Source organism: Chamaea fasciata, unplaced genomic scaffold (genome assembly GCF_029207755.1).
Source record: "Chamaea fasciata isolate MVZ Bird 193981 ecotype frontalis unplaced genomic scaffold, bChaFas1.0.hap1 SCAF_4, whole genome shotgun sequence".
Lineage (NCBI taxonomy): Eukaryota > Metazoa > Chordata > Aves > Passeriformes > Sylviidae > Chamaea > Chamaea fasciata.
Window position 1 is genome coordinate 30,949,993 of NW_027094089.1, and position 288,358 is coordinate 31,238,350.

A 288,358-nucleotide genomic window follows, 5' to 3' on the forward strand; every position below is an offset into this window, starting at 1 on the left:
GCCGAGACGTGAGGAGTAAAATTACTGCCGTGCGGGCCCCGGCGTACGACGGGGCTGCCACCGTATGAACCCCCCCGCCAGCCCCAAGGCTCCCCGCCGGCCGTGCCGAGGGGGCAGCTGTCACTGCATCTACCGAAAATGCAACACCCACCCCCTCAAAATAAAAAGTCAACAGGCTAGGAAAATACATGGCTACACACAGAGTTAAACACATACACACATGCACAATACCTGTACACGTCTGCACACACAGAGAGTTAAAAATACTGGTACTAAAGAAAATTGGAAGTCACCAGACACACATCCCTCAAAAAAAAATTCAGAAGGAAAAAAAAAAAAAAATCCGTCCTCCCTAGAGAGGCTGAAGGGAAGAGTCTGGTTGCTGTGGTGGAGCTGATCCTAAAGTTAACTTTCAGCAGCCCGTTTCCAGACAGCAGCGCTGAATCTATTTGGATAAAACGCGTGTGACCCAGACACTTGGCGTTTGGCCCAAACGCGTTGCACCGGCAGCCCAAATAAAAACAAGTCTGACTCTTTCCCTCTCTTTCCCTTCTCTCTTGTACAACAATGAAAGAAAGTAGCGAAGACAAAATCCGCACACACATCGCCGGGGAGCGAGAGCCCACTTACCTCCTCCCACCAAACAAAGTCCTTTTCAACCCCGGGCGACTGCGGAGACAGACATACACCGACAAACACGAGTCCGCGGGGTTAAGAGTCTGGCAAATCCCAAGCGGCTCGAAGTAAATCAAAACCACACGCTTCCATCTTCCTGATGAGCCCAGCGAGAGCCCGACATCCCCGCCAGCATCACTGCGGGACGGCGGCCGCGCCGACCCTCCAAGCCCCGGTACAAAGTGTGCACTTGTCTGACCGCGGCAGCGTACACTGCCGGACACGGCACGGCCGAGAGCGGGGCTTCCTCAACTCAGCAGCAATCCGGAATAGCCTTGGGTTGTCGCTGGGGTTTGGGGGCTGCTTTGGTTTTCATCTGTTGTTTGGTTGGGTTTTGTTTCTCCTTTTCTGCTTCTACCAACGACTTAGTATTCAAAGTATATAAAAAATCTTTTTTTAAAGTGCACTGTTCGAGATGGTACTTCACCGATCACCTCTCTTATCGTTTGAAAAATCCTCGCACCCCCTTCCCCCATCTCAAGGTTTCTCTCTGAAATTACTCCAAATGCACCTCGCCTAATGCAATATAAATCTCCCCCGCTCCCCAAAGCCCTGCACGCACCATTATTTGGGACACAAGAAAAGCAAAAAGTTTCATTGAATAGCGTGAAATCTTCCTTACCGTTTTCATCTTCAATTTCTGATATAAAGTAAGTTTCAAACAATAGAGACTGCACAGGACGATTCCCGTATTCCTCTCTGCTTTTCCCCTCTGTGCAAGCAACCATCAGGGTTATATTCTCCAACAGAATAAAATTCTCTAGCCTTCCTAAAGGGGTTTTTAGAAAACGGGTTGGCTTGGCAGGAGGAAGGATGCCATCAATTCACCCAAGCTATCACCCTGCACATTTTGTCTTTCCAACAAAAAAAAAGGGGGGGGAGAGGAGGAAGGAGGGGGAAACAGGCTTATATTGGGGTGGGGGTGGGTGCCCTCCTCTTGAGCAGCCTCCTCTGTGCAAAATACCATGTGAATATCATCTGAGTTGGGGGGGAGGGGGGACCGGGAGACAGAAAGGGGGGAAAGAGAGGGGGAGCAGAGGGGAGGCAGGCAGAGCAGGAAGGACTCAGGAAAGTTTGGTTGAAGTAGCCCCAGACCTCCTCCTCCGGCTGCCGGCGCCGGGCCAAGCCGAGCGCGGCGGCAGCGGGGGAGCCTTGGCAGCCTCGCCCGGGGGACGGCGCGGGGCCCGCTGACGTCAGCCTGCAGATGTGCCCCGGGCCGCCGCGCATGCGCGCCCGTCACGTGGCGGCGGGGGGGGGGCGTAGGGGCGCAGCCGGGGGAGCGCGAGCTGCGGGGGGGCGGCGGGACCCTCGCCCGGAGCCGCCTGAGGGGAGCCCGGCCTGGCCCGCCCGGGGAGCCGCAGCCGCGGGGTGCCGGCGGCAGGCGCCGGGCACGGGCCTTGCCGGTGGGCAGGAGGCGATCTGGGGCGGCCCCCCGCTGCCCGTCTCCCCGCTGCCATCGCCCCGCTCGTCCCGTGCCCCGTTACGGGGGTTAATAAAAGGAAGCCTCTTCAACACCATTTCCAGCGGAGGGGAGGCGGTGTCTGAAGCCCGAGCGGGCACCGGCAGCTGGGCCGGCATCGCGCCGGGGCCGGGGGTCCCAGCCCTGTCCTCTCAGCGCTTTCAGTTTCATTTGCGGCGGGGGGTCGGGCCCGGGGCGGGGGCCGCGGCGTGGACCCCGTGTGGCGGGGCACGAAGGTGCGGGCGGCTGCCGCCATGCGAATCGCCCCTGCTCCGGGAAGCCAGCGGTACCGGCGGGAGGGTCACACGGAGGGAGCGGGCTGGACCTCCCCCTCTCCGTCTGACCACCAAGTTAATTTCGGATTGCCGAAAAAAGAGAAAAAGGGGGGAAAAATAAAAATAAAAATAAAAAAAAAAAGCTTTCCTAAACCTAGGTTCTAAGGTTTCAAGCTTCTGCTGACTCTATTTCCCAAATAGTGCGGGTGTGGGTTTTCCTCCCCAGCCGGAGGTAGTAGGTTTAATTGCACCTTCTGGTGAATCTCTAATATCTGGCTGGACTGTGGAGTGGTTGCAGAGAAAGGTCCAAGAGTACAGTTACTCCGGGACTTCTCCGAGCATCGAAAGAGCAGGATCGGCCTGCAAAGTCAAAACGGCCCGCAGGACTCTGATGGTCAGCAGGGGCTGGCTGGCTTGGCGCCCTGTGGGATGGTGAAATCAGAGCCGTGGCTGGCATTCATCGTTTCAAATAAACTCTACACAATTACATTTGAATATGACGACCTGCAATGGTTAGATTACATTTTATGTACAAGTATGTGAAATTTCTTTGAACTGTACCTCTCCCAAAATAAGCACAACGTCCTAAATAGTCGCCTTTGTCCCCATTCATTCTGAAACAGCACAGTGAACGCTTACTCGAGAGATCCTTTTACCGTCGCCGGGCAAATTAATGTAACAATGGTTAGGGGAGTAGTAGAATGTATCACTGCATTGAAAACCGGAGCTATAGAATCAATGCTCTTTGGGAATAGGGGCATTCAGAAAGAAACGCTTTATTCTGGAAATGCATCTTCAACCTGCTCCCCCCGGGTTAATTGCTCATACGGAGGGCGCCATCCTGCGTCGGCGAGCGGGGGGAGCGCCCGGGATGTGCAGGGTTGCTGGCTGCGCCGGGACGCCCGGGGAGACAGTTCCGTCCTTCTTCATCTTGTACGGGCGTGAACAGCTGCCGCTTTGGTGTGTTCGTCTGGGTTCGTCTACTTCATTAAACCAGCTATTTCTAACACTACTAAAAGGAGCAATTTTTGTTAATATTCCATAGTTCCTGGTCCTGCAGCTAATCATTATATGCGATGTTCGCATGGGAAAGCCACGGAGCATGACCTGCTCAGATGCAGGCAGATGTACCTGAGTCACATCACCTATCTCCATGGATGGGCACTGTGACAGGTTCTGCTCAATCCTTTCTGCGGTACATACAGAGAGTAGGACAGGCTATCCTATTGAATGGACAGACTGTGAAGAGATTTTTTTTTTTTTTTTTACACATTCTGTGTAAGAACCAAGTAACCTTTTGAACAGACAAACACACATCACAGCCAATTGTCTCATTGCTGTGGTATCCTCGGGGGATTTGGGAGACCTGCCTTCAAACCAGACCCCGCCTGAATCAGACTCAGGAATGTTCACGTTGCTGTCTGACGGCTGAGCTGGGGACTATTCTGGTGTTAAAGAGTGGCCTCTTCGTGGTTGGATCTGCTCCATTGTGTATAGCTGAATAAATACTCATCAAGCTAAAAAGAAAGACAGCTTATCACTGTCTGGTTAGGGTCCTCACATGGTTTCAACTCCCTGCTCTAAATCCAGCAAAGCAAAGCAAAGATATATGGACTTCACAAATCCCAGCTGCTTGCCCAGACCAACAAGTTATTTATTCCCTGTTCCAGACATTTTCTTGCCTAAGCCCACTGGTGTATATATACCAGTCAAAACTGGTCTATTACCAGGAAAAGCTTTAGCTCATCTTTAGAAATTCCTGTCAGTGATTAGGATTTCTGACAGAACTGCCATTACGGTTTGACTTACCTGTTTTACTTTATTGTGTAAAACAGTATTTCAGGGTGAACCTTATTCAGATAAAAATAGAGAGCTCATTTGGTGACTTTTTTTCTCGTGTCCTCACCCCGGTTATTATCCATGTACATACATTTTTATGAACTGCAGCTTTTTAGAAAAGAAGCTTGCACAGGAGTTTTACACAGATTCTTAGTATAAATGTTTCTTTGCTGCAATTAGAAGTCTTTCTAGAAGGGATGGTAATTTTGCTCTGAATTCTAGTACTATGTATAAACTGTTTGAGCAGCTGTGTCTCAGAAGCTCTGGGCAGAATTACAAACTTACTGAGCACAAAGCATGTTACTCTATGCCTTAGTGTTTGCTGACCATGGAAGTAAGTAACTAAAGCAGTCTTGACTTCAGGCCTTTGAATTCTTTAGGATGTTAGCCAACAACTTTTAAAACAATCTTTTTTGTTTAAATAGACATTCATATTGAACTTGAATTTAGAATTGTGAGATGTACTTGGAGGTATTTGTGGTTAATTACAGAAAATTTACATTTTAATGAAATAAATATAGAGGACAAAGCAAGAAGGTAACAATTTCTGTTTCTGTAACTTGAGGGGTTTTTGTTACCTAAACATTTGGATGTATATGCTTGACAGTATGTTGGCTTTGGTTTGGAGTTTTTTTTCAGGTAGTTTTATCTGACTAGTGAAGATCTGAAGACTGTAAGCTATCTTATTTAGAAAAATCCCAGCAGTGTTTGTGGAGAGAATAAACCTTTTTAAGAAATATATATAAAACAATGTTATAAATTACATAAATACTGGAAAATTTAAATACTGTGTATAATTAAATGACTTCTACTGACCATAGAGTTGAAAAAGTAGTAATGATAAACTTGCATTTATATGTGCTATACTTTCTGTGCTGGTAAGGAGAAAAGTTTTTGATGTGCATGAGGACTTCATTTTTAGTCCCCTGAAATAACAGATTCTAGGGGCACTTAAAGGTAATGGTGCTATTGAAATCCAGGATCTTTCACTGACTTTTCCTTGTAAACAGTCTGAATTCAGACTGCTTACAAATCTCACCTTCCATTGCAGTAAGAGATCTAACAGCATCTCTAGAAATGACCCCAGGCTATGTATGTTCAATTGTGCCTGCTACATTGCATTTCAGAGGGAAAATGCATATCAAAGTGTACTTTCAGTTGGAGAATGCATCCCTTTTGAGTTGAGCTGTTTTTGATGGCCCTCTAAAGCAAAATTCATTGTGATGCATTTGACTTCATGTAGGGCTTTGAGGCTACTTCTGCCCAGCAATGCAATGTTGCCAGTAAAGTCTTCATTTAAATAAAAAGAGCCTTGCCAAAGGCAGGACCCCCACATGAAGTGTGTTATGCTGATGTGGGGCTTATCCTCACCCAAGGCCCCTTAGGTCTGCAAGACCCTGTGAACCTGGATTACCCGACTGTTTTAGTTTTAGATTTAGAAATAAAGCTGGAAAAGTTAATGTCAGCTTGATATCCTCCATAATGTCCAGGCCAGTTTCCTCCCTGGTGAACACAGATGGGACAGGGCAGAGAAACCAGTGAATATGAATGCAGTGAGAGTAACACTGAAAACTTGCTCAAAGATGGACAATGAGAAGGGTAAGACTACATATCTATTAAACCTGAGATTAGGAATCTTAGACTCATCAAATTGATTAGGGAAATCCTATAGCAGAATGGATCACCTCAAATTTTACAGGCAAATCAGAAGAAACAGATGCTATCCTCATTAAAATTAGCACAGAAAATAAAGAAAACAAATCCAGTAAAGGTCCACACAAGAACAGGAACAATAGTAAACAGGAAAAAAAATACATAAATCAGATGAGGGAGTTGGGTTTTTTCAGAGTTTTCCCTGCTTTGTCTATTTCCAGCTTTCCAAGTCAAGAGAAGATACCAGAAAGATTAGGTCAGTAGGCATGTTTAAAGGGAGCATTTCCCAGGTTTATGTATTATAGATTTTCTGTCTATTCTCATTTTGCTATTTTCCTATTTCCAGAGAAAGTTGTTCATAAGATCTGAACAATCTGTAAGACTTAGCGAGAACAAAGCTGAGACAAATTATACAGTATGTGGAAAATGTGTATGTGGAAAATCTCTATGAAAAAAATTGGCAAATGGTATTCCTCAAAGATTAGTGTACACAGAAACATATAAAAGCTGTGCAGAAAATCTTAGGAAATACATAAGAATTCAGTTATTTTGGTTTTAGAATGAAAAATCTGGAATTAACTCACAGGAAGACCTGGCTATTACCATGCAGAGCACTGCAGCATTTTGCAGTCTGGCACTCAGCTCCAGGAATGACACTCCTAGTGCAGAATTAGGCATCTTGGTCTTGTGCCTGACTGGCTTGTTTAGTTAGGCTTGTTTTAGAGCTGAAGGAGAGCGCTGATGAGCATCACACACTGCTCATTTAGTATCTACTGAACCATGAAGTTCCCCTTTTCTTGATCCACTTTATATATAAATGTGGACACATAGACCAATGTCAGAGATTGTAAAACTGGATTATGAAATGAGCACAGATTTATTTTGAATGGAAAAAATTGGACTTTCCATATTCCTGGATTGTATTGGTGGAAAAGATTTATTAAAGATTTTGGAGCATGCTGTGCATACTGCTTTGGACAGAGATTACATCTTTGTCTAATTTAGGTGGTTTTTTGGCATTCTTTATATCTTACTGTCTTGCAATAGTTTATAAATGGAAATATCTTTCATACATGCTGTTAAGACAATGGTTTGAGGAATAACTGAAAAAATCCCAGTACTCACTTCTCCCCTTGTAACTTTTCTGTATCACTCTAAAATGCAAAAACTTATTTTGAATGCTGTAAGGTGTTGTGTTAATGTGGTTAGTAAATGTGTTTCTTTCCTCTTCCCTCAACAAGTAACTTCATTGTTCATTTTTTAGAGGATTATCACAGCACTAATGTCTTATGTTTACGGAAAATTGTGTTCTGCTTTGAAGGAGTTTATTAAAATCTCTTCAAAAAGTCCAGCATTTCTCTTTTGTGACTTATTTAGGATTGGCTGGTTTTCCATAAGGCTGGTCTGTGCAGTAGTAAGTGTTTTGACCCTCATCTACATGTCTAACCTGGGAGTGATTAAACACCGCAGATTGGTGAGTGGAAAGAACTGCCATGTATGCTTAGCCCATTTTTTGCCCAGTTAACTCAAGTTACCTCCTTGTAGGTCCTCTTGGAATCAAAATCCAGGGCCAGATTAATCTTTTGGTATGACCCAGAAGTTGGTTTTTTGTTAGAATCAACCCTCAGCTCCTTCAGTACAAATGTAAGAGGAATAGCTTAAAACCACCTACCACTTCCTACTAGTTCCCACTGCAATCCACTGGCATCCACAGACATAGGAAAGAATCCACTGCACTGTTGACTTTCACCCTAGGGCAGCTCAGGAGCATACCTATATTGTATTTAGCTGCTCTGCTGTGAGACCAGCGATCTCCCATGAGAGAAGAGTTATAAAAAGAAGTTGTAGAAAAGAACAGTTACTGGCCCTCTAGTAATGACCACAGCTGTTTGTCAGATGAACCTCTCAAAGGCCTCTGACATTTATATGAAGCTTGGGAGAAAGAACAAATACCGTGATGCTTGAGATTTATTTAACACCTTCATAGTAATTAGTGCTATGAATATTTTGTTATTCCTTGGAATACACTCAGTCTTGAATATATTTCTTTTTGCTATTTGGTAAAAAAATACAGGTACAGTCTAAAGATAAAACTAAAATGAAGGACTTGAAATAAAAGGTTGCAATGTAAGTTTTCCAGCATCTACGTATCTTTTTCACATTTACTGAAAACTCAGCTGTGCATTAAAATCACAAACAAAATTTTGATTCTAAGGAGTCAAAAGATTACCTTTCTTAGCCATGGGCTTATTTTCTGGGCACAATGTATGAATTGAAATATTAACTGGGTTTGACATACTTCTGTTCCTGCTATAGCCATTAGGGGTTTATTAACATCAATGTGCAAGTTATAATGCAAAAGAGTAAGATTCAGTTTTTCTCAAAAGATTTCAAGATGCCTAATATTATGATTAAAGAGACTTGTGCAGTCTGTACTATCAGTGTGGCATTCTAACATGAAGTAACCATAAAACCATTCAGAGATATGAAGATGATGTTCACAGGTGCTTGGGGGCAAAGGAAGAGCAACTTGAGCCTGTGTTTGTACTTACACATACTTATATGATGAGCCCAGATCAAAAGAGGCCTCATCCTCTACATGGTCATCACTGCAAACTCTGGAATGGATTCACATTGATTCTTGCCTTCTGAGTTCTTGGAAGATTAACTTCTCCTGCCTTCAGTTTTCTTTTATTCAAAACAAAACAAACAAAACAACAAAACAAAACAAAACAAAACAAAACACCACCACCCCCCTCTGTATTCCCACCATGCTTGAAACTCAATCAATGGTAATAAATTCTGTGTATTGGTTTTGTAAACTTTTAAATTAATAGTATATCGAGAGATTTCTCAGCTAGAATAAAAGTACTCAAAGCAAATGGAGTAACAGCTAAAGTAATCTACAAGCTTGGAGAAAATTCTGGACATTTATTTTTAGCTCATTGCATCCACAGTTGCATCTACACAATTTCACCCACAGATAAGTCTATCTGGCAAAAAATAGAATAAGTTTCTGTATAAATTATTGCATGAACAGTTTTCTGCATAGATTTAATTGTACACTTTACACAACTCTTTCCATACTGATCTTCTGTATAAAGTTTGGCTATTTAGCCAACTTAACATTGTATTTACAAGAAAATTCAGGTAAACACTTAAAGAACACAAACACATATCCCACCTGCAACTGTATTTACGATGCATTTTTTCCTGCTGTCTTTAAAAGCAGGTCTTCAAAGTTTGCCTATTTCCCACGCCTACTAGTGCTTGAGTAGTGCAAAAATGAAAGTTGAGTTTAGTACTTTACCAGGTATCATTGGTGTTTCATAGCAGATCAAGTGGGACTGCAAGGGAGGTGTAATTAAGCACTGTTCTTTTCATAATTCAAGGATTTGCATTACTCAGTTTAAATTTGTGCAAGAACCCATCTTCACTGCAGCTGGTACAAATTTTAAGGCCAAAATATCTTTTGATGAATTTACTAAAATGAAGTGTATTCTTTAAAAATATATTTTACAGCTATTGTCTCCATGGCAGGGCTGATTATTCCCTTAGTATTGGCTCGTACTTCTTCTGAAGTATTATTTTTAAGCATCACCTGTGGGTATCGCCTGTCCTTTCTATTTAAAGTCTAGACACAGGGTTATTTCCATTTCTCATCCTCCAAAAGCTGTCCCTGGGCCATTCTCTTTCTCTGTCCCCAGACAGTATATCTGACTTTCAGAGGTGAGAATCGGGATTCTCTCTGAATAGGCTTGGGGGAGGGTACAGGGGTAACCTTTGCTCTTGCTCTGCCTTAGAATCTCAGCTTTGCACGTGAATGAATACTTTTCTATTGGGGTCTTTCTTTTGGGGGATGAAACGAAAGAATACCAGGGATTTCACTTTGTGCCCTGTCTCTGCAAAGGTTTTCTCTGAGGCTTCATGAAAAAAAGAAATTCAGAAGCTTGAAACGTCCAGTGCAAAACTTTTCGAACAAGCAGGTCAGCCCAACATTCATCACACTGTACTCTACAGTAAATCACAAAAAGCATTTTCAAAGAAAATTACTTTCTAGCTACATGGTTTCATACCAAAGATGGGAAGTAAAGTGCATTAGTGTAATTCTTCTGAAGTACAACTGTAGTTTTGAAGATTAAAATTATTTGTTGATTGCTGCTCTCTAAGGAGGATGGAACCAGGTGGTTTTTTTGTGGATTGGTTTTTTAGGTTTTCCTTTTTTGTGTGGTTTTTTGTGTGTGTGTTTTTTTGGGTTTTTTTTTTGGTTGGTTGGGGTTGTTTTGTTTTATTTTAACTCAAGAGCTTAGGGAATTGAAGGAACTATGATGTGCAGAAAGTAATATTTTTATCTTGAAAAAAGGACCCTGGATGACAAAATGCACACTTTATTAAGTATAATTAGATACTATGAATGTTTTTATCAAAAAAATCCTCATTGTGCTGGTGCATAAACATTACATATGTCCTAGTAGATGTGCCTGGATGTATGCACTGCTACCAAAGTGTTTTCTGCCCCTTGCTAACGTTTAGGCCTCTAAGCTTCTCAGAAGCTCCTCAAACTTTTTCATTATGTATTTTACATGAAAGAAAGGAATTAACCTTGTATGACTCAATATGAAAAAGCTGTAGAAAAGGATACCATTTTGTTTGTGTTTTCTTGGCTATAAAATATTTAATATCACACTTAATGAAATCTTACAATATTTTCAGGTGAGCCAGCGACACTGGTCAGCAATACTGACAATAAACAGCCATCAGCAGTGGGATCAACAATATATCATGGCTGTTCTCATTCTGGCCCCCTCTATGATCCTAGTTGAGGAGTAAGTGAATTCTTCCCCTGACCTCTGAGACATACTAAGAATATTAATGGTAAATACATGCATTACTAGTGGTACGTGTATCCAGTCCAGCAGTTCTTACCTCCTACCTTGTTAAAGAACCTGGCACATACAAAAACCAGTTTGCTGTAGATTAACTGGCAAGATCTTGCGGCTTAGTGACTTCAATATAAATTCATATTAAAAGAATTATACTATTTTAATCAGGTCTACTTACACAGATTTAAATAAAGATTTGTTTCATGACATGATATGTAAGTAAAAATGTAAACTGCACTTATGCTGGTATTGGAAAGAAAGGTAGGCAAAGTTACTCTTTATTTTCTATAAAATAGTGCTTTGCTATATAAAAAAACCCACTAAACCTTATCATGTCTTATGGCTAAAGTACTGTCTTTAAAGATTCATAACTCAGATTCCTAGCTTTTCTCATCATTGTTTTTGGACAAGCTTTTTCTGAAACATTCAGATGGTTTGATAGTAGTGAACTTCTAAGCAGCATATATTTGCAATTGAGAAGTCCTTATAGCTGAGAATGGGGAAAGGGCTCTCCCATCGCTGATTATGCATTAAGATTCAGCTATTCTGACAGCTGCACGGGCCTTTGCGATCTAGATTACCCCAATTAGGTTTTTAAACAGTCAAATTTAACTTGGAGTAATTAACTGTATAGTCGGAAAGTAATTTGCATGATTAATGAACATTGCGTTTTACTCCTTTTGGAAAATCTAAAAGTAATTAAAAGGAATTACCCTTTTAAAATACAGGAAAGATGTGTGTGTGATATACTTCTTATCCATCTTCATTCCTGTTATTTACTACATTAAACATACCTGACTGTTTTTTCATAATACTGGTAACAAGATCAAAATCTCAGTACAAATATTAGAACTTTGTCAGAATAGGTAATTTTTATTTCCCAACTTCACACTTGGTCATCAGGCAATCATCCCACATCAGGCAGCATAATACTTTAAACCTCTGAGCTATAAAGTCATAGACTGGCCAGCTGGAAGAAAAATAGGTTTCCCCTTACCCATTGCCAATGCTTCTGGACTCAACCAATTCCCTGAAGAAAAATGACTATATGCTTGGCACAGAGCAGTTGCTAAATTTAAATTCCTCCTGCCCCTATATACTAAGCTTTCTATCTGATTCAACACTAAACTCCTATGATTTGGCCAGCTTCTCTTCAGAAAGGGATCTTAGCCATAAATAAATTTACTGAAAATGATTCTTTGCTTTCCTTTCCTTCATAGTACTAAAAGGAAGTTCCAGTGAAATAGGAAAAGTGGCAGATGCAGCCAACCTAACATGCCATCAACAAAAATTTTGGCTATTGCCTGCACCGCTCCACATCTGATAGCATTGCTTCATTTCTCTTATGAATTACAGGTGTCTGTAGCAGTGTGCATATTTAACCAGCAAATATGAACTGAATGCAAATTTTCTAGAAAGGTTTGGAAGAGGAAAGTAGTCTGAATAATCACTTTTACAAAATGAAAACAATTTTATTTAGGTTCTTAGCTATTTCTGAGACTACATAAGATCTACCCAACATCTTACAGAAGATCACTGTACCCTTCTCTTGTGATTCTTTAAAGTACCACTAAAATGAGGAAACATTATCTGTGTGATTCAGCAGACATTTATTTAATCCACACGTTTAAGAGTTCTCTGATATCCATACTCTAGAGAAAATTTAGTTGCAGGATTAGTATCTTCATCTCATGTTATAAACTAGCCATGTGTGTTGCAAGCCTGATGGAAACTAGATAGCAGGTGAATAAATATCAATAACTTTGGCTGAAGAAATCAATACTGAAACACAACTGCTATAGAAGCAGAAGCATAATTCTCTGATATTGTGAACAATGAGTTCTAACACTATATAATTGCTGTATGTGCAATACATGGACTGAGATATTAACAGCATGGCAAGCAACTTTTTTTTTTTTTTAATCAGATACTAAAAGAAATGGAAGTGCTTCTGTGTAGTGAGTAATATATAAAAACAGTAGCACACTCTTTTAAGTCATTACGTATCACCATGCCAAAAAGGAGAAAACAACTTTGTAAAGATTATGACATTGTCTTATCCTTTGTCAATTTTTATTAAAAGAATAGCAATTATAAACAAAAACAATCTACTTTAATATTTAGTCATATAAAATATTAATAAAGCATTGTGATGAAAACTTACTGCTTAAGTTTAGTTGAAATTATTTTCATAAAAGATGAAATTTTGAACTCTATTAGTATTGTCAGGAAATCAAAGGATTTCCTTAGCCATGCAAAAAGTAGGCATAGATCTTTGAAACAAAATAATTTTGTGGGAAAATATATCATTCTTATTAATATATTAAAAATATTCTCTTTGGTCTGACTAAACTAAGTTTTGCCTTACAGACAACTGTGTAGTTTGCTAATAATTTGCCAAACATCCGTATCTGAAAATGCTTTTTCCTGTAAGCTGGATCCCTGCCATACATATGCATGTTTACTGGAAAGCCTTACATGAATCTTTTTCATTTTTGCTTCTTAATCTGAGTTCTGAAGTGCAACCACGAGTAAGTTGTTTGAAAGAGTAACACATGAGCTTGAGTTCAATTATTTTGGTGTCTATTTTCTCTTCTAGTCTCTTGCTTTTTTAGAATTGGCACTGGGTTTGTGTCCCCTTGAGGAATTTTGTGCATGTTGACTACTACCCAGATTTTATTTTTTAATAGATGCAGCTTGAAAACAACGTTGCTAAAATGTTGCAAAGATAACTTTGTTCAGCAGTTATGTGATATGATAATGCTGCTTTGATGCTGCAGTACTCCTGTGGGATGGTTTCATCCCAGGTAAAGCCCCATGGACAGTCTTATCTCCAGTGGAAAAGAACTTTAGCAGGAATTAATTTGTCTGGGCAAAATAACTCTTTCTTGATTTAAGGTGAAGGCTTACATCTAACTCCTGGTAGTACTACACGGAGTTAGCTGATTTGGTTTAGGATGTTCCTGGCACAAGGAACATAGATTTCTTCTTGAAAGCACTATTCCTATTGTACATCATTCTGGGGCTCTGTCTGTCCTCCCCCAATTTACTTTGGTTTATGTGACTTGGCTTTCTGAGAAGTGCTGCTTCTCTCGCAGTAACTCACAGTTGATGTAGTGATGTAATATTTCATGAAATTAATATCTGTGTTACATTATAAAATTTGAATGCTGCTGCAGCTACACTCTTCTTGATGTAGAGCAGACACTGTTTGACTAACAGTCAAGACACAGTTGTTATTCTCAGCTTCAGTGTTCTTGAACTGTAACCCATACATGAGAGCTTGCTTTCTGAGTTAATCATCTCTTAAATTAGCAGTCCGGAGACTTGAAAATGTTTTTTAATTTCATCTTTGTTGTTACTGCCCACATAAGTTCTAGCCGTAAAGGGAAATTTACATTCAAATTTGTGTTGTTCTTAGCAGAATTCTGCTGGGACTCTCATATATGCAATTATGGTATTATTTTTATACTTTTGCCAGTTCTTCAATATTTTGTCATCCCAAATAATAGATTACATGCAATGTTGCCAGAATCCTGTCACATACAAGGAACTTTGATCCAGCTACAGAATTTTTGTTAAGCCTGCACTCAAATAATGTATTGGCTGCTCAGCCTTAGTCTTCATAAGCAAAGAGCATTAAAACTAAGCTCCTGTTTGTGACGGGGACTTGTCCTGCATTTAGAGCCATCTGGCAGCTACCTGATAAAGTCTAGATGAATTTTTAATTTGCAAAACAGGTAGGAGAACCATTCTGAACAGACTAACTAACCTTAGATTCAGCTCAGCTGAACAGTTTCACCTCTCTGTTATGAAACACACATTTGTTCCCTTTCTATTATGCAGCTTCATTCACATTAACCTCAGTCTTTGGATTCTTCCTTTAAATACAACAAAATAATCACCTTGTTTTCTAGCGTTGCAGTTCACGTTTGTAGGACTATAACTAACATGCTCCCAAATCTAACAAAAATACAATTTTCATTGCAATGAGTTTGACAGAACAAAACTTTTCACTTTTTAAGAGTGAAATAGACACAGATACAGAAAGAAGTTATACTGAAATAAAAGCATGTTGCCCATTCAAATGAAAACTTACACACCACTGCAATAGGTCATGCATACACAGTAGCATTGTAAGCTTGTTCTTTTGCAACATTTAATATAAATTAATAACTGTAAGAGTTTTTCACTCAGTGCAAATAGTCATAAAATTAATCAGTCTGTTAAATAAAAGCAATAGAAGTAACTAAGATTAACTTCTATGACAGATATCAGCTTTGAGCACTGTAATTTTTTCCTGTGGTTAAGTTAGCATTTTAGTAAAGATGTATCTACATCATGTCACCAAAAATAATTGCTTGCCTCATCAACAATCAAAATTGCCCAGTATTCTATTAAAGGAAATAAAACACAACCACTTTAGAACCTTAAGGAAACTTGAGCAAACAATTGTTAAGGAAATGAATGGACTAGTTATTTACCAAGTAAACAGCAACACGAATCTAGTTTAGTTTGTATTTTAAAGTTTTTCTGATGGAAACTATCTCCAGCAACTCATTTAATGCAACCTAAATTAAAACTAGAATAGGAGTACCACCAAAATTACATTTGTCTTGGCTAGCTATAATCAAAAGCTCATTTGCAAGCACCTGCAAGCAGCATCTGTTGCCAGATAGAGAAGGCAATATTATGTTTCATTTGACACAATAAATTTTCTGAAGTACAGAATTTGAAACGTTTGCAGAACAAAGAACTTCTTGCAACCATGACTGATTATAATTACGAGTAGTTCGGAACTGCTGAGGTACCTTGGAATGCTCATTGTTTAATCTGGAAACAATCTACTACAACATGGTTTATTACCTGAGAATATGCACAAAATAAAGAGTCTCATTGTCTTAATCACCAGGATGTCACGCTTGGAAATCAGTAGAAGTACTGTGATCAAACTATTTTGTGCTAAAACAGTTTGAAGCAAAATAAATAAATAAGAAAATAAAGTAAAAATTCAACAAGAACAGAACAACCCTCCCAAAAAAACCAGAAAACAAACCAAAAAAAGCCACCAAAAAAAAAAAAATCCCAAAAAACCAAACCAACCCCAAAACAGCAAATAAAAACAAAACCAGAACCAAAACACAAACAAAAAATCCTCTACAACTCTTCCCCCTAAAAACCACACACCAACAAAACAAAACCCAAAAACATCAACAGAAACAACAAAAAAGCAAAAACAAAACAAAAAACCCACAAAAAACCATGCTAGAGTAAATCCAGTAAACCAAAACTAAACACTGAAACAGGTAACTTTTTCTCAGAAAATACACAGACTGGCTATCTTTTGTGAATGATGACTTAAAGATTTAAACAGCTACAAGACTGCTATCACATGCTTTTATTGGACTTTTCTTTTTTAGAAAAAGCTTCAAATGCAGTCTAAGATACAGAAAATATAGAGTAATTTTACCGAAATAATAACGAATATTCAAGAATTCAAGATAAGCTTATTTTTCCAAGGTTATGTTATATGCCTATAACTAGCTACAGCAGTCTTCATTAGCATCACCTGCACTCTCTCCAGAAACTTTTACGCCAAACTCTCAAAATCAGACTTTTTTTCAATGCAGAAAAATGCAGACAAATATAGCAGCTGCATTTAATGCCACTATCAAAAGTTGAAAATCTGTAAAACAATTTAGTTATTCCACTGGGAAATCACATCAGTAACTTTGTCCCAACAATCCTTTGCAGAGTTGAGTTTTTGAAGGCAGGCATGGTCTGCTCTTCTTTGTAACCTCGTAATACTACATGCAAGAAGGTCTTCCTGTTGCTAGATAATTTCCTCACAATAAGAAGTTTGCTGTACTGATGTATTCGAAAAAGCAAGAAGGGTCAGGGGCTCTGCATATCATGGACGTTCCAGAAGAATCATTACTGTATGAGTCACTTTTTTCCTCTTCATGTAAATGCCAGTCTGATGTGTAGACGACACTAAATCTGAATGGCAAGTAATGCTCTCTTGGGGTGAGATTCTCTACTGAAACAGTCACAGCGGAAAGCACCAGTCTCCAAGGTTTGGCATCTGATTCAGGAGGTGACTGCTCATGCATGAATTATGCCCTGGCTGGTGACACAGACTGACATCTTATTCTTAACCATACTAAAACCACCAGCTTCATACTGGGAGACTATGGTATGTGTTAGACAGAGAAAGTGCCTGCTTATCTGGTGCAGAGGCAGAGCTGTGAGAGGTTTTAAGCAATATTCCAGAGATACAGGCCTAACCAAATAGACCCAGCTAAGTACAGTACTTCCTTACGAAGTAATGACTGAAATTAAAGACATCTGTCCTTTTGCAGGTTGTTATCATGACATCTCTCTTGACCTGAATGGGTTATAATACACAGATTTAGGTTTACCAAGAAGCCTGATTCTCTCTAGACAGGCATGGCTGAGTAGGGAACTGCTGGTCAACTAAAGGGAAAGAAACAAAGGCACAGGAAGACTGGCAGGATGAGCAACTTCAACTGGCACTGCTCTTCCTCTTGCACCCAGGACACCACTGGCCCTCTTGGCCACAAGGACACACTGCCTGCCAGCTCATAGATCAGTTTGTCATCTTACTAAGCCTTGGTAGCTCTCAATGTTCATTTAACATCCTGGGGTCTTTTTCTTCATTACCTTTGTAGGGTTAAAAAATGACAATAAGCTAAACAAATCCTTATTTAATAGAATGCACATAGAGTCCCAATATTAGCATTTAATAGAGGTGTTAATTCCAAACGAACAACTGTTACTTAGATGTGAACAGACAGAAAAATGGAGAAATTACCCGATTCTTTCAACATACTCCCCAACGTTCCTGATTGTTGAAAGTACTGATTAAAGAGCTTACTCCTAGTTTTTTTCAAAAGGAAGATCTGTTCTTCATCACTGCCTTGGTTTGCTTCAATTTACTTGTCAGGATTTTTCTAGAGGCTAGCTTTGTTTCAGCCTAAACTAGGTTCTCTTAAAAACTGGCAGTGCATTTTATGCCATGAGAGAAAATGGATTATCTCTTTCTACAGCTTTTCTTCTGCAGTACTGATTCAAACAACCCTGAGGAAAAAGCTCTACACTGAACCTTTGGGTTCTGAGCATATCCAGGCCCTAAGTAGAAAGGATTCAGAGAACGCAGAAGATACTGTGGAGCAGCACGAGGATCTCTGGGAATATCTGTGTGTATCTCCTCAGGGTCCAGCTAGTACTATGATAGAGATTTCTGAACCTGCTTACTGACAATTTTCTTCAATAACCACTCACAAATCTGAATTCTATAAGCTTTTTTTTCCAAGTTCATATGTAATCTTACAACACACTCTATGGCAGTGAGTTTCATAATTTAATGTAAAGATTTATGTGAGGTACCTTCATTTAAATCTATTCTGGTATTTCACTTGGATTAGGTTGGATTTTGGTGTGAAAAATAATGAATATTGCATCTTCTTTAGAGCACTTGTTTATAGACTATCCTATCTCCTCAGTACTTTGGTTTGGGTTTGGTTTTGGGAGGCAGGTGGTATGGATTGGTATTTTTCTTCTTTTTAAACACAGGAGGCTACTACTGAGTGTTTAACATTTTTTCTTCTACTTACCAATGTCATGACAGAAGCAGTCATCCAGCGTCAATGAAGTATTAGAGCAGTATTAATAGTAAGGTGAAAGGTTGGCAGAATACACAGCATTTAAACACAAATGTAGAAAAAAAAAAAAACCCTAAAGAGACCATCCTATAAATCTAAGCCAAAAATGTAGTTATTTGAATTCTTAATTAAAAATATTGTAAGGTAAATGTGTATAGATTAGTCAGACTACAGAGCTTGTAGGTTAATAATAAGAGAGGTTAAACCCCAACAGGAGTTACACAGGCAATATGAACCAAAAAGAAATCAATGTTCATGCACAACAGCACAACCCCACAGCCTACACACATGCTTAATCACCAGTTGTGAGGGTAAAATGAACAGCACTCACTCAAAACTACACAAGATGAATGATTTTTCTGCTTACCATTTAGTTGGTCTACAAAAGGGCAACTATGCTGGGACTTACATTAAATTGGTTTCCCCTTACCTCTTCCCATGTGTCCTTACATCATCTTTACAATCATTGCATCAAGTCACATAAACTCCATTATAAAAACCATCACACAAAAACATTCTGTGATAGTATACAAGTCTTTATTTTTCCATCAATTAAAAAACCATAAAAACTCCTCCCTCGATTAACTACAATCTGGTTAAAAAAGGAAAAACTTTATTTTCCTAAGTTTTAGTCACTACAGATATGCAAGAGCAGAATTTTTGTACTCAATACAATACAATACAATAATAATGGCTACAGAAAAGACTGAGATTACAAAGAATGAGTTTAATTAAGTCAGAAGGTAATTCTCAATTGACACAACTTAGAAGTTGTAGAGATCAACAGAACAGAGATTCATTAAAAGCCTTGATAAACTAGGTCTGAAAAAGTGAAGACAGATACTGCAAGGCAATATGGCATAACACAAAATGGGCCATTTGGGAAGCATGCAGTGAAAGGCACAGACTTGACATCTGCTGCACTTTGCACAGAAAGATGTGTCAGCTTTCCTAAGTGTTTATCTTGGAGCCAATAAAATTGTTTGCAAAGGCTCCGAGAAACAAACAAGGCATAACACATTCTTGAGAGGATACTCTCTCTGTTAGTTCTAAATGTTTGCAAGGCCATGTACAGGAGGAGTGGTGAATTTTGCCTCTACAGAGTACAAGAAAATACTCAAGGTAATTGAGATGACTTCAGGCAATCTAAGAAATCTAAACCATAAAAGTAATGTATAAAATGTATAATGTAATAATAAAAGTATACATAGATTATTTTACATAATAAAATGTAAAAAAATGATTTTTAAAGTAAAAAGGACTGTTAAACATCTTTGTCTATTACAGGAATTAGCATCTTTAAAAATAGTTAAAAAAACCTTCCACAATGCAAATCTTGATGTAAAAAAATCATCCAACAAGAAGTGACAGTTGATACTAAGAAAGCCTATTATGAAACCTAAGTATGTCCTATGCCTGAATTAAGAATGCTGGTGTTGTTTTGTTCTCAAGTGCATGTGTAGGTCACACTAGATGTGAAAAGCTTGGAGGCGCATCCTGTTTGAATCTTCTGGATGTCTCAGGGCTATTCCGTATCGCAAAAGCAGCTCAATATAAGGTGGCCAAAACGACTCATTGATTGTTACGTAAGGTTCATGTGGTGTGCTCATTAATTTGTTTATCAGGATCTGGAATACCAAAAGGATAAGATTTAGGAAATAAACAAAACAGCTAGATTTTTTTTTCTCCTTTAACCAAATTTATACAAATTACTGTGATGTAGGCAATATTAGAAAAAAGGACTAAAGAAGAAATATGAGACCCAGTCAAAGTAGAAGTAAAGCAAAGGACTTCCAATTAACTTCATAATACCTTTTTTGATTTAAAAATTAGAACCAGAATCCTCTTTTATCCCCTGAATAAATGTAGATTAAATGCTGTATCTAAATACAGAATTAGTTAATGGGAGTTAAAAACAAAATCAGTTTTGTTATTCTTTCTCAGTTCATGGAGATCATGTTCATGCCCTCACAATACTGCTCATGGGAAGTACACTGCAGATTAAATAATCTTACCCATCACATGGTGCTCTTTCTATTAATCCTAGATATTTCATCTTTCTATTCAAAGACAAATTCATCTTTCTATTCTAAACACAAATTCAAAACCCTTACTACCAGATCTTATATTTTTGCACCCACTGCTACTAGTAAAAGACCCAAATAAACAACTGTTCTTCTTTTTTAGAACATTCTAAAGCATTGTTCCAGTTAACATATTTTGTACTTCCAACTATGAGAATTTACTCCAAATGCATTATTCTAGACAAATTTTTACTTAGTTTTTTCTGACATCTGATACTCCAAAATAGCCTTTATTGCTGTAACTTTATCTGTTTCTCAGAAAACATTTTTCAAATGTAACAGGAACTTGAAGCTAGAACGACACGACTCAACAAAGAAAAACCTTCCAGAATACAAAGATAAGGGACACTGACACTTTCCGTCAGGATGCTGAAATTCAGAATGAGTCTGAATTTTTCAAATAGTCTGTTCCTCCAAACAGAAGTCAGACATTACTTGAATATGTTCACATTTTCAGATTAACAGTATCAGAAAAATAGGAAAGGCAATTTCAAAGCATTAGAAGAACTTCAAAATACTTGTTTCATAAGGGCTGTGGCTACTCTAAATTCTGATCTGTTTTCAAGCTCTGCCTAATTTTGCATTAACAGGTATGTTGAGATATCTGAAGCCTCAAGAAAAAATTTTTTTCCCAGGGATATCTTACATATAGAAGTCTAGAAATGTCTAAGGAGGAGGAACAGAAAATTTCACTTCAAATGCTACATTTCAGACAAGAAGCTTTACAATTCACATTCATAAATTGCATTGTAATTAAAAATTCCCACTAAGCAATACATACTTGTATACTTATAAAATCAATTAGAAATGCATGAATCAGATTAATTTATTTACTTGTATGAGTTAATAATCCAGTTAATGCACAAGACTATTGTCCTTCTGAGGCTACATAGTAATTAGTCCTTCTGTTAATATTAGTATTTCAGAAATATTTCTCTTGAAACAGGATAAAATAGAGCATGAAATGGACCAGTAGTTTTGTCAAACATAGTACTGTCTCTCCCAACATAAGCCACTAAGGCACATTAAACTCCTTTGAACTAAACATTGTAAAATCAAGAAATAAGAGACAGCCATTCTTCAGCCTAAACTGAAGATTATTGACATACCTCTGGTAAAAATTTGGTGTTTACTTTGACAGGAATTAAAATAGAAAACTGACCTAGATTCACGCAATGGTTTGGGTTGGAATGTACCTTAAAGATCGTCTCATTCCAAGCCCCCTGCCACGGGCAGGGACATCCTTCCACTAGACCAGATTGCTCAAAGCTTAGCCCCTCCAACCTGGCTTTGAACACTGCCAGGGATGGGGCACCCAGAGTTTCTCTGGGCAACCTGTGCCAGTGCTTCACAGCCCTCACAGTAAAGAACTTATTCTTGACAGCTAATCTAAATAGTTATTCTTTTAATTTAAAACTATTACCCCATGAAAAAAATGTTCTTTGTCCTTTTATAAGCCCCATTTTAGTACCAGAAGGCTGCAACGAGGTCTCCCTGCAGTCTTCTTGTATACACAACATTCTTAATCATTCTAGATTAACTGTCTTAACTAAATGCCACATACTGTTATTTATATTAGTAATAAACACTTTATGATTATCATCATCATTACATCTGAATATTTAAAAATTCCTCAAATGTCTACATAGTAAAAGCATCTTACCTCTAAAATATCTTTCAATGTTATCAGTTCTACAGCTGGCTCTGCAGAAAAGTTCTGGAAAGACAACCACCCCCAGCCAAATTAACAAAACCCAAAACTACTCCGGAAAAATGTTAACTGACAAAGTAAAATAATTACACAATAATTTGACTGCACAGTACACATTAGATGAAAACTTTTACTTAGATTTAATCCCGACAGAAATACAAGGTAGCATGTAAACCTACCAGTTCAAAATCCTACACTTCAAATCCAATATTTTTTGAATTATCAAGAGTTTAATCTAAAGTGATCATGTTTTTACCTGTGTTTACATTTAAATAGAACCAGGTACATCACATTTACAATGTAGTGCAGAATCTTCTATGAACAAGATTTGTTAGAGGAAAAAATATTTTTATGAGCTTTAAATAAATGTTTATAGTACAAATTTGACACAACTCAAGACTTCATTTCACAGTGCCTTAATATTTTTTCATTATTTGACAGTGAATACTTACTTGCTTTGAATTCAACTAAAAAATTTATCTTACCAAGATTAAGAAATAGAATAATTAAAAAATTTTGGTGGAAAAAAAAGGTAATGATAAAATATCACTAGAAGACTGTTTGTTTTCCTTTGTAGCAAGCAAATCAAGCCATTTGTCTATAGAGATTCCTTTGGCAGCAATGTCAATGGATCTGCTTGTACTGTTGCATGGTAAACCAAATGCTTTAATTTTCCAGGTTTATTCTTTTTCCCCATGCATTTCAGTTTCAACAAAATAAAGGAGATAATATTCCACTGGCTTTCTCAGGATTGCTGTTGAATATATCAATCTAAGTCCTAAGATATTACCAGGTGTGCAGCACCTTATACAAATTCCACTTCTGGAAAAGAGGAGGAATACAAGCAAATAAGAGTATGTCAAAGGCAAATTCTGGATCCTTTTTTTCCAGTCAGTTCGTAATAGTCTCACCAGCAGAGAGTCAGAAGTTTCAGTTTCAGGGAGGACCTGCTCCATGGAAACTCTGCAAATCCTGAAGCTATGGCCCTTTAGCATCTATCTATGTGCCTTTATCTTGATAATCAGCTGAGGAAACAGAACCTACATCACCTATTTGCAAAAGGCTCCTTAGAGCAAACATGAAGGTACTTCACAACCTCTGCTGATACATTTCCCTGGTCAAAATTACTACTAATACAAAAAGTACCACTAATCAATTAATGCTTATAAAGTCATTAAAGCAGGACGCTCAGATTTCATTACTTAGCCTGAAAGGCACCTTCTTCAACCTTCCAATCAGACAGATTTGCATACAAAATATTCCTCAGCCTCTGGTTTTTCATATTACTACCTTGAAAAATAAAAGTCGATTTTTATTGTAGAAGTGTATAATGTGTTCTCCTGAATCAACATAGCAGCAAATTTCAATGCCAGTGATTTCAATTTGTATTTCTGACACTCAATAAATGTAGGCAAAAATGGCTGGCTGTCCTGCCTTCACAGTTAATTACTTAGATGCAGATTAAGGGGTACCTGTATTTAGGCCAAGTGAGTCAAAAGGTTTAGAAAAGCTATGAATTCACAGAGAGTGAAAGGAAAGAAAAAGACTTGTCATAAAACAGATTGGGTTTAAGAGTTCAGGAAATGCATAAATAAAATTGAAGCTAAGGAAAGATAAAAGCTTGGGTTGAAATTAATCAAAGTACTTTCTTTCTTTAAGTAAAGTGATTGGTGACAGCCAACATGTCTTCATTACAGACCATTTGCATCCAACAAATTTAGTGGCCTTCCACATCAGTTACACTACTTGTGGAAAAGGAAGAACAACTAATGTCATCTGCCTGGACTTGTGCAAAGCATTTGACACTGTACCACATGAGATTGTTTCTAAAATGGAGAGACTGAGAGCAAAATCTGTCACATTCACTAACAGGAAAGGAAGGCATTGGTATGCAGAAAAACTAAGATTCAACAAAATAAGATATTTGAATAATACTTTGAATATCATGTCCTGACATCTCCACTTGATATTTTTATGTGCAAAAGTATGTGCTTATGTGCAAAACACGATTTTTTTAAAAATGTAAAACATCAGGATTCATTAGCTGCAAATTACAGACGGAAAAAGGGTGTAATTTGTTGCTTTAGTGATGAGTGTGAGCTAGTAGTTTTATTTGCAATATTGTTTCTTAGCAGATTACAAAAAAAATGAATCCAAGTGAAAACAAACATAGATAATGGGTATTACTAGGATAAACTAGGGAATTAGAAAATACTATCTTACAGGAGAACATAATGGCATAATTTAAACTTGAATTAATAAAAATCAACAAAAATTGAACATAAATCAACGCAAATTGAACATAAGTTCAATTAGCAAAACAAAGAAAGAGAGGATATGAGATTGCTGCCATAAATATATAAGGAGGAATAAACACAAGAAAGAAACAGAGCTATTCTAAGGAAAATTCTGGTGTAAGAATACCAGTGGATCTGTGTTAGACATGGCTTAAATTTAGACTGGAAACTATGAGACAGTTTCTAACCAGAGTACTGAGGTACTAGAAGAAAAAACACAGGAGAAACAGTTATAAAAAAATTATTTGTTCTAAAATGGAGCTCCATGATAATATTGAAGAAATTATATTATGTGGTTACCTGAAATAATAGAGAACTGGATTAAAGAAATAATTTCTACTTCTGTAATGTTAAGTGTGCCTGAAATCAAAATCAAAACCTGTCTTTTTCATAGCTTTTTTTGTATTTATCAAATAGTAATGGTAATAATTTTATTTTTACTGCACACTTTGAATTTATTATGCAAAATACTCCCTGGCTGCCTATTTTCCCTGAAGTCTTTAGATAATTTTTGACCCAGTTTGCCTGAACAAAATCTGATGGTTAACATTCCAAACTACTCTGTAATTATAAACACTTTTCCTTATTGTTCCAAAAACATTGCTAGACAATTAAAATTCGCTTTGCCAAGAAAAACAGGAATCTACTTGCCCAGTCAAGTAAAAAATAAAAAAAAAGAGTCAATTTGGACTGCAGTTCAGTCAGAGGTACAATATATTGCTATGCATTTAACTCGGTAAAGGATATATGCATTAAGAAAAGAAAATAGCCAGCTGGAAACAGCTTTAAATAATATAAACCAACCTGAAAAATACAAATTAAACATAGAGGATCAGCTGTAAAAACTGTAAGTTTTTCAAAATACAACTACAAGTTCAATGCTAGTGACTTTAAACAGATATTGCATCTAATTAAATATTAATTGAACAGTTCAAATTTAATAGGTAAGAAAAGTCGTACCTTTTTTTCAGTATTTTCACCTTCCTCTGGTTGGGGAAAATGTTCATCCAGGAAGTCACCCAAAGCATCCAAGAGTTCTCTCTTATAGGTCCTTACTTTCAATATTTTTTTTTCCAGTTCATCAGATTCTCTAGTTTTCAAACAAACAGTACAAACATAGCAATAGAACAAGGGATCAAATCAAATAACTAAAAAGTCCTTTTTAAGTTAAAAAAAAAAACCCCTATTATCTATTGTTAGAAATTCAACATCTTTAATCACAGGATATAGTAGCATTACTTTCATATTACAAATATGGATTACTGAGCAATTATTTGATCTATTAAATAAAACAAGGAACACATATAATGAGTTTGCTTGTTCATTTGCTTCTTTTCATATTTTAATTCTTCAATTTATAACTCAAAAACGTAGAAATACCTCTTTGTGGAAAGTTGTTCAACTTGGGTATTTGCCTCTTCTTCCATTTTATTAAGAGTATCTAGCATCTGTTTCTGTTGCTCATACCACTGCTCTTCTCTTTGAAACATGGAAAGTAGGAAATGGCACAACAGATAAGTAGTTTCCTTGCACAGTCAAAAAAAGAAAAAAGCTTACAGTATTCCAAAGTCCAAATTATTGTGTTACCTTTTCAGATCTTCTTCCAGTTGTTTATTCTTTGACTGAACTGCTAACAGCACCATTTCAAGATCATTTTTTACCTTCTGCAACTGTAAAAGAATAGAAATCAAACTACTGTTTGCAGGTAGCCCAGGCTGCAGTATTTGTTCTGTGTAAGGCTGCATCTGTAAATCTGATAAAGAGGGGAAAAGTCATCTGTTACTTAATAAACATTAAAATCCAATTTAAAATGCAAGAGCTATTCAAAATGTCACTGTGACCAGTTGCTCATTTGTGTCTTCTTGAAGCTCCCAGAGCTTAACAAAATACTTAATTTTACCTGGAGCAGATTGTGGAGCACACACAAACTGCTCAGCTGACAAATAGCTGAGGAGAAAATGTCTACAGCACCAGGGCTCTATTGTCTAACTTACTGCAGCTGCTGGCAAGAATCAATCCTTGCTACTTGCACCACATAAAATGTACAGAAAATGAAGATGCATCAAAGAAAGAGTAACTGCATCCATGAATTAAATGATCCTCAGTGCTATGGACATATCTGGGACAGGAAATACGGAGAAATAAAACTACTGTAGTCAGAAGCTATAGGCATTGCTGAATCTAGGAAACAGTGGACTCTCAGTTGGCTGGGTCTTTCATAATAGAATCACAGAATGGGTAAGGTTGTGTTGAGGAATACATTCAGTGCAGGCAGCTCGGGGTGCAGTTGCAGTGGGAGCTGCAGGTTGAGCTCTGGCAAGAGCCCCAAGCAAGAGGCATGAACTGCCAGCTCTGCAGAACCAGGGGCCTGAGGACCTGTGGCCCTGCCAGGTGAGGGGACACTGAGACCTGTCAGGAGCTGATGACACCTGGACTTTGCTGTGTTTACACCGTGAGGGTATAAAAGCCCAGGATTCCTTTTGTTCTGGGTCGCTCCTCAGAGGCAACCACCTCAAGCTGTTATTCTGTTATTATGCCATGGTTAAATTATTTTAAGGATTGGGATGTGTGAGCCTAAGAGAAGAAGGAAACCTGGGGTTGAGCTGGTAAGGAAACCTGATCTATCTGAGTGTGGGATGTGTAGCTGCAAATGGGCTTTGTGACTGACAACCGTGTCAGTTGGATTGCTGTGACTGACAACAGCTCCTGGATTGTGGGACAGGGAAGTTTCCTTAACAACTGTGGGGGACCACAGTGGGTCATGAAGTCCAACCTCCCCACTCAAGCAGGGGTCATCCAAGAGCACGTGGCACAGGTTGCATCCAGACAGTTCTTGAGAAACTCCAGCGAGGAAGACTCCAAAACCTCTCTGGGTAATCTGTTCCAGTGCACTGCAAAGAAGCTCTTCCTTCTGTTCTTGTACTTCCCATTGCCTCTTGTCCTATTGCTTGGCATCACCAAGAACAGCTTAGCTCCGTTCTCTTCAGGTATTTGTATAAATTGATGAGGTCCCCTGTTGGAGCACTATGGTCTTCTACAAAATGTTTCTTATATAAGCTTATCATTTGAATGCATTTTTTCTGCTTCCATACAAAATAGGAGCACTTGAGAATTTCGCTCAAAGAAATACAAATTTTGAAACTATGCTACAGAAGCAAACATGCTCCATATAAACATCTGAAAAAACCTAGAATATCAGAACAACATGCCACAGCTATACAGGCAAGTCAAAGTGTACTACCTAAGAACTTTTTGATAGTGACTCTTAACAGCAGTCAGGTCTGCTGTTGTGAGTGATACTAGAAGGCATTAGACACAGGAATATTCTCAAGTCACGTAGCATTCCTATGGCCCATCAATATAGTGTAATGTTACCTGCAAAACATTGATTTGCTCTTTCTTCCAGTGGAGGAACTCAACAAACTATTTGCAAATTATTGCCACAGAACTCAATGTCTAAGATACCTGACTCTTCCGTGTAACACACAGTATTACTGAATTTTCTATTAAGTATGAAATGCAATATATTATAACTTTTTGTTTAAAATAACACACAAATATCTTAAAGGCAGGTGTCAGAGGATATGGTCAGACTTTTCACTGGTGCAAAGTGATAGGACAAGGGGCAACAGGCACAAACTCAAATACAGGAAGTTCCAGTTGAAAATTAGGAAAAACTCATTTGCTGAAGGGTGACTGAGCACTGGAACAGGCTGCCCAGAGAGGCTGTAGAGTGTCCTTCTTCAAAGATATTCAAAAGCCACCTCGACACAATCCTGTGAGGCACTTAGGGGCAGGATTTGGTGGTGGATTTGGATGGTTGGACTCGATCATCTTAGAGGTCTTTTCCTAAATTTAACCTAAATTATCCAATGATTCTATCTCCAAAGGTCCCTTCTAAGGAACCATTCTGTGACAAATTTCACTTAGCAATTAAAATTCAGCCACAGATCATCTTGAAAACACAAGCGAGTGGATCTGAGTGGATATTCTTGCACAAGTACTTGTGCAATATTAAATGAAAATAATCTTGAAAAGTACAGTGTGTAAGCTTCAGTCACAGAAATGGGCCCTGTTGCATGATGTCAATGATGGCTAAATCTTTGCAAGGCATGGTCATCAGTCTCCTTAGCAAGAAATTTCTGTCTCCTGGTGGCATCCAGCATAATGGGACTCCAATACTAAGTAAGGCCTTGGAGCATTAATGTAGCAGAAATGTTGATTATCACATAATTTTCACTGCATGCAAGTTTGTTGAGTTACTGTGATTAGATGGTGTGTCCAGAGGCAAAATACTGTTTATTGTGCATTACTCACTGATTTGTGCAAAAAGTCAGTTTAAAACCCCACTCATTACAACTAGGGAATTTTACTAGTTATACTACAGGGGGAAAAAGCATTAGAACAACATAAATGGCTGAAGGAAAATACACAGCATTTTAGCAGTAGTCCATCCTAGGAAGAGTCATAGGAAAGTCCAGCAGTTGCCTATGTTTTCTTTTTTTTTGCAACAAAATTTTATTATTTCTTACAAACAAAAAGACATACCTCTTCTTTTCCTAACTCTAACAGGACATCTGGACTGGTAGAGGGTACTGAAAAATAAAATGAATTAGTTATTTTTTGCATTGGATGATAAAAATTCATTGATATTGAAAAGCAGCCTGGCTAGAAAGAAATTTGTCTATCTTCTAAAAAACAGTTTGGCTCTCAGTAGCAGTTTAACCACATGCTGTGGTGTCCTGCTGAGCTAACCTACTATCACTATTCAGCAAATTAAATTAGACTGAAAAAAGTGCAGTATTAATGCTTGCGTGTCATTTTTTATACCTGAACTAGCTCCAGCTACATTGGTGTAGGTGCATAATGAATGAACACCACATTTCTATACACTTCAAGACAACTGAGCCTGATGTTTTCAGCAGAAGGCATTCAATCAACATTACCAATGTGCGCAATCAAATTCTTCCAGTCTTCCAATTCCCTGTTAAACAGCCTCCAAAATGTTTGATCAGGGCTATAGAACCTATCTCTAATAATTTCAGAGGCAAGTCACTATCCCTACTGTTCATAAGAACAGCTGTATGTAAGGAAATGAATGGCCCAGCAAGGCCAATATCCTAATTCAAACACTGAGCAATAGCAATACCTAAGTGAAAGCAATGTACAGTTCAAGAAGATGAAAATGTTTCCCCAGAATGCTTCTACAAAATGCAGTGATTGATGACTCATGCGTTTTCAGAATAAAAAATTTAATTCTTGTTTTTTTACAGCATTCAACAGACTCCAGTCAATTCTCAGATCCATGTCAACCTGCAGCTTCTGCACAAACACATGACTTTTTGGAACTATTTCAATACATTAACAGGAGAAATGAAAGCTATTGTAACAGACTAAAATTTTTATTAGACATATTTTTTTGTGCAAGTTTGGACTTGAAATCTCTAATCTTACAAATAATTATTTAAATAAAAAATTCCTTTTACAACAAGGAAACCTTAACCATCTCATGACAGCATTAATCTTCTAAATACACAGAGTCAATTTAATAAATTCAGAAAAGTACTTTCTTTGGTAATGTTATAGTACTTCCAACAAAAAATTTTAAGAAGCTTTATATCAGTAGTTTTAAAAGCACTATTCTGAGATGAAAATCAGAAAAACTAGTGAGTTAAAATGCATTAAATTAAGCGCTGCAATAAAATTCCTTTTATTTGGAGAATTACTGTTTCTAAATCTTGACACAAAATTTGAGTACTGTGCTCCCAGTTTAGCTTAAGAGCTGTGGGAGGTGGTGGTCTGTGCTTTATTAGAGTAAGATTTCTTTATATACATGAATATCCTACCTACACATGATAAAATTAATTGGTGCACTTTCACTCACATTCACTGTATATTTGAAAAAAACCCACACAATTCTCCCCCCTGCCACTTCCTGTTAACATGATCTTTACCTCCCTCCTTTACCAATTATTATCAGTTTTTACAACTGCCTCATAACGCCTTATTTCTAGATACTTAATCCTGAATTCATGCTTGCCATTCAGTGTTCATATTGTGCGAGTACCAGAACAGAAGGCCCTGTCTTCCTGGGAAAGAAATCACAAGCATAATTTAGTGAAGGAACAATGCAGATCTAAAACACTGGGACAAGATCTAGAACACTGGGACAACACACTTATGCCAGCTGCCGCTGCAAATTCACTGGTTGTTCAATCCATTATCAATTAAATATTTTTCAGTTGTAGAATCAATACACTTGCAAAAATCAAATGTCAGACAGAATTGCCTAGTGATACAAAGTACAATTACAAAGAAAAATACTACCAGATGCTGGGAATGTAAAAGCAACTACTATGCACATGTTTATACAGAAACTCATATTAAAATAAAACAAAAAGGTATTTGGCAGAATACTGATATTTTGCAAAGAAAAATGGAAATATGCAGAGACCACAACTGTTTGAAATGGTTTAAAATATGGTTGCTTTCACTCCCTGATTTTGCAAAGTTAAAAGTGAAATTTTATTTTTATAAGCCAAATGCTTTTTAAAAAGTTTTAATTCAGCTGATTTAGCAGCTCTAGAGCTACAAAAATAATACCAGAACTCAAGAAAGAGAAAGAGACTAAAGTAAAAGCTTTGCAAAAATAAAATTTGCATCGTGAATTCAAGTCTGTTTGCCAATATTGCGCTCAAAAAAATGTAGAACTGCCAAGTTATAGACTCTGAAAATAAGGTTTAAGATTGAAATGCTGACAGGTCCTCATTTACAGGAGATGAACTGGCCACTACCAAAAGCAAAAACCAAAGCAAAAGGCGGCTTGACATTCATGCTCTATTAGTAAACTGTATTAAATCAGTTTTTCTGCTATTTCTACTTAGATAAGATCAGACAGTGTTTTCAATTAAGTAATTACTCCTTCAAAACAAATAGTAGGTAGAAAGAAGCCAAGACGGAGAAGTAAGCAAAGTGGACTCCTCATTTTCATATAAGCACCATAACTCTAATCAAATTCTTAGCAGCAACTTTTTTTCATCCACTGGAATGAAGTGAAAAAAAGGCAGAGATTTGGCTGTAAAGTATTAATTATAAATAGATAATTTCTCTATTACAAAATTAAGATTTCTAATAAGAAATATTATCATCTGGGAAGAAGTAAGAATGGTTGAACAAAGCAAGTCAGCAAGCCAAAAAAAATAGGCCAAGGATATTTTTAAGCCAATAGCTTGAAGTTTAATATACATATTTTAGTACGGAAGTCTAACAGCCTCAGGTATTTTACCCAGATAAAAACTAAGTTCTTTCAATTAATTTGCTTTAAGCCAGCAGCTTATTCATGAACAGCAGCCAGGAACCAGTATGTTCCAAATTCATTCAATGACATGCCTTTGGTCTACATACCTCAGAAGCACTGGAGGCTGACAGTTCTTGGAGTGAGGCTTATAACACTGAACTATGAATTTATTCTAATAGAGCAACAGTATGTATTTATAAGAAATAAACAAAAATATTTTTCCCAGCTTCTCTTATTTAGTGATGAGATGCAGCAAGTACATTGACTTCGGAAAAAGTTGGAGAAATGCCTCTCATGTTGATCTGAAAAGGCATTTCCATTTGGCTAAATGACAAAACATTGTGAATCACCACATGCTGTGTATAACACATTGCTATAATTTTGCAAATACTACAAAACCAAGCCTCTACTGCCATAAAAATACTCAAAGAGTCAATATAGTAATTTAAGATTAACTAGAAGTTATCATTTGCCAAAGTATTTCTGTTCTAAAAAGGAAATACAAATAAAAGATGCAGAAAAAACAATCACACAGAAAAGAATATGAAGGAGGGTATCAGGATAATGAACTTTTTTAATTTGGTTAGGACATCTGCTAATAGTTGTTTTTTTTTTCCATTTAACTGACTGGTGTTATGAATCATGCACTTATTTGTCCAGAATCATAGGATTAAGTTATAGTGGAATTCACTTGCAGTGCAAAAATAATGAAGAAATGAAACATACATGCTACTTTTTAAAGCAGCATTAAATTATTTTCATTTTTAAGTAGTTATGGAATGAAAATACAATCAGCAGACATTCACTATACTCACGGGCTAGGTGAAAGAAACTTTGCAGAAGTTTATATAAGCATTTTTTACAAGTAAACAGTTACTTACGGTCAGGATTTCTTATTTTCCAATCATGACCACCTACTGCTAAAGATCTCCACAGCAGCATTAACAGGGAAGTCTGTGTAACAAGAAAAGAAGCATCTCTTGAAGTGTGTTGAGTTGCATTGGCATAAAATGAGGTAGAACAGGACAGAAATTGAGTTAAGTTGATACAGCAGAAAATAAAAGAGCATCTATTACAATAGAAGACCAGTTCCTTCAAAATGTTTTACAGTCACAGGGATCAAGAAATGTTTCTACTGTTTTTTCAAAAGGAGCAAATGAGAGCTGGCAGAGTTGTGAAGGTCCTTCAGAGGAAGGTTCTTATAGGTAAAGAAATGCTTTCTAATGTCATCTCTAAACCTCCCTTCGCACGTCTTTGAACCATTCTCACATATAGTATCACTGAGTATGAGGGAGAAGATATCAGCATCTTCCTCTCCACTTCCCCGAGGAAGCTGCAGAGAGGAATCAGGGCATCCCCCAGTTCTTTCTCTACGAAGTAGAGAAGCCAAAAATCCTCAGCAGTTCCTCACAGGACATGCCTTCCAGCCCTCTCACCAGCTTTGTTGCCCTCCTCTGGATGCACTCAAGGACCTTCACAACCTTCCTAAATTGTGGGGCACAGAACTGCACGGAGCACTCCAGGTGAGGCTGCACAGCCCTGGATGCAGGGGATAATCCCCTCTCTTGTGGCTGACAGTGCCATGCTCCAGGCTCCTGGGATGCTGTTTGCCCCCTGGGCTGCCAGGGCTCACCCTGAGCTGCTGTCAGCCAGCACCCCAGAGCCCTTCTTGCAGGGCTGCCCAACAGCCACTCCTTTCCTGCTGTTTTTGCTGTTATTAAATGTCATGCCATTGAGGATTGCCCAATGTTCTTAGCCAGCCAGATCCCCCTGCAAGGCCTCTGGTCCCTCTGGAGTGTCAACAGCACTGTCCAGCTTGGAGTTGTCAGCCAGCTTTCTCATGGTGCATCCCAATCCTTCATCCAGATCACTGGTAAATACACGGAACAGAATTGGCCCTGGAGCTGCACCCTGAGGAGCACTGCTGGTGGCTGGTCACCAGGCAGACGAAGCCCAGTCACTGCACCCTGCTGAGCTCTGCCCTTCAGCCAGATCTTCACCCAGCACACTGTGACCCTGCTCATCCCACAGCTGCACACAAGTCCAAAAGGATGCTGTGAGGGACAGCATAACAATGACATTTAACAAGAAGAAGTTACATTTGACACTGATGAGGAAAAAATTCAAATAGGTATTCAAGTTACATCCCCTTCTCCTCCCATTTTGCTGCCTATGTTAGTCATTTATCAGTTGCATTTTTCGAAGTTCGTAAGAGAAAATCCATCCTTATCTCGATCCATGAGGCTTCAGTTGTATTTCCTCTCCCCTATCCAGATGAGCAGGGGAGTTATGAACAGCTATGCTGGCCAGATGGGATCAAACTCACCACAGATGCACCTGAGGGAACTGGCAGGTGAAGTGGTAAAAAAAAAAAAAAAAAATATCATGGCAGTCTGGTGAAGATCCCACTGACTGGAATGACTGGAAAAGGAGACACACAACCCATATTATTAAGAAGAGAAAAAGAAAAATCTGGAAACTACAGATAGGTCACTCTTACCTCTGTGCCCAGCAAGACCATGGAGCAGATCCTCCTTGAAATTACACTAAGGCATGTATAAAATTAAGAGGCAACTGGTGTTTAGCAACATGATCTTAAAGGCAAATCATGCCTGACAAATATGGTGGCATCCTACAACAGGATTACAGCATTGGTGCATAAGGGAAGAACTACTGATATCATCTATTTGGGAGCTGTGCAAAGCATTTGACACCGTTCAGAACAACATCCTTGTCACTAAACTGGAGAGACACAGATTTGACAGACAGACCACTCAGTGGGTTAGGAATCGGCTGGATGGTCACACTCAGAGGTGCAGTCAGCAGCTCAGCATCCAGGTGGAGATCAGTCATGAAGGGGCATTCCTTAGGCCTTGTTTATGAGATGGGCACTTTGTAACATCTCAGTCCCGACCGACACAGCCCCGGGGTCGCAGAGCCAAAGCTGCGACAGGGAAGGTGCGGCATCCAGAGGGGCCTGAACAGGATTGAGAGCTGCACTAGTATGGAACTTACAAAGCCCAACAAGACCAAACACAGGGTCTGTGGGATGGTGCTGTGGGCAGCCTTACTCTTACTGCAGCTGTGTCTAATCACAACAGAGAAGAAACAGCTTTGTAAAGTCGCAGCAGTGTCCAGTAAGGAGCTGTGTTACTAAAGTGTGGGTTGGCCAGTCATGAGAGAGAAATAGAGGAGTCAGGGTTGGCTGGTCATGCTGCCTGTGGCATCCAACAGAGAGAAGGTACAAGAGCTTTGATGTAAGACAACAGACTGCGGATACAGACACCTGCCTTTGGTGAAGGTCTCTTGAGCCTACCATCAGTCAGGGGAGTTTTTATAGAGAGTCTTTGAAGTGATGAGTGACTGAGGAAGGGGCTGCCTCAGCTGGGCCACTGTTGAGTGGTGCCCCGTGTGAGGAGCGAAGTGGCTCCTCACAAAGGTCCTGTACCTGAGTCAGGGCAAGCCCCAGTATCAACACAGGCTGACTGAGAGCAGGCCTGCCAAGAAAGACCTGGGGATCCTGGTGGATGATCCTGGTGTTCACTTGCACTTGCAGTCCAGAAAGCCAATCAAACCTCTGCATCAAATGGCCATCAGGTGATTCTGCCCCTCCACTCTGCTCTAGTGCGACCCCACCTTGAGCGCTGCTTCCAGCTCTGAGGTCCCCAACATAAGAAGGATGTGAACTTGCTCAAGTAAGTCTGGAGGAGAACCACAAAGATTATTGGAGGGCAGGAACACCTCTACTATAAAGACAGGTGAGGGGAGTTGTGGTTGTTCAGCCTGCAGAAGGCTCCTGGGAAACCTTATAGGACCTTCCAGTACCTGAATGGGGCCTAAAAAAAAGAAGGACTGTTTACAAGTGCATGCTGTGATAGGACAAAGGGAAATGGCCTTAAGATGAAAGAGGGCAAGTTTAGATTAGATATTAGGAAGAAATTCTTTATTGTGTAAGCACAGAGACATTGAAACAGGTTGCCCAGAGAAGGTGCAGATGCCGCATCCCTAGAAGGGTTCCAGGCCAGGCTGGATGGGGCTTTGAGCAACCTGATCTAGTAGAAGGCATACCTGCCTACACCTGGGTTAGAGCTAGATGATTTTTAAGGTCCTTCTAACCTAGGCCGTTCTGTGATTCTACAGTCTTAACAGGAAATGAAATATTTTTTTAAACCCATTGTCTTACCTTGGCATCTGATGGGAGCAGTGCCTCAGTTCCTACTAGCTTTAGCTTGCTCTGACACTTGGTAGAAAAGAAATAAAACACAAAGAAAGTTTGTTTACTCTTCTCTTTTGTAAGAACAAAACACAATTCTTAGAAATTTAAACATAACTTTTTTAATATAGAAATGAAAGATTTTTAACTTGGATCCTTCCACATCCCTCATACCCTAACCCAGAAGAGCAAATTAAGAAATGTTTTGAAATCATAGCACAGTAAAGTAGAACTTAAAGAACTCTGAAGGAGAAAAGAAGCAGCTAAAGAAAGATGTATCCTTTGAGTAAAAAGGCAAGTTATGAGGGAAGAAGGCATAAGGGAAGCCATTGAACAGATGAAGAACATGAGAAACTGGGAAGAGAATCACGGACAAGGCTGAGCAGGGAAGCTGCTGAGAAGTTAACACACATTCTGCTACTTTTCTGGCTCTCCACTCAGAGCAATCATATTATAACACATATTTTAAAGTCATTTAGGGCAGTATACTGTACAGTTCAGAAGTGGTCTGATTTTTGGGAGTATCCTACATCAGTTCTCATGACTACAGTGGGGTGTACATGCAGTCTGAAATTCAGGCCACCACACCTATCCAAGGCATAAACAGGAAACACCTGCTAAACTGTTTTTTTTTTTTTTCCAACTGTCAGCAATTTAACCTACCCCATAACAAGGCAGGATGCATTCTACTAAGCAGGACCTTGGAAACCTTGCTGTTGACGTTTGGATACCAGAACATTGCATAGGATTTCTCCCACAAAAACTGTTCATGAAGACACACAATCATTGGAACATTACATGTAACCATATAACCTAACAGCTAATTAAATGACTATTAAACGTTTTGCCGAAATATGAGCGCATTCAGGATTAAAAATCCAACTGTTTTCATCAGCTTCCAAAAATAACACATCACTTCTTGTATTATTCTGGGCATGCTGGGAATAAAATACAAGATATCAAATATTTTCAATTAAATTCAAAATAGTAAACATTCAGATCTCCCTTCTAATTTGAAAATTTCAAGAGAAGTTCAGGTCCTCCAATGTGGTGCTAAACAAAGGTTCCAAAACTGAGACACAGAATTCCCTGCCACTTATTACATGCAAACATATCAGAATACTCAACAAGAAATAAATCCCATTAGTCTTTTTTAATCAATTTGTGTAAAATTATTGTACTGTGAGTAGTATTTTGTTCTACTTTAAGTTTGGAAATACTTTTACTTTAGTTTATGGTATTTTAGTGTTTTGAACCTAGAACTCAAGCAAAATAGCATGTAAGTACAATAAAAAATTGAGTGAACTGATGAAGACTCTGAAAATATAATTTAGAACATGACTTCAACAGATTCCACAGAATCTTAAAGAAAAAACAGTATTCTCTAAGAACTGATAGAAGTTTATCTTTTCTGGAAATCCTGTAAATAAAAATAACCAGCCCTGAACTGTTATTTGTTAGCATATTGTACCAAGAGAGAAATTTTAACCATGACAATGTAACTGTCAGTTTGCATAAGCGTAGGGAAACATCATTGTCCTCCTCTGCCTCTCCTCTAAGATCCAAAGGACCTGTGAAATGGAATCCCATCTTTTGTGAGGCTAAAGAGAGAAGGGTCCCTGTATGCTGATACTACAGCAAAACAAGTAAATTGTTTACTTTTCCATAATTTTAACATATACTCCCACACTAACTAAATCCAAACATCAGCATATTGACACCACGAGGCATTCTTCACCCCTGCCAGCACTTCTACATTCGACCTTTCTGAGTATCTTCTTTCCTTTTTCGTTTGTGATTTTTTGTTTGTTTTTTTGGGGTTTGTTGGTTGATTTGGTTTTATTGAAGTGGCTTCTTTGAAGGGGGTGGGGCAAGCATGTGGTGAATAAAATAATTCTGAAAAAGCTTTATAATAAACCTAGTCTATGGTTTATATTTGCATACCTCTTCCATTTGCTTCCAAATACTCTCACATTCATTCAGGATTTCTTCCTTGGCATCTAGAGGACCAGCTGCATTCGGGATTTCTGTTAAACATTCAGCCTATTAACAATCAAATAGAATAGTTATCATGTAGATCTATAATATGATTACTAAATCATACCTGCCACTTCACATCGACTATGTAACATAATAAAGTCCCTTAATCCAAAACTTTTAGCTAACTCCTCTACAGCTCTAGAAAGCACACAGCCATTAAGTGAAATTAGAAGACAGTAATAATTTACTTTTAAAACTGAATGACAAAGTCCTAAATTTTCATAACTGCTTTGATTATCTGCACTGGCTTCTTTATTTTCCAAGAACTTTAATACAGAAACAATAAGAGAATCTCACATCTACAAAACCACACTTTACCTGCACATATCTGTAAAGTTTTTAAGCAGTTACTTCTGCTCTGCCAATAAATGTGCTGATCTATTTCTCCTTCATTTGAATTCAGAATATTTTTGATTAACAAATTAAGCATCCTCAAAGTTATTAGAAAAACAAACAAAAAAACCAGAAAGATATACAGACAACCAAGGAAATAGGGCACCTTGACAGCCAAAAGAAAAATCAACCTAAGTTAAATTAAAAACTTTGAGAAACTGTTGGGTCAGAAAGAAACACATACAATTTCATAAATTTCATTCTAGCTTTCTCCCTTAAGTAATACCTGAATGACATCAGCAATTAACAGAGGAAAAATAAGAGGAGCAATAATTTTTTTTCCAGGGAAAACAATGAACAGGCTAGATGTACCAGATGCAGGGAACCTTTAAAAATACCTTAGTGGATCACTAAGCCCACCAAACACATAGAGATTAAACAGAAACACTAAAAACTGATAATGATCTAAAGAAGAATTACACTTCTCGACCTTCTCAATGAAGCACAAATGACTAATTCAATCTTTTGTTCTTTTGCAGAATAAAAAACCAGCATCAGAGAAAATTACGTTGAAAACCCAATTTAAAAGGAGTGAAATATTCAACCAGTACTTCCAAAGTTCAAGAACCTCACAGCAAAGTGGATGAGGAAAAAAATTAGAACATCTCACTGAATAGTGGAATTACACTGGAGAACTCGTATGTAGCCAATACTTCTACTAAGTCTTCCAGGAAAATTTGCTGCATTTAAAGTGGAACACTACAAAATCTAGGTTACCATGATCTTATAAGAACTAATGAGCATAGATTTTGATAAGGAAATTCATTATCTTCTTAAGAGTCTTGGAATGTCTCCATAATATAAACAGAATCAGTTCCCAAAATTTATTACGACTTCTGAAATGCCTCCAGCAAAGACTGCCCAGAAAGAAGAAACTAAGAAAGAAACTAAGCAGTCTTAGTTTTTTTTCTCAGAACAAAAACTGTTAAGGACACAAAGAGGGTCTGGGGGGGTAGTGGGGAGGGAGAAGAATAAAAGAAAGGGGAGAAGAAGAACTCCATGCTTTGGAAATTTGAAACGGGTCTTGGGGTGGGATAAAAACCTTTTCCACCCATGTCCCCTGCAATACTACAATTAATCACCATGAAAGCATCACATGAAATAAAACTCTGAAGAGAAAGCCAGAAAATCTCTATCACACAAAAATGATTAAATGATTCAGTTGTTTTTGACTTTTAAGTTTCTGGATCAATTTCATACACGATTTTGGAATGTACACACTGTGAGACATGACAAGGCTCTCACAAGCCCAACTGACTTGCAGTCCTCAGTGCTGTGCTCTTAACAACCTTACACAGTACACACACCTAAGTGTCACTTTCATACGTTATTTTCTTGTAGCCTGCAGTTTGGCTATTAACCCTATTTCAGTATGGTTAAACTAAATTTCTATTTCCACACCATACCTGAAAACTGAAGGGTTTTGTTGGCATTAATACTAATGTCTTCCAGTTTCAGCATGTTATTCCTCCTCACCTTGTTTTAGGACTATATAATTAGGTAAAAAACACACACATGTCCAAGTGTAGGCTCTATGCTAGCCAAGGCTTTATGAAAAAATCACAGAATGGGCAAGGTTGGAAGGGACCACAGAAGGTCATCTTGTCCAACCGCCCTGCTTAACCAGGGTGACCCCAGAGCACACAGCACAGGATTTGTGCAGATGGTGCTTGAGTATCCCCAGTGAGGGAGACTCCAGACCCTCTCTCGTCAGTCTGTTCCATGTGTGGTCGCCTGCACAGTAAAGAAGTTCTTCCTCATGTTCAAGTGGAACTTCTTGTGCATCACTTTCTGTTCATTGCCTCTCGTCCTATCGCTCAGAACTAACGAGAAGGGCCTGAATCCACTCTCCCGGCACTGTCACTTCATATACACACACCAAGAGCGCGGCGAAACGCGCCATGTGATCACGTTCAAAACAACCAACAGCTGGAAGGCGCTGAGAGAGGGGAGAGCAAAGTGACAGTAGGTCTGTGAAAGAGACACGAAGGCACTTCAGGAAGCAGAAATGTCGGCAGGGCACAAACAACACGGCAGAAGCGGTGAGACAGGGAACCCCCGCGGCACAGCGGCGTGGAGGGCGCCAGGCGGGACAGCCCCGCTCGCAAGAGAGGGATGAACGTCGCCCCATTCCCAACCGGGAAGCCAGCGCCCTCCCTGCAAAGCAGCCCCGCCGCCCCAGTGACCGAGAGCACCTCCCGGCCCCGAGGTGTCAGAGCGCCGAGAGCGCCGGGATCCCCCGGGACCCACCCGGGACTCCCGCCCGCCGCTGCCGCCCGTTACTACCATGGCCGCTTCGCGCCCTCCTCTTGGCGGGGATGGCGTCACTCCCGAGCGCCCGGCTCAGCGCGGCGCGGGGCAGTGACGGAGGGACCATGGCGGCCGCCGAGCCCGAGCGCAAGCGAAAGTCGGCGGAGGCCGTGGCGGGCGGCGGGGATCTGGCGGACGAGGAGGATGAGGAGGAGCGCTGGGTCGGGCCGCTCCCGGGGGAGGCCGCGCAGGCGAAGAAGAGGAGAGGTAAGGAAAAGAGCGGAGCTCTGCTGCGCGTGGGGTCGGGGCGGTGGGATCAACTGCAGGCCCCGCCGGGCGGGAGCGGCCGCGGCGTGAGGGCAGCTGTGGGGAGCCCGTGTCCTGAGGCTGTGTCTCCTATATAAAATAGGCACCGTGGGCGGAAACTTTGGGGTGCGGAATTACAGGGCTTGGGTGCCGGGTGCTGAGGAAGTTGTGGCCGTTCAGCCTGGAGAAGGGAAAGTTACGTGTAGATCTCATAGCAGCCTTCCAGTGTCTACAGGGACTTGACTTAGAAGGAAGCCGGGGTCGGACCCCTTCGACTGGAACTGTAGTGATAGCGCCAGGAGTAATTGATGCAAACTGAAAGAGGGGAAATGCAGGTTGGCTATAGGGAAAAAACTGTTTACCGTGAGGTAATGGCACAGTTTGCCCAGTGATTTTTTGTGTGCTCCCAGCCCTGGCAGTGTTCAAAGGCAAGCTGAATAAGGCTTTGAGCAGCTTGGTCTAGTAGGAGGGGGCTTGGGACTAGATGGTATTTAAGGCTTATTCTAACCCCTTAGCAGTCCATGGTTCTAAGACTTCTGCTTTATCTGGAGGACACTTTCTGGCTAAGAGCCCTGCCGTGCAGGCTGAAGCTGTGCTGTTTACGGATGTGGAGTTAATCCATCTTTCAGACCACTGCCCTAGGCTGGAGCAGAAAGAGAAGCCTCTAGGCTGTATTTTGGCATGTGGTATTGATGTGTGCAGCAACTCCCACTCTCTGGGTATCTCTTCAAGTAAAGTAAACAATGTTCAGTAGATGTAAACATGCCAGTTCGGTAAAAAATACCATTGCGCAGTTGTTAGCAAAAACACAGAACAAAAAAAAAAAAATCAGAAACAAAACTCAAAATCAGATTATTTAAGGTCAGCCAGTTAAACAGTGAAATAGGTGGATACCAGCACTTAGAATTTAGACTACAGGACCTGTGTGGCACCACAAATCTCGTAAAAATAACAGGGGTACACATGGTTTTAGAATGAAATGAGGCTCTGATGACCTTCTGTGTTCTGGCAGTAACTTTAAAACTGTTAATTGACTTTGTTTTTTTGGAAACAATAAGATAGTTACTGTAATAGTTGCTTTAAGAGGGAAGAGCAATATGAGTTAAAGCAGCATTTGAGTGGCTTGAGTCCACAGAAAATGTGTAAGTCTGAGTGCAAAGCCAGAGCTAAAAGCCCTTTAATTGTGCTTGCACAAAATCCTGCGTATTTTTTACTAAAGTATGAGTAAGCAATACAAGGATAAGTAAAAGAGAACAAAGTGTAGATGTAACTTGGAAAAAAAAGAAACCAAACAAACCCAAATTTTTCTTTTTACTCCGTGTAGTTCTTGAATTTGAACACGTTTATCTGGAAAATCTGCCATCGGCTTCGATGTATGAACGCAGTTACATGCACAGGGATGTTATTACACACGTAGCATGTACAAAGTAAGTGCTTTTGTTCCCCGTTGTATTTCTTCACCTGGGGTGCATCTTTGTGTCTGCTAACAAGTTTCTGTTGTGAAAGTTTCATCACGGAAAGTTGCAGTGTCCTGAGGTGGTTTTTAAAGGATGGCGGGGTTTTTTTAAAAAACTAAGTGGCTTAGCTAGAAGCAAGATAAAAGTTCTTTTTATAGGCTAGAGGAGTGTCTTCAAGTCCTTGTTAAAATATGCAGGAATAAGATTGACTTACTCTCTCTGAAAAAATAGCATTCACCAGAGCTGCAGAGGTCACACACACATGCACACATAGTTACTACAGTGAAACCAGACTTAAAATAGGAGTTACATTTGCATATTCAAAAAGGATAGTGTTTCTTCAGTTTAGGCTATGAATTTTTATAGATTAATCCAGAATGCACCAAAATACGTCTTTTGTTTTTCCAGGAGCTATAGTACCCATTCAAAAAGACTGTCACAGTAGTTTCTTGAGGTTTCATTATCTGCACAGTGTTAATTTTAGTGCAAATAACTGACGACCAGTGGGAAAGTGCATAATTTGTGCATCTGTTTTATTGTTTTTATTTTTGTTTTGTAATTGTAGGACAGATTTTATCATAACAGCCAGTCATGATGGACATGTAAAATTCTGGAAGAAAATAGAAGAAGGGATTGAGTTTGTTAAACACTTCCGAAGTCACTTGGGTGAGAAGTTGTTCTTTTTTATCTAGAGGAGCTCACTTTTTCCTCTCCCTTGGTCTTTGTTTGAAGAGAGAGTACAAATAGAGAGAGAGATTCTGGGGTTCCTTTAGTGCAGTCAGAGATTAAATGATATCTACCATCTTTCTTTTATTCCTCTGGCCTGTTACATTTTGCCCCCAGGCTCTAGCAGGGATGGGATGAAAATTAAACATGTGGGACTCTGCTTGCACAGATCCCCTACAGCCTTTGCATTGGCTTGTGCCCTGCTTGTGGGGACAACATCTGGGTCATAAGGGAACAAGATACACAACAGTGTTCATAAAATCCAGAGAAGCTTAAAAATATGTTGCTTTAAATAAGGGTACCTTGGTCTTGTTTTTTCCCTTGCAGTTATTTTCATCTGGAATTACTGTAATTGTAAATTCTGTATTATTGTTGTAATTATCAGATGTATTGCAATTAAGAGAAACTGTAACCCAATTTTCTGAGCTAATGAGTACACAAAGCTTTTCAACACTATGCTAAGCATAAAATAGGCTGGACAGAAAATGCTGTTCTCAATGGTATTAGAAATTATGATATGACTAAAGGAAAAAATCCAGTTTGATATGCAGAATGTTACAGTAAGAAAAATATTTAATAAAAGGGCAGTCAGAGTACGTTTTCCTTTTAGAGTTACAAGAAATATTAAAGTCTGTTTTTGATCCTAACTATCAGCTTTTTATATATAGAAGCAAAATATGAGAACAAAACCTACCATGCAAAAATCAGCATTGTGAGAACTTTACTCTGCTCAATTGCAGAGTATTTTTGAGTATTATGGGTGTAATAGTCTTTAGAGTTGTGCTGCTTTTACCCTATTGAGGGATGCAAGCTGGGGAGCACATGATGTTTACCCCATCATAATGTTCTCAATTTTCTAGGATCAAGATTTTAAGCTAAACTTGTTGCCATTATAACAATTTACTGTGTTTTTTGGTAAGTTGTTCATTATCATATAACTGAGTCTAAACACTGATAGGCTATAAAGTATTCTTTTGTGAATTTTATTTTTTTAAATAATATTTTATTGAAGTCAGGTAGGGTTTTAAATGGAAAAGGTGACAAAACAATTGGGAAACAGGTTTAAACCTCTGTAGGTTTTCCCGATCTAATACTGAAATGAAGGATGTCCTTCCCATTTCTTAATAGTATCTCAACTTAATTCACAGGTGTTATTGAGAGTATTGCTGTTAGTTCAGAGGGGGCATTATTCTGTTCAGTTGGAGATGACAAAGCAATGAAGGTGTTTGATGTAGTCAACTTTGACATGATCAACATGCTGAAACTTGGGTAAGTTACTTAGTTCTCTGAAGTGTTCCTTTGAGATTATCAGTGGGGGTTGTTTTGCTAAAAGGTAACTCAGTAATTTGGGGTTCTTGAGTTCTTCTCCTTCCCCCATGACCTAGACAGATCGAGTAAATTGCATTGTCTGAAATGAATCCAGTGGCTGGATTCTGCCTTACTGAAGAGAAAAACTTACTACTGCATCAGTAAAAGAGAGGAGTAGGAAAGGAGCTTCCTCAGTGTTAAATATTTTGCACAAAGATGTGGGGTTTCTTCAAATATTTAGCTAGGCATAATTTCTTTCTGTTGTTTGGCACTGAATTTAAAAATTCCAGTTTATTAGGAGTTCCATTAGAGAAGGGATTTGGCGTGTATGTATTGTCTCTTTTGTTGTCATAGGGATACAATTTCCTTTTTCCGCTAGAAGCAATATGTTATTTTCCTTAGTCTTGTAGCATTTCTGTAGTTACACAGTATGTAGCTAAAGGATCTGGGAGAAACAGGAATGGATGTTACTGGAATTGTAACAATACCAAAGGAAAACAAGCCCCACACTGTTGAAAGGGTGGATTTGAAGGGCTGGAGGATCAACGAATGCCGCATCGAGAATGGTAGAAATACTTACTTCTCCAGAAGCCTTTTAGAATTGGAAAACATATTCTTCATAGTGTATGATGTGTTGGTTAATTTTGAAACTGAATAGAAGTATAAAGTCAGGGGGAAAAGCTTTTACATAGGAACATCTAATAAAAGCATATGCTATCTGCTTTGTTTGTTATGGTTTTTTTGGTATCATTCTCCAGATACTCTACTTCTCCTATAGGAATTTATTCCCTCTTGGCTGTCTGTTGTGGAAAAATTCCAGTTAGGCTCAATCTTTTTTGTTTTGCTGTTATTTTTGACACAGCAGCCCTGTACTGTTACTACATAATTCGTAAAATTATAGAAAAAAGAAAATAATATTCAAAAAAGCACCCCTGATCTTTAGAGCTTTCCAGTTCTAAGTAATCTGTACACTGTGACTCTGTACTCTTCTTCTTTCTAATGAACCTGAGATGAAATGTTTGTTTCTCTTTACTGACAGACATTGAAAGTCCAAATTATTGGTGTCTGTCATAATGTCAGAATATCATCAGTCTATCAGCACCTGTTAGTTTGATTTGAGAAAGGATACTAAACATGAGTTTCCTATGGAGACTAATTTTTTGATGTTTTCCATTTTGAGTTCTAGATTTCAGAATCTTTGCTTACAGACTTTAAAACAGACATAACTTATATTATTGACTATATCTCTGACTTGTTTTATTTATAGATTACACTTTTGCAAGTGCCAAATTAGTTCCTTCTTAAATGCACTCAGCCCTTATTGAATATAGGGGGATTGTCTTAATTTTGTTCCTATCACTTCTTGGAGAGTTTGTAGTTTTGTGGGTTTTTTCTGGCAAGATCTAGTTGAACTTTTCCATAAGTGGGTGGCAGAGATGCAGTTGTCTTCATTTCTACTGAGTCATTATGCACTTAACAGGTGGATTAGAAACAGTATTGACTCTCATAACTAGAGTGCTTTTTATTAACGCCACTTGGGCTTTTTGTCTGGATTTCTGTCCTAATTTCTCCTTTTTACCCACTTTCTACTTTGTCTGTCACAATCTCTTTGCAAAAAATAGGGAAGGAACCGAAACTGGTAGTCGTCCAGTGTATGGTATTTCATTGTAAGGCTTCTCTGTAATATCCTGAACATTAGCAAGATATGTATTAGCAAAACTAGTAAGTAAAGTTTAAAATTTGCTTCTGATGTTTGATTTCAAGTTTACAGAATCACTTGGCTCTTACCTAAATAAAACTAGTCCTTATTTATTTTTAAATGTTTTTTTCCTTTCTTCTCTTTGTTGCAGCTACCACCCTGGCCAGTGTGAATGGGTCTATTGCCCTGGAGATGCCATATCTTCTGTTGCAACATCTGAGAAAAGCACAGGAAAAATATTCATATATGATGGACGAGGAAATAACCAGCCACTTCATGTTTTTGACAAACTCCATATGTCCCCACTTACTCAGATACGCCTGAACCCTGTCTACAAAGTAGTTGTGTCTTCTGACAAGTCCGGAATGATTGAGTACTGGACTGGTACTCCTCATGAATATAAATTTCCCAAGAATGTCAGCTGGGAGTACAAAACGGATACTGATCTATATGAATTTGCTAAATGCAAGGCGTACCCATCCAGTATAAGTTTTTCACCTGATGGCAAGAAAATGGCCACTCTTGGGTCTGACAGAAAAGTTAGAATTTTTCGTTTTCTGACGGGAAAGCTCATGAGAGTCTTTGATGAATCTCTGAGTGTGAGTTTTGTCTTGTTTCTCCTTCTTTGAAATGTTTTCTCTACTTACTTGGATTTGTTTGCCAGCACATTCATCTGAGCTATCATTTATTTCTAAAGGCAAGCTTCCTTCCTATATTTTTCTTGCAAAAAAGGCCTGCATTCTCTTGCTTGTCTCTTAGCTTCCTTTGCCGCAAAAAGAATTTTTACTGTTTGTGTTACCTGCACAGTGAAACGAAGTTGTTGGTTTTCATTTGTGTTTTCATGCTGTTGATTACATTTTACTAGAAAGCAATTGTGGACGATGGTGGAGAATTCCCATTGCAAATAACATCATAATAATGCATTAAATTTGTCATCTTCTAAGGAATTTGATGGACAACTGCACACTTTCATGTGCTTAAGCCTAGTCCTACAACATGCCTGTTGTATCACTAAAGTAAAGACAGTATTACTTGTATTTACTTAAATCCTTCAGTTAAGTTTGAGTGGAGTAATCTCACTTGGATTCAGTATTTTTTAATCATGTGCATCAGTTTTTTACTGGATAAAAAGTTTGAAATATGTTAATATAGCAGTGCTGGGGTTTTTTTGTAGATGTTTACTGAACTTCAGCAGATGAGACAACAACTGCCAGACATGGAGTTTGGCCGACGGATGGCAGTTGAGCGTGAGCTGGAGAAAGTGGATGCAGTGAGATTAATTAATATAATTTTTGATGAAACTGGACACTTCGTTCTCTATGGAACAATGTTGGGCATTAAGGTCATAAATGTAGAGACTAACAGGTAAGTTCCAGTGATACACATGGAGATAAATTTCTGTTTTAAAGTCTTTATCCAGTCAAACTTAAGAGCATATTTAAAACTTGATGTGACTGTGGAGGTGTCTAATGTTTTTGTGTTGTTACTTGAGACCCTTACTGTAGAGAAGGCACTCCCATTCTTTGTAAAGAATCACTGCAGATTTAGGCTTAGACAAATGAGGAGAAAATATGGCAAGCACATGTGTGTTAAAAATGTGTAATTAATCAGTTCATCTCTGGCTAACTGGATGGGATAATGTAAAGTAAAGGTAGATCATTTTGTTGGAATTTTATTGCATAAGGTAGCACATTTAAATAGAGAAACATCATAAAAATGATCAGTAAAAAATTATTTTGAGAGGCTTTTGGAATTTTGCTCTGAATCCTAACAGTCAAAAAGGAGACATTTTCTGACTGTGAGCACTGAATGTTACACCTCTTTACATCTTGCACTTCAGGTGTATTCGTATCTTGGGAAAACAAGAGAACATCAGAATGATGCAGCTGGCTTTGTTCCAAGGAGTAGCAAAGAAACACCGTGCTGCAATCACTATAGAGATGAAGGCATCTGAAAATCCTGTTCTCCAGAATATTCAGGCAGATCCAACAGTAATCTGCACAGCTTTTAAAAAAAACAGGTTTTACATGGTGTGTATGTAGTCTTTATTTAAATAGCTCTGTTCTTGTATTGATTTCTCTACATTATTTTTTGTTTTTCTCTTTGCATCTTTCTTGTGCTCTTTGTAGTTGCAAATACAGTTTTTACAAAGGAGTCCCTTAATATTGCAAGTATATTTAGAATTTTTACCTTGAACTATCTATACATTAACTAGAAACAGCTGTAATTTTTCATAGACTTTTGTTCCTCCAAGAAGATGGTATCCATTTGTTCTTGTTGAAAAAAAATCCTAAGAAAGAACATTTTAAAAAATAACCAGATTTTATAAAGAAGCAATAAGTAATGGTATGCATAAAAAATATAATAGAAAAAAAATTCAGACCAGAATCAGGACTTGGTAAAACTAAGGACATTATAGGCAATCAAGAAAGAAGAAGTCATCTTCCTGTTCACAGTTAGGTTTTTAGGTGAGATGGAACCAAACAGACAAGCAATTTCAGAGTAGTTAGTAGCTGATTTGAGAGGTCATAGCCATAGAAGTTAGAGATTGGTCTGTCTGTTATGCCTTAAATTTGATGGGTTGCTATAGTTTTATATTAATGCAGTATTGGAATAAGATTTTAACTTTGTAGCACAACTACAGAGCACAATTAATCCTTTTGGCATTAAAACCTGCCAGTTTTATCTGAGCATAGCAGAACAGCCTGATATTCTCCACCTCATTTTAAAGAAAAGATGCTGAACTAGTGCAGACTCCTGTTGTAAAGGGCAAAGTTTAAAGATAACAGATTATTAAAAGTTGCTTGGATTTGCTTGTAGTTTTACTGGAATTTGTGACTGTGGAGATGCTGGTAACACAACACAACAGTGCAAGGATAGACTGTCTATGAATTATCCTTGTACATTTCAAATCGAGTGTTCAGCAGGTTGAATAATTGTATTGATCTGTGGGTTGCAGAGCAGTGTGTATTTTAAGAGGAAAAAAGGAAAAAGCAGTTAACCTTCTGTTCTTTTGTGCTTCAGTTTACTAAACGTGAACCAGAAGACACGAAGAGTGCAGATTCTGACAGAGATGTATTTAATGAGAAACCTTCTAAAGAAGAGGTGATGGCAGCCACTCAGGCAGAAGGTCCCAAAAGAGTGTCAGACAGTGCCATCATTCACACAAGCATGGGAGATATTCATATCAAGCTTTTTCCTGTTGAGTATGTACTTGCTGTTTTTTCTGTTGTTTTGGTTTTGTTGCTTTCTTCTGTTCCTTGTGGTTGCAGTATCCAAGACTTATGCTAGAAATAATTCTTTCCCCTTTTCTACTGTCTTTGTTTCCTGACAGTTTCCTAATATGCCAAGGTAGAAATGCGACTCTTAACAGACAAAAATAAAGTAGGGTAAAAATAGGTCTAAATAACAGTATGGGCCACAGGAGTTTTTGAAATTTTATTTGGTTTTATTTAGTTATTGGTTCAGGGAGGGTATTCCTCTCTTGACTTTTATTCTTGGACAGGTCATGATACTCTTCTGTGTAAGCTCTGTATTGTAAGGCAATGCTGTTTGCATAGATTTTGAAAAAGAATGATGATGGTGGCAACAGCAGTAGATTTGGCAGCAGGTCTGTGCAAGCCAGAAGAATAGTAGTTGCAACTTCCAAATGTGGCCAGTGTACTACACTTTGTTATTGCAGCTCCTTTAAAAGCAATACAATATTTATGCTAGCATATAATGCTAGTGTTGTGTATATCCAAAACCAGGCATAGAATTGAAAAGTTTTATTTTGATGCAGATTTCTGGCTGCTAATCATTTTTATAGTAGCTAAAGAGCTTAAAAAATTTCTTAAAACGTCTTTAAAAATTTTCACTTTGGTAGTAACTCTCAGAAGTGAAAAATCAAATCACAGAGGTGAAATGGTTGGCCCTTTTTATTCTATCAACAATAGATTCCATCTCTTCACCTAACAGTGTTGGTGAGTAGTTTCAAAGAATAACTGACTCTACTGACTGCAAGTTCTGTAGTAATAAAATGTTTTAATTTTACATTTTTACTTCTTGCCTGCAACACTCTACACTTTTGCTTGTGTATCTTAAAAGAAGCATAGAGGCAAAAGCATGAAAAACTTTCTGCTTATGGAACAAACAGTTTATCTACAGAATGAGTAGTGCAGATAGAAAGCTGGGGAATCTATAGTCAGTGGTGCCTTGAACTAGGCCTGGAGGAGACAGGTTTGATTTCTGGCTCTCATGGTTTAACCCCAGCCAGCAACTAATGCCCCCGGAACCACCTGCTCACATCTCCGTTGGTGGAATGGGAGAGCACTGGAAGAGTAAGAGTGAGAACCCTTGTGAGTTGTGAGGTACAGACATTTTAACAGGGAAACCAAAAGGCATGCACCCAAGCAAAGCAAAAGAAGGAACATGGACAGGCAGATGTTCCACTATATCCAAGGAAACAGAGCTCCATCACATGGAGTGTATATATGGGAAGGTAAATCACCATTACTCTGCATGTCCCCTGCTTTTTCCCCTCAGCTTTTATGTGCTGGACATGATGCCATATGTGCGATGGAGCATCCCTGTGGTCAGCTGGGTTCAGCTGTCTCAGCATGGTCCCCTCTCCACTCCTTCTACACCCCCAGCCTCCTCACTGGGTTGGGATGAGGAGCAGAAAAGGCCCCTGTGCATAAGACAGTGCATAAGCCCTGCTCAGCAACAGCTAAAACATCCCTGTGCTATCAACATGGCTGCTGCCTTTCTGTGTAATCATGCAGGTTTGTACTTCTCAAGCTTTTTGCTTTAGCTCTGGGTTTGAGAGGTAGGATTTTGTTTTTTCCTTATTTGGTGAAATTCCTTCCTACAGAGTCCTGAAACACTGCACAGCACAATAGGGTCTTAGTCCCAGCTGAAATCTTTATGGCCTTGTCACCATACAAATATTATGTGTTTTCTGTGACATGACTTTAGGTGCCCCAAAACAGTGGAAAACTTCTGTGTGCACAGCAGGAATGGTTACTACAACGGACACATAATTCACCGTATCATCAAGGTAACTTGCAGCATGCTAATTTTTGTTAATTCACATAGTGTACTCTGGTGGTCAGTCCTCTGTTAACATTTCCCTTTCCCTTTTGCACACAGGATTGTTGGTCTGGCTTTAGAATTCCTGGTAAATCCTGAACAGCTCTGATGTTCTAAACAGCTTTAGAACTTACTAAAGTTGTAGTAGCTTTTCTGCAACTGATAAGGTTGCAGAAAACTGAAAATTGAAGGATGAGTTCAGCTATCTTGCTTGAATGAAAACATTGCTTCATGTCAGAAAGCCTTTCTTGTAAGGCTTTTTACTTCTGTCGCACCAAAATCGAGTGATAGAGCCTAAGAATTTGCAGAAGGTAGAGATAGTCAGGTTTCTGTCCTTCACTAGCAGGAATAGCAGGTAACCCTGCTGTTTCACAAGTACTTGATAGACACTTTAAAAAGCCTTAAATGCTTTCTTCCTTACATGCAAAATTTTAACACATTTTGTTGACAAGTTTGAAGTTTGAAAAAATGTCACCTAGCATATAACACTACTGGTTATGTACTCTATGCAATAATGTGGTAACATAAAATTTCTGTGCAGGGTTTCATGATTCAGACTGGTGACCCAACTGGTACAGGAATGGGAGGTGAAAGTATTTGGGGAGGAGAATTTGAAGACGAGTTTCATTCAACTTTACGACATGACAGACCATACACACTCAGCATGGCTAATGCAGGACCAAATACCAATGGATCCCAGTTTTTTATAACAGTAGTGCCAACTGTAAGTAATACTAAAAGCTCAGTTTAAGGCCTGAGATGCTATGTTGACAGTAAAAAAAATCAACTTTTTCTCATGGAAAAAGGAACAGCCTAGTACTTCACAAAGAAATGATGCACATAATGTTTAGTATGTAGGCTTCACTGAAACTGTCCCTTATGAGATAGAAATACTTTTCCATCACTTGTGATCAAGAGGTCTTTTCCCTTTAAATGGAGTGAGGGTGGTATAAAGTTCCTAGGCATGTTTGCAATTATGTATTACTAGAGTATCTTATGTTAATAACATTGGTTTAAACTTGATGGAAATGTAGGTATTGCTTAGATTGTTTGGATATGGTGCCAGGGTGTCTCTTTAATATTGCCTAATTGTAGCTGCATAAAGAAGCCAGTGTTCAGATTTGAAAGTTTCATTTGATCTGTGTATAAGTTCAGAGCCAACAGTAGAAATTTTGGTATGTGAATCTAAGACATAAAAACCAAGTCCTTTAAAGTAACACAAAAACTGCATTCTTGTAGCACTTCAAAGTAATTTAAAAAAACACCCATCTATCATAGTTCTGAGGTTTATTAAGTTGTGTGAGAGTCTATATTCAAATTGGGCATACTACATGAATATTGAATTGGGTAGCATTCTGTACTGGCACTTAAAATTCCTCTGTGAAAATACCATGAAATAGAGAGACTGAAACAAGATTTCTGTGAACTGAGAACGCACTTTAAAATAAACTATACAATGCTATTGCACCTGTAAAATGTGACTTCTGTAGTACTTTAACAAAGAATTGAAAAGGTAAGTTCAAATGCATATGGATATGTGTTAGCTGCATTCTAGATTTACCTGCATGCTAGTATTTACAGGGTGCTAGGTTCCATAGGACACAAAATATATCCATGTACACTTACTCTCTTTTTGATTTGGTACCTGTCTACATGCTGCATTCTATTTTAATATGCTTTTCTTTTTCTCCTTCTGTGCTCTCCAACAGCCGTGGCTTGACAACAAGCACAGTGTGTTTGGACGGGTGACTAAAGGAATGGAAGTTGTTCAGAGAATCTCAAATGTCAAAGTCAATCCCAAAACTGACAAACCCTATGAGGATATCAGCATCATTAATATAACAGTGAAGTAAGGCAGGCATTGAAGGTTCCAGCTTAAGCAGAAAAAAACAGCCTGTGGGACCCAGAAAGGGACCTAGGAAGAGCAAACATTTTTGATAGTTACTAGACATAGCAAATACCTGGACACAGCCATCACTAGTTCTACTATTTTTTATGTACCTAAAGTGCCCTAATTCTGTATTTCTGGTAACTTTGTATTTTGAAGTAAAAACATCTGCATGTTTCTTACAAAGTCTACTGTCTTTCTTGCATTTCTTCTATGCAAAATTAAAAACCCCCACCATGTCCCAAGATAGTATTTGTAACTTCACATTTATTTGCATCTTTCATATTTAATTAATCTGTTTCACTGTACTGAAATCTTTGACAAAGGAAGAGGTAGAAATACTGAGTTGAGTGAACTTGTCAATCCTTTGTACGCGTATCAAAAATTAGATTAAGTTATGGTACCATTTGCTATGAAAAGCAAACAATGTAATCTACCTCTATTCTTTAGAAATAATGTGTCCAGGTTTTCTCTGTCCAAGACCGATGATCAAGTCTTAAAATGCCGGTGTATAAAGTCCTTTACAATTAGTTTGATTTTCCAGTGATTTTTTCTTTCCGTGTTTGCCTTTTCTTTATTTTAGCCTAGTGAGTTGTGGTTCTTTTTCTGGCTTCATTTTTAGCCCAAGTCCCACAAATGTTACTGCTTCTACTGAAATATTTAATTTATTATAAACTATGATAGTCATCTAAACTAAGCTTTTCATCAGCTGTTTCTGATGGAGTTATAGAACAGACTCAAAGCATCATTAAGGCTGAAAAAAGGTAAGTTGAGTAGGTCCTGGTAAGGTCAGTAAGTCAAACATTAACCCAGCAACACCTCCATCTTTACCATTACACCATGTCCCCAAGTACCACAGCCACATGTTTTTTGACCACTTCCAGGCATGGTGACTCCACCGCTTCTCTGGGCACTCTATTCCAATACCTAACCCCATTTCAGTGGTGATTTTTTCCCTAATGTCCAATGGTAATCTAAGGCCATTTCCTCTTGTCCTGTCATTCATTACCTGGGAGAAGAGACCAACATGTGGGGCCCCTTGTCCCCTTAAAGGAATTTCCAACTGCCTTGTCCTGGAAAAGCGAAGATATATAACCTTCCCAGGTGTAACAAAGGCTTCTCCCCCATGGCTCCTTGCCAACATTGTGCAATCTGTTCCCTGGGATTCGCAAGTCCATCACTTCCCCGTGGTATCCCCTTTCCCTGTTTCCCCATTGGCCATGGGGCCTGGTGTCCAGTTGCTCTCTTCCCTATGGTCACCTGCCCCTTGCCCTGCCCCCCTGTACCACCCACGAACCTGAGACACTATATAACTGAGAAAATTCACATGATTCTTCTCTTTGGCCTTCTGCATTCACCTTCAGCACATGGAATAAAGGCCTGCTGGGATTGATCAAAGGCTGGGAGCCTAGCCCTTGCTGAGCTAGCCAGCAATGTGTGTGAGCTTAATTGCTGCCTGAATTCTTCTCAAGCAGTTTCTCCACTGGAGAGGCTGACTGGGATCTATTAGGCTGTAGCTGCACAGCTACATCCTCCTTTCAGGCAGGTGTAGAGATTGGTCAGATCTCCCCTGAGCCTCTTCTTCTCAGCTGCTCCTCACAGGACTTACGCTTCAGACCCTTCACCAGCACCTCAATGTCTTTCCTGAACTGAGGGGCCCAGAACTTGGCAAAGGATTCGAGGTGTGGCTTCACCAGTGCCCAGCACAGGGGGACAATCCCTGCCCTGCTCCTGCTGGCCACACCATTGCTGATCCAGGCCAGGATGCCATTGGCCTTCTTGGCCACCTGGGCACAGCCTGGCTCATGTTCAGTCACTGTCACCAGCACCCCCAGGTCCTTTCCAGCCCCTCTGTCCCAGCCTGTGGCCCTGCCTGGGGCTGTTGTGACCCAAGGGCAGGACCCAGCCCTGGGCCTTGTTGAACCTCACACCACTGGCCTCAGCCCATGATCCAGCCTGTCCAGATCCCTCTGCAGAGCCTTCCTGCCCTCCAGCAGATCAACAGTCCCACCCAGCTTTGGTGTCATGCATGAAACTTAGCTGAGGGTGCACCAGATCATCAATAAAGGTATGACACTGCGCTGGCTCCACTACTGAGCTCTGGGTAACACCACCTGTGACCGGCCACCAGCTGGAGGTTATTCCCCTCACCATCACTCTTGGGGCCCAGCCATCCAGACAGTTTTTAACCCATGAACTGTGCACCTGTCCAAGCCATGAGCAGCAGTTTCTCCAGGGGAATGCTGTGGGAGACAGTGTCAGAGGCTTTAGTAAAGTTCAAGCAGACAACATCCACAGGCTTTTCTCATCCACTGTGTGTGTCACACTGCCATAGAAAGAGACCAGGTTTGTCAAGCAGAACCTGCATTTCACAAAACCATGCTGGCTAGTCCCCCAAACCCTGTTTTGTACATGATGGCACTCAGAATGAGCTGCTCCAGGATCTTCTCTGGCACGAAGGTTAGGCTGACCTGTAGTTCCCTTGATCCACCTTCTAACCCTTCCAGTAGATAGGTGTTACAGCTGCCAAATTGCGGTAACCTCCCCCATCAGCCAGGACTGCTGGTAAATGATTTGAAGTGTCTTCTTGCTGTCTTAAAATGATTTAAAGCTCTTCCAACCAGTTCCATCAGTAACCTTGGTGGATCCCATCTGGTCCCACAGACTTGTAGCTAAGGGGTCTAGCAAGTACTAACCACTTCTTCCTGAACTATGAGGGCTTCATTTTGCTCCTCATCCCTGTCTTCCACTTCAGGAGACTGGATACTCTGACAGTAACTGGTCTTACTGTTAAAAACTGAGACAAAGAAGGCATTAGCTTCATTTTTTTCTTTATCCTTTGTCACTGTTTTCCTCTGCACACAATAAAGGATGGAGATTCTCACTGGCCCTCATTTTGTTGCTGATTTATTTGCAAAAACATTTTTTGTTGTCTTTTTCAGTATTCAAATCATGTTCTAGCTGGGCTTTGGCCCTTCTGATTTCCTCCCTGCATAACCTCATATCATCCTTGTGGTCCTGCTGAGTTGCCTGCCCTTTCGTCCAGAGGTTATAAAATCTCTCTCCCCACGTTCCAACCTGGCTCTTTGTTGAGCCAGGCTGTCCTTTCCCACCAACTCATCTTTCAGCATCTGGGGGAGACCCTGCTCCTGCACCTCTAGCCAGGATTTCCTTCTGCCTTCCTGGACTCCATTGCCCTTAAGGACTACCTCCTACAGGACTCTCTCAACTAGTTTCCTAAACAGGCCCTAGGTGTGCCCTCTGAAAATCCAATGTGGAAGAGCTGCTGACCCCTATTCTTACTTCTCCAACTTCTCCAAGAAGCAAGACCTCCTTTTGTGATCACTTTGCCGAAGAAAGCCTCCGAACATCACATCACTCACCCATCTTTCTCTGTTCACAAACAGCAGGTTCACAATGAAAGCTCAGATAAAGCTTCTCAACTTGTTGTGAATCTGGTTTGATAGGGTCCTGTTACTATGCTGTTCAGTTAAATCTACCCTATAAACAGTAACATTGATCATGGCTATTTATGTTCACACCACTGCACTCATAAAAGACTTGGCAATTTACACTTCTGCTAACTTCCTTTATGAATTGAAATATGATGCATGATAACCAAACTCATTGCCTCAAAAGTTGCTGCAACCACCAGGAAGTTTATCTTTAGTGAGATACAGGATCAGTAAGAAAAATTCTGCAAGAAGCTAAATGTAGCACACCTCTATTCTGAGATGACCTTAAAAAAAAAAAAAACCCAAACCAAAACAAAAAGGCAAGTTTATTAAAATTAGTTCTCAAGGTTTTACATAATTTTATTGAAAAGAAATTATTTTCTGGACAATGCAAATTGCAGCAGCTCATGAATTTTTTCTACTAAGAGCCCTTTCTTTAAAGGTATCTTTACATAACATCCCCATCTACTCAACACCCTCAGAACCAGACCCTCATAGCCCACAGTAATTTTGAAGACAGAACACAGAAACAGTGATAAAACATGACTGTTCAATTAGCCTAGACATACTGCTCTCCAGATGAGGTTCTTTAAAGAAAGCCACAACACAGTCACTGGATGTTGCATTTACTCAATTTCAAAATTACATCAAAATCCTTTGAAAAGTTAGTTCAGGCTTTCCAAACAGTTAGCAATGCTTTAGTGAGTTCTAGTTGAAGAAATACTCCAATTATATATTTCATAAGTCAGTACACTAAAAACTAAAGTTCAGTAAAACTGATGAAACAAGCTTAAATTTATAACTGGAGCAGTTTATATGTTGTACTAATGTATAATATGAGTAAACCTCTTAGTGTACTCTACCCTGACGAGTTCACAGACAAATGCAACACTTTCACATTTACGTCAAATCATCTGAAATAAATTCAATTTAAAAACACTTACATGGTAGCATTCCATGTCACAAGCAATCACTTGTACTCAAAAATATGCATGAGTGAGAATTCTTCCTTTGCCCTCAAATTTAATGTTACATAAAATACAAACTAGTCACTTGGAACATTTTGAAGTAGAACTATACTGAGCAGCATGTGTAACTGAAGCCTAAGCCAGCTGAAATAAAACTAAATCAGGATTCTAAAGAAATCTAAAGAATGCATGTCTTCTGTTAAAAATATTACAGGAAGAGGTATCTACCATACTTTGCAGAACTTGTTCGTATTTCAAAAAGAGCTGTTAACAGTCAGCCCTAACTAGGTCAGGGGCTGCTCTGCACTACAGGCTAAGCAGATGCTCAAGTCACAGTCACCAACTGTGTATTGTGCAAGAAGTTACAGGCTGGGAAGGATGAACAATTTTAAGTTTGGTATGTACAAAACCCCCACCTTTCACTCCATAACAAACAATCTCCAAATATATCAGGTTGTCTAAAGAAAGAGTAAATACTCTGTCTCAGTACCTGTACATGTGTAGGCACTGAAGACCACTTCACAAACATTAAACCATTTTAAAGCTTAGTGTTCCTTCAGGTATTATTCAAGTCATTAGACTTGCTGAATCTGAAGCTGCATTTAACACAATTTACCTGAAATTTAAGTAACAAGAATACTACAAGTGTCATTATAAGGAAGTAGTTACATTAACTGCTTCCTCTAGAAGTGCAAATGTATTCTTGGCTTTACCTAAGGTATATCGTAGCAATACAACATAAAATTCCTAATAATACAATGAAAGCAAAGCCACAGATAATGGGATACACTTTCTGTGCTAGGTGAGGTTTAGAGCTCTCATAGGTAAACACTTTTCAGCATGGCAAAAATATCTCCATGTCTGTGTAACAACACTGTTCACTTGCACTATCTGGTTCTCCTGATTCACCTCTACTCCAGTAAGAAAAGTGACGATACAGAGTTTTGATCTGCTGCTCACAGTCATTGTAGATCCTCTACCAACATGAAGATGGCCCATGGCATGGCTCCTTCAGTTGGCAGTGGCCATGGACTTAGAGAGAAGGGAAGAAGATTCTGGTGTGCATACCAGACAGATAAAATTGTTCGCAGAGCTGCATGTCCAGCAGAAAAAGAGATACCACTAAGTCATTGCAACCTTCTCCAAATTTAAACAGAACTACACCCGTATTTCATGTGTTTGTGAATGAGTAATCTTCAAAATTAGAAGCATTGGTGACAGTTCCATGTAGAAGATACAGTAAAAACTGAAAATCTAATTATGGAAGGTTTATATCACATTTTACCATCTACCCTTCTAAAGACTTATAATTAGTGTTCAATGGTTTTACATTGTGTTATTTAATATTTTAAGGCTACTACCTTAATCTGGAATCATGACTTCTACATGAAAGCACATAGCTGGACTGACATTACATTGTATTACTTCTTTAAGAAGTTTTTTTTTTTAATTTAATTTGACTTCTTGAGGAGTAAAGTTTATCTCTAAAGGCAGATTATGTCGTAAGTATGCATAAAACACTTTCACCTCAGTGTCACTACAGTATGTCCATAAATAATTCAGCATGAAAAACCCAACTAACCCCTGCCCCCAAGATATAAAACAAGTTGCTGAACAATGCCACAGCCCCTTTGCTCTGCAACATTTTTCTCTATTCTGAGTTTTCTTTGTGCAGTTATGCTGCCTTCCTGTAACAAACAAGGAGGTTAATAAATAATAAGGGAAGCATTTTCTTTACATGGTGTAGCTGCATGTAAGTTTCAATGCCACCTTTACATTTATGGAATCTTTCGATATTAAAGAGTAGCACCATTTATTTCTAACTAATAGAGCTGGCTATTCTAATAAACTTGAGATGGATTTTGGAATAGTTTCCTGGGGAAGTATTACTAAACTACTCAGAATCTTTATAACGCCAATTAACTACTGTAACCTCATTATAATTATTACATGAAATCTGAGGCATATTTTATCAGGAAAAGAATTTAAATTGTAACAATAGCATGAAAAGGAATTTCAAGGCATCCTTGTAACACTCTTCCATTCCCACTAAATGTAAATGTATCAACTTTCAAAACCACTATAATGACACAAGTTTACTGAACTAATTATCCAATCTAGGATGAAGGTTTATATTCTTTTGTAACTGCCAACTTAAATCAAGTCCCCTCTTCAGAGAGCAGACCTGGTGACAACACCCTAAATTGTGCAAACAAAACCAAACCATAAACTACAACATTAAATTGCAGCTGATGTAAAGCTAAGCCACATCCAGGACACCAGCAGCCACTAGCTGCCTTGAAAGCCAGTCCAACCCTTCATAAAGTCCTGTACCACTTCGGGCATCACAACCCTGAATATACCAGCTACGGCCACAGCAGAGTTTGTGGAGACTCAAAAGTTCTGTGATTTCTTCCACTGGAAGAGCACCTGCCACATCCTGCAAGAGAATCAGATACAAAGACTCAATTATTTTTCTATACTGTGTTTGAAGCCATTTTATTGGCTAACTCTGAAGCTATAGATCACAAACACAAAAGACAAATCAAACAGTTAAGCATTTACTACTCATTACCATAAAACCCCCCCTGGTTGTCCGATCTACTAGGCACGCTTAGCACCAGCATGTACTTGACCAGCATTACACAGATGGAAAATATCTACATTTTATGCTTTCCACATTAGCACTCCCTACCCACAGCAGAGGGTTCAGAGGGTTGGAATTTCAGAGACAAGCAGAGGAAAAGAGAGTAAAATCAAATCACAAGTACCTGTTTATTAGCAAAGATCAAAAGCAAGGCATCCCGCAATTCCTTCTCTGTTAATAATTTTGCAAGTTCACTGTATGCTTCACTGACCCTGTCTCTGTGACTGCTATCAACAACAAACACCACCGCTATGAAAGAAGGAGAGAAACATTTTACATGCATTCAAATATAAACTGCAAAACTAGCTTTCAGCTTACACAATTCCTTTTTTCTAGAAGCTTTCTTTGTGAAGTTTCTCAGCAGTATATAACTTCAATTTTAAATCCAGGACAACTGAGAAATTCCTTACATACTTCTATATTTTAAACAGAAGTCTAGAATTCATACTAAAAGAGGGAAAAAATCTCTAGTTTTTTTTTCCTAGTCTAATATAAAGGCCATGATATTTTAACTACTTATGTCTAAAACCAGATTTACTATGCATGGATTAAGTATCTCAGTTTAAACCACTTCTTGATCCATTTATACTCCATTAACTCCCATATGGCTGTTTCAGTTTCCCTTAATGGGCTGTAATATTCACAGCTTCAGCCAAATCAGCACAGCTTGCTTCAACTACAGACTACACAATCCAGAAAAGATGGCCAAGGACCCAACATAGCAGCATTAGATTTTATTGTCCACTAGAGAGTAACTAAGATGTCAGAAAGACTGGAGAGTCAAGGGGGCAGAGCTAGAGGACAGAATTTAAAACCAAGGGGTTTGCAATGAAAAAAAACCCAGAAGTAACCTACTGCAGTTATGTAGCAGGGTAACTGCTTAGCTTTCTCTCCAACATGCAGTTCCAAGGCAGGCATGATTCCACACTACTTCACACAGTATGTTTTAAGAGGACAACAGAAATCCCAAAATACAATTTTTAAAGGCTTGAAAGATGAGTAATTTAAACTGTTAAAGTTTGCATTTAAGGCTGAAATAAGGCACAAAGCGGAGCACATGAGCTGGTGTTTGTAATTCCTAAGTTTTAAAGATAATTGTGAATGAATCAATTAAGAGGAACTGCTTTCTGAACTGGAAAAAACCTATGGAGGATTTACTAAAAGACAACACAAATTTTTAAGTTGGCACTATATATACATCAATGTTCTCAAACTCAGTAATCTGTTCTATAATCAGTTACTACACTGCAAAAGCAAGTCAACAATTATAGAACTTGGTAGAATATTTTAAGTTGCTCTCTAAAGGCTCCTAAAAGCTGAGCATTTTCAAGTGCTATTTATATTTCATACCTGGCAAGTACTGCTTCTCACTATGCAGACTTTGGGACTCTGTACCTTGTCTGATGTCAGCTAGAACCAATTTAACAGAGGTTCTAATTTTGTTTGGCTCCATGAACTGTCTGATGGCTTTATGGGGAATGCACCTTTATCATGGAGTAGACACTTTCACCAACTGGATTAAAATTTATTAGCTCATGAATCTTAACAGCTGTATTTTGCATTAGATGAACAACATTCTACTGGCATAAATTATTTCTATTAATAATCTTTCTGGCTTTGAAACACAAGCTAGGAGACAAAATGCATTTTAAGAGCTGTATCAGTATTACCTTGTGTATTGAGATAATAATGTTTCCACAAAGGCCTCAATTTGTGCTTTCCTCCTACATCCCAAATAGTAAACTTTAAATTCTTGTATTCTACTGTTTCAACATTAAAACCTGGAATAAAAAAAAATTTAGTTTTACAGACCTGCTCTGTATAAACATAAAATAACCAGAATCAGTGGATAAATCAAACGTTCAGAAAAGTCATTACATTTAAATTGTAGCTACTAACCTATTGTTGGAATTGGCTGCATGAATTCATCTTGCTTTAACTTAAACAAAATAGTTGTTTTGCCAGCTCCATCTAATCCTAAAGTAACAACCCGAATTTCCATTTTTGGTCCAATATGTACCCTGTTGTCCTGGAAGAAACAGCATATATAAAACAACAGCAAAATTTGGAAATTCAATTTAGAAAAAACCCTTATGTTTAAGACGTGTTTTGTCACAATTTCTAAAATTATTAAATGGATGGCCTCCAAAAGTACAAAGCATAATCATCAATCACTTCTAGCAATAACAGAAACAAAAATATCCAGTAATCTCTGTACTGAACCTGTAACTTCTACCTAACCTACATGTCTTTTAGAAAGTCAGCCAGTTTCATGATAATATGTCTGTATTTGGTAAAATTTCAAATTCTTTCATCATTCTTGGCTGAGACCATGTGAGGAATTGTTTGTAGTAATTAATTAGAGTTCTCTGACCAGGAAATTCTTTTTTTCCCCGCTTTATTAATGCCTCCACCTAGAGAACTACTTCCTTGCTGGAGGTTCCACCACTTTACCTTGTCACCCTAAGCCTCTTCTGATCCTTTGCAACAGCAACATTATTAGCACTAGGCATTAATCTGAAATAGTAGAGAAAAGTAAACAAAACACCCCAAGTCTTACTTGGAGACAAGATATGAGAATCAACCTCCCTGTTTGTAGTTTACACCAAGCTGTTTTTAAGTATTGATGCAGATGACACTGACAATGTGATCAAATGGCAAAGCACAAATTCTAAAATAAACACATAGCCTGAGATTAGTATATATTCCTAAAACACATTTTAAGTACTTAGAACTGCTATCTCAATGAAACACCGTGGTTTTAATCACCAGAACTACATGGCAGTATATTTGTTTTCTTGCAAAACACCAGTTAGCACTGTGTCTGCTCCACAAAGCCTCTTATGTCTCCCTGCAGAAGAAATACTACTGAGTGCAAAAAAACACTACAACATCTCCTGGTAAAAGACCAACATGTCACCAGTGTGAGGATATATCTACACCACATGATGTGAGATATCAAACTATTTATCTTTCCATAAACACACAGATACACACAGAGGATTCATTATATATCTGGATATATTGTCATCATGACAAGCAACTGGATTCTCCCTTCTGTCATGGGAGAAGCAGCGTACTTCCAGAATAATCAATACAATTCAATGAGCTGATGCTATCACAGTCCTGGAAGAGAGTAAAAATACCTTGAGAAACTGCTTCTTAAAAAAATAAAAATTAAAAATATAATTATGCAACTACCACAATGTAAAAATCAGCAACACCATGAGTGTAAGTGCAAAAGCCAGATCAAAGGTTCATGTCATCAAATATGCTATCTGAAAACAGGCAAAGTTGGACATGAAAGTAAGAAATAGGGAAAGCACGTAATGATAACTCTCCTAAGTAACTCCCCTGTGCTTAATAGCTTGCAGCCCATGGATTCCCTGAGCCAACAGTGAAGCTTCTTCAATTAGCATATCGCGATGCATCATTCACCTAGGAAATTGTCTGCTTGCTGCTTGAAACCTAAATGAGCCTAGATGGTCCTTATCATAGAACTCCACAGACTACCTATACAGAATGAAATAAATGACTTTATTTGAATCTGTGAAATGAACTTGTGTAAGCTCAGCAGGTTCAGTGCTATTATTACACAAAGCAGATGCTCCAACACCAAAAGACTATTTCAGAATTGGAAAATAAAACATTGAGACTTAACTGCTTTTTAATAAATTTTGTCTAAGTTCTAGATATTTGGACTCAGAGCTGAAATTCAGTGACAACACTGCAAGACAACATGATTATCAGAATGGGCTATCTCATTCTGGAAAAGAAGAATTTGTGGGCAGATTTTTGACAAGCGCACCAACAGCAAAGGCGCAGAGAGAGAAAAAACACAAATAAGTACACAGAAGGCTCTGAAGAGTCTGAAAAATGCCATGCCTCCAGCACTCTTTTCACACTCAAACTTCAGTTCTGATTTTATCCAAATGAATCTCCCCCATTCTACCTGAAAGGAAGAAGGAAAAGCAGCAGCTTGGATAGCTGCTCAGTTTACAGGTTTCTTGCAGGAGGCAGCACCCTGACTATGGGCAGAGCTTGCTGACAGTGAGCCAGTCAGACAATCCTCTCATAGCTCCACCAGAAGCACTGGTCACCTCAACAGCTCCCATGGCTGGAGGGCAGAGGCAGTACAACTTAAATCATCAGGGAAATTTAGGAGACGACTGATGCTGTCAAATTTAGCCATCCTGTTGCAGTTTGCCTACTCTAAGGTTTAGAATGAAAACACGCTGTTTGTATTCCCTCAGAAGGAATCAAAATGTGTGACGGATGCCAAATTTCCACTTTTTGCACAAGTAATTCTGTCAAAAAAAAAAAAACACCCAACATTGCAAGAGAAGTTGCTATTCAGAAAACAGTGCATAGCATCTGCAATATGAGTCAGTAATAATGGACTATTCATGATCACAGCTAGAAACGGACATGAAAAAAGTCTCCCCTTGTCAATTGTATCAGCACCTTTAACTAAAATGTTGCTTTAAAACATGATGAATAGAACCCCTTTGTGTCTGTGTTTCCGGCAGCTGCATAACTTGATAGCATACTTAAAACCAGTAATCTTAGACTTCTATTTAAGCAAAACTTGTTTTCTTAAATCTCAGTGCAGAAAGTGCGGAAAAATTCCACAACTATGATCTTCACTTTTTTATCCTTGACCTCTTTCAAGAAATTTGATGAGACAAAAGATCTCTGTACAAGTTTACTTAATTATATCTTAAAGTGCTTTGCCTCTGATAGAATAGCTTCTTCTCACATAGTCGTACTGTTGGTAAGAGTTAGCAGTTGCCCATAGTTAGTGTAACATCATAATAAGAATTTATCTGTCAATTTCAGGCACTGTTAATAACATTCTTGTATATAACATTCTACAGCCACTACACTCATTTGACAGAACACAATCTTCAAATAAGGGTCGTGCTCCTGGGTGAGGAGCCATTTCCTTGCCACCAAGCTAAGTACATGAAGACATCCAACCAGAATTCTCAAAATCCTCCCTTCAGAGCTTGTATGTGGCAGTTCCCTAGCTGGCTTAGGAAGAGGAAATGGCACTATGCCTGGTTTTTTGTGTCATCAGTGAAACAAAAAAAATACAGGTAAGATTTAGTAATTTTCAAGAATGAAAAGGACTTCTCCCTCCCCTTCTTTAACCTCCACAACTTTCATTGGATATTAAATGTTCCTCCGATCTGGTACTGTCTGAAATGCTCTTTTACATTTTATAATGGATGCAGCCTTCAGTGTACACCAGCTCCTGAGAGAGACTTTTCCAGTAATATAATAACAGTTTACAGTCTTTTATCTGAAAATTTTACTTCTGCCTAATATCTGTTGCCAGGTCCAGATCTTTCCTGTAAAACAAGCCTCACTGCAAGTCACAATAGTGGCCATCATCCTAACAGTAATCTAAAAACCCTAATCGAAAAACACATTGTCGAGAAAGAGAACATTAAACTTTATCAGACATGAGGAAACAAAGTAAGAGACTGATGGAATTACTTTCATCTTATTTTTTCATGGCTGCTGCTGTTTTAGTGAAAAATTACACTGGCTTTATCACCTTTGAAATTCAGAAATTAACCTTCAGAAGACTTCACACAAATACAAATTGTTACAAGAGAAAACCAAGTCTTCTGGGTCCCCCAAGCCTATTTTAGGCCTCCTGTAACATCTTAGCTGGCTCCCATCATTCTCTTTCCAAATGCTCAGAAATTCACAATCAAAATTCTCCAAGTCAGATAAACAGCTGTAGAAGCCAAAAGCAGACATCCAAAATGCCCCTCTGACAGCAATTCTACATCTGTGAAATGTGATTATTACTTCATTCATGGAATAATGAGCGTGTGCAGAAGAGCTTTCATTGGCCCTACCAGCTCTGGTCTCTGCTGAATAGGAATGAGATAGGCAGAAGTGAAAATGTTGCATTAGCACGGAAATTCGAATATACTGAGGTTACAAAATCAATTATTTTGAAAAAATTTAGTTTCTCAGGTCAGCAAGAACTGACACAGAATCCCTTTGAAAGCATTCACTTCCTTACAGTAAATGCTTCCACAGCTACAGTTAAATTCTCATTTTTGTCTCAGCAACAATACATCCTCTTCCTCTTTCACCCATTCAGAACCAAAAAACTCCTATACATCAAAGTACCTCTTGTTCCTTGAGTTTCAAACTTACTATCCTATGAGGAAAGTATCATAAATACTAAATACACCAAATAGAAGTACCATTATCAAACTTTGAATAATTTCATCCCTTTCAAAGAAAGTGGTACTGAAATTATACTGAGGCAATAAAACCCAGAACTGCTTAGAAGATGAACCACGTCTAAGCAAAACTATCAGTGAATACAAAGCAACTGTAAAACAAATGACTGTTTAATGAACCGTAAGAAATACATTTTTTTAAACATTATAAACTGAAAGTTATAATAGTAGTATTGCATATAAAACAGGTGAGCAATTTTCAGGAAATAATCAGATATGTTTCCAAAGAAAGGTGTTTCTAGAACTCAAAAATGCTATCCAATTTATTTAAAAGAAAACAGCTCACGTTCAAACAAAGTTACTGATACAGTCAGCTTCAAAAGAACATCACTCACCCTAATTATAGCATCACAGTGGTTTGTTGCTCAAATAACAAATTGCACTCATCAGGTGATAAGACACTGTGGCTCCAACTGATACTGAATTGCCTCAACTTATTGCAAGAAATATGGCATCATAATGTAAATATATTATTCCAGCTTTGTTTTACATTAGGTTTGGAACTTCATTAAGTGGATAGCTGTACTTCCATGAGATTAAGAATACCTTTGTAAAAGTGACAGGTATGCTAGCATCCAGCTGTACATGATCTGCAAGTTCTGTAAACTGCTGCTGCTGTTTCTGTAATGTCTCTAGTAATCTTGTAATTTCCTGTTTGGCCAACACTACTCTGCAGTCATCCTGAACAGACAAAGAAAACAAAAGCATGCCTTTCCTTTAGTAATTTACTTAAACATACCACAAATACAATATAAATATGATTGCTAGAAAGAAGGCATTTTGAACAGAAACACTCTACTTCAAGAAATTAAAATTTACAAAATAAATCTATTTAAAATTGCAATACAAATATAAATATCTTAACAGTTCTCCTTAAGACTAATAGATACTAAATAGTTCCACAGGTTAAAAAAAAAAGAACTTTCTTTATGAGCCACCTAGGAGTAATATAAATTATAAGAAACAACAGTAACATTATAACATATAAGGAACATTTGTATTTTTCATATATCATTCAAACAGATGGAATTGAGCAACTACTTTGCAGCATATAGCAACACACTTAGGAGGAAAATATTAGTATCCACCCATTCATGATCAGAACATTTGTATAGTTAAACCTGACTATGCAACCAAACAAAAGCTCTAAAAAAATCTGGAAAAAAAAAGTACAAATAACACATTCATGAAGTAGCTTCTCACACTCAGTTTACTATTTGCTGCACATACTATTTACTTTTTCCTATCATTAAACTGAATGAGTAGGGGATCAGTAAGAAACTCTCACATAGCCATTTTCTTCATACATTTAAGATGCTGAATTACCCATGTTACAAGTGCTACTGAAAGTGATTTAATCCTAGAACATATTTTCCTACCAGTCATCTATGACAACTAGCTTCAAACATCTAAACTTGTAACTGCAACTGTAAAATCCTTAAAATAAATTCTGTAGGGTTTTTTTTTTTGCTTCAGTCTTGTCTTGCCTTCCCACTAACCTCACAAATACCAGAAAGTACTCCAGAAAAGTCATGCCACAGGGTTTCCAGCAAATGGAGGACTCTACACTTTTGTACTGATTATCTTTGCCTAACACTCCCTTGTAATGAATACTTAAATCTCATGTTATATCATGATTGTTTTAAACTTATAAGAAAATAATGGAGAATACCAACTGAACTCTTTTTTTGTAGTCTAAACTTAATTTGCAGTTCTACGTATTTTGCCATATGCTACAGCTCACTTGCCAACCTACCTGTTGTAAAGTCTTTTCACAGTGAAGGCAAGCTGTTGAAACCTGTGACAGGAGAATAGTCATGTCTTCTTGCTGTTGCCTAAGCCAAATCAACTTCTCTCTCACATGAGCATCAACAACACTAAGAGCCATTTCCTCCTGACGACAAAGGGTTTCATGAAGATCAGAAAAATAGGCTCGGACACACGAGCGAGCATTCTCTGCAGTTCCTGGTACCTAGAGCGTTGCAGCAAGAAGATCCAAGAGATGAAGGACATCAGTTGATTCCAGAAGCAAACTTTTAATTTTATTCCAGATTCTAATTTATTTTCACATCTCCTTAGCTACATCACAGTTCAAGTCCCAGTTAGGGCTGATAAGATTTCTGTATAATACAAAAACACTACTAGAAGTTATTCCTATAATCAAGTAACTCAATTGCATGTATAAATACCTTACTAAAAATCACCAGGGAAAAAAGCCTTAACAGTATTATACCACCCGAGAACATACACAGTCTGTTTACTAGCAGTTACACAACTTTTCCATCTGCCTCCATATTTTCATGTAGTTTAAAAACATTGTAACACACAAATTCCCATATGTATGCTGACCTAAATCTCAATACTGACTTGCTAGATAAAAGACCTTGAAGTCTAGTCCTATAAAACCTATGCATATTCAAAGAAAGTCTTTATCCTGGTTATTGCAGAAAAGCCAACAATCTGTGCATGTGGGGGAAATAAAAATTTTTAAAAAGCATACATGTTCAGTATGGGCTATTCCAACTCCATCTTCAACTATTTGTTCTCCTCCTTCTATATGCTGAACAATTCCAACTAATTTCCTGGAATAATCTGAGATTTCTTCTGTGAAAGTTCTTATACAGTGAGCCATGTCTAAAATGGATGCACGAATCTGGTTCGCTTCTGGTTCCAAGACAGAATGCTATTAATTAAAAGCAACATATTAAACATCAATCATAATCATCTTCCTCAATAATATTTTCTATTCTACTACATAGTTAATATACATGTGCAAGTATAGGGGCACTTATTTACACATACACAGTAAAGCCAAATAAGAACTTAAAACCATCTTGCAATTTAATAATACAGTCAGGAATTACAGATTATGCTGAAACTAACTCAGACATCTAGCAATTACACAAGTAAACAGAAACTTGCCTGTTACTCATAATTTATTATAAAAAAGGATAGCTACATTGCACCAGTGACGTGATGTGTATGTACTGTCTGCACTATGAAAACAGCTTTTAAAACTGGTAGGTCAATGTTATAAGAAGTTCAGAAAAGCAGCAGATAAAGGGACTGTCCTTCTTCATATATATACATTAGTAAGTCATTGAGTTCTTAGAATTTTTTTTTCTTCATTTTACTATGGCAACTCTCTAACATGAAGGGAAAATTAAAGAATGGGATGAACACATCAAGAATCTATCCTCCTTTCTTCACAACTTTTTGCATTTTAATTGGATAAATAATTATGCAAGTCACCCCATGGCACGACTAGAAATTAATTACTAGCAGTACCTTGTGACCTTGATGCTTCCCATATTCTTTGCAGACACAACACATGAGAGGACTCGCCTGGCAGCCCTCTTCTAAACAAACAAACTCAATGGCATGAACTTGGTGCTGGCAGCACATGGTCTTCTCATGAGGCTTATCAGCAAGGGGTACACGCCTGTGCTTGGCCAGAGTCTTGGTAGAATGAGTGAGCTGGGAACAGTCTGCACACAGGTGAGTGGCACAAACAGTGCAATACACGGATGCAACATGGGCTTCGTCTTCATCGCAACGAATGATACTCTAACAATGAGAAACAGGCAGAACTAAAGGGGTTAACACTCAATCCCAATAACAGAGGAAAAATCAGAAGACTTGTCAACAGTACAAGCTTTCTTTAAAAGTTACACACCTATAAATATTTGGACTACTTTTAAACTTGATTACAAGTTTGCAACAAACTTTTTGAAAACAAAAGTTTAAAGCATTCAGTGACTTTATAAATCCAAGCTTCAGTGCAAGTTGTAAAGGTTTGGAGCAGAAAATAAATCAGGCTCTACAAACTTCCTCCAAAGCAGTTATTACAGAACAGAGAATTAGTCATAGAAAAACAAAACACCAACAGTCAAATAAGCACTTCGGAAAGTTATCTACATCTAGAATGGCAATGCAAGATATGTTGTACATCAGCTGTTAATACTGAAATGATAAAAGCAGCTAGTTTTGGAAATGAAGTACTACATGATGTAATAAAATAACTATAAAAGGCAACTATTGACAAGAATAGCTGAAGTCTTTAGAAAGAATTCCTAAGGAGTTTTAGAAAACTGAGCTTATATGACTAAAACTAAAACATCAAAATGAGTAACCTTTTCTAAAAATCCTAAAGGTATAAAAAAGGGGGGGAAATAGTACGCATGTTTATTAATACCAGTTTATTTTCTGCTTTAGTCAAGTATAAATTAGCATTTAATTATGATCAATTAATTGAAGCATTAATACTAGATACTGGAAGAAAATAACAGTATTATTGGTGAAGTTACATTTGGCAAAGAACTGATTTTCAATCTTTTTCCTATTTAGAAATAACTTCTAGCAAATGCAACTTTCTGGGTTTTGTTTCTTATTTAAAACTCAGTACCTCTCCAGACAGACCAATGCCTTCTTCAGCTGTCCCACACTGCCCAGCAGGTCCATTCTGCAACCGTTCCAAGAGTTCCAACAAGGCAAAGTTCTTTTTCAATCCCCAGACACCAGAATCTCCTATTTTTGGCAAAGAGTTAAACAAAGGGGAGGAGAGGAAGAAAAATCTCAAGCACATGTAATTTTGAGAAATTTCACAAAATACAGCTGACATTTGGGCAAATATTAAGAGCACATCAACTACATTAATATTAACAAAGTGAGATACAAGCATCATTTTTTCTGCAAGCTACCTCCATCTTCTTCCTTCCTTCGATTATTGAGCTATTTAATATTTATGCAGATTTTCCCTACTTAAAAGGTGCCAAGATAATTAAAAATTTAGTAAAAATACTTGTAAAATAATCTGCAATAGCTAACAACTAAAAAATACAAGGAATACGCAAACACTGTGTATGATAAAAATTATTCTTTTCAGAGGTATAGTGAGCATTTCTACTGTACTAACAGAAGCCATCAAGAATTCCCTACTGAGAAACCTTACACCCTGTACCACAAGATGCAACACCAATTGCAGATCTCATGCCAGCAAAATCTAAGTAAGAGTTAAAACACTATTCAGAAAGAAAACCCACGGTACTACACTATTCGATAAAAAGATATATCACTCATACTCCCTTGAGTAATGGAGAAATCCATGTTTACTCCTAGATGATCCTGATTTTGTAGAAGTTAACATGAAGCAATGAGATGAGAAGCAAAATCAGAACTGTATCCCAATAACTGCTGCTAAATGGTAACCATATAGTCCACAGAGCATATGAGAATCTTCAGAGTTGCGTCTTCAAGGAATTGTTATCCCTTGACTTTTTTCCAGTGTAACTGTCATAAATTCAATTACATTTTCTCTATTGCAAGGAAAAGGTGGCTCAAGAGATCAAGCATCATCTCTGAGCACTGGATCATTATTTTTTAACCACAACAAAATCACAAAACCATTGAGGTTGGGAGGGTCCTCTTCATCATTTTGCCAAGGTCACATGGAGCTGGTTGCCCAGGACCACACACAGGCATCTTTTGAAGATCACCAGGGAGGGAGATGCTATCACCTCTCTGGGCAACCCATGGCTGCCTGGTTAGCCTGGTTACTCCTACAGTCAAAATTGTATCCTTATATGCAGATAAAACTTCTGCATTTAAGTTTGTGCACAGGACACATCAGCTATCTATATGAACTCATGGAAACAGTATTCCCCAAAGTTTTCCCAGAGAGCCCAGACTACTTGAATTGTCCGGTTGTTCCAGGTTGTTTCATAACTCCTAAACTATGCTGCCCTATGGCAGTCTGGTAGAAGCATGTGCCCTTCATCCTTCTGGAATTCAGTGTCATCTCACTGATCTTTTACTGGCATTAAGTTTTACTTCTTCACTCCACAGACTTCGATTTATCATTAGAGTGAAAGTGAGGTTCTAAATAACCAGACAGACAACAACTACACAGTTATGAGAAATATCCAGTTGGTAACCACTGGATACTTAATTGCTTTACGTAGCTTCCAGTTTAACTTCATGAAACTTTCTTCCCTAGTCCACCTTCCTCACGGTTTAAAATATGGACCATCATACTCTGCTTTGAATTTGGCCACCGAGAATTTATGTGCCTCACTGGCTAAAAGCAATAAAGGGATGATAAAGTTTTCCTATAGCTATAAATAGGAGGATTTTTAACTATTTTATCCTCCAACACTCTCAATGAGTATAAATCAACACTGATAACCTGTTTAAAAACATATGCTTACCAGTGAAGACCACAGATTTGTTGCTTCCAGAAATGAACCTATGAAAGCACTGGTTAGTCATTTTGAAGTGAGATATAAAGCAAGGTGGTTCAAAAAGTCAGTGAACTCTGCAGTTATCAGTTCCATGGTGGAAGCCTTGTCCGCTACAGAGAAGCACTGCATTCCCAACACCCAACCTAAGATCAGTGCACTCCACAAAATAAGCGACAAACAAACAAACAAAATATTTTGACTTTTACTTATCACATCTTGAAGGAGTTTACAGAAGGTAGGTTTTGTCCCTCCAAAACTACACTAAGCCTGAGCAAAGTCATCTGCTTTGATACATTCTGACCTCAGAGCTTAGTCATTCTTTAGCTTGAGCACTCCTAGCAAGATCACTGTTTTTTTCATAACACAGAACAAGGAAGAGCCACCTCTTATTACAAGCTGAAGAAATAGAGAGCACAATATCCACTTTCAGAATTTAATTTACATCAAAACAGTTTGTAAACAGGGTCTGGATTTGCTAAATATGTATCTAGACAGACTAACACCGAGAAAACAAAGCACTGAAAATGGCTACTACTGGCAACGTAGTTCTCTTCTAGGGCTTAGCACTTTCCCACAGCAAACTAACTGCGCACAACCTTCAGCCTCTACAGCACACAAAACAGTCACATTAACAACACACCAACGTAATGACTGCTGATACTAACACGGACCTTCTGTTTTCAGATTAGCTACTAATCCAGATCGCCATGAATAGCCCAGTATAAATGGATGTACATGTACCAAAAGGATAAACCTACTTAAGTAAGAGATTATAGTTCCTAGTCTTTAACCAAACACTATCTTAGCCTTTAGGCAAACACTGGGTAAGGCTGAGAGAGGAATGAGCTACTCAATCGTTACAGAATTTCTTACAAAAGTCTTTTCTTTCACAAGTTTTACTGTTTATTAAAAAAACCCTAGACACTCAGAAGTACTCTTCTCAGTTTACAACACTGTATGTGATTTTAATCATGTTAGTTCTATTCCATGTCTAGCAGTGAAGAGAAAGTCAAAACAGAACTAATTTACTGAATTGTAACCAAGAAGATCAGAAAAGATAAGTCTGTAGCTATTCTGCATTTCTTTTTTGGTTCATAACTCTTAAGACATCTTGAAAAACAAAGATACACAGCTCTTACATTCTTTCTATTATGTATCATGAGACTTGATAATACCAGCACTAACAATTGTCTCACATGTCCAACTTGGTCACAGTTTAAAAACAAGCAAATCCTACATGCTAACTTTTAATCTACTAAAAGAGAATTTATAACCAGCAACTATCCATCCTATAAAACATAGAATTACAGAATAATCTTCAGCTGGAAGGGACCAATAAGGATCACTGAGTCCAACTCCTGGCCCTGCACAGGCCATTCCCAATGGGAATGTTTGCCTGAGAGTATTCTCCAAACACTTCTTGAACCCTGGCAGACTTGGTGCTGTGACCACTACCCTGGGAAGCCTGTTCCAGTGCCCAGCCACCCCCCGTGTGAAGAACCTTTTCCTAATATCCAAACTAAAGCCCCCAACACAACTTCAGGGCATTCCCTTGGGTCCTGTCACAGCTCACCAGAGATAAGAGACCAGTGCCTGCCCCTCCTCTTCCCCTCATGAGGAAGTTGTGACTGCAATGGGGTCTCCCTTCAGTCTCCTCCAGGCTGAACAGACCAAGTGACCTCGGCCTCCCCTCACACAGGTTCCCCTCAAGGCCCTTCACCATCTCCATGCCCTCCCCTGGACACTCTCTAGTTCTGTCCTTCTTACACTGTGGCACCCAGAGCTGTCCCCAGCACTGGAGGTGAGGCTGCCCCCGGGCAGAGCACAGCAGGACAATCCCCTCCCTTGCCAGGCTGGAGATGCTGTCCCTGATCCCCCCAGGACACACTTGGCCCTCCTGGCTGCCAGGGCACTGCTGACCCACGTTCATCTTGCCATCAGCCAGGAGCCCCAGGTCCTTTCCACGGCACTGCTCTCCAGCTGCCATTCCCCAGTCTGTCTGTACATCCAGGGTTGCTCCATCCCAGGTGCAGAGCCCGGCACTTTCCCTCACTCTGGAACTTTATATGGTTGGTGATTGCCCAGCCCCCTCTGCACGGCCTCCTGCACAGAGGGAGTCAGCAGCTCCTCCCAGTTTTGTATCTTCTGTGAACTTCCTATCCCTCCCAGTCCTGCACCCAGTCATTTAAGAAGATGCTGAAGAGCACAGAGCCTAAGGTGGAGCCCTGCGGAGCCCCCCTGGTGACAGGTCCCCACTCTGATGTCACCCCACGCACTCTAACCCTTTGAACCTGACCCATGAGCCAGCTGCTCTCCCATCACATGATGTGTTTGTCCATCTGAGTGCTGGACATTTTGTCCAGCAGGACACTGTGAGTGACAGTATTGAAAGCTTTACTGAAATCCACAAAGACCACACCAACTGGCTTCCCCTCATCAGCTAGGTGGGTTACCTTGTCATAAGCATACATTCTCATAAAAAAAGTCATGTATCATTTCACTGGTATCTATCACAAAGTTTACATATTTGCAAAAATGGGACTTTGCTCCTTTTTACTCTAAATCTACCTATAAAATTTTAAGGTACTTGACACACACGTTTTCAACACAACTGACCAAGTGCTCATTTTATATATAAGATCATTAAAAGGTGAGTTGTGTAAATACATCCATCTACTCTCTTGAATTTTACCTCAAATTCTGCTTTGATCACAAATGTAATAGAGTCTAGTGATCTCATCCTTGTGCCTACAAAGGATGTTTGTGCCCATTACAAAAATCATTATGCATTCTGACTGTCATCTGAAAAGAAGAACAAGATATGAATAGCAGGAAATGTGTCAGCCAGGAACGAGATAGTGACAGACAGAAGATATTAAGACTGACTCCAGCTTACAATACAAATGTCAATTTCAAAAGCATGAAGCTTGACTGCAAAAGTATTATAAATAATGAAAGGGATAAAGGAAAAACTTTTGTCTAAATGTCTAAACAGATTTGAGAGAATGCTTAACTGCATTTTCTTGCGCAGTATTTTTAAGTTTCAGCTTGGCACTCAAACACTAGCAAAGGCATGTGTAAAGCAACACAAATCAGATGGATACCATGAAGGATGCCATCACCTGCATATCTCTGTGAACAAGTTTTAATGATAGAAAATAAGTTCAGCTCTGTAGTAATGGTAGATAGAGAGAAACTCCAAAACTGTAACAGAAGCACATTTTCCCCAAAAACACCCTGGTCCACAGATTAATTAAAACCCCAGAGCCCAACAAACACCACCACCACCACCAGTAATTCAACACAGGAAGAGAGAAAACAGTTTGCAAGAAATTATTTGCCTTTTCTCCCAAATTAACATACTTTAAGGAAAATCTTGGAGAGGAGTCCCTTTTTCTACAGACACCATTTATTGGATTTTCCCCCACATAAACTGTCTGAATCAACAATCCCCAGAATACATTATTTCAAAATCCTGAAAATCAAACAAACTTTTCCATTGCATCTTTTTGGTTAAAAAAATGTTAATCCAATTGAAGACAACAGTTCACATAACTTCAGAATGTATATAATAATTTAAAATTTTCCATTAGAAGATTATTCACAGGCAACTTCACTAAACAATTCTTTAAAAACCCAACAAAAACAAATGTTTTTTCCTATTCTGCAATGCAGAATGGTTTGGGTGAGCTTTAGTCCTATTTGTACACTACAAAATGCTTTCTCTTGTAACAGGATTCAATGAAATATTAGAAAATTTTGCTAAGCATCTAAATGTTTCAATTTCCAGTTGCAGAACACGTATTTCCAAAAATCCTGATTCACAAAGTACTTCTAACCCTGCCTCACATGCAGCTATATATAGAAAGAAGAGACAGCCCTGTACATTTAAATCAAGAGTCCAGTTCTAAAAAATACAGCTACATCTACCCATATACAGATCCCCCAGTAATTATTTCAAAAAGTTCCCAAGATTATTTAGGAAAACTTGGACGAATATAGTATTAAATGCTTTAGAAATAAGAGCAAAGGAAAAAAATGAACTATAGTTTACTTTAGACCAACTGAAAGTCTCCACAAAATGCATAGTTACTGATTTAAGAAACTGTTCAGCACAGGTAGCTTTATGTCCTAATTTTACAGCTTTTCTTTCAACAAAATTTTCTCTTGGCAGTGGCTTTATAATCAAGATTTAGATACTAAACAGCTCTCTGAGACTAGAAAACATTACTTAATTAAATTCATTAAATGGTGGAATGGCAATAGGGTGAACATGGAATGCACCTTCTCATATCCTCCAACGGAGGGAAGTACAAAAAGTTTCCCTGGGCCCTGAGTTCTCCCTCCCCACTCGTAAGCTCTAGAACAAATCAGACAAGTGCAGCAAATTTAACCAATAGCAGCAACTACTAAGTGATTAGAGCAAGCCAGAAAACATACAGATGTCTGAAAGAAGGGCTATGATGAGTTGCACTCCACAAAACATCCTGGTTTTATATCCTGGAACCAGTAATATGTCTCAAAGCTCTTGGATATGGAAAGACTAAAAGTGCCTATGACCTCCCCCTGCCACAGATCACCAGGCAGAACTTTTATTCACAGAAGTATTTTTATTTTTAAGCTGTTTTGCTAAGATTTTCTACCCATTACTTTTGTGAGCAACTGTTGATCACAGTGCATCCTTCCTCTTTCTAGTGTTAGGCAGTAGGATTATTATCCCTGATTAATAAGGATCCTGAAGCTTTTCATCCTTGTTCCTAACTGTGGGGGTCTTGGAGTTTTAATAACATTTCACTGCCCTTCATCAAAAGCTCCTCAGAAAGATGAAAAAACCCATCTGCAAATGCTTTTGCTAAGCTTCCTTTTCATCAAACATGAAACACACTGAAAAAATATGACAGGATCCTTTCAGATCCCTGGGGAAAATTGTGTAATAAAAAGTAAGAAGCAACAAGCTCCCCATCATAATAAAAAAAAAAGCAGTGGTCTTGGACAAAAATGTTTCATAACAACAGGACTGAGTGTTGTGCTCTAACATTCTCCCTCTAAAAGCACAGTTTAAGAAATCCTGTGCAGCTGTACAGTCATAGATAAGAAGTCAAACAAACCATTACTCTTTCAACCACTCTACTAGATTGGCAATCATTCATGATTCTCATACTTAACCATCTTCCTCTGCCCAGAAAACAGACCCCTCTTTCATACGAGACTGATATTTCTTTTCCTGATTTCTATCTTCAGAAAAACATCCTGCAGAGAGCCTTAATATCCCTAGCAGATTCTCGTACAGCAAAGTCAAGTGAATTTGATACCTAAACATTTCTTTTATGGTTTACCAGATTAGAGATGTCCTTTTCTAAAGGTCCTCCTTTCAACAGGTTTATTTTTCCTCCAGTGCTATCCAAAACTGCTGGAGCCAGTTCTATTAAATTGTTCTTTTTTGTTACAGTTTCATCTGATAACTTGTCTTCTCTATAATCCCATGTTGACTAGGTAATTCTTATTCTGAAGAAATTCTATGCATATGTCATCTTTTGCTGAAAATAAACTTCCACTGTAAGAAAAAAAGCTTTATCTTATCTTTCAAATACCATGTGCAGACATTCCTAGAGTAGGGAAATTCCTGTTAATAGCTTGCCACTACCAAATATTGCACGCATAGAAGTCATTAGCATTGTAAAAACCAGGTTTGTTATCGCTGATCCTTCCCTCCAGATCGCTTAATCATTAATTCAGACAAATGTGTTGGTCAAAAAAGTTACCTACTCAATTGCATGTGTTTAGTGTTTAGGATAATAGGAAACTAATACTCATTCAGGAACCTTTACAGAGAAAAATTAAACAGAGTAGTCCCTTTATAAATAGAGGGGTACAAGAAGATGTCCAAGTAAAAAGCATGTAAGCCCAGGTTCAAGAACATAAAGGCAAAATCTTCATTTTCTTTTCTTTACTGCACATTCGTTATTTGGAAATACTATCACTAAGTGGAGCACTAAGAATCCGTGTCAAGCACGATCTTCTAGATATCCTTGACTGACAGGTTTCAAGAACGTCAAACTTCTGTTTTCTTACCTAGTTCAGTGACTTGTCGATCAAAAGGACAACGAACTGCCCTGCCGTGAAGGGGAAGGCGGGTAAGACAGTCGTGGCAGACAGTGTGGCCACACAACAGCAGCCGGGGAACTTTGTCCCCTTGCAGAGAAAATACATCTTCACAGACCCCACACTCAAGAACCTGTAAGTTAAAAAAGACCATGTTTGGTTTTGAGCTAATTAAAAAAGGAAAACTTCGCGCAGTAAGCGATATGACTGTTTATTTTACAGACGTTCATGCAATCACAGCACATAAGCTGAGTCAGTAATTTTGCTTTATGCGTGCAAATAACGGTCACACTATTGATTCTGCAAAAGTAAATAAACAACTAGACACAAACAGAACATTTTAACTCCTCAGCATCCTGTCTGACCACCACTAGTTCCTACCCCACTTCACTTAATACACAGCCACAAGAGAAGCCTACTGCTCAAGAGGCACAACCAGCAGAAACATCCTCGCAGGAAAAGGAAACGGCCAACAAGACCCTGCCTGAGCAGAGTGTTGGCCGGCGGAGTTTCCCTCGCAGATGATGCTCATAAAGAGGTCAGACACACCAAGCGAGCCACCTAACAAGCTGCAAACGCAGTACCGAGCTACTGCTGTACTGAGGTACAGCTACAGCTGCGGGCCGCAAAGAAATGCAAAGCTGATGGTCATATAGAAAGGAAAAAAAAACCCAAAAACCAGCCCATAAGCCCGGCACCCAGGGGACGCATCCTGTACCACGGGCGTCCCGCGCCCCGTCGTCGTCCGGCCCCGCCACAGGAGCTGGGCCGAGCCGCCGCCTCACCTTCACCGCAGCGCCCGCCGGGCCGCGACCCGCACCGCCAGACCCGCGGCCGCCCTCCGGCCCGGCCTTGTTTACAGCCAGGGCCGCCATCTCGGGGAGGGCGGAGCGGAGCGGCCCCGCAGGAAGGAGCGGGGAGCCGCCACCGCCGCACGCACCGCCCCGGCGGGCGCAGGCACCGCCCCGCAGGCCTGCAGAACTGCGGAACTGCGGAATTACAGAACCGCAGAACTACGGCTCCCACCGTCCCCCACAGAGGCCCCGGCGGGCGGAGGAGGCGGTGCCGCGCCCGGGCCGCCCGCGGAGCCCTGGGGGCTGTAGTCCCTCCCGCCGCGCTGCAGCCTGGGACGGCCGTGGCTGCCGCCGCCGCAGTCTGCGCGGCTCCTCCCGCTCCGCCGGCCATCCCGCGGGCCGAAGGCCATGGACGTCAACCAGCCAAAGCAGGAGCACTTGCTGGCTCTGAAAGGTACTGGCAGCGCGGCCCCGCCGGTTCCCGCCCGGCCGGCCCTGATTCGGTGGTGAAACAGCGCGTCTGATCCGCAGCCGAAGGTGTTTCTCCCCCCGGTCTAGCAGGAGGTGGGGCAGGGAGCGGCCCAGCGCTCGGGGCCCGCGGCGCTCGGTGCCGGGGAGCGGTGGGGGCTACTCTGCCATGGCCCCACACGCCACAGGGTGTGCACCTGGCCCGAGGGGCTCGGCGCGGCTGCCCGGCTGTGTCAGTGCTTTGCATAAGGCTTCAAGGAAGATGTTCAGCTAAGATTTACTTTCCAGTTCCTCTGCTGCCTCTTTTGTTTGTTTTTCAGGACGAGAGGACACGGTCTGAAACTGCGTCAGGGGAGGTTTAGGTAGTGGGTTAGGAGGTATTCCTGCACAGGAAGGGTGATCAGGCAGGGGCATGGACTGCTCAGTGAGGTGGCGGAGTCACCGTCACGGAAAGTGCTTAAGGAAGGACTGGATGGACGTGGCACTTGTTGCCATGGTCTGTTTAACACGGTGGTGTTCAATTTTACGTCTGATTCCATGATCTCAGACGTCTTTTCCCACACAGTTGATTCCGTGATTCCCCTGTGGATGGCTTTTGCCTTTTTCACCTCATGCTTAGTATGTAGCAATGACGCTTACCTCCTTGACTCAGGGACGACGAAGAGTGAAAATACAATTGTGTAGGTCACTTGCATGCCTCCAGATTTAATGTAGAAATCAAGAGAGCCGTGTGAAGAATTCGATCATTTCTAAATCGTAAATGCTGCTAGTTATGCACATGCAATAAAGAGCTGGTTAGAATCTCACCTGTGGAAGCGTTCTGGATTGGTGAGACTGCCCAGATGGATAAAGTAGTGCAGGTATGACTAATTTCAGAGACCATATTCTAGTTTTAAAACTTTTCTGGGCAAAGTTTCTAATGGTGTCTCCGTGTGATAGTAAAATCTATTAACCATAACTCAAAGCTCAGCAAGCTCTTTTCAAACATATATACACACACTCGACAGTGGCAAAAACATGAGAACATGAAGCGTCAGCAGCTGCCAAATGCATTTTGATAGTAATTCGAAGCAAAAAGCTTTTTGGTGGATCGTTTTGCTTTTATAAGAAACCAGTGCCATCCTTGGTTTTGTATTGAATTTAATCCAGGCTGTAGGTTTTGCAGGAGTGAGGAAGGTGTGGGGATTTATTTGCATTTTGGCTGTATTAAACAAAATCTTGACAGTGGCAATCCTACATGTTATTGTTTTACTATCATTTGTGCTACTGTTGTCCATCAGGGAATGTGAAATGGTTGCAAATTTCTTGTGGGGACAGGGGGAAAGGGGGAGAAGGGTAGGAAACAGGAGAGCAACACTGTGCATGTTTTACTTACATTTTCTAAGTGTTTTCTGTTCTCCCTTCACCATGCTCCTGCATTTAATATAATATTTGTATGGAATTATAAAGTCTTTGACGGCTTAGTAAGTTGTTTAGTTATTTCAAAAGTCTAATAAATTAAGAAATTATCAATTCCTTAAGGATTAAAGCATAGTTGCATGTAATGCTTGGAAGCTTTGAGGCTAAAACTAGATGTGTAGTTCTGATACAAAACGGAAGCAGGCAGCTTTAATTTGCCTAGGGCACTTCCCTTTTAACTTTTTACTTCAAAAACTACTGTATCAGTCAGTACTATTTTGGGAAGGGTTTCTGTAACATATGTGTTTTCTAGTTACTTTCTGTGCTTTGGCTTAAAATGCTGATATATAGGAGGGAAATGTCTCTAAATAGTTGTCTGCCAAAATTGAGAAAATAGGCAGTAGTAATTGTGTGCCTTTTAATGTGCATCACAAAAATATAACCAGAATAGTGATGGATGGCAAGTATGAGATAGTGACAGTAGAAGAGTTCTCTTGGACTGTTTTGAGTAAGCAGTGTGCATGTGGATAGTGTTCAGTGTACTGAAGTTACACTGGTAGTGATGGAATACAGCCACTGATGTTCAGTCTAGATAAAATAAAATGTTCTGCTATATACCTCACATATTTTTTCTACCTGTTTCTTTATTGAAAAATACCCTAGCAACGTGTGTCTTAGTATTGGTAGTATCTTATTTTTTTATAATACTTCTGCTTTAGGTCCTGTTTTCCACTGATCTTTGCATCGTGGGGCAAGGAGATTCTTGTAAATAAGATGTTTCAATCTAGATACAAGAATCCTTGTCAAGAGACTGTTTTCCTAAGAATCACTGGATTCCTACTGTTCAAGCATGGAAGTGGTCTTACACTATCGACCACATCAGAGAGATCTAATAAAACTGCAGAAATTTGCAGAAGCAGCAGTGAAGGAGTTTCCCATTCGGCAGTTACCAAGATTTGCGCCCTGGTTTCCAAATGATTTAAGCAGACTTCCTCTCAAACCAAAAAAGCAGGCACCTGTTATTTCTTATGAGGAAGTGGAAGAATTGAAACAGCATTCTACACCTTCAGAATATGTTACCGGATCTCCTGATTATGACTGCACAAAAAATCTCCTAGAGTTTCACTCTAGCATGAAACATGGTCCGACTTTAATTCAAGCACAGGCTGTCCACAGACCAATTAACTTGGACTATCAAGGAGAACCACCACCTAATGGAAAACAAAAATTGAAAAGGTCTTGGAGTGTCTCTCTCCCTAGTGCTAAACTCAAAGAAAAGATTCAACCTTTATCTCAAGAACTGCAGAATAATTTGGAAAGACTAAAGCTGCATGCATTTTGTAGAGCAAAGTGGACAATTGAACAGTCTGTTTGTAAAAACCAGAATTTGGAGGACATATGGATAAAATTGAATAGACTCATAAAACAGAATGAATTGCCATCTTGCAATGCTACTATCCAAAGATCTGTGGGACAGATATGGATTTTCTGTGATATATTATACTGTGAATATGTTAGAAATATTCTTAGGGAAAAACTAAGCCTTACAGATAAAATGAATTTGCTTGTACATAAATATGGAATTATATTTAGTTTATAACTTAAGATATAGTTTAATAGTAAAATTGCTGTCAGAGTTTTAAAGCAGTGTAGAATATATAGACCTTAGAACAACTGATAAATTAATGGTAAGAAAACTACTGATATTATTTTGCTACAGTTTTCTAACTAAATGATGTATTTCTTTGTTTTGCCTCAAGACTTACAGTCCTGTTAAGATTAGTAAGTTTCTGTTTGACTCAGTACTGCATTTTACAGCTTTTCTCTACCTTGGTGGTCTGAAGAAAATTAAAGTAAAAATTCCAGACTATTGTGGCAAGCTATGTCAGATAATAAAATTAATGCTTTCAGTTAAGCAAAGTACATCCTCTCTGGGTCATTGGAATTACAAGAAGGGAAGATGTTTTCTTTTAAAGTAAGTTGTAATAATTGCTAAAATAGCTGTAACTGACATGAAGATTTTCAAGATCTGTTTATTTCCTGAAAGTAGTCGTGAGTTTTTTTAAGTAAGGCATATCCCTCCCATGAAGTACAAGCTTACTTTCTGTGGGATATATGCACTGTCTTGATGATGTTAGCTGTGTTTTCACAGAAATATTGATAGCTTCAGTGGAAGCTGTGGGCTGAAAAATAATGAACAATTTAATAATTGCTGTTTTATGCCTTTGATAATTATTTTTTTTCCTGATGTTTCTGTTCTTTTGTCTCTAATTATGTTTGGGAACAAGAAAACACTAGCTTCCAGCTAAAAGTGAAGAAATTACGAAATGAGACTTCTATCTGAAACCTCTTGTTTGTTGTCTTTGAGATTTTGAATGCCTTTTATGGTCATAAAAGGCTGAGTTTAGCATGACACTTTGTCTCCAGAAAGAATGAAATGTTCCATGGTCATGCTGTCCCTGCCGGTTTGAAACTTGGGAGGGTCAGTAGAGAAGTTAAGCTGGGATCGATATGAGTGCAAGGTTATGCATTTTCACTCCTGCTAATCCTAGATAGTTTTTCCATAGCTGGAGGTCAAGGTCTGTAGCATTTGGAAAAGGGGGAAGACAAGTGTTTAGTATTTGTTGATTTTTAGATTGTCATTAATGCCGCTGACACCAAAGTGTACATAAGCATAGCAGAGGTCCCTCTGTAAAAACAAAGTGAATTCCCCTTTGACTTACATTTTTATGACATCCTTGTGTTGAATAATTATATTTTATTGTAGGTGTTACTTTTTTTTTAGATTAAAATTGCTCCATTTGAGTAATTGACATGTATTTTTAAACTTTGGCTGAATCTTTAGACATTTGTAGGTGTCCTATATTGATGTTTGGGGTGTTTGTGACATTTAGTATGACCACTTAGCAAAATTGATGCAAAATGCTGTCTAGCCTGCATTATAACTGTGCTGTAACTGAGGATTGTTATTAGTTTTAGAGCTTATGTAGCCAGATTTTTTGCTGACATTGTATTTCTGAGCTTAACATTAATAGTAACAAAATTTTTTCATGCACTTTTGAAGAGAAAATGAAGTAAAATGCAGTGTGATTTGAGTTCTATTTAATGTATTTTGTGTCTAGGATCTTAGAAGAGATGATATATTTTTTAACATTAATTTAGTAGTCCTAATAAATAAGATAATATACATATCATAGTTTGTTTTTTATTTCATTCTGTGCTGTATTAATTATTTTCTGAAACATGACTTAACTTTTTCTTTGGCAACAGCCAGTGAATACTAGTTATACAGTCTTAGCATGAATTTGAATAAAATTAGATAATGCCACTAATACAATCCCACTAGATTAATTTGGTATACTTACAAAAGAGCAAAACAAGCATTTTGCTAAACAGAAGGAGAGATTGTTGTCACTGTGGCTGCCAGCTTTGTGCTGCTTTGGGTTGGCTTGTATGTGGATAATGGTAGGTGCCGTGCTAGCTGTGGGCACCTCAGCTAGTAACTGATTTGTAACAGTGAACACCACCTTTGGTTGCTCTGCAGAACTACTACAGTCTTGGTTAGCACCAGTAAACAAGCTGAAATCTAGGCTTTCATTTTGTTCTCTTCAAGGAATGCTTATATCATAAGCATGTGTAATTTAGTATCTTTTCTCTTTTACTTTTCATGTTGAATGTGGTTCACTATTTACTCTATTTTGTGTATCTTGGGTTTTGCTTAATATGCTTCATGGTTTTAAGTCTTCAAAGGTCCTGATTTTTCAACTTTTCACCATCACAAAGATAATATATTCATGTGAAAAGTGAGCATTGTTTGTGTCAATGCTAATTTGCATAGGTCTGCTGTATGGTAGCATAAGTTCTTGTGAACCAATACAGTCCCCTCTACCCAAATGTATATCAAAGTAATTGAATACACCACTGGAAACAGTGAATGCTGTCTGGGCAGGGTAGCTGTACAAAAGTGGAATAAAAATAAACCCACTATATATGTGTCAGTGCAAAGGTGCTGATAAACTTGTTGCAATCAGGAGCAATCCTTTTGGTTTATTTTTTAGTTTTAATTGGTGTCACGTTTGTTAAGTTTCAAAGAAAAAAACCCTAAAGGTTTTTACATATTCTGATTAACACAATTACAAATGCTCAATTTTGTATCGTATGAATGCTTTAATAATAAGCTATATACAAGTTTAGGACCTTTGGTTGATTTAAAGAGGGAGAAATGCTTTTAAGAGGTAGCACCTTAAATCTGTCATATAAATGAAAATAATGTCATTTTGAGTCTGAGTTAAAATAGCCTTTGAAAATACCACTTAGGTGAAGTAGAAGGCTTTTAATAGCAAATTCTCAATGATTTTGATTTTGGCAGTATCAATAAAATAGCTTTGTTGTAAGTATTTTCATGAGGATTTTGTGCTAGTTTTACTGGTTTGAGTTTCAAGTTTATAACTTAGAGAAAAATAGTGGTAAAAATAATGTAGACTTTTAGTCTTGTAACTCTACCTTGTGTAAGTGTTACAGGTTAAGATGCAAATGCAATTTCTTATAGAGTGGTGTTTGACTAAAAGGGTCCCTGTGAGTCATCATGTCCCATTCTAGGGCAACAAGGATCACAGGACAGGCCCTTAACCTGAAAAAGTCCACAGACAGAGGAGACTGATGCATTTCTGAAGACCACAAAGTACTGAACACTGTCGCAAGTGTAAGACCTTTAGCACATCAAATTGAAAGCAGTAGATTAGTAGGTTAGTTCACCAGGGATAGAAATCAAGAGGGAGCAATGGCATTACCAGTGTTATTGGATCTTAGAATAACAGAGAGGGTTTTTTTGTTGTGAAAGGCCATGTGATCCATTTTCAGGCTGAGATTTATTTGGTGGTTGTGGTTTGTTGGGTGTTTGCGTTTTTTCTTTTTTGGTGGAAGAAGAGCAAGGCATAATTATCCTTGTAAAAGAGAATTAAAAATAGTTGTTCGATTGACTGATGGTTTTGGTTGGTTTTTTTGTTGTTGTTTTTGCAGTGATGAGGCTCACCAAACCTACCTTATTCACTAATATTCCTGTGACTTGTGAAGAAAGAGATTTGCCAGGTAAGTCTTTTCTTCTGTCTGATTATTATGTATGTTTCACCAAGTTTAAGGAGTGTAACCATCTAACATTTAGATGTTAGAGGAGTCATGACCTCCTGTTGACTGTAATCTGAAACAGCAATATATTTAAGATTTGGTCATAGCTAAAGGAAAGTACCAGGGTGCACTCTGCAGCTCTTGACCTTTGACTTGATCTTTGTAAGTTTGGTGGTGATACACATGACCTCAAAGTTTGTGCAGTTGACATACACAGTGAGAGGCAGTTCTGTGAGGGAAATGTGTAAGTGGAGAAATACTGGCGTTACTGTATTTTTTTTTTTTAATTTGGAGAAAAGGCCCCGGTAGTTAGCAACAACACACAAATGTTCTGTGGAAAAGCAGTCTTGCAAGAATCACTGGTTTTGAGTTGTGGTATGCTTGGTGTGCCATCATAAATTGTAAATCCCTGGGTTGTCTCCTAGAAATAGTTGAAGTCTAGAAGTCAAGTATAAGAGAGTCAAAGGAAAGATTCAAGAAGGAGGGTTGTGTGGAAATACAAAGCAAGCAGGAGAAGAAAGTAAGTGAGGTTGATTAGTTCTGTTATATAATGTGGTTTAGATGGATAGAATTTCTCTCAAAATTCAGTGTTAATTTAAACAATGCCTTTTGGATTGTGCCCTTCAGTATGTATATACTGAGTAAATTATTGGACGCGAGTGTCTTGAAGTTTAATTATAACTTATAGGCAGGCCTATGGATATGTATTGCATACCTAAACAAGTTTATTGTAAAAGAAATATATCTAAAATAAACTACATCTGAGTAAGTCATTAAGTGTCTACCTTAAATGTAGACAAACCTTTGGACTTAGCAAATATTTCATTAATAGCAACTTGATATTTTTACAGGTAATCTATTTAACCAGCTCATGAAAGATGATCCTTCTACTGTAAAGGGTGCTGAAACTTTGATGTTGGGAGAAATGCTGACTTTGCCTCAAAATTTTGGGTAAGAGTAAATGATTGTAACTGTAATATGCAAGGTTTAGGATTTATTTGGTTTAGGATTCATACTTCTCTTTCTATTTGAGTAGCATTGTTCTGCAACAATGTTCAGTCATTTTAAAAATAATATGTTGCTTGATTTATAAATATATATGTGTATGCTGTCCAATGTTTCTTGTCTGTAGCCTGACTGAACCTAATAAGGATTGAAAGTTGAAAGAGATTTGCAGCTGTGGGTGAATTTCTAAGGTAATGCACTACTATAAACCATATGTTATACTAACAGAATTTACTGCTGTGATTTTTGTGGGTACTGAAAGCCATCTTCTTAGTCCTGTCAGACTTTTAGTTAGAAAAAATTCTGATTTGTTTGTTGTCTTTTAAAACTGGTTGTCTTAGAAGGATGGGTTCAGAAGTATGGGTGTGGAAATGCCAATTTTCTTCTAGGGTTTGACCTGACGAATATGTGTGTGAACTTAAGTGTTTCAGTGAAGTGTTCTGGTTTTTAATAACTGTTACAAAACTTTTTGTGGGTTTGTTTTTGTTTTGTTTTTTTTTTTCCCTGAAATACAGAAATATATTTCTGGGAGAGACATTTTCCAGTTATATCAGTGTGCACAATGATAGCAGTCAAGTTGTCAAGGACATACTGGTGAAGGTATGTGAAGAGAAATCCACTTATAAATGATTTATAAAAAAACCGAGATTATATTTTCTAACAGTATATTGTATGTTTAATGTTAATACATAGACTTTAGGAAATATATGTCACTTTTTCCAATTCAGAAAATATACCTGGAAACTGGAAAGAGTAAGACATAAAAATAGAAATTATTATAGAAATCTTCAAAGATTAAAATGAAAAAGTAGGATTGTGTCAAAAAATTGATTCATTACAGAATCATAGCGTTTAGCTTGGAAAAGACCTCTGAGGTCACCAAGTGCATCTGTTAACCCAGCACTGCCAAGTCCCCTTCTAAACTGTGTCCCTAAGTCCCACATTAGTTCTACATGTCCCTAAGTCCCACATTAGTTCTACACAGTGCCTTGCAGGAATGGTGGCTCCACCACTTCCCTAGGCAGCCTGTCCAGTGCTTGACAACCCTTTTGGTGAAGAAATTGTTCCTGCTCTCCAATCTAAATGTCCCCTGGTGCAACTTGAGGCTGCTTCCTCTTGTTCCAATTGTTTGTTACATGTGAGAAGAGACCAACTCAGACTTGGCTAGAGCCTTCTTTCACATAGTTGCAGAGAGCAGTAAAATCCCTCTCCTGAGCCTTTTTCTGCTGGCTAAACACCTCCATTGACCTTTTTTGGATGTGCACCCTTCTATTTAAAACTTCTCGGAAAAATTGGTGTGGCAAAACTTCCACAGATAAAAAAATGGGGTTATAGTCACCTTCACTTTCAATGAGGTCTTCAGTCCCTGTGAGGCATACACTGATCTGTACATTGTATGAATTATTTTCTAGAGAGTTGGGGTTTTATGTTTACTGAACAAATAAAACACTCAGAGTAGAAATTTCAGAAATCATTGTGGAACTCAATGTAAAAAGTAAGTAGAGATTTTGTAAAGCTGAATGGTAAAGGACTGGACTATTTATATGTCTTGGTTTAGATAGACAGGTATCTGCTAGGGAGGGTTGGAGTCTCTTTTAAAATGTAAGCTCTTTTTTCTCTTTTCTAAATTATTATAAATTTGCAATTAAAAGGCTGTCAGGCAAAGATTTTGGGAATAGGTATAGCAGTTCTTTACTAGGGATATAAAAATACAGATGTTGTAGTACAGAAGAATAAGCAGACAAACAAACAAGAAATCTTAGAAAACCTTGACAGAGTTAGAAATACAACTTGACACCCTGTTGGTCAGGGTGTTGGAAGCAGTCTAAAGTAAGCCTTTCTGGAGTGGCAGATGTGGTTCTGTTGGAGTAGAGATGGTCCCGTTGAAGAAAAAAGGGTCCAGTAATGGTGAGATGGGTCCATTTTTTCTCTAGGGATCCGGTGGAAAAACTGGATACCTAGTGGGACTGTGGCTCTTTTTTATTTAGGTTAATATGGTTTGGTTCTTCTTCTTTGTGTGGAGCAGCTTACAATAGTGCACTGTAATGTGTAATGTTATTGATGAGCTCTTAATGGTTCGTTAGCAGATGACATTCCCATGGAAGTAGTGAAACAATGAAGAGAGATAAGTAGCATTTTACCATCTGATAAGTGACACTGACTCATTTGGGCAAAGATAAGTAATTCTGCTCCACCCAGATGGAATAGAATAATATGCTCTTTACAAAACTCATGACATTTTATGTTTTAGAACTTGTCTTTAGTTTTGTAAGTATCATCTTAACAAATGCCACAGAAGGTGTCTGAGTCAAGAATGTTACTGAATATTCTGAGTTGGGAGGGACCCACAAGGATGAGTGAGTCCAGCCCTTAGGGCAGTAGCCCACACAGGGTTCTAATCTGCAGCCTTGGTGTTGTGAGCCCCATGTTCTGACCATCTGAGCTCTTAGAGTATGTGTGAAAGCATGTAGGGTAAAAAATGCTCAGTGAAACCTAGTACTTTATAGCATAAGTTACTTTTCTTTAGGTTGTGTTAAACAGTTGTAGTTCTAACCAATGCTTTGTTTTCCTGTCCCCAGGCTGATCTTCAGACAAGTTCTCAGCGTTTGAACCTTTCAGCTTCTAGTGCTGCAGTGGCAGAACTTAAACCTGACTGTTGCATTGATGATGTGATCCATCATGAAGTAAAGGAGATAGGAACACACATGTAAAATTTTAATTTTTTCTATTACTAAATGAGCTTAAATGAAACTGCAGTACATGCATGCTATTCTGCTTTTAATGTAGGACAAGATTTAAAGTAACACAACTTATTTTTTTTTATTTTGTGTTTTCAGCTTAGTTTGTGCAGTGAGTTATACTACGCAGTCTGGAGAGAAGATGTACTTCAGAAAATTCTTCAAATTTCAGGTATTTCTTGAAGTATTTTACCGTACTTTTAGTAAGTGCGTGAGTCAGGAAAACACATTTTAAAACATTTGATACTTCATAAGCACTTTTATGTACAAAATATCTGTTCCCTTTTAAAAGTGAACCATTAAAAGCCCCTGCGTCAAACTTCACACAAACTGGTATTTTCTGATTACCACACATTTAAACATCTCAGAACTAATAGAAATTACATGTAATAATTTTTGCTAATTTATTTAGAAAAAAAATCTACTCTTAAAAAGTCACTTTTTATAGCAGACAGCTCTATGACTATTTTTAAACAGAACAAATATTGGTCATTCTGGCTTTGATACATCCAACCGTTGAGCTTATATTGTAAAATTCAGATTTTTCTTTTGGTGTGTGTAACATTATTAAATAGTGGAATTAACCTGGAAATAAATAGTTCAGTTTTTAAAGGAATTTAAGTAAAGAAGTCTAATGTACTATACGTAACACTGGCAGAAGTAATTGACAGAATTTAAACCTTTTCTTCCATCACACAAATTTCAAGACTTGAGATAGAGTGACTGAGGAAAGCAAGAAACTAATCTGTGGACTGGTTCTGCTGTTTACTGTGTATTTCATGGTTGCTTAATCTTTAGAGAAGTATATTGGTGGACTTGGATATTGGTGGCCTAATCTTCATGGAAAGGGGTGTTACATGACATGCTTTACTGAATACATTTTTAGATACTTTGACAGAGCCTCTGGTAATACAGTAGCATTATATTGTTTCGTCCCAAATTTGTTTCAAGGGAGGTTTGCGTTGGGTACTAGGAGAAGGTTCTTCACCCAGAAGGTTTTTGGACCCCAGAACCAGCGCCCCAGGGAAGTGGTCACAGCACAAAGCCTGACGCAGTTCATGAAGCATTTGGACAATGCTCTCAGGCACATTCTCCTGGAGGTTGGACTTGATCGTCCTAGTGGTTATTTTCCTACTCAGGATATTCTATGATACTATGGAGTGATTGCATTTTGCTGTTTTCTATCTGGATACTTCAGAAAAAAAAAATTTCAGTCTTTAGATGGTTAAATTGCCATGCATTAGAAAGAACACTTGAGTGCTGTTAGTACTCGTGGGCCTTGAAATGCCAGGTATTGATTAGTCAAAGCACTTTCCTGACAATCCTAGGGAAAATGGTTCCACATAAACTTTTGTGTTACCCTCCCTCTGAAACTAGCATCTCTGTAGAGTTTCTTCATCTTTAGTGAAGGTCATTTTCATCTTTGTGTGCTTTGTCTTGCTCTCCTTATGAAACTGCTTCCCTTTCCATTTCTTCATTCAGTGTTCTCTTTCTCTGTCCCCTCTAGGCTTTCTCTGATTGCTTGCCACATGCATGTGCAAGCTTCAGATCTCATCTTTTCTCTGTGATGCTGTTCTTGTCAGAGCTTTGTACAAGATGTTGATTTGGCTCCTTCAGATTTTGTATGCAAACTTATTTGTGCACTTTTCTGCATGCATGGTGTAATTGCCATGATTTTTAACTGAACCCAGCACAGGCAACTGAAATGTCAGAACAGTTGAAGCCAGCTATCTGTCAAATGTGAAGCCCTTCATTCAAAGAAGGAAGCATAAGTATAAATGCACTTCTGCACCTTCTATAAATACTCTGTGATTCATTATGAGAAAAACATGGCACTGAAAATTTTTGCTGTTAGTTTTTAAATTTGACATGGAGACACCAGTAGGAATCCTGAGAACAAACAAAAAAGAAGTGTTACAGAAAACTGAACTATGTCTTTAGAGTGAGAATTCATGACTGCTAGTGATTGAGATGTCACTAGCTATTTAATAATTTAAAAAACACTCTTTTACAGATTCTGAGATTTTTCAGTTACATTTTCTAGCATCTTGTAAGTCGAACTGATGTTAGTTGATTTGAATCAGCTTCTTTTTTAAACCATTACATGTAGTTTTATAGATATAGTATTGATAGATGGTGCCTTTCTGGTCCAAAGATTTCTTTGAGTAATTAACAGTGTTATGTTTTCATGGAGAAGGAATGAACCCTTTCTAGGGTTGGGTGGTTTGTGAACCTCACAATAATTGTTTGTATTTTACTGGAATGCCAATTGAAATTTAATGCAATGAATGAAAAGACTGTTTATCAGTATGCTGGAAAATTTATAAGAAGCTCACTGAAAAAAAAAATATTTGACAGAAAAAACCCTCTCTCAACCAACAAAGACCTAAATTAAAATTTTTAATTTTTTTTTTTTTTTTTTTTCTAGAGAGAGTCAGTTATGAATACGTGAAAGATTTTAACTTATGCCTTTTTAAATGCAGAAATCTCTGCGAAGAAAACTTTTTGATCTTGAGTTCTTCAGTGCTAAAAAATTGGTTAACAGCTTGGAACATTAGAAGTCTCTCAGGATGCAGTGCACTTATATGCAAACAAAAAACTTCCCCTGTGTAATGAGAAACAAGTGTCTTCAGAAATGGAATTTAAATTGGTTTCATTACAAGTATGATGGAAGATTGTTTCTTTCAGTTACATTGCTTTATATACTCTTCATATTTGAATGTGTTAACTGCAGTGGCTTTTTGCACAAAATACAAGTACTAAGAACCAACACTTCTTTATTATATATGCCGCCTTTTTCTGATTGAATCTCATGAGATTAATATCATTTATCATTTATTTATTTTATGTATTATGATTTTCTTTAATTTCCTGAAACAGCTGCATTTTCAAGAAGGAAGTGAAGACTAATAAAGCTAAACATATAGCTATTTCTCTGTTTCATTTATGTTTAGAGAAGCCCTCAGTAACTTTTGTTCCAAAACTCTGAAGGACTTGTGTTAGATGGTTATTGCTCAGAGTGGAAAGCAAATGCAGACCACTGCAGGACCCAGGATGGATGTAATGTTATTTTAAACACACAGATCTGCTTAGAGTGCTGGATTTAGGCAGTTTCATAAGAGGTCGGTGCTTAGGTGGAGAATTACTTGTTTTCAGTATGAGGAGACTGCTTAGTAGAAAAGCAGTCAAGTGTGCACAAGTAAGAAGCAGCAAGGATATACTCTTGAGTTGGTTCTGTCATGCACCTACTATGTGTAAGATCAAACAAAAAAGTAACTCTTTTTAGTGAAAGACCTTTGCACTTCAAAACAGTCTATGCTGATGATGTCTGAAAAACCAGTTATCAATCTGTCTTTTTTTCCATTTCAATCAGGTTCTTAAACCACTAGATGTGAAAACCAAATTCTACAATGCGGAGGTGAGAACTGTGTGTATTCAGGTTTGTTTTGGCCTGCTGGGTTTGTTACTTAGATTAAATTCAAAGTGCTTTGTTACTACACCTTTCTGAGAAAAGTGATCAGTTCTAATGGAAAAATGGTGGTAGATATATATTGTATAGTTTACAAATAGATAGGCTTTTCGTGGAGGGGTGAAAGAGATGTCAGGATCTTAATGTAATTGACTTAACTACTTTTGCATATATTCCAGTTTTTCATGATCTCAAATACTTTCAGTTATTGCTGGTATGTTTAGGCTGATAGAGTACTTACTGTAAAGGAGATTAATTGTTCATCAAGGAGATGACAGTTTATCAGAGTGGGGAAAATTTAAATTTAAATGACTTAAATTTAAATCTTCCCAATGTAACTATGACCCTTCAGTAATTTAAGTTTTAGTTTTGTCACAGTTACCCACAGTGCTTCTAAACTAAATCACCTTTTATATGCCTTGCATATTTATTTGGACATACTTACATGTCTGCCTTTGTCTGTTCATGAGAAGAATTTGGTACGTATCTGTAGGCCAAACCATACATTGACCAGGTGTGAGGTACCTGAGCAGGATTGGAGCATAAACACATAGCACTGGCTAAACCCTTTATAGAGCTGCTATTATCTATAGGTGTGAATGTCTGGAAATAACTCCTGCTGTGGTTTAAGAACAAAAATAACTCTAAGAAATGAGGTAATTTCTCCATGAGCAAAATAAATCTCTTATTTAGTGTGTGGATTTTATTATTGTTTCAGCTGTATGTGGTAGGGAAAAGAGGGACAGAAATCTTATATGTTGCTGTCTCTAATGCATAAAATTTGTGATGAAGCACCTCTCTATGGTAATTCTGGGCAAACTTTTTACATGGATAAAAAAATATTCTTTCTTTTTTTTTTTTTTTTTTTTTGTAGTTGTTACACTGACTGGTCTTGATAAGGGTCTTACTTAATTCTCAATTAGCCACAAATTCTTAATGGTAAAAATCCATGAGAAGCTTTGGTGTTTGAGCTAGTACATGTGGGTTTGGGTTGGGGGGGGGGGGTTTGTTCCTTTTTTTTTTTTCTGCTGTAGAGTTTTTAAAAGGCTCTTTGATGCCTTTTGTTCTTTCTGTTCATGAATTTATGCAACTCCCATTACCATCTTGCCCATTCAATTTATTGAAAAAAAATTTTAAAAAAGATTTTGGATGATGTTAAGTGAGCAATTTCCATTTGCCTAGCAAACTGGTATGGTAGCATTTCTATCTAATTTCTGAAAGTATATGAAGTGTTGCTATGTCTTGTGACCATAGAATTCAATTAACTTCTAAAAACCTAGAAATAAGTGTTTGGTTATCTGTTGTGTGTGATAATACATTGCTGTGAAAGCACCAAGAAATTCATCCTGACTATTATCCTTGAGAGCAGGGGAGAAAAAAATGGTATGTGTCAGTTATTAGTTAACTAAAGATTTCTGAAGTTTGACTAACCCGCTAAATTGTTATCATTAAGATTACGGATGTGATGCTGTCTATTCATAATGCCTATTAATAAAATTATTTTCTATTAATATTCTAATGATAATTTATAATTTAATTTCTTCTAAGACAAGGAATGATGCTGAAACTTAATCTTCTTGCTTATTGCTTATATTGCAGTAGCACCCAAATGGAGTTGATCACTGAAATTTATGCACAGAACACATGTCCTGTTGCCTTAACCTGCTGCAATCCTGGGATTGAATTACTCTCTCACTGACTCTAATGTGCCTTAAAAAAAGGCTCTGTAAAAGGTTCTGTTCCTGCAAGCATGCACAGGGAGGCAGACAACAAAGTTTGCAATTAAAGTTAGGTCTTTGGATTGATGAAAATTCAAAAAAGAATTTTTCTTGATTTTATGCCAAATTTTGTTATAACTTGCAACATGGTAGCTTTGCTAGGACACATTACCACATTATTTTTGAGACATTATATATAAGGGTACTTCAAATTGTCTATAAGGTGACAAGGACTGTTTTTCCATTTCATGTACAACCCATTGCATGGACTGAAATTCAGGACAAACTTTAAACTTACTCAAAAACTAACTCTCTTTTTTTTGAGTCAGTTTATTCTACCATATCTTGTCTGTGATATGTGTGCCTTAAGCTCTACTTTGGATTGGTTCTGAAGCAAAGCTAGTAAACCATGTAACCATACTAGCTGTAAGTTATTAGAAACGTAGTTGTCATCTTTGTTTGCATCCATTTTTATTTATGTTTCTGTCTTACTAATGCTATCTTGTTTAAATGGTGCAAAAAAATGCAGAAATGCATTTTGTTTGGAAGTTAGCCTCCTTTTTCTTTAACATTTGACCCTAATTTCTCTAATGTGTTCTTTTTTTTATTTTCCCATTAGAGTGACCTCAGTTCTGTGGTAATTTTTATTTATTTTTTTATAAATATGTATGCTTTTTTAATTGCTTAACTGTCTCTGTGCTTGTTATTGACATTCTTTACAAACATAATGGAAAAGCAATGTTTGTTCTGCATATCGTAAACTGATGTTTTCTCATCTTTTTATGTGCAGCTAATCATTTAAATGGTTAGCTCTTTCTTTAATACCCATTGTTGAAACTAGAACTTGGTAGTTACAGATTCTTGTGGGGGTCCTCCTATAAAATACCTCACCAAAATTTTACTAGCTCTATAATTTGAAAAGAGAAGTTATTTCTTTCTAAATTTTTTCTACTTTTGACCCATGAAAATGTAGGTTTCACTGCAGCACTGCTTGTGTAAGCTGTGACAGAACTTTTCACATCTGGTTGGTGGAGACAGTGGGTTTGAGGAGAGAGCAGCAGCAGTTGGATGTTCTTCCTTCATTTGGCTAGCTGGAACTGCACTTCACAATTTTAACTGCACGTAACAGTTGATTGAGTTACTATGTTACTTCTGCAGTCTGCTTTCACTTTAAGGCCTGCCTTGTATTAAAATAAACTGCATATTTTGACAAGTTCGTGTTTTTTTTTTTTCCTAAAAACATGTAACATTAAACCAAATTAGGAATAACACAAAACTAACTTGCTTTTTCATTATGCTGCTTGTGTTTTCTTTTCCCTTTCAAATTAGCTCTTTTAAACTTCTGCCTATGGTTGCTGTTTTCAAAACTACTAAAATTTGGGTAAATGGACACTTTGAGCAATGGATTTATGGGATATAAATTGTATCAATTTAAATAACAGGCAGTAGTAGTAATGCTTACTGAGAACCATGTTTCAGTTGGGGTTATTTCCAGTTCCTGCAAGCATGAAGTGTCTCTGTAACCTGTTGAGGTTGCATAGTTTTCATTACTATGTAGATGCTGCTTTGTAATTAATGTGTTTATAATGCAATACAAAAAGTTACACGACCATTCTGTATTTGTCCTTCTAACACAATTTTTTGAGACTAAACATATTTTGGCTATCTTGTCCCACTTTTATTTTGTAATTTATAAGCAGGACTCCATTTGTATAAAAAATCATTTATTTACACTGATCAAAAATAAACTATAAGTTTTGTTCCACCTTCCCCACAAAAGTACTTTCTTAAAATTTGTCATAACAAAATACTCAAACTGTTTCAGTCTGAATCTGTAGAATGGACTATTTCAGTTAGAAGGGACCTACAAGAATCACTTAATCCGATGACCTAGATCAGTGATTCTTTGTAAATGCAAATTTGGTATCCCTTTCTTAACTGGCACTTCTTAATTGTGGTTTTCACTTTTCTGAGAACTCATATCTCTAATAGACTGAGTCTTCCATAATTATTCTATCCTGAGATTTTTAGACATGCAAAGTGACTTCACTGGTCTGCAATTCCACAGAAGAAGAGAGGCAAAAACTTCTCTAGTTCCATGGTTTTTCATCTTCTGAAGTTTAACAAGTCTATAGCTTCCATTTCTGTACTAAAATTGGTCCTTCAGTACTGTCTGGAGGCATTAGCTTAAGATGTTCTGAAGGTAGAGCATCAGTTAAATTGTCTGATGCACACAATATTGGTAGCCTATGGCATGATGCAGCTGAGTGAGAGAAGGGGCTGGATTTGGCATTTTAACTAGAATGCTAGTATTTAATAATAAAAGCTCAGAGCATGTACCTGAACTATTTTACTTCAGTTAAAGAAAAACACACACATTTACTTTATTTACTAGCTTGATGCACTAGTTATCTGGCATGGCATGTTCTTGTGCACTGCAATTCCTCACTATTTATTCAATTTTTAAAATAATTTAGATAAAAGCTTGAATTGCTATTAAATTGACAAAAGTCTTGGGAAGTGGTGATTTAATGCATTACAAATAAGCAGTAGCTAGAACATAGCAAAATTATCCCACATCCATTGTTTGGCAAGATACCTGTTGACTAACACTTTTGCTCCTATTGTTACTGGGATTAAGGTTTTTTCTTGCATTAATTAATTTGATTTGCAGGCATGAACTAAACATGTGTGACTTTTTTTTAACAATAGGACTGCCTACTCTTTTTAGTAACACTAATCATATTTTCACAAACTTGAACTTTTGATTTTTTTCAGACAGATGAAGTGTTTCTGGAAGCTCAAATTCAGAATATCACTACCTCTCCAATGTTTATGGAGAAGGTTTCTTTAGAGCCGTCTATGATGTACAATGTTGCTGAACTGAACACAGTTGACACAGCAGGGGAAAGGTATGTTCACATTCAGGATGTTTGACTTTGAAATGCTTTGTATTAATATTTCATGAGATACAAGTATTAGTTACTTATTTGACTATAATGGAAGGGATTGTATGTCTTTGCCTGAGTAAAAAGATCAAATTCCTATTATGTATTCAACTGGAAAAATTGTTACAGTTTTCTTTTTAGAGAAACAACTCGTAATCTATAATTTTATTAATGGAGAAATATCAAGCCTAATCCTCAAATAATTTGTAACCATAATGACATGTTAACATGAAAATATGCGATTATTTCAGTATCTCCTATATAAAATTTAACTGAGATCTGGTTTTGGCCTGGTCTCTTTGTACATACTTAGCCTTACAGGAGGACTCATCTGACTAATCCTTGCTTCCTATCAGTGAATTGCTTACGGTTTTCAGTTGCTCTAATCATGATATAGCAAGGCACCAGTCAGAGTGCATCAATGGTACACCCTCATGGAGTCTTAGAATATAAAAATTCATCATGCTGAAATAAATTAAATTTAATTTAGTTAAACACCTAATACCAGAATAACTGACTACAGTGGATACAAGAGCTTGTGAAGTTAACTTTAGCTGTTTGTGCTTTGCAGTTGCTTGGGTTTTTGGTGGTGATGGTTGAGTGCTTCAGCAGTAGGGGCTGAAGTGAAAATTCTGTCTTATCTTTGCCTGTTGAAGGATTCACCTGCAGCATAATGCAGCTTTGTTCTTACCAAGTGTTTGCATCCACTGTAATGGTTTTTCTTCTGAATAGGAATCTTAGTTTCATGGCATTGAGATTTACTGTGAGGGAAAACAAATAGCTGAAGAAAAATTACCAGCATTTTTGTTTAAATTATAAGACGCCACATAATTAATTATAATGTAGCAGAGTGGATTTCTATCTTATTTCTCTCTGGCTGAGAAGAACAGGTTTCTTTTATTTCTCCATGGTCCTTGGTGCTACATAAATTCTAGAGCTGTTTTCTGATGTGAAAACAAAAAATATTCTGTGCACTTTACCATTATCAAATTATGCATACACATACAATAAGAATGGTGAGGGATGGGGGAAAAAAGGTTGAGTTCTTAATCTTCTTCAGAATAGCTGTGTAAATGAAGATGTTTTTCCTTTCAGTGAGTCTACTTTTGGCGCAAGGACTTATTTACAACCTATGGATACGCGTCAATACTTATACTGTCTAAAACCAAAGCAAGAATTTGCAGAGAAAGCTGGAGTAATAAAAGGTGTAACGGTGATTGGTAAACTAGACATTGTATGGAAAACTAATCTGGGGGAACGAGGAAGGCTGCAAACTAGCCAGCTCCAAAGAATGGTAAGTTTAACTTAAGTGTTAGTTTAACTTGGCGTTCATTTTTAAGGAAACTCTATAAACAATTTTAATAATGACTTGGAAAAGTGTGAGCTGCTTACTTTCTGAGCCGCATTTTTTATTCACACCTTTCTGTGAGGAAGGTGTATTGGGGAGTCATTTCATATATTTCCTCAGTAAAGTGTGGTAAGTTAATGGAGTGAGCACTTGTCACAATCCAGTAACCAGTGTTTCAAAATATCTTTGTTAGAGTAAAATTAACTGCTTGTATACCATTTGGCAACAAACTGACAAAATGACCTCATTAAATGTGCCAGCTCTTGACATGGAAGTTGCTCACAAGTTCATACAGAAATTTTAGCTTGGGGTAACATTTTTTAATGAATATTAGTATTTATCTTCATGTCCACAGTTTTGATTGAGTCTGTCCTGTTCTGGTTGATATATTAATTTTTCTTGAATGTTAAGTTGTAATTACAGTCTTGCTTAAGTCAGCTCCACAGCCATCTAATGCCTAAACCTGGCTTGCATCTTCTCACTTTGAGAGAGAATGGAAGGGTAGTTAAAAAAACCTTTGACAATTGAATCTCAGTCTAAGTTTACAGAGCTTATAACTGGGTCTCTGCCTGTCTTTCCCCTAGTCCCCGCACATTGAGCAGTTCTGTAGGGAAGTCACACTGACTTAGAACTAGGCAGGCAAACTTAGATCCTGGAAATTCACAGGAAAGTCACTAAAAAGTCACTAAATCACTGAAACATATTTTGATTTTTAATTGAGGTGTTGAGTATGTGCATAACCCCGTGAAATTACGAACTGCCCTTTTTCTAAACTTAGTGCTGTTACTTTGAAACTTGTTGCTTATTTTTAACAATAAACTGTTTCATTTTCAACTGATCTTTACTATCATTTCTCTTTAGACACATTTCTTTTCCCTGCCGAAATCAGTATTGTCTTACTCTGCATCGCTTCTTTTTGAGCCTTTGAGAATTGCATGTGAAGCACACACTTCAGTACTACAGGATTAGTTTTGGTCACGCATCGTTTTGTGCCTTGTGATTAGCAGAAAAACCCTAACTGTTTTGTGCACTTTGAACAACATCTGTCTTTAGAAAAGCATCAGATAGTTGGGTTTTCTTCCCTTCTGAGTTGCAGTTTGACTCCCTTTTCTTCCCATAATTTTTTAAGTGCTATCAGATTATTTAATTTCTAGACCTCACCCTTAATCAGTTTCCTCCTAACCTATTTGTCAGCAATATGACCATTGTTTCCCACCCAGGCCCAGAATTTTTCCCCTACTGTGTTCCTCAGTCAATTGTTATGGGTCAGATCAGAAATGCACTTGTTTGAAACAAGTATACATGTACCATAATTTGTGGGTTTGATTGGGTTTTTTGGTTGGGTTTTTTGGGGGTGTTTTTTTGTTGTTTTGTTTTGGTTGTTTGGTTGTTTTTTGGGGGGGGCGGGGGAGGAAGTGTTAACGTGGCTTGGTCTTGGAATTCACAACTGCAGTCCCTTTGGGAGACAAGAAACTAGGCAGGTGCATGTCCACAGTATGCCAAAGGGTGCTCCACATGCTCACAGGCATTCAGTACAGGACCACACTAGAAGCAGTCTGAAGTTAAAGAACATTATTCTTGAGTAGCACAAGTGGGAAATTGTCTAGTTGATTCCATAATCCGAGCAATTACCTCAGTTGTGGATAAAACCTATGCCACTCCTCTTATTGTTACTTCAAGGCCTTTGCCTCTAACCATCAGTTCTTGGAGGTATCTCATTTTTGAGTTCAACGGGTATGGTGTGGTCTCATCTACTCTGATCCTATTTTTAATTGGTCAGTTGATTCTCTGAAACATTGCTTTTATTGTGGGTTTGTGTTTGTTGGGTTTTTTTCTTAATGTATCTCTGGTAAAAGAAAAGCCTAATGTTAATGGAAAACTTACCTGTTGTTTAGGGAACTATGTATAATTTTTCCAGTCAATTCCTCCATGAAACCTAATACTGCTGAATATATTTGCATTTTTCTAGTGCTGAATAATTACTTCTCTTTCATACAAGCTTCCAAATGCATACCGCTTGACTAATCTAAGTCCCCATTGGCTTGAGATCCCTTTGCTTTGCTTACTCTAATGTCCAATTTAACATGCTTTCTAAAATGTCATCTGTCATTACTCTGTAGCAAACTTTATGTGTCTAAAACCTGTTCCCAGCCTGTCAGTCACTGATTTTCTGGACCTCTTTGGAAATACCTTTCAGTCACACTGTAAATGTAACTTTCATTACAACCTCCTTTTATCAGCAGAATTGGAACATGTACAATAACTAAGCTTTGGCAGGCAGGACAAATTTTCCCCCTGTTTTTCCCTCATGATCTATCATTCGTGGGGATTGAAAACATAAATATGCATTTTCATCTGCAGGTTACTATTTTGAATCAGCCCTGATTGGTAGTAGTGAAGATATATACTATAGGTTTATTGGTAGACCATATGAAATGTGTTTGACTCATGGATAATTGGCAAGTATTCATATTGTGTGGCTTTCTAACTGATAAAAATTAGTAATTTTGGCAGAGGCATAGAGGACCGAAATGGCAGTTTCTTTTGTTTCTTAGGATGTGGAATAGTGGTGGGTTTATGCAGGAAGTTTTACTGGTGTTGTCCACATGGATGTGTTATCTCCCTAACAGAGGTCTTAGGTTGAAGCTGATCTTCTCAGAACAGTATATGGCTATTAAAACTTTAAGGATATGAACTCTCATGAAAAATGTAATAATAAAGATGGTCCTTATCTGATGAATTGTTAAATCTACAAAGAAGGTGTTCATCAGTTGAAGAGGGAGAGCTGCAGTGATTTCCACACTAATCAAAAGCACAGTCCATCTTCTTTCTTCAGATTTCTCTTATTCCAAGATTTTTCCGGGAAATGAAAACTTTAGTAAAAACTTCAATTTCCCTGTCCAGCATCTGAGAATACACATTCTTGTTCCTTTTCAGGCTCCTGGTTATGGTGATGTAAGGCTTTCATTGGAGACAATACCAGATACTGTAAATTTGGAAGAACCTTTTGACATTACATGTAAAATAACAAATTGCAGGTAACAGTGTCATGTGATTCTTGTACTTTTTCCTGAGTGTGTGAGTTGTGGCTGGTTTTGTTTAATATTTCAGTACTTCCTCCTGAAATTACTTAAACCTGGTCTTTTACTATGATTTGTGGCAAAACAAAACTACTTGAAACACAGAGATTAAAAAAAAAAACAACCCTAAGAAACAACAACTAAAAAACTTTTGCCATGATCTGTTACTACTGTACTGAACTAGGAGATAGCCAAAAATCTGTAGAGGGATTCCATTAATCTGTCTGCAATATTATTTATGATTGCACCTCATGCTTAAATCACAACTCATCTTAGGGTTGCAAGAGTGACATTTAAATGAAGTAATTCTAAATAAAACTTTAGCCCAGGGATTAAAGCATGTATGTGGCCTGCAGATACTTCTCATGAAAAGCTTGTAGTCCATCCAATATGTAAACACTATTATATTATCCAGTATTGCTAAACTCATGACAGGATGCTTGTGTCAAAGAGAGCTGCCTGCAGCTGAACTACTGTGCATCGCAATAAATACTACTTGCCGTCTTATAATTATTTATGAATCTGGATTAATAGTAACCTGAATAATAATCAAGCTTTTACATGTCTGCAGTCTTTGAATGCTTAAAAAAGCCCACAGGTTTATTCTTGTTTTTCGATTTCCTCTAGCAGTGAAAGGACTATGGATCTGGTTTTAGAAATGTGCAATACTAATTCCATCCACTGGTGTGGAGTTTCAGGAAGGCAACTTGGAAAGCTGCACCCAAGTTCATCGCTCCATCTTGCACTTACATTGTTGTCTTCAGTGCAGGGATTGCAGGTAAGTTATTAGCACAGTTTTGTTGCAAAACAGCTGTTTTATAATACTAATATTTCTTTCTAATAACAACTCTTACAAATATTTTCCCCTTCTAGAGTGTCTCTGGCCTAAGACTTACAGACACATTTTTGAAGAGAACATACGAGTATGACGATATTGCACAGGTCTGTGTGGTTTCTTCAGAAATCAAGCAAAACTGAAGAAAAAAAAAATCTGTAGTTTCACTGGGCTTTTTTTTTTTTTTTGGACCAACTTCTTCATGTTTTTGCAGTCAATTGTTTTAAAATGAGTACAAACTAAATCAAATCCCTATAAAGCTGTCAATGTGATAATGATTGAATTTCTCTGAGCATTTCTTAAATGTTTCCAAATCCTTTAAAACATGCATATGCATTTTATCTACTAAAAATAAAACCTTTGAAAAAAGTATAATTCTAGCAAATTATATTGCCTTTACATCAGCTCAGGACAGGGGGGATGAGATTGATAAGAAATACTAGCATTTTGTGCTTATTTTTCTTCTTTTATTTTTTTTTTAAAGTATTTAAACCCTTTTAAATTCGTGGCTCTGACAAAACTGCTTCAGTTCAAAGGAGCTGACATTTTACAGACAAGTTTGTGGAATCCAAATCCAAAAAAATATAATACGGGGTACCTGGCACGGCAGTGTATTTGCATGGTACGTGTCTAGCCATGGGAAATTAAACCTGATAAAGGCATGAGGTGAAGAAGTGCAGCTGGCACTGTTGAGGCAGGAGCTAGGAAGTTAGGAGCTAGGAAGTGGACTATAAGCCAAAGGCACTGTTGGTTGTGGCTCAGTCTTTGAAGAGGAAGCAATACAGCAAATCTGTCTCAATTAATCTGCCGTCATGAGCAGAGTTGTGCATCCCTGCAATACAGGACATGCTGTTAACAGGCATGTTATTTTCCAGTTAGTGGGGAACTGAAAACTAAAATAGTAGAACTCAGGTAATTTTTTATTGTTAAAATAAGGTGGTGCCAATTATTCTTTCCATCCCAGAGATAATTAAATAGATTTTTAAGAAAAAAAAAAAAAAAAAAAAGAGGAAAAAACCCCAATCCTGCATTGCTGTCTTAGATCAAGTCCTCTAAAGCATTTACAGAAAGAAGTTTAGTCAAGTCCTGGTCAAGCACTGCAATGTGCTTTTCCCTAGCTTTGTTTTGACAAAAACTGGAAATATTTTTGTCTGAAATATCTGTGGTCACCCAGAGGTAGCCATTTAGTGGATAATATGGCAACAGTTTAACAGTAGGTAAACTAGTGTTAAAGACTCTACTTGCCAGCTTGTATTTCTCAGCTACCATGTTGGCACTTAGCAACCTTATTAGTTTTAACACTATTTTACTTAAGGCTTCCCATGCATAAAATCTTAAGTGTAGTATTCAGTGTTAAAATACTGGATAAATTTAGGACCAGCTTCATATATTGAGGGACTAAGTCCATACAGGAAACAGTAAATTAAAAATGTAACCTGCCTATGTGATAAACATGAACAGGTATTTAAACAATGCAATTTACCTGTTACTTGAGATACACAAAAATTAAACCAGAGAACCACAATTATACAGACAAAAAAGTATATTACTTTATTTATAATATATCTTCAAGTTAAACCACACAAACTGAAGGAAATGTAACCACATGGCAGTAAGAGGTAGGAGAGATACAGAAATAGTAGACAAGTTGCGTTATGCCAGTATGACTTTCTGTTGCCATGAAACAATCTACTCAAAGTTACAGAGCTAGTTCTATCTCAGTATGCATGAGTGATTTTATTTTGCACTTGTTACAAAGCCAAGAGTGCAACTGAAACAATTTCTAAGCTGAGTATTTCATTAGGTGTCTTTATGATCATAGTTAGAAGAATATACTCCCATGCAAGCAGGTTACAGGAGTTTACAACTGATTGCAAAATATTTTCTTCTCTAACAAATTATTATACTTACACACTGATGGAACAGTAATGATACAAAACCAATTAGGTGTAAATGCAGATTTGCTCAGTTGAACAATAAACTGCAACTGACCTTAAATTAAAGCAATATTTACAGGGATTGTGGTTTACCACTTTATCTAGCAGAATGAAAAATTTTAGCGCAAGATACAGTGAAGTTACTACACAGGAAAAGATTCCTTCCACACCCTGTGATTAAGACATGTTGCATGACTGAAACAATATAGGCAATTCAAAAAAAAGCAGACTTTAGCATAAATGATCTCTCTGTTCATGGTTTCAGTGGAAGAGCATGTAATGACAGCTCCTGTTACTGGTTTCACTGTTTTTTGTTTAGGCTATAAAGCCCTTTCTGTTAATACACAAGAAACAGAGAATGTTTACTAGTAAAGTATTGTGCCAGTCAGTTGTAGCACATTCCTGAAGACTTAGCTAATGCTGTTAACGTTTTAATATAGACTGTGTGTTATCTGAAGTAAAACCTAAACACAGAAATATTGTAGCATGTGAAATGAAAGTTTGTTACAACTCCATGAAGATGACTTCAAGAGTAGTTTTCAGATAACTAACCAATGCTTCATTCCATTTAACCTTGGGGATTGTTCTCCCATAAATCCAGTAAGCTATGGAGCTTGTACTTGACAGTACAAGTACACAACTTTTTCTGCCCTCTTTGGATATTAACATATTTTGTAGTTCTTAAGGAACTCTCATTAAATTCTTGACACTGTCTTATAGCAGAAAAGTAACTGAATGCCTGAGGGTTGCTGTTGAAAAGTGAGAATAATTTGAGTTTGTAGAGAAATATTGGCGGGCCTGTCCAGTCCACCATGGATTTTCTGGTCCTCCCTATCAAATTTAGTGAAGCACACTTCAAGCAGTTGAAGATACGAAAGAGAATTTAAAGCAACTGTGAAGTTTAGCAGGATACATACTAGATGCAATGCTTCTCTCCTGACACAACACACTACTCCAAGTAATACTTCTATACTTTTTGTAGCCCACCCAGAGCCTCCATAAATCTTCTTTCTAAATGGTATTCCTGTCCTACTCAGTGTAATTGAACTTACTTAAGTTTCCTTGAATGGATTAGATTCAGGATCTGAGCTACCTCTGGGAAAAAATCCCTTTAGGAATTTTCTTTCTTGTCATCAGATGTCGAGTCAGAAGCTGTTACTTGAAAATGTATTTAATGTAAAGTTTAAGTATCTCTACAGCCTGAATAAAGCAGCTACACCAACTTAAAGAGAGAATTCTAAAAAGCATTTTAATGCTGTACATAGGCACGCTAATCAATAAAGTATGGAATGTATTAAAATCATTTATCTGGTAAACTTTACTTCTTCATTCAACATATGGTGGTAATATGGATTTCCTAGATTTGTGTTTTCTCAAATGCCTTTCATTTCTCCTTAGATCCAACTGCATTTTTCTCTCTGGTTTAGTAGAGTAAGATATACCATAGATGCACAACTGTAATTTCTTAGAATCAAGTATATTACTTGGCCCCGAATTTTGCATTTGCTTCTGCTGGAGGAGCTCTTTTATGAGCACAAGATCAATTGGATATAAAGTCTGAAGTTCAGAAGTTCCTACATATTTCTCCATTTGGGAATCTATTGTTAGTCCTCCACATTCCACCTCCAGACTAACTGGCCATGAGAGATCACTTTGTCTAAGAAATCAAAGCAGGCTCCTTAAATCAGTTTAGATATACAAAGAGAAAAGTGTTGAGAGGGTGTTGAGAACCTCCTTGGGCTAAGAACCAGTGTACTTCATATCAGAAAGCAGTGTGAACAGTAAGCAGAGTAAAAAAAGTTAACATACTAGACATACAGAAAGCAGCAGTCTTACAAGAGTAATATTAACTGAGCAAGAAACAAATACTATAGAGTCGAAAAATCTTTACCTTGACTATATAGCCATCATTTTAGATATATATGTGTAATTAAAAAAAATCCCCAATTGTTTAAGCCGGTGATTTATCACACAAGAATAGAAAAAGAATCCTTCTAAGGCAGTTCTTTTTAAAATTTTTCAGTACTAGTTATTTGTATAGTCACAGGCTCAGTTTTAGCTTATTACAGTTAAGAATTTTAAGTTTATATTAAATACTGCATACATACGGAATGTAATACAGCTTGCCATGTCTAGGAACATAGTGCCATAATTCTGACCTCCAGGGCTACCATCATGATGTGAGGGTAAACATGGCAGTAGAAAAGCCTACAACTTCTCTTTCCCAAGACTAGTTCCATTTTGATTTCTGTGCATTATCCTACACAGAATTATTGTCTTCTCTTTCTCTACAATGTGTGGTACTCCTTCATATACAGTCATCTCCCTCTCTTCTGCCCAATGAAGTTGAAAAATATATCCTGTTACTCAAGAAGGCCTCTCCACAGGATTAAGAAAACAGACTTCTCAAGCACGAGTTTTAAATACTCTCCATACTCCAACACTGCGTAATGCTCATTATAAACGGGCACATATAGATGGGCCTGTTGTTTCAATATTTCAGTATTTCAATGCTGTTTAAAGGAGCACAGCCATCATGATTCACACCATATGAGTAACATGTCTTTTACCCTGTCTAGCATTTTAGAAGTAGGTGTTGGGCAAGATCAGCACACTACAAAACTCCTCCCCACTCAGTAGCCCCGGAGGTCAATCTGATGTACATACTGAAATGACTTGGACTTGGGGATTTTAATAGATCACTTATTCAGTGTATTAATTTTCAGAGGAGTAACTATACATAAATGCTATGTTCCAAGTTATGTGCAAGAAATCTGTTTACCAGATTTATTCTTGTTTGCAAACACACACAAAGAATTTTCTGTCTTCTATTCAAGCAGAAGAGTTACAATGGTGCTTTTGCTACTAACTATGGTATGCATTTTGGGGTTATATATCATTCCAATTCATATGACTCCTTGAAGTCAGGAATGTTCTTCAGTGCTGCCACTCAAATATCTGCTCCGGATATGATTTCTCAGTTGCTCTATGAGCTCAGGATTCTGCTGCTGTATCTGCTGTGCAAACTGCTGCCCCCTGTGTTGAACAGTTTTAAGTGAAATCAGCAAGTGAAAGCAACATTTTTAAGAAAACAGGATATCCCAATACAGCTGAAAGGTGCATTACATTAAAATTAAGATTAAAGATATCTTGATTTGCAGTCTTAGGGTATTTGCTGTATTATGAATTTATCTGGTTGAAGTGTCTCCAAACAGATTCATCATCAGAAATTTATTTTCTTTCTTTAGTATTATTACTTCTACTTGATAACATGGAGGAGAAAAGTATCACCTTACAAACTATATTACCTTTTATGGTAAAATAACCCATCTGCTCCAGTGATTTCTTCCCTTCTTTTTGAGAGGATGCATTCTAACTGTTCAAAGTAACTACTCTTAGAGTTGGCATGCTACCTTATGTTAATGGTTCCAGAAATTCAGTATGCAGCTGCCAACTTGTACTTGTGAACAAGACATCATTATTTGAAAGCAAGCATACTATCAAATTTTTATATCTTTCATGACTGAAGTAAAAATAGAACTATCTGTAACAGTGGTAGTTTTAAGAGTTAAATTAATAGGGGAGACCAATGTGTAAGAGAAGTGTAACACTTGTTTACTAATAAAAGACCAAAAATAAAAGATACAACTTCATGAAAAGCCTAGCTTGTCCTCCCTGCTACTTCTAAACTTTGTGCAAGTAGCAAACTGTAAAGACTCCTTCAAACTATAGTGCAAATTGAAGAAAAGCCACATTTTTATAGATGTCTGTGTAGTATACGTTTTCTGTGAAAATAGCCCTAGATTTTTGCAGTGAGACATTTCTGCCTGCGATGTAAATCATAAATTGCTTTTGCCCTGAAAAGGTGAAACTTAAAAATAGTTTGGAATTGGCTAGAATGCTGAAATAAAGTAAAATTGTGTGCCCCATAAGAGATCATGGCATATAAGGAAATGGCATGTTTTTGTGCAGACCGTTCCAGATGGATATCATCGTTACAGTATAAAAGCCTTGGGTCCTGGTTTTTGTAAAGATATTCTTCATTATCCTGAGTTCCCTGAAACATTCCTCATCTAAATGAAGGGATGTCAGAGCAGAAATGGATTTGACTTGTACTGAGTAAATCTGTAGCTTTCCTAACTAGTATCTGAGATAACAGGTAGTAAATTTATCCACACATTTTAAAAGCATATGTAGGAGTACTTGAAAGACTTAACGGAATGTTTTTAGTAAGTGGCATTAGAAAGTAACAACATTTGAGTACCAGAAAGTGAAGCTGAGCACACAGCAGTTCCGTCATTCCGTTTGATAGAAATGTATGGAGCAAACAAACAAGGTCCTGGATAATAACTCTTTGGTTTCTTGGTTTTAATAACAAACAGTGGGAATAGACCACAGTATAATTCACTTGACACTGCACCCCTTTTAAACAGATGTTGCAGAGTTATCCTACTACAAATGTGACAGTTAAAATTGTGCAGGTTCTTACTTACGCGTGGATCAGGCTGGACAAATCCGAAAGGCCACCAACCCCAGCAGCAGGGCCACCAATGGCATTTGACATCATCCCTGACATCCTGGAACAGTTAGCACAGTGTTGGTATTGGGGTGTGCAGGGACCTTTACTGTTAGCAATGAGCCCCAGTTCTTTTTTGAATTGCTGAGAGGAAGCAGGTTGTAAGGAGAAGAAACTACACTTCTACAGTAAGCAAAATAAAATTATATTTTCAGTAATATATCTACATTTCAAAAATACAGCTATAAATACTATACATCTTTTATTAATTCAAACATCTAAAGACATTCGTTTTAACAGTACCCCATTTTAATACTTACAGTTGTTGAATTTGAGGATTTTGCATTAAGCTTGCTGCCTAGAATAGACAACATACAGCTGAAATTATAAAACATTTACTGCTTGGCTATCACAAAAAAATGGGGAAAACCCCCACATGCTGCAATCTGTTTTATTACAAAATTAAGTTTACATGCAGAGCAAAAAGAATCACTACAGCAATTTATTTCATGGAAATGAAGCTGATATTATTTGTTATGTATTAAAGAAAAAAATAGTGATTACAGATTCAGACATGAAAAGTATGACAAGTCATTTAACAGAAAAAACCCAGTGCCAGAAAACTAAACAAACGAAACATTGAAGAATTGCAAGGACGAATGTTTTGTACTGGCCTTCTTGGACAAAAGTTTGTAATTTTTTTTGCCTCTCAGCCTGGATAAATTAATTTTGCAACTATTAGTAATACCAGGAATTAAAAGTTAAGATTATGGGCCACAAAATATTTCAGATCAAACCAGAGCATGGACTTACTTTGTAGCATGGTTTTGTGGTAATATATATCTTCACTGGTAATGGCATATTTTCTAATTTTGTAGTAAGCATAAGGCTATTTAAATTTCTCATTCATTAGATACTTCTAAAATTGTATTTGTATAGTGTAACAGTGTCTATGGACTGATACTATAGAAAAAAATTCAAATTAAAAATTAATTTTTCAACATTATTAAAGTAATTCCTACAGAAATCATTGTCTGTATGAATGCGCCATCAGTAAACAAAACACAGTATGCGCTTCTTACCTCTCTTATTAAAGATAACTACAAAAATCAGCTATATCCAATATTCATTTTATTGATCAATATGTCATCATATATAGATACCTCAAAAGTAAATCAACTTTTCTAGTTATTCTCTAGTTAATAGTTAGATATAAAATGTCACATGCAGGTCAGTTCTGTGCTCAAATACAGGGTTAGTTTCTTCCATCAGTAATAAGCCTTATCTAGTTTAGGGGCCAAAAACTGAGGCCACAAGCAATTTTCTCAAGGTCAGACAGTGAGGCAATTTTTTACCTTAACAAAAAATGAAGTAACTACACCTTGGGAAAATAACTCATTCATTCCTGGATAAAGACCTTGTGTTTTTTGTGTTCTGTCTACTTCGCCAGGCATCTTCTGGAAACAATGTAAAAGATCCTTTCCCCAAAACCAGCCCCGTACATCATTGATTCTAAACAGACATGGGTTGTCTTAAGTACATCACGTGGCCTGTGAAGTAGTACACAGAGTTCCAGTGCTATTTAATCGTGAATGCCATCAGAGAACTTGCTCCCTCTTTCATTGCCTATTGTCTCTCTTATTTGGACCATGTTATCAAGCCAGATGTGTGGATCTCTTTTGAGTGCAGCACACTTCCACACAAAAGCACTGGCTGAAATGTGCTGTTCCAGTGAAGCTTCCAGAGGGCTTGTAAAATTGTAACTGCTTTCTTGAAGGAAATAAGTTTGGGGGTTGTTTTTCGTGTTTTTTTTAATTTTTTTTTCTCCAGATTCCATTCTACAAAGTTAATTAATTCCATTTAGCTAAGAAAGCCATGTGGAAAAAAAAATACTAAGGGAGAAACACACAATTTGTTATTGTACTGAACATAAAAGCATGCACTATATGCAATTTATATTAATTTTTAACTCTTTTTTAAGATTAGGGATAATTTGAAAGCGTAATAACAGAAAGGTCTCTTGGGTAGTTCTCCCGAAGGAGAGTTACTTTAGTCCTTGTATAATTGTTAACTACTCTGTGGAGAATTGAAGCAATTTTCATCATGCTGTTGACAAGAGCATTACTGTCATATCATACATAAAAACAGCATAGCTAACCTTACGTGTGTTTTTATTTATAAGTAACAGAAAATCAGCTGGAAATAAGACAGGCATTATTGGAGATACATGCTTCACTTCTTGTTTCAAGTGTAAAATGATGTAGAAAAGTTGAAATTCAGTGTAATAAAACCATTGCTATAGTAATAATCATTAAAATTGCTTGTGTTACTGAACAACAGTTGTTCTTAAAAGTTCAGTTTTTAAATGGGATAATGCAAACCTTGAGATATACTCACCATACTAATGAAGGCAGGATTGTTTATCAAGCTCGCCATGTCAAAACTCAGTCCAGTTCCAGTCTACAAATAAATTGCAATTGAATCTAAGTTTCCTACAAAATCCCAGTTAAAACTATTGTAAATAAATAGATACAGAGCAAACTTACAGGACTGGACACGTCTCTTAGTTTCTGTTCTGCTATTTTCAAATTTGACTTGTAAGAGTCATTCTCTGGATCAAGATCCAGTGCTTTTTGATAACTGGTAACTGCTTCTTCATATTTATTCACTGAGGTCAGAGCCAACCTAATGTGAAATAAAAAAATCCTGGTTAGAACATAAATGGTCATCAAAAGCTAATGATACATTTTCTGTTCTAAATAAAACAGTATCTCACAACTGATTTTTAGCTTGACCACTTAATTAAAACAGGTTATGCTATTGTGGTACTACTGCTTAGTGTAAGCACTTGTTTTTGCAGAAAAGGGGATTCCTCAAGAACACATCTTGCATTGTCTGTTGCATATAAATGCTAGTTTCATTAAAAACTCCTTGGTGTTATCAAGTGACTTAGTCACTTTAAGAACACAAGCTGGATCCAGCATCTGTGACTTTTTGCATAAGCTCTTAGGTGTTTTTTCCAGTACTTTTGACCCAAGAGATTATTTAGAAACTTACATGTGTAAGTAGGGCAAAGATACTATTAGCATGAGTTATGCAGTGTTAAGAAACTGGACCTACAAATACATTATTAATTTATTTATATAAACCCATATACTTTTAATATAATAATTACTATATTAAGTATTTTATTATAGAATATGTTTGATAATTACACTGTTGTCCTTATACATTTATATAGAAATTATGTTATTAGCATTATTATAATTATCACTATTTTAAAGTACCGGACCTACAAGTTTCAGCATAATGGATTTTTGTCTCAGGATCAATGTAAAGGTTCCCCTTCAACAACCTGACAAATAGTAGTAATATCTGTAAAATGCTGTAAGAAACCCTTGTATCAGGGAAGCCTACTTAATGTTTGAAAAAGACTCTGCTCCAGCAGCTCATGAGAGCACAAGACAGACCTACTACTTTTAAGCAGTATTTGTTTTCAAATTTGATTATCTACTATATTTAAAATGTCATCTTTCTTTGAACTATTCCAGAAGTCGATCTGGTTGCATTTCAATTCTATCTGCTACTGTATTTTCAATTTATACTGATCAAAAAACTAAACTGATCTTTCCATTTTGTAAAAGATTTGTGTAACCCACATTCAGCTATTTAGTACTTCAGTTCACCTTCTGATGCTGAGCTACACAGCCTGGGTTGATAAGCCTGTGCTTATGCCCACTAACAGACCTTGGTTTTTCATCTCTTGCAGATAAGTTCAGCATTTTAGATAGATCCATGATTGCCATCATTCTCAGTAAGAGTATGAAACTCTAGGAATTTCCAGTATAGCTCCTGGAGGAACCCACACAGTATTAGTGGTTTTTCTCTTAACTCATTTATCTCCATAAAAAACAGCCTCCCTTTTGGCCCATTAACTTGCCAAAATAGTTTTGGACCAGACAAGAAATGCAATCCATTATTTCTGTGATGCAATATTGCTTTTTACAGAAAAAGTATTTTACAGAGAAGGTTTCTTGGAGCACAGTACAAGTTAGAACAGCAGACAATTTCTTTCCTCACACCTCCTACCCAGACAAGCGGTCTTTCAGGATCACGCTGGAAATACCACCTTTAACTGACATTCCCACTTTTAAATTGCTCCCATCTCTGTAGATTTGTAGCATTTCTGCATCTTTCTGCATGTAAAGAATTTCTGTCAAATTCTGAGAAAAATAGTTATGTCTCCATAATGCATACAGAGAGCACATCATAAGGACTTTTTGTTGAGAAGGTGTTTTGTACACTGGGGACATGGGGGTGGGATTTTCACTTTTTACTAAACAAGCACAGTTTACTCATTCAGCCTGTGCCAAATATTTACTCATTGGCTTGTAGCTCGAAATATGTCCTCTATTAAAACAACCAGACAAAAAAAAAAAAAAAAGAGAAACTTGATTGCCTGAGAATGGTCCCACTTTCAGTATCAAAGAAACATTGGTCTTACACCCAAAACTGTAAAATAACCTCCAACCAAATCAGGCTGTAGCATCCCTTCATATCAGTGAAATCAAGGGAGCTTGTATTGTGCTATATGAAGAAACAATCTAAGGAGAGTTAAACAAAACCAATTCAACAACCAATTCAAACTAAAATTTTAAAAATAATTCATCATTTCAAAAGCTCTTTAGTCTAGGTTGGTAATAGTAAAATGAACTGTATTATGGAAAGTTTTTAAGTGATAGAATTCCAACACATTTTGCCTTAAAATAAATGTCCCCTGTATGGTTTTGTCCCAGCCCAACAAGAATTATCACAGACAGTTCCAGGGCATGGGTCAGAATTTAACATAGACCAATGCAGTTTTGCAATAGGTTGGTTGGATGTGGCCACTCCATACTGCAAACTAAATTTTAATAACATGGACACGAGACATTTTGTACCAACTGACGCAACAAACGATCCCAACCATTTTTTAATTTACTGGTATAAAAATAACCTCAAAAGACACACGTAGCATTACGTTCACTACCACAGTGTGCTTGATTATTGAAAATGCAAAGCTAGACATTTTGGAATAAAGGGCCTTCACTCAGACCAACGGCCTGTTAGAGCATTCCTGACATTGTTTTCAGCTAACACTTAAAACCACCCTCAAGAGGCTATACAGTTAATCTCTCAGACATTGCTGAGAAAACCTGCCAAAGAGACAGAGATTATTCTTCCTAAAAGATCTGCTTCCAAAGAGCTACTGAACAGAAAAGTTAAGACTTTATTCCTGCTAGTGTGAAGCACCAATGCTGTTCTCTAACAGCATCATTTACAGATTCAGTGTTCCAACTGAACAAAACTGTTCCAATTTTGATTACTCGTAACTAGTTAGGAGGTAGGAAAAGATCGTCGTTACTTCCTAAACTAAATTTAGCATGTTGATAAATAGAAAGAAAGAAACTACGTACTGATGAAATCCAATGAAAATGCTGATATCAACCACATATTAAAAAAGCTAACAGTCAGATAGGGTCATCTGCAGAAAATTGCTATACTTGCTCAACAACAATGTTCTGTAAGTGAATAAAACAACCTGGCTCCACATATTTCAGAAAATCTGTGGTGATGTATACATGGGTCTTCAGTGTTTATTCAGATTTCCATTAACTTACCCCATTCTTCCATATGCTTTGCTGTACTTTGGATCTATTGCTATGGCACTCTCACAGTCCTTTATTGCTTCCCTGAAGTTGTTGAGCTTACTTTGAGCAGCAGCCCTAAGAGAAAGATGGTAAGGAAATGAAGCTTTGTCAAAAAGCCCCAGCCAAACTATCAACCAACCAACTAAAAATGCACAAAAACCAAAACCAAACCAAAAAACCCCAAAGCAAAACAAAACAACCAAACCCTAAGCCTAGATATTCACATGTTTGTGACTTATTTAATCTTACTGACTTTTCATTCACTATTTAGGCTATGTTTAACTTTCTTTAATGAAATAGGACAAGCAAATGTTGTGAGCCAAGTATGTGCCCAAGTGCATTGCTAGACTGCGATTTTGGTGAACATGCACTCACCTCTGCGGACCCAAAGGACAAATAATTCTAAGGAACTGTCTAAGATCTAGCATATGACTACGCACAAAATAAATCATAAAACCTATTACAAGAAGTGTAACTGTCAAGTAGTAATTTATATAAAATCATTGTATAAAGAGAAATATTTTATACAATTGTTGTTTTCCAGCAAGAAGTATCATTTTACAGCCATTCAAAGGAATGCTGTGATTTTTCCCTGCTCAGGTTTTTAGAAGTCAACTCAAGCTTGTAGGTAAATCACAAAAACATTTCTCAATAACCTCTGCATTGCTAAAATACAGTTGCATCTCTAAACTGGTGAAATACTAAATATTGCAGATATTAATATAATAAGCTTAAAGACTTGACCAAATTAAAAAGGACATTGAAACACATTAATAATCAAAACTTCACCAGATTGAAAGGTCTCAAGCCACTCTCATTTATTCTTCCTTGGTTAAAAAAAATATTGTAGAAATTACAATATTTTCATTGTATAAAGCATATCACATTAAGAATCCTTTCTCCTGTAATTAGCTCCAGGTTGCATGGGTTTTTCTGACTTTGATTAAAATGTCTTCTGAATGGGACTGCTCATCTATTTTGGGCTGTTTTAACAGTTGTCCAACTCCACAGATGCCAATGAAGATTTATAAATAAAAGCTGGGGGCAACGCTTGTTCTCATGTGTTGGAACAGAAAACGTTTTTCCATGTTCACAAGAAGATTTACATGACCAGTTAAAATTCTGAGGGCATACTAGCCCACTCTTTTTTGCACTGCTGTGAATAAAAAGCAATCCCACTGAATGCAGCATGTCCCCATGGCTCTCAAACAAACTTAAGGTAAGAATAAGGTATATACTTACTGAAATACTCTATCATCCACAAAACTCCAAACAACTCCTGGGTGTTTTTAAATAATTACATACAATACCCTACTGATTGACATCAAGAATAATTTTGGTTCTCACAAATGTGGTATGTGATGCAACACAAAAATTATTTCTGCTCTTGCTAATTTCAACTTTGACATTTAAGCCCCTACTGAGGAAACTTCCAGTGATTTTTGGAAGCTTTTGAATCTGGTCTGATATTTCTATTTTATATGTAAAGTGACTCATGATGAGTTTCCACAAGGAATATAGATGATTTACACTTTTGAACTGCCAACCTAAATATGTAAAATGTTCGCAAACCGCATAATTTCCTTTCTCTTTAAACTTGCATTTAAACACTGAATCTTTCATTTGTATTTATCATAAACTAAACTCTGGAGCAATGGATGCAGAGCTTCAAAAATAGTGTAATCCAGTGGGTACTGTTCCACAAGGCCAGATCAACAGCACTTAAGTTAATCCTATATCCTTAAATTAATAATGGAGGCACTCTAGAGATGGGCTTATTGCAGTAGGGCCTAAAAGCAAGGCTGCCTTTGCTCTTGGGCTGGTCTTCCAGGCAGTGTTCCGCAAGAGCAGACAGCTGTGACTAGGTTAACATGCCCTTCCAAGCTTACCTGCTGCCAAATCACTATGTCTTCTTCATTCATGATAGTAAAGAATAGATTAGATAAGAAAACTGTAAGCAGCAGCATTGTTATTTTTCAACAGGTCACACATGAAAATACTGAGTATTGACAAAATGCTTGAAATCTCCAGAATGGTATTCCCTCACTGATGATTTTTTTTTTTTGCCAGAGGTAGCTAGTACTCAAGGAGATAGAGAGAGCAGCTGAGTCACTGAAGCACCAGAGAAAAAGGCTTTAACTGCTCTCAGCAGGCTGGAAATCACAGTCTGTGTTTTGATTTAATACAGACAACCTGACCGCACACAATACCTGATCTGAAAAGTTTTAAGTAATTTTAAATTACCCATTAAAAATTACCCATTTTAACTGATACAGAGATGCTGAATGAGCTCAATTTCACTCTAATTTTACAAATCTAACAATCAATTTCTAAACAGTGGGGTTTCTAACCTCATGTTACTTTGACCTGCTTCACAATTTATCCTTAAAATAATGTTAACAAAGTCCAGGAATGAAAGCTGTGTATCATTTTGGTTTTACCTGTTGCAGTAATAGACTGCATTGTTTGGATCCAGTTCTATAGCCCTAGTGTAACAATCCACTGCAGCACCATAATTTTCTTCCTTCATATGATTATTACCTGAAATAAATTATAAAAAGCTCTTAAGTCATTAGATGAGACAGTATGTAGTTAGATGAGACAGCTCTGTATGAAAGAAACAGAGCAGCTACCTTATAGCATCTGTATAAGTGAGTTATGACTGCACTTTTTTGAGATACATTCTTTTAAACAGAAAAGTAATGGAATAATGCAAATAAAAATATCTACTATGTCTGTGAAGTTTATTATATACATTGCAGTACATCACAGAAACCTTCCTCTTTTTATCTTGGTATTTCAGACTTTCCAGCTAGTTTCTGCTGTTAAGGAAAGATCCCTTCACTGACAAGTGTCATTGTAATTGCAGCCCACTCTAATATAGATTCATCAGTCCTAACTATCTTTGCAAGCTCAATACACTATGTTAATTTTTTAATCTAACTTTCTCATATGTTCTAACAACTTGCTTGTAACTATCTAAATAAAACAAAAAAACCAAAAGTAAAACATGTAAGTTAAACTCATTAAGATAATGAAAAGTACGTACAGGGTAAGCAATCTAAAAGGATTCAGAAGTAAAATTTCTCACCAGGGAAACTTAGAACTTCTACTCTGTAACAAAGTTTCACATTTCATGTGTTTTAAGTCCAGTGGAAAAAAACCCACAAACATTTATATAACTTCTCTATGGACAGAAAATGTTGGACTAAGGTCTTTCAAAGCAAAAGACATCTTATGCATATTTTTGTCCCCAACACAAGGCAATCCTGGTAGTTTCTGTCTTTCCTGATGACACAGTAGTAAAAAAACCTTGTTCAGAGTGCCCAAACTTGTCTGTGGTCCTGCTACTATCAATTTTTGGCCAGCTGGATCCTACAGAAGCCTTGGTTTCCTAGAAATGTCAAGAAATTGTCAGAAAAATTACAGACTTCCACTGACTTCTTGTATTTCAGCCAGATATTTAAACCTTCTCCTAAAATAAACAAGACAAGGGATAGGTCAATAAGTTACTACTGATGTAGGTAACTGCGTAAGCAAAGGCTAGAAAAGTTTGGTCAGTGCAACAGTTTATCTCTGAGAGGAAGCAAGACTGGAACAAGTCCTCAGTGCTTGCTTGCACTAACTGAAACAACTGTACTTGCATTTATTTGTGAACACAGAGAGCTTAGTGAACAAAACCAGATTTAAGTAACAAAGTATCATCAAAGTAGTACAAAATCACATCCTCTAATAGTGCTGTACTATACTGTAATTACAGTAAGCAGTCCCTTCCAGTGAGAAGTCAAACAAACTGTACTTGCATGTATACGTTCAAAATATGCACAGAATGTAACAATATCTTTCTTGTTTTCTAGAGGCCCACTGTTTATGCAGCTTTCCTTTGTTCTAAGGTAAAGATCTGTACACCAAATTATGCTGTCAGACAAAAAAGCATTAAAAATTAGCTGCACTCAGCAAGATTACAGCAGTTAGTGTTCCTTTAAAACAAAAATACCATCAATGACTATCAGTGCTAGAATTTCTGTTACTGGTCTGAGGATGACCCAGGGTACAAGGCTAAGTTGGAGATAGTATCAGTGCATACCCTTCTTGTTATCTCTCTCTCCAGCTGTAACCTTGCTAAAGGAAAACAGAAAGATAGCTAGATCTACTAACTGCTGAGATAAGGAAAAGCATCGATATTATTCTATTTTAATATCATACAAAATCCTTAAGACAAATGAATTACACAAATGGTTATACTTTTGAACATGTATCCTCTATACTGAAAATACTACCTGTTGTTATAATTATGCTTTGGTAATAATATACAGATCTCTTTATGATCAGGCCACCACTATACAAACCTGGACATAATCTGTGCTCTTACACATCTTACACTAAGCCAAAGTGTCAATGATATATAAGGTTAGTAAATTCAAGTATTGAGTAATCTGAAGGGTATATTACCTCCTGGTTACCAAGAAAGAAAATTCAGCTCCCTGATTTTGTTTTGCCATTTATTAGCCAATTTGTATAAATATCAGAGCTGCTTTGAGACAAGAGGAGGAGCAGGCTGGTGGCCACAAAGGTGAGGGAAGTTATTCCATTGGTAAGGGCATACAGATAGAAACGAGGAAATCACAGTTACAGAATTACGGTATTCTTGAAGATACACATCAAATAGTCTTCCCCAAATTATCTAACTAATTTCCTAACTCAGGCTAGAAAATACTCATAACGGAAAGGCATGATAGTGGTGATAGATAATGTGTGTGAACATGTGGAGGATCAAAACAACAGAGAAAGCAGGACACTAAGTTTTAATTTTATTATAGGAAATTACCAGAGGCATTTAAAGCAGTTCAGTTGCTCCTTTGTTAAAGTTTAGACCTTTCCAATTTTTTTTCAGTAGAGCCGTGGAATTACTTTGGTAAAACCACAAAAAGACTAACACATAGCACACACTAATTTCATTTTCTCAGTCTATTTCACATACCCTTGTGGACTGAAAGATAGCAAGACCGAAGTCACAGATTTAAAACAGCTATAACACCCACAAAGTGCTGACAATTCCTACAGTTCAATAACCATATTGGGACCTAGAGGTATTCTTTACTTTCCATGAGTTGGCAGTAACAGCAAAACAAAAGACAGCGTGCACAGCAGGCAGGTTACAACTGATAAACACATTTTTGTGACCTAACTATGTTACCTTAGGTCTAACATAGGTTAGGTTACCTATGTTAGACCTAACTAACTAAATAGTCACAAAGACTATTGTGACTAAATAGTGACAAAGACTATTTTTGTCTCAGAATTAAAGAGCTAATGAGCAACTCCAACCATTAGGAAAACTTACTTTCAGAGCCAGTAGTGGACTGCATTTATGATTACAGATGACCAGTTTTAAGGTAAGAGAGACATGGAGTTAATTTTGAAAAACAGTATGACTTCGTCCACATTATTGTGGAAATTTTGAGAGGATTATATCTGCCTTGCAATTAGAAGTTTATTTATTTTTCCTATAAAACTCAGACACCTGAAAATCCAACAGGTCATAAACAATGTGATTCAGAAAGCATCAATCCATAACAATTCATAACAGTTATCAGTGCTACATGCTTTTTTCCATTCCCCTCCCCTTCTTTTTGAGGGGAAATAACATGGATTCCTTCTTAGGCAGCATTAGTAACTTCCATGGTACAGCTGCTTTTCCTCACAATAACAGCTGCCAAAGGGACAATAAACAACTGGCTTGTCTGCAGTTTTTATAAAGCACACAAATAATTTCACATATGTGAAATATTAACCCTAGTAAGTTCACAAGAATTTTTCCACTGGCTTCTGTTGGGTCAGTTTTTTAGCAATGTTTAACATCACATATCCATTCCAATGAAATTTTTGCAGAAACGCAACAATTCCATGCACAAACAGCTAGACAATAGCTGTTCATTATTTAAAGCTTCTGCTGCTTAGGAATGTTTCCAACTTTACATGTTATCCCTTAGATTTTAAGCAACCTCCAGAGCCAGAAAAAGAACAAGCATTATTTCCTTTGCTCCTGGATGAACAAATCACTTAGCCCTCTAATGACATAGCACTCACCAGAGAATCTATATGCTGAAGTTTTTTTGTGAGGTGCATGGTACCCAGCTGCTATACTATCACAACCCACAATAACGCAGAAAAAAATAAATGGATAGGGCAGTTTATTTCTATTTTTATTACAAACCTTCATCCTTCAGTTGGTCAGCCTTTACAGCGCCTTCTGGTAAAGTACGTGAGAGAGGCAGCATCTCATTCTGTGTGGAAAAAAACCCAGGATTTTTTCCTTTAATATATAAGCCCTGATTTTATCAAAAAAACTTTCAGAAAGAAGTGAGAAGCATCAGCAAACTACGAATGACATCAGGCATTTATCTCTGGGAATTGCAAAATGCTTAAATGAAGAATAAAAACCTTCAAGAAAGAATGAGGCATCCACACTTTTTCTATGTGGAATTTTCCTTGTCTAGCTGAAATTAATTCCTCCCACTGCCCCCAAAGATTCACATTATACTAGCTTTTATGGAAATGTAGGTTTTTTCATATTTTTCTTAAGTTTTCACATCATTTTGACCTATACAGCACTTTGATATTGTGTATACAATATGAAACCTTAGGACATATTGGCAGAGTAACGCTAGAATCTAAATTAAATTCTTACCTTTTGAATAGAATTTGTGAACATTTCTATCAAATGCTGTGAGGATGCAAGATGAGTATCTTCCAGGGTAATCTTAAACACAGTCTCCAGACACTGAATTGCAACTTAAAGGAAAAAAATTTAATAACGTAAGTCGCCAGTTTCTCAATAGAAGCATAACTTTACTAATTTATTTATAAAGCTGTGACTCATTTCCTTATTCAGCTAGTAAAAGCAGCTCTTTGGAACATATCAAAAAATAAAGAGAGGCTACGTGATCCCCAGAGAATTAGCTTGCTGAAAAAGATCTAAGATATACACAGTCCACATATAGTTTGGCCATTATATTAAAGCTAATTTAAAATTTAATTTCAGTTCTTTCCGTTTTTTAAAATTTTTCTTTAAACATATAGTGATTTAACAAAAGCACCACAACTCATAATACAACTGTGAATGTCCATGTGTCACATACCCCACCTCAATACACACAACTGGCACATATCTGTGTGCCATAACAGCTGGAAGAAAGTGGCTCATCTTTACTGTACAGAATAAAGGCAAGATACTTATGACTCTTACATTTTTTGGAATAAAATGTATTTATTTTAAGATACTTTTTTAATCAAATGCTTTATTAATCACAAAACTTCATCCTATAAAAATATATCTGCAATATCCTTTCACGTGCTCTCTGTGTGGAAGGATTAAATGGCCCTTCCAAACCAGAAACAACGCAGATATGCTCACAGTAAACTTAAAAATGTAGAGCCATATCCCTAGCTGAAGTTTTACATATGCTCATATTTTCAGACAAAAGATCAGTAGCAATCACTATTTACAATTCTGTCTATATGCATACATAAATATACATATATATACACACACACACACACAGTTACAGTAGTATTGCAAATGATATAATTATTTTCCCTATAATCTTAAGACCCTAGTACAATGTTTTTTATTAACATCTAAATGTCTTAGACTGAAAACTGAGGAGGAACAAAGAAGGGTCTTTGTAAAGCCTAGCTTGAACAGAAAAATGGCTGTTTTACCACAGATTATAGACAAACAGGAGTATCTGAATTCAAATTTAGTATCAGTAAAAGCAGATTCTTAGTACTTAAGCTTACCCTCAATCCAATGTTAGTATAATAAATATAATTTGAATTATTATTTGCATTACAATGAAACTGAACACTGATTCAAAATTAGAAAAGGAAAATTACTGAAGGTTAACAACAGTAAGGCCAGTTTTTATCTTCTATGTCACAGCTGGCAGGAAGGGGGGAGAAGAGATTTGTAAAACAGATAGTAAAACCAAGAAAATTATACAATAGAAATTTCTTACAAACAGTATAGCATGACACAAAGTTAAAAGTTGGTAACAATGGAATACACTGCTAAATATTCATACAAGTTGCTCCTCTAATCTATAAATCAATTGACAAGGTCCTAAATCACGCAGTAAGAGCACTAAGGGATTTGGGTTTAACTCCTTTGTCTCCTGCTATGTGAAAAACTTAATTCTTATAAACACAGATTATGCTGAATTTTGAAATATATTTAAACCCTTAACAGTACTTTTTATTACTAGGCCAATTATTAAATCAGTGAAATAACATATATAATTTTTCCTTATATGACTAATAGGAAGCCATTTGCAATAGTTTACTTACTAATTTTCCCTGACAGTTTATTTTTACTGAAACGCACTCCCTTTTCTGAATGCCTCTCCTCATTTGTAGTTTTGCATAAATTCAAAATACAATCCCATCCCTTTTCTTTCTCAAGGCATCAAATCTATGACACCAAATCTCTGTGATACAGAAGAGTTTTGCAGAATGCAGCAGTGCACATTATCTTTTAACAAAGTTATTCTGACTATGGTCCTCAGCATTTTCATCAAATAATTAGCTGGTGCTGTGAATTCCCGTATTTCTCCTTCAAGTGGAAAATGGAATTTATAATCCCTCTATTTATCACATATATAACAAAATTAGGACCTCTTATAGGGTGAATCAATAGGTTAGAATAACCACTGGCTAAATGCAAGCCAACAAAAGAAATCCACATAGAAATAAACATTGCTAAACAGAAACATTTTCAAATCAGAAAATACAACAAGTTGTGACAAGGTCAGTAACAACCCTGTTTTAACGCTACACAAAAACACTACTCCAATAAAGTCAAAGGATGGAGACTTGTGTTTTGCCTGAAAAGTTTCTCAGAAGGCCAGACTGCCAGCACCTTGCTATCCCATTTATCAAAGTGAGGCACTGTCAAATGCTGGAAGCTCAATATTATCACGGAAGCACTTGATGCAGCATATGAGCTATTTACCTAAGTTTTTTCCTATGAATGGTATCAAAGGCCAAAGTTCTCTGTTGTCCTAATTACCATCTACCATCATCCACCTAGATGGTGGCTGAAGCTTGAAGTGAACACCTTGCAAACCACTTCCCTGCTGAACAGCTGGGACTGACACCAACACCAGCACCTGGGCTATGCTGGAACCCAGCTCTGTGTCCCCAGTGCCACAAAGCTCCAGGATGTTTGCTGTCCAAACACAAGTTTGCATCACCAAGCAGCATGAAGGCATCACAGCCAACATGCAGGCTGAATAATGAGCATTAATTGGGCTGCTGAGGCCCCCTTAGGACTTCCTGTCATCTTGCTTCACCTTACACATAACCTTACCCATGTCAAGTATTACATGCATCCACTGCCTTCCTGTTTTGGAAACACTGGAAACACTGCCTTATAGAAATTAGTTGTGGTATATCAATTATAGGAGTAAGAAGAAAATCACAGCCTTCTGCATGTTGTAGAGAGTTTATGCTTTCATCCCACAGAAATAGGTGCTATAGAAAAGAAGAGAGAGTGACAGAAATAAACCCCACCCTGTAAACAGGAAAGAGAAATAACTGCAATTTAAACACAGTCTAAAATATAACTTGGAAGAAGGGAAGTTTCTAGTTCATACAAAAGAGTTGAGCCCTAACCACCAGGGATCTGTGCTAGACAGTAATTAGGAGAACAGAGAACTTTGGCCTTTGATACCAGACATAGGAAAAAACTTAGGTGAATAGCTCACATGGCGCATCAAGTCCTTCCCTGATAATATCGAGCTTGCAGCATTTGACAGTGCCTCACTGCTCTAGATACTTGGGGAATATATTTCTCTGGTCTACCTTGCAATTACTCTGCTTTCTCAAAATAAGGCATTTTTATTCATCAAGCAATTACAAAATTCCTAAAGGAAATTTACACTCTCATCAACATTTCTATATAATTCAAACATGCAGTATGCAGGTTGTCATTGAGTATGAATACATCCTAGACATTTTATAAGGGCTCAAAATTTTTTTGTGATGCTCTGTCTCCTTTTTTGTTGTTTTATGAGAAATGGGAACTTTTTGAATTACTTCTTGGCATGTGATAACAGTGTTTTGTCTTTTCACAGACACCAAGTAGGTACATAAGGTACCAACAAAAATTATCAGTCAATTCTTTTCATCCCTTATGTTCCACCTAACATTAAACCCTTCAGTGAGTAAGACTTGGCAATTGCTACTCTACATGCACTAAAGATATTTTGCACAACTGAAATGAGTCTATTTTTCAGAATGCCCGCCTCTTATCCTCTAACACATAGCATATGGTACCATGCTTGTGGCAGAGCACAAATCTAAAAATAGGATTTCAGATCTATATTAAAATGGTAAATTTTGCATTGGCTTTTAAGCACAACTGAGGTTTTGTAATATTTTTTTATTTATAAAACTGATTCTTAAAATTGATTCTTTCATATATATATATATATATTGGCTAAGGCTGTTCAAAGACATGTTACCAGGTAAATTTTCAACCATAACCCAATGTTTACCAGTTTCATTATAAAAACAAAAGAAAATCTCTTCACCTCTCATTACATATGATATCCAAAACCATTGTTTTCTTTCATCAGATGATCATCATGATCTGACACAGGTTAAATTTGTTGACGCTTTTCAAATATACAAAATGCTCCAGATTCTGACGTAAAACCAAATCTTTTGGCTTTTATTCCTTTGGGACTATCCTTTGACTATAATGACACAAAGCTTTCTTTCTTGTTTACTTTTGTGAACAAGTACCCTGGACAACCAATAGATAATAGAAGGAAGCACACTCCAGGTTTGTCTTTTAACTTATGCCTCTGAGAAGCAGGACATGCTTTGCATCTCAGCAAAGTCTCTCCTTGCCAGAACTTTCACAGAACTCAGTGATCAACTGCACTGCTGGTCCTAGACTTCTTCCAAATTCCTCCTCTGGCTGACTGACACAACCAAAGACTGCTTGAAATAGTAGAGAGATCTTTTTAAAAGGTGCTATGAAAAACCTACTGCAGTGTTAAGACATAAGTCTTCTCTCAGTTCCACATTCTGATACCACCTGACATGAAGTCTCCAGGAATTAAGGAAAAGGAGTAAGAGCAGTATAAAGGAGAACATCAAATACTACAAGGTTACAAAGATCTAGTGAGTATCTGCTAATAGGGAAATACAGAGAGAATACATCCACAGATAAATGAACTTGGATGTATGATAGAAGCTACATGATACTGCAAATATTCACTACCACACGCTCTTTGGAGCCAGGACTCAAGGGAAAAAGAAATGCAAAGCATTTATCTTATTTTCTTAGGATTTCTTTTTCCTCACAAATAACATAGAATCCTTGAAAGGAAACAGTTCTTCTCATCTACCAAAACCAATATAATAATTGTTTTACTTCCTCTGTAACCAGCAGAGCTACCAACAGATAAAAAATGCAGAAAGAAACGAAACATAAAAGAGAAGAAGAAGCAGCAGAAATTTGTGGTACACATACACAAGTCATTTCCAGTGTCTGCATTATAGCACTGCTTAACTTAGAATCATAGAATTGTTCAGGTTGGGAAAGGCCTGTGCAACTAATGTGATTTAAAGTACCTGTTGCTCAAATTAAGGCACTACACAATTGTAGCTTTATAACACCTTTTAAATAAGAGATGCCTTAAAATAATAATTAATTAAAACCATTAGGATCATGATCTTATTTATGTCACTTCAGTTACTTTCTGTGATCTTAAAGGAATTTAACACCTGTGTAGGTATTATATACATACACACACACGTACATATACATAAAAATACATGAAAGCACCTTTGCTGCTTACCTTCCAAGCTTTCTTGTTCATCTGGAGTGAAAGTATCCATCTGACTCTGTTCTCTCAAGAAATGGATGACTGCATAAACCAAGCGCTTGACTGATGACATGTTGAAATTGTTTTCTGTTATGTCTTAAAAACGACAGAATCTCTTATTTCAGAAAAATGAACCCCTACAGTATTCCAACCTCCTCGTAATCTCAGTAAGAAGTACACATAATACATAAAACATAATTTTTCACCAGAAAGCCCAATAACATGATGCCTTGAAAAACGTAGTGAATTTGCACAGATCAGAGAAAACTGCTACCATCATGTAGTCTAACTATCAGCAAACAAGCATGTATTTCCTCCAATTCATTCCTGGAAGAAAAGCTCACAAAGGTTAAAATAATTTAGCAACTTATTTTTCATTTATAGGGTTTTTTTTTAATGGTTTGCAGTTATTTACATATACACTTGCAAGTAGGAGCACATGCTGAAGTCAAAGCCAATTAAAAAAGCACTGTGATAAATATAATGATAGAAAGAAACACACTTCAGTAGAAGTTGGTTTATGAAATGACTTGGTGTTACCTTTTTATAAAAGATGTTCCTTGGTCTGATACGGTGTTATCCTTTGACAAAAGATCTTCTGTGGTGTGACACACACGGTGTTATCTTTCAATATAAGATGTTCTGTGGTGTGACACACACAATGTTATCCTTTGATAAAAGGTGTTCCACGGTGTGACACGCACAGTGTTATCCTTCAATAGAAGATGTTCTATGGTGTGGCACGGTGTTATCCTTTCATAAAAGGTGTTCTCTGGTGTGACAAGCTATTATCCTTTAATAAAAGGTGCTCTATGGTGTGACACGGTGTTATCCTTTCATAAAAGGTGTTCTCTGGTGTGACATGCTATTATCCTTTAATAAAAGGTGCTCTATGGTGTGACACGGTGTTATCCTTTCATAAAAGGTGTTCTATGGTGTGACATGGTGCTCTGAGCAGTTTATTGTCACTTTGGACAAAGAAATGGAACACCATGACCTCAGGGCATACTTGTGATTAGTGACACTACTGGCTCAGTCTGATTTCCATTCAGCATCAGCTGGGAGTTATATAACTTGGAGGACAATTTTAGTCACAACTTTTCGAGTTATTTTTCCTTAAATCATGTTGATTTAAAAGGGCACAACCGTATCCAGTTCTCCAAGCAAAGCGTGTTTAAAAAATAGCATTAAATGAATAGCAAGATCAGGACCAGCAGCTCTCGCTAGGTTATTTTCTCTCCACAACCCGCGAGCAAACCGGTGTGCGGCCAAACCCACACCAGGCAAATCCCGTCGTGGAGACAGGGAAAGCCGGAAAGGCCACCGGCTCAGAATGCCCAACCGGGGACACTGGGCTCCCTTATCCGCCCCCCATCACGGACAGCGCGGGTCCCTCCGGCCGGGCCGCACTCCCGCCCCACGCCCACCTCCCGGTCCCTCGCAGGCCCGGGTCCGCTCGCTCGGGCCGCAAGGACAGCTCTGCACCACGCGCGGCGCGGGCCCCTCGGGCACCGCACGGACCGCGGCCGCACCGCCCGGGGCCCGACCCGCCCCACCGGTCCGGGGTTCCACGGACCGGGGGCTGCCAGGAAGCGGCGCGCAGCCTTCCCAGCCCCGTGGAGCTGCGCCCGCCGAGGGCACGGGCATCGCCCTTACCGTGCGAGATGCGGCGACTCCGCGCTGCCTCCGGCTGGCAGACACCGGGGACGCGGAGGCGTGCGGAGCGGAGGCGGCGGAAGCGGATGCGCAGGACCACGGCGGAGCGCTGCGCCCGCGGGCGGCGAGAGGGCAGCGAGAGGGCGGCGCGGCAGCGGGAGCGGGAGCAAAGCCGGTTCTCCCTCCTCCTCTCCTGCCTCCTCCTCTTCTCTGCCGCCCGTCCTTCCTCCTCCGGGTCTTTTCTCCTCCTTCTTTTCTCCTCCTCCTCCTCCTCCGCCACCGCCCCCCGCGCCGCCCCCCATGCTGTGGCTGTGCGCGGGCGCGGCTCGCAGGTAGGCGCGCAGGGCAGGTGGTGCTGCCGCGGGACCCGGGACGGGAGCGGCCTCCGGTGCAGGGGTGGGTGGGGGCGGCGGGGGGCAGGGGCCTCCCGGCCGGGCTGGAAGGCGGGTCCGCCCTGGCCGGACAGCCGCGGCTGACGGGAGGTTCCCCGCTCGAGGAGCCGGGCCTGACCCCCGGCCTGAGGGGGGACTGCCGCGGGCGCACGGGGCGCGCTCCGAGGGGCCCGGCGGACAGTGGGGCAGGAAACCTGACTGCCTGTGGGGTTTGCTGCCTCAGCTCCTGGAGCGATTCCCGCAGCCCGCCCTGAGCTCCGTTATGCACGGCTTCCAGGTGGGCAGGGCGAGCGAGGCGAGGCGAGGTCTCTGCTCTTGGTACCCTTTCCACTGAGCCAGGCTCAGTGCGAGAGGAATGGGCAGGCACACAATGGATTGAGGGATACGGCTGTGGCAGCGGGGCTCTGCAGCAGCGTGTGCGTGAAGCAAGACCGGCACTGTGCTCGTAGTAGCTTTAAAAAAGGTGTGTCACTACTACAGGTTGTAGGACAGGTGAGAGAGGTACCAGTGTACCATCGAAAGGTTTTAAAATAGGGAATTACTGCTTTTCTCCGTAATGAACACTAGGGTCTAAATGGACCCCAGAAAACCGGTGTGATAGAAGGCTTGTAGTCAATTCTAGGGGAACTAGACAAATGAACATAATTGCTTTTATTTTGGCCTCTCAGTATTTCTGAAGGACTAAATTTGATAGGAAGCAGTGAAATAGCAGGAGGGTACCTTGTGGTAAAGAGAATTGAGCTGAATTTCAGCATGAAATGAAAAAGATGGTTGCCTCACATGGTCTTTTGAGAAATGATAGTCGTGTACTTACTGCACAAAGTGGACCGTTTTTGTACTATTTCACAGCCTTTGTTCTTGTCAAATTAGGATTGAGGGGTATTAGCAGATAGAAAATTAGTATCAGAATGTTTTCATAAGGCTCCTGCTGCTGTTGAAAATTAAGTGATTTATTTTCTGGTGCTAAAGAAAGTGCACATCTATTTTTTTTTTTCCCAAATTTACATTTACATGCCGTTTTTTGTACAGTCATTTTCACTGTTCTCATTGACTGTCTTTGTCTTACAGGTTTTTCTATCAAAAAGTAGGGGGTTTTTGTTTTTCTTTAGATAAGAGGTTTAACTTTGGTTGCAGTTTGCATTTGGACAATGAAGATATCTCCTTCTAAAGTAAAAATCAGTCGACTGAGGAATCGTTGTTGAACTTCATTAACTGTGATTTTCTTTTCTCAAGTCATCATTTCAGTGTGCCCAAATAATTGTTTCATGAAAGACAGTATTCTTGAATGTGTCATAGTGACCTCTTCACTTTCAAAAGTTAAGGAGTTGTTCACAGAAATCTTGAATAGGTTCCATCCCAGCTTCTATTTTTCCTGAGGTCATCTTAACATGAGATAAAAATGACAGTTCTTAGCAGGTGTCAAGTATTATGCCTTACATTAAATAAAATGATATAAAAGTTAATAATAAGCCGCTGTGCAGAAGGAGGCTTTTACCATTTTTTTTCCCCGTTCAGATTCAAAAGATTCAAAGATTTAGATTTAATGCAATAAAATACACGGGGAAAAAAGCTGACTACATTAATTCAGCATAGAAGTCTGTTTACTTTATGAGGATATTCTTATGTATGAAACAATAAAAGAAGACACACTGATTTAAATAATTTTAGTGTCCTAAAATAATTTTCTTGGATTGATGAATTCTGGGGTGTTTCTCTGAAAATCTTCAGAATCAGATTTTGAGTGCAAAAATCCATGTACATGAGTGAGATGGGTACCAACATACTGTACTATATGCAGGTGTCAGTATAATGAAAGAAAGTGGAAAGAAACTCTGAACACTGTTGTTTCTCTTGCTGAGGAAGAAAACCAACAAGAAATTGAGGCTGGGAGAAAGCAGAAGGAGGAATGACACTGGAGGGCAAAGAAATGGGAAGTGCTTTCATAGTGATTTTCTTATTTCATACTTACTACTATAGTATGTCTGTTTGCTTTCATTGTCACTTCATTAATCCCAGCATTTTGTAGATGATGTATAAAGACATGAAAGAATGCAGAACCCTGCATTAAGCCCTGCAGGATCCACAGGTCACATAAGTAATTCAGAAAAATAAGCAGCCATTTTTAACAGCCTAATTTTTAAAACCATTTACCTGCAAGAGGTTCTACCTTCTCATCTCACAGCAGCATAGTTTCTCTAGGACCTTTTGGTCAACAGCTGTGGAAATAAAATAGATTATGTTAACTGAACTATAGATTTGTGAGTCTGAATTTTTCTCTGTAGAGGAGATTTTTCAGTAAATGTTATCTGTGTTTAGATAGATTAGGGAAGGTGATGTGAGGATGGTGATAATTTTACTTGTTTCTGAGCAAAATATTGCTGGGCACATGAGTTTTTCCTATCATCTCTAACAAACACGTTTTATTTCCACAATGGAATGTTAAATAAGCAAAGTTCTTTGCCATATTAATTGTGCTGGAACAATATTTCACATGACCTGTGAACAGCCTGGGAAGCACAGTGTTACTAAATCACTTTCCACTCAAAAGCCAGAGAAGAAAGCAGGTTTCATTTCCTTTCCTAATTTGTGGTGTTGAGCAGGCTGTTTGGGATTTTGCAAGCACTGAAATGAACATGCTATGTTCATAATGCACTGTCTCCCCAAGAAGATGGATTTAAGATGGTAAGCAAGTAGGTCATCATCTGCTCTGAAGACACAGAGCTTTCCAACTAACTAGTGATGGCAAGAGGACATTTCTCATTGCTTTGAGTGTATGAGACAAGATTCAAAGCATATTTCATATTTCATAGCAAGAAATCAAAGCATATTTCCCTGGAAGAGGCTGAACTAATTAGCACTGGGTAGAAATCAGAGAAAGTATATACAAACTCTCGATATTTTTCTCTGTCCTGCAGTACCAGCTCTTCCTCAGATAGAGTCAACAAGCTGTTCCTCATGCATTAGCTGATTGCATTCAACTGCTGAGCTATCCTGGCAGTGTTTTGTTTGCACTCAACAGCCTGTGCTTCACCTGCTGTTTATGCTGTCATCATGGAAATACGATAGATGCTTGTGCAGCAGCACCTGGAGAGAGCTCTAGGACCTTAAAAGCAATTTTTTTTCCCACTGTGTTTCCACAGTTCACCTGATAGTAGATCCAAACAATAAGACAGCCTTAATTAAAGCCTTTTGCCTCAGACTCAGTATAGTACAATTACTGTCTGCATGCAAGTGTTGTTAAGAATATTCTTTCCTGAGATCCTGCAAGCAAGTTACTTTGTTGGAGGTTTGCTGTTACACACAACGGATACAGTTCACAGTATGCTGGGAAACCTAAATTAGTAGTACTAGTAATTTGTGGTTTGGTTTTGGGGGTGTATTGGGTTTTGTTGGGTTTTGTTCTGGTTTTTTTTTTGGGTTTTTGTTTTGTGTTTTTTTTTTTTTCCCCCAAAAAACCTTAAGTTTAGAGATCAGACACTGCAGAAACCATACCCTAACATTTCTGTGTGTTCCACTGCAGACTATTCTGTGGAAATCACCTCCTTATATGAAAGTCAGTCAGACCAGTTTCCAAATTCCTTTTGTTGAAAGCCTGTTGGAGGCAACTGGCGGGAAGGGGAGAAGAAATAAGTAAGTTGCGTCCTGTTTGAGTACACTGGTTTGAGTTCCTGTTTGAGGTCTGGCTTTTTGTTAGCTGCCGTGGAGCACCTTTTCAGTTAGTTTCCTATGTTAATTCTATTGGAAAACCAGTAAACATTTGTTGTCAGATAGTAAGGTCATGAACACTGAGGGTAATGAATGTACTGATAAAGATTTTTAAATGTTTGCGTGACTTGTAGGTTTTTTTGACTTGCTCATAGATTGAAAGAGCTAAAAGTATAGTTAATGTAGATTCTACAGTGAACTAAGCTCCAGGTGAAAAAATTAAGGTTTAGTATCAAAAGCTGCTAGATTTTCTGTTTCTCCAAATGCAGCTTAAAAAATGGGTTTCTAATGGCAGTTATAGAACTTTAAATTAGAAAGTACTAAACATGCTATCCTTTTACTACAGTAAGATATGTCTGTGCCAAACACAGTTAAGACACAGAGCCAAATCCTTTTCCAAGGAAAATGGAAAATTCCCAGGATTTCAAGGCATGTATTCACTGTTCCATATACTTTTAAGAGCCAAACAGATGAGAGGACTGAGAAGTGAAATGGAAAAAGAACTTCCTATGTGTTTTGTCTGGCAGGAAAAAGTGATGATTTGTGTTGATTTGTATTTCTTTGGCTAAGCTGAAATAATGTTGCCCTGTGATTAACTTTGAGCCATTTAACTCTTCTGTCTTGGAAATTTTTTTTCCATTCTTGTTTTTACCTTGTGCTACCCAGTTCTTTTACCTTTGTTGGTTTTGTCATTGCTTTACTATAAAATACGCAGTTGGTTCTTGTCTGAAGTTTTGTGTCAAAACTGAAAGAAATATAAAAGTATATTTAAAATTCAAGCAAAAACTAAGAATCTCTAAATAGTACAAATATTTTAGCCTCTTAAATTTTTACGAAGCTCATTCTGTGAAACAGACCAACTGTAATGTACATTATATTAGATGCTGCTGAATACTTGTGATTTGGTTTTGAAGTCCTTTTAAACTTAATTTTAATTTTTTAAAAGATTTCTTTTTGTATGAGGCCTGACTGTTAAAAACTTTACTTAAACCGTGCCTGTCTGCTGTCATTTGTGTGTGTTTGGTAGCGCTTGACTCTGATATCCAGGGAAATGCTGATGTGTGGCATATTACTCAAGTATCAAGTAGCTTGTCCTGAGGCACACTGTCAGTTTTTACGTTGCCTTAATAGGGTGTGTCTCGTTTTTTGTTTTTCGTTTTGGTGAGGCCGCTAGGTGGAGTCAAAACATTGAGCCCCTGTGGATATTCATTTGCAGGTAATTGGTGGGTACAGTCTTCACGTACACAGTGCTGCTTTCCAGCACGCAGCACTGCTTCTCCTGCAGCCTGGAAGACCAGGAAGTGTTGTTTAGCCAAGATACGCTGTTTCAGAAAAATAGAAAGGACCAAAATGTTCGAACTCTTGAGTTTGAAGTCCAGCTTTTTTCATACTGTATGTTACTGATTGAAAAAAGTTGTTCATGGCATTAGTCGTGATTTGCAAATCAGCTCTTACTTATTTCCATAAGAATATCCTCTGAAGGTATACACAAGGTCCAGCAAGAAAAACTTAATTGTATTTATTTGTATTAGAGTATTTAAGAAGTCCATGACTAAGTTATCTGAATTTGCTCACACACACACCCCTCTGTCTTTCCCTCTTTTTAAAATCTTGGCTCCCACTTCACTTTCTGAAGCTGTTATCTCATGTCTTTTGTCAGGAGGAAATATAGTTTTCCATCCTGTATGAATCCAATATACCCTGATTTTTATGTGGCTACATGGAACTGTCAGATGTGTTTGCAGGTACAGTAAATAGGTCTGTGTATATTTTTCCCAGAAATATATTAGTTAATTTACTTCACTCTGTAAAATTATACTTGTCATTGTAACTAATACTGTTTAGGTGAAGATGAATTTGAAAACTGAAAGTGCCATTAAAGAGTCTTCGATGGAATTAAAACTATCACTTTGTAATCAGACTTAAATGAGACAGCAGGCTTGAATCTTGACTGTATTATATAGTGATTCTCAGTAACCGGGTACATGTTGGTTTTTGTCTGTATTTTCTAAAGTTGGTGCTACGCCTCCCTGCTGCTTCTTCACAGATTGTGGCTTTCTTGTTTTATATTAATAGTGTTAATGGAATATGCCAACTGCTTGGCACATATTTCAGTCATGGAAAATGTTTCTAAGCAAAACCAGAATTACATAAATGTTTAACATGCTTAAGATACTGCACAAGTTAAAAATCAAGTCTGTAAATTCAATTGCATTGTTTGTCTTTGCAGCAGTTATGTTGGCCACTGTATTGCTGTAATAGAGTATTATAAAGGTTCTTCCCCTTTCTAAAATCAAATCAAATTTATATTTTCCAGAAGCAGCAAGTAATCAAATTGTAGATTTATTGGTAAAAGAAATTACCTGGCATTCTGCAATTATTGCAGTCTGCAACTTAGAAGCTTTACTTTATTCTTTAAAAACCTCTTTTAGAAGTAGCTACTAAGTTTTTAATTGTTGTTCAGCTTTGCTTTTGGTAGAAAATACCATTCTTACTGCTTTTGGGATTGGCAGATTAGCTGTTTTCACAAATTATGTTTTCACAATGATTTGTGAAAAAAGCTGCGTCTGTAATAATCTCTGTTACAAGTGAAAGTCCAAATGAAACCTTTTGTGCCTTTCCTCCTGATGTTCTCGTAAATTGACAAAGCACTGCACAAATGCATAAAATATTTCAGTCTGCCCTGTATGTCATTCCCTTGACATTATTAATACCATAGGACTCACCCCAGAAAAAGGCTAGTGCAAATTGCCAACAGAGGCCGGTTAGATATTTACTGTAAAAATGCAATATAAATAAAGTTGTGTTAATTTTGAAGGACGTCAGAGAAGCATCAGGGACTGGAGGGGCCTTTGGGATGATCAAATCTAGTCCCATGCTACCTTAGGGAACCAAGTAACATAATACATTTTATAAACTGGTCAAGCGCTATGTTATAAAGAGATGTTTTTACTTGCTGGGACTTACTGGACATCTCTTTCAGAATCTCACTGTCCTCATGCTTGCAAAAACCTGTTGCAATTCTAGCTTTCGTGTATTCCTGATCAATTTATTCTGTTTTGTTCTTATGTCTGTGTTACCTCTTAGCATCAATAGCTCTTTTAACTTTAGGACATTTAAATGGTATGCTTAATGACAGCATTCAACTTCAGACTCTCTTTGCTAGACTAAATTCATGATTTCATATGTGTTTCTAGCAGTAGTGCAAATTTAGGTTGCTACTGACAGTTTTTACCGACACTTTGTTTAGACAAACACAGCTGTTTCAGAGTCACTCATCAAATGGGTGATGGGACTGACTAGCTGGTAAAAAAGCTGTCACCCCTGGGTGGTTTTTGATCCACTTTATTTTTCACCTTTATGCTTCTGAGAATATTTTCTAAGTATGATCCTGGCAGCAGTTGTGCTGATGCCATTGATGTAGTGAGGTGCAGGGGCAGAAATGAGCAAGGGAGAGAGGAACACTGACAGAAATGTCAGCGTCTCTGGCAGCACTGTTGCTGGATGTGAACCTTATAATTAACCCAGGCTTGATCAGATACCTCTAGAGCTCTACACCACACCAGAGAAAACTGCATGTGATAGCTGAAACAGTTTGAAAAGAACAGTTCAGGCATTGACATCAGCCTGTGCAAGGCAACATCCTTCCATTCAAATTGAATCAACTTCTGATTGCTCAGTGCAAGCAGTGATTGGCTGTTCTCTAGTGTTGGTGCTGTTTGCCAAAAACAAGTCTAAAATAATATTTGTACCTGCTTGGTTCAGTGTTTGAAGAAAACTCTTTGCTGTTGCATCTGATTCCTAGCATTACTAAGGGACCTTATATTCCAGTAATATATCTGGGAAGTTAAAGGTTCCCTCAGTGATACAATTTAATATTTTCTTTCTAATAGCATGACAAATGTAACTGCAGAGTATTTTTGAGCTTCATATTATTTTAGTTATGATCTTCTTTCTTGTTTCTAATTATAATTTTTGATCTTAAAATATTGCCATCTGATGCATGTGTTGCGTTTTTGAATTTTGGGAATCTATTTATAGTTTTACGTAGATAAATAATTCAAAACACTAAGCCATGAAAGAAATGGCCAGGATTTCACCCATGCATATATATTTACTTGCACAATTTATTATTAAGCTGATGTCAGTTAATTTGGTTCTTAATAGAGTCTGAGTGACTGGTAGCAAGGTAGCAACATGTCTGTAAATGATTATTTGAAGAATTATGTGTAGCAACTGATTTTACATGCAGTGTTATATTTCAGTTTTTGAAGGCCCACCATCTCATTTGGCGTTGAAAAAAACTTTCTGATTTGTACTGCCTTTTTTGATCCATACAAATGACTGCATCTTCCCATCAGCAGAAGCAAACAAGGTATCATCATTTCAAAACTGGGCAGTTCTGTGTTTTCCTCTTTCTAGCAGGTAGTCAACAACTTGCTAGTATTTATGCCTGTAATTTATACAGCCCTCAAATTTATAGGTATATTCTTTATTAAACTAGGCAATATACTAAGAAAATCAGGTGGCATCTTCTTTTAGTATTTAAAAATAGTGTTCTCTGGTAATCTGAGACCCTACATTCCAGTTCATGAACTCAGTCCAACTTTAATTATTAATAAATCTTGTTGACAGGCTGAAATTTGTGTAATATGTTGGTGCTGTGACTCTTTTAGTGTTTGTTTTGGATGATATGCAGTTGACGGTCAGTGGCAGGACTGTATTGTCTACATTTCTAGGTGAAGATACTGTATGACCTAAAGCACTGGGTTCTCTTTAGAAAGAATATCTGCTTACTATCCTTCACTTTAGCATACTTTCATGTTGCTCAGGCTGTTGTTTTCCTTTGACTCCACTTTACTTTTATTTTGACTTCAGTTTGAAACATGGTGTAGTCTTTCTGATGTTCTTGGGTGTGGGTGATGTGAGGTAGAGTTCAGAGCTATGAACCTGTTTCTGAGGAGCTTCCCCTTTATCTGTCAGGAGGTTTTACCAGACCTGTGCTAGCAGTGTGTGGAAAAAATAGACACGGGGCATTCCACTGAGAATTTGTTCATGACTTAATGGAGTACTGTTCTTTAATGGATTTGCTGATTCAGGGTAGAGTTCAGTAGATTTTGGGGATGGGAAGCTAACACATTCCAAGAATGTTATTACTTAAGCTTTTGCTTTCATGACAGCAGCTTTATTTATCCTAAATCACTATTTAAAATTCAGTATCAGTAGTCCAGTAGAGAAGTTACTAAAGCCTTAGTGCCAGAACCCAGTTGGTGTTAGAGAAAAGGAAAAGAGGTGGAACAAATATTCTTTATTCACACTTCATTTTCAAAGTGAAATCGTCAATATTCTGGACATTGATTTTTCTGTATGCCACTGAAGGAAAATGTAAACTACTTGCCTACATTGGAATGGGAAGATTTGAAGAAACTGTGGTTACAAGGAAAATAAAATTTCAACATAAAGCATAGGTAGAAATGTTGTCTTTTGTTTTTGTCTTGCATAATATAATTTTGCTTAGGCTATTTCTAGAGAAATTCTATTACAGAATTGGAAGACTTTTGTCAAAAAGCTTTGCCTTCCCTCATACAGAAGCCATGCGTGCAGCTGTTCTCAGTTTGTTGGCATTTCACTCTTCTGCTTTGTTATTCCTTCAGGCTGAAATTGGCTGTCTTTTATGCATGCTCCCTGCATTGTATGCCAAAACCTCTCTGTGCACTAATGCACATACCAGACAGTTTTTACAATAAAATCAATACAGGTACAATGGCTAGTGTTAGGAGAAAAAATTACTTAATGTAAAACAGTGTTAAGTAAACATCCCTTTATTAGCAAGATCTCTGTGTATTTCTTTAGTTATGACTGAAAATTTTAAGTTGTCATTATTACCATAACAACATTAGAGTTTTTTTGTTTGCTTGTTTGTTTTTTTAATTATGTGGCTGAAATAGGAAGATAGATAGTAAGTCTCTGACAGCCAGGGATCCTCCTATGATAGTAAACTCTGCTGGAAGTTTGACTACTTGAATGCAAGCCTAATTTTTAAGAAGCTGAAATAAAGTTGATTAGAACTATAGTTGAGAGATCATTAATACATAAATCATAGTAAAGGAATGTACCTCTTCTGGTGAAAGAATGAAACTGTGTAGTTAAACACAATTAAAGGAATAAATTTGCAAGTGAGTAACAACTGGAAGGTTTCCTCCCATGCTTATTATGTGGCAGACATCCTGTATAAATATAAAGTTATTTGCTGTATTGAATACAATCAAATGATATTTTATGTCTTATTTTGTGAACTTTGCAGTTCTAGTTCTTTTTCATCAGCAAATCACTATGTGGATTTTATTTCTCACTTCAAAAATGTTAGTCTGTCTATTTCTGTAGAGTTCCAGTAACTGCAGTGCTGTTTTCCTTACAATGTTGGGTCATAATTTAATCCGTATGGTTTTGTCAATACCAAAGTTTTTGTCCCAATTTGCACTCAATCATACTCTAAATTGAAAAGGTAGAAGACAGATTTATTTAAAAATTAGACCTAATTGACAAAGATAATTGATAAAGATAGCTCTAAAAAGGACTTTATTTGTCCTCCTAAAATTGTTCTGATGCTGGTTTTTTAATATTTACTCTTAACTGTCTCTTGAACAGGAATCTTGCTATGCAAAGATTATTTTTATGCTTTCAGGTCCATTGGACCACGGCTTGTGTTGAGAATGACATTAGGCGCAGAAATTACAAGCCAGCTCAAGGCTTCTTCATACATAGCATCAGGACGAAACCTTTTGAGATGGGACCTGTCACCAGAGGAAATCCGAACAAGAGCAGAAGAACTCATCAGGAAGACAAAGCATGTGTATGACAGTGTCGGGATGCTGGAAACCGAAGAAGTAACACATGAAAATACTGTTCGGGCTTTGGCAGATATAGAAGTGGAATATGCAGGTTAGCATGGGTTTTCTGTATTTCTTTGCATAAGGCATTCCACCTGCATGTAAGGAAACATGGAGAAAAAATAGCTGTTGCTTCCAATTTTGATCCCTGCTGTTCTTGTGTAGAATGTGTGGAGGCCTCTCAAGAGGCCGTCTGGTCCTGATAATCTTTCAGGATCTCCCAGAGGGCTGCATCAGTCACCTGCTCGGGTTTAGCACGTGGAGCTCCACACAGTTATATTTCCAACCACGTGCAGCTGCCAGGGGACACTGCAGCAGTGCAGGCTGCAGCCTCTGTGGTATGTGTGGTGCATCACACGTGGTAGAGCAGTGTTTTTTTCAGACACTGCGGAATCTGACACAAACAAGCTGAATGGAGTAATGGGAACATTGGTAAACTGCTAGTGGAGAAAATGGGATGACAAGGAATTTTTCAATGTGCTGTTGAAAGAAGACTTCTTTACTTGCTCATATTTAAATTGTGGCCTGTGAGTTCTTGAAGAATCCAGGTAAATGTTGGTCATGCAGTCACATCTAGGTTGTTCTGAATTAATTATCAAGCCTTACCAATATATGAGTGCGGTTTAATGGTCAAACACAGGTCATTGAGTTAATTGTCAGACGAGATGGGTAAAATATAAACTGCATATTGCATATCCTTGTTGAGAAAAACCTTTCAGATGGTGGCTGCATCACTTATAAAATAGTGAGTGCAGTAGATGTCAAATTCTTTCAAATACTCTAAAAAAATCTAGCCACAGAGGTGCTAGAAACAGCCACCTTGGCTTGGAGCAGAATCTTTGACTACCAAAAAAGCCCAGCTGGCATCTCAAATGTAACATTAGGCTGGATTGCACATTACTTAAAATTGCACATCCAGTGAATTGGCTGGAATTTATTCTGGCATACTCAGAAAGACTGAAATCTTCATTTGAAAAGCCTGCTGCTAGATTCCATTTTAGCTGTACCAATATACCAATATACTGATTTGTTATAATTATTGCAAATCTTTTCATCAGGATGATTTACAGAAGGAAAATCTGTGCTTGATTCAGAAAACAGTGGCCATCAGCTTTTCAGCATAGCCATGAAGACTTGATGGAAGATGTACTTTTTTCGCTACATACTATTGCAGTAGTGGGTCACATTTAAGCTTTTAATGCTAATTTTCAAAGCTGTATGTGAAATTATCGTGACCTGCTGTGAAACAGCCCATGGCATATGAGAGGGATGTATTACCACAGCAAGACTTCCATAAGAACCTTGGAATTTAAGGCCTGTGTGTCCATTTCACATAAAAGACCTACCCTGGTAATTGCAAGTTATTATTCGAAAAGACAGAAATGACAATAGATCTTAAATTTCCCTTGGAAGCTGCCAAAACTCTCTTTATAATTTTGAAACATGTTGGCATAAGGGCAAGAGGTGAAGGGGCAAGTTTCCAGTGGAGTTCAAGAAGAATCACATGCCCATAGCTGCATTTCTGAATCTCTCTCGGAGCTTGGTAAAATGACTGCACATCACATAAAATTGCAAAGCTTTAAATCAGCCTAATACATTGTTACTCTGAAATCTACTTTTGGAAAGGTAGATTGGTAGAGACATTATAATTTGATTTTTAATTAAACAAATTCATTTCTATTTTAGGATATCTATTCAATGTCATTTTAAGATGTAATATTCCTTTAATAGCAAGGATTTACTTAATCTCAAAAGTATATTCTAAAAAAGTAATATTACTCAGCTTCCAATCTCTAGAAGCTCAGAATGCATGGACAGCATCTTCCCTGTTTGCCTTGTTGTTTCTCTTTAAACACAGAAGAGTACAGTACATGGGGATTTGACACAGTGCTCATAACAATGTAAAAATAACTTCAGGACAGATGGGCATGTTTGAAAGATTCAGAGCTTCTGACTTTAAATGCTAAAATGGAAGCATCTGTGCCAGCTACAAAAAGTCAGTCTTCACTTACATGACTTTTGGAAGATGAAGCATTTCTAATGTATTTTTATACCATTCAGCTGATTTTGTAGAAGATGATGAGATAATTAGGCTTGGGGTTTAGTAATCTTCTGTAAAATGTTTATTTGTTACAATGGTGTGTGGTTTTGTCTTTTCACCTATTCAGTCTTACATTACATGTAATAGCTTTATTTGCTATATGTGTCAGATTACTTTGGATACTTTTTTCTTATGTCTTTTATAAATGTCAGAAGAGGGAAAGTTCATTATGCTTAAAACATGTCTATCCTTCTGTGTTCATTGCCTCTTATTTAAACAGTGGAAAGAAGCATGTTGGATTTTCCCCAACACGTCTCCCCTGACAGAGAAATACGCTTAGCAAGTACAGAAGCTGACAAAAAACTGTCAAATTTTGATGTGGAGATGAGCATGAGAGAAGATGTGTTTCAGAAGATTGTTTATTTACAGGTAAATAACAGTATGTCTGCATAAGTTGTGACACGTATCTAAATTTATCTGAAATTAATTGGTATACACAATGCTTTCCAAGATTGCCTTGTGTTTCCTCTGTGTCTGTGCCACTCAAATCTCTCCAGTGGGACACTGCTATACAATAGAAAACAGTGTATCATGCTGTTCCTACTCTTTGCCTCTCATATCCAGATATCTGTGTATCCTTTTCTCTCCATTGCAATTGCTTTGAGTTTTGTCTAGTCTTCCAAAGAACTGATGCAAGGAATCTAAACTAAAAGAGGGAAACCTATTAGAAAAAAAACTGTTTTGTTTTTTACTGGCTGAGCTTGTTCAAATAAGGAAGGAAGAAGAGAGGCAATATAGCAGTGTACTTACATTGGCTTATACTGCTTTTGAATTTGTGTCCAAAATTCTGCTTTATTGAAAAAGTTGAGAACTTTAAATTTAAAAATTGTTCTAAGTTATGAAGGTTAATGAGAACACATAAATGGGGCTGACCTCTGAAATTACCTCTTTTTTATCAGCTAATTATAAACAACTACATTGTATCCTCTTCTTCATCTGTTTAGTCAGCCTCAAAATAAAACTACCTTAAAAGATGCATTTACTGTTGAACTAGTTTCTATCCCTTTTGTGTTGCTGTTTAGCTTCTCTTTCAGTCGAGCACCTCTAGGTATCTCGTATTTTTCATTTGTACTGCATATTTTGTAGCTCAAACAGAAAGAATATTTGATTTTGTTCCAATATGTCTGGTGATGTTTAGTAAGAGTTTTCTTAAAAGTGCAACTAGAAGGATAATGCAAGGAAGCTATCTAATATGATAACAAAAAAATACATGTTTTTCTATGTTTTATATGTGATTTTTTTCTCTCAACCTCACTTATTTTTAATCTTCTTGTAATGCTCATAAGTTATTGGAGCCCTATTTCCTGGAGTCACCATTTGTGTTTTTTGCAGGCTTGACTGGGAATCAGAATAATGCTTGCAGAACCGTACTAAAGTGCCTTCCATTACCATTGTCTTCTTTTGCTGTGTTTTCCAGGGAAATTTTCAAGTGTTCTCCTCTAGCTGGGTATTCTTGTTACATGTTTGTGGAAGTACATAATAACCCCATTTTGCATATGTTCTGTTGTGTGTTGGCAGATAGTGCCTTGTGTTGATTTTTCCCCCCCGTACTTTATATTGATTTTTTTCTTCTTCCCCTGCTCTGTTGCAAGTAATTAAATGGCTTGATTTGTACGTATTGCTTTCTGTGATTTTCCCCACCATCCACTACAGAATACACAGATATATTGAGAACTAATCTAACATATCTGTGTATCTATCTATTCTTAATTTACAGGACTGTCTGACAGTAGGTAGGGAAAACTGATTGCTGCTATTCACTACTATTACTTTCTTAATTTTTTTTTCATTTGCTCTCTTCCTATTTCATTTTCCTTTGCAGTAGTCTTTGATTTTTATAACAGTTAGAATTTTTGCTTAAGCCTCCGTTTAAGTTTTTTAGAAATTTTTCTTAACTGCAGCATGCAAGCATGTTTTAGTACAAGTTTGTCGGAGATGCAACTTCTGAGTATATATCCACTTCTAATAACTGTGAAAGTAGTAAGAGTTTTGCTCTCAAACAAGCATGAAATTTCCAGTAGTGCCAGACTGGTCAAATACTGCTATTTCCAGATCATAAAATTGTTGTTAATTTTTAAATTTTTACCACCTTCTCCTGATAGAAACTCTCAGTTTTCAAAAAGTAAGGCTCCAGGAACACATGAAAAAAGAACTTCCACAAACTGAATTCAGATTTCAGCTGAAATTATTTCGCCAGTTCAAAAAAGCAGTAAACAGTTGGATTAAATCAGGTTTTTCATGGGGTTTAATAATTCAAGTAGATTAATTCATTTTTGTGATCCTTCATGGGGACAGATGAAAATGGGGTGAGGAGAATGAGGGCCCCCATACTTCCATGTTATTTGTTACACAGCATACTAAGAGAGGAGCAAATCTGCTTAACCTCAGTGATGTGCAGAATGCTTTAGCTCCCCTTAATTGGGACTAAACTTTTCCAACTTAATAATAGTACTCTTTCTAAATTATGCTTAATTGAAGAGTTGTTGATGGAGGAAAATGATTGAGGTTTTCCCATTTAATTTAAGAAGATATTAAAATAATGTAGTCACTTTCATTTCCTCACACATTAGGGGAAAAAATTTCTGCATAAAATTATGTTGTTCATTATGTTCTGTATCTTATTCTTTGTAAATCTTGTATTTTGAGGATTGAAACTTGGAATAAAGTTGAATTTGGTAGTGAAACTATCATTTTAAATTTTGTTACTCCTAACATCCACAAGCTGACTAGTAGAGGCATGCTTAAGAATGTTGCCAGTCTTCTCCACCCACATGCCCTCAGGAAACAGCCTGATGTAAAGAGCTGCTTCAGGTTTTGTTCATGGAATTCTTAGTATGTTTTGTTTCTTACTCTGTCTGAAGGTTTCTTCCTGGAATAAAGTAGCAAGGTTCTGTGTAAAAGAAAGCTATCTCTACAGAAGATTAAGTGCACTGTAAACTAAAGTGTACTGTAAACTTAAGTGTACTGTAAACTGAAAGGGCCTGTTGTTATGACAGCATGTAAATGTACTGAGACACTTGGTAAAAGAATATTTTTTGAAAAACATTTTACATGAATACAAGAATACTATTATGTAAGGTAACTGTTTTGGGGAAGTTCTTCACATTAAAATATAGGATATTCCCTTTTTTTATATGACCGTGTTCTAAAGAACAACTCTGTTCAAACCCTTCTAATGCTTGGTATGGTTCTTACAATGTGTTAAAATTTCAATTATTCTATACTGTCATTTCAGCAAACCTGTGATCTTGAAAATTTAAAGCCTGAAACAAAACGATACCTAGAGAAATCTGTTCAAGCGGGGCGAAGAAATGGACTCCATCTTCCTAAAGAAGTGCAGAAAGTAAATATGGACTATTTGTTTATAAAGCTATGGTTGCAAACTGTTGAAGAGATAAATTTATGGTTGGTTAGCTGTACTAAGCATATATTTGGACTTAATTTGAACCTGCTGAATTACTGCTATAATCTTATCTGTGCTTTCTTTCAGATCCATCCTTTAAACTTCAATCACTTGAAGGTTTTTAAACTAATCTGATAGACAACCATGATACACAGTAGATAGAAGTGGTCTGCATCACCTCGTAGCTTTGAGACTAAAAGAAGCCTCACTGAAAAAGTTTTATTATATATTACCATTATAGATAATGCCTAAATTAGATTCCCAGTGAAGAGACCTCTCAAAAAATGTTACTAGTGTGCCTGTATTTCTATTCAGAAGTGTGTATAACTGTTGCAAATACACAGCTACACTAGTTTCAGTTAACTGATGTAAAATGTGTCCTAGATTTTAGCATTCCTGTTGGGGAAAAAATAAAAGTAGGATAGAGGAGAAAACAAGTAGCTCTAAGTACTTTTCCCAATTAAGGGAGAACTGACTTAGAAAGCAATTGTCACTTCAGAAAATCAGGAAGTAAAATTATCAGCGCCTGGGATGCTGTGGCATCCCACCCTTAATGGGAAGGGAGCACTCAGGATTCACAGACATGCTTGTAGTTTAAAGGAACAAGAAAACTAGAGGGTCTGCAAAAGCTTACAAGTGTTTATTAGTACACCTATATACTTGGTGTGGAAATTGGTCCCTCACCTTGCATAAGTACATGGAAGTAGGTTTTGGATAGAAGGGATAGAGTGAAAGGGAAATGACAGAGAGATAAATTAGTCAAAGAGGGGAAGAGAGAAAGAAGAAAGGGAGAAGAGGGAGAGAGATCACCATTCATGCCTCCAGGATCAGTCCTGCTGCCTAGGTGTCCAGAGTCCTGAGGGCACTGCCTGGACATGGGCTGGGGTACTGTTATATAGATAAGCCAACAGACTGTTACTGCCAACAGTCCTTGGCTGTTGTTACCTATAGTCCTTGGCTGGTGCCACAGCCACCCTGCTATTGGTGTTTGAGACAAACACGTTAGCCATTATCTTGTGGGATCCTACAGATGCCAACACAGTTATCTCCAAATTCTGAGTGATACTTCTGACTATAGTATGACCTCTGACTGTTGAATAGACTTAACCCTTTGTAGAAAAGAATCAATCTTCATCCACATCCTTCCACTAGTGAGAACAGTTTGATGTGTATTTTCATATAACTGATGCCTCTAAAGGTATTTTGTAATTCCTTAGGGGACAATAGTTGAATTTAGTTTTTGGTTTTTTATTTGGTGTGCATTCTCATACTGGCAACTACTATGTTTATTTGAACTTGACAATAACATGTAGAAACTTGCTATGAAATATATAAAAAAATGTTTCAGAAATGCAGTGTTTTAAAATAGGTTTTGGAATGGCTTTGTGTTGTGAGAGCAGCCTTTTCTTTCTGTCGTACCATACCTGTACAATTCCAAAACACTGTTTTTGAGTAGGTTGCATGCTTTTTTACTCCCTTCATTCTCATTGATTTCAGTGGATATTTTTACACTTAAATTTGTAATTTAGCTGTTCAAATGAAAGAAAATAATTGAATGTTAGCACATGAAACTGTTCAGTGATTGTGTTTAATCTCTTCAGTCCTCTCTAAACTGAGTTTAAAATGTTGGCGCAATAGCCCTTGGCCACAATATTGCTCAGGACCAAAAGAAACAGAGTGTGAAGTATGATGCTACCTGTAGTGTGTTATGTGCTCAGTCCTGGTATTTACTGTTGGTTAGTAGAGAGCCTATCTGATAAAAATGAAATGTTATTCATATGGAGGATAAAAACTGCCAACTTTGATTTTTGTTTCTCCACTAAGTTCAGTTTATACCCAATACAGGAAATAATGACGATGAAGAAAAAATTGAATGAGCTGTGTATAGACTTTAACAAAAACCTGAATGAGGAAAATACGTTTCTTGTATTTTCTAAGGAAGAGCTTGGTGAGTAGGATGCTTGCTGTTTCTGTTTTTCCAACCTTCCAGTTTTATTGGAGTAACTGGTTTTTGCCCCATGCGTGATGGTTAGATGAAATGGAATTCTGACTCTGTCCCAGTCTTTCTTGTTTCCTTTTTCATCCTTCTCCAGAGTCAATTCAGAGTTATCTTTTGCAGGTGTTCATGATGTCTTCATACATTTGTGCTTCCTGAGGTTTTTGCCTTGCATCAGGTTAGAATGTTGGTTGTACTTCATTTAGCATAACTTTACTCTGTTCTTTTTCTCAGTTATCATCAAGCAACCCTCTGTGTAATTATTGGAAAAGCTTCTTCAATCCTGCAACAAAGTTTAACTAATTCAGTAATTTAAATCATGCTAGAGATTTCATCTGACAGAGAATTTGGGGATTCATTATCTGAAGGGCATCACATGAAATGTGCTCTAATAACAGAGATTTTTTAATGTTATTCAGTTTTTATCTGGTGGCCTTACATGTATTTCTCTTTTGCCCTCAGGTGTTTCCAAATTTTATTTTGCTTGGTGGAATTTGAAAGAGTTTTATCAAATAGTTGTAAAAATGGAGGTGTCCTTCTGTGGAGATTTTTGATGTCAAAGTAGATTGCAGCAAAACAAATGCAACAGTCTCAAAAAAACAGGGGGGAGTAGGCAATTTCAGTAAATATCATTTATTAAATTTTATTCCGTAGATGGCCTTCCTGATGACTTTATCAACAGTTTAGAGAAGACTGAGAAAGACAAATATAAAATTACCTTGAAGTATCCCCACTATTTTCCTGTTATGAAGAAATGTTGCATTTCAGAAACCAGGAGAAAAATGGAATTTGCCTTTAACTCGAGATGCAAAGAGGTATGTCGTGTACTGGCTATTCTACAGTGCCGTGACAGAGTTGAAAGATGGAGCTAGACATCCAAATGCTATGTTTGAGTTTTGCACATTGTAGAGTATTTTAAACCAAAGCTTACCAGTGCAATCTTTAATAATGTCTTGTTCCAATTTATTCTGTCCTGAGACCTTAGAAGTTGACAGTCTGCCTCTGTGTGCATATTTGTATATATCTTAATGTTTAAGTGGTTCTGTTAATAGAAGTGGGATTTTGATCTGTGAAATTTCCCTACAGTGTTCTACGGATGCTTACTGACACTTTCCTGACAGAAAAGGATGTCTGATTGTGGCTTCTGTAGTCCTTTGGGATTCTTTGGAATAAAGAGGGGTTGTTTAAGAACAGGCTTTAATTACAAATATAGATGATTAAATGTGAAGTTAACAGATTGCATATGTGCACAACTAGACAGGTACAAAATAAAAAAAAGCATTGAGAGGTAGAGCATATGTCATTCAGACAGTTGTACCAACACTGCATTAGAGAACAAGAGCAGAGTTGAGCTTTTGTGCTTGAAATGCTTGGAAATGTGATGAGTACAAGATGAGATAAAATGGCACCAGGAACTGAACACTTTGCAAGTCAACACACATAAAGAGAATTAATGATAAAACCATGTGACAATCTTCGAATCTAGTGTTTGTTTTTTTTTTCCCCTGAGAAAGGGGAAAGTTCCCACTTTTCCAGAACTAGAGGTTTACACAGTTATGTTTTCTTGAGGATTATTCAACACCTTTAGGTCAAGGTCTGGGGTCTTCTGTTTCAGATCTTTCTCTGACTGCTATTGTTAGAGTGGCAAAAAAGGAAAATTTGCAAACCAGCTTTGAATGTTGGCACAATAGATTAGCAATCTGTCTTCATCACTAACAAGCAATTAAGCCTGCTGTCAGTAATTTCCTTACTGTCTTTCACATGTAAGTGATTGATAAAGAAAATAAACTCTTCACAACCTAAAAGAGAATGGTATATATTTTGATTAATATAAAAAAAGATACCCTGTTACAATAAGGAGTGTAATGAATGAGGTTAACTAGAAAACCAGCTGCCTGCAACCACTGAGAAAAAATATTCCAACAATCTAGCTAAAATTGGGTTATTTTATATTTTAATCTAAAAGAGTTTCATTTGAAATATTTTATATTTCATAGGATTACAGATATTATTGAGATAGTTGTTTTGTTAACGTGTGTTTTCTGGTTTCATTTTACAAATTTGTCTGCTTTCTTTTTTAGGAGAACACAAAAATTCTGCAGCAGTTGCTCCCACTAAGGGCAAAAGTAGCAGAGCTTCTTGGTTATAATACACATGCGAACTTTGTCCTGGAGGTAAACACTGCAAAGAGCACAGATAACGTAACAACCTTCTTAGGTTTGTTCACATTTATAAGCAATACTTGTATATTTAATGTAGTAATGTGTTCCCTCAACCAAGATTAATTTAAATACGTAATTGGTTCACAGGGTCTGTGAGGTTTAGCCAGAAAAGGAACTCTGCTACCTCTGTATTGGCATATATATTTTTTAGATCAAACCTGTGCAAATGAAGTTGGTCCAAATCAGAAGCACATTCTAAGAATAACTGCTTTGTGACAGCCAGTATAAGCAAGTGGATAAACCTTTCTCTGCCCCAAAATGCAGTTACCCTAATTTAGAACCAGAGTAACAAGTGCAGCTTGAGCAATTTTATCAGTTCAAGAGACTGCATCAGAATTGCAGCTTTTTGTTCCCAATTTTTTGTGCATCCGTAGCCTTGGTGTCTTTTTCTGATACAGCTGCATTAAGTATAACAAAAGTTTACTGTATGAGATGATGCAACTTCCATGTGCTGAATTTAAAAATTATATCTAGAGTGATGGATTAAATCTGGAATTCAAAAGCCCTGTAATGGAATTTGATCTGAAAACAGAGGTATCTTGAAAATTTTAAACATAGCAGTTTGTGAATCAGTTTAGAGTCATCCTGTTGATGTCAGTGGACTCTTGGATGAAGAGTTGACCTCTGCTTTCTGGTAGCTCTACTGAATTCTATGTGTTCCTTTATTACTGTGTCCTAACACCACTTAGGAGTGTATATTTATGTATCGTACAAGTAACCCCCCCCCCCCGAATAAATTAGTACAAAATTAAGGTTTGTTTGCTGGTAGTAGGGGTTTCGTGTTTATACTTCAATGAAGAGGTTCAAATGCTCTTCTTTCTAGACCCATAATTCTGTTGCATTTCTCCTGAAATGCTCCTTCATGAGATCTAATCTATATTTTGCAGTATCAATTTTCTGTATTCTTGGCAACTAATGAATACTTGCTTTTGATTTATTATTAAATGTTAGGGCTTTTGAGCGTACTTGAAGTATTGTAGACTATTTTTGTCCATTATATTATTGTAATACTGTGTTTTTTCATTTATTTTAAAGCTGACACGCATAAGTTAGCAGCTGTTTTTTACTGTATGAGATCAGATACTTTTCTATTCATAAATATGATGTTTCATGGTAATTCTCGCAAGGGGAGAATATACATCAAATTAATTGTCACTTTTTATTTATTTCTTTTGATATATTCTCAGCTACAAGCATGACAGTGTGTTTTGCTCTACTTTGTTCCTATCTATTCATGTTTTAAATCAAATGTTCATAAGCTGATCTTACATCTAGGAAGAAGAGCATTCTCTCCTATGACATATTATGAATTTTGCACAGTACAAGCTGCAAACAGTATTTCAATCATGTAAATGCATTTAGTGCATTACAGCCTTTCTAGAAACAGGAGTGGCAGTCCTAAATTTTACACTCTAGGTGTCAACAATGAACATTAATGTGAATTCTTAATGAAGAAAGATGTTTCTGATAAACCAGAAATACTTGCAAGAGAATAAGTACAGAATGTACTGTATGGAAGTGTCAGTAAGCTTAAATATTTTATATTCAATATGTCTGCTTCATAGTGCTATGATGCCTTCTTGTCCTAGGAAAGTATATTTGGAAAAAATTGAATCATAGACTTTCATATCAAGAAGCTTTGCTAGTGAAGAAGCCAGCCATTCTATAGGCAAGAATTCTTGGGTCTCATGGGTTTTTAATAGAACTTTAGCTAGAAGTATTGAATTTTGTGTTGCACTTCCTTTCAGTAACTAGCAGTAGTTGTAGTCTTTCTCTGTTGCTGAAGTAAAGTATGAGGAATACTGAGATTACATGAGGTAAAATCAGAGGATTCCAGCATAAGTATCTTGTGCTACTTTTCATTTATGATGTCTTCGAAAAAAATCTAAATTTACCAAAACCCTTCACACCACTCTTGGCCTTTATGGAATACTATATCCTTTATAGCATGCCTGCAATTAAGACTTCTTAGGTCAAGAAAACAGATATTGCTTGCTGCTGGTGAATGAATGGAAAACACCCACTTCTGGAGTATATGCTTGAAATGTTGAGTGTATTTTATAGGAATAGATAAGGAGCATGGAAGTTGACTCCAAGGCAATCTTTCTTTCAGATGATTTGAGTAAAAAGCTGAAGCCTTTGGTTGAGGAAGAAGGACAATTCATTCTAGATCTGAAGAAGAAGGAATGTAAAGAAAGAAACTTTGATTATGATGGAAGAATCAATGCATGGGATCTTCATTATTATATGAGCAAAACTGAAGAGCTGAAGTACTCCATAGATCAAGAAAAACTGAAGGAATACTTCCCAATTGAGGCTGTTACAGAAGGCTTACTGAATATTTACCAGAAGCTGCTGGGACTTGAATTTGAGCAAATAGAAAGTGCTCATGTTTGGCACGACAGTGTTACTCTTTATGCAGTAAAAGATAAATCCACAGGAGAAATGCTAGGGCAGTTCTATTTGGATCTTTACCCCAGGTAATGACTTAGTGTTTTACTTACATGTTTAAAATGGAATTTTTCTTAATGGGTTGCTGCTTGTTTAGTTAAAATTGAATGCATTTGGAAGTAAATATGTGTTCCACTGACAAGATTAATACTGTGTTCATTAAGTTGTGATCTGGACTGTGTTCGGATTTTTTAAATTTTTCTTAAAGTACTTCCATATTTCTTGCTTATATTCATTTTATGAAGCATTGCTACTTTGTTCATATTTTTGGTACTACTACTCTCTAGTTGGTTGTCTGTAATTTTTTGCGTCTATGAATCCTTCTCCTTCCTGGCTTACTACCGGGTATTAATTTTCATTTCTGTTGAAGTGTTACTGCAGCCTGCTCAGATCAATTATATTTCTGTCTGCTAAGAGTTCCTAGTTTCTACCAGTTCCTCTTTACACTTTATGTGTATTTCCTACCCTGCTGTCCAGACTTCTAAGTCAAATAGATCGATATGAAGAGTAGATTCCTGTTGAGCACACATTCAGATTTACTTCCATGTTAATCTCTGTAGCTCTCCAGCTGTCTTTGTAGCTATTTACAGTATCATCTGTGTTTTGTCAAAGATTAGGAGACTAGACTGTTTTGACACGATTTATTTTGAGCTAGTCGTTTTTGGCTATTTGTCGCTGGTTTTTTGTCTGCTTTGGTGTAGTGTTTTTTTGATTAGTATTTAGCATTTTATAAATTTGCTGACATTCTTTCCTAATGTAAGTTGATCTAAAGTTTTCCGGCCTAAGAAAATTAGGTTACTCAATATATATAGTAGTACATGAATTGGTTTTTTTACGGTAACCTTTCTATCTCCTTCATCTGTTTACCTGCTTCCACCTTTATGTATATTGTGTGAATTGCTGAAGGTATGTATCAGTAAGACTCCTCTGACTTAATCTGAGTAGTTAACTGAAGAGATTATGGCAAAATTTTCGAAATAATTTTTCTTTAAACTCTTGCATCACAGTGAAAAAGCAGTGTAATGTATTCTTTTGTCTCCTGTAACAAAAAAAAAATCACATAAGAGAACAGAACCCAGTTCTTCCTGTTGCAGTAGCAGTTTAAAACACACCTGGCATCTGAAGTATATGTACTTTCAGCATTTCAATGAAAAACAGATTCTTGTAAATGCTGCTAGGAATCTTGAAATGTTGTGATTTTAGTATGAGAGTAGAAGGGACTTTTTTTTTCCTTGTGCTCTTAACTTATTGAGTCTTAGAAGTCATTAAAATATCTACATTTTTTTGTGTAAAACTTTGTGTAGAGACGCTGAGTGATTGTACCTGTTCTTGAATAGGCTTCACCATTCTGGTGAACAGGCTTGTGGTTTGAAGATAGTGTCTGACATATTTTCTTATACAGAGAGGGAAAGTATGGGCATGCAGCCTGCTTTGGTCTACAACCTGGCTGTCTTCTCTCTGATGGCAGCAGATTGATGTCTGTTGCTGCTCTGGTGATCAACTTCACAAAGCCAGCATCGGATCGTCCATCACTGCTGCGACACGATGAAGTAAAGACTTACTTCCATGAATTTGGTCATGTAATGCATCAGATATGTGCACAGGTTAGTGATGTTTCTATTCCAGTGTAAGACTTTCATTTCTTTCTCCGCTGTCTCAAAGCAAGTTACAGTTCTGTTTTGGTGGTTTCTAATTTTTAGTAATGCGTGTATGCAGAGTTCTGGTTATTTTTTTGAAGTGTCAGGTTGTTTTTTGTTTTAATATTTATTTAAAACTGAAGTAAGAAATACACCTTCTTATGAAAAACATTTTGTAGGAGCATGTACTTTTGCATTTCCATCACACAGGAGTCTGTTCATCACAGGTACTGGTAAAGTGAAAAAGATGCTCAGTCATAGCTTTGTTCAGACAGCTTTATTAGAAACCAGGTATGAGAATAAAAAAAGATTGCTGTACCTAGGAATGAAAATAATTTCTGAAGCTAGATGACCTCCAGCATTTTGGCATTTAGTATTGTTGAGACTTATCACTTCTGACATCACAAGCATAAAACAGGTCTTGCATAAGCTATTTTATTTTTTCCTATCTGACAGGTTAGGTTTATTGCAGTGATGAGAAAGAATTGAAGGTAGTTTCAAATTTTCCATCAAGGTACCAATAAAGTTGTTAAATTTCTGTTTTCATTTTTACTTACATGTAAAATTGATACTGCCAGATGATAAATTTATTATTAGCCTAATGAAAATTTTATGTTTCAGAAGGAAATAGTGTCAGTATTCATGCACCAAAAAATTCACAGTTATCTACAAATTTAGATTTTGTGTACCACTTCCTTCATCTTCTGTATAAATACAAAATAATAAAGTCAAGAAAAAAGGACCCACATTAGGTTTTAATTCTTGGCCATGATCCTAGAGAGTGGGACTGCAGAATAAAGAAACTACATCATCACAGAAATCCATATATTAAATCCAGAGTTAATTAGTAGGTAGACTTGCTTAGATATTTTCGAACCATCTTAAAGGTAAAAATACAATTATTATTTTATTCTCTTCACCCTGTCATAGGTTCTTCCAATATCAAAAACTGAGGAAAAAACCTAGGCAATATAGGTGTTTATAAGTGTAACATACTTGGCACTGTATAAAAACAGTACAGAACTAACTGCAACATTTTGACAGCCAGTGAGGATGTGCCTCTTGTGTTTTGAAGTCCTTTCAGGGTAGCCGAAGCCAACAGTTCCGATGCATATGTACTTGAGTTGCTCTGGAATTGCAGACAGATCAGAGAGGCCTGCTTTCCCGTTGTCTCTTGCACTGCTCTGGTGTTTTCCATGTGCCCAGCTGCCATGCTCACTCCTCCTGTATTGTATGTAAATAGCTGTTTGCATATGTGCAAACTTGCTAGTCCCACGTAAGAACATCCTGTCCTCAGGAATTCATGTGTACAAAGCACTGCCTTGTTTCATGTGATGATTTGTTTAAGCATGTTAAAACTTGACTGTTAAATGCTATGCAAGGATGAGACTGTTTCATTGGATTTGTGAGCTGCTGGTAAAGGTCTCTTACTCTATGTAATGTACTGGAAAAGTGAGTATACAGTTGGAGAGTGATATCAGGGCAGGGAGGGAATTTGTTCATGTTGTTCAGGAAGGAAAGCTCTTGAAGGAGAGCACTTGTACCAAATGTCTTGACAGCTTTTGTTAGTGTGGTGCACTTGGGTCTGGGTAAATGAAGATATCTGAAGGTCACTTGTTTTTTGCTCTAGCCACTTCTGTCACCATTTCTTCCCTGAAGCTGGTACTTCATAGCTTTTCTTCAGAGCTGCTATTCAGCAAAGACAGTAAGAAGGGCCAGCCTACAACTATGGATTTCAGCAGCCTGCAAAAGTAGACAAAAGTTTTACTCCTTTTGTGTTGCTCTTCTGAAGATGTGAGAGGAAGACATAGCATGTGACACAGATGCCAGTTCAAGGTTATGTCCTGTATTATACATGCATTTTTTAGTAACCCTGCAAGAAACAAAGTGCAAAAGCCTGTAATCCTGTAAAGATCTATTTTTCCCAGTAGAGGATGGACTGTAAGAATATCAACAGCTCTTAGAGAGGACAACTGAGAATTCTTTTTTTTTTAGTATTTAAAATATTTTGTTAGTATGTTGATGAGAAAGAAAAAAGAAAATTGGGCTGGCAAGAGGAGGTAGACTTATAAGACAAGGGTGGAGTGATGGTAGGAAGGCTCTGCAGAGGGATCTGGGCAGGCTGGATCATAGGCTGAGGCCAATGGTGTGAGGTTCAACAAGGCCCAGGGCTGGGTCCTGCCCTTGGGTCACAACAGCCCCAGGCAGGGCCACAGGCTGGGACAGAGGGGCTGGAAAGGACCTGGGGGTCCTGGTGACAGTGACTGAACACGAGCCAGGGTGTGCCCAGGTGGCCAAGAAGGCCAGTGGCATCCTGGCCTGGATCAGCAATGGTGTGGCCAGCAGGAGCAGGGCAGGGATTGTCCCCCTGTGCTGGGCACTGGTGAAGCCACACCTCAAATCCTGTGCCAAGTTCTGGGCCCTCAGTTCAAGAAGGACACTGAGGTGCTGGAAAGAGTCCAGAGAAGGGCAGTGGCGGTGGTGAAGGGTCTGGAGCACAAGTCCTGTCAGGAGTGGCTAAGGGAGCTTGGGGTATTTAGCCTGGAGAAAAGGAGGCTTGGGGGGACTTTATTGCTTCTTACAACTGCCTGAAAAGAGGTTGCAGGCAGATGGGGGGCCAGATTCTTCTCCCAGGCAATCAATGACAGGACAAGAGGAAATGGTTTAAGTTGTACCTGGATATTAGTAATTTTTTTTTTCTCTGAAAGAGGTGTAAATATTTGAAATGGCCTACCCAGGAAGATGGTGGAGTAAACATCCCTGGAAGCATTCAAAAAATGTGTGGATATGGTACTTGAAGACGTAGGTTAACAACTTAATGGTGAACATGGTGGTAATGCTGGGTTCATGGTTGTACTTGATAATCTTAAAAGTGTTTTCCAACCTTTATGATGCTATGATTCTGAGAGATTCTATGAGACCAAATAATTTTTGTGTATTTGAACAACTGTCTTTCAGAGGTGACTTCTTAGAAATATTTGGAATTGGAGTATATTTTAATGAAGATTCTTAACTGTACAAAATTTTCTTCAAAATTGGTACTGGTGGAGCTTCTTAAACATGAAGTTATTGCTGATACTAAAAATTTTAAAAAAAAAAGAGATCTAATGTGCTTGGCTTTCAGAAGAAAGATTCTTCTATCAAAGTGTCGATTAGAAAACTTTTCATAGATAAGGTTGCTAGGAGGTATTTATTTCAGTCCATCTATTATTGGCTAAAAAATTGTGCTATATGTTAACCACATACATTACAAATGATGACAAATAGGGCAAAGATTAATAGAATAAGTTGGTTAAGTAAAGTCTGTGAATCAGTGTGGAAGGCTGCAGTACAAGAAACCTTTTAAATTGCATAGTTGGAGTTCATTATTTTACTTTGGGGTAATACAACAAAAATCTATAATAATTTACAAATTATATCATTGTCACAAGACAGCATGAAAACATTTTTATTGCTGTCATAACCTAAAAGGTAAAAATCAATAATACTAAAAAATTGAAATATGGTTCTATACCAGTAGATAATGCAGTATATTATCTCTATATATTTTGTTCCCTGATAATAGTCTTGTGTATGATTTTTTCCTCCTTCCTTTAAATTTAATTTTAAAATATTACTGTTATTATTGGTCTGTTCAAATCATTCCTTTTCCTGTGATTTAAACTGAAATTTTGATATCTGAAATGTTGTATTCTGCCAAAAATCTTGGTTTCTATTTTAATTTAATTTAATTCAATGGCTTTTTTTTTTCCCTAGGCTGATTTTGCAAGGTTTAGTGGAACTAATGTGGAAACAGACTTTGTGGAGGTACCTTCACAAATGTTTGAGAATTGGGTATGGGAAAAAGAGCCACTACAACAGATGTCAAGACATTATAAAGATGCAACCCGTGTTGGAGACACTCTCCTGGAGAAACTTGCTGCCTCTAGACTTGCTAATACAGGTATCTCTCTGCCTTTTCTCCCCACAGTATATGTATAAAAGTATATAATTTAAAAAGCTGACAAACATAACAAGCCTAATTAATTTCTTCTGTGTGTACACTTACCACTGTCTTTCTGGGTTTATTCATGTGGGTACCCCACTAAAAAAGGCTATGATGACAGACAGAACTCTTTGCAGGAAAAGTAGCAGCTCTGATTTTCCAGGACACCTACAGGACTAAAATACCTTTCCATGTAAATTTTTTACCTATAAGCCTTTCTCGTTTAAAATTGGTGGTGTGTGTGGTGGGTGGAGGAGGGTAGTCTGTTGTGGTCTGGTGTGGTTTTTGTGGGTTTTTTAATCTTGTATATATTCCAGAACAGGCGCTGTGCAAGACTCAGTATACCTACATGTGTCGTCTACACTTGATTTGCATGCAACACTTAAAAGATATGAAAGTTATTTGCAAATTTACTGAACAGACATAACATATCCAGACAGCATTGTTGTAGACCTTATATGTATCTCCAAACTAAGATTGTAATCTCATGTCATAACCCGTCATGTCATTATTATTCTATCACTCCCACATCTTTATTCTTGTAGTCAGACCTTCCCATTTATGGTACCAATTTGTCATTAAGCTACTCCTGTTTATTTCGTACTGCTTTCCTATCCTGAACAAGAAGCCTTTGTCCTTATGGCTTGCACAGACTCTGGCTGCGTAAGCATTTTGTCTGACTAAAGGTTCATATCTTATAGCTTCTTTAAAAAAGCTTAATTTTTGCTTTTAAAATATCTGGTTTATTTTAGTTTCGATCTATGAGGAAAGAAGAGGGAGTTTAGCATGATAATTCCTTTAAAACTATGCTTCTCAACTCTTTGTAAAGGGAGTAATTCAGATGGAAATGATGTAACTCCAAAATTCTAATAATTTAGTATGCATGTTGAGGTCTTTGAAGGAAAGGTACAAATGAAACTCCAGCTATTTTGATGCTGATTAATTAAATATTTATACCCAATTAGGCATTCTAACCCTCCGTCAGATTGTTTTGAGCAAAGTTGACCAGGCACTGCATACACAGCTGTCTGTTGACCCAGCAGATGAATATGCTAAATACTGTATGGAGATTCTAGGAATTCCTGCCACCCCAGGTATGTCAGTATGAAGCTTTTATGCAGCATGCCCAAATGGTTCGATTTAATGTGCCTTTGTATGCTTGGCATACAAAAAACAGATGTACTGTGTTGAATGTACAAGTAGCCTAAAATTGAAAATGGAATTTCCTTTGTTTTCAACAGGCTATGTTCAATAATTTGAGGCATACTGAGGCCCTTTATGCCAGAAGTTTCAAAGTAGTTGATATAAATTCCTTATTAATTTATTGTTGAAGTACTGTATGCATCAAAGAAATAACTGTATTTCATTTCAATAACTAGATGTTAATCTACTTTTCAAGGAACAAACATGCCTGCTACTTTTGGACATTTGGCAGGTGGTTATGATGGTCAATACTATGGATACCTGTGGAGTGAAGTATTTTCCATGGATATCTTTTATAGCTGCTTTAAGCAAGAAGGAGTAATGAATCCAAAGGTAGGTGATGGATACTTTTTGATAAACTCTTCTGTTGCACTTTGTCTCTGAAACCACATTTATTGGCATCATTATCCCTAATATAATGTCTCAAGTACTACTTCTGTACCTATCGAGTTCTGATCAACAACAAAAAAGGTGCAAAAGTAACTTTAACAAAACCATCTTAAAATTTCCAAGAACTCTTGGATTTTAATACAATTCTTACATCACCATATATTTAATACTGTAGTACTTCTGAGATATTGTGTTACCTTGTCTAATGCCTTCCTCAGTAATTTTAGACTGAAGAAACATTCCTCCATTGCAAGAGCAGATGCCTATTCACATGCTGTGAAACTTGCACGATAGTGGCGCTCTGTTTCTTCGATATTTCCCTTACATTCTGTGTACCTCAACCGTGTGGTCCTTTTACGTATTTACTGTTTAGAAAACTGAATTTATTTTGAGCTTTCTCTGTCAGCATAATGTGAAAGTTGTTTCGTCTTCAGTTTAAATCCCAGGTCCATTTTGAAGTCCAAACCATTAAGAGGTTCTAGATTTACTGTTTGGTTGGTTGGTTTTTTCATAGAGTAATTCTTAATCCTAATCTGCCTCCAGCAGAAAAAAGGGTAATTAGTGTTGTGGTTAGTAGTCCTGCCAGTTCTAGCAATGTTTTTCAGAGATAATAGTATTACACTTGAGTTGAGATGCTGCAGATGAGATAGGTGAGTTCTATCATGGAAATGACCTTTTAGGTTTCCTGGTCCTCTTAATTGTGTTCTTGATTCAGCTGCCAGCACTAGTTCTTCCTTTCAATAAAAGTATACAAGAGAGAAATAAAGGAAAGAGTAGAAACTGTGTGACTGTCCTTTTCCTCTCCTGGAGGTTGCCTTCTTTCCTCCCCTATATTTATCACAGTAACCAGAACTTCTAGAACTGTCCATCCCTCTAGAGGATGGAGACAGTGAACAAGATCAGATTTTGATCTGGACAAAGAGGGGAATCGAAAGAACAGATGAGGTAGGACTGTGAAGCTGAGGCAGTAGTTAGGAAAACAAAACCCAGAAGGAATTTTATGAAGAAAAGCAGCCAATTTCAGAGTTTGAGAGAATAAGTGACAAAGGGTTTGGAGATTAAGATTGACCTTGAAGGTATAGGCGTTCATGACAGGTACATATGAGAATAAGCTTACTTGCTTATTCATTGGAAATTTTGTCACTCATAAATAAGAGCAGTAGAAAAGAAGTGTCAAGTTAAATGAATAAATAAAATAGCTTTTAATGAAATGTTGTTCATATGGATCTTAAAAATGGAATTTCAGGAGGGGTCAGACTTGCTGGCTTTTATAACTGCTAGGATTTGGGAAAGATGCTTAAGGGTGCTGGTCCCAAACTTGTGGAACTTTGTGTCAGTTTTTTGTTCTGACATGCCCACATCCCTCCAGTGCCATCACACTTTTGTTCCATCAGTTTTACTCTCTAGTCTCAAAAATCTATTTTGAGTGACTGCATAGTCAAAACCCTAAGCTATAGTTTGCAAAATGGCTGTTACCTTTACTTCTCCTGTAGGATGTCTTTTATTCTGATTTTTTGTGAGAATTTTTGTTTTCTTTGCCTGTGTATGGGAGGCTTTGAGACTAAATTAATTATGCTAAAAGTGAATATTTTTGTGGAACAGCTGAAAGACAGCTAGTGCTTCTTTTATTGTGAAGCCTGTTATCCAGGCTAAGAAGTGAGGCAGAAAAGTGATTACTGATGTCTGTTACTTTTTCTCTGGCATATGTGCACACAAACACTTCATGTGGATGCTGATATAACTTCAGGGATAGCTGTGGAGATTTTTTGTCTCCTTCTTCAATACTATCTTTTCAAATTAGTTCTCTTTTAACCCAAATAAATGTGATAGCATCCCACAGGATGAGACAAACAATTTTTAATAAACAAATACTAGATACCAGTATGGTTTTTGTAGTTACTTGTACTTCATTATATCTAGATTTAGACTAGTCTTCAGAACAGCAGAAAAAGAAAATGATTAAGGTGTTATGACTAGGCCACATAGAAATTTGGCTTACTTCTTTTTGAATTAAGCCTCTCCTCCTGTTTTGAGCAGCAGTTATACAACCAAAGAGACTAAATGTATTAAGATTCTTCCAAAAACAGTTAACTCTACCTTAATTGGTAGCCAAACTCCTCAATTCTTGCACATTATCTGAACTAACCTTTGGTCTCCCTACAACTGTGCAGTGTTCTGGCTCTGAATGGACAACAGCAAAGATTCAAGTCCATTCAAAAAATGCTTGTAAACTACAAGGAACAATATATTCATTTGCTGCTGATGTTCAGCAATCTAACAAAAATAGTGAAGTGCGACCAATGCTCCAGTGATTTTTTTTAAGATTTTTTTTTTCAGCTGTAATTCAGACAATGCAAATGGTAGTTCAATTAGGTTATGGAAGCCCATCACTTAAAAACACCTTTGCTTGGTTTTACAGTACAGTCATGTCTTGGTTTGAAAGACAGGTGTCCACCAAGGAAAGCAGGAACCTCCCTTGGAATGGAGAATATGACCTACTTCCCTCCAAATTATTGTAAATTTGAAACTAAAGGACTTTCAGGCAAAGATGTTGGAAAAGGAATAGCAGTTCTTTACTAGTATGTGTGTGTATAACAAGGCAAACAAACAATGAACAAAACCCCAGAAAACCCAATGAACAATCTCTTCCCTGCAGTTTCATTTCCCCTTCACTGCAGTTCTGGTCACTGCCAGCAGGGGCGCTGCTGGCTGCCGGCAGGGCGGGTGTGATGATTCCCCCGCGGCTGCAGGGGGCGCTGTGGCGGAGCACGGGGACCACGTGGTAATGGCGGCTCAGCCCAGATGAGAAGTCATGGGCGGAGCTGCTTGAGATTACCAGACTACCATACAGAGAGGTGGCCCTTACAGGGACACTCTGCATATTGCCTCTGGACCCGCCCCCAAATGGCTGGGAAACAAACAAACAAAAAAATTAAGCAGACTTGCTGTGCAGGGAAACCACAGCAGACCCGGACCTTGGAGTCCAACACCCAGGAGCGGCTGCGGCAACATGAGGCGGGCACAGGGTCCGGCAGGAGCCAGTCCCGATGTTTTGGCACCACACACACCTGTTCTGAGCTCTGAGGGGTCAAGCGGCAGGGAAAATGGCAAACAGCTCCCTCCTCCCCTGAACCTGGAAACCAGACTGACCTAAAGCACAGCCCCAAACCTCCGGGGCCCCTTCGCATTTTCTCCATGTTGACAGATGTAACCCACCCCCAGCCATGGCCATTTCAGTTGAATGTTGTGACACACAACTACGGGGCTTTTTTTCTTAAGTAGTGGTAATTACTGTTTCCTAGCAACATATGGGACAAAATTCCATGAGAGAAAGAAACTAAAGGAAAAATCCTAACCCCTAACAAGTCATGAGGAAGCAGTGCGGTCTTGTTGAGTTGTGGGGGAAGTGTTTATGTGTATATACACTGACTTAAAGGAAGAACATTGTCTTCTTCAGTATCAGAAGCATTTCAGACATGTGCATCCAAAATAACATTTTTTCATTTGTAGTCATGTCTCAGAAGCCGGAATTCTCCAGATACATATGTTCCTTAAAATACAGCTTTTTGTTAAGAAATTCCTCATTACTTCTTTTCTCAGAAACTTCATTAATTTTTTAAAGGAATCCATTCTTTCTGAAGCACTAATGTTTCTTACTAAAACCTGTTAAGTCTCATTTTCTCTAAGATACTGTAATAGGTGGGTGTAATACAAGTATTTGTATGCTTCATATGTACATCGTATGTATATTATATGGGTGTAAGTGCCATGCCATTCCACAATGCAATCTTATCTCTGAAGTATCATCTCTGTTATCCAGAGATTAAAGAAAGAGAAATCATCAGTTAGAGAAAGGATGTTGGGTTCCCTCTTCCAGCCTGCCAGTCGCAGGGGAAATCATTCACTGGAGATTTTGAGGAGGTTGTGTGTTTGTTATGCTTTATAGAATGTCTTCAGGCAAGTTGTGATTGTAGCTTCAAAAACTTCAAAAGTGTAAAACCACAAGAAGAATAATTTCTTTAGAACTGGTGAAATTTCTGCTCTCTTGAGTTCTTCCAGCAGATCTAAATTATACTTGTGATATATCCTGGTATATCCTAATTTGCTATTAGGAAAATCTGGAAGGAAGAAAGTTGTTTCATCATTTTTTTATCATCAAACATTTGTCATTGCTTTATCATCTAAACAGATTTTTAAATATGCAACCAATACAGAAAAAAGGGCATGGGGCGAGATAAGAAGTACTAACATTCTGCTTTACCTTCTGTCAGGCTGGGATGAAATACAGAAACCTCATTTTGAAACCGGGAGGATCTTTGGATGGAATGGATATGCTACAAAATTTCTTGGAGCGTAAACCAAGCCAGAGAGCTTTCCTATTGAGTAAGGGATTACACGTTCAGTAAAGTTACGATTCTTTTGTAAAGGCATACAAGTCTGGGATGAGCTGGAAATGTCACTGTATTTCACATTTTAGCTGTGTATCACTCTAGGGAAACTGGGTCATTTTTTGATGATTTTTTACATTGTATAAATAAAAATGTGACTTAAAACAAAATTTCATAGAACTACAAAATTCAGCACATCAGAAAAAGGAATTCTGAGATGCACAGAAGCTGAGGAATTTGGATGGTAATTTTTTTTAATTGTTATGAAATTATACTAATTAATACTAATCAATATGAGGACTTAATGCCATGTTTCTCTTTTAAGAGATGCACTTAAATTATGTCTTGTGAATTAATTTCAAAACTGAAGGGGATAAAAAGAATACAACCAGCAATAAAGATTCATTCTTATTCTCTATTGTATTGGTGGCTCACCAGTGTCTCTGACGAAAGTGTGTTTGATTTTGTCATTGTTTGAATTCAGTCCAGGTACCTGATAAATTTCAAGACTGAGAACCTGCCCCAAATACCTTTACAGCAGAGATGTTTGTGTGGTACTTTTAGACCTAATTCTGATGCATGTTAAATTTTTGTACCATTTATATACTTACATAGTATAACTAAAAAGAGAGAAATCAGCCAAAATCTGTGACTTTTTCAGTTCTTCCACCACACTTTCTGTTGATGAATACAAATTAGGTCTTTGTTTTCCAAATTATGGCAATACTGGCATTGGAATATTGTACGTGAGCAATTATAATGGCTTCAGTTGGTTTCTGAAGTATTTTGAGATACAAATAAGGAAGGAAGGAAGGAAGACATCCCTGATGGGAATGATAAAAGCCAATTAAAAGTTCTCCTGTTCCTTTCCAGTGTGGCATGCAGAGATGCTACAAAAAAGTGCAATAGATTTAATGATTTCATCTGTGGGAGTGTGAAAGTAATGAAGGAATTATTCTGCAGTTTTTCTGCAAAATCAGGAAAAATTAGGCTTACAAGCCAACTCTGCACCATTCAAATAAAGCTGTTAATCCAAGTGTACTTTTCTTGTCCTAGGCACCATATCTTACTGTGGTTTTACTATTACAGCATGTATATGAAGAACTTTTAAATTTCATTTACTAGCCAGTACATTTTAGGCATTTGAACCACAGTTGTAAACATGGTAGGGATCTATATTTTTTTGTTCAACAGCGAGATAAGAAAAAGTGCCTGATCAACTTAAAAGACTCTTTTCAGCAAAAGAAAACTGATATCATTCACTTTGGGTCAAAGCTGTCCATTTGTTTTAGGGGAAAAAACCCTGAAATTGGGATTGTTCTCACAATTTGCGAGTGTTTCTCAAAGTGCAAAACTTTTTTTTTTACCTTTTTTTTTTTTCTTTTAAAGTATTGAAACTGGGGAGTTAAAAAATGAGCTTCATTAGTTTCTGAAATGGAAAAGCTGAACAGACTTATCTTCAAACTGCACCAGTTAGATGTGACAAATCATAACTATTTATAGCCAAAACAGATTAACTCTGTAGTCTTATCATACCACACAATTAAGTCTAATCTAACTCTTATAGCCAGTTAAAATTTTAAACCACAGTTCTCCTGGTTCATGAAAAGGCCATCACATACATGGAAATCACATATATGAGAACATCTTGAACAGTATTCACCATGGTCAGAATGGAAAGCTGAGAAAACTGACGGATACAAGATTATCCCAAAACCTATGAGTTTTGCCTAGATTGATTTCCCTTACATTCTTTTGCTTACAGTATTTTGCCATCTTTTTAGACATATTTAAAATTCTTGTGATTCTGTCTTATCAAAATGTCTTTTTTCTTTCACACTGTAATGATAGCTCTGAGGAATGAAGACATTGTAAAAAAAACATACTAAGTGATACTTTCCCCAAATAAATCTGCAAATCTAAGCAATGGAACCTTTATTAAGAAGCAAAATGCAGTTTTTATTTTACAATTGGTAGGCAGATTTCCACATGAGGGAGACCTTTCGCTGCATAAATCAGTAGTCTTGGATCAAGGTAGATAATTTTAAGTACATTAAGTGTAGACAAATATATGTGGTGATAGAAAATCACATGGTGATTTAAAAGTTAGATTTAGAACAGTACTGATGGCAATTGTGACAATTTAATTGACTTTTTAATTTTCTTACTCTTTAGTTTGTGTCCTTGTGCTTTGTACAATGTTGAGTAGCCAAGATACTGAAGTGTGGGAGAATGTCTGCTGGTTTTGTATGTGAAGGTGCCTGCATGCTTGTACAGTTATGTTAGCAGCAAATGGATATCCATGTGTGTAGGGAGGAAAAAGCTAAACCACATTGTAACCACAAATGAAAGTGTTATGTTCTGTATCTCTTCAAAAGTATAGGATTTACTGTAATTTGTTTTTGTAGAAGCCAGTTCTTCATTGGGCAGTAATTAAGTCAGATCAGCCTATGGCTAACACTACACTGAACACAGAAGGGTAATGGGTATATTCTGAAGTGCTTATGGAAAATCTTAATGTGGTAGCCAAACTTGTCTGCTAAGTTTTATATTGGCTTCCTGGAGCATTCTGAATTACATTGGGGTTGGATTAAATGGCTTTTTCTCTTCCAGCTAAAACTTACTCTATGATTCTATGAAATTGATGTTCACATTTTGCTCTAAATACCTGATCTTGGAATGGAAAAGTAACCTGGGTAAAGACATCGTTTCTGTTTCTGCACCTGTCTATAATAGGCATAAAACTCTGTATAGGAAAAACTTTCTCTGACACTATAAAACAGGGAACACTTCCTCTGTTTTGCAAAAATTAGCTGATGACCTTGACACTGCCAGAAACAATCAAGTGTATGAAACCATGCCAAAACATAGGTATTTGACAAAGCCCAGCCTATTCTAGTGTTGCTAGACCTAGGCTTCCCCTGAATTAAATTTCAAAACTATGACAGCCTGAGTTTATTCCAACTCAACTTTAAGTATTCACTGTAATAAATGAGGAAGTAATTTGTAGTTTTTGTCTGTAACAAACAGATGCTTTTTAAAGTTAGTATTGTATCTTCTTAGAATTTCACTGTGATAAGGATTACTATTATCTTGTATTAGAAATTCAAATTGGACTTTGGCTTCCCAACAAAAGCTTCACAGGAAAGGGAAAAGGTGAACTCAAGAGGGCGTGCCTATTATTCACCGAGCAAGTGGATAACAGGCAATGGCTTTCTCTTTCTGTTGCTTTACTGTAAAGGATAGCATGTTTTGAGCATGTGGCTGGGTAACAGGATGGTTAAGTGATGGCCTCAGCAGCCATTACTGCCTACTTGTGTGACATAGGTCCAGCATGCAGGCTCTTTCTGGATTGCCTGCAAGTATTGTGCTAATTTTTACATAAATTATAAAAACAGTCTGAGTAAGAGTTTTAAATTTGCTCTGTGAGATGTGGTGGCTATTAGTTGCTACATTTCTCTCTGAAAAAATGAAATGATATCCGAATACCTTTGGCAGTAGTGCAGGGTATTAAATGGAGATTCCTGCAGGGGTTTTCCAGAAGCATAAGTGCTGTCTGCGTGAAAAGTGATTACTGATAGGGTTTAGAGAGGCTAGACATCAGCTGGTTGTGTGTACCCAAGTCAGAGGAAAAGAAAGGAAAGGAGATGGAAGGATGGATTTGGAGAAAGGTGTTTTGACAATAGTTGTAGGAGAGTTGAAGTGGATGTCAAGAGGCAGATAACAGGAAGAAGACTAACTTGACGTACAGTGATTTGTGAAGGGCTATTTAAATGTTTTTCATTGTTTTATGAATTAGAAACTTGACACACTTTTCTATGAATAAATTTTTGTTCTTACTTGTAAGCCAAAGAACATGAGACTATGCACTGGCTTGTTACTTGAGAACTTGACTTCTTCCGGACATCTGGAGATTAATTTTTGTTTCACTACTATTTTCTTCATTAATATGTTTTAAATAGTAGGTTTTCATGATGGAAGGAAGGAAGTTTTTGGGGGAAGTTCAGTTTGTGGGGTGTGTGCTGGAAATCCTGTATTGCTAATCACTGGCCTGTGTATAAATTGTAGATGATACTAAAGATGCGGTCCCAAACAGCAGTCAATCTATTTTAGACCTCATTAGGATAGATAAGGACAAATTAAGGAAATGAATTGGAAGTAAAAGGTTGCCTAGAAACAAGAATCATGACCTAATTTTGTTCAGTATCGATTAACAGAGAATAGACTCAACCAATACTTGCTTGCTTTATACTTCTGATGAATTGAAAAGGTTAAAAATCTCAGTGTTAAAAGAATCAAGGAGTAAAATTATTGGAAAAAAAATATGAATGAAAAGTTGTATGTCTTTGAGATTCAATTGGTCAAAATCCCACAATTTCACAACTTAAAAATCTTTGTAAAAATTTCTGACTAAGAACCAATCTGCTCACCAGTAAAAACAGCAATTAAAAATAAACAAAGCAGAAGTGTGTGGTCAGAAGTAGGAAATAATTCTAAATAGTTTTAAAACAAGGAATTGTAAAGTGTTAAAAATTATAAAGAAGGATAAGACTGTCAAGGCAAAAAAAAAAAGGATGAAAGCATTATAGTATATAATATGTATAACCTAATGTGTTAAGAACAAATAAATACCACTTGTGTTACAGACCCTTCAGTGGATGGAAATGCTAATATGGCAAAAGATAATTTTTAATTCAGTTCCTCTTCTGCATTTACAAAGAATCAAGTGATGTAATCATGTCATGTGAGAACAATGGGGTACTTTCCAGGCTATTAAGTGAGGAGCATATTAAGCAATACCTACTAAGAATAATCATTGTGGCATGATTGGATGTACAAGGATTGGATTACTTGTACCCTACATACAAACAAGAATTAGTGGTGAGGAAGTTTTTCCCAGTGCTGTTAATTTTGGGATAACTGAGCCTACGCCATTGTACTTAAACACTGCTAATGAGTTCTAGTCTTCAAAAACCAAATAGGAGACTATTGGTCACATAGCTTGAAAACCAACTTCAGTGGAACAGCAGGAAGGCATAAATATTGTTCTGTTGCTGAAGAACAGTGAGTATAATTTATAGAGTGCAAATGATTTTACAAAAAACAAATGTTTTCAGACAAGCCTGATGTAATCATTTATGTAATCATTACAAGCCCGTTGAGGGCTACTGTAGAGATTTATGTATTTGATTTAGCTGCTTATTTTCATTTGAAATGACATTATATGGTATCAATAGAGGATATATAAGATGGATTAAGAGCAGCTAAGAGTCACAGTCTGGGAGACAGACAAGTGACAAGACACACTGAGCTCATGCACAACAGCCAGCATTTATTGAGTCCTCCTTATATACACCTGAGGGTCTGCCTCGTCCATCCCTATGGGCCGAACCAGTTGCCACCCGGCCAACCAGCCAATGGCTGCTCGCCTCCCTAACAGCCTAGGCCTGCTCCCCCACAGTCCACATGGGTCATATTATATAATCAAGTATACTATATATACTTATATAATTAGTTACCTTTCAGTTATGAAATGGGGATTAATTACAATTGTGAGGCCTTCAGGCCAGCTGTTGGCCACCACAGTAGCTAATTGCTGAGAGTACTTGTTGGCATAGAATTACCAGTGAACAGTGGTCTAAGTGCTTCAAGCATCACACAGGAATATAAAGATATTAAATAGTAATACAAAATCACTGATGATAGAATTTGTAAAGAATTGACAAAAAAGGCAGTCACAATGAATTATTTAGATTGTTCTAAAGCTTTTGGCATTCTGATGATGTACCATGGGCAAAGGAAGATGTAGCATGCCTGTAGCAACTTAAATGTAGGTTAAAACTAAATCTTGGAGGACTGTATTCTGTAAATTCCTTACTTCTGAAAGTATCTAGAGGCTAGTTACAGTAGCCAGTACAATTAAAATTGCTAGGAGACTGCAGCAAGAAATGGTTAGGCAACCTCATGATGGATGAGCATGAAAATAATGGGTAAGAGCAAGTTACTTCTGTATACCATAGCAGTAAAACGGGCACAGCAGTTGTGCAGAATTTTGATGTCCTGATTCGTTAACTGGGGCTAGTAAGCCTTGTTATTCCAAATAAACACAGGTGGAACTACTTGCCAAGGATATTGTAGAGGTGATAGTTTTATATGAGTTCAAAATATAACTCAAAACAATTCCAGTCTTAGAAGAGAAACCAGTGGAGGGTATTTAAAAACGTAAAACCCTTTTCTTCCTGAGGAAATACCTTACAAACTAGGGGGTGGAAATAAGAATAATATCCAACGTTTTAACATGTATTGCAGTCCTGTTCACATTTCTTTTGGGCCTCTGCTTTTAGCCACTGCTGGAAATAGGATACTGTATCAAAGGAATCTGCTGTTTGATCTAGTATGAAGATGGGAGAAAGAGCAGAAGGTGACTTTTACTCTCTAGGTATTGCCATCACATATTAAAGAGTTCTTAGTGGGAGAATGTCAGCCAGAAGCTGAGGCCGCTTATTTCAAAGAGAAAATAACTGCATTTTTAACAGTGAAGATGAATCCCAACTTTGTGAGTAGTTTGTCCCAATAGTTAGTCTGTTCTTAATGTCTTCAAATCAAGACAAGTGAAACCTCTACTAGGAGATACATGTTCACCAAACACGGTGATTTAGATTTCATTCACTGTAACTGGGTGAAGCAGAATGGCTGGTAATAGATAAATCAGATTGATTTCATTTTTCCTTTTAAAATTCTACAATTCCATAAACCTTATCTTAGCAAAAACATCTGTTGCATGTTTATGCGGGGAAGAAATGTAAAACTACCCACTGTAAATCAGTGCCAAAGACTTACTGCCATCTGAACTACTAATGGAAAGTAAAAGCAAGTGGGAAAAGTACTTTTAAATTAAGCAAACATTCTAACCTGAAATAGTTTTATTTAACTCCATAATTGTGGGATATAAAAATTTTTATAAAAAACATGAGCAGACAGATACTTTTCTACATGACAGAAGATAAACTCATCCTTTCATTGCTCATTGAAGAAGGCTGTATTTTTCTCTGTAGAAGGTAGAAACTGAGTAGCACTCCAAAGTTATTGTTACAAATAGGATTTTTGAGTAGCCAAAGTTAGTTTTACTTCATTGTGTTGTCCCCCTTGAATTTCCAGATTTCAATTAGGTTGACTTCTTAAGATAACTTCTTTTTTGCAGAGCTGATATCTTCTGACTGGTCTCACTGTCAGGCCCAAAACTTACCCTCTCCCTCACCTTTCCACTGAAGTGCTGCTGTCCTCAGGAATTTAGTCAACGCATTATCTGAGATGTATACTTTAAACTTGGGAGAAGACTTAGCAAAGAACTGGGCAATTTGTGTTTCTCCTTTTATTAAATGCTTTATTTGTTAAAAACCAGTCGTGGTTCAACACCCAGGATAAATTATTGTCGAAATCTAGTCAGAATTTTACAGCCACATATTGTATAACATGTTACAAATATTGATAGTCAGAGAAGGTTTTTACAACAACTACTTGATTTTATAAACATGAAAGAGTTTTGCCCGAAAGTGTTCATGAGAAATATCACAAAGTACACATTGTGTTTTAAGAGGACGCGCCAAGAGAATACATTTTATTCACCTTGGTAAATTTTTAAAAGTGTGGGTTTGTATTTTAAGCTTAGTCGAGAAGTAAGACTTTCATCCTATTGAAAATTCAGAATTAAGACCCATAGAGATAACAGCTTAAATCAGCTTTCTGAATATTAATTAATATAGTGCAATTAAACCTAATAGCATTAATAACATTTTTCTCTTGCATTTAAATTTTATTTTTATAGAAAAAATTCAAATTCTCTACAGGTACAAAAAATCATCACAAGTTGAGAGGTGTTATAGATAAGCTGTTTTTATACATGTTCACAATATGAATGTGTTTTTGCCCAAGTGTATTTATACCTTATCTATTACTACAGGAACCGGGTTGTTCTCTTTCCATTGTAAACCCTGGATAAGCCCAGCCATAGGCCCCTTCTCCATTTCTAATGGAACTGAATACACAAGGGAAAGATTAAATAAGTGTCAATCTGCATAGAAAAAAACCACCTCTGAAGATAATCTGACTTACTGGCAAATCAGCTTTATTTTTCTTTCATTTTGTTTTCTCTATGCACTTTGCTCTGCTGGAGACATGCAGCAGTACCTTTTAACCTGAAGAAGGACCTTCTGGTCCAGGATAGCTTTTTAGAACTCAACCAGTTTAGTGCTTGGTAAGTGTGGATTAAATTTGACATGGCTGGCTTTCCTTTCTCTCTCATTCCTTAGGAATTGCATTGGTTTTGCTTGACGTTTTATGGAAATTGCTTAAATCACAATTAGTTTCATTTTAGCCCTTCTCTCATGCCAGCAGGTATCCATTGTGATCAGTTCTCAGTAGAGGTGTACCCAGAAACCTGTGTGCCTTGAAGAAAAGAGAAGTTAGATAGAAATGGATAGATTCAGTTTAGTCTGAATAGAAAGATAACATGAAATCTGGGTTGGAATGCAGTCAATCAGGTTTTTTAGGAAAAATATTAAGGTGAGGGGTGTGATACTTAGGTAATGTAAATTTAGTGTACAAGGGTAATCTTGATGTGGTAAAAAAATTATATGCTAGAAACGTGGTTGTTCCTCCCAAAGATATGTGAAATTAAAACTCAGGACCCCTTATAAGAGGTATGATCTGTAAAGAAGAAAGAGACAAACAAACCCCACCTTCAGTTTTTACAGAAGACTTATGGTGATCACTGAGAAAACACAGAAAACTGGCTAATGAATTCCAAGACTTATCTAGGATCACAGGAAAAGAGGTTTTCATTACAGGGAAAAAATTTATGTGCATACAAGAGAAAAACCTAGTTAGTTTCATCATATAAAATCATATAACTCTCTCTCACAGACTCTCTGCTGGTCAGAATATATACTATGAAACCATTCATAGATTTCAAGGCAGTAAAGTCCGTCTCAAGGGGAAAATCCTACCTGGGTTCCTCAAAAGCATGCTTAAAGCCTGTGAATTGTAAATTCTCAAATTGCAACAAGTGCTAAGGCTGGAATGGCAGGAGTTACATTTGCTAATCATGTATTATCTCCTTAATGGGTAAATACCTACTGAGAACTACAAGAGCATTGTCAGGGTGTGCAGAGGTTTGGTTTAAATGGCAAAAGCTTGGCTTTAATTGAAATTGACCAGAGATGTCAAAAACCACAAGCGCAAGCCTTCTTCAGGTAAATAAACAGCAAGCAGAAACAGAAAAAAAAATACTGGCCTGCTATTATAGAGGAGAGGTGAATCAGTCACCAACAGCTCTGAAAAGGTAGAGGTTCTCAACAGTTTATTCACCTTTGTGCTTACCTGCACTGCTGGGCCCCAGGTGTTGGGAACAAAAACCCAGGCTGATGCAAACACAGATCTGCTGTCAGTGAAGGCAGAGTTGATGTGTGAGTTGTTGCGGGAGCTTGACCATATGACTCGAGGGGCTCTGATGATATCCCCCAAAGGGGTCAAGCTGGATCATGTCGTTGTGAGGCCACTCTCCATAATTTTTGAGAAGTTGTGTAGATCAAGGAATGTTGCAGAAGACTGGAAGAAGGCTCATGTCACCCCCACCAACAGTAAGAGCTTAAAGGAGGATCCAAGAAAATATGGAGCCATCCATCTTACTTCAGCCCACAGGAAGGTTAAGGAATTAATCCTCCTGGGGGCAATTGCATCTCAGGTGAAGCACATGACTGGGAAAAGCCAGAACAGATTAACCAAGAGCAAAGTGAGCTTGACAAACCTGGTTGCCTTCTACAACACAGTAACCTGCTTAGTTGCTGCTGGGTGAGTGGTGGACATTGCTTTCCTGGATTTCTCCAAGGCTCTCAGTATTGCTCCCCACAGCCTCCTCCTGAAGAAGCTGTTGTGTTATGGCCTAGACAAGGGGTCTATAGGGTGGGTGGGGACCTGGCCGACCCAGGGCAGTGGTCAATCACCTCTCTTCAAACTGACAGCCTGGCACAAGGGGTGTCCCCAGGGATTGATACTGGGCCCAGCACTGTTTATTTTCCAAAGTGATCTACAAGATGGGATCAAGTGTATCCTGGTGAAATTTTGCAATAGTAGCAAACTGTCTGAGGAAGTGGACATTTGTGAAGGGGGAGCCACCATGCAGAAAGACCCGGATAAGCTGGAACAGTGGGCTAATGAGAACATTGTGAAATTCAGTGAGGGCAAGTGTAAGGTTTTGCACTTGGGAAAGCATAATCCAGGAGTGGAGCACAGGCTGGGATCTAACCATCTTGGAAGCAGCTCTGTGGGAAGGGGCCTGGTGCTCCTGGTGGACTCAGCTCCATCTGAGTGACCTGTGAGCTCCTGCAGCACAGAAAGGGAACGCATCCTGGGTGGCTCCAACAACGGCAGCAGAGATGAAGTCTTTATCCCACCCCACACAGCGCTTGTCAGGCCACACCTGGAATACCATGTTCAGTTTTGGCCCCTGTGCACAACACAGGTGTGGATAGGCTGGAGAGGGTCCAGAGGAGGGCCACAAAGGCAATCACAGGGCTGGGAAGCCTGGCACATGAGGAATGGCTGAGGGAACTGGGTTTGTTCAGCCTTGGGAAAGGAACGCTTGGGGGAGGCCTTGTCCCCATGTTTACAGTATTTGAAGGGTGGCTGCAGGGAAGGTGGAGGTTTAAAAGGAATCACATGAGAAGGAGGAGGGGTAATGGGTAGATGTTATTCCTGGAGACATTCCAGTTGGACATAACAGGAACGTTTTTCTCAATAATAACAACTGGCAGTTGGAATATCCCCTCAGGGAAGTGTGGATTCTGCAACTTTGGACACTTTTAAGATCCAGCAGGACACAGTGCTGGGTCTTCTTGTCTGGATCACGCTTTTGCAAAAAAAAAATTGGACCAGGTGATCCTTGGTGTCCCCTTCCAGTCTGATATTTTATGATTCTTATCTTCCAGTCTGGTATTCCATGATTCTTATCTTGAAGTAAGATGATAACTGATAAGGATCCAAGACACTTGGATCTGTACGCTGTTTCTGTAGCAGAAGGGGTGCCATTTCTTCTTGGTTTGGAATGGGTGACAGGGTAGCTTTGTGTTTTCAAATTTTTTCCCTTTGGACGTTCCACACCCAAAGCAGAGACTGCAACTAACTATTTCAAAACAAAAAGGGGTGAAGAGACAATTCAAGCTGCTTTGAGTGCTTTCTGGGCTGGAGAAGCCATAGAGAGTAGAAATTCTGCTTGCTAATACATGTATTTCATTAATTTGGGCTCAGTTCTTGAACCCAGCACATTGTTTGGGAACTTGCACAGGTGGGATTCCTTAGGACGCTGTAGAATGCTTTTCCAAATTAATCCCCAATTCGTATGTTAGAGTAGCATTTGTTTAGTTATCAATGAAGTTCTTAAAATACTAAAAATTATAATTGAAATATTTTTCTAAGTGTTGCTAGCCCACATCTGTAAGAAAAATGATGCTTCTGTAGATTACTTACTCATGATAACAAAAGATGTTTCAGTTACTGATATAATTTTCCTATACAACTTTAATTAAAATATAAAGTGGCATCAGAAGTATAAAAATACTGATGACTTCATTAAAAAGAACTTTCAATCTTTAGAAGTGCTATATTAGGATCATGGAATTTAACATAAAAATAAAAGATGAATTCAGGCATCAGCAGAATTGGAAATTTCAGATGTGAAACTTCAGATGCAAGAGAATAAATCTCTCAATCATTTCCACTGCTGAATCTCACTAAGGATTTTATGCCAGAGCTTAGCCGCTAACTTGTATGAATGTTACCTAGTTTTGAGGCATTACTTATTTTATATTGGCTTTTTGTCTTCTGATATGGGCTAGGTATCCTCAGAGGAGAAATTTTGGCTAAACAAGGTTATTCCATTTGTTTTATAAAACAAAAAAAAATATTTATGAAATGTTGCTGTATGTCATAAAATTAAAAAACAACAAGATATCTTAGAAAATATGATAATTAATTTTCTTTCACAGAATTAATGTAAATAATTACCTTAATTTTAAAGGAAGTACAAGAGAATATAATTTTCTTCTTGATATTTAATTAGATTTGGCGTTACACAGTTTTAACAACAATTGGATGGTACCATGAGTTCAGGCTAGAGATTTATGAAATAGGTCTGAAAGCGTTTGAAAACATTTTGTGCGTCACTTGGAAACTGATACCTCAGTGTAAGCAATAGCACACCTTGGAATAATACATGATTTTTGGGTATATCTTTAATGTATAATAACATTTCGTGCTCAGATGTCATTAGAGAAACTTAGCTGTCCTATATTGCAAATAGTAGTTAAGCATGAAGGTTACAAGGCCCCTGCCCTCTTTTCCTAAGTCCTGGTTATGCCTTGTGCAGTTTCTGTGAACCCTTTGTGCTTTGCTATGGCTATTTTCACCTTAAAATGTTTTAATGTTTGTAAGTGCTTCTTTTATTCTGCTGACAGAAAAGGAAGGAGTGAATCTAAACAACCACTTAGATTTTCCCCAAGCACAAAGTATAACTCCTGCATGTGTAATCTGTGTTTATTAACAGCATTTTATAGCTATACTTTTACATATTACAGTACAGAGCTCAGGGTTAGCTATTTTAAATTATTTAGTTATCTAAGTTGATTTTTCAGAGAATGAGGAACTATTGAGCTCAATGAGAGCCATTGTTGAAGGAGCTGAAAAATCTATGGTACTATGGTAACCTGACTAACAGCTAAAAATTTTTGTCCTCCTCTCACTGACCACTTTTTATCTAAAGCATTTTTACAGAATAACAGATACAGAATTTCAGGATAACAAGAATAAGAATATCCCACTCTACATATAAAAAAGTGAGACCTAGAGAAGGTGAGTATTTTGGCAACTATTAAACAGTCTTAGAGGCTTGAAAATGTAAACATGGATTCCTATCTCCCTGTGCTGCAGTTATGGCAGATTATATCATCTCTCCTTTGTTTAGAGAACCAATATTTAAGTGTCATAAATAATTTCACTTTGGGAGGGAAAAAGGAATAATATTCAGCGAGACGAGCCAAAGATTCTTGGAATGGTTACAGGAGATTTGAATATGAATAGGGAGAGATCACTAAAGTATGATAAAATTTCTGCTCACTGGAAGAACATTATAGCTATAACTCTTCACCAAAAAACACCAATATGAATGCATTTTTTTATTATATGCACAAAAACGTAAAATTGAGGGTCAGTATCTCATATCTATCATACAAAGAGGCCTATAAAGGACTAGAGCAATTTTCATATGGCAAAAGCAACAATATTCAAGGGATTTTTTGCTGACCCATACAATTTAAATGACCAAAATACACAAAAGGAATTACTATGAAATAATTATTTTGAATGCTCTCTCAACACACACACCAATATGTGTTCCATCCCTGCTTAAGGAAATGCTCTGATGATTAAACTTGAAATAAATTCTAACTCTTTTCTAATCCATTACTTTGAGCACTGAATTTTCTTATAACAAAGAAGGTGATAAGCTTGGGTGAAGACAGTTGTGGCCTTCTATGCTGAACATTTCTGTCAGTAATGCCATTAGTTTCCCTGATCTTAGGTGCTGGTGCTGTTGTGGTTACCATTGAGGGATGAGACTGTCAGTCTTGGGGGGAAAAAGAAAAAAAGTCATTGAGATGGAAAGGAGTATTATGTGTTTTAAATATATTTCACAAGGACATGATTATTAACCTACACTAGGAAACAAAGCGTGCAAAGTACATTTTGACTTTAATTATACATGCACAGTCCACTGCGACTTTATTTCCACTAAAGGAAATAATAGGATACGATCTAGATAATCTTTTCTACAGCACAGATTTATGTGCATCAACTTACTGTAACTCACGATCTACAGTCGTGTCTTAGGTTTAAGATCTGGAAAAATTGTTCAGTTGGTTCCCGTGCAGATTGTTCTTTCTGTAGTAATAACAGAGCTCCCTCCTCATTTGCTGCCAGGAAGTTGATCACTAAGGGCACAACAGGGGCAAGCTGCACTTCCACAATTCTGCTTTATCTTGCGGTAGTCTGAGCAGGCTAGCCACTGTTTTTATAGGCTGCCCAACTTCAGTTCTGTGGTTGTGTCCTGAAGGAAACTCTTGCTTGGGATAAAATGGCTCATTTGCAGTTGAGCCTACCCTAAGCAGTGGAAGGTTCAAGCATTTCAGGGGGATTTCAGAAGGAGATTTTCAGCTATATAGCTGCAGCAGGTTTTTACCAAACTGCATGTCCTTAGAGGTATATGATCAGGGTAAATCTGAGTATATCTTCATAAGAACAGCTGAAAGGATATTTCAAAACAAATTTTTTCTCTTCTATGTTTCAATCTTACTCTAATGCATGGCTATCAGAATTCTTTAATTATTGAAATAATATAATACTTTTCTTTGTTTTCAGAGCCAGCTAAAATAATTCAACTGAAATTTTCCTCACCAAAATCAGCCTGGGGAATATATACAGCATGGAGAGCTTCAGCTCAAACTGTTACAGTTTGGCAAATTTAAAAGAAATTGCAACAGGTTATTGTAATAGAAATTGCTGGGTAACTTAAATTCCAGGCAGGTTTATAAGCCCAAACTGTAGTTTACCACATGTAGAAAGTAACTTCTAAGTATAAGATGAGAGTTCATAGAAGTAGATAAGAGTTTCTTGGAATGGTTTATCAAACTTGGTACAGTAATTAAACTGTTTTAATCTTTTTAATTAGAGCTTTGGACTTCAACAGCATGATTTCTTTTCTTCAACATTTATTTCATCAGATGTCTTTGTGTAATTTAGATTGTGGTGTGTCCTTAAGACTTGGCAGCAATATTGATTTATATTTCTCCATTAATATTGACAGCAATATTAATGGAGAAATATAATTTTTTTTAATTGAGATTCTTACAGACATATTCCTTTGCATAAAAATAACATATTTTCTTATGGAATGGTCAGATATAGAGTTCAGTTTTACTCTAACATGCATAAGATATGTTTTCAGATGGCTTTTGGATGGAAATGAATTTTTAGCAGGGATTCACCAACAGAGTCTACTAAAAGCCAGTGGAGCTTTGTTAAGTGTGCTGTCTAGTCAGCTTGCATTAACAGAGTAAGTGAACTCTGACATTCACCAAATATTTAAATGTCTCCTACAGTAAGTTTTTTGTATAACTTTAAAAAGAGACAATATCCACACGTAAGGGATAGATTTATTTCAGCCATCCTATTATTTATTTATTGTACCACCTCTGTGTTCTCATTTAGACCTGAAATCTCATACTGTGGGAAGAGTTATAAGGGAAAAGCAAGACAGTTATTTCAAACAATGGTTGGCATCAAAGCCAGAATTGTCAGTTACTGGTGAGAACTACTGACAAGGCTGCTGATGCAAGTGGAATGGGCTAGATACCATGTGGTTGCTTCTCTGTGCCTAACATTTGGAGATGTGGATAAAAGGATGTCAGGCTGACATGCAAATGTAGATGTCACAGACTAAGAAAGGAGCAAAGGGCAGGAGAGTAACTTGCCAAATGACAACATGTATATGCTTCATTGGAAGATGTGTTGAAACTAAAAGCAAGATGACACTTGTGTGGGTAGTAATTGTAGGTGTAAATAAGAAGGTGACTGTAATCTTCAGCTCTAGTGTTTATTCTTCCTTGATAATGACACCTGACATCATGATATTTTAACTTTTGAAAGTGGAAACATGAAAAGATATCACCAAGAGAATGAACTAGAGTAAATGAGGTATTGGTAAGAAAACTGTGTGTTTATAAACAGGATGTAACTAACAGATTGAAGTTAAAAATATTTATTGCTGTGGGATGATGGAGGAAGGGAATACAACTTGATTGAAACATTTGTTTTGTTTACAGATTTAAAATAAGATCTTTAATCTTATTTATCCTAGTGTAACGTAATACATCAAAAAACCTTCTCCAGTTCTTCCAGGGACACTGAACCATAACAGCTCTGGGTTGTCCAGTGTGATTAAAGAAAGGTAGAAATAGTTCTGTTCCTGCTGCCAAAAATCTTACTGAGATTTATTGATGGAATCTGTGGTGCCAAGAATGCCATGCCAAGTGCTCTGTTGGAGGAAAGCAAGTAGCCTCACTTGAGTTGTTTTGTAGAATGGTTTCCCAGGTTGGTCACAGCACATAAAAAATGAAATAATTCTGAAATATGTTTTTGGGTTGTTGTTTTTTTTCTTTTTTTGGACTCCCTTAGTAAGTTTGTCCCTCTTTTACATATTTTTTCTGATAGATGCATATTTTTAATTTCTTCTGCAGTTCTTCCTATTTCATATGATAGATAGTTACACTGTTAATTAAAGCAAAGGAAGGTCTTTGTATGCTTTACCTGGTGCATGTAATCATGAATTTTCAAGCACACTTTTATTCTAGAGCAAGCTCCATGACTTAGTTGTCTAGTTTTACATTATAAGGAGATCTGTAGTTTAATGATGCCTTTTCAAAAATCAGACTTTGGTTAGCCTGTCATTTGGGGCTGTGTTTTAGTACCACCAATATAGTGGCTATATAGATTATTTATTTCAGACAGAGATGCTAAATTTTTGAACAATCACACTTCTGTATTGCCATTGCATTACAAAGTATCACTGAAACTATGATTCTACCATGCTTCAGAAATATGGAGATGTTAATAAGCAATTATGAAAGATTGCTATTAGCTGCTCACAGCATAAATATTTCTTCATGATAGTGACATGTGAGTGCCTGTAAAAGATGAGTGCTCCACTCTGGTTTTCAGAATGCACACAGAAAGATTTCCCAGATATATCTGAAGAGCCAGCTCACTTTTTCAGTGTAAGCAATAGTAATAGCCTTCCAGTCTGTCACACTATGTGCATGTATTTGTGCTGTGACTCAAGAAATTAACCTTGAAGGTTTTCCTGTTGGTTTGGCTTAACTGAACAATGCTTTGTTGGAAGTGAGGCAGGATAGCAGGTGCCAGAGGCATGGTCCCACTCCCATTTTAGTCAGTAAGAATTTTACTACAGAAACTGAGGCTGGATAAGGCTTTCTGTGTGAAAAAATTAGGTCCTGGTAAGTAGCTTCTTATCCTATAGTTAAGAAAATAGCTCATAAAGATGCTGCATATCAGAAGTTATTTATAAATACAGGCTTTAATAATATGCAAGCCAGACTTGCAAATCTGAATTTTTTTCAAATCTGCATGAGAACATTTTAACCTGTGAGCACAGACTTCCTGTGCCTCAAACATCGCTATCACAAAAGAAGGTAGCATGTCCTGAACAGAATGCAATGCAAATGCTACTGCACTTCCCAGTGGGCTAAATTGAATGTTTAATGGCAATTTGGGCAATCCTGCAGCACTGTGCCGTGTAGACAGTCCTGACACAGGCACAGATCCCATAGCGAAAAGAAAGGAGGTGGTCATGTAATTGAAGACTCTATCGTAAAGCCCAGTCACCAATGGGTGTAATTATGGTTGAACATAATTACGCACCTCCTAACCTTATGTACCTTAATTATAGCACCTCCTAACTCTGCATGCTTGCCTTGAAACTCAGTCTGGTATAACTGTGCTGGACCACAAAACGTACCATGGTTGTATCAGCTGTGACCCTCTTACAGCTAAAGACAGTTACTTGACTAATGCAAGCTTTGGTGGGTTTTCTCTATTTAACTTTTTAAAGCTAGTTAGTGAAGAAATTTGGCAGTAGACTGTGAAGAAAGTAGAGCTGTTACTGAGGGCTTTAGCTGCTTTGTTTTTCTGGGGAATGAGAGCTATTTGGGAGGGCTCTGGGTAGCAGCTGGGGAACCTAGGAATCTTGGAAGCATCTTGGAGTGTCTGGAGCAGACAGCATGATTTTGGAAATTGTCCAAACTGTGTGTTGGAGCAAAACACAGTGCCAAGCAGCCACAGTACCTCCTGACAGAGTCACATGGAATGACAGTTCCCTTCGCATGGGTGATCTTCACCAGTCTTGCCCCTACCTATCTCTCTTTCTGGGAAAAAGCCTCAGTCTTCTCTGAAATGAGCCATGATAAAATGTGTGTGTTTCACATGCACAAATGTCTCAAGGGTGCTCTATTGTAAGGAAGCTGTCCAGCCAGTTAGATCTATGTAGTCATGGGGAAAGCAGAGAAGAGTTCCACCCACAGCAATGTTTTGCCCTTAATGGAAGAACTTGGCGTGACTTCACACTCATTTGAAAGCATTTAACAGGCAGGGAGGCAGGGAGATGGACTATGACAAATGCATCTGGATGATAGAATCTTTTCTCTCAATGGTATTTTGTTGAAGAATAACAACAACTTTGGATCTCAGTGTCTTTACAAAAAATTCCTGCTCTGAGTAAGTAGGAGAAAATTACTTGACATCTTAAAAGGTCCTGAAAATCCAGATGCATGAGAAACAGCTGTACAACACATAGCTTAAAGCAGTGTGCTTCCCCCCCACCCTGTACCCCACTATATTTAGCCAACAAAGTGAAAGTTCACTGTGCTACCTTACATCACTGTTGATGTGGGATAGGAGGGACAAAGATACTTTATTTGCTCTGCTGTGTAGTGACCAGAGTGTGCGATAATCTTAAAGTAACAAGACACTCCAAAGGAAACAGACTGGGGGGTATGAACACACTAACAAGTAGGACTTGCACAAAAGACATCCCCAGGGACACAGCTTCATTTCACACGTTTTGCCTGGAGCTTGGCTCTGCTGCCTAGTCCTACCCAAAGGCAGCCTGAAAGAACAGTATGGGATAAACAGGGGTATTTAGGGGTTTTGTTTTTTAAATAAGAAATAAGTGTTTAGAGATTGTCAATATCCACTAGTAAGCCAATATACCTACAGAATTTTGCTTACTATCTTGCCCTAACTTTCTTCAGGGTGTTCATCAGATCCTTCTGGAAGTGTGTCTTTTTCTGCTAAATAATCACAGCCAAAAACGTTCAGGCTGTGTCCAGCCAAATGTTAATGTTGTTCGAAGCAGTGATAATTATGCAAGGAGTCACTTCACTGGTCACTGAAGGTGAGTTCTGTATTCAACCTGAATACAAGCAGGCTATTGTGGGGGAAGTGAAGAAACATAAAATAGTACCAAATTCCAAAATTCCCTTCTGACCCTCCATAGTTAAAAATGTTGCTGGAAAAAAACTGAGAGACCTTTTAAGGCTTTTGCCATGTTGTAGAAACCAGTGCAGATCACAGTATACTAACTGATGCACTCACTGCCTGGATGAAAGATTTGTGCATAGGGACTGGTAGCACTGTTCTGATGAGCATTTCTTTATGTATTTCATTCAGACAGTTGCAGTGTAATAAGAAACACTGCACTTAGATTTCTCCACAAGTTTTCTTCTATGATCTCAAATTTTGTTCCTATAATGACTTTTTTTCCTTCCCCCTCTTCTGCAAATTTCATTGAGCCATCTCTTGGAGCTTCTCTTCATGTTAGTGCCCTTTTTCTTGACGCTGAATTAATTAAGGATGAAACTGGAACAGTGACTCATAGCAAAGAAGCAGAGTTCCTTATTAGTAATAAGCAAAGAAGGCCACAGGAACCCACTGCTTCCCGGGTCCAACAATGCCTTCCTTTTGCGTGTCATTCCCACATTGATCATGTTAACTGATGCCTCTTTAGACACTAATTGTTATATTGATGAGTCTGAATTGGATGGTTCCAGTATTTGGGAGCTTTTGGGGATGCAATCTCCAAAAAGGTGAAAGTGCTAATTATATTGGTAATTACTTTAAAGCTCTAATCCTACTTTTGCCAGTGTCCATTCCCATGGTAACAGTAGCAGGTACAGCAGCATTCAGCCCAGCAGCACTCAGAGCTCTTGGCTATGTCAGCAGTAGCTGAGGTTGGAAGGACAGTATACAAAGTGTGCGTACAGATGTTCCAAGATTCCATAGATTTGCCACTAACTTAAAAGACCAAAAAAAAAAAAAAAAACCCGCCAAACTTTAGTTTCTTTCTTTACGAGTTATATTGGCTTTTTAAAATCTTTGCTTTTACCCTTAGGTGAGCTGGCAGGTCTTCCAGAGGCTGGTCTGCAGCCAGAGTCCTCAGGGGAAATTCTGTCTGACTCAGCAACTGTCTTTCTTCCTGCAGCCTCCTGGGCTAAGAACAACAGCTTTGCCACTTCCTGACTCATGGGCCTTGTCTACTAGGCAAATTTCAAGAAGGAAATTCCCACCAGTGCTTTGAGCGTGTCTGAAATTGTAAATGGACTGTATTTAGAATGGTTTATGTCACTGACTTAACAGTTGGTATTAAACTTACTTAGGCTGTTGTCAGCTACAGGAACTTCCTAGATACTTAAGCTTTTAGTGTGTAATTGTGATGTCTCCCTGAATGTTGTAAATGCAAATTATTAACATTTTCTTTATGAAGTAGCACAGATTCCAGGCTGTGGTAGTTGAAAGTTCACTGTGCTCAGCAAAGCCAAGCATGACATTTCTGTGCCCTGGAGTGAAAGTTCTGAAGTGATCTGAGTGAAGTTGTGAGAGAAAATCATAAGGTATCTTGCTTTTTGCCTCAGTGAGCTTCAGAGCTCAAAACCAGCTCCGACAAAAGAACTTCAACAGTGGTCTTGAGCAACTCACTTCAAGACTGTTTGGCTTTACAGACAGGTTCCTCCACAGGATGTTTTAAATTACATCATAATTCAGAAAGGATCGTAAAGATTCTGTAGTATAAATTATTTTCCAGTGATTCTGGAAGTATGAGCAGACAGAAATATTTTTTTCCTGGTATTAGCACTGGTACACTTTAAAAGAAAATTCTTTGTGAGCCAATACATTTCTTTTTATTTAGCTAAATAAAGTTTATTTAATTCTGCAATTCATACTAAATTTCACTTTTGAGCAAATCTGCTGTTTACAGTGAAATTATACCTATTCTCTTTACTTAAATAAGAACAATAGGGAAATCAGAGATAATAATGTATGTTGCCTTACGATTTAAGGACGAACTGTATGATCATAAATTTTGAAGATCAGGGTACTTAATTTATTTCTATCCAAATATAGTACCTTAAATATTTGCATTTGTTTTAGTTACTTCCTTTTGTTCTTGGCATACCTTTTATGACACAGGATCAGTTTTCTAATTTTACATACCTGAAGTGAGAGTTAATATTCGGGCATGTTTTATCTTCCCTAATTTCAAGCAAAGAAAGAATAATTTAAGTTCATAGTACTTTTTCATGCTGAGATAACTTATAAGATATACTGTTCTCTACATGGCAAGGCCCTCAGTGTGGTAGCAAAAGAAGACTTCCAAGTGATGGGTTTACCTGAAGAAGGGGAAGGGAATGGAAAAAGAAAAGGAAAAGTTGCTTTTGATAAAAAGGGTTTTTCATGGCTAGCAAACTTGAGAGCAGGGGAACAAAAAAGAAGTGTTGACAATGACATTCATATAGTGCTGCTGTTATTTTACTGACAAGTGTCATGGTTACTAATCACAACTAGCTCCTGTATTGGTGTGGTGGACATGGTGGTGCTGGGTTCACAGCTGCACTCTATAAACCTTAGTGATTCTATGTTTTCCTTGAATCCTACTTACACAAATAAACTATGTTATTGAGTATCAGAGCTTGATAGAGTGTTTACACAAAGGCAACAGTGTGAGACATCTTGTTCCATCCTCTTGTCCTCATTTGGCTTATGATTATTTTAGATGTCCTCATACCTGGGGTTAAAGGCCCGTCATGTTTCTTCTGTGTTTTCTGTGTGGTTGCACATTAGCTACAAATTGGTTTGTCCTATGCAACACGTCTGTCTGACAAATATTCCAGCTCCATCAGAGTTGGAATAAAGCAGAGGAGGTATCTCATTTGCTTGTCTCTGTCATAGTGCTTTGAAGACAACTTCTAGGAAGAGAAACTTGGGAAAACCGATTCTTTATAATCTCCTCTGCCTCTGAGCAGACAGCTATAGAGCCTCATGTCCCATCTTCCAGAGAGATGGATTCTCGCAAGAGTTCTCTGCAGCTGTAAAACAAGCAGGCTAAATGAGAGCATATGATCTTGTTTTGGCATTCTGGCAGAGAGATGGCTATCATCCTAATTTCCTAATTTCCCTTGTGGAGAAATTTAGTAGGTGAACTAGGGATAGAATACTCATAAATGCGTACAAATGAAATAGCAGAATTAAGGATGTTTAATCAGTTTACACAGAAGTAACAGTGACCTGAGACTGCAAAACTTAAAGAAAAGCATTTCTGAAGATCCCATAGCAGACACTGCTTGTCTTCAATTGTGTTCTCCAGAGGAGGCAAACAACTGGCATCTGGAGGTGGAGAATCTAACGCAGCAAGCCTGCAGATGGCTGGGTCAGAGAAAAGCATGGTTGATCTGGTTTGTTGGACACTTAAAATTTGCATGGAGAATATCTAATAATTTGACTACTTCATTCCAAGTGCAATTTGTATTTGACAGTAAAACTCCTATGAAGCAGAACTAGAGGAGACAGATGGGAAAGAGCAGGAGGTAGAGCAGAGAGAATTGTGTGAACAGCAAATATGGATGTGCTTTAGTGGAGAGGAAAACCTGGAGAGGGTGGGAAAAGGTAAACCTGTGCCATTTGCACATGATGCAAATGGCTCAGACTGGAACTTTAGAGAACCATTTCTATATGTTTAAGAACCATTTCTCATGTTTAAGTCCACTTAGCAGAAACAAAATGATAAATTCTCTCTATTAGAGAAAATCCTGCTCCAGTCACACTGCAAGTTCTACCCACTGAAATGTGCTTCCCATGCTTGGATTTGTCTTCATTTGTACCTTCAGTAATGAGGGCTTGGGCTGTGCTGTGCTGACAACAAAGCCATTCACGTGGGCTGCTCCTGACCTTGAATTTGTCCCCATATACTTTTATTTATTCCCTTCACATGTCCTTGGCTATGTGGCTTTTTGCACTTTTTAGAGGAAGCTGTGCAACCACCTGTTCTTATTGGCAGGCTGAATTGGCAGAATGTTTCTCAAAGGCCTGAGGCTGACTTAGAGAGAAGAAAACAACAGAACACAAGCATATTGTGACTTTCACCACCCCTGAGCAATGAAGCGCAGCATCGGAAGTTTTTGTAAGGCAGGTGGCATGCCGAAGTCCACGCAGGGCCTGTGCCAACCCTGGAAGTTTTGAATAGCTAAAGAAAACACGTATGATCACTTTTGCTGTTCTTCTGGTAAGCTATTACCATAGTGTTCAGATGTCACGAGCCTGCAAGAGTAGAAACTTATCCGGTTTATCAAGCCGAACTGCCTTTTAAATTGATTTATCTCTTCTTGTTCCCCTGCCAGGTCTAAGCAGCTTGTGGTTTGCCTGGGGCCTTCAGAGAGGAGCAGCACGGCAGCTCCACTGCTGGCCAGCAGTTGTGGGGGACTCTCTTCTCAGATCCCAGAAGCAGCAGGTTGGGCTATTTCAGTCCCTGTGCTGACAGGCACACTGCGCTGGTCGCAGCCACCAGAGAGCCCTGCGGGCCAAGCCCCACTGCAGCCCTGCGCTGGGTGACCCAGCTTCCTCTGTCAGCCACATTTCCTGTGGCAGCTTAGCAGATATTGACACACAGTTCAGTGACTTTGACAGGTTCCTCCCACACTGCAGCACCTATGATTTGTATTAAAATGGCGTACCAACTGCTGCAAATGCTAAATAAGGGAGGTTCCCTCTCCCAGGTTGTGTACCCTCCAAAGCTGGAGGGATTGCTGCACTCCTGCTACCCGTGGTCCGTGGCAGACCAGGACAGAATTCAGAGCTTCCAAATCCTAGATTATCAAATTAACAAGATTATCCTTTCACTCTGAAAACAAGATTGAGAGAGAGATTTTGATAACACCCAAAACTAGTTACATTTAATTGCCTGGAACTGTAAAACATTTAGATTTTACGCTTAAGGAAAAGACCAACCTACTGACAATTCTGGTGTTAGAGTGTAAAAGTGCCACCTTGATCTTGCAGATACAGCCACATATCAGTTGCTAGGCTGTTTGAAAGTTATACTACTGACATGTTTTTTATTTTTAATAGCTCCTGTGACATTATGAATGCTTTCATAATGAAAATAACTTGTTCCATGAAGGAGTAGATGTCCTAGTACTTAAATATATGCTGCTGGCATGCCAAATTCTTCTGCTTAGTGGCATTAGAAGCAGCAGTTTGTCCTGATCAACAGCTCTGCTAACATTCTAGATGCCACAGAGAGCCAGAACAGGTGGATCTCCCATAAAAAAGAGTTTTTATGGGCCAGGTTTTGTACAAAGTGCTGGGTGTATGCAGTTCCACAGAGCAACTTCCGGCATTGGGTACTTGGGCTTCTCTCCGCCTTTCTATTATAAACTCTATTCTGACATTTATGATATGTCTATATGAAGAATTGTGTTACACCCAAGCAATATAGCTGTAACCGGACCAAAGTAATGAATTGTCTAAGGGAGAGAAAAAGTCACAGACAAATCTTAAATTTAAAATATGTCTTTGTCACAGAAATCTGTAAATCTAAAGGTGACTTCAGCTGATCTCTCACAAAAATCCAAACACACACTTTCCCTAGCTTCTGTTGCAGCAGAGGTGGGCCTCTTCTATTCCTTCCACTTCACACCTTTTCCAACAGACCAATTCCCTTCTTTACAATATTGCCACCTGCAACCTCTGTATTTTTTGGGGTCTGGTGAGGATCAAGAAACAGAGTGCCCCTCTGTGACCAGATTCTTGCAGGTTTACCAAATTGCAGCAGATACGGCCTGTGCATGTCTGTGAGTGGTGTGAGGATGCTCACAGGCCAGGCTGGATGGGGCCTTGAGCAACTTGATCCAGTGGGTGGCATCTCTACCCACATCAGGGGAGTTGGAACTAGATAATCTTTAAGATCCCTCCCAACCCAAGCCATTTGATCATACTATGATAGGGCCTGGCCTCCACTGGGCTCCTTCCCACACACTTCAGTCAAACCATGGCAGCACTTCAGTGACTGCAATGACAGAAGTGTTAGGACATCCAGACTGCTCCTCTCCTCATGGCAGAACATGGTGGATAGTCACTGTTAGCATTACACATCAGCATGCCCTCCTGGTTACCTGGTGTGGGGGACCCATATACCCACCACGAGAGTACTTATGTACTCTATATGGAGGCAAAAATTGTGTCCAGCCATGACCCTGTCACATGGCTGGATGTGCACTCAGCATTTGGTGGGAGTTATGAAAGGTTTCATCATGTCAGCTTCAAATTCAGTACATACGATGGTAGGAGCTTTATCCATGTCTCCCTTCACTGTTCCCTTTAAAAGGCTCCATTGTCCTGAGCTAGTGTCAGAGTCCTTCATTTCAGCTGCAAACACCAGTTTTTGAGTACAATGATGGCTGTACCCAGGAGCTGGCAGGACTGCCTAGCATGGCCTTGAGGAGAGAGGAGAAAATATCATGTAATTGTAGATGTGTTTGCTTGAAATTTGTGTGTTAGAAATATGAGCAGTGCTATTAACTTGCTTGCAGAACTGGGTCTGTCCTCCCATCAGTATTTATCAAAATGAGAATATCTGTGCTATCCAGTAAATTAATAATAACAACAATGACAAAACCAGCAAAAATAACAATAATATGTGAAACCAGTATAATGTCTTAGCCCAATTCCATGAGATTTGATTGCTTTATCCTTTAGCTTATTAGTGTGATCTGCATTTCCAGCAAAACTGAGGCAGTGATAATGAGGGAAAGCAGAGCTGTACCTGTTGGCAAATGGCCAACTCCCATATAACCATATTCCCAAAGCAAGGAACTTCCTTTTTCCTATTGAAATCCATTTTACTTGTTTAAATACACGTTTTTATTGTATTATCTCAATTATTTTTTCCTGAGGTTTATAATTTGTATGAAATTCACTGTAAATCAGAAATATGCAATATCTAGACTGTCTTAGGAATGTCCATGCTCCAGGAAGGGATTTTATAGATTTAGAAATCAGCACATTGCTGAACACATTGCACGGCCTGGCTGCAGCAGAGCAGCTGCGGGACATCAGCCTTCCCCTCGGGCTGTTTCACGCCTCTGCCACTGCCTGTTGGCCAACAACAAGAGCAAATGTTACTTGTGTGCTGTGCTGCAGCCCACGCCTTCGTCAGGGCCAAAGTGCAAACCTCACAGCCCGGGTCAGCAGCAGGCAGCATGTGCCTATTGCTTTCCTTACCCTGCGTGGCTGCAGGCCCTGACTGCAGTCCTGGGTCCATCCTGCCGGGACCCTGCACTCTTCCATCACAGGAGCACTGTTTACCCAGGGTACCGACAGCTGTCTTCCTCCAGCTCTGCAGTCAAGAGGCTCCTCTTGCCACCACACTGCTCTGTGTCTGAAGTGTGTCTGCGCTGGAGGGTTGGAAAAGTTTCTCTTTTTTTCCCTACGGGGTGATTTAGTTTTGAAAACGAAATCTGCAGAGAAAAGAGTATGCAGATTCTGCTACTGGAGCCAAGTCTTCATGCCAAATTTTGTGATATAGCATATATACCTTCAAAGTCTCACCTTATTTTGCTTATTAAAGAATTATTTGCATGGAGAGGCTTTGATTCTGCATGACTGGATAAACTGTTGGCATGAAATTTCTTTCCTTCTTTAACAAACTACTGTTATATATGGAGTTGACTCTGAGTTTTAAATTACCCTACATAGTCATCTGACAATTCTGTGTTGTGTTTTGGCCTAAACATGCCTTAATGTCACTCTTTTTTTTTTTTTTGCCTTCATTTCACTTGTTAAATTCTTTTGCCTGGAAAATTCCACATGATCGCTGGGGAGAAGCAGTTATTTGAAAGACAAAAGTGGTTTGAAGTAGAAGATTTTTAGAGCTGTACACATATGCCAGGATCAAACTTCAGCAGTAATCTAATAAGATACTATTTTTAACTATCAAATTGAAATTAGTTAATATACATTTCTGAAACTACTAGCACATGGATATAGCAGTAGTTTTTCCAGTAAAGATTGTTTAGCAACTGAGGTTAACAAGCAACATGGTAGGACTATTACGAATAAGCAGAACCCTAAAATACATATATTTACCATCTAAACTTTGAAAGATTTGCATCCTCCTGAGTATTTTAGAACAACAAGACATCAGTGGACCTATGAGTTCCATAAACTTAACAAAATCCTACAGTCACTTCAGTTCAGACCATTTTAGTTGAATATTTAGACTACTCTGTTTATTTGATTTGCTGTTTGCTTATTGAATGCTGATTTTTAGTACACCACTTCCACAAGGTCTTTTTCTCCTCAAAAGCAACAAAATACACTAGTGGTATGTGTAATATGGTTAGAACAGGGTTATGATCCTAAATGTTTATCATTGTCTTTTGCTGGATCTCTGTGGCCTCTGCAAAAGTCTGCAGTTTTTTCTGTTCAGCTCAGTGCAGTATCATTGGTGGAGGTAGTGGTGGAAACAATACAATCCCACTTAGCAGTTGATCAAGCAGAAGAATGGTTTTGAAAGGAAAACAATTATCAGTATTCAAAGACAGAGGAGTAATAAAAGTAATTAGGATCTGTCTACCTTAGCACTGCAGTCCTTGAACTGAAGCCAGAAGAAGTAGTAAACCATTCATACATATTTTCCCAGCAAATAAATATTAGAAATTACTTGTAAATAAGCTTTCACTTTTTAAATGAAGCTGAAGGACCAAGGAAAAGACTATTGTGTCTCTTTTAAATCTGCAATAATGCCACAGCACAAAAGTGCTACTCCTTAATGCATTTTCTAAAAGTCATGCGTGAATGGATACTGTACAGGCATCAGATTTGGAACAGAACTGTGGCTGTTTAATGTAATGATAAAACCTGCTTTCCTGTGTTCTAAAGTGTTGTTTTGTTTTGTTTTGTTTTGTTTTGTTTTTTTTAATCAGCCAAGATATCAGATTATTTATAATTACAAAAAACCCTAAACCCCAACTAAACAAAAAATTCCTTACTTGTTCTGCTTGCTTCCTTCAGCTGACCAAAATGTGTATTTTTGTTCTTACATTACCTAAGTTGTATTAGCATAGAAGCTGTAGAACTGTGTTTTAGCCAATACAAAAGTGGCTAAAAGTAGTGAAAGAATTCTCTTTGAATTTCTTCAAGCAAAATATTGCTTAAATAGTAAGTGCATTCAGAAAAATATTTCACTTGCCAAAATAGTATTGGACCTTGGGTAAAATAAATAAAAACAAATTGAATGGAATTACATAATATCGTGGCTTGACACTGGCCAAACACCAGACACCAACAAGAACATTCACTTACCCTCTCCTGCTACAGTTGGGCAGAGGAGAAGGAAAAAAAAAATAATGAAGGGCTCATAAGTTAAGGATTGGGACAAAAAACATTCTAAGGGCAAAACAGGTTCAAATTTAAGGGTATAAAGTAAATTTATCATTAACAGATTAAGAGGAGGATAATGGGAAGTAAAACAAGCCTTTTAAACACCTTTTTCTCCCCAGCTTTCCCTCCTTCCCACCAACAGCGCAGGGAAACCATGTGTGGGGGTTTGGTCAGTTCATCAGCCAAGATATCTTCTGTCCTCTCAGGGAGAGGAGTCTTTTCTCTCTCATGCCATGGGGTCCCTCCCACAGGCAAACAGTCTTCTCAAAAACTGGTCTGGTGTGGGTCACTCATCCACAGGGTGCAGTCCTCTAAGTATAGGCTCTCTACTTTGGAAGGAAAGGCCCTGCCTCTGTCTCTGGAAGCAGGGGCCCTTTCTTTCTATCTGGTCTCCCACTAGATCACAGCCCCTCTGGCATCCAGCCGCTCTGACGTGAGCACTTTTCCCATGGGCTGCAAGTGGATCTCTGCATCCCCCATGGACTTTGTGCATTACAGGGGAACAGCCTGTTTCACCATGGTCCTCACCACAGCCTGCAGAGGAGTCTTGGCTCTGGCACCTGGAGCAGCTTCTCCCCTTCTTTTTCCACTGACCTTGGTTCTGCCATGTTGCTTTCCCTCACACGTCCTCACTTCTTCCTCTTCTCTGAGTCGAAGAAAAGCTGTTGCTCGTGGGTACCATTGCCAGCAGGTTCCACTAATTCAAAGATTCCTGCAGCATCCTGCAGTGCAGAGGGATTGATCTCGTCTAGGTTCTATGCTGGGGAGTCATGGGCCATGTTTTTGCCATCACCACGTGCCCCCACAGCCATGGCGCAGGCACGGCGGCTGCTGTGGCGCTGGTGCGGTTTAGCGCTGCTCCTCACGCGGGCACCGGGAAGGAGAAGCCACTGCTGACCCTATCCTCTCTGCCCACAGCACGGCTGGCTGGGGGTGGCCAGGCAGGCAGAGAGGAGCCACAGGCTGCACCAAGATGACAGCAGCCATGGCAGCACATTGCCACGCACTGCACCAGGGATGGCCCCCGGCAGCAGTGCCTTACCACCCCTGGACAAAAGCTGCACCTTTGCTGTTTTGATTTTCTTCTTAAGTATGCCATCACAGAGGTGTTACCAACCTTTTCAATTGGGCCAGCAGCATGTCCATCTTCAGAGCTATTGGAGATTGGCTCTGTTGAACATGGTGGGAACTTCTGGCAGCTTCTCACAGAAGCTTAGCCCTGTGGGCCCTCTTCACTGCTATCAAAAAAATGAGGCCGTGCCAAATCAACACAAGTAATTAATTGCCTCTACTTCTTGTAGGATATCAATTAGCACCCCTAACAAACACCATGCCAAAATGCATGGTACAAAATATCTCTAAACAAATGAAATTATACTTTCACCATATTGCACTTAGCTTTATTACACTAAAAAAGCATATTCCTTTTCTGTTCCAGTCTAAAGAAAATTAGTGCCTTGTGATCTAAACATCTATTTTCAGTAAGAGATCTAAGCAAGACTCTCTTTTTTCAACTAGTAATAGGATTTAGAGATTCGTATTCTTTATTGCATACATGCCTATTACGGTAATTCTTAATCTAGTTTGAGGTCTAAGTCAGCAGGAAATTCCCAGCACTAACAGGTGCTGCTCAAAGTCTTCGGATTCTCAGAAGCATTGTTTAAATGAGAAAACCCAATATGCCTTTTCTGAAAAAAAAATCTTGATGCTGGAAAATACAAGATAAAATCATTTAAATTTCATGCTGCATATATAAAACTTTAGTTAATGTTAGCTTAAGACATGTTGATTTTGATTTTTTTGGTTGAAGACTAATGTGATGTTCATAATGGGGTGTTTATTTTACAACTGAAAACATTTTAAACTGAGATTTTGGAAAATATGAGCATCTTCTAATGATTTTATGTTGGTCAGAGAGTGAACTACTCTATCACTTTTCCCATATGAAGCCATCTACCTTGAAGAGTTAGTTGTTTCCTAATGAATCTGCCATTTTTAGAACATTTTTCAAGAATATTTTTAAGAAAAAGAAATGTAGACTTACATTCAAAGTCTGTCTTCAGTCTTTGTTCAGCTGTATTTAGTGCACTGGTAGCTTTTAAACTTCTGCCTTTGCCTCTTTCCCAGGGCTGTTAAACTGCTGCAGGGCACTAACAGTTTTCTATGATCACCTGAAGTGTAAAACTGTCTTTCACTTTTTGTGAAGTAACGGCCTGTATTGTAGATAAACAGAACACTGACCTCACACAACCGTGTCATTAGAAATGCTGTATTTGTACTCAAACTAATTTTCATTCTGTATATAGATAGGAGGTCTGTCTTGCGTTTCTTAAGTATGGGATATCCCATCTGGAAAATAATGGTATTTATTGTAGAAAATTAAAAAAAGGGAACAGGTTATATTTAAGTGAGTTTAAATCAAGTTCATTTCATCACTGCTGTGTTTATGTTATGTTATGTTATGTTATGTTATGTTATGTTATGTTATGTTATGTTATGTTTTGTAACTGAAATCTGAAATCTACAAAAAAATATCTGGGTGTAGGAGAAGGAAACAGCAAAGTATTTCTGCAGGTTATTACTCCCCAAACAGCATAAGGAGTTAATTTAAACCTAGATTTCTGTTATGTAAATTGCCATCAATGGAAATGGGAAACTTAAAAGACAATTGTAAACTGTTCCATGTAGTTTTTAGTGGCAGTGTGACTTGCCCACTCTTTTAATATTTGTATCAGCAAAGTTTAACAAGACGTGGTGAATGTCAACACAGAGAATTCATAAAAGATGGATTTTACTATGACATTGGCTACATAATGGCCTTCTTCAAAAAGATATTGTTCTTTAAAAATGGTCAGCTTCAATATATATGAAAACATTTCTTAAAAAACAAAACCGACAAAAAAAACCACAAACAAAAACCAACAAAAAAGAGTATTTTTTTTGTTTAAAACACCTAGTGAGTAGATGCCTCTCTCTCTCAAAACATATAAAATACTTTCTCTGGTTGAAATTTATGTGATTTAGACAGCAAAGATTACATAAACTGAAACTCAATCTTTCATGATTCAGAAGTCAGTGAAGGAAAGTGAACAAGGTGTACAAAACATTCAAAATTACAAACATATACTTACAAAATGTTTAATACTTCAGTTATATAAAAGGCTGCGAGTTACATAAAAACCAATTTATGTGCAATACAATTAATTTGGATGCCTCAATGTATTTAACACCTGACTAATTAATTTCAAGTATTAAAGAACAACTAAAATATATACCAGTTTAATTTTTAACCTGGGCACTGGGTGAATAGTATATCTGAGATAGTATATCAGAGTATATCTCATTAAGGACAAGCAAAATATCCTTCATTTAGATGGGCCATGTTTGCTGCGCTGTCGTACTGCCACAGTGGATTTTTCCTACATCTGTGATGAGAATTGTCAAGTGGGATAAATTAGCAGAGTCCTAGGGCCTCCATTGTAACTGTACTTTCTGTGAGTAACACATCCAGCTCACGGCAGAGGAAGTACTTAGGAATCTTACTTCCTCTGAAATAAATGGAATTAAGTGCCAAAATACGTTTACTGGCTCTAGATTCAGCCTTTTATTCAAAAGTCTCTAATTCATTTCAGTCTTGAATCCTCAAGTGGCTGTAAACAGCCACAAGGCTCTGGTAGAGCATTGTAAGTCCAAAAACAGAAAAGTACTGAAATCCAATTTTCATCCTGTGTCAGAAGTTCCAGAGACCTGATGTTACATATTTATTGATTTCATTAAGTGGAGTATGATATTCGTGTAGGTCTGCAGTTTTCTTTTTGGAATGGCATGCTGGGCCAGAACTGGGTATTTTATTACCTACCTCTTCTGTCCTCTCCTTACCCTTCCCTCCTCTCTATCCTTCCACTTACTAGTCTCCGTCTCCTTTGTAGTCATCTTCACCACAGACTTAATGACTTTTCCCACTCCTTTCGTTGTCTTTATTTCATTTTCCATCAGACTATCATGTCTGCTCTTCAATAAAGCCCTAGGAGAAAAAGCAAGTTACCCCGAACTGACAGACGGATGTTTAATCAGTTGATGAAGGTGTGGTGTGACTCTTGCACTGTGGTAAGAAAACATGGACATGGCAGCCTTACGTCTAGCATGGTGTTCACCCCAACTGCATATCCTTGCTTATTCTGCAGAATGGGAATGCCCATGTTTTCCCAGACATATGTGACTGTAATAATTTTGAAAATTAGTTCACCTCGTTTCATTTCCTTTTTCAGCTTCCCTGTTCTCCCAAGACTAAGACCACTGAATATCCTTCTGTTCTACTTGATAATATTTATTTTCATTTATATCCTTCATTTCTTCACAGTTGTACATCAACTTGAGAGTACATACTAACTGCTCAGATCCATTTCCTCTGTTGATCAACAGGTATTACATTCTAAGTATTATTCCTCATGTTTCTCAATGTCAGCAGCTTCTCCCTACACTGTAGCCTTCTTAGTAGAATCTGTACTTACACTTCTGTCTTGGTTTAGACAGACAGGTATCTGCCAGGGGGGGTTGGAGTTTCTCTTAAAATGTAAGCTCCTCCCCTCCTTTTCTAAATTATCATAAATTTGCAATTAAAAGGCTGTCAGGCAAAGATTTTGGGAATAGGTATAGCAGTTCTTTACTAGGGATATAAAAATACAGATGTTGTAGTACAGAAGAATAAGCAAACAAATAAACAAACAAGAAATCTTAGAAAACCCTGACAGAGTCAGAAATACAATCTGACACCCTGTTGGTCAGGGTGTTGGAAGCAGTCCAAAGTAAGCCCTCCTGGAGTGGCAGATGTAGTTCCATTGGAGTAGAGATGGTCCCGTTGAAGAAAAAAAAGGTCCAGTAATGGTGAGATGGGTCCGGTCTTCCTCCAGGGATCCGGTGGAAAAACTGGATACCTAGTGGGACTGTGGCTCTTTTTTATCTAGGTTAAGATGGTTTGGCTCCTCCACCTTGTGTGGAGCAGCTTACAATAGTGCAGTGTAATGTCATTGATGAGCTCTTAATGGTCCATTAGCAGAAGACATTCCCATGGAAGTAGTGAAACAATGAAGAGAGGTAAGTAGCACTCCACCATCTGATAAGTGACACTGACTCATTTGGGCAAAGATAAGCAATTTTGCTCTACTTAGATGGAATAGAATAATATGCTCTTTATAAAACCCATGACAACTTCTTTCCTAAAGGATCACTCCTACAGTTTTCAGAGTGCTGATTCTTCCATTACAAAAGAACTAACATCTACATTTCCAGAAGCCTGTATGCCCAGACAGCATAACCAAAATTTGCCAGGACTTTTATCTGCTTCACATAAAAGAAAATAAAACAACTGTTGGGACACCTGCACAATATTTGGATGTGGTAAAACTGGCCTCTTCTCCACTCATTCCACAGCGTTCTGCTGGGACTGACTTATCTATTCCCAAGGTAGCACTCTTCTTCACAGAGACCAAAACACCTGTTTATCACTCTGCTTTTCACCTTTCAAAGGCTGGTCATTCTCTGAATGACGGCTGAACTACTTCATTCAGCTGCAGGAAGGTCTTCAGTATTCATTAGCAGCTAATCAATCTCCTTTTTATTGCAGTCTTGTAAATAGGAGAGAGAATGCAGCACTGATGCAGCACTGGCTCTGGCTGATTTCCCTCTTCATGGAGTCATTATGGAAAGAAAGGTTTCATAGGACATTTTTCTATATGTAGTGGAACAGAAGCAGTCTAATCTCTGGAAGCACAGTCACTGCTTTCAATGTTGGAACAAGGGACAAGACAGCTATACAATAATAATTTTGGCATCTTAAATTCAGTTTTTATTCCCCTAAGAAATGCTCTCTTTCCAGTGAAGCTTGGTTATTTAAAATTTCCATAGCTAACAGTGGGTCATGCCTCTTCTTTATTGATAAGGGATGATGACAGAGAACTTTGACAAGTTGCAGGACTTTTCCCTTCTAAGCTCAAGCAGTTGAGGGGTGGAAGGAGAAAAAGTGTATGGTGGGGAAGGAGAGCAAGGGAAAGAAAGGAGTGTTTTCCACTGAACATCTGAGAGTGACTAAACTATTGCATTTGCTGAGACATCATTATTTTTAACTAGTTCTTGAAACTTCTAGTATGGTCACGGTTTGGAATGTACAAATGAAGCCAACTGAGCAGTTAGGGAAAGAAGAGATCTGCAGTGTGCAGCTTGTTGTTAGGAGCAGAGGAGTTTTAAATGCCTACAAGTAACACTGCAAGTCATCCTCCCTCACATGTTACCTCTTCCATAGCTTTTCACATTAATGGCATATTAACCTGGCAAAACAAGGAGATTTACTGGCTGACATTCCCTTCTGAGGATTGCCAGCACAAGTAGTCCACAAGATGGGCAAATTGAACACCTGTCCTGCTCCCCCTGCCTGTATCCAGCCAAGACACTTAGGCACTCAAAATGGTCCTGGATTTTATCTGAGCCTTGTTGACACATCATATATCACCCTTGGACTTCTCACTGGGTAGACTGCCTACAGCAAACTGACTTTGGTACGTCTTTCCTTGACAAAACCCAGTCAGGCTTCTCCTAATGTATGCAGCTAAAAGCAGGATTGCTGGTAATCTGTTTTTGTTCTCTGGTAGTGGATTATGATATTTGGCATGGCAATAGAGCAGCAGAACAAGTGCCGTGAGCTGCCTATGGCAGCCAGACATTGTGGTCCTCATTTCAACAAGGTCTAAGCTCCTTCCACTCTGTGAGGAGGCTGTTTGTTGTGAGGGTCTGTAAGTGCCCTCTGAAGCCCTGTATTTGATTTCTGCTGAACAAGATGAAAATGGCTTGCTGTGTTGTGTTAGGAGCCTGCAGTGTTGTAATGAGGAAGTGAAGTTCAGGGGCAAGTAGGGCATTTCTTAGCTTCCTAATCATTCCAGCATATTCTCAGCTTTGGAAAGGCAGGAAGGCAGTAGCTCAGAAAAGTATTATGCATCGGATGGGTTACATAGGCTTTACCTTATCTCAACAGCGAGTACATACTAAAACTGTTATCACATGGAATTGAGGTGTTTCAATGAACACAGAGTTAGTGTACTTTTCTGATTCAGTGTAAACAAGCCCTTAGGTAATGGATCTAGAGACAGGTGTAGCATCTTATTTCTATTAGCAGTATCAGTGAGGGCAATAAGCTTGCTCCTATGAAAAATATCTCTGCATTTGAGAAAGCGGATCCTTTTATTTTAAATTTCTGTGACAGTAGCATGCCTGTTAAATTACCTGACTTTCTGGCACATCTCTTACTTTTTCCACACATACGTGTGATTCACATAGCTTTTGTGTCTATATATTTGTATTGGCATTTATCCTCTTAAAATGAAAGAGGAATTAAATCTATGCCATAAGCATTTCACACTGATAGGGTGAATGCTTTCACTTCAATATTTGTGCCCATATGTATACATATACGTACATATATATATGTACATGACACATTGATTTATATACATATACATCTCAAATAGTATTTCAGATTTAGGCTTTTGCAGATCAGTTATGTGTGTGTGTTATTTTATGATTGTATTAACACATGAAGACATGGCTGAACTAGAGGCAAAATAGCTTATATCGTAAAAATAGATGTGTTGGGAAAGAACACGACCACATCCTGGCAATTTCCCATTTCTTCAGAGTATAAGAAAATGTCTGCATAGTTCTAAAATGCTGAACAGCCTGACAAGAACAGTGCCATTTACATCTGAGTGTCTTAAAAATCAGTTTATGAATATTCACGTCTCAGAGGATTTCTATCCCAAAGGTCTTTTGGTTGTGCAAGGGCTTAATTCAAGATAGTTTCTGTCAAAGATAAAGAAAGGACTTGAAACCAGAACAATAATTTCTCTCATTTAATACAATATTGATACACCTAAATTGGTGGTTTTCAGATGAAGGTGCCTACTACTCATAAAAAACTGTGGAAATCAGTAGGAGAGAGCAACCAAAGCTTGAAAATGTTTTAAAGTTTATCCCTCATACCAGTAATGACATCATGTTCATGAGCTACTCATGGGAAAGTATTTTAAAGAACAGTACCACTAAACCTCACCTAAATTTCTCCACAGATTTCCACTGCTAAATTAATAATTTATTGCCCTTGATGTACTACAAGATGAGTATCACTTTTCTTGATAACATGGCTGGCAAGAAGCGGCAATACAAAGTACCTTGTAGAGAAATCCACAAATCAACAAACTTCAGAAAATTAGCCACCGTGCAAGACACACTAGGAAAAAGGTCTCAGAACTGCCTTGCAAGGAACAGGCCTTGCATTTGAATTAACCTCCCAAATACCAAGTATCAGCCTAATAATGCAAAATTATCGGAAGCCCTCATTGTTAAAATATTCATGTCTATTGCATAATACTCAATGCTCCTATATATCAAAAAAATGTTAGATAATTATAGCATTTACACTTCCTTGAAGACTTCTTTCCCACATCTCTATTTAAACAACATTTCCAGTGTTAAACTCACAATCCAAAGCAGACCTCCCCTATATTAACATTCATTAGAATGAAACCTTGCTGGCACAGCCAAAGTAAACTTAATGAATATTGACATATTTAACATAATTGACATCAGTGACCAAAAGAATGAATTTCCATGGATTTTCTTCATGCCCTTTAAAATGTGATATATTACATCCTCAAGAGAATTCCAAGCATGGAACTCATCACCTGTTATTCACTACAATGAACTGTCACAGATAACAGATCACAGGCAAAACACAGCAAAGGGCAGGAGAATAATTATTTCATAAAAAAAATAGTCCATCTCTTGCAAAGAGCAGGGACTAACAAGGGACCTCCAAGTCATGTTTAAAAAGTAAACCTGGGAACTATATTCTTAATGGAGAAAGTAGCAACATTACTTTTAAAGCTGACAGTTTTCTTGCTGATTCATCCTCTGTACATTCATGTTAGCAGCTGTTTTCTCACCAGTGGTTTAATTGATTAAAATAATTTTTATTATACTAAAATAAATACATCCCACTTGTATTTAGTTTGGGTTTTCCTCCATCTCAGTTCTTATTAATGATGTCAGTCAAGTCAAAAACTTTGTTTTCTCCACTTCTATCAGTTGATCTAATGAAATCTCACCTTTTCTACAAACTTTGTCTAATTTATATCCCACAGTGTCAAAATTCATTGAAGGTGTCTCTCACCTGACCTATGTGTCTGTTTAATCTGAATGTATGCTGTTTAATCACAACAGTTAGAAATATGTTCATGGAAATGGGTTGAGTTGATGCTGTCATGATGCTCAGATGTAAACTCTGCTACATTGCTAATAGCATGGTTAATCAGAAGCTATGCATTTTCACTTTAGTTAAAGAAAGTAAAATATTTTAAAAATTTTTTTCTAGAAATAGAAATAGTTACACCCCTAGACTAAAGTGCATTTCTCAAAGTACTTGGTAAAGCCAGGCTCTGCTGAGCGCTTTTGCTTGTTTGCAGGAATAGAAATGAGTTAATGAGTTAATAGACAACCTGTTCACTTTTGCAGCCTGGAAATTCACTATTCCCTTACTCACGTGGAATAATGCTGTAGAATATACCTGCCATTTAAAGATGTATAGAAATATCCTTTTGAGGAGAAAAACAGTAGATGAAACCTGTGAATCAAAACGTAAAGAATTTATTGTTTTTATCTACCATGTTTTAGAACATAGGACAGATATAACTGAAAAAACCCCTATTTTAGATTTTAAAAAATACTCTGAAATCGTTCTTGTCAAAGGGAAATTAAAAATGTGTATAATGTTTCTATAAAGTTTTCAGTGGTATTAGTGATAAAGTGCAATTTTTAATATTTTGTTTGTTCAACGGGGAAGGCGTAAAATACTTGAAAAACAGAACATTTTAGCACTTAGAACTGTGTAATTTATATTGATTGTGTTAGGAGAAAAAAGCCAAAAAATAAACAAAAAAAGGAGAACTGAAGACTTCATAAAGAAGACAAATGGGGAAGACAAAATTATTCTTTTTTAATTGAACTAAAAATTGAATTTCATATGTAATGAAAGAAATCTGCAATTGCTCTAACAGATTCAGAAAAAGTAATTATTTTCCCCCAAATTAAACAATCTTTTATCATGAACCATATTTTGCAGATGGAGAACAATCAAAAGGAATTTTTTTTAAACTCTCTTAGAAGTGTTCTATGGTGGCTTTTCTAGAAATCAAAAACTCTTTTCTTAAGGTACAATCTGTCAGTTTAGCTGGCCTAGAGACAGGATAGTTCATATCACTGGATTGTTTGCATCTCCTTGCTTCAGAAGGATTTACCTTGTGATTCCAAATGTGATAGTCCATAAGAAATTCAATTTGAAATAACATCGAACCAACACTGGAGCCAAGAATTAGCCATTGTTAGCATTTGTTTTTACATGACTGACATTATTCACAGACAAAGACAAGGGAAAGGTAAAAAAATTATGTGTGCATACACATAAACGCTAAAGAGTACTAATAGATTTGTATTGTCAGCATTAGCACCTTCTAAGAAAAATTAATTGTCAAAATAGAGGTAAGCCATAAAATGTAAAATAAATGCAATTCATCCTACAATTAGAGAAGTCCGGTTTTACTTAATGGTTGTGTGATGATGGGTTCGACATAACAGATTTTCGGTAGAAAAGTATTCCAGATCTGACTAGAAGTTGGTACAGCATTCTTTCAGGATTTCTATTTGGACACAAACACCCTCAACAGCATTAACTGTTACCCTTCTAGGATCCAAGAACTTAGCAAATGTAGTTTAAAACTACCATCGGTGCAGGCAACATGCTGAGCACATTTTGGCTTATTTTAGGCAATTTTGCAGTTGGCTCTTTCTGCCAACTTCATGAGTAACTCTTTGTCTTAACCTAGTCAGCAAAGGATTTTTGGTTATGGTCAAGAGATGTCAGTGTCCTTACACAGTATGGCTTCATTTTCATTCCTTTCTCTTTGTTTTCACCAGCACAAGATTTATGTGGTGTCATCAGCTGTCAAAACAGACCCTTAGGCTAAGAGGCTGCAGCATAGCTTAAAATCAATGTTAAGGAGACTGTCCAGGAGCAAAGCAGTCCAAATCAGGCAAGAGTAAAAGTACCTTAACACCACTTTTTTGTCTTTTCTCCTCCATACGAAATGCTCCTCCATGTCCCAAGTGTTCCTCAGAATTCTCCAGCTCCCCCATGCTAACCAAGGAAGATAAATATAAACAAAAAGTCACATAAAATGGTTAAAAATAACTCCACAACATTCCTAACCATTTCTAGAACACAGCACATAAAAATAGGTTGTGGTGTTACCAAGGTTTTCTATTGGTACTTGCATAAAACTAAAAAACTTAGTCACACAATACATTTGCATTCATCATTTTGATCCTACTATTTGAGAAACCAAAGCAACCAAATACAGAGAAAATTTATTTGTATGGTGTATTTATCCAGTGTATATTTGGGGTTGTATTGAAGTTAGACTGAACAGAGGTTGTTTACTTAGCTTCTCTTTAAATATAGTAGATACGCATTATGCATTCAGAAGTTATAGCAACACATTTCTAATACTTAATTGCCACTGAATTATATCAGTTATGTGTTAATTTCACCAGCATAAATGTGTTGTCATCCAGTTGTGAACCACTAAATTCAGAAAATGTTACAGTAAGACATTTTGGCAAATTTAATTATGGAATACTTAAAATAAACTTCAATATATACTTGTTAAGGAAAATAATTACTTATTGCTTCTTTGTGTCTTTCAGGTGGGTATTACTTCCACTATTTATTACTATTATTATTATTATTTAATATTTATATTGCAATCATGCCCAGAAGTCCCACTTCAAATCAAGTTCACTTCAAATCCACTGTTCAAGTCAATACCTGAGCATTTAATAAGCAGAAGTGCTTACCCCAGAGGCCTTTCAATCTATTTCCTGGAAAAGTGGAAACATGCAATCATAATGAACAACAGTAGTAAAAATAGGGAAAAGCAGCAATTAAGTCCTGTTACTCAGAAGAAACTGTAGTAATTGTTCAGACCACTTAACTCCTGAAAGATATAAACATACCTGTGACTGTTTCACCAAATGTTTTTTTTTTGATTTAGCTGCATGTTGTTGCAGTATTTACTAGTACTTCTATCCAAATATAAAAACAGAAATTAAAATGAGAGGAGTTTGGGCTTCATGTCCAGCATTAAAGTGTGTATAAAGGATTTGTTTAAACATTTGGTGGATTCAGATGCATAGTCTCACTCGAAAGACTCATTATGTAATTCTATATTTTGTACTTTGTACACTTAATCTGTAATTATTTGGTAACTGGGATACCAACTCTGGGAATTAATATTGCTGGGGACTCTGCTGGAGCTGTAATCTAAATACTGTCTTGATATTTATAGCACTTTTAGATCCTAGGATAACTCCTGGTGTTTTCTTAATTTGTATAGGTGGTTATATCTTGTCTATGCAAAATGTCTTCAGTAGTTGTGCTCCAGCTAGCTGTAGTTTCAGCAGATTTTGTCTAGGCTTTTATTTTTGGTGGCTAAAACTGTAAGTGAAACAGCATCTTACATTGCAACTAATGTTAACAACTATGGGAGACTGACCATCTGAGCAACAGCTACTATAAATTCTCTCAGCCATCTATTACTCTACAGTATTAAAAAATGCATTGGGCAACATGCAGTAAACATTTCGAAAGAATATTTTCACATTAAAAAAGTTATGATAATTCACATTAAAAAAGTGCTTTGAAGAGTTTATGATGGAGGGCATCAGTTGCAGAGAGCTATTCACATTAATTACGATAAGGATATGTTATCTGATATTCTACAGGAATGATCAATCATTTGCAAGAGATTTAAAAAAATTAATTTTATTATAGCCCCAGTGTAGGGCATCAGTGCAGGGCACTGTAGTGAGAAATTCTACATCTGTTGTCAGTGAGGGTAAAGTTCTCTTGCTTGGCTTTAGTCCAAACCTGACTCATTTGAAGAAAATGGCTTTTCTGAACAAGAAGAAATAGAAGTGATTTAATGTTTTGGGAAATATCTATATATATGCATACAATTCTCTTTTTTATAAACTCTGATGATTAAATTTAATTTAGTTTAATTTTTTAAATTTAGGCATAGATGTAGTCCTCAAAGTAGAGCTGTATGGTCTGTGAAGATGGAGAAAAGTAAAGAAACAGTAAGTGAATATTATTATCCTAGTAGAAATGCATGCTTATTTTCCGTTTCTGGATACAAGCTGGATACTTGAACATAGAATTCCCACATACAGGCAAGTAGTTTAAAATAAATAACAGTATTGTTAAACACAGTGGACTTCTATAAAAATATGATCATCTCTATGTTTTGTTGCTAAAGATTGAACCCTTCATGTAAAGCCCTATAAGAAACTAGATGACGCAAACAACGATCAAGGAAACAGGAAATATCAAATTTACTTTCAAGGACTGGTAAGGGTTTAAAGGACTTTTCTCACCAAGTTGCATGTTAAAATCAGGGACAGGTCAATAGGAACATGACATACCATTTTCCTTTGGTCTTCAATGGCTCATATAACATGGCATTTCTTAGCATTTTGCCAATTTGTCAGTAAACAGATTATCATCATAAAACACTATTCCATCTTAGTTGGTGGCAGTCCCCGTAGAGTAGCCAGGGATTAAATTAGCGTGAAAACGGAACTATCTCTGTCCTTAGATTTAGTCTCCGCTGAGCACAATTAAGGAGCATAAGGTGAGCAGCATGTACAAATCCACCCTGCTGTCAGCTCTATGTGCTGTGTTGTGGCTGAGAAGAACTCCAGGTTCCAGGACTGTTAAAATGGCATATTGCATACACAATAGGTTATCAAATGCCCATTTCGAACAATCCAGGAAATTAAACAGAAAATCACTGTTTCTGTTTGGATCACAACTGTACTACTGCAATCCAAACCCAACCGATCTCAAAGCCGTGTGACCTCTGCAGTGCCTGCTTTTCAACCATGTATTTGGACATGACTCCGTCTGTCAACACCTATTTTCACTGCCATTGTATTGCACTGAGTGTTGAAACACTTGGAAGAGCACTGTTCCAGGGTTTACGTGAAACATTGTGACAACATGTGCGGCATTATTTTAATTGTTGTTGTTTGCATCCAAGTTTAATGTAGCATACCCAAACACCAAAGCGTGGGTGGAGGCTGTCAGTTTTTCCCTTGGGTGTGTTCGTTCCCTCAGACCCTTGGCAACTCCGAGTCAGGCAGCACAAGGTGCGGGAGCAGGGTTGGGAAGGCCAGCGCCTGATGGCGTGAGCCGGCGCCTCATCGCCGTCTACAGAGGGTGCGCAACCATTAAATTAGGAAGCTGAGCTGCTAACGAGGAAACTTCTATCATTCAGGACTGCATTTGCCTGTGCGACTGACGCTCCCCGGCAGAAGACAAACTAGGGCACCAGCGGGAGAAGCCATTCCACGGCGGCGAGACACGGCCCCCGCCCGGCGCCGCTCCCGCCTCCCCCCGGCCCGCGCCGGCGCCCCCCGCCCCGCCTCGCTCTGTTCCTTCACAGCCCGCCCCCGCCGGGCGCCATTGGCCGCGCCGCCCGTCCCTCACAGCCTTCCCCCTGCCCGGCCCCCCGCCCGGCGCTGTCCGCCCGTCCCTCCTCCCGCCCGGCACAGCCAGTGCGGGCGAGCCCACCGCGCCTGCCTGCTCCTGCTCCCGCCTGCTCCCGCTCCCGCCTGATCCCGCTCCCGCCTGCCCGCCTCCGCCAGGTCTCGGCCCGGGCCCTGCTCCCGCTCCGCCCCCCGTGCCGCTGCAGTGCCTCCCCCGCCTGGCCAGCGGTGCGCGGCGCCGGCAGCAGCAGGGGCGCGGCGGCTTCGCCCACGGCCACCTCCCCTTCCCCCCGCCGCGTGTCTGCCCGGGGGCGTTCATTCCCCCTCGCCACAGCTCCGCCGCCTCCCCGGGCCCCCCGCTGCCGAGGCCGGGGAGGGGGGCGGGAGGCTGAAGCCGCGGGAGAAGGGGGAAGTGTGCGAGAGGAGGCGGGGAGCGAGGGCGGCGGCGGCGGGCAGGTGAGGCAGGCGGCCATCCCGCTTTCCTTCAGCCCTCGGCGGCGACGGCCGCGCTCGGGCAGCGCGACCCCGGGTGCGGAGCGGGGAGCAGCGGCGGTGCCCATCGCGCCGCGGGGGCGGGCGGGCGGGCGAGCGAGGGGCGGCGGCGGGCGGGCCGGGCCAGGCCGGGCCGCGGGGGGTGGTGGGGGGCGCTGCGGTGTCGCCGCCGGGCGGGGCCGGCGCAACTCGGGGCCGCCCGCGGGGCAGACCCCGGCGGGGCCGGGAGGAGCCCGGCCGCTCTGGTGGCCTCTCCCCGCGCACACGAACTCCCCCGTCCTCGGCGAAAGCTGCTAACATTCCTTCTCCTCCTCCTCCCCCCGTTCTCTGCCCTCTTCATCCCTGAAGAAGAAAACTCGATTGGATTTTACTTGGGGTCGGAAAAAACTCCTGCCTGGATCTGGTTTAGACGCCCCGACAGCTAAGGTAAATAGGGAAGGCTTGGGATCTGCAGCAACAGAAACAACAGAAAAATCCTTCCTCTGGGAAGGGGGTGGAGAAAAAAAGCAAGGAGTTCAGGCTTCGTTTTATATCCTGTTTTTGGCCTTTATATTTTGTCTCTGTTTTCCGCCTTGGCCTGCACAGTTTAGCTGCTCATTGTGTTTCTCGTCTCGCCTGAACGTGTGAACCGAGGCGCTGGTTTCATGGAGGCAGGGAAAGAGTCTGTGAGACCGAAAGTTTTTAATCTCATCGGACACAGAAGTTTCTTTGTTTGGTCCGAGAAGGCACTGAGCTGAAGCTGCTCGGCTGCGTAACTGCTGCTTCAGCTCCCTCCCTTCCAAAGCGTTTGGTAACCTTGCGAGTACTATTAACTTATCGGGAAATGGGAAAGTCATGAAGGAGGTACTATCTTTTATTTAATGGAAAGATCTTGAGGCTTTGTCCTTATGTCTGCCTTGTTTTCTGGAATATCGGTTAGTGTCTGGCCAGACTTCTTCAGGATTGCGGTTAAGTTTCTTTATAAAAATATGCCCTCCTGGTCATCTGTAAATGTCGCAGTTTTTCCTCCTTCGATTGTTGCAGTCACCCATTTTCTTCCCCTTTACCCTCTCTATTCTCAAAGCGGGAGTTGGGCTGCTTGTTTTTTAGCTTGTATAGCGGAGGTCTGTCCTGCATTTTGATCCTTGCAAAGTTCATTTTAACGCCCTTCATTTACAACAAAATACAGAACAGAACCAAAGCAGGTAGCTAGTTGTCTGACTTCTTCAAAGAGGATGCAGTTGAAGCTGTTAATGTAGCCTTGATTGGTTTTGACGACCACTTTCCCCTTTCTAATTTTTTGAACTTCTTTTTGAGGCTGTTGAAGGGGAAACTAAATGTGAAGTTTAGGTACGATTTTGTACCTCTGGTGCTTGTTATGCCAGCTGACTAGATGCATGTTTATTTCACATGCATCAAAGAGACAATTATAGGTTGGTTCTGTCGTGAAGGCAAGGAGTTTCTCATATTGTGAATTTTCAAAATGAAGTAGAAGCCATGGCTCTGGAATTTTTTTTCCTGTTTGTCACACTCAGAAGCAACATGTTGGTCAGATAGGATATGTATGCTTCAGTCTTGCCAGTGTCTGACGTCTTTAGATGTTTGGGAGTCTCGGACAAAGTAATTTCTGTGAAAAAAAATTGGCTTTCCTACATAGGTAGCTCTTTAACATGATGAAGTAATTTAGTGCTTTAAGAAAAAAGAATCCAGCTCCATCTGTTTGATATGCTGCAAGGAAAAATCTTAACATATAAATTCCTAAAGTGGCTTCAGTGGCTGTTAACAAATTATTTGACTTGCGATTTATAGACTTACCTTTCCAGGCAGCAGTAAGGGTTATTCTTAGGCATCAGAAAGATCTGGACAAAGTAAATGGCAGTGAACTTTGCTTTCCTTATGTGGCTGATGCTTGGCAGAAAGTCTGAATAGAGTAATCCTTTTACAAAGAACCATCCCTTTCCAGAGCAGTGTTTCAGTCCCAATAATGACTTGAGATTCTTGAGGGGAGGGTGAGGAGTTGTAGCTGTGCATGACAAATTTAGTTGTAAACCAGTATGTTCATAATCAAGGCAATTTTGTTTCTTTTCAGGCCTTTTGTGTTTCTCATGATGCACTTGATATTTTTCAATGCCATGTAGAAGAATAGTTCCTTGTAGTGGAGGCACAACTTTTTACGCTAGTGTTTTGTCACCATGGTAGCTATGGGTAAGGCCCTTTTTAATGATGAAAGTGTAATTCAGTGCTGCTTACAGCTCATGGTTATATCACTGAATGCCATTCATGTCATTAACATAGTTTGGGAGTAACATGAAGGGATGTATTCTTTCTTGAGATCAACAGTTGAAACTAAAAATCAGTCTGACAGTGATATTCCAATTGTGAGCAAAATGATTTAACCTTACACATGGTAGCTCATGTGCCTGAAACAGCACTTTTATAGCTATGTGTTGATGGCTTGAGGAAACGTTCTTTTGACCTGGCTGGTTCTTACTCATGAATTAAATTAAGCTGAAGTAAACATCGCTAATTTTAAGAAGGTATGCTTGCAATCAAAGAGCTGGAAGTTGCAGCATATGGCATACTATGGAACATGATTATTATTGAGGAAATTGTTATATTAGTAAAATATGAGTAGATTTGTCTTATGCGTAATCTGCACAGTAGATAATGCTTAGTGTAAACAAAGCTCTGTAGGGTATCAATTTGCACATCATGTTCATATAGAGTGGATGAGGGGGCTCTGTGGAGAAAATATTAATGACTGATAGTTTCTTAGCATATTAAGCTGGTGGTCTCAGAAAGCAGTGTTCTGATTTGTTCTCAGTGGAATTTGTTGAGAGTCTGTAGTCCCAGGCATTAAGAGCCGTGCGTGGAAGATCAAAGCTAAGGAAAGACTTGCACATGTGTAACATGCATTATACCTCCCATGTTAGCAGCAGGTTCTAGAAATAGAAGGGCATGGGAGCAAATTCCTCAGCTCGGCTTTCCTGTAGGGCTGAAATGAATCACTGTCTGTCTGCTCTGCGTTCTTACTTTGTTTTTGTCCTTCCTGCTCCTAAGCAAAAAGGAAAATCTTTTTGGGAAAATGTTATGTAAAGATCAGAGAGTTGATATGTCATATCTTCAGCAGATTCTCCCTACAGAATAACCTGATCTGCTGAAGAAGTGCCTGACATTTAATCCACACAGAGGAATTAGAAATCTAACCTTTTCCAAATGAGTTACTAGTTGAGTTGGCAGAAGAGTTACTCGTATGGATATGAAAATAGTAGACAGTATTCCTGTGTGAGCATGCAAATGTTCACAGTGACATTTGGAATAGATAGTTAAATGAAGATTATCTGGAAAATGAAGGCCTATAAACATTGTTATTTTACATTGTCAGCTTTTCAGTAAGTACTACAGTGTGTCAAAGGACACTTTTCACATCAGAATGAAAACATTTAAGTTACTTTGAGTAGTAAATAGTCTGTATTAACCGTGGGTATGGGATATTTTTTTAGCTTTTTTTTTTGTTGTAAAAAGGTCACTTCACTGAAATACAGCTTTCACGTTGAACTAAGAATACAGTGTTTAGGTGTTGAGTCAAATCTTGAAAATGTAAGATTTTAAAGTAAGGTTGCTGATTTAGGAGAGATTTATGTATCTCCTGTCTAATTAAATTGGAAAAAAATGTTATGCTGGAATCAATAGTATTTTTCTTTCTCAGTAATCTCAGGATAATTGGGCTTTTTCTGCTGCCTTGCCTTCATTGTTGCCAGATGAAAAATCATTTGCACCTGGTGGGCTAATACAATGCTTGTTCTTCAAAAACCACTGGCGTATGGAACTGCACAATGGTTATTCTTTAGGAAGAACTGGAAAGCAACCAGCCTAGTTGTGCCAACTTTTCCCATTTCCCAAGCAGTCAGCTATGACTTTGGGGTTGCTGACCACCAGGGACCACCAAGGAGACCCCCAGGACACAAGAACGCATATGGACAGGGGAGGGAAAATATGTTAATGATTTTTGGGAAGTGGTTATCATATGCATGTGTATTCCAGGGTATCAGTGAATATGTATGTAAAATATAGTATATAAACGGGAGTTCTTTCTATAGTCGGCATGAATGGTGTTTTGGAGGAGATATCCTCTCGTGCATCCAGCCACATAAAGAGTGCCTGCTTCTTAATGCTACATTGTTGGTAAGGATTTTTTTATTATTACTGATTTTTGGTAACAGTTTTGGTGACTCAGATGGGACCTAGTCCGGAATTTCAGTGGATCCAAAGAAACATTGTTAGTCACCAGTTCTTTTTAAGATACTTGTTTCTCTGATGCTTAAATTTCAGTAGAGATGTTTGAGTTATTACTCTGTACCTTCCCTAAAGGGGATACAGAAGCATGGTATTTCAATACTAGGTTGCCATTCCGCCTTCAAAAATACATTGTGACTTTGCATAGTTGAGAAATAAAACTCTTCTCAAACCGCTTCTTTTGGTCTAAATGATACCAAACTGAAGTGTACTTACGTTGGAGAACATCAGCATTGCAGCTGTCCTGCCTAGGGTAAGAAGTTAAAGCTAAAAGTTTAAAAGTAAACGTTTAAATTAAAAAGTAGATTAGTTTCTTTCTGTTCTTGGAAGGAATTTTGTGGGTACTTGACACTAAGTGATCACTATGCCTAGGAACAAACAGTGATTATTAAGCAGAGTCTGAGGACGATCTGAACCATCTTGGCTGCTGTGGAGATCCTGGTAGTTGTCATAATGTCAGAAGGTAACCGAGCCTTATAAGGCTCAATCTTACTAGATAAGATGGTTTGTATAGTTTGGGGTATAATTGTCTTGCTGTGATCTCATAGTGCTCAAGGGCTGCTTCTTGTGTCAGTTGTCTGGGGCCAGCTTTAGGAATGAAAGAAGCTCAGAGGTGGTTTGAAGTATTAGTAAAAGTTACAAATACTTGAAGTGAAACATTTATAATTTAAGTATTGATTTGTAATGGTATTTTCCTGTGTAGTGGCCAGGGTTCTATTCTCCTTGCTGGGGAAAGCTCCAATCCCAATAAATAAATAAAAATATTTGAAGTTCTGGTATTGTATTAAAAATAGATGCAGAAGGATGGTCTTTTTTGTTGTTGTTGTTGTTGTTGTTTTGTTTTGTTTTGTTTTGTTTTTATTTTTTAAAAAGTAATATACTTTGAGTTTTACTTCTGCCTTTGGAGTCTTCTCACCAGTTTTCAACTCTTAAGTTGGCATTAGAAGTTTCTGTAGCAACTGTGTGAGGTGTTCCATCTTCCCAGACAATTATGGAAAAGAAGTTTCATGTTCTTGCTTTGTCCTCTGTCCCATGATGTGGGGTATGTGATGAATACATTTGCAGAAATTATTTCTTCAGCATTCTTTGTCCTCCTTGTCTTTGGAGTTTTTCACTACGTATCTTCCAAAACTTCCAAGTTTTAAGAAGCAGAAGAGAGGGCGTAGGTGCTTTGAGCTACATTAGTGCATCTAGAGAAACATCTGAAATGCAGTGCCTGATGATTGAATGTTATTCAGAGGTTTGATCATCCAGAATGACTGTAGGTATCATTGTAAGTGCTTGAATGGTAAAAAGTGTTTCCAGGCTTGTCTGGAAGACTTCTTTGTTAGACTGCTAAGGTTTGAAAGCTGCTGCTTTTTCCCCACATGTGGCTATTGTCTTCCTGGCATTACTCTACCAGAGGGGAGAAGTAATGGTTCAGAAGATCAGTCCATTTGTCAGTAGTTTGATCAAGTAACTGCAGGTCTTTTGTCTTACAGGTTACCCTAAAGATAACATGGATTTTTGTATTTGAAACTGGGTACCGGAGAACATTTATTATTGGGAATTACACGATGTACACTCATGGTTGAAGCAACAAAAAGCTTGGTTGCAGTAGTATTTACAAGATTGAGGCCTGTATTTTCAGTAAAATTAAATTGAAAAGTGTGTCAGCATAGCAGTCGAAATCTTCCATTACTTAAATGCTTTGTAAATGCTTGCTTTCCATGCTTATGCTACTGAGTGAGACATTTTGATGTTTAATTTATTTAGGTTCCACTTTGGCCTTTGAGGTGGGTCTGCTTAGAGGAGGATCAGGGAACGTGCAGACAGCAGATAATGTTCACTGATCTCCTGCTGTTGGTATGTTAGCTTGCTGTGGCATGTTAGTCTGTGGTGGCCTGGAATGTGAGGTTGGTAGTTAGCTCCTTTTAGGAGAACATACTCATTTTCAGTTACTTCTGGTCACAAAATCATATGTGGTGCTAGCCCTGGAGCTCTGTTGGTTATTAAATTTCTGAGCTGCTCTATATTTTTGGGGGATTGGCAGTAAAATTCCTCACTGAGGGAGAAAATTCAAAGTTCTCTTCTTTCTGGTTCATAACTATTGAGTCTTTATACCATTTATGTCTGCTCTGCTGTAGTAAACTTACACAAGGTGATCTGTTCCAAGTAATTAATGAGTTCTTTAAACCTCTTGGAGGAGTTACAGGCAAAGGGAATTGAGTGTGCGGTGCTCGCAAACAGTATTTGAAACAGACCTACAATTTTACTTGTCAGGTCACTTTTGTTGGTTCACATGTGGGTGTTGAGAAACCTTTAAAAACAGGGTAACAAATATTAAGGACTCTTAAGTAAGAAGAGGTGAAAAAGGCTGGAAATAGACAGGTTTAACCATCTTTTCAAAATATGACAGGGAGGGAGAATCAGTTGGAACTCAGAATTTGTCAGTCCATCTGGCTCTGATCCTGATGGATAAGATCAGAAACATTGATATGGGGGAGGAAAAAAACTTGATAGTTTCATTTCCATAAAATATTGTTTATCTACAGTGCATCTTACTTGTATTTTTTAGGAGAGTTTTGTTTTCTTGAACAACATTTTGTGAGGGTGTGGGCTTTTTGTTGCTATTAGACAATCCTGCTCTTCCAGTGTGTTATTTCTGATTCAAATGTTAAGGCTTTGGGTCTGGTACTAGATATTTCATTTAACTAAATGAAAATGTAAATAATACAAGTACTAGAAAAGCAAGATATACTTAAAATAGATTTTAATAGACTTGAGGTTAATTTACGCTTTAATTCGTATTTATCTGAGTGAGTTCATCAATTTTTCAGGGAGTGTTTATTTTGTTTCGCTTTACTGAAACAAAACAGAAGAAATGCTGAGGATCCTAGTATTATTGTGGTTTTGCAATGCTGTTCTGACTAGAAAAAGACAGTAAAGCAGGCAGCATTTCTGTGGGAAGTAGTGGATGGAATCTGTTGGAGATGTGTTGTCATAATTTCAAATGTCCTGTAGTCTTTCATGACATCAGTTACTGATTGGGTTTTGAAGCAGAGGATGGTGACCTGTCAAGGGAAAGATTGTGGCCTTGTCAATGGAGCAGGTTAGAGGAAAGTGTTACAGGGTAGGACAGAAACCTGTCTTTAATCAATATTTTTCTCTTATCGTCTTCCTTACTTTGCTTCTCCTTTTCCATAAACTAACCAATGAAGAATCAACGAACTGTTCTGTAACCTTTTAAAAAAAGTATTTTGTCTCATCTATGGAGCAAGTCCCTGCTTATTTCCACTGAATTTAAAAATATATTTGCTCATTTTAGATTTGTAGCTCATGCATCCTTCCACTGGTGTTAAATCTTGACTAGATTGTTAATTTCAGCTTCAGAGCATGAAATATCTGCAGAGGAATAACTTTCCCTCAAAATCAGAATGTTGCTCATTTCCCACAGTTTTGTATTAACTTGGTTTTAATTTTTGAAGTCTGAAGTACACATTGGACAGTTCAAATTAATTGAAATCACAGCAATGAAATTCTCTGGAATTCCTGCATTGTGCTCTTCAGTCACTTTTTCCTATTCTGAGGAGAGAGGGTGACATGTTAATAGCAAATCAGCATGGCACTGTCCCACTTTTTACTTCAGTAGTGTCAAAGTAATATTGTACCTCCATTTTTTGCTCATGCTGGAAAGCATAGGGTGTCAGAAGTCAAGTAACACTTCAAGTTGGGTTATTATTAAATCAACTTTGAATTCAGTTTTGAGGCTATAATTAGCATTTTGATGAGAAAGAAGACTCTTTAGTTCATCTTAAATCTCCTGTGAGGTGAAAAACTTGTTTTTGGCTTCCAGTAGTGAATTATTATTTTACAAGAAAGTGTACTTAAGTATAATTGTCTAAATACTAAGTTTTTTGTAAAAAATTTATTTTAAGCAGTATACTCTTTTTTTTCTCTATTTAAAGAGGCAAAAATACTTTAGAAACCATTCAAGAATAGCCGCCTGCTAATTTTCTTATGTCAGTTCCTTATGTGATCAGCAAAACGCCTGATAGAGTAAAATAAAAATAAGAACTCTCTTTTCTTTAATCATTATCCATTCACTTAGAGGAACACAATGCTAGGTAAGGAAAAAAATAATTTAGTTCAAAAATACTAACTTAAATGTTTCATCACTGTGTTGGGAGTGAGAAGGGATTCTTAAGTTGGTAAAAGTCAAACATGCATTGTGAGAGAAAAGCTGAGTAAATAGAGGACTAGAATAACAGTGGTTATCCACATGGAAGGTGTGAAGAGTGTTGTAGTTAGAAAGAACTCCAGCCAATGCAGAGAGGAGTAATTCTTCTTCATCACATTGGGAACAACTATTTGGAATGTATTGGGATCCATGTATCAGATCTATTTTACATTAGATCTGTATCTCTTGTAAAATTAATGTAAAGAAAAACGATAGACAGAGGTAAGCGGCTTCAGGGCTTCCTTTATATGTCCAGGATAGTAACTCTTAAAACTGCTTAGAATAATGTTGAGATAATACGTAGCATAATTATTGTATAAACTAGAGGGACAATATGCTTAGAGTCTGGAAAATACAGCCTTTTTCTGTTTTGGTTTTTGAACCTTCGCTTTTTTGAAAAATAGTGGCTACTGCTTATTGTAGCCATTCCTTATTGTAGTGAAAAAGGTGTACTAAAGTAAAACTATATTTAGCATTATGAATAATGGCTTCTGCTTTTAGTACTGCATTTTATACTAAACGTGTAAGAACAAAAACCAAACTGGCTTGCTGAAGTGGATAAAACTCAGAAAACAGACAGACAGTTCTTTAAGGGAGGAGGAATTATAAAATAGAATGGAAGTCCAGTTCTAGGTATTATTTCTCTTCAAGTAGTAACTTGCATTAGGGCACTGCATAGTCTTTTAAGTGTTTATTTGTGGGTTTTGGTAGGATATATTTTTTTGAAATATGCCAAATTCAAAATGGGAAATGTATATATATACACGCATGTATTCCTTTGAACTCTGATCTGTGAATGTGTTTCTATTTATCTTCCTGTTACCATAGATTGAATTACGTAACCTGTCTGGATTTGTTTTTCTGGGCAGTTACTGGCTGGAGGATTTGGAGTGTGGTTCTTCCTTCCCCTCCTGTGTACCCATGTAGTGGTTTGAAAGCAAAACAAATGAGAGGCTTCAAGTCAGAGATACAATGTAAAAGGAAGAAAGGAAAGAAAGTAAAATAAAATAGATGCAATAATACAAAAGGCCACTGACAGAGTCAGAATACAACCTGAGCGTAGTGATGGAAGCAGTCCAGATGAGGTGGTCTTCCTGAAGCAGTGATCCTGTAGAAACGTCTGGTAGCTCCAGTCCTCTGGGAATCCAGTGGGTAAGCGCCCCTCTGGTGTTCAGAGTCTCAGCTTATATCCAGGCTGGAATGCTTGGTTTCTTCTGGGCGGAGCATCTCATAATGGAATGGTGAGTCATGTGATAAGGCCTGATGGGCCCATTAACAGGAGATAGTCCAGGAGGGGGTTATTTGTGAGCTGTGCAGCAAAGGTGCTGATGGGCCCATTAACAGAAGATAAGCCAGAGTGGAGGAGGCAGGGAGCACTGCCTCACCTGGTTTCAACAGTTCATGAAGATGGTGATAGAATATACTTCAACCCAGGACAACCCAACATCTGCTTACTTTGTATCTCAAGTATTCTGCGCCTGCTGTGTTACTCTGACTTCTGTTGTTTGATCCATCCTAGCTTTCAGTAGGAATTCTGGCAATTGCATTTTTGGGGGAGAGTGCATGTAAGGCAGGGCATCAGGGGCTGGGGTTTTTTCATGTGTAGGCCATACAATTTAGTAAGCATTTAATTTACCAGTAATCTTCTCATAAGAAATAGTTTATTTTTTTAAATAATTTTTTCCCCTTTCTGGTTTCTGTGCTGACCTGTTTTGTGTTGCAGATCACCTGAATTTATCTGCAGGCAATTATGTGCAAAGTCTGATTAATAGATGAGAACTTTTCTTTTATGGTGAAATACTGCGTATTTACAGCAGTGCAGCTTGCTTGTCAAAAACCTTTGGTGTCTGCTGCAGATGGCTGCATAGTCTTAAGGAGTGGCTTCCTGGCTGCATTGTACATGAAGTGCCAAACACTGAGAGCAGTTCTGTTCTGGAATGCCAAAATACATTAAATCCATTCAGGAAGCAACATATGTCAAACGAATAAAAATATCATATTCATGTGAAACAGAATGTTGTAATTAGGATTTTCAAACCTATTTTATTTCCTGAGTTAAGGGCTTAAAAAAGGGCTTTTTGTGTTGAGAATGGTATTAAATACCAATTGCTGACTAACACTGTTAGCATTTTCACTACTGTTTGTTTCTCCATCCCCTATATTTTCTTTTTTTTAAATACGCCATAGATGAAAGTTGAAACCATCAGTCTGTCAATAAGAATGGAGGAATAGGAAAATGTTAATTATGTTTCTCCTCCTTGGATATTTAGGCCTGTGCATGTTTTTGGTGGGTAATTTGGTTTTTTGGTTCTTTGAAGGTATTGGTTTAATTTTGCTGGGGTTTTTTTGGTTTGTTTGGGTTTTTTTTTTAAGGCTAGTAGTGTATGTGTTTCTTTACAGCACTGAGGGAAGTATGTAATTGCTTGATACTGCAGGTACAAAACCATGGTTGATAAAAATAAGGAGTGAAGGATTTTGCTTCTGCTCAGTGTCCAATTCCAGCAAGTTCTCAAGGCAAGGAGTAAGAACATTTACAACTAATAGCTCCAAATATTGCAAGGTTTTACTATTATAAAGATGCACGCCCAAGCATTTTGTTGCTTATTACTCCATGTTGGCAAAGTAGGTGGTATTCATTTTAAATTCTCCTAGTTAGAAGGCAAAGGTATTAAAAAGTGAATAGACAGAAAAATGCATGCATCTGTAAAACCTGTAATTTAATCTGATTAGTTTCTAACTGATATATTGCATAATTTTTACTGATCTGAAATAATTTGAAAGCCTCTTTAAGCCAGAGGAATGAAGTATATATCTTGTTAAAGCAATTTTGCTTGTTCTTTCTGAATGTAATTTTTCGCTTGTTTTTTCTTTCTGTTCAGTGTCTGTGATTAGAAATGGAGTTAAAAATTAACTTCAGAAAATTAACTTACATAACATCCTAATTGCTGTTCAGTCTTGTGTAAGAAATGAGAGGTCCTTGAAAGAGAAGAGAGGGCAAATATTTTACTTCCATAGCTGTGGAAGGCATGGATTTATTTAAAACAAGGATTTAATAGTAAAGTCGCTTCATGTGAAGCAGAGTCTGTAGCAGAGGCCATAACTGCTGTAATTTCTGTAGTTTCTCGGGGGAATTGTAAGAGATCAGTTTTAAAGCAGGGTTGGAAGCATGATACATTCTTGTCTCTTGAATTGAAAGAGGAGGTGCTGCTGTGTTTGTTTTTTGCCTTAAATTTCACTCCCTGAGATTTTTAGCTGTCCCATGGTATTGGTACCACCATTTAGAGATTTGCTTGTCTGCTTAGAGATGAGACAAATCCTGGAGATGCCTGTTTGTATTTTGGTCCAAGTCAGCTGGGTCATTGTCTGCTCTGTATTTATTCAGGCAGTCCAGCTGCCTTCCCTGAATGTGATGTGTGTTAGTTTGATTGGTCTCAGCCTTCTTTGGGATAGTTATGAGAAAATCTGTAGATGTATGTTCAGGTATACATGAGCTTTCCTTCTCCTCAGCCTTTGTTCTTCTTTGAAGTGTGGTGTTTATCTTCATTCTTGTCACCAAATTTTGTGTCCTGGAGGAGCAGTGGTCCTGCTAGCCACAGAGAGGCCTGACCTGTTCAGACAGAGTTAATTCCAGTGTTTCTGCTTGTCTCCCAGCTATCAGTGGCTACAGGAGTGGTCTGTAGCTATTGAATTGTAGGAAGTACCACAAGTAGTAAAACAAAGAAGTGTTTTCCCAGGTCTGTGTTTTCCTTTTGTCCCTTAGTATATCTCAAATGTACTTCAGGTATACAGGCAAGTATCTATGGGTGCCCCTCTCCTCCCTGCACCTTAGACCCATCTGTTAATTCTGTTGAGTCTGGCCTGGTTTGCTGGCATTTTCAGTGTGAAGTAACAAGTTAACTCTTACTTGCACTTCAGCCCTTATCATCATGAGTAGCAGGAATTGATTTTCAAACAGACTTGGAAATTAGTTCACACACCTGAGTTCAAGTTAGACTTGCTATTGTCATAGTGTTCGTGCAGTTGTCCAGAAAGTATTGACACAACATTTGGGTTTCCCCTTTTGGAATGTGTAAATGTTGCAGATTGCAGTGTACTTGCAAGAGTTATAATGTATTGTCTTTTCTCACTCTTTAACCAACTGCAACTGTCATCAAAGCACTTGTCATTTCTGGTTTTAATAGACAAATAGTGGTATGGAATCTACAGGGTTTTTTCCCTCCGTGGCATTTATTCCAGAATTTTTTCCAATATTTTTCTGTGCTGTTGGTTGTAAATACCTATTTTATACCTCTTCATTAAACTGTTGAGTTGTTTTATCTTTGATTGTTTTGTTTCTTTTTAAGGTACTTTGTAATTTAATTTTACTCTGTGATTTAACTAACACTATGTGCAGCTGTTGTGACTTTTAAAAGCATGTTGACTGTTACTCTTTGTTTCATCCTTTCTTTTGGTTTCTTCCTGAATATGTCCATTCTCCTTAGGCTCTCTAACACCTCAGTAATGTTGATTTGAGAGCAAACCAGCAGACAGCATCCTGGAAGAACTCTTTTTAATGAAAAAAAGCTGTTTCTATTTCTTCTTATCAAGATTTACTGTTCAGTCTGTTTTTGAGGTGCGTGTGTGGGTGTCTTTAAGTTAATCAGTTAGTAGGAGGAGCTGTAGAAGAGGAATTTAGATGAGAAAATTGAGTTCTGTGTAAAGACTAGTTTTGTCCATACCAGTTGCTAGCTTTGCTTTACATCCAAATATCTGAAAGTTAATAGCAAATGTCTCAATTTATGGACTTGATTTGAGGCAAGTCACCTTTACCATCAAGACTGGAAATAGGTTGCATTCTGCTCTAAGTCGTGGGCATTACAGGCTATAAAGTGACAGCTTTAGGATGCTCTAAGAAGCTTGAACTGTATTTTGTGTATCTTCACTGCATTTAAAGAACAATGGGACACAGGGAAAATATATTTAGATCAGTGGCTCTGTTGTGCATATAATTTTTTAATAAATCTATTCAGTATATCTATTTATGGTTTGACTCTGGACCTGTTTGAATTACAGGTTGATATTAATTGAATATTTGTCTAAATTTTTTTTTGCCTTAATATTAGGCCAAAGTGACCAACTGAGACTTTCTGTCAGTAGTGCTTCTTTACAAAGCACCTCCTTGTATTGGTCGCTTTGGAATTTATAAAGGGTTTCTGCTTTGGTTAAAAGAAAGTAAGTGTATGTAAGTTTTGAACTTACTATGTTGGGGATGATGGTCTGTATACTTCTGTGTGCTTTATTCTCATTCCCTCAAGTCTCTTATAAATTTCAAGCATTGCTTTGTAGGCAAGTAATTGACTTTTTGGTTCAAAAACATGCACAGCACTTGCTGGGCAACAGTGTCTTGAAGTTCAGACCACATCCTGTGAATATTTCTTTCAGTTTTGTAGAGTGGAACCTGCTGGTAGAGTCAGTGTCTGGACCATAACTATTCACTGGATCCGCTGAGCATCCTTGCTTCTTCTTGGCTGCATGTATATATTTATCATGGTTAATTTTTTTTTAACTCCTCCCTCCTGCCCCTTCCACCTGAACTGTGAATCCAAGGTGGACTGAATTATAAATGTGACACACATGAATGAATTTTGCCATCAACATGTGCTATTGTGAGCATTAAAATATGCTTACATATGTTTTTTGATACCTTTTTTTTTTCCTAAAAGAAAAATACCAGTAATAAAGAAGTTATCACTTTAGCTTTAAAGGAGTTTTAATTTATAAAGCCTGTAGCTAAATGTCTAGTCTTGCATTCTGCTGCATCTGCTCTGCACGCTTCCTCTTTGCTTCCAGAGCGGTTCTTTGCATCAGAAAGAAGACAAGGTATTGAAAGTGAAGACAAGGTATTGAAGGTGGAGACATGCCTCTGAAGATCAGTGAGTTGTTGAGCAAACTGAACTAAATGAAAAAAAATTCTCCCCTATGTCTTGCAGGTTTATGCTTTTTGGATCAGTTACTGATTGGATTTACAGTGTGGTTATGTCCACCCCAGCTATAATAAAAGACAGGTGTGAGGGAAAAGCAGGGATTACTCTGGCTTCAGCAATCTCTACTTTGAATTTTACATGATGGAGGTTGACTTGCCTTTTGAGTCCCAATTGCTGGTTTGGAATAGTCTTTTACTTACCCACAGTAAATGTAAATGTCACTATTCCTCATCAGTGATTTGATCCTTGATAATATGCACATAAAAGTCAGAAGTGTAGTTATGAACTGGAATACTTACCTAGTTACATCTCCTTTTCAGCAGCTTTGTAGTCTGCCACCTCCTGTGTCTCCTGCTTTTTCTTGCCATAGGCAGATTGACTTCTAGGCTTGAGACAGTAGGCTTGGAATTTAATGTTTCTCTGTAAAATAGATTTTAATTACTTCAAGAGTGGGAAATAACTAACCATGAAAAGGAGAAGAAACTGAAGACCTCCTGAAAGCTACATTTCAGAACACTTGCTTTTGAAACATGTATCTCTTCAGTTTGTTGGGATTTCTGGTGGCATTGTGTTTTTCATTATCTAGAGGGATCTCTGGATTGAAATGTGTAGGTCAACAGTATTTGAATGTGGCATGCCATTCCTTCAGATTGGACTTCAAGGCTAGTGTGAGTAGAGAACTGGCAGGTGATAGGCAGTTGGTATGATTAGTAAAGAGTTCATATTTTATGTATTATGACAAAATGATGGACTTAGAACTGTCTGTCACTTACAGTGTACAACGCCTTAATGGTATTTTACTTTTTCAATTTCAGATGGGAAGGGCAGAATCACCTTTATTCGTGGAGGGATTGAAAGTGAAGATAGTTTAGGGGGCAGAGGATGGAAGAATAAAAGACATTTAGCTTCATCATTCTCTAATCTTCTAGGAAAATTGTGAGCTAGGTGTGGAGGTGCTGTGGGGCTGTAGTGAGGAGCCATGTATAGTGGCCTCACTTGACTGTACTGCAGGCATGAAATGCAGTACATTTCTGATCCTTCCCCCCTGTTTCCAGAAGGGCCAGCCCCCTATATTAGAGAGGAGGTGGTGCTCATGGTCACAAAGTGAACAGAAACAGCTGGTATTTGTGCTGTTACCCACTTTTTTAAGACTCTGATACTGTGCTTATCTGTGCTTTTCTGGAGAGACTGGAGTGCAGTGATTTATTAAAGCACTAGTGAGTTTAAAATGTATTTATTGTTATCTGAGTTTAAATTGCCCTCTGCAATCCACTTCTTAGAGTCGTCACATGCCAAACGTTTAAATTGAGTTGTGGGGACATTTTCCTTCTCAGGCACACCAGTGTTAGTAGCCATTACTTCTGATAGCTTAGCTGTACGTTGCCTGCTTGCTGGAATACTGAGGTGTCAAACGGATAGTTCTCAACACATCCTTAAGCAGCTAAGCTATTTCTCATGACAGCAGTTGTCTATTTGTATGCTCTGCTCTTTAATCTGTAAAATAACACCTTATCTTCTGGTTGATTGATAAGTATTTGATGTAGCATTTCAGGGGAAAATAGTGTTTGCTGTAAGATAATTAATTTTCCTGGGGTTCAAAGATGGAAAAAAAGCTCAGAAAGTATCACGTCCAAAGTTTTCTTGAACGTTACATTTGGGAAGATAACTTACATATCAGGCTTTTTCTTTCAAAATATGTAGTACAAGGATTAAGCTATGCAGGATTTGGAGATACTGAATTCTTCCTGAAGCTAGCTTCTAAATGATGATCTTATGCATACTTGAGAGTAACTAGTATAATGATGTTAATTTCCCTGGGACTGGAATTTTGAAAATGTGATGCAAAAGTTGGTTGTTTCTTTTCCTTCCCTCACCCCCAGATTGAAAATATATTAGGATTTTTTTCTTGAATGCATTCAGAGTCTAGTTAGTTACTAAGATACTGAAGTGTCTGTTGACCTTGTAAATGAGCGTGGAAAAAGTTGCATTTTTTTTTGTGTTTCCTTCATTTGTTGTTTCATTTTTGAGAGTCTATCTATAATAAGAATCTAGAGTATGGTAAATTGAAATTGACTCTGTTACTGAGGGCAAGAGTATTTTTTTTTTGGTACGGTTTTATGTTTGGATTTATCCCTCTCCCTCTAAGTGAATGTGTGACTGAAATATTGTCCACTGCATTCACTTTCACTGTTTTTAGGATTACCTTTCTCCTGCATTTTTTCCACTTAAAACACAAAGGTTTTTTTCTTTTTTTTGATGCAGCAGTTTTGGGATTTTGGGGAAGGGTCAGATTTTGAGGGACTGGCGTGTAGTTTCAGTGTGTCTGGCATGTGTTAAAATGCTGGGCAGAAAAGGTCTGTGAAAGAGAACTACGTATTTTTACATTTGTTCTGCTATGTGGTTATAATACAAGTTGAACACTGCTTTTTAGGTGTATGTACCTGTATTTATCTCTGTATTTTGAAATAAGTGGGAGAAGGGGGGAAGGGTATTTAAAGATTCATAAAAATGACTTGTTCTCTCTCTGCTAAGATCATGTGTTTTCTGGTATCAGTCCTGACACTGGAATCTGAACTGTGAGTCTTGCATACTGGAATAATAGCCAGTAGTGAAGCTGAGCTTAGTGAGGCTGCTGGATGGGTTTCTTTCTACCATTCCTGTTCAGTCATTGATCTAGAGAAAAACTGAGGATCCAATATAGAATTTAAGTGTTAAGGTTGGGTACAAATCAGTCAGCTACTCACTATCAAGTACTTAGGCTCACAGAGTATCTGCAAATTGATGTCCTCTTCTGCCGATCATCTAGCTTCCAACAACCAGATTATCTTTTAACACTTTTAATGATAGTAGTCAAGTGTGTTTAAGCACTTATTACTGGGTTTTTTTTAAAGCAAAATAAATACGTATCAAAACAACTTCTTGTAATATAGGCTAACTAATTTTAATGTTACCTGTAATTATATGTGTCCTCTGTTTGTCCAACATAATGGAAAACAATATGCTAAGTATATACTTGCTTTCAGAAGACAGTTGAGGAGAGCTTTTTTTCTGGCTCATGCCCAACTGCATTAATGTAGCTGCTAAAGTATTGATTTTGTATATGCAAGTAATTATGCTAGTAATTAGGCTCATATATTCATAAGTTTCTATTTTTCTTATTTGGCACTTTGGATTCAGCTTAAAAAAATTTAAATAGCATTTTAAAATTTTTCATGGTAGATGAACAAAATAGGGGGGAAGAATCCTGTGGTACTAAATGATTTTTTTCCCTGTTCATTGTTAAAGCAAAATGTTAGATTTTATGCATAGCTATACTGATGCAGTAGAACTGACTTAATAAATATCTCAACTACTATTTTTTACAATATTAAAACTCAATTAGTAGAATATTTCTAAATTAATTTTGCTGCTTTAAGCAATCTTTTCCATTACTCAGTGCTATCATTAGTTGCTCGTATATTGCTAGGACAGTGGTGTGATGATGCTTCTTGGCTCTGGGTGGAAATGAAAGTAGCGTCCTTTGCAATGTTCCATCTGGAATCTTTTTCCAGTAAGTTTAGCCAAAGTGATAGATATCCTTGGTTTTTAATGTAATGTTACCAGTCATTTTAGCATAGGCTCTTGGATACATTCTTGCAAACTTTGAAATACTTGATAGCAGTACTAACTGCATTTAACTTTCCACAGTATTTTAACAAAATTTCATACAGATAAGCAGACCCTGATCGTTCATGCCATATATTGAAAAAATGGAGTAAGAGTAACAGGGCACTAGATGCAGTAAAATGGAAAAAAAAGAAGTTCTGGTTTTTAAGTTTTTGGTGTGGTTTTTTTGTTTGTTTGTTTGTTTGTTTGGGTTTTTTGTTTTTTTGTTTTTTTTTTTTTTTAGTGCAGCATGATTCTCACAAGTGTGATAGCAAAGAAAAATCCAAGCTGATTCTTCTCCTAATTGTCTTTGCAGCCACAAAAGCGCCTACATATTGTATGCAAGGGATGATTTAGGTATTCAGCAGGATAAATTTGTCTAGTTCTGAAAAGTCCTGGTTGTTCATAACTGTTCTGAAATGGGTTTATAACTCAAATGTTATATGGGTCTTTTTTCATACAGTGACCTGCCCATCAGGGATTTGAGTTAGATTGTCTTGTTGGTATTATTCGATAGTATGTTTTAATTAAAAATTACAAGTCTCTGATAATGAAAAAGCCAGGAAAATACCATAGCCTTAGTTCTACTTTCTAAGTTACCCTGTTCTGGAGAAGTGTCTAAGGTCTTTCTTCTTATGATGTGTAAAATTCTTATTTTCTTACTCCTTCTCAACTGTTAACTTCTGGAGTCCACTTTACCACCAAGCACTTGTACCATAAACGCCAGGTAATCTGGCAGTGACAGACTTATCTTGCAGATAAGTAATCTGGAAGAGACAGCATATTCAATAGTCCATTCTTTATATATAAGATGCCACTTACATCTCAAATTGAACTGAATCTTCTCTGGAAGATCACCAGACAAGAAAGAGCAAAGTTAGTCAGCTCTCCTTAGTTAAGAGCTAAGAAAGCTGTTCCAGGCTTTACATCAGTTCCTAAACAGTGCATGTATGAAGAGAGTTGCTAGCTAGATATGAACTTGATTTAATGTGATAGTTACGTTAGTATTTTCAGTCATGCAAGAATTTTGACTGTATGTGGGAAAGCAGTAGGAGAATATTACAAGGAAGGTTCCAGAGCCACCACTTCAAGAGACAGCAGCCCAATTTTTTTATTCCTGAGAAAGCCAGGAAAGTAGCAGTGCAGTCATCAACCATGGCATCCTTCAGAGTTTCTACTTGGGGTGGCCATGGCACTCTGGGGTAACAGCAATGTTTTGGAAAAGGCAGCTGAAATCTGTTTAACGGCTGTATTACTATGGATTCCTTAGGGTTTGTTAAATCGCACAGTGTTCTGGCATTGGCAGAAACACTTAATTTTCTTGGCAATTCTGTTGCTGCTGTTTGTCTTAAGAACATTAGGAATCAAGAAACTTCAGAAATCATGAAATTGGGTTTTGTGACTATATATTAAGAGCTAAGCAGGATCTGATCTCCTGAATAGATTCTTTCAGGAAAGACTTCATTTATCAGCATGGAAACCTAGATTTATTAGACCTTTTTTCCTTTTGTGCGGGGTGTATTAGCTGTTTTAAAACCAGATGAGAAACCATTCTTCTGTGTTTTGGCACTGTATTTGAACTGGCGTCAACAAATGTCACCAATATGAGGCCATGGGTGTGTTCCACATGCATCTTAGATTTACTGCATTAATTGTGGCCTTATAGCCAGGACCACATATTTAAACTTTGTATCCTCAACCTACAGAATGGATGGCAATACTTCACAAAAGCTCACCAGGCAGAGTAAGCTTCTGAGAAATAGATCCAACTACTTATAAACTACTGTCTCCACTCTTGCCAATAGCTGTGGCTGCAGACCTTCAGTAAGACCTCATGTTAAGCTGAATGAAAGGCAGCTGGCAGGTCCAGTTAAAATAATTGAAGCTTTTTTTAAAGACTCATCTGTTGCAGTGAGTTTTATTTCCCCATGAGGGCTGTGGGAACACTTGTGTCTGTGTGGGTGGTATAGATTCTCTTTCAGAGAACATGCTTGAAATTCAGTCCTGGTTCTGAACATAACTTCGTGTTGGTTTTGGTTACATTTTGTTAATCTGATAATTGACTCAATTCATGCAAATAACAGGGAGCTGTTCTGAACTCTAGCTTGCAAGTAGCATATTTGTTTTAGTTTTGGCTGCTATAGAAGGAGGAGATGATAATCAGTTCTACATTTTCTGTGTTTTGACACACTGCTTTTTGTGTTTACATTATGTTCAAATTTGACAAAGAAAAAAAAAGAATGTTGGTAGAATGGTGGTTGTTGTGGTGAGCTACATATTACTGCTTCTGTGTTGTCTGTGTTTGATTCTGGTATAGAACAAAGTGAATGTGTGCTTTGAAACTGTCTTAGTTTTGTGTAAGGCCGTTTACACCCATCATTTTGAAAACACTTCTTAATTCTCTTTCACAGATCCATGTGGATGGTTTAATAAACTGTTCGACGTTCTGGTGAATCTGTGGTCCCAGTTGAGAAACTGATTCAGGCTCCTATGGTGTAAATTGGCAGTGGTGGAGTGATTTGGGTAGGTGACTGTCTGCATATGTTAAAGGAAATAAGGGGAAATAAATGTTTTGGCACACTTTCTGTTTCAGTTACACTCTTTAAATGTGCTATTAAAACCTTCTCCCACTCACACATGTAAGAATGACAAATGTTTAACTGTTGAATTTGTATTACGGTAGCTTCTAGGGATGATGCATGAGAAATGTGAATTGTGTTTGCTTTCTCTCAAGGGGTGCTGGAAATATTCACTATACTGGCACTATCTGTGGCACTTGGGTCACAGAGCATGGTCTGTTTATGTTTCAAAGTTGGGGAACTCTGTGTGAGCACTTGCTTAGAGGCAACCTGACTTCCATTGCTTCTGCTCTATTTTTCTGCATTGTTTGCTTACTTTGAATTGATAACCCATTTTGTGGTAATATATTAATTGTGCAAAAATAAAATGAATTTCAAACAAATATTTCTGCCCTGGATAGGCTAACTTAGATGCTGTTATTGTATGTAGAGGAAGGTTAGAGTGATTTGGGTTGGGGTTTTTTGTTTTTGTTGGTTCTTTTTTTTTTTTCGGTTGCATATATGTACTGTTGTGGTTCTGTATACTTGTTCTGTTGTTAGTGGTATATTTAGGGTGGGTTAAGACTGAAGGGATTTTTTATAAACTTATTTTTCACTGCATTATTTAATAGCAAATGCACATAGATGCTCAGAAAGGGGTCATAGAGGAACAGGGAAAAATATCTAGAATGCTGTGGCCTTTTTTTAATAATTTTTGTCCCTTATTGAAGTGCCACAAAAATCTTTGGTAGACTACAGTATATACTGGATATACGATAATATACTGTCTTAGTCCTAATAAGGACTGTTGAGCAAATACATTTTTTTGTTATTTTGCTCTCACCATCTTTTGGTCTGATTCAAGAATGTAGTTAGAATGCACCCACAAATATGTGTAACTAGCCACAGAAAATGTTCGACTTTCGAGAAGTATTTTAATGGCAAAAATAATGTTTTAAATGCTTAATAATTGCAGAAATTATGTGCTTAGAAATAAAGAAGTAATGATATTTAAATGAGGAAAAATTGTGAAAAGACAGTACCAAGTATAGGAACCTTTTCTTGGAAAGGAGTTCATGGAGTAAGAGTGGGTTTTAATGGAAAAAGTTAGATTTTGAGGAGCACATTCTTTTTTTGTGAGGAAAATCCTAAATATATATGTGTAAATATATATTAAAAGTATTTGATATTTTGTGTGAGGGCTTCACAGTTACTGTTTCTGTAGATCTTTGTTTACAGAGTTTTAAAAAGTGCCATTTTTCTCTATTAAACTTTAGAGATTTCTTTCATAGTTCTCTGACTAGAGAGTGATATTGTGAAAAAAAATTGTCACAAAAGAGAGAAAATATTATCATTTGGATAGGTTGGGACTTCTAATAAGCTGCTACTGTTTTACTTACTGCCAAACTAACCACAAAGTGGAGACTACAGGCATCAGGACACAGTTTGGATTTAGTGGAGGTTCTTTTTTTTTAATGCTACTAATGTTGTTCAATAACATTGAATATGTGTAAGATAATAGGCAAAACCATGTATTTTAATGTTGCTAATAATATTATGTTAAATTAGATCATTGTTTTATAATCCTGGTTTCATTGTGAATCAGCTTTTTACTTGGAAACACCCAGTATTGCTGGGGTAACTGAAATGGTATGTTTAAAGATAGATATTGTTTCTTATTTTGCAATAGTTTGCTTTTATGTCTCGTCCCTCTTTCACTCCTAACAGTTGATTCATTAGCAGCCTTCATTAATGAGTCTTTAATGAAAGAAGAAAATCTCAACCCACTGTAAAGGACAGGATTTTTAAGCAACTGCTTTTTGATAACTTTGTGGCTGCACACACATCTTTAATACCTGAATTGCAAAGCATGTTGTGATGAAATACTTACTGTAGACAAAAGACTTAGTAAGTGTTCCTCGTGTTTTGTGATCATCTTGGTTAGAGGCTTTTTAATGCCAATTTAGTGCATGGTCTCCAGCTTCTCAAAAATTTTGTAATGAGTAGGTTTCTGGGAAAGTAACTGTAATTTGTCAAGCTGCTAAATTCACCGTGAGCACGATGTTAAATGCTTAGGTCCAATGTGGAGGTAATGTATCAACATGTATTTTACAGGTACTGAAATAGCACCATGGAAATAGAGACCATAAACAAGTTTTTACTTGTGAATAGCCGAAGTACAGGAAAGAAACATGACACTAAAAGTTGTCAGAGTTCTTTTTCTTTTTTAACTTCTTGTAATCCATACACTGCCTGATTGGTGAATTTGACAAGACTCTGAAATCTTCACTCTTACAGAGTATAGCAACTTCTTTTGCAATGTATTTGGAAAGTAATTGGTCATCTGACAATGCTTTGTTTAAGGATGCAATTTTGAAGCTGTGTAAATACAGTTAGGTAAGGAAATTCCTATTTCATTGTCTTGTTATCAAGACTTCTACCTGAATAAAGAGAACTACATTGACTAAAAGGCATCCCCTGTATCCCATCCCTTCAGTATTCTTGTGACTTCTTTATTTTGGACATGTTCCAGAATTCTTACATAAGCTCTGGTTTGCATATTTAATCTGTGAACCCTCTTGATTTGCTGATTCATTTCTCCTTGTAGCAATAAATGGTGCCCCAAATCTCTCCCTTCTTAGTTATATTTGACAAGTTCTGGCATGAAGTGCCTGCTCAAGCATACCTCAGGTGTTTCAGCTGTGAAGGTTAAACTAGTCAACATGAGATGTATTTTATCTTGGCAATGCACTTGGGAACTCATTGTTCTGTGAGCCCAGTGGTCCCTGTAGTGCAGGAGAGGTTATGGACAAGCTGTCTCAATAACTGAAATGATTCTCAGACGCACAGGCACTTCTGTTAACATATTCTAGACTGCTTTGTTGAATGTTTTTTTGGTTTAAGAACACATAAGCAATGATAGTTTGTCCTTTTAAATGTGTGCACTGCTAGGAGTATCTAAACAAGATTAAGTTATCATAGGGTTGACCTGTGTGATAAGCTTGCTATCTGTCACATGGCCAGAATTGGGTATTGTAAGGAAAACATCCTGTCTCCATAGAGGCAACTTTAATTGTATGCCAAGGCTGGATGTTGGGGTACTCATGCTTGTATTACATAAGCAGTCCTTGAATCTTGTTTGTCAATTAAGCTGACTAGCAAACAAAAAGCTTCTTAAACAGTGTCATAAATGTGTGATGGTGTTAGAGGAGAAGTGTGTAGAGAATTCTTTTAAGGTATTTAAATAGCATGGCACATGCTGGCTTCCTCTTCCCTCTCTCCCTTTCCATCTGCATTGTTCCATGGATATAGAATCAAGTGCGAGCTAATGAAGGCAAGTAAACTTGCTTTCAACAGTTGTCTTTGAATGCCAGTGCCTATTTCTCCAGTTAAGATATTGCTTCTGTGTCATTCACAGACCTCTCTGACAATATCCTCCTTTCCTTTTGTTTCTTGCTTCCCTCCCTAACCCCAGGATATCTTTTTCTTAATGATCCAATTGTACACATTATGATGTGAAAGTATATTTTCCTCCTAGTGAGAAGAAGTAATGGTGAGACAGAAATGCCCGATAGAATGGTTTACTTTCAATGATGTCATAAGCAGCTGTGGGTAGTTGTATTGGATGTGCCAGTTTGTTTTTCTGCCAAAATACTTTTTTCTTTATATGAAGAATTGTACGAGTTTAAAATTTAATTGCACAAGCTTATATAAAAAGTGCAGTTTTCTTCCTGTATCTTTGCTGTGTCAGGAGGATCATACAACAACAGCGTGGGGAGCTGTACAGATTGATGTCTTATAGAATTCCACATCAGGATGAGAAATACTGGATTTCACTAAATAAGACCAGGTGAATTTGAAGCTAGCCAATCCGCATCAAGTTCAATCCAAAGAAGCCTTGTACACAGAAAGCAAAAGAATGAGTTGCTTTGATTTATTGGGAAGGAGTAGCATGCAAAGTGCTGTGTGTTTTAGAATGCTATATTGCCCTGATGATATTACACTACAGACTACATATCTATGATGACTTTTAGCCATCCAAGACAAGACTGTCATTTTTTTATAAATGGGCAAAAGGCATAGTGTTTCTGCAGGTCCAAGTGGTCTTCGGACACTTTCTTTGTTAAGCGCATGAGGACAAAGATGATAAGAGTGAGCTAGGTGGCTAGGTAAGTGGTGTAAAAGGAGTGGGTTTTCCTGTTATGAAGCAGCAGTTTGATTTTAGGATGAAAAGAAATGGCAGATCTTCCTCAAAAAAAAAAAAAAAAAAGAGGCTTGAAGTGAACATTAGTTACAGAGAAGAAGCAAGTAGAATATCTCTTAAGAAGTGTGTGAGAAGGAAAAATACCCAACTTCTTTCTAATACAAATACAAGATACTGAAAGTACTGCTCATGGAGGACTGATGAATAATTCTGAGAATGTTTATAAAGAAAAAAAAGTGTTGGGTACTGTTTGAAGGAGTAAAGAAAACTATTATGGTTGATCTGTGTAGGGTCACTGACCTTTGGTAGAAAAAGTGGTATGTTTGGTGGTTAAAATAGCTGCTTGCAAAGCAAGGACAAAGTGAAGAAAAAGGACAATTCTATTTTAATGAGAACTGAAAAACCAAACCAAAACAAAACAAAAAAAACACACCACTTAGCAGTTGGTTTCCTCTTTGGCCACAGCAGAAATAGCTTGCTGTGGAGTATCAAATTGCAGTCACATACAGGATGACTAACTCGCTAAGTACAGGAAACCTAATTTTTATGTGCAGGTGGTCTTGTACTACTAATACTAAAATGTTAATTAAAAAAGATGATGGATGCAGTATTTTTAGAAGTAATTATAAAAGGATTTGGAGTCACACCTATTATTGAAAGGAGCCAAATAACCAGTAGTGTATTTAAAACCTCCTTGTTTTTGATAAAGTATAAATGACTGTGAATTGACTTTGATTGTACGTAATAAATATGAAGTTTAATCAGCAGCATTTATTTGTTCCTTTTTATAAAGATCACTTGGATGCCATTCAATGAAATCATCTGTATAGAAATTCCTTTTTCTACTCAGTTTTAAAGGGAAATCAGTTAAAGGATGTTTTAGTAGATGCTTAGGAAACACTGAATCTAAAACAGGCTAATATTGTAGTGAGAAGTGCGCATGTGTTAATTAAATGAGGGGGAAAAGCTGTAGCAATGAATTGTGGGTTAGAAGCTGCAAACTTCAGAAAGTAAAGGGTGAAGGGGGTCTACCTAAGGTATCTAGGATGCTAATGTTAGGACCACTGAAGTGGGTGAGAATGAGATAAAATATACCAAAATACACTTATTTTTTATAAATTTACAGATATGTTTAATTTGCTTGGCAAAATAGGAGACTTCTGTAATTGAGAAAGTTGAGAAGAGCTTGATGATCAAACTGGTAGGCTTATTCATCAAATGGTTCACATTTTAAATTTTTTTGATCAGTCAGAGAATTGTGTGATTGTAATCCTGTAATTAATTAGATTCATTCTGGTTTTATGGTAGAGGATTAATATTTTCCCCAGAATACCATGTAAAACAATGTTTTGGTACTGCCTTTCTCTAGCCCTTGAATTAGTTACATAAGTGAGAAAAGAGCTCTGCTTATTTTTGTATTTAACTGCTGCTGCTTCAGGATACCAAACTGCTTGATTTGACTCTTGGTCAGATGGAGAAGCCTCTCTGGTCTTTTTTGCTAATACCAAGCCATGTAAAATTCAACCAAGAGAATGTTCTTGCTCAGTTTAGATGTTTGTATGGTTTCTGCTTCAGTCCTTCCTTACCTCTTGTGCTAGAATGGAGACTTCAAGTAAGAAGTATTCCAGAGTTATTCTAAATCTCTATTCACAGTTACAACATGTTGTAATTTATTTTGGAACTTAAATACCTCCTCTCGAATCCAGAGGTAAAACTTTCTGAAAGTTTGGAACTTTTGTAGGTCTGTTTCATATAGGGTCATGAAAATGATTGGCAGGCTCAAGTACTTCTTCTGTGAAGACAGGCTGAGAGAGTTAGGAGTTCTTCAGCCTGGAAAAGAGAAGAATCCAGGGAGACCTTACAGCAGCTCTCTGTACCTGGAGGGAGACTACAAGAAATATGGAGAGGGACTTTTGCACGAGTGTGTAATGATAGGACAGGGAGTGGCTTTAAACTGAAAGAGAGTAGGTTTAAACTGGATATTAGAAAGAAATTCTTAACTGTAGGGATTGTGAGGCACTGAAACAGTTTGCCCAGAGGAGCTAGGAATGCCCCATTCCAGACTAGATCAGGCTTTGAGCAACCTGATCCAGTGGAAAGCACCATTGCCTGGAGCAAAATGGCTGGAACTAATGATCTTTAAGGTCCCCTCCAACACCAGCCATTCTATGATTCTATGAAAACATAGAAGTAGTTTCTATAACTAGTTGAGCTGATTGGAGCACAAGGGGAAAAAACTTACCTTCTTTCAGGTACCAAGGAAATTGCTTGACTCCTGCCTCTCACCATAGAACTGTGGCTTGTTCTTCTCCTCGAATAAAAAAATCAGGACTTACAGTATTTCTTCTCTTGGATTTTATAGTTTTTATTAAACTCAATTTGTATTTTTGCTTACTATGATTTGGAACAGTAAAGAAACAGACCAGGTAGATATATCTGTTTTAAGTTTTCTTCTTAGAAAGTCTAAATGTTTGTACCAGCAGAGCTGACTATTTGGTTTTTATGCATGTATTTGTATAGGTGTAACATATGTAGTTCATTTTCATTCAGGATGCGTAAAATCAATTATTTTCCAAAGCATTATGATTACCCTTTGTATAACCTAAAGGAGTTTTAGTAAACAAACTGGAAGTGCCTCTCATGATTCAACACAAGTGTAGGATAGACAACAGGTTAATTGTCCTTCAGAACAGGTTAGGGTGACTTAGTAGGGGAGCACATGAAGTGAGGGATGGTGATGGTAAACACTCTTCAATCTGATGAGCAGTAGTATTTGCACAACAGCAGCCTGATAGCTGTTGGGATTTTGTTTTTAAGCAAGAGACAAGGAAAATATAAAGGAATACACAGTGAATTCGTTTTAGGTATCTATGTGAGAATGCTATCAAGAGTTGCTCTGAAGAATTGATGAAGCTAGATAGATGGTGGTAGAAGCTAACCTTATTGACTGAGGAGTCTCCTTTTGATTTTTGAATGAGAAAATAGTTTGAGAAAGTAAATGAAAATAAGCTACTTATATCTTCAAAGGAAATGGGCAAAATGGGAGTACTTAAACCAGCAATACAGTTAAGCAGTGTCCTAGAAATTATTTTTGTATTAAGTATAAGTTTTTGGGGTTAAGGTTTTGTTTTGGGTGTTTGGGGCTTGGGGACAGGTGTGACTACAGGGATTCAAAGGATGAGGAAGCAAGGAGAGTTGTGGGTGAGAGTAATGGACGAGGTACTGGTGATGTCCAGAAGTAAGCAAAACGTGATAAAATCATTGTTGATGGTTGAGTTTATGTTCTGGTTTTATATGCATTGAATTTAGGTAGACAGTTACCAGTTGTGTTTATCATCTGGAAAATCTGTGAGATGGAAGCATGTCAGGGACACTAATATTAGAAAGGCAGGGGATGCAGTTTGGGGTATGAAAAAAACTTCGTTGAAACAGAAGAAACAGCAGAAGAGTGGAAAGGAGTGGGCTGACCAACAGCAGAAAAAATCACAATGGAAAGATGAGGAAGCAAGCATGGTGACTCTCTGGGGGCTCTCACCATTATTGTGGACTTTGTCACAGGAAGGATCACCTGTAGACCTGTACTAGGTCTCTGAGAAGTCTTGGACTGATAGGAGATATTAGCAACCCAACCCAGCTTTTCTTTCCCCTCTTTTATATTTTGGTATTTTCCTTTTTATTCCCATACCTCTGGAAGAGTCAAATTTTGACTTAGGGTCAGGACTCCTCCTTTTCAAATGTGTGAGCTGTAGTTTTCTTCACATGCATTTAAAGCAAACAGTAACCATAAGAGATTAAGAATTGGTATCTGTCGGGTGTGATTGCCCAGGCATTTTTACATCGAGCAAGATTTAAGTTTAAGGCTCATTAGTCTTAAACTAGTGAGTGGGTGTTAGATAAATTGGTTAAGCTCTGTCTCTCAGTATTTGCTATTTCAGATTTAGATGCCGGCCTGCCAGTCTAATCAAAGCTGTTAAAAATGTTTGTTTCCTTTTAAATGAGGCGCTAATAACACTGCTGCTGTCTAACTGCTAATGCTCATTCTAGTCTCTGCTTTTATGTGTCATAATGTTAGCATTTATTCTGAGCCCAGTCTCTTACTGTTGTGAAGACTAGAAAAGATTACCTTCATGTGCATTACTTTTTGGATTTCTGTAATTTTATGGGAAAACTGGACTTACGTGCATTGTTCATAGAGCCACATGCATTAAAACTGTTGAGTGATTTTGTCCATCATTTTAAGTCTAAGTTGTAATCCCTTAATGGTATTAAAATGAAAGCTGGTATCTAGAATAAAGTAAGTCCATTAATCTCACTACTGATCTTTAGTGCTGAGGTTTTTTCCATAGTAGAAGATATTCTAGTGCTTTTTCTTCTGTTAGCAGAGCTGACTGGTGTGTTAGGAATCAACCTGTTGGAAAGGATTGATTGTATTCTCTTTTTTAGTTACTGTGTCTTATTGCTAGACAGAATATTGCATAGAGGTGTTATCTAACACAGTTCTTCTCTTAGAAATTAGAATCCAGTAGTCTGCAGTTAAACAAGTGAGTTGCTTTATTGCTAGGAAAGCTTTAAATACAGACTTAATTGATTTGTCCAGATCTTGTACTAGCTTGTTGGAGAAGATCTGGAAGATCCAGAAAAAATTAATTTTAGATTAAAAAGATGTTAGGTTGCTTTTAAAGCTTTTACCTGATTGTTTTTGTTTTGACTCAGAACTGAGAATGGGGCAATATCTAGAAGCCAGAAACCCCTAAGAACCTCCATTGTTTGGCTATCAGATCTAACAGTGAATGCATTTCACTTATTACTGGCAGACCTTCTGAACTGTAATGGGCAACTACAGTAAAAAGTATTTTTGAAGATGTATGGATATAATCTTCAAATGCATTTTAGGACATGCATTTTGGTAGTGCTCCTATCAGTATCTGAAGGGCATATTCTTCCAGGCAGTATATTTTTATAAGACAACCATGAGAAGAATGAGAAATTGGGGATGAGGAGAAACCTACTGATTTGCTGACTACACACAAACAATCATTTCTGTATGTGATGCTGTGTTGGTTTAAATTAAATTTAATAAATAGAGGGTAAGACATGAGACAAAACAACCCCCACTGCAATCTCATTTTTGGAGGGAATACAGCAAACTCATGTCCTGCTCCTTTCCGCAGACTACCATCCACACATGATTTTTAAGTAACAATTGTGGGTTTGGGTTTTTTTAGATTGAGAGGCATTGGTTACTTCAAGTTCAATCAGCAGAGGGATTTTTTTTTTAGACAGGAACAGCTTGGACTGTTTTCCAATCAGTTAAATTCAGCATATTAATTTCCCTAAATTATCTTATGAGCTGGGGATTAATTACCTTGCAGCTCTGCAGTTTCAAATAACAGAAATTTTTTATTACCTTAATGAGCTGTTTGCCTTTTATTTCAGGTCACTTATGGGCCTGGTTTGTTTTGTGTGTTAGAGGGGGATTGTTATCCTGTTACATAGCAAAAATCCGAGGAGATTCTATAGCATAATTTCATCCATGAAACATACCACCTCTAACAGTATTTGCAGAATATAAATTAGCTGCAACAAAGGGGTTGGGTAGCTTTAAATTCTATGATAAAAAGTGAGAATTGTGCTCCATCATTGGTTCTTGAGCAGGTAGTGAGATCTGACAGCAAGCCAAGGCTTAGTGTTTAGCAATTGGCTCAAGACAGGGATTAGGCAGTAGCATTAGTCTTTTGGAGAGTAATGTGATAATGTCACAGCTACAGATCATACCTCGGTGACAGATGGCGCATGCCTGTGTGAAGTGTAGTAGGGTAAAAATACTTTTTGGTTTGATGTTTTATATGTTTAGTCACAGTCAGTAGCTGCTGTAGTTAGTTAAAAATCTAATATCAATTCAAACAGGAAACACCAGCTTCCAGGAAGACACCTGTTCTATTGTCCAGAGTTAACAAAAAGAAGTTGCGGTACTGGACATCTGCCTTCAGGGTGTATCCCTGCTTCAGATCAGTGTGTTTTTAAAAATTCATATCTCTGATTCTACATAGTTGCTGATCAACTATATAATTGCTGTTTTCAATATAGAAATGTATTATTCCTCATGGTGTTTTTGTTACTGTTTATAGGCAACACTTAATTTTAAGGTGGTGTGTGCAATAATTGACAGTTGAAGCTATAACAAATATCTGATGCTTCCTTTTTTATCTAAACCCGCTCAGACAAGCAATAACAACACAAATATTTTTGTCTTACTTGGCATGTTAAGAGCACAGCTGAAGTTAATTTCCTTCATGGCTATGAATATTTAGCAATTTTGCAAGCATGTTGTCAGATTGTTGATTATATTTGTAATCAAACTGGCTGGCCAGTGATGTCTCCTAATTCAATTTTGTAACGCAGTGGGGAACAAAAATGCAGAAGGAAGTAAAAGGTTCATCATAGCAATTTTTAATTGGAAAGCTATGCCTCTACACATGTAGGGGGGAAATGACATCTAAAAATAGCTGTAAGTGTTGCTTGACAAGCACTGCTCACCTCTGCCCTGAAAGGAAAGAGAACTCAGGAATTTACATACCCTAACAATGACTTGGCTGGTAGTGTGAGATCTATAATTAAGTATACAATTCTAGCAACTGTTTGCTGTTAGTTTCTTCTCTTTTTGAGACAATTTAAATACAAAATCTCCATTATGCTATAAAATTATGTTTCTGAACTATGTGAAATGTAAGAGGGTTCTTCCAATTCCTAATACCAAATTCATGACACATTAAGACAGCATAGGTCTCATTAGTTCTATGAATTCAGTATTTTATGCATAATTTGATAATTTCAAGTATGAAACCTCAGCTGTTTAACAGTTCAAACTGTGTTGCAGTATCTCCTGGACCAACCAGTGGCCATAAAATACCACAGGCACAAGATGAATTCAAACATTTGATGCCACAAGCATTCTCAGAATTGATAAAATTTGTAGTCTGAATTCTGTCATGAGCATCTGTATTTTGATAGTTTGAAACAGCTCTAGGGTTTGGTTTTGTGCGTAACCTGTGTCATAACTGGTGGAGTATCCACTTGATACAAGGGCTATATCAAAAGTATATCTGACTGCCTAGATTTTAAATGGAGAGGTATCTACTATCTTTATTGGTCTTACTGCTGGGGTGTAAAACAGTATGTAGTTCATCTGGAGTGCTGGAAACCTAAACTCAAATGTTGTCCAAGAGGACTTGAACCTTAGGTTGTTTGTCTTTCAGGACAAGAATTGTCTGTAACAATCTTGTGTTCATTCAGATGGAGGACTTGTCCTAGGATTTATTTGATTAAGTTTCACATATTATTGGAGAATTGAGTATACAGGTTTTTATTCCCTGTGCTTTCTCTCATGCTTGGACACATCTGCTTTAGTATCTCGATCACTTCTTTTTTCCTCACATTAAGTAGTTAACATGTTATCTGTTAGTGAGTCAGCATCTGCTTATGGCAATATTTAGACAAGTGCTGTTTGCACACAAGTGTGGGTGTTGGCTGCCACCAGCATTTTATACATGCCCGTCGTCTCTATAAGGCTTGGGGCATATTTCTGAAATACTGCACAAATAAAATTAGATACGTCCCTCCCTAAAGTATTGCAATATCTAATAAAAGGTGTGGGTGTGATGAAGTGGTGGAGGATGAAGGGTTTCTCTGATGAATGGCAGTAGACAAAAAGAAACCAGGATCATGGTAATAGCATAATACAAGTTAACCACTTACTTAATTTTGATTCAGTATGTCTTTTCTAGAATCAGTGGTGTACGTTCTGGTGTTGTTCAGGGTGTATATATGACTGAGTTTTGTGTTTATAAATATTACTGCTGATTCAATTGGTATATTCTGTCTTATGTATTCTTATTCTCTTAGTCACTTGTTTCCCAAATTTTCCCCATTCCTCATCTTTCCCATCATCAGTGTCTCTTTTTCTGCAGTGAAAAAAGGTTGAATTCTGACCATATTTGCTGTGGCTAACAACAGTAGGACTGAAAAAGCTTTGACTTTTTGGAGTGGTCACTGTCTAGGATCCATGTGCAGATGGGAAACTAGAGGATGAAGGGGGGCAGGGGTGAAAAGGAACAGGGCCACATGGGAACAAAGGGTGAGGGCACCAGATCTAAACAGTTTTTGATTTGCAGTCTTCTCTTGTTATACTGAGTGCTTGTGTCACATTGTTTGTGGTGCTAATTGGCCTCCTGATGTCACATAGGTATGTTCAGTTCTCTCAAAACTTAATGTCAATTCTGTTAGTAGCAGTGGAAATCTTTGAAATGGCTGAAGCTTGTGTGAAAGTTGTTGTAGCTTAGAAAAAATAAAGGTGTTTTTTTTTTTTTTTTAATTCCCATATTGAATCAAGTTGGATTCTTTCCGTTACCACTAACAACAGACCTCAGTGTGCAGCTTGGCACAGCTGCTAACTTTTAGCCACTGAGTTAGCACAAGTGTCACTTTTAGAAAAATGGTTTGGTAAAGAATTGTGATACTGCACAGAGTACAGACTGTTGCTGTTCTGAAATGTGTTGGTTTTGTCCCTAAGAATGATCTGTGAGGTCAAGATAAGTGGTCTCCAAAACCATTTCTGGTAGTTTTCTGTTGTGCATGGTTTATTTTTCCTTCTTTTTTTTTTTTTTTTTTTTTTTTTTTTTTTTTTTTTTTTTTTAAGTTCGAGTACTGCTGTATTGTGTACTTCAAAGACAAGAATCAAGTTGTTATGAAGAGATCATTAAACTTGTTTGTTTTGTGTTAAGACAAGTGTATATTAAATCAGTGAATAAGGATGTCATGAATTGTAATGTTTTAAAGCCTTCCTGAAATTTTAATTTTTAGCATTAAATTGGGAGTCGAAAACCAGTGTTGTTTCTGTTTTCTATGTTTTCCTTTCTGTCTTGGTGTCTGGTTACTTGAGCTAATGTGTTGGCATTGAGTAACAGAAACAGTAAACATTAGTAATGCCTTAAGCAGAGTGGTTATGAACAGCATACAGTAACAGTTTAATCCTTGTCACATTTACCATCCTGGAAAGCAACCTTGGTTTATAGATTTTAATAAATTGTAAATGTGTGAAAACCAACTCTACTTTCCTGTAAAGCAGAATATATTGATATAAACAGTCTCTGCAAAGAGATTTGCCTGATGCCTTTTTTTGTAAATGTGGGCTGGAACATTTTACACTATGCATTCATGTATGATTGAACCAATATGTGATTATTCAATTGCTTTAGTAAGACTTGGAAAACAACTACCTAAGAGAGTAATTACATTGACTAGACAATTTTGCTAGAGTGACACAGAAACATGTACCACCATGGTTAACAAAAACTACTCAGTCTTTGCTTTCTCCCCTGGAAATGTTTCTAAATAATCCAACTGGTCTGCTTCCTTTTTTGCAAACTGACATTGACCTTAACTCAAAAGTAGAGTTGGACTTTGCAGCATCTAATGTTGGTTTGCTGTGATGTGGTAGGCTGGGTGTTGGGTTGGACCACATGATCTGGAGAGGTGCCTGAGAACCTCCATCATTCTGCAGTTCTCAGTGCTCGGGGAAAGACAGTAAAATAGTGCTATGTCTTACTGCTCCTCTGGAGAATATGGGGTTTGAAGGCAATTAAAAGTCACAGTGTGATTCTTATCTGCAACAGCCATGCCTTCTGAGGGTGTTGTAGATCTCTTTATGCTTAATAACAACTTGGTATTTTGTTCTTTGTATTATAGAGTAACTTTTCAGAGGATGTGTGTCAGGCTTGCACTTTGGGAAACAGGCATCTTGATTCGTAGATGATTTCTTGCAGTTTGATGAGATCTGAAACGCCTCCAGTCTGGTGCATGTGCATTATAGCAGTTTTTCACTGGTGAAATCAAATGCAGACATACTGGTCATTTCTGCATTAACTGCACTGTTACAAAAGGGAGTTTTGAACAGCAGACAATCTTCCTAGGTCTAGCTATGTTTGCTTTGTTGCAAAACCACATTTTTGTCTTGGTTTGGGAAGACAGGTATCTGCCAGGTAATAAAAAAAAAACCCAACTGCAGTTTCCTTTGGAGTGGAGAGTGTAAAATCCCCCCTCCACCCCCTTTTTTTTTTTTTCTTTTTCAATTATAAATTACAATCCGAGGCTCTTAGGCAAAGATTTGGGAAATAGGAATAGCAGTTCTTTACTAGTAGGTATTACAAAGCAAACAAACACAAAAAAAAAAAAAAAAAAACCAACCCACCAAACAACTACAGGATTAATAACAAACGACAACAGTACCAAGAACCTTGAGGGCTTTGTTTCACAAAACCCAGGGCAGTTTGGTTTCGGTGTCCCTGCAGGATCCTCAGAGCACCAAGCTGAAACAGTGGAAAGTCCCGGGCTGGTAGCTGGGATGGCAGAGTGTCCCGACAGGCAGGGGCAGGATGTCCCGGCAGCGCAGGGGGTGCAGGGTCACACTGTAGCAAGAGGAGCAGCACTGAAGAAGCCGAAGGCGAGGCAGGGCCTGGACCAGCTCCCGCGGGTGGCAGGGAAAACTCAGGATTCAGGCGGAACTGGTGATAGTAGATTTCCCAGGACTGGATCCCTTTGGCCACAGTGGAACTCTTCCAGCCAACAACAGCCATTCTCTCTCTCCCCAAATGCCGGAAAAAGAAGAGCCCGCAGCTGCCTGGAGCTCTGTCTTTTACCTACATTATCTCCCCCTTCCGCCTTTGTCCACCTCTTTGTTTCGGTTAAGTACTCTCAAGTATCCAACACTTGGTCTCCTTGGTAACTTCTGGGGAAAAAATTTTTTAGAGAAAGAAGGAACAAACCTAACCCCCAACAATTTTGCATTCAGAACGCTTAGACAAGGTTTTTGCAGCTATATCCACAGAGGTAGAAATGCTGCCTTTAAAAAAATTGAGGTCACAGATGCAATCTTATTTATGTCTGGGAGACCCTTTTCTGGCCAGCTTCCCCAAGGAAAAGTAGTCAGCCACAAAATCCAGAAACTCTCATTCATTTGTATATGCACAGGAATGAATATGTTTCCGTAACTGTCTTGTGCAAAAGTGCTCTTGTGATATTGTAAATAACAAAATTTCACTTTGTTGCACTCTAGCCAGTCCATTGAGTTTTAAGATAGTTGAAAAGACCTCTAACAGAGCTGTCGATAATCTGGCAGAACAGTGAAACTCTTAGTATTAAAATATAAGTCATATTGCAAGTTATTCAGTCCAGGGACCTATCATAGTGCCATTTGCATTCCATATGTTGGTAAGCAAACCCATTGCCCTTGGCAGAACACTCTTGAACTGCATGTCCCCTGCAGGACAGCAGCAGGTTATTTTGGGGCATTCTGGAAGCAAACGTGAACCTTTGTGTGCCTGCTTAGAATGTGCCATCAGCTGTCCTCTTCCTGCGTTAAGGGATTCTGGTTGTCAGCAGCTGTGACAGCATTGGTACTAGGAGGTATAACAAATCCTCAAGTAGGTCAGCCTCATGCTGCTTGAGGTAATGTTTCATTATTAACAGCCAAGACTTGGCCATGCAAAATCAGAAGAAAGATAGTTCTGCTCCCTTTCACTTGCTACATTTCCTTCAATGAGACGGTTCAATGTTTCTTTGCATTAAGTGTCTGTCTGTGGTTCAGATACTGAAACTATGAGAAGCAGCGGGACAGGATGACAACATTTGCTTCCAGGAAAAGCAAGATGGATTTGTTTTTGAGAATGGTCTGTGGATCCTTTGTGTCTCCCTGATCCTTCTCTGTTCTCCCTCCTTGTTCCCCAGTCTGGGAATCTGAGTAGAACTAAGCTGTCTGTGGTCTACAGGCCTTTCTACTTTGTGCAAAATATGTTTAATTTCAAAAGGTATACTGTCTAGAGATAAATATTTTCTCAGCTGTGTTTATCTTTTGTTTCCTCAATCGAAATCATATGTTGTTTTGTTTGTTCAAGTGAGTTCACTGTAAGGCACACATTTCCCTCCAATGTGGCAGGTTGTGAATTAGAATCTTCCCAGTAAACACTGACAGTAAAACTTACTTATTATCATTGTGTATGAAATGATTATGCACATCTTCATGTACTCCTCTTATACTTAAAAAACCTAAAACTGGTTATGGATATCCTTTGGCAGGCGAGGTCCTCTTGTACAGTGATACCAATGGTGCATACGGTTGCTCTTCCTCAGTTTGCTTTGTAACCCCTCATCTTTCTCATCCCCATTTTGAAGGGCACAAAAACAACTGATCTCCTTGCCCTAAAATTGTTAGTAAACAGATTTTAGTGGTGTAGTATGGGATCTCTTTCTGCTTAATGAGAGTCTCTGGTATGGATAATTTTGATCAGTCTAAAGTCTTTTTAGCTAACTGTACTTTCCTGCTGAGTATGAATGAATGTTGAAGGACAGGCACAGACAATCTGGATTCTACAATACTCTCCTGTTATTTAAAGAAATTTTTAAAGAAATATTTTGCTGATTTTACTGTTTGCAGTATTTAAAATGGAGGATGGTTATTGAGGGGTGCAGTTTTTACGGTACTTACCTCCAACCCTTCCTGAAATGAAGAACATGTTGTGGTTTCCCCACTCTCTCTTGCTCTTGTTTGTTTGTTTTTGGTTTTGGTTTGCTTTTTGTTTCCTTAAACAGTTTGGAGAAAGTAAAAATTGCTTGGACCTCATTCATTGTACTGAAGTATAACCCTATATCTTGATCTGTTGTGTGAAACTTTGCTACATATTCTGGATACATCAGTATTCTTTCAAAGTTGACCTCCCTAAGCAGCTGAAAGAATTCTGAGGATCTGAGCTGAGCTGTAACCCCATTGTAGAACGCAGCCACATTTGTCAGACATGACTTCCCCTTAGTGAAGACATGCTGTGGTCACAAACTACCTCCTTGTTTACTGTGAGCCTTAACAGAGTTTTCAGGAGGATCTGCTCAATGATCTTTGTGGGCAGTGAGGTGAGACCTGACTGACTTGTAGATTCCATGGGTCTTTATTTTTCCTTTTTATGAATGTGGTTATGTGTCCTTTTTCCAGTCATTAGAACTTCCACAACTTCTCAGATATGATAAGTAGTGGCTTATCTACTTCCTTTGTCAGTTCCTTCAGGATCTGTGGATGTACCTCACCAGGTCCTATGGGCTTGTGAACCTTCACATTGACTCAGATGGTCTCAAACCAGATCTTCTACAGCAGGTAGTTAGTTCTTTATTCTCCATTCTATTCACTGGTCTCTGCCTTTGCCTTCTGCAGCTCTAGTGAGGTGGCTGGAGAACTTGCTGGTGAAGACTGAGATAAAAAAGTAATTGACTGCTTTGGACTTCTCCATGTCCCAGGTAACCAGTTCTCCCATTTCCTTTGGAGAGGACCCACATTTTCAGAGTCTTCCTTTTATCAACCATGTGCCTTTAGGAAAAATTAGAAATCACCTTCCTAATTTAAGGAAGGAACCTTAAAGATCATCAAGTTCACACCCTTCTTCTGTGGTCACTTCCAAAGACAGAGCATCCACAACTTCTCTGGGCAGTCTCTTCCAGTCCCTCATCACCCTCATGGTAAAGAATTTCTTGTACTGGACACAGTACTCCTGGTGGAGTGTTACAAGAGCAAAGGAGAGGGGCAGAATCACCTCCCTTGGCTGCTGTTTTGATACAGACCAGGATGAGGTTGGCTTTCTGGGCTGTGAGCACACACAGTTGTCCAGCTTTTTATCCAGGAGAACCCTTAAGTCCTTCTTGACAGGGCTGCTACACTGAGTTCACCTCCCAGTCTGTGTTCATGGCTTGGATTGCCCTGACTCAGGTGTGGCACGTTGCATTTGGCCTTGTTGAACTTTGAGATTCTTGCAGACCTGCTTCTGAAGTTTGTCCGATTTTCTTTGTATAGCAAAGAAACCATCTTATGGAAGCTTTTCTTGTTGCCCTTGATGCCCCTGGCCAAATTTAATTTTACCAGTGCTTTAAGTGTTCCTAACCTGATCCCTGACTGCTCAGACAATCTTTCACTATTTTTCTTAGGGTGTCTGTCCTTGTTTTCACCCTCTGTAGGCAAAAGTCAATGGTAAGTTAGAACTGAAATACTTCAGTGGAATAAGAAATACTTGCTCATTTAGTTTATGAGCAACTCCTGGAGTACAGTGTTTGGGATGGCAGTTCTGGGTCAGACTGGCAGTCCATCTGGCAAGCATTTTCTAGTAGAATTAAGGAGTAAGTACAGGATGGATATATCCTGTATCCTGTACCCCTGGTACTCTCTGCAGAATACTGAGTACTAGAGCTTTTTGTTAGAGAAATATATTGAGACTCAATCTGTTGTGGTTGATACAATGTGCTGGAGTATGGTTAAATAAGATTTCATTAGGTTTTTTTACCTTGGGGGTAAGTTGGTGCCAGCCATCTAAAGCACCTGTTAATACCTCTGCAAAACAACTAGAAAAGTGGTGATCTGAACTAGCTGAGGTCTTTGTGGTGTTACACCCTTAGGGGGAAGGGAGCACCCAAGATTTGTAGATACTCGTTGGTTGAAAGGAATGAGAAGTCAGATGATCCACAAAAGCTTATGAAGTTTTATTAATAAATTACACACTTGGCTTGCAAATTGGTATGTTAGTACCCTGGCCTCTTATATAAGCACATGGCACTGGATTTTGGGTAAAGGGGTAGGGTGTAAGGGAAGAGAGAGAGATGAATTAAAGGGGGGGAGATAGAAAGGGAAGGAGGAAGGAAAGAAAGAAAATATCAGTGCTGGCTGCAGCATCAAATCAGCTGATGGCATGTCCTGGGGCCCGCTGCCTGGGTTTAGATCAGGGTACCTATTAATAGATAAGCTTTCCCTGCCCTGGAGAAAAGTGTCATGCTTTCTATGCAAATTACTTACCACTCACAGTCCATTCTTCCAGGTCCTTGTGGAAATGGGTCAGAGGGCTTTGGTGGTCTTGTTGTCCCCATGCATTCTGTGCCTGCTTCTCCACCTCATTTCTCTGTGCTGTACTGAGTTGTGCTTATCTCCAGGAGGTAAATCAAAGACCTTTGTCCCAGAAAAGTGCTGTCCTACCTCTGTATGGCCCCTTGTCCAGTCACATCTTGTTCTTTCTCACAGTGTTACTGCCAACAGTCCTTGGCTGTTGTTACCTTCAGTCCTTGGCTGGTGCCACAGCCACCCTGCTCTTGGTGTTTGAGACAGCACATTAGCCCCTTGTCTTCTAGACTTCTGCCGTTCTGGTGCATGGTTCCTTTGAGCTCCTCAAAATATCCCAGTTTATTTCCTTAGAGAGGTTGTGCTTTCTGGCAAACTGTGGTGATAGGAGGTTTCTGCGATTGGAAACCCATCATCATGCTTACAGTTGTAGTTACAGCACATTCTTAGCTGTAGGGGCTTAAGGTTACGTGACTCAATGTCACAGTTTCAAGTGACATTACAGGAACATAAGTTGCGCTGAGTTCATTGCTTTTGCTTGATTTTGTAACTGATGTCTCTTGTTCAGAGACTTGTGTAGCTGCTAAGTCTCCAAAGCAGCATGACCTGAAATATCAGGTGTATATTCTGAAATTGTGGTGTGTATTCTTCCCCCGATGCACCCACTTGCCCTGTTGTTGCCTCTGGATGTTTTGGACTGGATGAATTCCTTCTGCTTGGGTTGGAAGTCTGCAAACAGTTAAAGTGGTAATGACTCCCTACCACTGGATTTTATTCTTTTAGGCATTTCAACAGAGGCAGCGAAACAGGTGTCAGGAAATGATGCAAGAGTAATCCCTCCTTGTTTATTGTTTTTGTGACGATTATGGGGCTAGCTATTTCTTTGATAATTTTTCTATTGTGAATGCTTTGCCTGCAGACTCTTGACCTTAGGTCTTTATCCTTCAGAGGCACAATCACCTGACTCTCTCATTGTCAGATCCAGCTCTGTACTGTTGTGTTCTCTGGATGAATTCTGCTTATCCTAGCAAAACTATTGCAGACCTGCATTTCTTCATTTTGGGAGTTTGTGTACAGTGCCTCTGAAATAACTTTTGTAAAGATCACATAGTTTTGCAGTAGGAGCAAAGTGCTGTGGGAAAGAAGCATGCAGCCATGGCAATTTGACTGACTTCTCTAATAGCCCAAGTTTCAGGATCTGATTTGGTTGTTGATGTCTGTCTTGATCTTTTTAATTGTCTTGAGTGGTTCTGCTCTGCATTTCTGAGGCTGGCTAAACTATTAGGATTTTGTTTTTCAGTAGGGAACTTGAAAGGCTTGTGACTTTACTTTAACCCCTTGCTAGCTGCATGTCTTGGATGCTCTTCTATTGAAAATAAATGTATAGATGTATGCAGCGTAGTGCACTGGAGTTCATTTGGTATGAATGCAGAAGCTGACACCAGTGACTCCCAAATGAGGAATAGGACGTGTGATGTGCAGAAGTTGATTGTAGTGCAATCCTGTTGTGGTAGTCTGTTGGGAGTTCATTGTCCTGTTCTTACCCCAAAGCAAGGAACTTGCTTTTCTCCTGGAACAAGTTGATTTCAAATCTCTTTCAGGATCTATTTATTTATTTCATGGTGGGCCAATTCTATAGTTTCATTTATAGGCAAATCCTTTGAATGAAGCCACTACCTGTAATCCCCACAGTTTAAACTCTTTTCTAGATACTGAAAATTTGACAGATTATACTCTGCTTGATTTAGCTTCTAATCTGCTCTACATAACTTGGTGCTCAGTTAGATGATCTATCTGACTACAGTGACATTTCATCCCTCTGAAGATATGTTTTACTTCTGCCTTTGTTGGAGGCAAATTAATCCTTCTCATCAGTCCAGCCACTAATTTTGTGTGTGTTCAGTCAAAAACACTGGGTGCTTTCATTTGTTTTTAATTGTTCTACTTCAGTGAAGTTAGCATCAGACATCTGTTATGCCTTATAAAAAGTGTTGCAACTTTCAAAAAATTCCTGAAGTTAACAATGCAAAATTGTACCTTTTTCATCTTTGGTTAGTTTTTGATGTATTTTTTCTTAGAATTCTTCAGAACTGTGTGGAAGAGAAATCTGTATGATACTTAATATTTTAATATAGTAACTACAAAGGGAGTAAAAATGAAGCAACTGTGTAGACAGTGTGCTTTAAAATAAAAATAGGGTAAAAAGCAATGTTTTGTACGAAGAAGAATTACCTCTTTTAAAAGAATATATGCAGTTTTGCTGTCTTGGAAGTCTTTCAAGTACTCTGAAGTATTCAAGCTGTTGTTCACACACATGTACAGCTTTTCTTTTAACAAAACCAAAACTGTGAAAACCAAAAAAACCCAAAAATAGTAGTGATAGAGTTGACTAAAATTTGTCCCTTTGTCTTAAACAGAATGTTGACTTTGAAAGCTCAGGGAAGAAGCAGCAGGGAGAAGAAAGTAACACAGTGGTAAGTACATTATTTTTCTTTCCTCTGGACCAACTGCCTTATGTGTTAAAATAGAAATCCTCTTATTTATTCATATTCTGTTATAATTGTCTTCAGAGCACTTGAATTTTATTCTGCATCATATCTCATGTTACTTGGAAGGCAGTTTTTTTTAAGCTCTGAAAAAAGCTGTTGAAGACCCAAGTAAAGTATATCTATTTACATGTATTTGTGTGCATATATAGAAAGGGCAATATATGGAAAAGGAAAATAATTCTGTTTTAAGGTTCTGTGTCCATTATTAAGTGTGTTGGCTTGAGAACTTTAGAATACTGAGTTTTGTAATTTTTTTTAAGTTCTTAAAAATGATAAGTATATATTTTTTGAAAACTTGGATAAAAGGTACTTGAAAAAATGCTGAAAATTTTTGTTGAGCCTCCTATTGTCCTTTTTGGTTTGCTGCTCTAAAGCTTAGACATACATAATATCATATACATTCTGTCTTACTGCTGTGTTAATGTTTTTTAGCTAGAGAGCATATATAAAAATGTGAAAGTGTTAACAAGACAAAGTTTGATTTGCTTTCAAAGCTCCATGGAAAAACAACACATGTTCAGAATCAGCTTTTTTCTTTATTAAATTATGCCAGTGCAGATGGCACTAACTTGCTTTTGCCTCATATTGTAAGGGTTTGTAGAGTATTTTTCATGGATATAGAGAGTACCCAATAGAATATTTAGTCGTCATATGAATTCCTATATGAATTCCTATGGAGAAACTGTTACTGCCTAGCCCCCTCATGCCCCAGAAAAAAAACAAAACAAAACAAAACAAAAAACAACAAAAAACCCCCCGACAACATATGACAGCAGCTTCCATCTGCTCTGATTTTATTAATAGTGCTGCTCAGATCGTGGAAATGCTAATAAATATTGACTCGTCAATGACTTTAGTTTTGAGACTATAAAATACTGGTTCAAAGGATACAAAATCTTCTGCATATTTTATCTGGCATTTGTATAAACAGCATATGCTTAAGTAGAGAGAAGTATGTGCACATGCTTGTGTTTTCTAACCTTTTGTGTGGCCTACAATGCTGTAGGCTTTGTGTGCTTTGGCATTCTCCACTGAGCCAATGATCTGTGCTGCTGCTGTACTGCCTCAGCTGTGCTTGCTGCACCATGAGGTTTGTTGCTTCCTATGGGCAAATGACTAGCAATGCCTCTTGCCTTCACCTCCACTGTGTTCATTCATCTCTTTGACTATGGTGGCATAACTAGGGGAATTAAGACAGCATCTCTTCCTTTCTGCTGGAATACACATTGACTGTATGCGATACAAAATATTTTCTCATACAGTAGTAATCCCGCAAAAAACTAAACCCGAAGCATGAGCTGTTTATTATGGTTTTTTACCTCTGCCAGAACCTTGCCATCTTTTAGTCTGGTTGCTCTGTGTATTTAATTTTCTTTGTTTGCTTTGTATAGAAAGTCAGGAATTTGTTTCTGTGTATCTTTTCACAGTAGCAATGAAAGAAAATGAGATTATTTGATGTAGAAATCAGTGGATTCAGAAAGCAAAGCACTTCTGAAGTAGCTTGGTTCCAGTTAGCTGTGATTACTAGGTATATGTAGCTGTGATTATTTCCACTGCATATTTAAAAAAAAAAAAAGACGTGACTAGTGGGGGAAGGAGTGCACTGCAGTATCCTGTTGTGATAAATATTTAGTATTTCTGGCTATGTATTTAAAATGAAAAAATAAAATGAGAAAAAATGAGAAAAAATAATGTAAGGGAATTTTTTAGCCATCTGAAAACATCAGTGTGGAAATACTGAAATATCAATGTCATAGCTTTTAAAGAAGCTTGGGTTGTTGCATATTCCATGAATATTTGTGGGACTCCTGCAGTTTCCTTCAGACTTCAGTTTGCCATTGTAAAAATCACTGCATTTATTTGGTGCTTTTTTTTTTTTTTTTTTTTTTTTTTTTTTTTTTTTTTTTTTGGTCTAAGGAAGAAAAGTGGATGAGATTCAAATGCAGTAGTTTTAAAAATCAATTTATTCCTCCCTCTTAAGGTTTTCTTAGTAACACGACAAATACGCACCCAAAGAATATGCAATCAAGTGAAACATCAGAAATGAAGCTCAGATCTAATGCTAATCTCAGCAGTGTTGTTAATGGTATCCAATTAGAAACCATTCTTTAGAGGAAGTGTTACACTGGCACTTACTTGGATAGATTTACTGTCCAGATGGAAGTTATTTTCTAGGGCTGTCTCAGAAAAAGAGCAAAAGAAAATGTGTGAGAACATACTTGCAGCTACCTGGGCTGCGGCTGTGTTATGACAGTGTGCGTGTGTTGCTGTGTACTAAGTAGTGTTATTAGGAAAAGTCAATATAAATATTAAAAGAGTAAAAAGTACAGCTGCTTGCTTATTTGAGCATTTTAAAATTGAATTATTTCCTGTAACTTAATCCATAATTTTTATCTCTCCCTTTTTTTGTAAGGAAATTGCTGTAAAAGATCTTGCCTGAAATTCACAAAATCACAGAGGAGTTACAATTACAAGGGAACCTTGGACATCATCCCATCCAAGGCAGGGTCACCTGGAACAGGGTACAAAGGAACAGGTCTGCAGGGTTTTGAATGTCTCCAGGGAGGGAGTCTCCATGACCTCCTTGGGCAGCCTGTTCTGGTGCTCTTGTCACCCTCAATGTAAAGAAGTTCTTCCTCATCTTAAGGTGAAATTTCTTGTGTAGTAGTTTATGACCATTTCTTCTTGTCCAGTGTCTGGGCATCATTAAAAAGAGTCTGGCACTATCCTCTTGGCACCCACCTTTGAGATATTTATATATACTGATGAGATCCCCTCTCAGTTTCCTCTCCTCTAGACTAAACAGGCTCAGCTCTGTCAGTCTCTCCTCGTAAGAGAGATGCTCCAGACCCCTCATCATCTTTGTGGCCCTTTGCTGGACACTCTCCAGGAGCTCCTTGTCTCTCTGGCACTGAGGAGCCCAGAACTGGACACAGCACTCCAGATGTGGCCTCACCAGGGCCCAGCAGAGGGGGAGGATCAGCTCCCTTGATGTGCTGGCCACACTCTTCCCAGTGCAGCCCAGCATCCCACTGGGCCTCCTGGCCACAAGGGCACACTGCTGGCTCATTGTCACCTTGAGACCCACCGGGACTCCCAGGTCCTTCTCTGCAGAGCTGCTCTTCAGTGGGGCAGCCCCAGCCTGTGCTGGTGCTTGTGGTTGTTCCTCCCCAGGTGCAGGACCCTGCTCTTGCCCCTGTTGAACCTCATGAGGGTTCTCTCTGTCCAGCTCTCCAACTTACCAGGGTGTAGCCAAAAGGCAGCAGAGCCTTCAGGTCTATCAGCCACTCCCCCAGTTGTATCATCAGCAGACCTGCTGAGGTACCTTGGATCCCTTCATCCAGGCCAGTGATAAACAAGTTGAGTGAGACTGGACCCAGTATTGATCCCTGGGGAACACCACTGACTACAGGCGTCCAGCTGGATTCTCTTGCCCTGATCCTCTGAGGTCTGCCATTCAGCCACTCCTTGGTCCACTCCACTGTCCATTCATCTAAACCACATTTCCTGTGCTTACCTGTGAGGATGTTACGGGACATGGTGTCCAAAGCCTTGCTGCAGTGGAGGCAGACAACAACCACTGCCCTCCCCTCATCTATCCATCCTGCCTGGCTATCACAGAAGGCTGTCAGATTGGTCAAGCATGATTTCCCCTTGAGGAATCCCTGCTGACTGCTCCTAATTGACCTCCTTTTATTCTACGTGCTTGATGATGACCTCCAGAATGTTCTGTTCCGTCACCTTTCTAGGGATGGAGGTGAGGGTGACTGGCCAGTAGTTTCCAGGACTGTCCATGCTCTTTCTGAAAATGAGATTAACTTTGTCTTTTGTCCAGTCATTGGGCACCTCTCCATGGTTTTTCAAGGATGATGGAGAGTGACTTAGCAACATTATCTACTAGCTCCCTCAGCACCTGTGTGTACATCCCATCAAGGCCCATGGATTTATGAATGCTAAGTCTGTCTAGTTGAATCCTCACTGACCAGGGTAAGGTCTTCCTTTCTCTAGCCTTCCTCTCCTTGCCCCAAGGTCTGGGATTCCTGAGGGCTGGCCTCAGCAGTTAACACAGTAGCAAAGAATGCATTCAGTAATTCTGCTTTCTCTCTGTCTTCCTTCACCAGGACACCTATCTGATTCAGCAGTGACACCACATTTTCCCTAGGATTCCTTTTGCTGATGATGTGCTTGTAGAAGCACAGCTTGTTGTCCTTGATACTCCTTTACAGACTCAACTGGAAGTGGGTTTTGGCTTTCCTTGTCACCTCCTTGCATTCTGTGACAGTGTTCCTGTCATCCTCCCATGTGGCCTGGCCCTTTTTCCACATTCCATAAATTTCGTTCTTCTGTTTGAGATTTGTTAGAAACTCCCTCCTCATCCATAAAGGGTTCCTGATGCCTGTGCTTAATTTCTGGTTCATGGGAATGCACTGGTCTTGAGCTTGGAGGAAATGATGCTTTTCTATTGACCAACTTTTTTTTTTATTATTTCTTAGTTTAAAAATACTACCTCTGTTCTGTTTTGGCAGAGTCATTCTGGTTTTGTCATTGTTAAACTTTTGCCATGGTAAGGCCAAGTACTGCTGGCTGCTTTATTGCAGAAAATAAATAGAAATAATTATTCTAAAGAGCTGTTTTGATATGCTATGGGTCGGTTTTACTTGTCAAAATCAAATCTTGAGGTTTGTTTTCATTTAGGCAGTTTAGATAAACTTTCCAGCTAAAAAATATCTGTTACAACACATACCTAGCTGGAGATTCTTTAGTTCCAGTAAAACAGGAAAATGCTGTTGTTGAACAAAGAAAATGTTACTGATACAGGTAACACCATTGCAACTGCAACAAGTAGAGAGATTTTACAGTACGGTTTGATGAGAAGCTTCACATTCTAATTGTGTAAAGGATTTCTGATTGTTTTAAATCAAAGCAAAATAGAAATGGCAAATTGAAATCTGGTTAGAATTTATTTATAGAAGGCAAGAAAGATATTTTAAGCAAATGTCTCCAGAATTCATACCTGATGTTGCATTTCAGAATTATCTGAACTAATTGAAATTATATTGCTGCCGTGGCCCTTGGAAATGGGTGGATGGTTTGGGGTGGGTTTTTTCGGTTGCGTTAATATATAGAGGCACTGAGAACTTACAAAGTAGTTAACCGCAGGAAAAAACTTTAACTTGATATTTTGGCAAGCTAGGAGTAGAGAATGGCTGGGTTTGGTTATATTCTGGTATGCTGGATCAGTAAAAAACCTTAATTTCTGTGCTCTCTTTTCCCTTAGTTTTCTCAAAAAAATTTAGCAAGCATCCTTAATGTTTTTTTCATATAACAATTGGCTATTCACTTTATTTACTAACATGTTCTTCCTCCTGTTGTTACCATTCACTATTGTTGTTTCAAGAGTAACGCCTTTTATTTCTTTTTCTCTGAGTGCTGTCTCGGAGCAAGCACAGGGGTTTTTCTGGTGTTTCTTGCCTGCATGAGGACACACAGCCATGAGCAGTTGGGCCTTGTTTTTATGCCAGAACCAGGGAGCCTTGGACTATAGCCTTATATTAAAATGGTGTCCATTTTATTTCCAGCCACCCGTTCTTTTTCCAGAGTGCGGTACTTTGGTTCTTTTGTTTGTACTGATCTGTTTGCCAGTCTCATTCTGTGAAGTGTGTGACATAACCAGTCCAGTTTGGGGATTTTTTTTCCTAGAAGAGACACAAAAAATAGTTTGGATGAGAAGGGAGGAAGAAGTGAAAATACCTTAAGTTGACAGTGTCACTAAATCAGGCTTCACCACCTCAGCCAGAGAATGCCAGTGCTACTTAAAAAGGGAAAGTTTCTTCACAGTGCAGGCTGTCTTTGCATGTTTCATGTCAGTGGCTATCAGGTTTGAGCCATCCTTCTGTTCCCAAAGATGACAAGAAAAAGTATAGAAGAGAAACACACTTTCAAGCTGTAGACACTTTTCAAGGGTGGGCAAAATGGTGGTTGCAGTTTGTTATTTTAAGAGTTCAACTTTCCTGTCCAAGAGGGCTGGATTGATCTTAGGGGAAGTCTGTACCAAGCCTCAGTGCCACCCCCTACACACTTTCCCCACCTCCCCCACAGATGATTTCCTGATGAGTAAGAGGTCCCAAGTACTTTCAGTTTAAAGAGTGAATAATTCTGTGCTCAGTTTACTGTAAAAACCTAGGATGTTTTGTGTTCTTTCTAGAAGTAGTACGTTGTTTATAGTTTTCCCAAATTAATAAGAATTAGTGCTGTTTTTAACTGGAAAACGTTCATGTAAATTGTGCTGTTACTTTTCACAGTATAGCATCTCCCATCGAGAAACCGCAAAGTCTGTGCTTTGGTGTCTCCTGTGGTGCTTGTTGCTGCTTTAGGCAGAGAAAAACCCTTACAGGCTTTTTGTGTAATTCTTTGTTTCTACATGAAAATGTTCTGTCAGATGGCAAATTAAGCCTTTCTGTATTTGTCAGGCAGCATGTTAGGTTACATACTCCCAAACACAATCTTTCCCTTTTCTGTGTTTACATGTGCTCAGCTCCATAATTCTGCACTAGTTGGTAGACAGTGCGGTGGATTAAAAAGTACGTGTATTTTTTGTGCCTAGTTCATCTTGCCTTTCTGATAGACATCTGGTAGCTGGTTTCATTTTCAGCTGCTGCTGATGTAACATCCTTTTAGGAGGCCTGGATGGGGGAAGCAGTGCTTTCTTAACCATGAGCAATCCCATCCTGTTAGCACCAGACAGAAAATCTAAGGGACTAATGATACAGTGAAACTATTGCTGCCTTCAAAACGAATTAACACAGACTGAGGACAAAATTACTGTGATTGTAAGCTCTACTTGAGGTTAGACTGAAAATGTTCCATGGGTTTCTGGCAGGTCTACAGATGTTGTTGGACGGTCAGATACTTGGGTGATGGGAGTATGCAGAGAATCATCAGAGTTCATTCATGAAAAGTGATGGTTCACTGAATGATGGTAGTCTCTTCTGGATTAAAATTTAGTGTATATCCAAGATTGCTGTTGATCTTGTTTTTTTACACTGGTCCTCAAGCCAGTGCTTTTCTTTTCAGCTTCATTTTGCAATCATTTACATGATTGCATTCTATTCAGTTTTACTGTTTATAGTTTGTATTGGGTGTAGGTGGCAAGGATTTAATAGTTGGGCTATGATGTCCGACCTGTAAGGGGAGGGGAGAACCCAAGATTTGTAGATGCTTTCCAAAAAAACAGCTTATGAAGTTTTGTTAGTTAATTAAACATGGCATGGAAGTTGGTATGTTAGTCCTGCATCTCCTAATGTAAGCATGCAGCGTGGATTTTGGATAAAGGGGTAGAGTGAAAAGGAGGAGACAAAGAGAGAGACGAATTCATATTCACAGAGAGAGAGCTATTAATATATAGAGAGAGCTATTAATAAGAGAGAGAGAGCCAGTCTTGGTTCCTGTATTGATCCAGCCAATAGGATGTCCAGGGTTTGGGGGCATCCATGCACCAGGGCTTGGTTTTTAATACATAAGCCTGCCTTTTTAATAGATAAGCTTTCCCTGACCTGGAGAAAAGTTTTTGATTTTCTGTGTAAATTAGTGGTCACGCAGAGTCTGTTCTTCCAGGGCTTTGTGGAAACGAGTCAGAGGATTTTGGGGCTTTGGTGGTCTTGTTGTTCCCGTGCATTCTGTGCCTGCTTCTCCACCTCGCTTCTCTGTTTGTGCTGTACTGAGTTGTGGTTATCTCCAGGAGGTAAATCAAAGACCTTTGTCCCAGAAAAGTGCTGTCCTACCTCTGTATGGCCCCTTGTCCAGTCACATCTTGTTCTTTCTCACAGTGTTACTGCCAACAGTCCTTGGCTGTTGTTACCTTCAGTCCTTGGCTGGTGCCACAACCACCCTGCTCTTGATGTTTGAGACAAACACATTAGCCCCTTGTCTCCTGGGGTCCTACAGGGGACCTGCGGGTGTGACTTCAGCACGTGCCGAAGCTGCCTGCAGCTGCCCCCATGCTAGATGGAACTAATTCCAGCTGTTTCTAAGACAGACCCACTACTGGCCAAAGCCAGGTCAGTCGGCAGTCTTGGTACCACCTCTGTGATAAGATATTTAAGTATTAAAAACAACTGTACTAGCCAGGCAAGAAAAGTGAGAATATGTGAGACAACCCTGCAGACACTAGGGCCAGTGAAGGAGGGGGAGAAGGTGCTCCAGTCACAGAACAGAGATTCCCCTGCAGACCATTGTCCAAGGTGGAGCAGATACACACCTGCAGCTTGTGCAAAGTGATGTTTTTCCCTTCCTATTCCTTCAAGAAGTGAAAAAATGCAAAAACCAAGAACTATATAAAGGTTGTAATTTTCCTGTTGGCTGTGAACACTGAACCTCAGGTAAACTTGTGTCAAGGCTCTTATGGGTTAAGGGAGCATGGGAGTTTTATTTGTGTTTTGGGTTTTCTCTTTTTTTTTCTTTCAAGGTCTTTATGAGATCTGCCTCATAAAGAATTGGAGTTGTTAAGTGGTGGAGAAAAACAAGCCATCACAATGTTGTAGGTCTGCAAGATAATTTTACCTAGTTTGATTTGGGTGCTTCAGGTGATCTGATGTTGTGGTATATTAGGAAATCAAAATTTTTCTGCCTGCTAGATTTGCCTGTTTTATGGGCAGGAGAAAAAAATCACTATCCTTTGTGTCCTTCTTTACATTCTGTATATTTACTCAAACTTAACAAGGATAAGTTCCTATTTGAGCAAAATAAGAAGAGCACGTGTGTGTGAAATCACATTTTTCTGTCTTTGATAGTTCTAACAGTGGATTCTCTTCTGTATTTTCTGATTCCTTTCATCCATTACAATTTTTCAGCTTGGGCAGCTGACCACAAGATGGGTAGACAGAGACAGATAAGAAGTGTGTATGTCTGGCTGTTGGTTTATAAAATATATATTGTAGAGGAATGGTGGTGGGGTATGCTTCCTGCCACTATCCTGACGCACCCATTTCCTAGTATTGGTAGCCATCTCTGTTGTAGAACATGAGTGTTAAACAGTTCTTCCTGTATGTGTAGAAGTAAAATCTGAACAAACATGAAACCATTTTGGATTAAATCACATTTCAGTTTCCTGCCTTCACCTAAAGGAAGCTTTCTTGGTTCATTCAGTGTTTTGAAGAGTTACAATTAGATACATGCCCAGGTTGGTCAAACCAGTGCTTTGGGGGATGGCTGTTTATTTGATACTTAAATATGAGTTTTGACTATTTGGGCATAAGATGTGACCTGTGAATTTAGGTGCCTAAAGGGTCATGGTAACTGAAGGAGATATGACCCAGCTCTGTAATATTGTACAGGCATTTGTTTATAAATCTGTTTACAGTGTTGTGGATGCATGTGATCTTTCACCAGATCTTTTTTCCCCTAGATGTTCCAAAAGCTCAAGATCTCTCTTACAAAATAAAGGAGTAAGTTAGGAAAACTAGTTATATGTGGGTTTTGCATTGTTTGGCTTTCTGAGTTTTGATGCTTCAGAAACTGTGGAGACATGGACAAGTAGGACTCCTTGTGAAAAGAACAGCCACTGAAAAAGAGGGGGCAAACAGTGTAATGAATCTGTTTTTTTGAGGAATTTGAATGACAAGTGCTATCTTTTTTTGTTGTTGTTGTTATTCATATGAAGCATGTAGTAAACTTCTTAATGTTCTGTTTTCAAAAAAGAGTTCTCAGAAGTTGAAATGGCTGGACAAGGTGAACTTATTGATGGCTGTAGCTGGTGGGATATAGGTGTGTCTTTCCCTGCCAGACTTCTGGTAATCAACTCCCATGTACAATCTCTGCTTCCAGTGTTTTTTTCCATGGCATATATTCTTCTGTTTATACTCCTTTTTAAAGAGACTGCTGTTGATATTTTTTCGAAAGTATTGTGGTTTTCCACAGCTTTGCCAATCTCTGAACTGCTACCAAAATGAGACAGAATTTCTTCTTTGTCAAAGGCTTTTTGGTTTTAGATGTTGGCCAGGGAATTCAATTTGTGTTTTCATGTGTAGCATCAGAGGCTTGGAGAAGGCGTGGGTAACTTTGACCCAGTGAGCACACCAGCTTCCATAGCATCTGTGGCATCTGTCTGTGGGTGGCTGGAGGATATCATTCTTGAGCCTGTTCCTGTGAAAGAAGCAGAAGGAGATTATGCTGTCTGTTTTGCTGACTTTCCCATTTTGTGGAAATCCCCAGTGTGAAACTTGCAGTCTCCAAACTCGTTGTACTGCAATACAGTTAGATTTTTAAAAAAAAAATTTAGATCACTTTTTGTTTAAATAATATGGCTGCATTTTTATGGGAAATATTATGTTCCAATAATCAGTGTTGTATCAAAATTCTAGCAACATGGAAGCATTATTAAAAAATGAGGTTTTGACATCTCATTCTAATGAAGAGTTTTCTTCCATTTTTTGATGGATAGATGTAGAATCTGGCTGTTCACAGCCTGTGTGAAAAATTCTACTTCTGGTTAATGAAAACACTAAAATATAGCAGTCCCTTGATCTGTTGCCATGTGAATTGTACCTACTGTGAACTATTTGGGAAGCTAAACTGCACATAGAGGAAAATCCGAGTGCATTACTTGTTTTTGTGTCTTAGTGAGAAAAAGGGTCTTGCTTGTGACTTTACATAGTGCTGTGGGCATGGTATTTTATGTTCTCCCTGTATTATTAACATACTGTCTGAAAGTTGAAGTGCAGTCTGCTAAATGTGTCTGAAAGACTTTTTTGGCACTTGGAAGAGAAAGTTTCCTGTCACTAGTCCAGAAATTGAAATATAATTTCAGCAGTTCAAAAAAAAAGAGATAAAAAAGGCATATTTTCATTTGGAGTGTTGGTGGTTTGATTGAGAAAATAAATAGTGATGTTTTGGAGAAGTATGTATTTTTAGGCCAATTTCCTGAGGAAATGAAGCTGACATGATTGTGTTGTTGGTCTGCATATGTTGGTCCTTCTTGAAAAATTGAGTCTGTCATCTAATTTCAGACGAACTTGAAGCCTGAGGTGACATTCTGAGGATTTTGTGAAAATCCATTGCTAATTAGAGAAAGAGACCTAAACTTGTGCTGTTGCTGAGGCGAAAAAAGGCAGGAACGTGGCTGATGTATGCTGTCAGTGATTAGCTAGTCAGCAGCATTGAGATTTGCTGTCTTAGGCTGAATTGGGGTAACGTAGACGTCATGGAGAATAGAGGGAACTGTTGTAACAATGAGTTCAGAAGAAGAAAGGTACATTCCCATAGCAAGGTGAAGATTTCTTGTTCCAGTGTGCACAGCAAGATCTGTTGAAATTTTCCAAAGGGAATGAAGTTGCAAGAAGAGGTCATGTTGTTATCTCTGCACTTGGGAACCTTTCAGTTTAAGCTTCAGATAGAACAGTTGGTAGAAACTGGTTCTTTTTATTGTATTCTATCATTAAATGAGGGATTTGAAATTAAGGTAGGTGAATTTACATGTACACAAAAGCTCTGATTTGATTTCCTATAGCTACATTTTAATTCTCTGTAGAGGGTGGATTTTATTGTGCTAAACAAAAGTATCCCACTGACCTTTGTAAAGGTGGGATGAGCTGTGTTCTAAAGATATAATTGACAGTTCAGAAATGCCTGTTTCAAAGTTCTCTGATTCTCTGCAGTGTAGGACTGTGTTAGTGACAAGTCATAGGCTAAACTTTGGCTTCATCTTCTGGTATCTGTAGGTGTGTTAACCCCATTTAATGTCATCAGAGTTTTGTTGAATTTAAAAGTTAATAAGTACATGCTCCTCACTGTGTCTCATGTGTATACAAATATACATGCAAGTACATATATATGCTACTTCTTTTCAGTATTTAGCAGCTGGTGGAAGTTTGAGAAACTGCATGTGAGTATTTCTGAGGTTGTCTTGGTTTTTAAATTGACCAATTTCCCTTTCACAGTGCCTGAAAATGACAACAAAGCGGAATTTGTTTTTGCGGCTGGTGCCATGCCGCTGTCTGCGTGGAGAGGAGGAAACTGTAACTACACTCGATTATTCTCACTGCAGCCTGGAACAGGTGCCTAAGGAGATTTTTACTTTTGAAAAGACCTTGGAAGAACTGTATTTAGATGCTAATCAGATTGAAGAGCTTCCAAAGGTATGTTGGATGATTCTCCTTTTAGGTATACTTACTAAGTCTTTACTTCACCAGCTTTCTAGAAGCTAATAGTGTCTAGCTTCAGCTTTTGGGCCGTAGTTTGCCATGAAGCAGCCTTGGTAGACTGAAGGTTTATGCATTCCAGCTGAACTATTTTATAGCGTGAGTTGGAATGAAATTGCTCAAGCAACAGATGGGGCTCAAGAGAGTTACAAAGCAGAAAAGACTGGCTAATAAATATATTTCTGTGCACTGAGAAGTGGGTAGGCTACCCCTTGCCTTGGTGAAGTCTATGGTTTAATTATCCATGTGATTAGAAATTGCTTGAGCATTTATCTTTTGTTCCTTTTTGGGTTTTGGGGTTTTTTTTTCCTTAACTGCAGGGACATGTAATAGCCTACACTTGCTTCAATTTAATGTGTTTTTGTATTAGAATAAGTCATACGTAAAGGCATATTTCTGAGAAACTAAAGACTTTTCCCAGCTATTAAGTAATTTTGATCATTAGGTTTTGCTACCCTTTCAGTTTTCAAAAGAAAACACCCCCACATATAAATTCAAATATGGCAAAGAACACAAGCAGAGAGATTAGGGGTAGTGAAGATGTAGCCAAAGTGATTTTTACTCATTTGACCAAAATTTTGATGATTAAATTTCCATGGAAGAACTTTAGGGGAAGGCCTGTAATGTTTGAAATGATCCTAGCCAATATGGAGCCAGAGTTTCAAGTGTATTTCTTTTCTATTTTATTTGGCTTTCCAACTCTGAAAAAGGCTATTTTATTTGGCTTTCCAACTCTGAAAAAGGCTTTTAATTAAGCCATTTCAGTTATGAAGGGTGTGATGCTTAATAGGTCATCTCTAGTTTTCTGAAACCCTGTTAAGACATTCCCATTCTCACTTTTCCTCTTTGCCCCAGCAGTGTTTTGTGATCTGGCCTTTGTGTGCCACAACACAACTTTTTGGGGCTGCTTGTCAACCTCATCAATGAAATGACCCATCAGTCTGGCTGTTGGATTTTTTTAATTGCTCTGAATCTTTTCAGAATTCCAGCTCATTTCAAAACTCAGTTCTTACGGTAGAGCTCCTTTAGCTGACTTGCTGAGGGCACAGTATGAGCAAACTGGGAAGGAGTGAAAGATTATGGTAGAGAAGGAATTGACTTTACATGAAATGTTGGTGCATAGTCTCAGCTTCAAAATTGACTGGGCATTTGGAGTTATTTCATCCTCCTTCATCATATATGCTAAATCACATCTGAAAAATTACCCTGTTTACTCTACAGTGTGCATTTGAGCTGAAAAGCTCAAACTCTAACAGTTTTACGTTTTTCTCTCACTCTGATATTTGGAAGAAATCAAAATTCTGCAGTAAAATACTCTTTAATTATGCGGCTTCCTGCACTTACTGCTAGTAATTGAGAATATGTAAACACAAAAAAAGAACAACAAAAGGAGCAACTGCAAAGTCAACATCACCCTCCCTTCCCCCTCCATTTTCCTTTGGGGATCTTGCAATTCCTTGTGCTGCATGTGCCTTGACCTGTGTTATCAGAGAAATTTCTAACGATTCCAGAGTTTAGATTGTTGCTTTCCAGGGAAAGAGTTCAAGTATATATTCTTCAAATTAGAGAATGGCTCCAAAACACCTGAGCTCATCAAAGTATCCTAAGTGACTTCTAACTCTTTAAAGCCATAATGATAGATGAGTTCTAACAGACATATTTCTGAAGAATTGGAAACAGCAGTAGACAAGTTAAAGCTCATTTCTTTAACTGTCCATCTTGCTAATTCATGTCTGCTTTTGTTCTGGAGTGGTAGGTGCAAATTTCACAGGAATGGGGCTTGTTCAGTCTCTGATTCAAATAATGGCCTTGTAGTTGAGACACAAATAATTTTGGTCAAACTGAGCCCATTGGTATGATAGTGATTAGGATTTTTTTTACTCAATGAGCACTTCCTTGGGTTTTTTTAAAAAACTTTTCTCAGAATTCCAAAAGAGACGATCAGTAAGTCAGGGTATTTATGAATGATCTTATCCAAAGTTGTCATGAAAGGAATACTCATTACAAATTGTTCAGATGAATCTTTTCAACTGCTTTCTTAAAGATATTTATTTTATACTATGTGTAAGTTTCCTGCATATCTTTTGAGGGTTTTTCTTCCATTACATAAAGATTATTTCCCCAACTTTTATAATTTGTAAAACTTTTGAGGAAGAATCTCCAGGTAACCTGCATTTAAGAAAAGATGTGTCTCTGAGCTAATACTTGATAAAAGATGGTAATGCATGTATACAGGAGAGATTAGACAGTTTTCTGTACTGCTGGCTTGAACTTTGACTAGTTTCAATTCTTCCACTGGTTAATTTTTTTCAAATTTTTTCAATATTTTGGATTTTTTCATACTTAAGGTAGGAAGCATGAATTGGGAAAATATTGGAAGACATTACAAAATTAGATTTATACTTTTAGAAGAGTACCTACTGAAATCCTATGTTCCAGAATGATTTGACTTTAAAAGATATGTCTATAATTTTTTTTCTTTTCTTTCTTGAATAATCTCTACTTACCTCTGGGTTGTCACATGGCATGTCTGTTATACAAAATGTTTTGCAATGCTCGCGGGTCTGTGTGTAACTACAGGTCACAGTTTCCGAGATCCTGGAAAGAATTTGTAGAAAGAATTAAGCATAGCTGCTGCCGTGTGGCCATCTACAGTTTTTTGTTTTCTTAAGCATTGTAATATGAGTCAATTTTCAAAGAAACTAGTAAAAAATTTTTGGTGGTCAAAAACTTTAAATAACCTGGTCTTCAGGCCATGAGGTCAGAAGTTTAAAGGGGTTAAAACCAAAAGCTACAAGGAGAAAACTGAGAGAAAATCACATTCACTTTCTTCTTTGTTTCAATAGCAACTTTTTAACTGTCAGTCTCTACACAAGCTGAGTTTGCCAGACAATGATCTAACCACATTGCCAGCATCCATTGCAAATCTCATTAATCTCAGGGAACTGGATGTCAGCAAGAATGGTAAGTCACTTTGCTTATTGTACTGAGGTAACTAGAAGGCAAATCACCATTGACTTTAAAAGACACTAGCAAAACTTTAATTTCTGGAATCTACACAGCTAGTAATTTTAAAATTACTACTGTAAATTCCTGCTTACAATAAAAAGATACTCTTTTATGATCTGGTTGTGATATTTAATTGTATCTCTTACACTGTTTGGTTTGTAGACAATGCTGTCTGGCATTTTAAGTTCTCTCACAATATATAAGCTCAAACATTAATTTTAGTTACTTTTGTCATCTCTCACTATAGTGAAGAGAGTTTGCAAAAGAACTTACAAATTTTGCTGGATTTTACTGGTATAATTTATTTCATATGAAAATTGGTTTATTTTAATAAGCTGTTTGATTTTGTAGTATCGTAGAATTTGCCTAACTGTCCTGCTCTGGGGATGGTAACATCTGTTGCATGGGGACGTGTACGTATCCATAGACATGACTTGGTTCACTTGTCTGACTTGTTAAAAATCTACCATTCTGTGTGAGTCAGACTTTTGATAAGTTATGAAATGTTGTCAGCCAATTATTGTTTACCTGGGGTTTTACTGATGGTGCTGCTTTGGTAAGCTGGCAGATATGTGCAACTGTGAGGAAATTGAAATAACATTGTCATCGAACTTACTAGTGTGACTTATTTGAGAAGTTAAATCATGCTTAATGAGGAGAATAGAATAGCTTTGTCTTACTAATTTAAAGAGGATACTTCATTGAAGTAATACTTGAAAATAAGAATTGCATAAATATTTCAAAGATTGAGTCATTCAATTTAATTTTTTATTTGGGCTGCTAACTAATTATGACTCCAAAGAGAAATAAGTTCTGCTTTACTAAGAAAGCATTCCAGTTGCTGAGATGTTGGTATTTTCCTTGGTTGGTTGTTGTAGCCCAGTCTGTACTTAAACTGTTACTCTATTATCTCTGCTTAATGAACACAGCATTTAATGTGATAAATTGACCTGGTTGTTACTGATCTGTTCCTGGTACAAGTGGATTGATAGTCTTTCTTAAAGAATGCTGGCCTTAAACTGTCACAGTAACTTTCTCTAACACACAAGAGAGAAACAATCATCTTTTTGTCCTGGCCTGAACTGTTGAAAGTATTAACTGTTTGCAACACAAGTTCTCAATACAGAAGACTTAAAAGCAGCAAAAGGGGATTTGTGTGCTGCTGCTGGCAAATTCCATAGCTCATGTACATAAATAGGCAGCTGAAGCCAGGGAGCTACTTGTCTGTCTAAAATGTCATGGCTCTCCACTAAGCCTACAGAGTTCAGTGCTGAAAGAGCACTTGTTCCACTGAGGCATATGATACCCTATCCCAGTAAACTATGAATCTGTTTTCTAGAGGTTGGGGTTTGTTTTTTTTAACACCCTTCAGAGAAATGACAGGGGGTACAAGCTTATTTAAACTATTATCATGTGTCTGGTGTCAGACTTATCACAATTTGGATAGCTTCTCTGACTAGTGTTCCACCTAAAAAATAGTTCTCAGGTCACAGGCTTGTTTACTGGGGACACCTTGTCTTCCAGTAGTTTTAAAACCTCTGTAAAAGTGAAAAAAAAAAAATACAAACTAATTAGAGTCCCTGCTTGTTCCTGCTGGCTGAAGTAAGAAATGCTGCTCTTTATTCTGTAATAAATTTGGTATTATTTGAGACCTCGTTTGTTGGTGTGTCTTTTCCTTTCTCATTAACTCTCCACTGTTGCAACCATAGAAAATTTTTCTCTTGACAGCTGCAAGCCTGTTCTCCCTTGTGTCTGTTTTTCTCTTTGTAAGAATTTACTGCTCACTTTCTCTTCGTTCTGATGGGTGTCTATAATAGAGCCAAATGGGAGATATTTTACTACTTTTCTAAGAGTAGCAAAACTTATCAAAATCTGCAATTTTTCTAATATGTCTCAAAAGAATAGAATGTGGAAACAGTGGGCTTCTGTGGGAAGAATTGCTTTTCCTTTATAAAAAGCCATGATTAGTGGAGATTAGTCCCTAAAAATGCAGGATTATGAGAGATGTTGAATTCTAAAATAATTCAGTGGTTTTCAGATTCCTGTGGTTGTGGCAAGTGAATGGTGATAGTTGAAGTCTTGATCCACCATTAAGTGTTGATACCCCTGTTGAAGTATTGATATACCATTAAGTTTTTCCTTCTGAGATGGATTGGGCTAAATCATGAAGTGCAGATGCCTTAACATCAAATATGCATTTGCTTTTAAAGGTTGTATTTTTAGAATGACAGACTTTAGTTTTCAAATACCAGTATGCATGAAATGTGATAGCACTGTCACATAAAATATCTGAGCTGTTTCTGGCATAGGCATAATCAAATGTAATGACCAAAGTATTTAATTTTCTAAAGAGCCGATAGGAAAATGAAAAACTGAGCTTCAAATTTAAAATGTTTCCAGATTACCTAATGAATTGCAGTCTGGCTCACCGAGTGAGACCAGTTGTATGGGAGACCATCCAGTTGTCCAAGTAGAATTATATGCGTATATATGTGTGTGCTTAATATTTGATATTCAGATGAAAGATCCAAACCGCAGAAATTTTTCAAGGTTGCAGATTTGTTGCATGAAAGGTGTTAGTCCAAGAAATCAATTTTATGGTGCTTTCATAGCATGTAAAAAATCTTGCCCTTTTAATTTCTGGCTTAAATGTGCTTGGTTTCATATACACACACAATATATAAAAAACTCTGTAACAGAGACACAGCAGATGTGCAAATGCTGATACCTAAGAATATTTAATAACATTTTATAAGAACAAGGATTCTTTTAATCTAGCATCCTGTCTCCAACAATGACCAAAAGTAGAACTTCGGGCAGATTTAGTAAAATACAGGAAGCCAGGAGACATGCATGTTTCTCTGTATGCTCTCAGTGTGCAGCACCTTCTCTTATTGGGCCTCCTTGAGCCAGACAGGATGATTTTTTATTTACAAATCTTGATTACTTCTCTGTCAGTTTATCTACTGTTCAAAGTGATGTATGTTTTGAGACACTTGCTGAGTTAGAGCACAAGCCTGTAATGGTTTTGAGTTGAGGTGCATATAGAAGTCTTTGTACAAGAGTGTGGTCTGGAATGTATTATCCATGGCTGCTGAAGTGGTCGTGGCCTGAGTGTACCCTAAAAATACCAAATTGTTGCTATATGTGCAGCAAGCATAGACTCGAGTTAGTCTTAACTCTGCTTCTGTTGTTGGTGGCAGTCAATAAAATCTCTAGCTTTTCTGTGGTGAGGACATCTATGGTCCTTTTATGGCATTTTAACCTGATTACTGTGAACACTTAATATCAGAAGTGTTTTGTTGCTTCTTTCCAGATACAGCTTTGAAGTTTTTAGCTGAAGCCTTCTGCTATCCTAGTCACAAAGATGAAATGATAGTTGAACAAATGAGTCAATAAATAAACTGCATTCCTATACCAGAAATTACATCCTGCACTATACAGAGCATTGAGAGGTGCCTTTTCTCCCACCCCTGTAACCTGATGGGTTACATCTTAAAGAGAAGTTGCAGAATACAGAATGTGAGACCAGTGTAGAAAAAATAATTTTAATAAATGTTTTATTTATGAGGCTAAAGGAAATCAAAATATTTTTGATCCTATATGGCAGATTTACTTACGTATTGACAGCTGTACAGGAAAAAAACCCCACCCTCCAAAAAAAACCCCCGCAACACCATTCTTCACCCCTAAATCAATGTCTTTTGGGGTTAAACTTTAGGGAACAGTCCTTTCCTTGTGACTCTTGGCATGCCAGCCTTAGCATGCATCTAGGGCAATGTGGAAGGCTGTCAAGGAGATATTTTTGGCTCTTCTTTGAAGAGAGGGAAAGCATTTATGTGCAGTGTCTGGGGGCGTATCTAAAGGTACAGAAGAGTTAGCTTTACAGATTACTAGAATCAAGTGGTTTGTAAGGTTGAAACAGAATGAGGTGAGTGCCAGGAAAATCAGGCTTTCCTGGAACCGTGGGAAATGCACTTGAAATTGCTTGTGTCTGTGGGGTTAGTCTAGTGGGAAACAGTGAGATAATCTGTTTTTCCCTATGTGCAGGTGGTGAAAGAAAAATATGGAATTTTTAAGTTGGGTATTATTCAGGCCTTTGGAGGATTAAACAGCAAGATGAGAAAATTACTAGCAAAACCAAGAGTCGTCTGGGACCTTGGAAATAACAGTACCTTCAGTAGTCTCTTAGATATTTCTTTCACAGCGATGTTCCAGCAAATTTACTCATGTCAGTTTGTTAATCTGTACTACAAGGAGTCTTCATGGAAAAACAGACAAACTAAACCTAAGAAAACACTCCCCTCCCCTCATCCCCCCTGCCTCCAGGCATAACTGCCTATAAAGTTATTCCTGTAAAAAATTTGTTAACAGATGCAAATTTAGACCAAATATGTTTTCTTCAGTGTTCTAAAATAATCTGTTGATTTGGCAGACTATCTTTAATATGCTTTGTGCCAGAAGTTGTGGAATTGGAGAATGAAAATTCAAGAAACTATCCAGTTTTATGTTGCCCATCTGGTACGTTTAGGAATATGGCTTTTCCAAGGAATTGAGAATTATTCATAGTAGTAGGGGGAGACAGATCCAAATTTTATTTTCTGCAGGAAGAAGTAAGACAGGAAGATCCTGAATACAAAATAACTTGCTGTAAATTTGCTGTTTCTCTGCTAATATTGACAGAGAGGCAGAGGACACAGGACCAGGGTTTTTAAATCATCCATGATAGTGAAATAAAAGATAATTGATTTGCTGCAGAGTTCTGAGTCTGTATCTCTGTGATAGTGTATCACTGTTTAGAGGTTATAAATGTGCACTAAATGTAGGCAGCCCTTCTATTTAAAGTCTTTTTTTCGAGTGTTGGTAGTACTTTTTCTCAAATACATTTTCATATTGACGGTACTGAAAAGAATCTGTCTATTCACAATAAAATGATCTCTGTGTGTAAGAGAGAGGCTGCAAATGGAATGAAATTTAAATGTAGATAAGGTTTTGAATGTGAAATTTGAGTGTACGTATCTGAAGTTCTGAAATAAGTTTATTAAAAATGTCTTCCTGGACTCAAAAGAAATGTTTGTAACACAAGAAAGGGTATTGTAAAAGTAATTATGGGGTTTGTAGATGTGGATTTACATGTAAAGACAGCACAGAATAGGATCATAGAATAGATTTGTGTTGGAAGGGCCTTCAAAGAGCATCTGATTTCAACTCGCTTGATGGAAGCAGGGACATTCTTCACTAGACCAGGTTGCTCAGAGTCCCATCCAACCCAACCTTAAATATTCCAAGGAGGAAGCATCCACAGCTTCTCTGGGCAACCAGTTTTCACCACCCTCACAGTAAAGACTTTCTTCCTAGCATCAAATCTAAATGTATCCCTATCCACCCCATCCATGCCCTGCTCTTGTGAAAAGTCCATCTCCACCTTTCTTGTGGGGCTCTTCAGGTACTGGAATGCCGTAATTAGGTCTCCCTGAAGATGATTATACAAATTCAGTAGAATTCTTTTCTTCTGGATCTTAACTACCTATTCTAGATTCTTCTCCTTCTAGCTCATATCTATTTTTACGGGCACAGCAACATTCTTTCTCCTGCTCTGAGCTGAGAGAAGAGTCTGTTCTCCCTTGCCTTGTGAATTAGCTGGTCCTACTTGCTTGGGTTGGGTTAACTTACCTTCAGCTCCCAAGGATTTAAGGGAGGGTTATCACCCTGCCTGTATGAGAGCTTAATCTTAGCATCAATGGCCTGCTCAGATTCTGAGATGGTATGCTGCCTACTGAGTGTTTTACACAATGAAGCTTGTCTATCTGGGCACACTTGCACCCATGGCATTTAACTCTGCCTTTGGGTTCTAGCGGGCCTCCCAGATTCTGGTGTTCCCTGAGGGTTTGAATGGCTCTCTGAGACTTCAGGTCTGTTTGGGTGTAGGCATCTACCTGAGGAGGCTGTGGCCTTTCTGTTTGGGTTTCATGCTCAGCCCAGCAGCTGGAATGGGTAGACACCAGTTTTGTTGCTGGAGAAATTTGCTGCATGTTGACCACTTAGGACAGCATACATGTGGTCTGTACGCCTCGTAAGAGAAGGAGGGATTTGGCTACAGAGGGCAGATGCCAGCCAATCCCTCATGATGAACATGAGCAGGCAGTTGCTGGCCAGTGAGCTGGGTGGTGACCAAATCACAGGCATCAGGTTTGAGTGTGGAGTCTTTGCAACAGCCTGTATAAAGAGCTGTGCACACCAATAAAAGCTCTCTGCTGCATGCACCTTGGAGTGTTGTGTCGTGTCTTTGTCTCCCTCCACCATGGCAACCACTCAGTGGGATGGAGTGGCTCCTCTTCTGTGCCCTTCCTTGTGCACTGCCATGCAAACCTCTGTGCCACTTCCTTCTAAAGCCACATGTCCTCTTCCTCACACTCCAAGTCACTCACACTCACTGGACCCATTTAAGTCTCCTGTGATTGCTAGCCCCTGGCTATTCCCTTCTCCACTGCAGAACTCCTCTCTCTCACTTGCAAGAACTCTCGGGACTTGGCTGTTTTCTGGCAGTCCTGGTAGGTCTCTCAGCTGTTACTCAGTTTTCCCTGACTCCAGGAACCCCCTGCCCAGCTCAAATCTAGTGCTTAGTCTGCCCGGAACCTACTGTAGCCACGGGTGGTGTCGCCACTGTCACTATGCACCTCCCCAGTTCACTAAAGGAGAAACTTGTATCCTTATTTCTGTAACAGGGTGTGCTTTGAGTGACAGTTGTCATGTAATAGCAAAAAGTGACTGGACACACAGCACTGATTTTGCAGTCCAGGGTGGTAGGCGACAGGGCAGGGAAAAGCAAAGCAGCTTCCAGTGTTTATGTTTTGCTCTTCTCTGGGTGCTTGACAGAATTCCATCCATGAATTAGACATGATTGAAAACCATGTAACCTTGGAAACTGTCCAAGGTTATGGCCACAGCTGTTGACAACTCTCCCTAGTGTTCCACATTTCGCAATTTTACCCTGCCTTGGCATGTTTTGGTTTATGTAAATTAGTGTGTCAGGCATGTCTTCAAGAAGCCTGGCTGAATTACTCAAGAATTACTGGCGATCATTTTTTTCCACAGAACAGGTATTGAGAAACCTGTCTTGCTACGCATGTTCCTTCTCATTTACATTATGTAAGAGACATGGCTGGAACAGACCTAGAGAGACCTTACTCTAAAAATTGAAGGTCTTCCAAATGGTTTGAGGAGGAATGCTTGGAAGACTCTTATGTGTTTGCTGCACTGTCTTAGCTGTGCTAGTACATGTGGATAAAAGTCATAAAAAACCCAAACCCACAAACCCCAAAACTGTAATTGGAAAGGTGTTACTGCTGTCCTACAGATGAGCCTTGCATCTCATGTAAACCTGAGATGCTGGTGGGTCTGAAACCAGCTTCAGCAAGGAGAATATATGGGAAGGGGAATGAGAGTAAGGGTGGGTGGGTCAGTACTATGCATTGAATTGTTTGGGTTCTAATACACTGCTTACTTTGAATAATGAAAAACACTGGTTTTAGTTCAGAAGATACGCAGCAATCCCACATTAAAGTAAAATACATAAAAACAAATCTTTCATATTCTTTGGGAGATTTGTGGCATATATTCTTAAAAATATTTTGCTGTGCTAAGTCCATATGGGCTTGAAGGACAGTTGTAGCAGAGGGCTGAGGGGAAGAACAAATAGCCGCTTCTCTTGTTGTGGTGGAGCTGCTTGCCCAGAAGTTAGACCCTGGATAAACAGACTTGATGAATTTTTATTCATGCAAACTGAACCTGTATGTTTGCCTCTTTGTTCTCTATACTTGCAAGGGTGCAGAGTGGAGTAAGTGCACAGCAGGCTGTAGTTTCATGTATTTTGTTCCAAGAGAGCTTTTTAGTGTGCCTGTTGTTTGGAGAGAATTTTTTCCCCCCTCATATTGTCTACAAACTGAGAGGTCTTGCTCCAGACTCCTATGGGAGGATCACGTATATGGCTTCTAGAGGTGTCACATGTGTTAGTGATTTTCTTGCTATGTGCATTTTAGGGATTGAACCAATATTTTTTCCTTGCTCCTATTTAAGCTTATTCAAATTTTTTCTGTGTAAGAAGAGATGTAACTCTACAAATAGTACTACAAATCAGTAGGGACTGCCATTTCTGTATAGCAGTGATGGTTTCTTGAACTGATGTCTGGGCATGCTAGTTTTCGTATTTGTTTCTGAATTAAGGTATGACCACAGTATGAACTGCAGAGCAAGCCTCCATCTGCATTAGGGCTGCAGCAGGAGCCTACAGGGCTCTGAGATCCGTTGCAGTAAAGAATTCTGCCAACAGTGGATCTGATTTGCACAATTTTCTGTAGCTATGGAATTGCCAGTATTTGAGTGAAAAAAAATCTTATATGAGGGAGAGAAAAAATTGTCTCAGTTTTTCCTCCTGCTCTGCATGTTACGCTGACCCTAGTGATAGAAGAGGATTATGCTGTGTAAGGGAGGAGATGAGTGTAATTCCAGATGGTGAGGGGGACCCCAATTATACTTACAGTCCTTAATCCAGGCAGAAGGACATTTGAGCACACTTGCTGTGACAGGCTATGCAAAAAAAGAAAAAAAAAAAAAAAAAAAAAAAAAAAAAAAAAAAAAAAATCATTGCTCTCCAAGGAGTTAGCAGTTGAAATTCTGTATTTCAGCCATGTTATGTGACCAAGAACTGAGGCTGATTGCCTCCAGATTTGTGTCTGTTGACCTGAAATCCCTGTATAACCTTTTTGGTATGTCCTTTGGACATGTGCCGTAGCTGGTCTTGGATTGTGATTGAATAGCACAAGGTTTGATGGTGAGGTTTTGCCAAGTAGAATCCTGAATGATGAATGCTTTCTGCTTTTGGCTTAATCCGGACAAGAATTTTAAATTCCTCTTCTTTACCTTACTGCCAAATTTTCTTAAACATTCTTTCAGAGTTTTTTTGGTTTGGTTTGTTTGTTGTGTTTATTTGTTTGAACTTTTGTTTGGTCTTCTTTTGTGTTGTTGGGGGGGGGGGGGTGTTTGGTTTTTGTTTTGTTTTTTTTTGGGTTTTTTGGTAGATTTTTTTTTTAATGTGTGTTTATTTGGGGCTGGGTGGGGTTTCTTTTGCTTGTTTGGTTGGATTTTGTTTGTTGGTTTGGTTTTTTGTTTTGTTTGAGGGACTGGGGTGTTGTTGAGGGGAGTTGGCGTTTTTGATAGAAACTGGCCAGTGAGTTTAAAAGTGCTTGGAATCTGAGAAGTCAGGGAGGAAGGAACAGATAAGTAAATGCTAAAGGCTATAACATAAATCTAACTTCTGTGGTAAACTACAGTACAGAAAGAACTTTGCTCCCAATTCAGTTTGGACCTGGTGGTTAAAGATGATTATCAAATTGTATTTTCTCCTACTGCGCTCTGCAAATGTTAATGTCCACAGGCATGATGGTTTGTATTTTTTTGGAAAACAGCATGATCTTTAAACCAATTGAGCACTGAAATGTGTTGGGTGTAGTGATTACCAACAAGTTACCATGTAAAGTACAAAATGAATATATTGAAGAACTTGTCCATATAATGCTTTTCAATAAAAGTGGAATGAGGCTGCAACAGACCAGGTGATCTGTTGCACTGTCTTCTATAATCCTTTAGTACCAGTATACAGAGAAAGCAGTAAAAACCCCAAAAGAAAAATACAGTTTAGAAAGGAATTTGGATCTCAATTTGCAGTACTCATCTAATGAGAGGCTCATGGAAGGATTGAGCTGGCTATCAAATGGACTAGTTAGCACAGTGTTAAAAATGAGTGAAGAAATACGTAGTCACAGAATCCCTTAAGATTTGCTGAGCTTCCTTAATGGGCAAGAAGATTCAGAACACTGAGGTTAGATGAAAGGCAGAAAAGCAACAATTCCTGTTACAAAGCCCTCTTTACAACCTCGTTTTCTTTCCCTCATATTTCCCTTTCCATATTCCCTCCTTTTCCTCGTATCTCTCTGCCTTCTTATTTATTCTTCTTTTTACTTGCTTTTTGAATTTTTCTTGGTGGGAGAAATGAAAGAATACTTATCCAAAAGTAACTGCTTGTTCCTAATGTTCCTAGCATGCAGGTGAAGTGTAGCTGAGGAAAAAGGAGTGGTCAGAACATTGTTATGTAGCCAGTTAGTAAATGCAACTTCCTATCAAGTGGTAGAGAGAGTAGCAGTCTCCTGATTCTTTTTTCCCTAGCTCCTGATTGTGTATTACAAATATGACCTGTATTTCATGCTGTCATTCTCCATATGGTGCTCTTTTGAATGATGGCCATTTATCTGTACTGAAGTATCGAGTGAGGCTGGTTAAGATGGTATGTACCATAATGATCCTGGCATGAAGAAGAAGCAAAATTAAGTTCCCAGGCTCCCTCATTGTTAAGTTTCTCTTATCAGTTGAATTTCTGTTATTAATTTGTTGTCAAAACTGTTGCTGCCTCTTGCCCAAGGCATAGTCAAATAGGGGACTACTGTAGTGTCGTCTGATTATGTATAAAAGCATGCTGATTTAACATGTCTGTATTTGGATAGCTAATATTTTATTTGGCTGTTCTTTTGAGAGTAAGGTTACATTGACATTCTCCCCTCTTGTAGATGTGCTGTGTGTTTTGGTTTTTCGGTAGTTATCAGAAATGTCAGCTCTCTGTGCTTCCATGAGTTCAGGACACAGACAGTGGAAACTAATATTAATATTACAAATGTAACGTCTAATATGTTGGACTAGAGCAATCTTTCATCCAAGGACCCAGCCAAGGCCATCTCTGAGACCATCTCTCAGAAAAACTAAGCTTAGAGAATCTCTCAGCATGATTGAAACAGCAAACGAAGAGCACACAGTGAGTCTGAGACACAGCTCAGCCTCCAAGGAAGAGCTTAGCAGTTGTTTTCTCTGATTAATGTAAGTGCTTATTTTAAGAAGGTAAATTTGTATCCTCAGCAATAAAGAGCTCTTGATTTATTTTTCAGACACCAGAAGGTCACTTCATTCAAATCGTCTGTAACTTCATTTCTACAGGCTCAGGGTATTGTGTCATGGTAGATGTTTTCCATGTATGGATATTCCTTTTGCTGAAAGAGGTTTATTGCTACAACTGGAATTAAGATCATGTATATTTAAGTTTCTTGGAAGTGTGTTTCTCTTTGTACTAAGAGGATATGACAGCAGTAGATAAGGTACACTTCTGGTCTGTCATTAGTAGTTTCCTAATCTTTCTTGGACTTGAAAATAACATTACTGCTTTACAGAAATGAAACTTTATAACATTATAAATACTACCTTTTTAGTTTTGATTTTGTACTGAGTAATGAAATGAATTAAGTTAGTATCCCATTGCCATCTTCTGCTTTGACTCCACTCACAGACCCAGAAAACTTGACATGGCTGAACTCACACACATGAACATGCACTCTCTCTCTCACTCTGACACACACACACATATATATAAACCTATATATTTATTTACACCTGTGCATATGCATGAATATGCATGTTACTCAGCCAGAAGTGTTAGAAATGCTGGCCTGTATTACCACTAATGGTTCTGTTCTTCCTGGTCCTTTCTGCTTCTGAGTTGACCAAATTACTTCCCAAAACTGTTGATGGTACTTAGGTGTATTTAAACACCTGGATTAAATGAATGTCATGTTTTTTTTCTTGTCTTGCACCTTTCAGTAGCAGAGTACAGTATCCGCTATGAGTCAAAAGTAATAGTTTCAGCAGTAGTATGACAAACAAGTTCCTGTCAAGAAAGACCTAAAAGTCTAGTTTGAAAGAAATGGTGTCAGAAATGCTTTAGTTGAATTCATGGAAAAGTCAGCACAGTGACTTTGCCACTCATTATCACCAGTTGTTTAAAGTTTGTATTTTGTCACTAGTTTTCTTGTCTACTGCCATCTCTTAAGTCCTGATATACCAGGTCAGTCTTGTTACTGCACATAGAATCAAGCTTTAAGCTAACATCAAATGTTCTGCAGTTTCTTATGTAAGTAAAACTATTACTTAGCAGTTGATGCTTCACCACGTTCTCAGAACAGATACATGGAGAGACATGGCAGTTTCACCTGCCAACCTGAATGAGAAGTGATGCTTTCCTTGTCTTTCAGCTGGATTGTTAATGTTGTTTCAAGCAGCATGAAATTTCATGCTCTCACTAATCTACAAACAAACTTTCACAGAGTATAGTTCCTTCTTAGTGCTCTTGTTCCCTGCATTCAGTTGCACCTTCCACATACCTGATAAAGCACTCACAAACACAATTAAATGCATTAACTCAGAGACAAAGAGCTAAAACTTGGTATCTGGAAAAAAGGGAAAAAAAAATAATATAAAAGCAGCTTTATTTACCAGCATATGGGGGGTTTTTTTGCTGCAAACAAGAATGTATTCTTAATCCAAGTAGAAAGATACCAGAATGAATGGTTATTGTCCTTAAAACAAATACATTTAAAATAAAACCACCTGTATCAGGGTATAAGGACATGATGTTGCAAAAGCCACTGCAGTTGTGATAGCAGTGGTTTTATTTTAAATTTTTTTATGGTATATGTAGTAAAGAGAGAGGTAAAGGTTTTGCATGGTGGAGTGATTCAATACTGGTTTCCTTCTGATGTGGTGAATACACATCATATTCAAGGCCTGCTTTATCAGTTTCTCACAAATAGAGATTGGGCAGATATGTGGAATGTAGCTCCACTCTGGCATTTTCAGAGATAACCTTTGGAAAAAAGGAGCTTGCTTATTGTTTTAATTTTCAAACATAAGTGTGCCTGCAGCATTTTTTGTCCTCCTCTCTTCATGATCTAGAAGCTAACAGCAAGCATACATCACATTTTGGGATGGATATCTGTTCAGAACTGTGAAGCTGTAAGAATACTTAAAGATTTGAAGCCTTACCATTTCACCTGGATGTTATACAAGCCATGGATTTGATAAACAGATCCTGTTTGAAACTTCATGCTACCAAGTGGTTGCCTTTTTTACAATAAAGGATATTGGGACAGAGGTTCTCATCTTAAGTACATTCCAAAGCACAAGTACTTCAATATTTGGCAAAAGGCAATGTGAATTTAGTGTACCATGTGTTTGTAGCTTGGTGGGCTTCCTGCTAACCTGAAACAAGAAAAGCTTTAGGAATAATATAGTAAAAAAAAAATATTGCATAAGAGTATTTCTTTAATGAAAACTGTCTGTAAAATGGGACATCAGAAAAACAGTTCACTAGTTGCTAAATGAATCAAAGTTTTTTATGGCTAATGGTTTCATGTGTATAATATTTATGCATGTGGTGGAGTCTGATAATTAAAGACTGTTTTTCTACCTCTTTCTGTATCTTGCAGGCATACAGGAGTTTCCAGAAAATATAAAAAACTGTAAAGTCTTGACAGTTGTTGAGGCAAGCGTAAATCCAATTTCAAAGTAAGTTTGTACATTTTATATGTTTAATATTTTGTGCAAATACTACTGAGTCTTGAATTTGCCTCAAAACATGTGCCAGCCTTTGGAGGCGAGAGCTGAGTTCCCTGACAAATACCTTCACTGACCTTGTTGCACTGTGATCAAGTATAGCTATCTCATTAAAGTACTTTGGCAAAGTTAATAGGCTATGTGGACTATCCTTCATTATACCATGTAGCTTTGTCAGCTTGTTAAAATCCATCATTCTCTGTGGCTGTAGAGAAATGTACGAAGAGTTTTCTTAATAACAAAAATTAATTCTGGTTTAATATGCATTTCTGCTATAGTGACAGAATTAATTTGCCAGAAATCTCCACTGCCAGAGATACAACATACTCTTCTGGGGAAAAAAGGAGTTGTGTATTTTTTAATTTTTCCTGTTGTTTCCAGTTAATGCCTTCTTCACATTATATTACATGTCAGGAGATCACAAGTTCATAGCAAGACTACATTTATTTGTAGTTTTTATTGCCCGTAGACATTGTTCTCAATACTTAAAATAATTCATCTTATGGAGAACAACTATCTAGTGTGAATTTAAAGAAATTCAGCCTCTTAATTTAATTTTTTTCAGTATGTAGGACTATATTGTTGCTTAAGAAAATATTACTTAATGCCCTGAATAAAATTGAAACTAAGGTACTGCATTATTTTACTTTCATATAGGCTGCCAGATGGATTTTCTCAACTGTTAAACCTAACACAGCTGTACCTGAATGATGCTTTTCTTGAGTTTTTGCCAGCCAATTTTGGAAGGTAAGCTGAACATGAAAATTAATATCTACATTTAGTTTCAAGTTTCTGCAGAGCAGTTTCTTCTGGTTCTGAAGCAAAATGGGTGCTGAAGAAAGGGAAGAAGTCTACATTATGAATTTGCAATAGTTACAGGGGGAAAAAAAGCCCTGACTCTGTATCAGCAGCTTTTAATTTCGACTTCTGAAGGACAGACAGAATGCTTATGAATGGCATAAAACTCATTTACATTCTTGTTTTTTTTCCATCACTGGTCTGGTAAGTAAAGAAGATTAGTATTTTTGAAATTTGTGTTGCTTGTCATGTAGTAATTGAAGTGAAGCAAATAATGACAACTGTAATTCCACTTGTCCTGCCTGTACTGGATGCACAAATAACTTCGTGAACAACTATAACTCTCAAGTCCTTTATTGTCAGGAATATTTCTGAAAAACCTGGCATATTTATGGTGTGCTGATGATGCAAAACTGTTACATGTCATAGTTTTAGTACAGGGTAAATACTAATCTGCTACTCTGTAAAACAGATTAAACCTTGTGAGCAAAAGTGAAAGGGTAATACTCATAAAAGGAAAACTCCTGTCCATATCACACTACTTTTAACCATTTCTGCAGTTTTTCCCTCTCCATTCTTATTTTATGCTCTCTTTTCCTAGATTGTCACTTTCCTGACCCATCCCATGACCAGCAAGCATCTTTTTCATAAAATATAGCTGTTAGTTAAGCAATCATGTTGCTGAGTGAAAAGATTGCCTTAGGCTGTATAGTTATTTTTGGGTCAGCACAGTTGGCAAGAGATCAGCACAGCCCCCAGATAATGCTGCAGGAGTTGGGCAGATCAGATGAGCAATGGAACATAAGCACAGATGCTTTCCACTACTGACCATTAGCTTATTGGTCATCTGTGATCAGAGCTGTTGGCTTGCTCTCCTCTGTTACTAGTCATTCCCTGATGAATGATTAAGAGCACCAGATCTGCTCCATATTCAGCTATCAAAACAGCTGCTTATGGTGCAGAAGCTTTATTCTCATGCTTTATTCTTATGCACAAAGTTTGCGTTTCAAAAGCCCTCATAAGGGCTAAAGAGTATCTGGAGTATGGAAAATCTTGCTGGAATTCTGATGTTTGTCTAGGCTTTTTTCTGTTATATTTTTTAATAGTCTAATCAAATGGCAAGATTTTCATAGTAAAAACCACCAGTGTGGATGAAATGGAAGACTTCAGGTTGTCACAGTTGATCCTTTGAGTAGTTAATCTTACACATAATACACATCAAAAATTCTCATAATTTTTTCTTTGTCACTGTCAGCCTCTATAATGCTTAATGGTTAGTGAAATGAAGACATTAATTACTAACATAATAAGAATAAATCGGTTACTGAAGACAACTTGAAAGCCAATTCTCCATTGTAGTGTTTTGATAGGTATGAAGAATTCTGCCTTGTTTGTTAAAATCTAGTGACTTGCAGCATCCTGTTATATACCGAGGAGAATGAATTTAAATTAATAATGTACGTAAGTTTACCTGCTAAAACAGTGTTGCATAGAATACATAGTGTGCTATAGGAAAACAATGTTTAGATCAAATAAATTGGAAAACAATGAAACACTAAAATACCTTTTCAAAGTAAGACTCAGACCCCTGTGACATTGAATACTTCTCCTCTATAAGTGATGAGACTGCTCTGCCATCCCACAATTTTACAACTAGATGTACTTTCTAGTTCAAAGTCTTTTAACTTCAGAATATGGAAATACTTTTTTATAAACAAATATAAATCTCTGGTAGAAACTTTTGAAATATTTAATCTTATAAATGACAAGCATTCAGTTTTTTCCAGTTTGGTGCATTATGTTTTCTTGTATATGGCCTTACAGCTATTCTAATTCATTATTTAGGAATACGTGAAGTAACTGAGTTCTGTTGCCTGCCCTTACTGGCTACTATGGTCAGTAATAACGTCTCCTGAAAACTAAGCCAATATATATTACTGCTAACCAGATTTTTATGCTCTGTGTGTCAGGTTAGAAACCTGGTTTCTTACGTCTTTCTTTCTGATTGTTCATTGTTTCTACGGTTTAATTGCTGCCATTTCTCATGAGTGTTGTCCCCTGTTCTCTCACCTGCTGTATTTGTAATGTTCTCAAATCCCTCATTTTATTAGACTAAATAAAATTTTGTTTCCTTCTGGTGTGGTAGGTTTTCCTTTGTGTCTGATTATATTAATATATCTTGGAACAGGTTTCAGTTTTAATTTATCTTCTTTTTGACAGAGGATAGTGACATTTATAGCTATATTTAGAATTCGAATTGAGACCTCTTCATGGCTTGTACAGTGTCATGATTGTCTTTTTGTTTCTCTTGGAAATGTCTGTGGTTATGCTCCAGTGTTCCAATTATCCTTTTTGCAGATGCCTCGTGTCATTTCTTACATGATTAACTGATGTATTGGACAGTTCAGTTAGAAATGGCTGATGCCTACAAGGAAATCCTAAGTACTTGGCTTGGTGCCATGGCATCTTGTCTTTTTTTCTATTTTTTTTAGTCCTTAAGGCTGTACAGTTTTCTTTTTCCCATTATGGTGTCTTACTAAATCACTGTATTGTCTGTGACATAAGCCAAGTTAAACATTTTTCTGATATTTAAGAAAACATGAAAAAATTGCTATTAAAAGATACTGAACAGGATAGTCCTGGAAAGGGTCTTTGAACACCTCTATCACTACTAACCCAACACTCAGCCTGATGCTTAGGAAAGAAATTTTTGATAATGGATAGCACTTTTAGTATATCCATGCAGTGTTTTATTGGATTTATCTCCATGCTTTATTCTTGTCTTCAGAATTTGTGCTAAAGCTTTTCATAATTGTGAGGTCAAGATTATGCCATCTTTATTCCCCTTTTTTATGGATATTGTATATTTGCTGTCCTTCAATGATGTTGTTCTTGTCCAGCCTGTTAGACTTACTGAAAGTCACCAGACTTTTGATACGATGTACCCATTCCTTTGGAATTTTCAGGTGACAAAGTGGGGTTTTTTCCTTCATTCCCAAATTCAAAATTGAATGCACTGATATTGGCACAGATTGTGGCATTAGCCTTCATGCTAGTGCAGAGATATCTGAGAATTATTATGCTTGCCTAAGAAAATCCTATCTGTTGTATCTGAATACATAATGTGTATTTACGTTTAAATACACAAATATAGAAGCAGAACGTGTTAAACTGGAAACTCACTGTTTGCCCACTTTGAGACAGAGTTTTAAAAGGGAAACATTATTTACTAATGGTTGTTTAAGATAAGCAAGGATTTATCTTCAGTGTAATTCTAAAAATCTGGGAATGTTGTCTATAATGGGATATTGCGTCCAGAGCCTCTTTACTGTGATGTTGCAATTAATTTACTTTATATCTACTTCCTCAATAATTTGCTAGTAGTACCTGTAGTAGTAGATGGTTTCAGTAGTATCTGCCTCAGGATATTTTTTGCATAAATGGACAGTGATAATCAAATTTAGTTACGTATGTGTATGTATGTGTTTTGCAGAAACGTCTAAATGCAGCCTGATGCATACCTTTTTATTCCACTTGCCTTTGCATTTCAGTAACAATTTAAAATAAAAACACTCTGCTTTAGGAAAACTGCAGAGGAGGCGTAAAGTAAGGAACATCTCTCAGTGCAATATTTTTAGATTTCCAAGGAATGACTGTCGTACATCAGGTGTCAAGTGTACCTGCTGCATGTTTCTTTTACATTTTTACAGGCGGTATAGTTAAAGAAATCAGGTTTAGGAAGGATATTGATCTTCTCCTGGAAAATTGTTCATTTAGAGATTTTGTTTTATTGAAAGGTTGTGATGCATTTTAAAAGCAGGCTAAGATGTTTATGATTAAAGAACAGTACTGAAAAATAGTTTTAAGCTATTACAGACTGTATATTTCCAGTTGAATAATACCTTTTACAGCTTCGTGCATTGGTGATGTGCAGATAATTGTGTGGTGATGGGTTTTTCAAGTTCAGTAATTAAATATTTCTGTACAAGTAGACAGATCTTTGCCACAGAGTGGCTCAGATAGTATATATTCTGCCACTATGAATTCCATTTTTCCTAAAGTATAGGGGAATTAGTTCTCTATTTCTTTTCCAAATTAAATGCCGCTTCTTCAGGTACCGTATGGTTCTGACGCTCAGCTTGGATGGATGCTGGATGCTTAGCACCAGCTATTGAGAAATCAGCTAGACCTAGTATTTGATGTGTATTTTTATTTTAAGGTTGAATTAGCTCTTCAGTCGTAATGGAAGATGTGACAACTGCTTCAGTTCAGTATTTCTCATAAATTACTTGAAGAAAAATATCTGTTTAGACACAGCATGTATCTCCCAGCCAGGAGAGGTTGAGAATGTTTTCCTAGTAGCTTCTGCAAAGCTCTACATGTAAGAAATTCAGTATTTGTATCTTCAGTCTCTTGGGGCTATCTGAGCAAAGATTAGAACAGGAAACAAGGTGACAAAGCTGTGAACATTTCTGTCACGAAAGGCAATCTCTTGGTTCACAGAACTAGCTTATTGCAAGTGTCATACAGTCAGTTCTGGCTAAAGTCAGCAAAGTGTGGGTGTGCATATTTATAGTTCAGCATATGAAGGGAGATTTGCTGCCACTGCACTCAACGGAAATTTGACTGCAAACGTGAGTTATGAAGAAAAAACTACAAGCTGTGTAGCTACCTTCCCTGTCAGCAAAGCAGAACACCAGCTGAAGCCTAATGCAGTGCTTGGTTTAGAAATCAAAGCCCAAAATTTTTATTCACATCAAAGAGTTCTTAAAAAATTATGGTTTGTACTAGATTGGTATGTTTGGGTGCTGGTAGAGTGGGATGCCTAGGAAGTCTTTCCCACTTATGTTCTAGATCAACAGCAGTGCGATTACCATGAATGGGGTTTTTATTAGGGTATTCTTTCACCACTGTTAGGATGTTGGGGTTTTGCAGGTTTTTTTAGAAGCTGGAGGGAGGAGGTTCCCCTCCAGCAGCTGCTACCAGATGGTGAGTACTGCTTGCAGTGCTGGGCTGCACTGACCTCTCCTCTCTTTCAAGGTGACCCTCACATTCTTAGGTTATTTTGGGAATGGCAGATTGCTGCTTTCAAACTCATCCAAAAATGAGTGAATGTCTAGAGGAAAAAGAAATACTGTTTTCAGCTTTCTATTTCTATGCGAAGTACAGCTCCTACCACTTAATTAAAATTCAGGTTTTTTTCTCTGTCCTTACAACACACTAGTTAAGCATCTTCAGGAAAGACTGGTCCATTCACTAAGCTCCTTTCTGAATCAGGAACCTTAATGCCCTGTTTTGTGTTCTGTGAGGGCTGTCACTGGGTCACATGTAGAAATCTTGCCAATTGTAATCCAACCTTTATTTAAACTGAATCAGTTTCTTAATTTTTTTTTAACAAATAGAGCTTTGTCACTTCTGTCCCAGTACAAAAAGTTTCACTGGGAATAGTACATTGCTTGTATGTGAAGACTGCTTGGAACTCACCTTGGCTAAGCAGTTGAGTTGGGATTTAGAGGTTATTTGTCTTGCAGCCAAGGATTTACTGGGAAAAAGTCAAACTACTTTCTAACAGAAATATCAAAATGGATTCAGAAGCTGACTAGAAAGAGAATATGTAAGGAAATCCGAGATTATTTTAAAGCTCTCAGGTGGAAGACTACAGGTATTCCTCAGATAAGGCTCTTTGTATTAAACTATTGGATGTATTGTCAGTAGTAGAAGTTGAACATCTTTAATTGTGCAAAGTGATCCTATGTTTCTATTATTTCCTGTGTACTTTTCATTATGATAATAACATGTACCCATAATTAATCCAATGAAGTGTTTCAAAATCTTTGGGATGAAGAAGAACAAATGTGTTGAAACAGGTGCAGAAAAGCAGACAAAATCTAGTTTGTTGCTTTACCAAAATCAAACGCCAACCTATGAATTTAAAATAACATGCAAATTTTACACAAGATTTCCCCTTAATGTTACAGAAATAAATTTTCGAACTTACAGATTTTTTTTTTCTTTTAATTCTGTAATATAAGTAAGTTCAGAGATTGCTTTTGTCATTTAATACAGAATATTGTAGTAATTTGTTATGTCTTTCTGTTACAGATTAACTAAACTCCAGATATTGGAACTTAGAGAAAACCAGTTAAAAATATTGCCAAAGTAAGTACAGTATAATTCTAGAAATTCCTACAGCATTTGTTTTAATATTAATCCATTTGTACCTCTCTCCTAAAATCTAGCATTTTTCTAGTCCCCGCCTTGCAATTCTCACTTCATCAAACAAGCCCACGCTGATGGTTATGCTATTCCTCCTGTTTCTATGAACAAGAGCAATGCTCAGAATATTCTGACTGGCACTCTGGAGCTCCAAGCGGGTTGACAAAGATATAAGAGGTCAACGAAGAAGGAAACAAATCCCAAAAATGGGTTGTGAATAGCCACCTGCAGAGTCATGAATATGTTGTGGTGTACTGTAAAAGTGATTTTTCTCTGGCAACCGAAATTGGTAGAGTTGCTGGTTTTGATGGATGTAAGAAGTTTTGGTGGAGAAGAGGAGGCTCTAACAGTTGAATATTCACTCTGTCCAACTCATGCTAGGAGGCACTTAGATGCAGTAGGCTGAAATGGAAATTGCCAGCTCTTCAAATACAACGGCTAGTTTTTTTAGTGACTGTAGCTGATTATATGCTTAAAACATGATCAAGATTTATGTTCTATTGGAATTCCCTTTTTAAGTGCCTAGATACTGTACTGTGGTGTCTGCTGAATAAACAAGCCAGAACTCATGTCTGGAATGACATGCACATCATCAGAAAGCGAGAATTTACATCTTCAAAGTGTGAAGCATTCTGTGGTATAAATACTCTCAATTCTCTTCGGCTCTCTCTGCTATCACTAGTTTTCAGCAGAAAAAGATTAGAGGACATGTAATTTAGAGTGGTAGCTCTCTAAATTAAGTTACTCCCAACTGAGGAACGGTAGCTATAATTAAATCTTACAGCTAATACAGATTTTGTTTATAAGATCACTCTGACCTTAATTGCCATAATTAACACTAACAGCGTGAATTACATGACGTATTTTTAAAAACCTAGTTTACTCTTGTAGTGATGAGACAGTAAAACATGCTTTAATGTGTTTAAGTCAAACATACCCTCTGTTGAAGGTGCTGGGAAACTTTTTATTGACTTCAATGTTTTCAGAGTTCTATTCTTGATTGAAAACTAAACAGCAGCTGTCATGAAGAAGTCCCCTTGTTGCACTTCTGTAATAATCTATAGTACATACTGAGCTACCAGCTTTATTTTTCTATTCTGGTACTCTCACAGAAGATGCTGTACAGCTTTAAAAACTGTAGAAAATTCAAAGCAGATTTTTGGTGTTAATAAGATGTAGCAGTGGGTCCTAATATTTTTGTTATAGAATACCATTATATTTTCTTTTTCTTCTGTGACTCTCAGCTTTGTAACATTCTTACAGTGAATTCTTTCCTATTCCTATATAAATTCTACAGCATCAAACTAGCCCTCTTTCTGAGTAAAATATGCACATAATTTTTGACACTAAAATGTGCAGTACTTGAAAGAATGTTAATCAAAATGAGTAATCAATGCCAACACACTGCATCAGCCTTACTTTATGCCAGACTTTTTGCCAAATATGTATCATTTTGTTTGGAGCTTATCCACAGCCAAATAATGGCTGCAAGTGGCAGCATTATCATGTGGAACAGCTGGATGAAACTTACTTCTACTGAAAGGAAACCAAAAAACACACAGAGACTATTTTAGAAGCATTTTTCTGATAGGTAGACTGGGAAAATGGTCCAGCAAAAATACGGCACTTTTTTTTTTTTTTTTAAGTTTCTATAGCCTAATTGTCAATAAAAAGAGTACGTTTTTTAGAAAGAAGCAAGTTGTTTGAGAGAAAAATTACAGTGATTCAGGGCCCAATCTTGCCATCACACACCCCCCTTGAATTGTATGCCATTTGATGTAAGCTGTAGTGTTAACCTTAGTGAAGCTCTCTGTATACAACAACAGAATCTGAAGCATAATTTAGGCTATCTGATCCCTTAGTATTGAGTACAGTTGATGCCAGGTTCAATAATATTAATTATGAAAGAGACTTTCAGTTTATGGGAGGGATTACATAGTGTCATGTCAAAGATGAAAATAGGTGTAACTCCATAATCTAGTTAATGTTTGTTTCAACATCATTTGGTATTGAATTTTCCTGCTACCATTGGAAGCCTTGTTTGCTTTTTGTCTGAAGGTATCTCTCCATCAACAATACAGAAAAGCAAGGAGATATTTGTCCTAGAATATCTGTGCAAAGAGCAGGGAAAGAAGGGAATATTTTGGAGACCCTCATTTTGCAAACACGTCTGTGTATGTTTTGTAGTTGAGTGGATGTGTTTGCTAGATCAGTCATTTTGGAAAGAGAAAAAAAGGGCCCCAAATCAATAAAGTTATCTTGTTAACCTGTCATTCTTATATAACATTGGTTTACATAGTGTAGTCTATGAACTTTCCAAAGTTACCGATAGATCTTTTAAAGGAGTTCTTCAGCAGTGCTTCTGGGAGACTCTTTGGGGCAAATTTGTTAGGAACCTACAGCACTGAAATTGGTACTGGCATGGTCTCACAAAGCTTTGAGAGATAAATCTTCTGCAGGATTTTAGAGGGACTCAGGTAATTTTAGTTAGGAATTGAAAAAGAATGTTAGCGCTCTG

The 288,358-nt window shown here is 38.0% G+C and overlaps 8 protein-coding genes across 20 annotated transcripts in view; 5 read left to right on the plus strand and 3 right to left on the minus strand.

The window, feature by feature from the left end:
• Window positions 1-18,990: 18,990 nt before the first annotated feature.
• CENPK (centromere protein K) lies at window positions 18,991-40,808 on the minus strand. 4 transcript variants are annotated; one of them, XM_066181211.1, is made up of 10 exons: window positions 40,791-40,808; window positions 38,016-38,114; window positions 36,042-36,098; window positions 32,740-32,812; window positions 29,110-29,156; window positions 26,149-26,231; window positions 25,942-26,040; window positions 25,522-25,651; window positions 22,217-22,270; window positions 18,991-20,097 (listed from the first exon to the last, which is right to left on the minus strand). In XM_066181211.1, the coding sequence occupies exons 1-10, from the start codon at window positions 40,791-40,793 to the stop codon at window positions 19,939-19,941; spliced, it is 804 nt and encodes a 267-aa protein (XP_066037308.1). In that variant the 5' UTR covers window positions 40,794-40,808; the 3' UTR covers window positions 18,991-19,938. The 4 variants fall into 4 exon arrangements, with proteins under 4 accessions (XP_066037308.1, XP_066037306.1, XP_066037307.1 ...); XM_066181209.1 differs by having other exon boundaries at window positions 40,755-40,808; XM_066181210.1 differs by lacking the exon at window positions 40,791-40,808 and adding an exon at window positions 39,911-39,961.
• Window positions 40,791-53,759, plus strand: PPWD1 (peptidylprolyl isomerase domain and WD repeat containing 1). Its single transcript, XM_066181208.1, has 11 exons — window positions 40,791-41,021; window positions 42,385-42,487; window positions 43,083-43,183; window positions 44,392-44,512; window positions 46,402-46,849; window positions 47,425-47,615; window positions 48,091-48,280; window positions 49,275-49,456; window positions 51,207-51,288; window positions 51,862-52,044; window positions 53,030-53,759. Exons 1-11 carry the CDS (start codon window positions 40,823-40,825, stop codon window positions 53,171-53,173), a joined length of 1,944 nt encoding a protein of 647 aa, XP_066037305.1. The 5' UTR covers window positions 40,791-40,822; the 3' UTR covers window positions 53,174-53,759.
• Window positions 53,760-56,968: 3,209 nt separating this feature from the next.
• TRIM23 (tripartite motif containing 23) lies at window positions 56,969-79,763 on the minus strand. Its single transcript, XM_066181214.1, has 11 exons — window positions 79,674-79,763; window positions 78,859-79,021; window positions 70,953-71,074; window positions 69,836-70,114; window positions 69,048-69,230; window positions 68,304-68,519; window positions 67,094-67,228; window positions 62,178-62,307; window positions 61,949-62,059; window positions 60,403-60,527; window positions 56,969-60,071 (listed from the first exon to the last, which is right to left on the minus strand). The coding sequence occupies exons 1-11, from the start codon at window positions 79,761-79,763 to the stop codon at window positions 59,892-59,894; spliced, it is 1,734 nt and encodes a 577-aa protein (XP_066037311.1). The 3' UTR covers window positions 56,969-59,891.
• A 173-nt stretch (window positions 79,764-79,936) lies between these two features.
• TRAPPC13 (trafficking protein particle complex subunit 13) lies at window positions 79,937-107,045 on the plus strand. 4 transcript variants are annotated; one of them, XM_066181216.1, is made up of 13 exons: window positions 79,937-80,136; window positions 86,568-86,636; window positions 87,524-87,623; window positions 88,193-88,277; window positions 90,257-90,384; window positions 90,515-90,587; window positions 93,789-93,833; window positions 96,222-96,239; window positions 98,381-98,514; window positions 99,646-99,844; window positions 102,836-102,936; window positions 103,606-103,756; window positions 103,852-107,045. In XM_066181216.1, the coding sequence occupies exons 1-13, from the start codon at window positions 80,091-80,093 to the stop codon at window positions 103,954-103,956; spliced, it is 1,254 nt and encodes a 417-aa protein (XP_066037313.1). In that variant the 5' UTR covers window positions 79,937-80,090; the 3' UTR covers window positions 103,957-107,045. The 4 variants fall into 4 exon arrangements, with proteins under 4 accessions (XP_066037313.1, XP_066037314.1, XP_066037315.1 ...); XM_066181217.1 differs by having other exon boundaries at window positions 103,609-103,756; XM_066181218.1 differs by lacking the exon at window positions 96,222-96,239.
• Window positions 82,190-84,680, plus strand: SHLD3 (shieldin complex subunit 3). Its single transcript, XM_066182373.1, has one exon. It carries the CDS (start codon window positions 82,399-82,401, stop codon window positions 83,146-83,148), a length of 750 nt encoding a protein of 249 aa, XP_066038470.1. The 5' UTR covers window positions 82,190-82,398; the 3' UTR covers window positions 83,149-84,680.
• SGTB (small glutamine rich tetratricopeptide repeat co-chaperone beta) lies at window positions 105,339-128,467 on the minus strand. The gene is made up of 11 exons (XM_066181220.1): window positions 128,397-128,467; window positions 127,830-127,952; window positions 122,648-122,751; window positions 122,174-122,243; window positions 118,398-118,497; window positions 115,927-116,031; window positions 112,813-112,951; window positions 112,664-112,726; window positions 110,587-110,624; window positions 110,244-110,327; window positions 105,339-108,786 (listed from the first exon to the last, which is right to left on the minus strand). Exons 2-11 carry the CDS (start codon window positions 127,927-127,929, stop codon window positions 108,675-108,677), a joined length of 915 nt encoding a protein of 304 aa, XP_066037317.1. The 5' UTR covers window positions 127,930-127,952; window positions 128,397-128,467; the 3' UTR covers window positions 105,339-108,674.
• A 1,053-nt stretch (window positions 128,468-129,520) lies between these two features.
• Window positions 129,521-165,250, plus strand: NLN (neurolysin). The gene is given in 15 exon segments (XM_066181215.1): window positions 129,521-129,604; window positions 129,607-129,727; window positions 129,730-129,844; window positions 140,295-140,551; window positions 142,821-142,969; window positions 145,836-145,943; window positions 147,849-147,951; window positions 148,654-148,814; window positions 150,081-150,216; window positions 152,335-152,701; window positions 154,075-154,276; window positions 158,066-158,252; window positions 159,260-159,388; window positions 159,694-159,830; window positions 164,159-165,250. Coding segments are annotated over 15 exon segments (2,391 nt in total). The 3' UTR covers window positions 164,294-165,250.
• Window positions 165,251-207,598: 42,348 nt separating this feature from the next.
• ERBIN (erbb2 interacting protein) overlaps window positions 207,599-288,358 on the plus strand; it is a 118,247-nt gene continuing 37,487 nt past the window's right edge. For 5 of the 7 annotated variants that reach the window (XM_066181222.1, XM_066181225.1, XM_066181223.1 and 2 more), the window contains exons 1-7: window positions 245,924-246,007; window positions 250,004-250,060; window positions 262,069-262,266; window positions 265,176-265,293; window positions 278,700-278,778; window positions 279,484-279,573; window positions 285,727-285,783. In XM_066181222.1, coding sequence (XP_066037319.1) covers window positions 245,999-246,007; window positions 250,004-250,060; window positions 262,069-262,266; window positions 265,176-265,293; window positions 278,700-278,778; window positions 279,484-279,573; window positions 285,727-285,783 — 608 coding nt within the window. In that variant the 5' untranslated portion in view covers window positions 245,924-245,998. Of the gene's footprint in view, window positions 207,773-208,156; window positions 208,235-228,321; window positions 228,434-245,923; window positions 246,008-250,003; window positions 250,061-262,068; window positions 262,267-265,175; window positions 265,294-278,699; window positions 278,779-279,483; window positions 279,574-285,726; window positions 285,784-288,358 lie in introns of those variants that run through there. The other 2 variants (XM_066181228.1, XM_066181224.1) reach the window with 2 other exon arrangements.

Bases quoted from the DNA above. Each gene is read 5' to 3' on its own strand.
- CENPK (XM_066181209.1), bottom strand. From the start codon at position 40,793: ATGGTAGTAACGGGCGGCAGCGGCGGGCGGGAGTCCCGG. The intron at 38,115-40,754 runs GTGGGTCCCGGG...GATTGTTAATAG, and splicing joins GCGGCGGGCGGGAGTCCCGG to GCTGAATGTTTAACAGAAAT. The intron at 25,652-25,941 runs GTATTTCTACGT...TTTGAAAACTAG, and splicing joins GAACAACTTTCCACAAAGAG to AGAATCTGATGAACTGGAAA.
- PPWD1 (XM_066181208.1), top strand. From the start codon at position 40,823: ATGGCGTCACTCCCGAGCGCCCGGCTCAGCGCGGCGCGGGGCAGTGAC. The intron at 43,184-44,391 runs GTGAGAAGTTGT...CTTAATTCACAG, and splicing joins ACACTTCCGAAGTCACTTGG to GTGTTATTGAGAGTATTGCT. The intron at 44,513-46,401 runs GTAAGTTACTTA...TCTTTGTTGCAG, and splicing joins ATCAACATGCTGAAACTTGG to CTACCACCCTGGCCAGTGTG.
- TRIM23 (XM_066181214.1), bottom strand. From the start codon at position 79,763: ATGGCGGCCCTGGCTGTAAACAAGGCCGGGCCGGAGGGCGGCCGCGGG. The intron at 79,022-79,673 runs GTGAGGCGGCGG...TTTAACTTACAG, and splicing joins CGGCGGGCGCTGCGGTGAAG to GTTCTTGAGTGTGGGGTCTG. The intron at 70,115-70,952 runs GTACTGAGTTTT...TCTCATTGTTAG, and splicing joins GCATTGGTCTGTCTGGAGAG to AGTATCATTCGTTGCGATGA.
- TRAPPC13 (XM_066181216.1), top strand. From the start codon at position 80,091: ATGGACGTCAACCAGCCAAAGCAGGAGCACTTGCTGGCTCTGAAAG. The intron at 90,385-90,514 runs GTAAAATTTTAA...TTGTGTTTTCAG, and splicing joins AAGGAGATAGGAACACACAT to CTTAGTTTGTGCAGTGAGTT. The intron at 90,588-93,788 runs GTATTTCTTGAA...CATTTCAATCAG, and splicing joins GAAAATTCTTCAAATTTCAG to GTTCTTAAACCACTAGATGT.
- SHLD3 (XM_066182373.1), top strand. From the start codon at position 82,399: ATGGAAGTGGTCTTACACTATCGACCACATCAGAGAGATCTAATAAAA.
- SGTB (XM_066181220.1), bottom strand. From the start codon at position 127,929: ATGTCATCAGTCAAGCGCTTGGTTTATGCAGTCATCCATTTCTTGAGA. The intron at 122,752-127,829 runs GTAAGCAGCAAA...TTTTCCTTTAAG, and splicing joins TGAACAAGAAAGCTTGGAAG to TTGCAATTCAGTGTCTGGAG. The intron at 122,244-122,647 runs GTAAGAATTTAA...TTTTCCACACAG, and splicing joins TCACAAATTCTATTCAAAAG to AATGAGATGCTGCCTCTCTC.